Genomic DNA, 288,358 nt, shown 5'->3' with positions numbered 1-288,358 from the left:
CAAAAGTTTTATAGCTTTGTCTCTGTTTCTATTCACTCAACAAATGCCTGGTACATATCGGCACAGGAGACAACTTCCTGAACAGAGAACCGATAGCTCAGGCTCTAAGATCAACAATTAATAAATGAGACATTGTGAAAATGAAAATCTTCTGTAAGACAGTGTCAACAGAACAAAATGGCAGAATACAATCTGGATAAAGAATTTCACCAACCCTACATCTGGCAAAGGGCTAATTTATAAAATATATAAAGAACTCAAGAAACTAAACACCAACAAACCAAATAATAACATTTTAAAAATGAGGTACAGAGCAAAACAGAGAATTTTCAACAGAGGATTACTTCTATTCCTTAAAAACTGGTGGTGGACTCATTTTCCTTTGATATTTCCATTTTTCAGTTTAATGATATTATTGTATAACATGTAATAAATAAAAAATACAATATAGAATTAAAATATAATGTAAAAGTCATGATAGAAAATATAGTGTAAATTATTCTGAGTTATGCGAATTACCATAGAAATTATGTCATTATCTGATATCTGGAAACAATTTGAATATGAGGAAAGTTTTGATCTTTGTTGTTTCCAATTCATAAAGCAAATTTTTGAAAAATGTAATCTAAATCTTTTATTTTTTTTTCTTACACTCTAAAGTTAGTTGTGTGTTGCAAAGTTTTATATGCAATGTTGATAGCACAAACACAAGGTGGTAATAAATAAGAAGCAACTTAGGGGATACTTAGAATAAAATATTGATACCAATAGACAGCACACCATAAAATATGCCCAAAGCTAAGGAATAATCAGCTTAACATGGCATTGCTTCATTATGTCCATGATAATGACCTAGATTTCCAACTTTTGCTTCAGGAAATTGTTGCTTTGTTAATGTCAATTTTTTTATTGTAAGACATGTTAATTTTTATGTTAAGTAGTCATAGCTTCAAGAAAATCCTGAAAACATGCTTCTTTAAGGTATCTATATCTAATAAAACATGTTATACATGTTTTATATATGACACATGCATGTATATTTAAATTTTTTAATTTTAAAGTGTGAAAAAAATTTGGTTATCTAAGTGCATTTTAAACATTTAATAAAATTCATCTTAATTGCAACAATTTCTTCCACTAATACTGCAAAATTTTCCGTGTAAAACCTGTTGATTATCTTAGCACAAGAAGGTCTGTTTCTTCCGTATACAATGTATTTACCAGTAAAAATTCCCATTCACTGTGTTTATAAAGTACTTCTTGTTTCACTCTGGATCAATGTGTAAAGTCTATTATTATGTATAGAAAATATTTAGAATATAATCATTCAATGATTTCCAGTAGATCTATCATTCTTGATTTATTATGGTCTGTTTTTGGTATTATATTTTATAATATTTTCCCTGAAACCATTTATTTTCTAGTGTGTAGTCCATTTCAGCCTATGTATCAATCAATCAATCATATTTAGATATTCATTATTATTTTATAAGCAAAGATTATAAACCTCTTTTTTAATGAACCTATTTGGTTACCTTTCTGTCTATATGTTTTGACAAGATCTATATTCCAAGAAACATTTTGAAAATACTTTAATTCAGAAATATGTGATAGTATCCTCATTGTGATTTTAGTTACCTAATCAAAGAAGAGATGAAAGAATGAGAGAAGTGCATAGACCTGTAAAGAGACTGAGGATATCTTTGGTCGCAGATCTGTCCATGGATAATACTCAGGTTGTTCTGAAAATAGAACTGATGAACAGAGGAGAAAGGCACAAAAGGGACAAATATGAAATAAATTTTTGTAATGTATCCAATGCCTACTGTATGAATTTGATGAAAATTGTTTCACATTTAGATAAAATCCCAATTTTGTAGCTTCTCATCCCATCTTAGAAACAACTGAAAAATTTTTTTGCAAAAAACTTTCCAGTCAATGGAGCTGGTTTGATGTCTCAGTCGGTAAGACTAGTTGGTAATCTTCCAGAGGAAGCAAATGTGGTTCTGTGACCCATAAAGACACTCACCAAGTTCTGTAACTCCAATCCCAGAAGACTGCATACCCCCTTCTGGCCTCTAAAAGAGCTGCAAGCTCTAAAATACACCTGCAAGCAAAACACAAATCTACAGTTAAAAAAATAAAAGTAGTGATAATTAAAAAATAAAAGTTTACAGTCAGTATATTTCCTAAAGACCATCTTGAGTATAGGAAGAGGGATGATGAGCTTGTTGAACAAACATGAGGGCCTGACTTAAGGATCTCCAAGTTCACATAAAACATTGGTACAGAATGATTATGGTAGGAGCTATATTATCTGCACTATGTAAGCAGCCATTTCGTAGTGGGTTGTAAATTTAATTGACTTAATTGTCGATTCCCATCACTAAAATAATGTGCATGGATGGGAAGGTGACCAATTGGCTACATCATCTTGGGATTGTGACACTCCTAGGGAATTCTCTTGATTTTTTTTCAATTGATGGGGGAAACACAGAGTCCAGATGAGGGTAGTACTTTTGGGTGGCAGCCCAGATTTTTTAAAAAGGTCAGGAGATAAGGAAGATAATATTATTTGTAGTCACTTGACCTTTCATCTTCTGAGTTAATTTACCCTGTTGTTATTCTTCCTTTTTATGGACTTTAATAATAGCAAACTTACAGGAATACCACAGGAGACAGACAACATTAAAAACATGTTCTTGTATGTAGGATAACTCAGTAAGAAAAGGGTAGTGAATGAAAGGAATCTACTGTATGATAAAAATGCAGACATCATTTACTTATCAATAAAAAAATTTACTTATTTTTAGAAAAGCCAAGTGTTGCTATTGTCCAGAAATTTTAACAGATTTATTTGTAATTCTTATAAAATTGAACTGTTGAAATGTGTTCACTGAAACATTTTGCTTGAATTAGTGCTTTACACTTGCATTTATATTAAAATTGACACACATAGGAAAGTGGAAAAACTGCAACTATTTGATTTATGTCCCCTGTTTTTCCACTCTTAAAAATATACTTAGGTACCTTTGGACCTCATGGAAAAATATCTAACATTCAGAACTACTGATATCAAGAAGAAGAGGAAAACATTTTGAGAATGAAATGTTTACCTTCATAGTGGACACTCAGGCACATTCTCTGTGTACGTGGCATGCTATCTGGATGTCTTTAAACATGATTGTTACAAGTTTGGCATCTTTTCTCCTCACTGATACTATAATAATGGCTTTTGAAATTCTAAAATAGTATTATTATCAAGGACTCTCTAGGAACACTGTAGGTCGTCAGCACCAGATTGGGACTGCTAAAACAAACAGTATCAAGGACTAAGCATCTACATAGTTTATTTATTTTTGTGAGACAATTGTCATTGAACTATTTTGAGCATATTATATAATTCTAATAAGCGGTCTAAATATATATAAATATATATATTAGTGCTGCTCCTCTAGGGAGCCCATCTAATTCTAGGATACTCAAAGCAGGATGGTTAATTAGAATATCCATGTAGCTGTCATAAGTGATCCCTGAATTCAGCAAGAAATGTGATCTAAGTAAATAAAGTATCCAGCAATAAAAGAAAACACCTAATGTTGAATTCAGAACTCTTTAAAAATTATGCACACATACAAGTGCACATGCATACACCTATGGACATAAACCTACACAATAACTATAGAAGTATCAGAAAAAAATTATTCAAACATATTTCATATGTAATAACATAGAATTTAATTGTTTATCAGAACACAGAAATGAACAAATTAGCTTCTTCCTTCTCTTCTTATTCTCTGTCATTCTTTCGCTTGCTAATTATGAGCCTGCTTAAAAAAAAACTATAGTTGAGAAATTAAATGATGACATTAGTACAAATGGTAAAATTGTTTTCATTTCCCCTCTACTTTTTCTACCCAATTATCTAAGCCTAGGAACATCTGAACTACTTTTTATGTTCCAATTCCTAATTACAGTTTTAACCTTAGAGTGATGCCACTGGCATTTCATGGTGATTTGCTTCACATTTATAAAGTGGAACAAGCCAACCTAACTCCATAAAAAATCGTTGAATTAGTGTGATTTTTAAATAGGGCTGATCTATTTCCAATTTTCCAAATTTTCAAGAGCTTATGAGACTAAGAATTCAGTAATGCAAGATGTCTTTTATATACCTGATATTTAAACAACAAAACCTGTTGATGGTAATGTCTTATACACACTGATTATTCAAATTATGAGTAATAATTTTTGGATTATAATCAGTATGTTCATATGTAATGTGTAAAATCCAGTGAAATGCTTGTTTGGATTTTAAACACAGAATTATATTTAATGGATGAATTTTAGGTTAAGCTGTTTCAGCTTTTAGCAATCTCCTCTGGATACCTAAATAAGTACATGTACTTAGAAAAATGTAACATTTCTGCCCTAATGAAGGCTCAAGTCATGTAACCCTCAAAACCTATTTTGAGTTTTATTCTCCTAGTGAGAAAATGTTTTAAAGGATTGGTGTACTTGTAATAAAAAGTAGCTACTAAAACTTGACTAAGCTAATTTGTAGATAGACTTTTTGGTTCTCAGCATTATTTCTCTGACCTTAAATGCTTTATGTCAACAATCTTAAAATTATGCATGCCTTCAGTGTGTTAGTTGACTAAAGGAACATCTTCCAAACATTTTATAATTATTTTCTAAACATCACCAAATTTACTTGACAGGTCAGTAGTGACATATGTTAGGTAAATAGTACTGTTTTAGTGATATCATACGTATGATAAGTAAACTATACAGGGAGAAACAAATTTGTTTAAATGATAAGTACTGTTATTTTCCTCAGAGATATGGTATAATAAGTATCTTTCACAATTTGCTGTGGATATGGCTGAAAATGTGAAGATAATCTCCTTTATTTGAGTAGCTAACATATCAAAGGCAATACAAAGATCTGTATGTGGTCAAGAGCCTCCTTGACATGAACAAGAAGGCTTTTAGATATATCTATTTTCTTAGAAGGTGCATATGACATTGAATTATGTCACTGAACTACGTCTCTTTGTAGTTTGACAATCTCAATGGCATCATGAATCACATGGCTTTATATTTTAAATAGGACTTCACTGTAATTAAGGAAGATCTCAGTGACATTCAAAATGTATAAATTAGTTATTGTGATGGTTTGAATAAATATAGTCCCTGGAGACTCAGAGGAAGTAGTATTAGAGATGTGACATTATTGGAGTTGGTGTGACCTGCTTAGAGGAAGGTGGTAGGCTTTAGGTTTCAGAAGTTCAAGCCAGACTCAGATGCGTGCTTCCATTCTTCCTGACATGGAAGCCATGGAGCTGGAAAACCATGGAACATAAAAGACAGTGGTGAGAAGACTATGTGAGCCATGGTTGCCCAGCTCAAGATGTTTCATAGGAGAAGACTAGTAGTAGGTGGCCTAGAGACCATTCTTGTGATATTTTGGTGAAGAATAAAGCTATTTTCTGTCTTTGTAAAAACAAAAATCTGCTTGAGGCTAAATCAAATAGCTGTAAATTAACAGAATTGGCAGGGGAGATTTCCAGATAGCCATGTAATGACTGTGTTTCCTGGTTGTTAGTAGCCATTTGTATGGAATTCTATGACAAAAAAGTAGCAAGTTGAACAAGGAATGGTACAAAATGCAGTTTGTTGAGGAAAATGGAAAATGTAGTGGAATGTATTGTATGTAAGAAGAAACTGCTTTTTTTTTTATAAATCTTAACAACATTTGCCTCTCACTTCACTCCTCCAAGCTCCATGCAACCCTTCATTTTCTTCAGTTCCAGCCCCCTTTTTTTCATTAAAAAAAAAAACAAAAAACAAAAACAAACAAACAAAAAAAAAACAGTCTTCAACAAAACAATAGCAAAAGTGAATGGTCAGGAACTGGAGACTGAAAAGCCCAGATTCCTCGAGTATTTTATCAATCATATGTGGACATACTTTTTATTTTACTATCAATTTGGCATGTGGAATTTAATAACTGGGAGAAATGATGCCCTTAGAAACACTCTGAATCATATGATTTTGAACAGTATGCAACCCGATTATGTTGGAACTCATCATTGTTTACATGTATATCTTCCTCCAAACTGTGGGAAATTGAATCTATGTAGAAATCATCTAGAAGTATCTATCACATTGATTTTGTTTGGCTTATTTTCTTTTAAGACAATGTATCACCATATGTTTCACTGTAGGCTTGTTTGGTGTGATTGGATCAGAAGTATTAAGAAACTTGGTTCTAATTAATATAAGCCATACATCCAATAAAAGACTATAAAATTTTTTATTATTAATTTATTCTTGTTACATCTTAATGGTTATCTCATCCCTTGTAACCTCCCATTCTTCCCTCCCTCCCATTTTCCCCTTATTCCCCTCCCCTATGACTGTGACTGAGGGAGACCTCCTCCCCCTGTATATGTTCATAGGGTATCAAGTCTCTTCTTGGTAGCCTGCTGTCCTTCCTCTGAGTGCCACCAGGTCTCCCCCTCCAGGGGACATGGTCAAATATGAGGCACCAGAGTATGTGTGAAAGTGATCATAATGAGTGAGTTAACCCAGAAGCAGAAAGAGTCAAATGGTATATACTCACTTATACGTGCATACTAGCCAATAAAAGACTTTAGGCAAACAATTTTAGAATTTTGAATCACATTTCTATGTTCAACAAATGGAAGTTTTACAGTAATGGAAAGCTGACAATTGAACACCATTCAGTGGGTGACACTCATTCATCACAAGAAGGTGTTTCCTTTAGTATTTAATATACATGATGTAAGGTAAAAACAAAAAGTTGAATTAATGATATTCAAAACTAGGCATTAGACTATAAAACCATTTTATGGCATGATAATATAGTTTTAGATATTGTTTGTAATTTACAATTGTTGTATAAATGACTTCATTAAAACTCAGGGTGAATCATAATATCAAATTAGGTTTAAAAAGAAAATATTATGCATATGTCTTTGTTTAAACCTGTAGTTAGCTTTGGAACAATAATGACTTTGAGGTATTTCAATGCATAAGAACACTGACTGCCTCTTAAGTGGCAGACCCTCATGATTTCTTGGGTATAGACTTTCATTGCTCTAACTGGAGACATAGAAGAAATAATGAATCCTCTAAATATGCATCGTGATATTCCCTAAGAGATAGAAAATTTAATTATGCTCTTCTAATTATATTCAAATCTACTCTGTCTGACTTGATTACAATGGAACCTAGATTGTGTGTAAGGTTACTGCTGAATCGGGACTACTTTAATTTCTGACAAATCTAGTTTGCTCATTTTTTTTCATGATCAAAATTATCTTGCTTACCACCACAAGAAAATTAACATTTTGTTGTGTTCTGTATTTATGCTCATAAGTGCTCTAACCCCAAAGCAAGAAAACAAAATTTCAAAAGTTAAAAACGGTCACTAGAATGAGTTGATTGAGTAGCTGAGTTAAGTTGAGGAAACTAAGAACTCAGTAGATGAACAGAAATGAAGAGATATTTTGCTGTTAGAATGTACTGGCTTCCTGGACGCCCTGTGGAATTTCCTTTTTTGTGTACCCACACAGCTACCCTACTTGAAGAAATGTTATATTGTTATTAGACACAATTGATGGCTGATTGGGGAAGATAAACACAATGGCTTGCACAGCAGACATAATTTCTTTGGATTCATAAAATTTATTGTTAGTCTGAGGTTATAGCAAACATATTTATCTTGTCTTAACTCTCAGTTTCGAGGGTTGTTCTCTACTTTCTCTTGTGATGATGTGCAGATAGAGAAAATTATCTCCATGCTCTATGTTTTTCTCCAAGAAATGATGGTTTTGTTTTTTTTTAAAGTATCTTCATAAATACTTAGCATATTGGCTAATGAAATTTTCAAAAAATTGATGAGAAGTGATATATACAGATTAGGTTTATAAGACCATATAGTATAGTAAATTGTCTCTCTGGATGAGGTGTCTCCTGAGAAGCCTCATGTGCTTTACAGGACAGTAATTCATACAAAATTTAAAAGAAGGAAAGATAAAGAACAAACAGAAAATGACAAAAGTGCCTGTCATAGCTACCTACCCTTATAATAAATTCATTAGTGGTTAAAATACTTTGATTATTATTTATTATGTAAGACATAATTATATGGTTAATAGAAAAGCCAAATGCAGAAAAGATGGGAGGAATGAAGAAACAAAGAATTTAAGGGAAGAAGTACAGAAGAAAAAATTATATAGTAATTATTATAGTATATTATACACAGATATTTTATCAGTATTATACATGTTATATGACCATTATTCTTCATTTAATTGTTCATCTGCATTATAATTTGGAAGGATTTTTGTGTTCATTAATAAAATTCCATCTAAAGATTTAAGAATGCATATGCAATGTCTTGGGTTCTGGGTAGAATTAGGGAGAAAAGAGCTACTTGAGAATTTTTAACTAGGGTTAAACTGCATATGCAATAGTAATACTGATATTAAAACCACCAAAAGTGCTATTTACATGTGATGCTAAATTAACTGATCAACTATCAATCAATGAACAAGATATAACTAGTTTAGAAACCCACAGAAATAAAGATCTACAGCTATTTAATAAGCAGTCACATTAACATTCATTTTTTAGCACTAACATTCTTTTCTCTTCTTAAAACAAACAGTAGTCATCAAAAATATCTTCTAATAAACACATCCTCTGAAGATAATTTACTAAAAGGGTAAAATTTAAAGTTTTTTAAAAGTAGATTTCTTTGAGATTATCAAACATTAGGTAAATCAAAATTAACTATAAGGATCTTTGAGTTATAAATAAAACATGATAATCCTAAATGTATAGATTCATGCTACCTATTTATAAATTCTTATAATTCAAAATATTGCATTTACCACATTTAATCCTAGAATATAATTCTAAGATTGGGATGTTTTGAATGATAAATATACTGCATTGTCTCATATGTTTTAATACTTGTTTCCTGTTTGTTGACATTGTTTTGATGAGGATGTGGAGAATTTATGAGATGAAGACTTTCTGGATGGAGGTAGTACTTTCTTAAAATACTCTTCATATATATATATATTTTCAAAAATGGCACATATACTTCAATATAACATATATTTCATTAATATTGTTAGTAAGAATATGTACTAATCAAATACATAAATTTTACACATAAAAATATCATACTGTTGCCAGGTGTGGTGATGCACTCCTCTAATCCCAACACTTGGGAGACAGAGGCAGGCAGATGACTGTGATTTTAAGGCCAGCCTTGTCTACAAAATGTGTTCAGGACACAGAGAAAGCTTGTCGCAACCCTCCCATAAAAGAAATAAAATAAAATATCATACTGCACTTTCCCTAGTATGCAGACAAAAGCTATGTAAAAACCTTAGGAACATAACAGATATTTGTAGAGTATTTCACCCACACTCAAAAGAATATAATTCTTCTCAGAACCTCATGGAATTCTATCCAAAATTTGCCAACTACTTAGACAATAAGAAAGTCATAATGAATATCAAAAATATAGAAATAACATTGTGCATCTTATTGAACTACCAAAGATTAAAGCTCTGTGGTCCAAAGGCAACACAAACAACAGAATGCTTACAAGCTCAGAGAAACTGAATAACTCTCTATTGCATGAAAAATGGCCCCAAACAGAAATTAAGCAAAAAAATTAAAAACTTCTTAGAATTAAATGAAAATAAAAACACAACAAACACAAACTTATGAGACACAGAAACACATTGAAGGAGGTTTTCAGAGGAAAGGTTGTAATACTAAGAGCCTATATAAAAATATTGGAGAGATCTCATACTAAGGGTTAGAGCCTACTTGAAAGCTTTAAACCAAAAAGAAGAAACCATACACCAAAACTGATTACAATACATATGTAAACTTTGGGCTGATATCAAAAAAATGAAAACAAATAAAATATATGAAGGATAAATGAAACAGAGAGTTAGTTATTAGAGTAAATCAATAAGATTGACAAATCTTTATCAAACTGGCTAAAAGCCAGAGGGAGACGATCCAAATTGCACAACTGGAGAAGAAAAAAGAACATAACAACAGACAATGAGAGAATCTAGAAAACCATAAGAAGATATTTTAAAATCTGAACTGCACCAAATGGAAGTAAAAAATCAATGAAAACTTTTTTCAATTTATACAATTTACAAAATGTAAATCAAGATCACATAGTAATTTAAACAAACCTAAACAATCACGAGTGAAACAGAAACAGTAATTAAGTCCACCAACCAAATAAGTTAAGGCCAGATTATTTTAGCACAGAATTCTACCAGACTTTCAAAGAAGACTTAATTCCAATGCTCCTCAAATTAGTTCGCAAAATAGAAACAGATGGAACACTTTTCAGGTCATTTTATGTGGCCGCAGTTACCCTAATACCCAAACCATATATAGACCTAATAAAGAAAGAGTACTATAGAACAATTTCCTTTATAAACATAAATGAAAGAATCTCCAATAAAAGGCTTGTAAACCAAATCTAAAAATACATCAAAAAGATTGTTCACCATGATCAAGTAAGCTTCAACCCAGAGATATTGGAGTGTTTCAACAGACATAAATCTATAAATTTAACCCACCATATAAACAAACAAATAGAAATCCACATGACTATCTCATTAAATGGAGAAAGCCTTTTTAAAAATTCTACAACCATTCATTTTAAAAGTGCTAGAGGGGTGTGTGGAAGGAGGGAACTGTGTGGAAGAGAGGTGGGGAGTGGATTAAATGGGAGAAGGACTTCATGGAGAAAGAAAACAAAAAGAGACAGGCTTCACCCAGCAACTGATGGGAACATATACAGAGACCCACAACCAAATATTAGGCTGAGCATGGAGAATCTTGTTTAAGAGGCAGAGGAAGAATTGAAGAAACCAGAGAGGTCAAGGACACAGCAAAAAAACCTACAGAATCAAATAGCTGAGCACATAGGGCCTCACAAAGACTAAACCACACACCAAAGGGCATTCACAGGAGTTAACTAATCCCCTTCTACATCCGTAACAGATGTGCTACTTGGTCTTCATGTAGGTCCACTAAAAACTGGAGTAGGGGCTGTTTGTGACTCTGTTGCCTGCTAATGATCCCTTTCCCCAAAATACACTGCAGTGTCCAGTCTCAATAGGAGAAAGTGCAGTGTGCCTAGTTCTATTGCATTTTGATATGACAAGACCAGCTGATATATACATTTGAGGCCTCTAATTCTCTGAGGAGAAAAGGAAGGGATAGTAGGGGGAGAGGGAGGAGGGGAAGAGGGAGGGACTGGGAGAAGAGGAGGTAGGGTGGTTGTAATCCAGTTGTAAATTTAATTAATTAATTAACGGAAAATGTGCTGGAAATTTTAGGGATAAAAAGCCTTACCTACACATAACAAAGGGTGTTTACAGCAAGCCCATAGTCAAACTCAACTTAAATGGAGAGAGACTCAAAATAATTCCCCTAAAATCAGAAACAGGAAAAGTTGTCCACTCTCTTCATAACTGTACAATATAGTACTTGAAGTCTTAGCTAGAGCAATAAGACAAATAAAAGAGATCAAGGACAGAAATTGGAAAGAAAATCAAATTATCCTTATCTATAAATGATATAATAGTATATATAAGTGACCCTACATTTCTACCTGAGAACTTCTCCAAAGGATAAACTGTTTCAGCAAAGTATTTAGACATAAAATTAACTCAAAAATAAGCAAACAACAGTAGAGTGGAGAGTGGGATATGACTTTCTCACATACTCTGGTGCCTCACCTTTGACCATGTCCCCTGGAGGGGGAGACCTGGTGGCACTCAGAGGAAGGACAGCAGGTTACCAAGAAGAGACTTGATACCCTATGAGCATATACAGGAACAGTCATAGAGGAGGGGAATAAAGGGAAAATGGGAGGGAGGGAAGAATGGGAGGATACAAGGGATGGGATAACCATTGAGATGTAACAAGAATAAATTAATAAAGGAGAAAAAATTTAAGCAAACAAACAATCATCAGTTGCCTGACTATATACAAATTACAAATGGACAGAGAAAAAGATCAAGGAAACAAAAAAGTTCAAAATAGCTTATAATATAAAATTACTACACATGAATAATTTTATGGTAGAAACTTTAATACATTGAAGAAAGAAATTGAAGAAATTATCAGAAGATGGAAATTTCTCTGATGCTCATTTGTCAATAGGATCAAAAGAATAAAAATGGACATATTACAAAGAGCAATCTCCATGTTCAATGCAATCCACATCAAAATTCCATCACATTTTTTGGAGATATTAAAAGGACAGTTTTCAGCTTTATATGGAAACACATTCACTCACACCAAGAACCAACCAAACAAATCAACAACAGAAATAACAACAACAAAAAACACTGAAACAAACATGAATAATGTTCAGAAATTGCAAACGACCAAGATTTCCGTCAATAAATGGATATAAAATAAAAATCACATTGATGTAAATAACTATTTATACACCATTAAGAAATAAAACCATGAAAGTTTCAGGTTCATGCATGGAGCTACCATCTTGGGTGAGGTAATAGAGACCCAGAAAAATAAATATATCATGTACTCTCTTACATGTGGGAATTAAGTGAATTTTAACCAAGCTACAGTACATAGGACCGCAAAGGTTGGAGATAGTGTAAGAGACTAGGTGTTGGGTAGATGGATCGCTCTAGAAAAGGGAAAATAGGACGAGTAGATATAACTAGATGAGCATGGCTGATATATGAGGATCAAGTAGGGAGACAGAGGGAAGAGAGGAGGTATGGGAAGGGCCAGCTAGACTTATTGATAATTTGAAGGCTTCTTTGAAAACACTGTAGTAGAAGCTTTCTAAATACATACATGCTTAAGACAATCTTGTGAAATCACCAAAAAATGGGACAACAGAGATCCAACTTGACATGCCATACCACCAAGTGACACTTTCTGCCCCATAATTGAGTTACGCCTAAATGAGTTATTGGCCAAAGGGTCCACAAGGGAACACTCAGAGAGCACAGGGTGGTGTGAAGACACTGGTTGTTCTCCACAACCTAAAGCAACACTCCATTGCTGACAACACCACATCCACTGCTCGCTGAACAAGAAGGAGGTACTAACATTTTCCAGAGGATAGTATGAGGGGGACGGAGAAAAGGAGCCTGTGGGCAGGGAACCAAGGCGACATATGAAAGGAGGAAGCTAAGTAAATAAATGGGAAAAAATAAAAGTGCATGATAAAGCTTTTAACTTAGTAAGCTAACTTAAAACAAAAACTAACACAATTCTTGCAGCGGAAAAAGTCTTAAAGAATTTTGAGAAATGTGACCTAATGTTCTTGATGGCACAACATACACATATGTCTTCATTGAATCCCACCACGTCCCTTTAAGTTCTCTTCCATTTCTAGAATATTTCTCATTAAAGAAAGCAAATGCTCATCTTCCTTATGATTTTGCAAATCCCTGTATCTTAGACAAAGGACAATGTTGAAATTGTTTATGGGTTTAAAACGAGACCTCTGTGTGAGTACAACAAAGAAAAAAAGCCTTTTCCAAACATATTAAACTATATTCAGCTATGATGCAAGTATCTATAATGGTAACCAGTAAGCAAAATATTCCCCCATATGTTTAAACCAAGTACGAGTTCTAAAGTAATATTATGCCTATTTTACACTATTATTCCTCATTTCCTAAGACTGACTTATATTCTGCCTGTTTTGTTTTTGAAAGCTGAGTGATTTCACTCAATATAGTTTGTCACTTACTAAAGTCATGTTATTTTTGCACACCTAACGTGTGATGGATGCTGTTTTTATTCATAAGTGTCTAAGAATAAACATACATCTCTACTGCTGCTCACTTCCATCACATGAGACAAAGTTAAAAAATGCAGTAAATAACTTGTTCATTATATGACAAATAGTTATAAAAAGAAAATAGTGTTGTAAAGTAAATGGAGAGTGGGTACATTTACCCAATGCTAAATACATCTATGTTATTATATTATATTAAATTCTAAGGAAGGACATGTGTAGAAATACATTCAGACAGAAGAAAAAAATAAACCTCTGAAGATGCGGCTTATGTAGACTGTATTAACAAAAAAGCAATAGTTTGATGAAACATCTTCCAACAAATCATCATCACAACAGAGAAACATTTCTATTGATCTTACCAGCAATATGTGAAAATGCATAAATAACAGAGTGAGACACTAAATTTGGTTTTTTATAATTTAATATATGTAAGGTTTATTTATGCATACATATTCATCTAATTTTAAATCCTTACCATTATCATACAATATCTATCCTCATATATTTCATTTTCAGATACCTTCACATTAGGAAACTTTGTATTTAGTTTGCATTTTGTGTGGGAAGCTGCCACCTTCTGGTGGTACATATAATTACTGCCAAAGAAAATTGAGCAGATGATTTAGAAATAGTTTATACTTCATGACAGCTACAATAAATAAGAATGTCCTCAAGACAATTTAGTGTCCTAACAAGATGAAATATCATGTGACTTTTCTTCTCTTTGTTCTATTTATTTAATGAATTGAACTTACGGATTTTTCTATATCAATCCATCTTGTTATCACTGAAGGGATAAAAAAAAAAATTCCTGATTACGATTGTGGTGGTTTGAATGAGAATTATCCCTATAGTCTCTTGTATTTGAAGATTTGGACATCATTTTGGAAATGCATGTTTCTTTCAGGAAATACATCACTGGAAGCAGGCTTTGAAAGTTTAAAGCCCCCAGCCATTTCCTTTCTTTTTTTTTTTTTTTCTTTTAGGTTGAAAAATATTTATTCCAAATAATTTTATTGTTTCAGCACAGAATAAAATACCATTTTGAAGTAAATATTCACTAAAAATGTATTTTTGTCTCAGGTTACAAGGCCTTCTAGTTAGAGACTGAAAGTTTTTTAATATAGTTTATTAATTTATTAATATTAATTTCAATTGTTATCCCATGCCTTGTATCCTCCATTTCTCCCTCCCTCCCATTTCCCCCTTACTCTCCTCCCATATGACTGTGACCGAGGAGACCTCCTCCCCCTGCATATGCTCATAGGGTATCAAGTCTCTTCTGCATATACTTCTGAGCTTTCTGCTCCTGGACTGGGTCTGCTGCGTGCTGCCAGGCTGTCCTTGACAACTGGGACTATAGCTCTTTCCTAGGTCATGTTACTTTTATTAAAGCACCAGAAAATTAACTAATACAATAGAAATAATCTTTTCTATGAATTCTTGAGTTGGGTGTGTAATGAATTTATCTCTGTGTATTGCCAGATTGCTCTAGAATATCTTTTTTTCTTTTTTCTTTCTTTTCCTTCTCCTTTGGAGTTTTGAAAGAATTCAGCTGAGAATATATGTGGAGTTTTTCCATAAATTATTGGTTCTAATTTATTCAGTAATATAATCATATTCATTTATTTTCTTTAATATCCAAAAGTTTGAGAATTTTTTGTGCTTTCTCCACTATTATCAGTAAAATACTATCAAGTTGTTTCAATTTTCCTTAATTTAGTTTAACGTCCTTTGTGTTTTTAATATGTGATCTGTTATTTACAAGGTTCCAGTGGTTACTGTGAAGGATGTGATTTCTGTTTGTTCGGGCGGGCTATTCTGTAAGTGTTTGTTTCATCTATGATACTGTTTCATTCAGTGCAATTTTATTTAATTTGTTGTCTGCATGGTTGGTCTGTTTGTGAGAAAGGGTATTTTTTCATCCACTGTTGATGTGTTGGGATTAATCAGTGACTTCATTTTTGTTGTGTGAAATTGGGCCTGTCTCTGTTCACCCAAGGCATATATGTTTATGAGTAATATATCTTCTTGACAGAATGTTCCCTTGATTACAGAAAAAAAGTAATACTTTATCTCCTTTATCTAGGTTTTATTTGAAGAAGACTTCATTAAATTTTGGAGCAGTGACGTCTGCATGTTTACTGGTTCTATTTGCTTAGGGTATTCTAAGTTAGTGCCTGTCTTTAATAATGAGATATGCTTCCAGAAGGTAACAAAGGCAAAGATCATTGCTGGTCTGTGACTTTTAATAGGAGCGACGAGACTCTTATTGTTCAGAGTTGTATTTGAAAAGTGTATATTGAAATGTGTATTTTGAATCTAGTCTTTAAAAAGATTAGGTAATATTTTGTATTTCTTGGTCTTTGTCTTAACTCCTCTCTATGTTAATTTTACCACTGAAGTTTCCTGAATGTGCTGATATTTTTCTTTCCTCTTTAATCCCAAGTATTTTTTCTAGTCTCATTTCCATAAATTCCATTAGATATTTTTTGATATGCGAAGTATTTTTTTCTTCGTATTAATGCAGATAGTTTTGTCAGGTATGTTACCATAGAATTTCAGTTGTCTTTCAAAACTGGACATCCTTCTTTTCAAACACTCTTTGCTTGTAGGTTAACTTAATAAGGAGGCGTAGAGATATGAACTCAAGTAATGTACAGTCTCCCCTCTCAGGAAAATTAATAACAGAGAACCTGTTAACAAAGCAAGTCTATTTCTTAGGAGAAATAAAAATATATATATAATGGATAAGGTGAGATAAAAATTAAAAATAAAGGCGTGAAGAGTGAGAAATGTGGCAACCTGCTATCTTTACGTTGGGTATCATGTAGTTAAGACATCGCTGTAGAAGGAAAATATGTTGTATAGTGACAGCTTGAGGGCTAGATACTCAGGACAAACTCTTTGTCCTTAGGAGACCTGAAGTGGCAGCTGCTGGCTAGTAGCCTTGTCTGACTTCATAGCACTGGAGAGAGTTGGGTACAGTCTCTCTCCATATAATATGGACTAAGAAAAGAACTCATGACCAAGTCTTCAGTCTTGGCCCCCTCCTTAGCCTCAGAACACGACCAGAAGAAAGATCTTGTATCCAATTTTTCTAATTTTATACTAATATTCTCACTCTATAGATTGTCAACGATCACTTGTCTTACCTTCCTGAGTCCTGAGATCTACAGCTGTGAGCAGCCACACTCATGTCTGGATTTGAATAGTTATAATCTATAGTATGCTTTTGTTCACTGGACACTATTAAGAAAGAGTACATATTCAGTAAATCCTATGTCTGGTAAATTAGTTGTATCCTATTATATTTATATAATTTTGACATTTTACATGAAAATTAGAAATTTGAGTTGTACAATATCTAATATATGAAACCAGATGATTTCCTTACTCTGTTTATTCATTATTGATTGATGTAGAGTTGGCTTTAACTGAACTAGTTTGAGCATTTTATTAATTGATTTGTGTGGCCAGCATTCACAACACTCATATAAAGATGTAACATTTCTTAAAGCTATTTAGAGATTTCCTCTTGTAGATTTTCATGATTTTATTCTATGTTGTTAGTGAAAAGAGTTTACATCACATTATACCCCTACTTTAATCATGTCGGCGGATATGTAAGGATTCTATCTTATTGAGTGTTTTTCTTCAAAAAGTATACATTAATGTTAAATTTCTTTATGCCTATATCTTTTTAGAAATTCCAGAATCATCTGAAAATTTTAATAAGGCACACTAATTCATGTAGTAAATACAGGCTTAAATAATGTTGATAGTAATGGATTGCATATCAAGGACAAATAAAATTAGTTATGGATAAGAATTATTTAAAAGCTCAACTTTGATAGCAGTGAAATATTGGTTTCTTAAGGGTTTTTTTGGTTTTTTTTGTTTGTTTGTTTGTTTGTTTGTTTTTTTGTGGTACAAAACTGAGGGTGTTAAAGCCCAGGAGAACTTTATTTTTCTGTCTTTCTCACATGCGTACTGTCTGTCTATCTCTGTCTCTGTCTCACTTGCTCTCTTTTACTTCTTGGTGTTTCCCTTACTTTTCTGTGTCTGTCACTTGCTTGCTGCTCTCCTTGGGTCAACCCCAATATATTATTTGAGGTAAAGTTCAATTTTTTTCTCATTACAGATTACATCATGATTATTCCCTGCTTTTACAAACAATAGAATATTTACAAATCAACAAAGCAAGGGAACAGTCTAACAAGGAAATACAAACAGTTCTGCATAACCTAAAATAAAACATATAATAAATCAATCAATTTCCAAGTAATAGCCAGCATACCCTGATTATTATTTCTTAAACAATACTTGGGAAAGTTTAATCATAAATTTCCCTAGGCTAAAGCCATTGTGCATACATGATTGTTATAGCAACATAGCTTGAGCTAAATGCTCTCTAATAAAGTAAAAAAGCTGACTTACTGCAAGTCGCAAACCAACACGTGTGCTGTCTAAGCCTAGACTAATTGCCAAAGAATCCTCTACTGTAGAATATCTGTAAAAGATGACATTCCAAGCCCACCTTCTATTACTCTCAAGCAGAGTCTAAAGAACCTTTTCTGCAGCTAAGAGTATCTATCCAGGTACTGTTCTGTCAAGGTCCTAACTTTCTTTTCTGCGGTTTATGCTTGGGTTCTCACAGTCAGAGCAAACACTCGATCATTGTCTCAAGGCTTTGGCCTGACGCCTTCCTTCAACATCCTCTGAGGGAAAGAGTTTTCCCTTTGTGAATTTCATTAGTGCTCAGTCAAAGTGAGATATATAAAGAAACACAGTTTTAGAAGAAAGGCAGATTGAAAACTAATTTGGCAAAATTACAGATAAACCATAAATAATACTTAAGGGCAATGGTGATCAGCCAGAGATCTCTTATATTTCAGCTTCTAAACAAAATTGGAATCCTGAAAATCTTATTTATTTTAAAATATGAATGACCATTATATGCTTCAAGAATATAAGCATTGCATTATTTTAGGAGCAAAAATGCCTACTGGTAGTATGTAACCAAAGACAAAGAATATATAAATATCTAGAGATATAGTACTAATTACAAAATTCAGAAATTCTAATAAACACCTGAAATTAATTTACATCAATTATATATTAATTCTAAAATCTGATTAATGAATGCCCAATGGCACATAACACATTAAAAATATCATGAAGATAATGCATAGTTTTAATTGACTTCTAAAATTTTTTCTTTAAATTTAAAAAATTTGTGCATACTACAAACACAGGTTACATTATTATATATGTTAGAAAATACTTTAACATCCATAGAATATGCATAAAAATTGAAATGATGCTTTCATACCACAAGATGGCATGTGTGGCCCACTGAACAGAATCTGCTGGTAATTGTAAGGTTTTATTTCTTTTTCAAACACATTCTAATTTTTTTAATTTTAAAATAAAGTAACACAAACTAATCAGAATTTGGATATAAGGTACTATTTGGAGTTAATCTATACCAAGCAGTATTATTCAAATAAAAACTTTCTACTTTTTCATTAAAATAATAGATGATATTTTATTGTAAGTAATAAAATATTTATTATGAATAACATAATTTTATTACCAAATATTTATTTATTGTATTTTATTTACATCTAATAATATTTTCATTATATATTTTTTCATTATATTTTTCTTAATAATTGTGCTGTGACCATAATTTTGTAATATAATAAATATTTGTTTATATTTTAAAAATATAATACACTTGTTTAATATTATTTATACCTTATTATAATTACCATAAGATGAGAAAATTATAATTAAGAAAGATAAAATATAGAATAATGACATGATAAATTTTCCAGATATGTGCTTGTAACCGGTCAGAAATCTCAATTTAAAAAATTACATTTTAGGAAACAGGATACTGTCCAATATATGTGTCTAGTACAATGTGATGTGTGTCATTAATATGTCAAGTAGGCAAAACTAAGAATATACTTGAAAATAATTTCTTACCTATGAAAACTAGCTTAACCTACCAGCAAGATCAAAAGTTTTCATCCCGCACCAGCCAAGGACAATACAGGCGGTAAACCTTAAGCCCCTACCCAGATCTAGACAATGGACAGAACACTCTCCACAGTAGAATGGAGAGTGGGATATGACTTTCTCACATACTCTGGTGCCTCACCTTTGACCATGTCCCCTGGAGGGGGAGACCCGGTGGCAATCAGAGGAAGGACAGCAGGTTACCAAGAAGAGACTTGATACCCTATGATCATATACAGGGGGAGGTAATCCCCCTCAGGAACAGTCATAGGGGAGGGGAATAAGGGGAAATTGGGAGGGAGGAAAGAATGGGAGGATACAAGGGATGGGATAACCATTGAGATGTAACAAGAATAAATTAATAAAGGAGAAAAAAATGTAAAAAAAAAAAGAAGCACACATGAAAAAAAAAAGTTTTCATCCCAAAACCTTATTATATTTCAATGTAGCATTTCAGTAATGTATAAATAAACTTGTGGGTTTTTAAATTTTAATTTTCATAATACCATGCATGAATAAATTTATATTTACATCATTTTCACATGTACTGCTCTAACTGCTCTCTCTATATATATGGACTTTGAAGGATGTCTGGATGTTCACATGGTGTTGTCCACTTAAAACCCATGCAAGACCACATCAGACAACCTCTCTGCAGGGTGAAGCCTGGATTTGATATTTCTCATTACTACATGAAGAGCTATAAGGCATCAATGGCTCATATAAGAGGGAGAATCAGTTTTATCAAGGAAAGAGGACAAGGAAAGTTTCTCAATCCTAAGTATTTTGCCCTAAGCATGTAATTTTTAAAAATATTATTAATGTAAAATAGATAGGATAGTAATATACTATTTAGAATTCGATGGGTGCGAGGCTACTAAGAATTTAAGGCCAGCTATTTTTCTCCTTTTTTTTTCTTTCTTTCTCTTTTTCTTTCTTTCTTTCCTCCTTTTTTTTGACAGAATACAATCATGATTTACTTATATGTTAATTAAACTGTCTTTAACATTCATGACTACAACATAGAAGAATCAGAGATTCAGAAGAAATTAGCTAGGTATGTCTTTCTTGTGGGCAGGTAGATAAACAATAAAAGAGGAATGGTGAAAATATCACTAAGTTACCTTCTAGAGGAGCTGTTTCTCTGGAATTGTACAATGAAGGAGGAACTAGTACAAGGCTCTGTGTGAGTGTGCCTGTCACAGGAGGTGTTCTTAAACTGGAGGGGCTTGACATTGTTTTTAAAAGTAACACCCCATTTGGTTAAATTACAGATACATAACAAAGTCTCTTCCTTTTTTAAAGAAATGTAGGTTTTTTTAATTTTTTATTAATTTATTCTTGTTACATCTCAATGGTTATCCCATCCCTTGTATCCTCCCATTCTTTCCTCCCTCCCGTTTTCCCCAAGAAATGTAGTTTAACTTTATTTATTTATTCATTTTACATTGCTGAAAGTATTTTATTACAAGTGAAAAGCAAAGTTACACAGGAACCATTAAATTGCATAACCGGGTGATAATGATGAAGACAGCCAGGTAGGAAACACTAATGTATACCAATGGAATCGAACATAAGTCTCAGGGTTAAATGCATATAGCCTTGAATACATAATTTCTTGATGGGTGTCAGGAATATACACTGGACAAAAGCATTTTCAGCCGACTTCTCTGGTGAAGGTCATATCCATAGAGAGAAAAAAACTTAGATCTACATCTCTCACCTTACTCTTAAATCAAGTCAGACTGCATCAAAGAACTTAAAATAACGAGGGCATAACCATTAATGGAAAACGTTTTATAAAGTACTGAAGGATATAGGTTTAAACAACACATTTCTGACCAGAATCTCATTGGCACAAAAACTGCATCAAGATTAGACGAGTGAGACTACAAGAAATTACAAACCAGGCCGGGCGTGGTGGCGCACGCCTTTAATCCCAGCACTCGGGAGGCAGAGGCAGGCGGATTGCTGTGAGTTCGAGGCCAACCTGGTCTACAAAGTGAGTCCAGGACAGTCAAGGCTACACAGAGAAACCCTGTCTCGAAAAACCAAAAAAAAAAAAAAAAAAAAAAAAAAAGAAATTACAAACCTCTGGCACAACGAAATCAACTATCAACAGAATACGTAGGCATTAATGGAGGGTATAGAGAGGACAATATAACAAAATGGATGGTGGATTCCTGGAGAAAATGGTCACTTTCCCTCCTTCTAAACCCTCCTATATAGACCTCCTTGCATTTCTTTGTTTTGTTTTTGTTTTTTGTTTTTGTTTTAATTTGCGTCACCTTTTTGGAGGCAGGGGGTTTTGAGATAGAGTTCCTCTGTGTGTAGTCCTGGCTGTCCTGGATCTCATTTAGTAGAACAGGTTAGCATCTAATTCACAGAGATCTGTTTGTTTGCCTCTGCATCCAAAGTTCTGGGATTAAAGGCACACACCACCACTTCCATCGCATAACCCGTATTTTCATTAATTCTTGTTAGATATGTATGTGGGTGTGTGTTCCTAAATACATAAATCCAACCTTCTCAGTCTATATTATGTTACTTACATGCATGTTTATATGTTTTCTTGCCACACCAGTTTGTATTGATTAATTTTTATTAATTAATTTGTTTATTTACTTTACAGCCTGATCACAACTTCCTCACAATTGAATTAAAATACAATATTTTTAATGCACAAGTCACTAATAATATAATGGCTTAATATTGTGTAGACTAAGGGCATTGCCAGTCTATTACAACTGTCATGATTGATGACTAAAAGGAAATTTATAACAACAGAGTGAATTTTCTAATTAATATGGTAGACACTATGATTAGATTGTAAAGGGGGATATCCTTTAAATAATGAGGAAAAGGTCCACTCTGTGAGAAGAGAAAAAAAACAGTAATACACACACACACACACACACATATATATATATATATATATATATATATATATATATATATATATATATATTCTAATATCTTTTTAAGACCAGCTAATGAATATAAGAGATTTAATCTGGGAGAATACATTGAAAGGAAAAATAATGGTAAGATGAGCTAAGAATGTGGGTGGAATTTAAATAATTTACAATATATAGGATAGTTTCAAAGGAACATAAAACTGAGAAATTATAACTGATAAATGGGCATGTGAGAGTAACGTATGAAAACTGAATTAATCAATATTGCCCCTCCTAAGTAAAGGACAAAAATGATTTCGATTTTCACATTTGCATTTCCTGGGCTGAATATGGTGTCATAGACTGCTTTCATGTACTGACTCAGTTATTTAAAAAAAAATGTTTTCACTTACATTTCTGTCTAAAGTAACCTCTAGTCATGATGTTTGTCTTGTTTTCTTTTTCTTTCATGTTTGACAGTTAAGAGCACTGATGTTCACCTAAGTCAGTTAATAATAAAAATCACCTGAATTGGTGCATAGGTTGCATTCAGGGTGAAGTGTTATCTGGAATAGTGATGCTTTCATTTTGAATGTGTAAGTAAATTAAGTGTATGTCACGATTCAATAAAAGATTAAGTAGCATATATCATATCAGTAAACATCAATCGGGCATCTCCAATATTCGAAGAAATAAGAAGGTTAGGACGTGGAGCCTTGTGGGAGAAAGTGTGACGTTGGTGGTTGGTCTGGGGGTTATGGAAGTCCATGCCAAAACTAGTCACTCCTTCTGCTCCCTGAGGATCAGCATGTAGAACTCTGCAACTGTTCCAGTGCTGACATATTCTCCTTCATCAGGATAATGAACTAAACCTCTAAAATTGTAATCTAAAGCCCAATTAGATCCTTTCTTGTATGAGAGATTCCTTGGTCATAGTAACTATTCACGGAAATAAAAGTGACTAAGGCAAACATGTAGCAGAGAGATTACTGTGTCCCAGCTGAAAGAATGAGGAAAGGTTATGTTGTCAGTTTAGAGGCTAAAAAATCATCTAGAAGAAATCAAATCAACTGAGGAAATTGAGGCAATCAACTGGAATTGACTTTCTGATGTAATGGACTGCACCTAGAACTGAGAGCTGACTTAAATTGCTTTTGTTGGTGTGTTTTTACTATAGCAACTGAAAGGAAATTAGCACTACTTATACCAAGTCATGCCTGAAATCATGTACTTAGCACATAACAATATAGGGACTGAATAGGTTTTGTGTGTGTGTGTGTGTGTGTGTGGGTATGTGTAATCTAAAAGAAACACTCCTTTCAAAAATTAGTTGTGTCAGATAATTTAATACATGAGAAAGTAACTAATATAATAATCAACATGTGTATACTATGGTGTTTGGGTGATGTGTTGTTAACTCTCAAAGTTGGTATCAGTGAATATGAAAGTCTGTCTTATGTGTAGATATGATTTTAGATTCTTATTATTAATGACATGCATAATGTTTATGGTGTCCTGTTGAGGGTGGAAGAGAGACCAAATTGAATATCTATTATTTTAAGAGACTTGATACCCTATGAGCATAGGGGGAGGAAGTCCTCCTCAGTCACAGTCATAGGGGAGGGAAGTAAGGGGAAAATGGGAGGGAGGGAGGAATGAGAGGATACAAGGCAAGGGATAACCATTGAGATTTAATATGAATAAATTAATAAAATAAAATTTAAAAAAGATTACTGTTGAATGAATTGTGATTAATTTCATATATATCCAGTGAATATTAGAAAGTCTACTACCAAACTACATACATAACTATAATTTAATAAATTTGACCATTTAACAATTTTTTGGAATGCATTGCCAAGAGACACCATTCAATTACAAGGATAATATAATTCAATATTTTGGAAAACATTTTGTAGTTTTATAAATTTAGTGTGAATTACATAATTTCCTTCCATATATACATATGTGAGGTTTATATGTGAATATGTACAAGCATATAACTTTTTCATAATGCATTTTACTTTAATTTTGAGAAGAATCAGTAGAATATATTTTATTAAACTATACTATGTAATATTTAGTTCAATATTTACTAAAATTTAAGAAAGGTTTATTAACAATTTCCACTTTTGATTCCTCTAATATCTGTATATAACAACAAAAATATGTTTACAAAGTCAAATAATTGCTTTCAATTCTCTTATTTGGTTTGAAATTATTTTTCTCCACAACAAATTTTTAGAAAGGAAATATCCAGTGTATAATCTTTATAGATATTTTATTTTTTGTTTTAATATTATAATTACCTAACTTTTATTTTTATAGGCTTTCTGTTCTTTTTGAGAGGGTATCTCACTCTGTAACCAAGGCTTGTCTCAAGCACATTAAATAGTCTAGGCTGGCCTTGAACTTACAGCTTACAGTGATTCTTTCCTGACTGAATCATTCTAGAGATTAAATGCTTCTTCATTCAGGAAAGCTTTGACATGAATATCATCTTCTGTTTATTGCAATCATTTAACTACCTTTGTTTTTTTTTCAGATATCAACTTAGGAAAAAAATTAAATAATTAATATTTGTAATTATTTTTCTTAATCATTTGGAAAATTAATGAATAAGCTGTTGAGTGAGGGATATTAGTGCACAAACAAATTCATAGTATGATATTGGTTTTGAAAAAACATTTATATACTTAATAAAAGTGTAAAAAATACATTAAAATCGTAATTGTTATAATTTGAAGGACTTAATATTCTGTTCAGAAGTTTATGAACAGAAACTAGTAAGTATAAGTACTGCTGGTATTAGGAAGTTATGACAAAAGAAATCATAACAGAAATGCAGCATAATGTATATATGCCATTAGACAAGGAGCTATTGTGGACCTATAGGCCTACAGAGGCTATCGGCAAGATGCTAATGAAATAAAAAGCAGAGAAACAGTTAGCTTAGTTTCATTTTCTGATGTGATAAAAGCCTTTAAGTTACTGTAACTCTCTAACCTAATCAGAAAAACTTCTTTTTTCAATAGATAGTTATTGAGAGAGAAACCCAGAGTTAGCCAAGGTCTAGGATATATAAGAGGCTTCAGAAGGCTCAACACAAAATGGGGGTACCCCCAGCAGTGTCTACATTAAGACTTGACAATCATTTCTGGACCTGTACAAACTGAGAAAATGCTTAATCCTATCAAAGACGGATGGGAAGGCCTGGACATGAGCTCTCCCCACTAGGTCAGAGGTTGTTTGCTCCTAATAGTTGGTGGGAGAGGTTTTGCCTCTGTATATGAGGTCTGCTACAGAGAATGCCCACAGACTTAACGTTATATAGGAAGCAATAATTGGGTTTCATGGGCTAAAATAATTGAGCACACAAATTTAAGTGAGTAATGGATGAGTATAGTTTTTATTCTTTGCATATAAACATCTAATTTTACCATCACAATTTATTGAAGATCCTGTTTCTTTTTGATGTGTGTTTAAGACTTCTTTGTCAAATATCAAGTGACTATAGCTACTTGTATTTAAATTTATGTCTTCAATTTTATTTCGTTAGTCCATTTTGTGCCAGTACTATATTATTTTTTATTACTTTAACATCATAGTATACATAGAGGTCTGAAATTGCGATTCCTGCTTTGTTATTAATTTTTCTCATGATTGTTTTAAGTATCCAGGGTATTTTCTGGTTCCTTATAAATTTTGAATTTGTGGAATTTCTACGAAGTATCATGTGGGTGTTTTGCTTTGGATTGTATTGAGTCTGTAAATTGCTTTGGGTAGGATGATCATTTTTGCAATATTAATTCTACTGATACATGAACACAGGCTGTCTTTCTATTTTCTAGTGTCTTTCCTTGTAGATTGAAGCTTTCATTATAGAGATTTTCACTTTATTGGTTATATTTACTCCAAGATATTTTCATTGTTTTGAGGTTATTAATAATATAATTAGGTCCATCATCTTTCAATGTTGAATAGAAAGTCCATGAATTTTTTTCCTTCTTCAATTTGTACCTTGTCTTTTTCAGAATATTTATTATTTTTCTAAGAAACTTTCTAATGAAACGTTTAAGATTATCTGTGTATGGAATATCACATTAAAATAGGAATAATTTTATTTCTTTTTCTGTTTGCATCAGTTTATTTTTTTTACTTGCTTTGTCCCTCTTGCTGCTTCTCCAGCACTTTATTGAAAAGGAGTAGGGATCACTGACATCCTTGTCTTATTACTGATATTAGTAGGATTTCCTTAAGCTCCTCTCCATTTAGGATGATGTTGGCTGTGGGTTTGTTTCATGCAGATTTTACTATGTTGAGATACAGTTGCACAATCCTTACTGCCCCTGATAATTTTTATTATGAAAGCATGTTGAATTTTCTCAAATAATTCATCTACATTTATTGATATTATCATATATTTTAAAGTTTAAATTATTTCTTCTATTAATTGATTTTTGTATGTCAAACCTTCCCTGTATTTTTAGGATAAAGCCCACTTGATTGTGAGGAATGGTCTTGCTAAACTATTCCTGTGTTATATTTATTAGTATTTTACTAAAATTATTTTTTTGCATCTATTTTTATATTGGTTTATAGTTTTGGTTTTGGTGTGGTGGTGTTTTAACTGTGCAGGTATAAGGGCAATACTAGCATAATAGAATGGGCATGAGTGATCCCTCTACTTCTAGTTTGTGAATAATTTGAATATTGAATGATGTTCTCTTTTACAAGTTGTGTAGTATTCTTCTTTGAATCCATCTTGGCATGATCACTGTTTAGTCAGAACACTTTTTGTTACAGTTTCAGTCACTTCCCATTTTATGGGTGTCCTTAGGTATTTTACTTACATTTGGTATGAGCTTGGCAGCTTGAATAAATCAAGAAATACAATGACTGTTTGGTCCTATGTAACAGTTGTAACTGCTTTTAACCAATGAGCCTTACTGACAGTTTCTGAATCATACTATTAAGTATTATTTTTATGAACATTTAAAATTTTTCACGCTTACTTTTGTTAGTGAAGGACTAGACACTAAACTTACTAAAATTATACATGAAATAGGCATAATTCACGTATATTGGCTAGTATTGTGTTATTCTTATAATTATTTTGGCTATCTACTGTTAAACATGCATATGTACAAACACAAAAACTGAAACACACACACACACACACACACACACACACACTTTTATTTCATTAAAAAAAATAACTGGAACTTAAAATACAGGATAATTTTACTTTCCTCAAAGAAAGATTTTTGAAAAAGGATTTATAAGAAAATACACATTTTATTTTTATTCTGCTCTTGGGAACCACACCGTTCTCTTCCCTGTGCAGTACAGCAAGGATGTTCTAGTGTAAAGGGCACTGATTATGTGTTGTCTGTTTAACCTGCATGTAAAAAACCAGTTTCATTACTTCAATAGCTGAGGACAGAATGGCAAGGCTACATTGATTTCACCATTAAGGAGACCAAGGCTGCAAAGGAACCATAACTCCATTAAGCTTAAGGAAGCACATTGCCATTACGTCTAGCCCATCTGTCTCTTTGTCATAAGCTAATCAAGGATGTAAAAGCAATCATAATAGAAATTTCTTTTAGTACAGTATACAAGCTAAGATCTTGAATTCCAGATGCTGGTATTTTAAACACTATGGACTCTATGTGTAACACAGGCACATAATTTAATGTCTCTAGGCTTCAACTTTCTCCTTTGGAGAATAAAAATAAATATCATTCCTGCTCCTTTTATTTGAGGTTATCATAATAAAATATAACATGTAATGTTATCTATTATCAGATAAATAATAAGTTGACTGAAATTTATAATATTATTCTGAAAGAATTAGAATATAAGAACAGAAGAAGAAAATATGTAGTCAGAAGTATATTTACATATCATTAAATTTTCAAAACGATAACATTGCTATAGGAAACTATTTAGGGAAAGCCATCTTGAGGTCTTATTTGCTCATTTGTTATATGCATGTTTGGTGTGTGTGTGTGTGTGTGTATGTGTGCATGTGCATATGGGCAGATATTTTTCTGTACACATGGGTGGGGGTCAGAAAGGGATGTGTGTTCTGCTCTATTGTTCTCAAATTAGTTTACTTGAGACAGGATCTCTCATTGAACATAGATTCCAGTGTTCCAGCTAATTCTTCTCAACCAATAGATGTTGAGGTAACCGAGAGAGTCCAGCTCTCATGCCTCAAAACACTTGCTCTTTCTTTTTTCCCCATATTTAAATTTTTATTTTATTTTAAATTTTTTACATATATAAGTATATATAAGTATATTATTACACATATATACAATAAACTACCTACAACAGGCAGAACTACGAAACAATCAGGATTATATACCTATTACATTCATAATGTTTTGGCAGCCTAGAAGAAAACATATTTCCTATCTTGGTGTATCAAATATTCTGAATGTAAATCAATATCTACCATGTCTCATCATTATCTACTTAAAATATCTATATCTATATCTATAACTATCTATATCTATATCTAAAACATTTAGATTTAAAACATCATAAGCCCCAAACAAACCCCTAAGCTCTATTGTAAAACTAAACTCCAAGGATTCACCTTCCCAGCTGTAAATTCAAATTTTAATATATTGATGTTTTAATGGTAAATATCATGGTGTTATTATGATGTGGCAAAGTGCACAGATGGTATTTTAGAAAAGAACAGAGGTGAAAACTAACTAAAGTATTTATTAACAAGATTTTGGATGGAATTACCTTAAATGAAATGAGTTACTTGATGAGTGTGTACTACTATTTTTATATATTATAATGACCACAATTTATGTTACTTCATGAATTCCAAAAGAACTGAAAGGAATATAACAAACAAATTATAATTTAATTAAATCCTAAGAGAAATATGGGTTTTATTCTATCCTAAATTACATGGAAAAAGATATCCAAACAAAGATATCACTCGCATTTGTTTGAATGAATATGTGTACACACACACACACACACACACACACACACACACACCACAACTTCCTACATAGTTATAGTATACAACATACAACCATACATCCATTATGCTAGTGGCAACACCTACTCCTAATGTTAATATAATCACTTACTTTGGTGCATATCAATAAAGAAATAGGTAAAGAAAATTATTATTCATAGAATGAAGTACTAGGCCCAAAAAAGAATGCAAACTTTCCATTTCTGAAAAATAATAGAACTGAATAACATCAGACAGTACACTCATGGATTTATGCACTTCATTTAAAATTTTGTAAGAGAAAAAGGAAGTTGACATGTATGATTGAATTGAAAATTTACTAAAATGAAAAATGGAAATTCTGGTGTGAGAAAATTAGGTAAACATTCATGCAGTAGTAAAAGCTTCTATATGTGAGTGCTGGGTGGTAACAATTGCATTTACTAATGGTATGGAGATTGTTCAAATATGAAGTACCTAGAAAGGACAGAAATCAATAATTCCTTTATAGGATTTAAAATGGAATCAAATTAGTGAAGATGGCTTTTAAAGTTTTGGGTTATTGGCTGGATGATGACTCAGTATAAACTTATTTGTTTTTCTAGAACCAAGGAAATATAGTTCTACTAAACAAAGTTTTGAATGAGGGATTTTATATAAAACATTTTTATTTAGTATCATTTCTATGCTAAAAGAAAAGATGTATTAACATTTCATCAGTATCTTACACATAAAGAAGTACTTTCATTCTGTAATAAAGACCAGTAGTGTCAGGATGATATAACCATATTAACGTGCATAGTTAAGAATAAAATGATGCTGCACAAACTGTTCATTCTTATGAAGTATCATTTATTGTGATTTCCTCAAATATTGAATAATAGTTGCCCATAAAATTATGTACAGATTTTTCTTACTTGTATATATAAAATTATTTCTTTACAAAATACCATATAAAGCTCAAATGTATATTTTACTGAGTAAATCAGTGACTATTTGCCACGTTGCTTTCCCTAGCCATTGAAACCTTCACTAAATAGACTTACCTACTAATTGAATCTTCAAATTGGAATTCCATTATATTCTCCTTTGCATAATTTTTGTTTTGTATACTTTGTTATGGTATGTGTTTGTGTGTATATGTATGTGTGAATGCATGTGTGTGTTTGTGTATACTAGAAGGAAGGGTTGAGAGTAGCCAACTATATTACATTAAAAAAAAGTTTAATGTTTACATTTCAAAAGTTTTCAGCAAAATAGTAGTTTTCTCTTCAGCATAAACAAAGAAATCAATTCTATAGCTTTATCCTCTCTGTGCTAGCTTTTTTTTTTAAATTCTACCTTTATCATTTTATTTTTTGCTACATATTTTAGGGTAGCATAATTTGGATAGCTTATGTTTAAAGAGTATTAATGAAAATCTGTTCACTAACTCTAAAATGGCATGTCAACTGAGTAGAATCAACAGTCTGATTCTATACTGTTACATATATACCTAATACAAAATACAATACAAATACTAATACAAAAAATATTTAATTTAAATACAAAAATTACTTTTGGGGTTAGTTTTATAAAGCAATGTTTGTTTCTCTTAGCTTCTTTCTTTCTTTCTTTCTTTCTTTCTTTCTATTCCTTCCTCTAAGCTTTTTTCTTAACCTGGCTATCACACAAATAATTGAGACTCTTTTATAATACAAGTCTTCACAACACAATCTTGAGCAGTTTAAGTCTGTTCTTAACCCTCTATGATATTTTGTCTTATTCCCAGCAAACATCTCAATGATGCTTGCATAGTTTTACTCAGTTACAACTGCTTCCTCCTGATCTTCCTTGGACTTCTAATCAGGGTTGAATCTCCTATCTCCTCCTCGCCTGGTGGGCAGGAAGTCCAGCCCTATCCTCTCCCCTGCTCATCAATTGGCTGTAAGCTGCTTTATTGACATAACAGGGGAACAATTGGGAAGCAGAGTTTCCACAACATTTAGACAGGAAATCAGAATTTAAACTACACAATAAGTGTATGCCTGCAAAAGTCCAAGTTAAATGAAAAAAGAGTTTTCCTATGAAACCACAATGGAGAGAATATTTCTTAATTGCTAAAAATAAAACAAGAATATTTTATCCATATATTTTAAAGCATCACTAAAGCTGTACACATACAAAGAACATTGAACTCTCCTAAAGCAAGACCATGCAAATTACCTTTGCTAACTATTGCGTCTCGTCCTACTTATGTCTCACTTAAGCAGTTAGGGACATGAATGGAGACGTTATGTAGAGACGTTTTCTAGATCATCTATTTTTACTGTGGAGAAATTAAAGACGAGGTTATTCCAGTATTTAAAAGTCTTGCAAAGAAATACATTCCATGAAAATTAAACAAGCACATAAAATGGACAGTAAATTTTTAAATAATAGAGTCTCTAGGTGCTTCACTATATTGTTTGTTATATAAACAGCTAATGGGTCCCAACTGAATAAAAATGGATATATATTGTCTCTGACAATTTGCATGCCTTATATGCACACACACACACACACACACACACACACACATATGTATGTATATGTGTGTATGCATGTGTGTTTACCTATACATACATACATACATACATACACATATACTAATACACAAGTATAGAGACATATGTACAAATATATACAGATTATCATTTATTTTTTGAAAGCAATAGAATGCAACTTATCCTACTCAGTTGTTTGAATGTACTGGTTATCATATTAGCAACTATATAAATTCCTCTACTTAGAGTATTTTAGAGATTAATAAGAAATAAGTGGGGTTCTTAACTGATTTTCATTGAAAAAATGTTTACATAGCCTCAGTATCTTTCTGGAACAACAGAGCAAGAATTTCTATGGTCTATCGTGATCAAAGGATCTTGAACAAGTAATAGATTTGCTTCAGTAAAATCTAAAGGGTGTAAAGAGCTAGAAATATGAAAAATTTGAATTTCCATCACTACTTTCAAATCAACATAGATCACTATAATTTTATTAAAAACTGCATTCATATTGTTTACTCATATATGCATAGGAGTGTAGAAGTTGGCAGCAATAGAGCAAGGATAAAATAAGAGGTCAAGATGAGATAAAAAATACACTATAGAAAAGTTAGCGTTATATGAAATATATGAAATAATTTAAACCAGTGAGAATAAAATACAATGGTGAGATAAAATTAATGAATTTTAATGAAATTTCATGTAATTTTTTGTTTCTTTTTATTACCTTTCTCAAATAATGGAGATTAATTATATGATTTTTAAATTAAGCAAAATATCAAAACTCTTCTGTAATTACAGAATACTATGAACTTTTTTAAAAAAAATATCTTGTGTTGATGTCTTATTTAAGTATCATATGTCAAACACATTAATTATCATGATATAAGTTTGTATCTTGAGTATCGATTTCTAGTTGATCATTATATCCTACAAGCAGAGCTTACATTTTGTTATTTCATTTATTTTATTGAAATGTGTATCTCCTTGAATTTAGTTGAGAAAATGAGTTACATGTAAATCAAGTTCTTCATGGATACTTGTCCTGCACTTAAATCAGCTCAAGTGCTTCGGCATTTCTGTGCTGTGAATTGCACCACAATAATGTTTAATGTGTTGTACTATTTAAACAAGTGTCAAGTTAGTTTTATAGGATCCAATATGAAGATTGAATGGTTTAAAAATAAATTAATTTCTGTAAATATATGTTTTTCTTGATGTTTTGACTAATAAAAATAATGATGGTATATTTATTATTTAGAGAGTGAATGAATTATAGTTCCAAGCTTGTTGTTTGTGCAGCTATGACAGTGTGTGTAATGCAAACTGTCTAAGCCTTATCTACTGCCTTAATGCTGATGCTACACTCTCATCTGGTCACCAGTCCCCTGTATATTTATTTATAAATAACACAGCATACAGCATTATTGAACTAAATATCCAGGGTTTGCTTTCTTTTTTTTGCTCTAGATTCATATAAATTGAATATCCTTTTGCACAATGAATATCTTTGTAAGGTAGACTTCATTGTGGTTTATAAAATGAGCTCATTATCATACCATTCTATAATCTGTTTCTTCAAATGAATTGTAATGGATTTCTTGTGAACATTTATAAATTCTCTTCAATTAAACAAACATTGTATTCCATATTAACTCTGGGTCTCATATGAAGATCAAATTAACTTGAATGTCAATAAAATATTAATTATTAAGCTGTACACAGAAATAATCATATTAAAAGGATATATCCATTAAATCTCTTCACTCAGAGTTCATGAACCATGCAGAAGTGGAGGCAGAAAGTGTGAATGAAAGATCCAGAGTCGAAGAAACTCACTAAGAAAACAAATCTCTCTAAATCAATGTGTTCACAACTCATATGAATTCAGAGCCTGGAGCAGGACATACAGGGCCTACATGGATCTGTACCAGGTCATGTGTACATATATTATGGATTTAGTTTAATGTTTTAATGAGATTTCTGATTGTACAAATGTGTACACAGACACATTCATGCACACATGTGCATACACACACACACACACACACACACACACACAATAAAAAAAAACCTACGAAGGTTGATATACTCAGCGTCACACTATTAAAAAGATTTTATTTTTCTTCTTTCATCAGCTATCAATTGAGGTCTTGATTAGGTGTGGAACTTTTGTCCACTTCTAGAATTTTGTTTTCCTCAAACTTGTGCAAGTATTACTCAAGGCATCATAGTCCCTGAGTACATATGTGTATCATCCTCTCCTGTGCCTGGAAAATTCTCTGTACTTAAGATTGTCTCTGATTTCTGACCTCTGGCTAACAATCATTCTGACTTCTCTTCTAAAGGATCACGATAGCTTGATAAGAAGGCTATGATGTGGGCATCCTATTTAGGGATGAGCTTTCCCAAATTTCTACTCTCTGCACATATTTAATAATTAGTTTCTGTTTTAATTAACACTGAAAGTTTCATTTAGTTTTCAATGTAGATGTTTTTCTGATAAGGATTTACTGATGTACAATGTATGGTTATAGCAAAATGCTATTAGGAGTCATTCCGTTCTTCTATTCATTTAGCAGAATAATAGTAGGGTTTTCCCCTAGTGCCCATAACCTACCTAATTTCAGATTTTGGATCCAATAACAATGATAAATGTGTGTTGCATCTTAAGAAGTAGATCTTAAATTCAACCAAAATGTAGTTATGATCCAATATAATGGCTCAGATCACACAGTACTTCTGATCAGCTGGACAACCAGGACTGCATGTTGACCTAAAGATCAAATTTAGATCTACAAAGCACCAGTGCTGCTGATTCCCATATGAGAGGGATCCACGTTGTGTGGAGCATGGGTGCGTCCAAACACTGGCCACTCAGCTAACCCACATTTTGAGAAAGACTGTGAGACACACATGCAGCTTTGGGCTCTTATCACCCAACTGCTGCTTATTGGTTCTGGGACAAAGAGCAGACAAAAAGAGCTGAGTCCCAGTGCTGGCTACAATCCTCACTAGCTGCCATCCTAAGAACAGCTTCCAGCTTGGATCGCTCTCAGCCCCGCAGCTGCTTATTGGCCTAGCCCATCTGTATCAGAGTAGAGAGAGCCCTGCCATCTGGAAAAGGCCTGTGGAGCACGAGAGCAGCTTTTGGGCTCCAATCTCTCCCAGGCCTCCAGCCACTTAACCAGCCTGGCCTATCTGTGACACAAAGCATACAGGCAGAACTGAATTCAGGTGTAGGCCACACTCAACATTAGCTACCATCCTACTAGAAGCTTCATGCTCAGATCTCTCTCTCTTTCTCTCTGTCCAACTACTGGTCTGACACAGCTAGGATGTTGAGGAGACAGGTCAAGTAAAGACCTGCCCTGGCACACTCCACATTAGTTGCCATCCTGAGGGCAGCGTCCAATTCAGATATTCCCCATGCTCCTGAAGGCTAATGGTCTAATGTAGCTAGGCCACAGAGAAGACAGGCAGAGCTCAGTCCTTTGAAGGCCAAAATCCACATTAGTTACCATGCCATGAGCAGCTTTTTGCTTGAATTTATCTCTATTCACCGACAGCTTACTGGCCTGGCCCATCTAGGTCGCAGAGCAGACAGGCAGAGCAGAGACCTGCGTAGGCCACACTACACTTTAGTTGCCATCACTTGAGCAGCCTTAGCATGGATCACTCTCAGCTGGCCAGCTGCTTACTGGTCTAGCCCATCTGGGAAACAACAGATAAGCAGAGAATTCTAATTTAAGATTATTCTTCACACACACACACACACACACACACACACACACACACACACACACACACACAGGAAAGATGTTTTCTTCAGGGATGCCAAATGCAAATAGCCAAAACATATGAACATTTATATAATTCCTGATTGTTTTGTGGTTCTTCTTGCTTTAGGTACTTTAGTGTGTGTGTGTGTATAAAATATATATGCAATAATATAAATGTAGATGCAAAATGTTTAATAAATTTGTTTTAAAATGTAGTTATATACTCATAACATTTGAGGCACTATTGCACGAGTGGGAATATTTGTAGACTGGTGAATAGTGTTATTCACAGTGTTTGTAGTTCTGTGAGACTGATGATTAATGTTTACTCTGGTAGCTTGTATAGTGCTTTTCAGCACTGTGAAGTATAGTGAGTACAGGTGAATACTCAGCTTGAGCAGCAGCTCCATCACTTCACTTATTTGGTGAAATAAGTAAGTCATGTTTTCGGTAACAGAGCATTTTTTTTACCAACTTTGGGTAATAAATGGAGAAGGAACAGAAAAATACGAAAAGGGAAAGAGAGAGACAGGTGAAGAGTAATAGAAAGACAGAAACAGAAAGTGAGAAAAAGACAGAGAACAAACAGACAGAGGGGGAAAAGGAGAGAGGGAGATATTATAGCACAGATAAGGTAAAAGAGGGGACCTTTATTTTTAATATTTTTGAGAATGAAATAGCTGTCTGGATGGGTTGGCTAACTAATAGTCCTGGCAGCACTTGTGCTGTATGGATGACATCTGTGGAATCCTTTGGCTAATAAGTCAAAAAGACTTAACCCATTTGTGATACTTGGGATTATATTTGGCATAAGAGCTCTAGTTGTATTGTTTTCCTTTCCCGTTAATTGGCTTCTCCACTTAAATTCCTCTGATTTGTGTATTTATTTTAGAATGCTTCTACATTACTATATTTCCATATGAATTTTCAAAAGACTTACATTGTTATTTATTCCCAACCACTTTGCTCTCCTCTACCAAACTGCATATTTACATTTGCTTGACTGGAATTAGACATCACTATACATTCCTTATAAAGTGAACACCAAAGCACATGGAATTTATGCAATATACCTACTTTACCCTTGTGAAAACTTAAATGTACTTATTAATAATTGAATTCATTTGTATTTTAAATATATAATTAGATGCACATCTATCTGTACACTTTATATTCATTGAAGGACAAAATGCCTTGAATTGTTTACATACTTATATTGCTGTAGTTTATTATTATTTAAATATACTATTACAAAGAGGTGAGAAAATACATGTGTTTATAGGTTATAAAATGTTTACCAGTATAAGACTCAAAAATCAAACATTCAACAAAGTGATCACCCTGAAGTTTTATTCTCCATAATTTTAAACAATGCATTTTGATTGTATCTATTACCACTCTTCAAACTCTTCTCAGATACACACACTTCCTATATGTACACACACAATTTTGTTTCCCTTTCAGGAAATTAAACCCTTTAAGACTATTTTGTTGTCAAAATATTCTAAAACATGTGACCTTCAACTGTTACCAGTGTAAGTCAGTGTAAGGTCAGTGTAAACTGACCTTCTCTCTCTTCTTTCAGTAAAGTTGCTGGTAGCTCCTAGTTTAACCATATAATTTTTATCCCATTCCATTTTCTCTGTTGGTATGTAGCTGTTTTGTGCCTGTCCAGGTCTTACACATGCTGTTGCAACCACTGTGAATTCCACTGTGTCCAGAAAATACTGTTTCCTTATAGTTATCTACCAAGTATGGCTCTTAAATACTTATGCCTCCTCTTCTAAGATAACATTAACCCTGAAACATATGAATAAATAATGAGGTAAATAAATAATTTTTATATAGGTTCCATTTAGAGCTAAATACTTTTTAGTTCTTATTATGTATATTTTGTGAACTCATGTTTTTTGTTTTATACATTATCTACTACAAATAGATTTGTATGAGGCTTGAGAGATGTACTAATTTGTGGGTATTATAATAAATAATTAGGGCCCATTTAATACAGTTCTTATTTAGAAGTATATAGTAGTTGGTTTTTCCTAAGGCTTTGGCCCAGTCTAGCTATAGGATTTTTGCTGGATAATGGTATCATGTTCAGGGGAGTTTTGTCTTGTGGAGTGAAACCTATTTTCTTTTTCTTTTTTTTTTAAGAAAGATGTTTTATTCAAGGCTGTCAAATACAAATAGTCAAAACACCAAGAATGTAACACTTATATAATTACTGATTGTATCATGGTTCCTTTTGCTATAGGTAGTTTATTGTATATAAGTGTAATAATATAAATGTATATGTAAAAAAATAAATGTTTAATTTTTTTTTTTTTAGATCCTAATTTAATTCAATAAAAATTGGAATAGGCTAGCTTGTTTTGGAAAGTCCTGTGTGAAGATCAGGACATAGTAATTGTACTTTTTTTTTTTTTTTTTTTTTTTTTTTTTTTTTTTACTTTGAGAGATTAACAATCTCTCTCTCTTTTTTTTTTTTTATTAATTTATTCTTGTTACATCTCATTGGTTATCCCATCCCTTGTATCCTCCCATTCTTCCCTCCCTCCTCTGGAGGAATCTCCATACCTGATCTCAAACTGTACTATAAAGCAATAGTAATTAAAACAGCATGGTACTGGCACAGCAACAGGCTGGTTGATCAGTGGAATCGAATTGAAGACCCAGATATGAATCCACACACATATGGTCATTTGATTTTTGACAAAGAAGCCAAATCCATTCGATGGAAAAGGGATAGCATCTTCAACAAATGGTGCTGGTCTAACTGGATGTCTATGTGTAAAAAATGCAACTGGACCCATATTTGTCACCTTGTACAAAACTCAAATCCAAGTAGATTAAAGACCTCAACATAAAACCAGAGACACTAAATCACTTAGAAGAAAAAGTGGGGAAGAGCCTGGAACATATTGGCACAGGAGACAACTTCCTGAACAGGACACCAACAGCCCAGGCATTAATGTCAACAATTAATAAATGGGACCTCATGAGGCTGAAAAGCTTCTGTAAGGCAGATGACACCGTAAAGAGTACAAAGCGACAGTCTATAGACTGGGAAAAGATCTTCACCAACCCCACATCTGACAAAGGTCTAATATCCAAAATATATAAAGAACTCAAGAAATTAAATACCACCAAACCAAATAACCCAATCGAGAAATGGGGCATGGAACTAAACAGAGAATTCTCAACAGAGGAATATCAAATGGCTGAAAAACACTTAAAGAAATGCTCAACCTCCTTAATCATCAGGGAAATGCAAGTCAAAACAAAGCTGAGATTCCATCTTACACCTATCAGAATGGCTAAGATAAAAAATTCAAGCGACACCACATGCTGGCGAGGATGTGGGGAGAGAGGAACACTCCTTCATTGCTGGTGGGAATGCAAACTAGTACAACCACTTTGGAAATCTATCTGGTGCTATCTCAGAAAAATGGGAATAGGGCTTCCTCAAGACCCAGTGAAACCTATTTTCAATTAGAAAGTGGTTGTTTACGCCCATGAAGTTTCTTCCCATATTTCATCAGTAGGCATGTTTTAGTTATAATTCTAGTCGAGGTGTTTATAATTAGGGAAAAATGCTGTTTACATTTTTCCCTCCTGGGGTATGCATAGCATCCTCCATTGCTACGAAAATAGCTAGTAGGATGAAGGTTCTAGCTTTATTATTTTCATGAACTATGACTCAATTATGTGGTGTTTTTCACATTAGAGTTGTTCTTTAATGTTTGGGAGACCTATGCAAACTCAGTGACCAAGTGCTCTAAATGAAGTAACCAATTCCTCGGACTTGATATTTTATTTTTTAGTCTTTTGTGTCTAGTAAAGGTGTTGATTCAAAAGGTTATTTGCAGGACTCCTGTAGTGGTTAATGAACTATTGAGGCTCCTGTAGTGGTTAATGAACTATTGAGGCATCACTGACAGGGATGCTCTTAAGGGATGGCACATAGATTTAAGAAAAATGGAAAATGATGTGTAACACTAGGTTGGTGGTGAGAGCAGCGTAAAAGGCATATGATGAGGGATAAATAGTAGCAAAAACTATTTAAAAATTCTTAAGAAAACCAACTACTGTTTAACCATCCAAAAATATATATTGATACATATGCAAAAGTAGTTAAACACAGTTCCCTAGTAAGGACAATACGTCTCCTACTAGACACTATGTGGGAACAATAGTGGAAGTCTATATCTAAATTGTTGGAAAAGATTAATATAATATAGTGAATATACAATCTCATATAAATTTCTCAACGAGATAATAAAAATATTTAAAAGATAAATAATGAACTCAGAATTTTAACTGAACAGACACATATTTGTTATTTTTCTATCTATGCAAAAAATGAATAATTTGTACACAGCTGATCCTATGAGTTATTGTATACATTTTAAATATAAAGAAACTTCTGAGTGGCATGGAATATATTCTCAGATTAGTATTAATTTGGATCTTTAATTGCTAGGGATTTCAACAACTTTTTAGATAGGTTTTAGTCAGTTTGATTTCTCCTGTTGGGAACTCCTTATACAAATCCATCTAGCCAATGGACAGAACACTTTCCACAGTAGAGTGGAGAGTGGGATATTACTTTCTCACATACTCTGGTGCCTCACCTTCGACCATGTCTCCTGGAGGGGGCGACCTGGTGGCACTCAGAGGAAGGACAGCAGGTTACCAAGAAGAGACTTGATATCCTATGAGCATATACAGGGGGAGGTAATCCCCCTCAGGAACAGTCATAGGGGAGGGGAATAAGGGGAAAATGGGAGGAAGGGAAGAATGGGAGGATACAAGGGATGGGATAACCAATGAGATGTAACAAAAATAAATTAATAAAGGAGACAAAAAAAAAATCCACAGATCAAATTTTAAATAGGTTTCTTGATTCCATGACTATTTTTATTTTAGTCTTTTGTATATTCTGGATATAATCCCCTATCAAATGAACATCTGGTAAAGTTCTCTCCCTTCTGGAGGCTTTCTCTTCACTTCATAGATTACTTCCTTAGCTGTACAGAAAAATTTTAATTTTATAAGGTATCATTTGTCAACACTGGCCATAATTCCCAAATGTATATATAGTACCAACACTGAATGTACTCAGCAGATTACATTTGTATATACATGTGTGAATGTATGCATATAATAAAATATCTTTAAAAGAGTGTATCAATGTTAGAGGGATTTGAGGAACAGATGAATAGATGATGATTGAGGAAAAGCAGGGAATAATATAAAGAGAGTATGTATATATTAAATTCTCAAAAACTGAATTGCAAAAAATAAGTTGATTTTATTGGATATAAACTATCATATGACACATTGAATGGTGTCTGGTGCATATCATGAAAGTACCACATAAATATGATATAAACAATTTAAAGAACATTTGATGAAACCCAATACTTATGACCCAGGGAAATTTCTAAATATTGTTTCAAGGTAAAATAGATAAGACAAGTCAGTAGAGACCTTAAGGAACCAGTAAAGATAGCAGAAAGAAAAAAAATTAAAGTTAGAGAGCAAAAAGAAAAGAAATAAAGGTATTACAGAATGCATTTTGTTTTGTTAAGAAATTACTGTTATAAATAGAAATTGTTCAACCTGAATTTCTTTTCCCAGTTGGAAGACAAAAGGATTCTTATGTCAATTTCAAATTGAAATTCTCTTTTAATTCTTCAAACAGTTGGTAACCTGAATGCTTGCAATTTGAATAAAAAGTAGAATGACTTCCAAGGAAAGATTGTGTTTTTAAAATTCAGGTCTTTCAAATGGGAATTGGAGATCAGTTCTCTGTTTGTGCAAAGCAGTGCCTGCTGTTTTCATTAAACAGTAACTGTGCTTTTTTTGAACCTTTGCCCCATAAAAATAGACAGGAAAAGAAAAAGATCAAATAGATTCAAGTCAAACAGTTGGAGGGCTTTTCTTTTTGTAGAGCTGTTGTATTTTACTAAAATGTCAAGCACTTAAATGCAGATGGTTTATAGTCAGTGTTATTTTTAAAGTGACATTCCTTGTATTTGAGCTGTTTCTGGTGAAAGAGATTCACATTCCCAAACCCTCAGGAGCAGAAAACTCAGCTTGGAATCACAGAACAGTAAAAGCACCTGGCTGAGCCAAAGGATGTTACCCTGCAAATAGATCTTCTGTGAGTTTCTTTATTGAAGCCTTAGAAATAGCTTAATAAACTGTGTCTAACAAAGAAATAACACAGATACACACCTCCAATGAAACAAGCATTTAAGGTAGGCTTTCTTATTAATGAATCTGCAAGAATATTGGCAAAATTCCTCTCATATCAACATTGGTCTCATTTTCAGTGGTGAATTTCAGCCTATTTTATGTGATTTAAAATAAATATATAATTTGGAGGTTGAGGAGATGGGGAGGCAGAAAAGGAGTGATTCTTAGAATTGCTTCTCAGAGAATTGAGCTCAATGAACAAACTCCAGGGTTAGTGACACTCTCTAAAGAATAATCTCTGCAGCTATTGATGAAGATGTATAGTATTCCATAGTGTATATGTACCACAGTTTCTTTATCCATTCTTCTATTGATGGACACTTAGGCTGTTTCCATGTTCTGGCTATTATGAATAAGGCTGCTATGAACATGGTTGAGCAAATTTTCTTGTTGTGTGCTGGAGCATCTTCTGGGTATATTCCAAGGAGTGGAATAGCTGGGTCTTGAGGAAGCCCTATTCCCATTTTTCTGAGATAGCACCAGATAGATTTCTAAAGTGGCTGTACTAGTTTGCATTCCCACCAGCAATGAGGAGTGTTCTTCTCTCCCCCACATCCTCGCAAGCATGTGGTTTCACTTGAATTTTCTATCTTAGCCATTCTGATGGGTGTAAAATAGAATCTGAGTTGTTTTGATTTGCATTTCCCTGATGATTAAGGAGGTTGAGCATTTCTCACGTACTCTGGTGCCTCATATTTGACCATGTCCCCTGGAGGGGGAGACCTGGTGGCACTCAGAGGAAGGACAGCAGGTTACCAAGAAGAGACTTGATACCCTATGAGCATATACAGGGGGAGGTAATCCCCCTCAGGAACAGTCATAGGGGAGGGGAATAAGGGGAAAATGGGAGGGAGGGAAGAATGGGAGGATACAAGGGATGGGATAACCATTGAGATGTAACAAGAACAAATTAATAAAATAATATATATCTTGGGAAAAAAAGAAGATGTATGGCATTAATGTCATTTTGTCTTCATAAGACAGGTAGCATCATTCTCTTGAATCTTTATACAATTGATATTCTTACATTTCAGATTTCCACATTCAAAAGCTAATTACTTTTGGAAGGTTCCAAGTTGAAATGCCATCAAAATTTTGGTAAAGTCTTTAACACACAATTTTTTGGGATCATACAAGCATTAAATACATGATGAATTTGCTTCCATGCATACACACACACACACACACACACACACACACACACACACACTGCACCCACAGATTTATGCTATATATAGCACAAATCCCTTAAAGATAAACCAAGAAAAAATACTTCCTATTTTAGTCAACAGGCACAAACCGCTTAATTGAAACAGAATGAAGTTATTTGAATAAAGTGCATCATATAGGATTTTAACAAATGATCTGTGAAAAAATGTTTAGGAATTTAATTTAAAGATCCTATAACTACTTTGATAGAAGTTTAAATTCTTATGAAATCTGAAGCCTTAAACAATATTCAAGGGACCAAACTGTGTAAACATCCCTTATCTGATTCTCAAGTATCTCTAGAAAAGTTGTGCACAGTACATGTTTCAAATTGTTGCGGAAAAAATCAGTATCCATGGAATAGATAATATGTTAGCTAATAAAAAGTTGTTCTTTAGTAATCAAATAGTCATGATCAGTTACTAAATTAATTTTACTAGATTATAAATATTCAATCTTTATGAACTTCTCACTTCTACCCTATGTAGAAGCCTATTTTCATATTAATTTTCTGATAAATGGTCAAGTTAAAGTAGATAAGCTCTTTTTTATATTAATTTATTCATATTACATCTCAATTGTTAGCCTATCCCTGTGTCCTCCCATTCCTCCCTTCCTCCCACTCCCCCCCCCCACTCCCCTCCCCTATGTCTGTGACTGAGAGGGACTTCTTCCCCCTGTATATGCTCATAGGGTATCGAGTCTCTTCTTGGTGACCTATTATCCTTCCTCTGAGTGCCACCAGGCCTCCCCATCCAAGGGACATGGTCAAATATGGGGCACCAGAGTTTGTGTGAAAGTTAAAAAAAAGAAAGAAAAAAAAACTATACAGTTAGAGAAGCAAGATAGATCTTACCAAAATTTTTCATATAATATCATACTTGAATTCAGAAATACTGTTTTATATACAAAAAAACTAGTTGAGGGTAGATTTCATTTTAAGTTTAATAAAGTAAAAATAATACTATTGGAATTTGGATCTTGTTTGAGGACTTTAAAATATTGATTAAATTATATTAATAGTTTAAAAAATAAAGTAGATAAGGTCACCCCTTCACAAAAGCATGCAATATTATAAGTATTCTTAGAAATACTTTATATTTATATTTATAGAATCATTTATATTTGTAAATTAAATTGCTGAAACAGTTTTCAAATTACCCAATGAATCACATGTAATTTTAGATTGTATCTAATTCTAAATTAAATTTTTTTATCCTAGCAATGATATTGTCTAATGAGTCTGATTGGTGGTTAAAAACATAAGTGTATTTTTAAAGAAAATAAATAAATAGGAATTTGTGGTTTTGTTTTATTTTTTAATTCAGAAGTAATGTCATTTACTGAAGATTGCTTTGTTACCTAGCATTCCAAAGACCTTTTTAAGATCTTTTTATTTTTGAAATACAGAGAAAGAGAGAGAGAGAGAGAGAGAGAGAGAGAGAGAGAGAGAGAGAGAGAGTTAGAATCCAATTTCCATAGTAAAATTCTTAGTTACATATATGAACTTCATTAAATCATACAACACTAGATAGTTATAATAAAAAATACTAAAATGTAGATTATATATTACAGGAAAACATACATTAGAAATTGTGTCAACACTGTTAGATAAAGGCAGTATTCTAGTCAACTGATGAAAAAACCTATTTAATACTACTAATTAATCTTTACATTTCATATTGATTTCCTCAGTAACCGCAATGGTTTGCATTTCTTCTATTAGTGAGTATAGGATTCTATTTCCACATATCTTTGCCAGCAGTTGTCATCCTTTATTTTCATGATGTTAGTCATCATGATATGATTGGTGTGAAGTGGAATGTCAATGCAGTTTTAAATTACAGTTTTCTATGAATTTTGAGTAGTTTTCTTCAAAAGTACAGTGTCTATTGTATTTCTTCCTATTCAGTTTTGTTGTTGTTGTTTGTGTGTTATGTTTTTGGCATATCTATAATATATTTGTGGGAGTACGGCTTTTAATTTTATTTATTATGTAATCCATATGTTAATAACCTATTTGATATATAGTTGAGATTTTCCCAATTTTTGGTGTGTTTCTTTACTAATAGTGGTTTTATTTACTATATAAAAACTGTTGACTAATAAATAATTTTATTTTTTGGTTGGCAAAATTGTATAACTAGAAGGTGTCCTTTGACTTCTCTCCAGGACCACATCTGCTTGCAAGTAACCATATTTTCTGTTATGCCTATAATGGACTAAACCTTGAAAAGTGAAAGCATGCACCAATTAATTGTTCTTTTTTATAAAAGTGGCTGTGGGACTTCATATCCTCGTGCAGAGGTTGCCCCAGTGTAGAGAGAATATCATGTGTATTGTGTAGATGCAACACGTGTCAAAAAGAAAAAAAAAGCTACAGCCTATGAGAAAGAGCAGTATGGAAGGTAAGATCTGAACAGAGGAAAGAAGTAGGTTAGCGAATGCCGACAAGTACAATGGATTGTTTAAATTATGAGCTAGTCAGAGAAGAGCTGAGGTACTTGTAAATATTTATTGAGTCTCATGACTTATTACACCTGGAGCTCAGGGCCAGGAGTATACGCATGCACCCTTTAAAGGTGGTACCTGTTGTGATAGGCATATAAAGCCAAACTCATCTAAAAATCCAAGCCTAAACCACAAGATTCAGGTATTAATCCAAGAGTTCCAGACATAGGCGCTGGACAAGAAAGCCAGGCAAGGCCCCTTTAAGAATTGTGGTGGGCTGACCCTCTATATCAAAATAGCTCTGAAACTGCATGAAGCACGAATGTCTATGCATAGCCAGTGCATCTCGTTGGCTACAGAGTTCTCAGGATTTATGCCATTCTCTTATGTAGCATAGATTAAAATTAGTATTACATTTCATCTTTCTAATAAAGAAGGTAGGTGTCTTTCATGTACCTAAACAAAGAGCATAAATTCATCTTTAATTGATCTGTGCAGAGTGCACAGTCCATATATGTGTTAATATAGGACTGTATATTACTTGTGAGAGTCTATATATTTACAGAACAAAAGATAAAACACCAGAAGAATGTGGACGGCCTGGACAAGACTAACTCTCCAGGATGCCGAGATGCTGAAGCACATTTATTCCAGCATCCTGCTTGATCTAGCTTTAGACTGCTTCCGTTCTTATTTCATTAAAACCTGCTTCAAGCACAAATTCAAAGCCATTAACACAAACTGGCCACCATCATATACTGTACTAGTTATCAATTAAATGTCTTTTGTAACAGACTTTGATTTTGGAAAACACACAATTCAATTAAGCATAAATACATCTTTTCATATATTCACATCATTTCCTGCAGATACATAATTTGCATGTGGGTGGAACATATACTATTACTCTTGGTAGAATTCTAAGAAACAACTTTAATTTTTACATATTACCAGGTGTGTGTGTGACATTTGTTTTTGATTCATATCATCTTCAGCCATTATTTTCTCATAATTAATTGTTAATAAGCATATGGAGTGAAGTCAAGTGGACTTTCTTGTAGTTTTACCAAAATGGTTGAGCTTGAAGGCTAATAGGAAGCCTAATGTGTAATATTATTAAATAGATTTATCTTAGTGAGATTTGTGATGCTAACATTTTGGTCTTAGTATTTCTATTAATGAAACAATTTTCTAATTTAGTTATATTTCTAATGCTATGGATTTAATGAGAAATTGGACTATTTCTCACTTTGTATTTACATTGTTTGATACTGTGCATTATGGACTGTCAGCTATAGCTGTTTTTCTGACACTTAGCTAAATAACTCATGTTCCTTTTCAATTCTACAAAATAAATACATTTTTCACAACAGTTTGCTTTTTATTACATATCAAATTATTGATATAATACTAAACTTTCATTATATAGTAAAAGATATACTTACCTTTAAAATCTATGTGTATCTAAAAACTTGAGTTGCTAATGAACAGAAGTAAAACTTTATGATAATAATAAAAATATTGTTATTTTTTTCTTCAGAGATATACTGAATTCTAACTAAAAATAAATGTATAATTGGGTTAAACAACCCACAAGTTTGGAATTCGGATTTGTAGCACAATTCAGAGTCCCAAAATTATAATTAGCCTACCTTGTTAAGAAATTCCTATGGACAAAGTGATATGTGATCAAAGCCACATAACCATTTATATATTCCAATTCCCCATATCCCATTTCCCCCAATGTTTCCCATGCCAGTTTCATGGATCTTTTTATTTTACTTTTTGGTTAAAAACTAAGTTCAATTAATACTATCTATGTATGCATGGATGTAGTGCCATCCATGAGAGCATTGGACATTTGTCTTAGGAACACTTTCAAGAAGAATACTTTTTCTGCCATAGAAATGACCAAGAGCCAATATATCCTCATGTAAGGATGAAAACTAAAGATCTCCGATGCCAGAATTGTGCCCACTTTGCTCTTGTGCTCTTATTTTGCAGGAAACACAGCTACTTTGTGTTTAATAGTTCAAAGGCCATGTCGTGTTCAATCTCAGCACTTTCACTTGTCATTAGCTCATAATTTCTTTCCATCTCCTCTTTCTTAAGCCTTGACAAGGGAGGGAGTGGGGGAAATATTTATAAAGATGTCATGATTAAAGTTGAAAACTCATTTTCTTAGAAAATAATAATTTGAGGAGCAGCTGTAATCAATTAAAGTATGGTCACAGGGATTAGCTTGGATTTAAATAAACTGAAATGTATCCTTGTAAGAACTAGAAAGTTTTAATACAGAAACACAAAACAGGAATATAGTGATGTTAAACTGGCTACCACTTTGATTACTTTACAACTGATTCTCCAGAAATATAAGACAGCACCATTGTCATTGAAAGCCTTCTAGTTTGTGCTAAGAGTCCAAAGAAATCAAAGATATTAATACAAATACACAATTAAGAATCAAAAATGTGTTCCTTGGGATTTATTAGAGATTTTTTTATTATTATATCAGAGGTACTTTATCTCACTTATTCAAAAGTGAAAATATATGTAATTGAAATATTGATATTAAGAGAAAACATTTGTTTCCATGTTGAAATTATGTAAGACACTCACTGATAGATTTTTTTTTAATTACATAAAGCAACCATCATTAGTGAGTTTGCTAGATCTATGCATATTTAAAAATATTGTAATATTGCCCCAAAAGAAAGTAGTAAAATATGGTCATGTACGTGTGAGTACATAGAAAGGTGGAGTGGAAAATCACAATTTATTGGACGATCAGAAAATATGAATCTCTGATGAAGGAAAATGATGGAGGATAACTTCAATGTGGATAGGACACTAAAAACATAGGAAGCTGCACTTCAGGAGAGGGAGTGATGCAAGGTGGAATCCATTAATTTGTGTATACTTCAGACAAAAGTGACTGATCTAACGTCAGAAGTAAATCATGTACTTAGGATTCCTACTTTAAACTTCAAAGTTCAAAATATCTGATGATAGCTTTTATACACAAGCAGACAAGACACGATGGTTTTATAAATTAAAACATATCGAGTGTTTAGCCAAAGGAAAGCGTCAAGTTGTCAAGAGATTCTTGGTACAACATCATCTTTGAAACTCTAAGTACTCAGTATAGTCTTTCAGGGGTCATTACTTAGCCTGGTTCTATTACACGTTTTTAATATTAATGATTGGGGTGATGAACCAGAATGTATCTTTATTAAATTTGCTGATGACACCAATTTGGGAGAACAATTAGCACATTTAAAAGCTGGATAAAAATTCAAAATGACCTTGATGAGTTGGAGAGGAGCCTGGATATAAACAAGATGAAGCTGATTAAGTTCATGCACTATAATTCATTTAGACTAGATCACATTCATAGTGGCTAAAGCATTATGCAACTGTGATCAGAAACTTTTAATCAAATAGTTTGGGCTATCATCTTTATTGGCATGTTGTCACAAAAAAAGTTCAGATTTTTTGAAGCCAACTGGCAGTAAACCTAAGTTATTAATTTAATCAAACTGATTGAGGTGCCAAAGTTATTCCAGTCACGAACACTACATTTTAGATGGAAATGCATCCGCGCAAAATTAAGTGTGGTGGGTCAGTCTTTTTGAACTAATAATAACTAGTCAGGCATCTGTATATTAGAGAATCCAAAATAGTCCTGTGGTTTGACATTGCACTAGTAAGAAATAAAAAGTTTAATGAAAGAACACACAATTTTAGGTAAAATTTTAGACTATATTACTCACAAAACATTTTGACAAAAGTTACATAATTATCAAGCCATTGTTAATTTTAAAAACGAAAATTTATTTTGTTTCATGTGAAAGACTGTTTAGGTATTATATATGTACCTGCACAAAATGTCTGCCTGTTGCCAGGCAGTTTAGAAGGGTGCAGATATTTTGATATTTTGACACTAGAGTCACTGATGGTTATAAGTCACTGCGTGGATGCTGGGAACAGAACCTGGGTCCTCTGCCAACCTAATTAATAATTTTAACTCCTGAGCCATCTCTTCCATGTGTCAAGATATTTTATAATGTGATTAAAGTTCCTTTAGAAAATAGAAAAAATTAAAAAAAAAATAATGGAGCTTGTGATAGAGCTCACTTGGCAGAGTGCTTCCCTGAATGCTGAAAGCCCTCGGGTCGGTGTTCAGATTCATACAAAGTGCAGTGGTTCACTTCTATCACCACAGTCTTCTGGAGGTGAAGGCAGGATGATGAGAAATTCAAGGTCATCTTCTGTTAAATAATGAGTTCAAACAGTTGAGAAATAGTATTTGACAAAAAGCAAACAATCTGAGTTAAACTTTGAAATGAAAACCTGCAGAATATAGTGAAGATTTTCAAGTTTTAAATTTGAGGCTAAAACTTGTCATACACATTGAAGAGAATATTGGTACAGTAAACTCAGACATGGCTTGCTTTCTTTTGGTCCCTGAGACAAAGTTAATAGACAAGTTGTCTGTTTTGTCTGTTGTAGTTCTGTTTTTTTTTTTTTTTTGGTCTAAAATAATTGATACCATCACATAATTTTACAAAACACATTGAGGTTAAAAATAGATCCCGTATAATGCCTCCCTCCAAAATTAACTTATCCATATTAATAATAACATTAATAATGTCTTCACTGCCTTTAAAGATCCTATGTAATCTGTCCCTCACCCTTTGCATCCTAGAAGCCCTAAGCTTTCTATTTGTATTTTAGAGAATATTATGTAATTGTAATCATTAATATTTTTTCCAAACTACCTTTACTACTTTAACATTCTCATGCATTCATTCTGCTTGAAAGCTCATTTTTTACATTATTTGATATAAGTACTTTTAAGAAAATTATATATACTATAAAATATAAAGTAAAATGATTTTATGCTCTGATGAGAATGATTAAAGTTACTACACTATTTTATTCTCTACAATTGAGTGGAGAGTGGGGACTGATTTTCACACAAACTCTGGTGCCCCATATTTGACCACGTCCCCTGAATTGGGAGGCCTGGTGGCACTCAGAGGAAGATAAGCAGGCTACCAAGAAAAAGACTTGATACCCTAAGCATATACAGGGGTAGAAGGTCCCCCTCAGTCACAGTCATAGGGGAGGGGAATAGGGTGAAAGCGGGAGAGAGGGAGGAATGGGAGGATACAAGGGATGGGATAACAGTTGAGATGTAATATGAATAAATTAATAAAATATATAAATACATGTCTTTTTTGTTTAAACATAATTTTCAAGTGTTTGGATACATAGGCTGCAGGGGCAGACTATATGCTTATAAAATAGTACTGTAAAATATGGTGCATCTACCATTTGAATGAGTTACATTGTTTTAAATTGAGAACAGAAGTCAACTAAATGGTTTTTCTGTCATCACTCAACATTTGCTATCCCCATGGTTTTGATATTATCTATTATAAATGAGATTTCTGTTTTTCACTGTTTTAACTCATAATTCAATAATGACAATATATGATTGTTATATTTTTCACATGCTTACTTGCTACTTGTATGGTTACTTTGTTGCGGTGCTCAAGTACATGTTTGTGTTTATTTTGTAGTTGGTTGTACTTTTCCTACTGTATTTTAATATTTATTTGAATATTTTATATACAAATCCTTATCATAGACAGCCAAAATTTGAGAGGAGAGCTTGAGAGACAGCTCAGCAATTAAGATCACTGGCTGTTCATCAGAAGATCTGGGTTCAATTACCAGCACCCTCTGGCAGTCCACAGCTGTTGGTAACTCCAGCTCCAGAGGATCCTCACACAGACATACGTGTGGGCCAAACCCCAATGCACATATAATAAATAAATCATTACAAAAAGAATAAAAAGAAAAACAAATACATACACACAAGTGTACACACACAATGTGTGTGTGCATTTTAGTGGTTTTTGTTTCTTTTTCTGAATGTTGTACTTTCATACTTTTTTGGGGGAACAGAAATGCCTGAGTGGAATATAACAGTATTGTCATGGTAATTTGTGATCAGAAAGACATAATAGCAAAATCTTCAAGGAGACATGAAGAAATGAAAATCTTACCTGATATATATTTAGTAAACTGTTCTTCAGAATCCAATGGGGAAAAAAGAGATAAGTTAAATATTTAAATTTCTAAAAAAAATGTGCAATCCAGTAATCAAAGAAAATTTCCACCAAAAATTGCTGGTAAATAAAAACTCTGGAGGATAGGCAAATCATTAGGGAATTTATTTCTAGTAGACATCCTTGATGAAAATGGTCAAAATAAGCTGTTCAAAAAACTAAAATCATATACGCCAAATTTCTTCCCAGTAAAACAAACAGGTTAGAAAATGAAAGTTAAGGATGCAAAATGAAACACTTTAAAGTTTTATTCATCTATTGAACACTAGAATTTGGCAATAGTTTAGTACTCTTATAATATCTTTTATTTTTTATTATAATACAATTATAATATTTATTCATTTCATTTCCTTCCTCTGAACCCTCTTATATAATTTTTCTTGGGTTCAAAATTTCAGCCTCCCTTTTTAATTAATCCTTGAGAAAGTATATGATCAATTTAGTTAGGATATGTTAAAACACCATGTAAATTTGTTGATGTCAAATTTAAAAAAAATCCCATAATGGTAGGATATCTGCTATCAATACATAAGTCTTAGAATTCTATAACCACGACAGTTACATTAATATGACCTAAGTCCAAGTTCCATGTCCACTAACTTTTCATTTTACCAGCATCCTTCTTAAGATTTATCTAAATGTTTCAGGACAAATTATTTAATGACAGATATTATTGCAGTAAATTGAAATGATAATGATAGACAAAATTAATTATTACTAAAAATAAGAGTGGCTGAAAGGGTAATGATGTGGGGAAAAGGAAACAATGTACTATGTTAGAGTGAATGGCATCAAATTCAATCCACAGGAGTATTAGTAGGTAAGCTGTTATAGACACTGAAAATATAAATAATATACCAGGCTAAAGAATTCCTGATCATATGTCAGAAGAAATCAAACATATACTACAGACAACCACATGTCATTGTTTATCAAAACATTTTGCATTTACTGTGTTATGGAATCAGTGTACGAGAATATCAACGGACGGACGCATAAACTAAACCCGATACAGATGTTCAAAGTGCTATTTTTTTCTTTATAAAGCCAAACAGTATCATATTATTTGGCAGGAAAGGAATGAAATTGGAGAACATCTTGTTAAAAGAAATAAAATATTAAGACAAATATCACGTAAAAAGACTACTTAATGCAAACATGGAAATGAAATTGGTAATATTAAAAAGAGGGGTGCATCAGAGGAGAAGGGAGAGGCAATAATTGAGTGAAATTGAATATGATCAAACTGCATTAGCATATTTATGAAAATGTCATAATAAACCTCTTTTTCCTATAATTAATTACATGTCAGTAAAATATGATGTAAAGATATTAAATATCTAAATTGAAAATCAAAGATTAAGCATCCCATAGAAACATTTGGGAACTTTAAAATACAGTACTAAAATTGTTTAAATCACTTAAAGTTGAAGTATAAAGTGTGCTGCAATGTTTATTTACTTATAGTACACAAATAAATGTATCTTTAAAATATTTATGAAATGGTAGAGCCATCAAATGTATGCAAGTCTTAAATATTTTTATACCTCCAAAATTTGAAGTATCAATATTTTACATAACACAATTCAGAGGAATTGATTACCTAAAAATAATGTTTGTAACTTAAAATTATTTTAATCTATTTTTAATTCATATATTCATTTTACATCCCAATCTTAGCCCTTTCTCTCATCTCCTCCAGGTACCTCCCTCTCACCCTCTTCTCCCTACCTCCCCTGCTCTTGTCCACAGAAAAGGAAAGCCCCCCCACCAGCTGGCCCCAGCACATCAAGTAGCCCCAGAATTGAAATCTTCATCATCCACTGAGGCCAGGCAAGGCAACTCATTTAGGAGGAAGTTATCAAAAGCAAGCAACAGAGTCCATATTGTAAACAATATCTGCTCAACTTAGTAGGGGACCTATATGAAGATCAAACAGACCATTAGTACACATGTATAGGGGTCCTAGGTAGAGTCTATGCATCCTCTTTGGTTGATGCTTCGTCTTTGCAAGCCCCCATGGATGTATGTTATTTGACTCTGTTGTCTGTCTTCCATGGAGTGGGTCTCAAATTAAGCCAGTCATTGACTTGCCATTTCCTCAATCTCTGCTCTATCTTAATCCCTATACCTCTTTTATGCAAGACAAATTTTGGATCATATAGTCAGGAAGTCCCACCTGACTATAAGAAGTTCCAATTTTAGGCTCCTTAACCCAGGCTATTAGGAGTATCAGTTATGGTCACTCCCATAGGCTGAGCTCTGGGAGTGTGGTGGAAGAGTGAGAGGAAGGTTAGTGGGAGCCAGAGGAGTCAAGGACACCACAAGAAGACCTATAGAATAAATGAACCTCGGACCATGGAGGCACACAGAACCTGGACCACCAATCAAAGAGCATGCCAGGCACTATACACCATTCACATATGCAACAGAGGTACAGTTTGGTCAATATATGGGTTCTCTAACAATAGGAATAGGGACTATCTCTGACTCTCTTGCCCGCCTCTGGATTCCTTTCCCGTAGGTGGGCTGCCTTGGCAGGCCACAGTGGGAGAGGATGTGCTTAGTCCTCTGTGACTTGAGGTCCCAGGATGGTTTGGTACCCCCTTGGGGTCCTCCCTTTCTCTGAGAATGAGAGGGGGGAAATTGGGAGCATAAGGGAAGGAGATGAGGGAGGTAGCTAGGATCAGGCTGTAAAGTGACTAAACGAGTAAGCAAATGAAAAAAGGAAAATTGCTCTTTGAAGAAAAATAAGATAGAACATTCTGTTTTCAATCAAGGTAACTTCTTATTTAATTTTTAGGTTTTTGAAACAGGGTTTCTCTGTAACAGAGCCCTGGTTGTCCTGTACTTGATTTATAGATCAGGTTGGCCTCAAACTCATAGATATGTCCCTACCTCAGCCCCTAGTGTTGTGGTGTGTACCACCACACATAGTTACTTGGGTAGTTTTATTTGTAATGTTTAATTGCATGGCTAGAAACCTTAGAGCACCTGAATGTAACATTTTTATTTGGTTTTGACCTTAGAAAAGAGTATTTCATATGATGATGAATGTGCAAACTTTTAGTTTATTTTTTTGTAGTTGTACTTCATCAATTTGAAGAATTGTACCTCAGTGTAGCTTCTCATAATTTTATAATTGTCTTATTTTATTCATTATGAAAATGTCTTCTCTGATGATGTAATCACACAGTTTCACACTTTATTTTGTTAATGTAGTGGTTACTTTAATATCTTTAAATAGTTGTGCATTTCCATTAATTCACACTAATACAGAATAATACAGAATATTCTATGTATTTAGAATTGGTCCGCAGAATCTGTGGAGTGTTTTCTGCAAGTGTATATTCAGAGAGTACATGGCATATAGTGTTTTCAGTGAAAGCTTTTTGTGTTTTTAATCAATGGCATAATCGCCTCAATAGACTTTTTCAAGAGTTATTTCCTTACCTTCTATTCTTCGATTTAATTCATTAATCAACCCTTTTATTTCTGTAATAATTCCATTGGAAGTCAGCTTTCAAATTTACTGATTTTGTCTTTACACTTGTAAATTCAGTTGCTTTTTATATTTCTCCAATGCTTTATTCCATTTCCAGAATTTCTCACTTCATTTAATCTATGTAATTTCTTAATGTACACTTGTCACTTCTATATATTTTTATGTATTTTTCTATTTTTGAGGTTCATTATTAATATCTCATTTTTGATAAGGTAAGTAATTTGATTGTTTTATTGCTTTGAATGGACAGATGAAATTTTTACATGCATATTGATCTTTCTAAATATATTTTTGACTTCATAAGAAATTTATTTCATATACTCAAATAATTGTTAAACATTCATTTTCTCATTGTAATTAATGAAACAACCCTTAGGCAAAACTTGTCACCAGCTGTGAGTGAGAAAACAGGCTCAGAAAATGGATGTCATATTCAGCAGCATGCTGTTTGTCTGTCGCTGATATCTCATCTTCTTAAAAATTACCTATTTTTAATTTATTCGCTTTACTTTCTCATACTAGCCCCTTCTTTGGTCTCCTCTTTGGTCCTACCCTCCATCTCTCTTTTCCCTGTCCCTCTTCCCCCAGCTATAAGAAAGGGGGAGCCTTTCTCATCTACCATCTGACCCCAGCCTATCAAGTCTTATCAGGACTACCTGCATGCTCTTCCTCTGTGGCCTGGCAAGGCTGCCCTGCCCAAGGGAAGTAAACAATGAGTGGGCAAGAGAGACCCTGTCAGAGGTAGCCCCTACTCCCCTTATTATTTGACTCACATGGAGACTGTGAGTCTGAGAAGGGAGTCTATGTCCTCTTCATGTATCTTCCTTGGTACGAACATCAGTCTCTGCAGGTCCCTCTGGGCCCAGATTTCTTGGCTATTTTAACTCAGTTAGTAAGACACATGACTTTGAATTTTATCTCCGTTTTAATGTACCCAACTTGGGAAACCATAAATAAATTAATTCTTTTGACCCGATTACCTGGGACTCAGTGCTGCTATCCACCCTCACTGCTGGCAGGGGTACATTGCAGCTTACTGGTTATTAATTTTATTTCACGTAGCATTTCTCTTTTTGGTACCCTTGAGCCATGTGTGCCTCATTGAACACTGGCTGCTTCATCCTTGAAACACTTGCCATTTGGACTTGCTGTACTTCTCAAGCTCCTGAAAGAATCATTCTGGCTACTAGCTGGCCTAGCTGGCCAGGGCCACTGTTACCTGAAAAACACCAATTAAACTGCCTTTTCCTCGCACTAGATTGCCCTTTCTTGGCACCAGCTGCCACCAAGGGTTTCTTGTATGCAAGTTGGAAGTACAGGTTATTTAACTGGTGATCTTCAAGTTCTGAGTATCTCTTTCCCTTGCTGATTTTCTACTAATCATTTGAGCACTTAAGGAAAGAAATGCCCTTTTGAGTGTTTGTGAGTTTCAGATCATGCACCTAAGCCACACTCATCTCCCCATCTCCACATTTTTCACCCTTCACTCTTGCAAAAACCTCCCTGCAATATAACACACATAATAAACAAACAAAACATAGGAAATATCTCACTATGGAAGCTGTAGTATTTGACAGTATTTCTCACAGAATATCACTCTGTCCACTTGTGTTCATTTAGAAATGCTTAATGTAATGAGCCATTGGTATGGTTTGAGATCCCTGGCTTTTGTGACACTGCCAGTATTAGATGCTCATGGGGACTCCATCTGGTTGTCCTGTTGTTGCCTTGTGTCATGGAGATTCTACAGCTTTGGAATAACAGAACTGGCCCTTTCATGTGTCCCAATTGTTCACAGATCTTATAGACTTGAAGGTGGGCTGACTGAGAGCCCCGGATCTGGGTCTTAGTGGTAGCTGAGTTGCTCTGTCCTCTGGCTCTCCCTTATCTGCGTCACCAGGCTGAGCTCACCAGCAAGGCTCTGGCTATGCTACCTAATGCCACTATATGAAGGAGGAAGGGTCAGATTTCTTGCTTTCATGTCCTCAGATCAGGCCAGACTCGCTCACACCCACACTTCCTGAGCCAGCTCTACTATACTGCTCAGTCAAGGTGTGGGACCCACTCATCCAACTGCTGCAGCCTATGACTGGCTGGGCCAGTTCTTCTGCTCTCACACCCTCCTGGCTGTCTCACCCAGGGCCCTTGACCAGGAACAAACTGTGCTGCCCAGGTGAGAAGCAGGGCTTGCTCTACCTAGTGCTGCAGCCAATTAAAGGCAAGGTCAGATCACCTCTTTTGTAGCTTCAGGGCCAGCTCTCCAAGTACCTCAGGTGTCAAGGAAGAAAGGGAGTAGAAGTATCCTCTAGCCAGTCCCTGCCTCCATCCCATACCACCTCGTGGCAGACGAATGGTGGGTACAGATCTCCCACACTCTCCTTTTGTCGGCTCACCTGCACTCCTGCCAGCAGGGTCAGCTCTGCTGTGCTGCCCAAGGGAGGTACAAGGCTTACTTTCCTAAGTGCTACAGTTAGCAAGGGGAGGGATAGCTATTCTGAGCTCAGGACGCTATGGGCAGCTTTCCTGACTGCTGCAGGTGTTGTCTGGGCATGGGGTGGGGTGGAGAACGGGATCACATCTGTGCCTGTGCCACACGGCAGATGAGTTGTGGTGTCAGTGGCCCCATACACAGGGCCCGGCTTACTCACACTCATGCCTTCAGAGACAGATCTACTGTACTGTCTGCGAGCGGCATGGGGCTGCTCTCCTGAGTGCTACCACCAGTGAGAGATGGGCCAACTCTCCCAGAGCTGCATCCAGTGACGGGTAGGGCCTGTTGTATACAGCGCCTGGATATCGATGTGGTCCCTGGCGTCTGGCCAAGCAGGGACATTGTCATGATCTCTAGCCATACGAGTCACAGACATTAACACTAACCTCTGTAACTAGGTACTTCATCATGGCCCGAGGTGGCATGGATGGCTACCCACAACAGGCTACTCCTCTCTACCATTGAGTCTTTGGTTTCATCTTTCTTCCTAATTCCAGGGTGGCTCCACTTCTTTTTATCCCCATCAGACCACCACATACTCACACATTGTGTTGCCTTCTGGTGCAGGCTGGTCATGGAGACGATGGGCCTTTGGGTGACATGTTCCATCTATGCTGCATGCTATGGGAGTCAGCGGGTATTAATAAATTGCCTAAGCCATGTGCTAGAGGGCAGGTCTCTGGGTGGCATGGTTGTCCACAGGCCTCTATCTGTATTCTTCTCCTGTGCTGTGCTGCTTGAATCTGATTTTATTTTATTTTTTGAGTCATAGATATAATAGAGCTTTGACCACCAAGCCAAGCATCAAGCTATAATCAACAAAAGACTGTCATCTGCTCTGCCCTTGACTGGCGCAAGAACAACACCACTAAAAAGGCGTCTCTTTGCCCATTGACAGGGATGAGGAAGGGGCATTGAGCACTCTTTTTACTCAAGCTATGGCTATGTTGCAGAGGTACAGTAGCAGCCATGCCAGTAGCATCAGTTTCTGCTGCTTCTCTTTCTCTGCGGACGGAACAAGCTTGGTTCTCTGAAGGTCTGAGGCTACCTCAATGCTGAAAAGAGTCACTTCAGTTGGCAATTTAAGACCTTCATTAAAGTTTAGGACAGAAAGGAGATGATGACTAGCTTATCAAACAGTGGGATCTTCTCATGCCTAAGGATGACATATGGAGTCTGGAAAATTCCAGAGAATAAAGAAGATCTGTACAGGACATAGGATCTGATTACCCAGTAATACTTGTTCCAAGACTTGTAGATAAATTTCTTTAGATATGCTGTTCAGTTCCGCAGTGCATCTAATGAGGTCTCAGGAAACCTCACCTCCCTCTGTGACTGACACGCCTGTTCTACCCAAATATCATTTATTGATTTCAAATACTCCTCATTTTTCTTTCTGAAGAACTTTATCTTAAAGAATATTTATTTTATTATTTTAACTATGTATGTAAGTATATGCACATAAATGCATGTTCTCACCAAGTTGAGAGTCAGATCCCAAGGAGCTGATGTTAGAGCTGCCCGACATGGATGCTCAGAACTGAACTCAACTCCTCTGCAAGAGCAGTAAATGTTCTTAACCTCTGAGCTATCTCTTTAATCCAATACTTCCCATTTTATTTTTTCTGTTTTCTTTAGTATTATCTTTTATTTATTTCTTTGAGTTTTAATTTGCTCAGAAGGTTTCTTTTAATTTTATGTGAGGTTCAGGATGTTGATTTGAAAAACTTCCTTGCTTCAGATAAGCTTCCTGTATCAGTATTTCTTTACTGATTTAGTTGTGTCTTATTAAATTAAATGTTCTGGCCTCCTGGACAAATCAAACAGGGTTCCCTGGAAGAGGGAGCGGGGACTGAAAGTGGGGGACAGAGACAGAGAAAAACTGAGTCAAGTCTGGAGATTTCTAATCAAGACTCTTTTTAATGCTTGCAAGTAGACTTTATGTAGCAAGGTCAACAAAAACTCTATTGTAATCTCACTTCTCCTAGCCCTCAGGAAAGAATACAATCCTCTGAATAGCTCCTTGTAAGAACTTCCTTAATCCTCTGGGTAGTTTCCTATAAGAACTTCCCTATTTCTCTGGGTAGTTCCATGTAAGAACTTCCTTAATCTTCTGGGTAGTCTCCTGTAAGAATTTCCCTATTTCTTTCAAAGGTAAGCAATCCAAATACAGCCTAAACACAATACTTCCTTCAGCAAAGGTCAACAACTCTAAGGTCACAGTCTGCAGCCTAAGTACAAGAGACTTCTAACATGGCTGAATTTAGCATGGCTCCCCACAATTCAATATCTGTTGTAATTCATATCAAAATTATTACAATCCCAGTAATTAATTCTCCATACTTGAACAATATTTGATCATATTTTCATAAGTATCCTCTGAAATTTCCATTTATCTTAAACTTTTCAATTGCTAACTTTATTCTGTTATACTCTGGTACAGGACTCACAGTCTTAACACAGAGTGCATTAGAACTTGCATAGGACAAAGGTAGATATTGGAAGAATACTATGAGCCTTGAATCATAAGCATATCTGAAACTAACAGGACAAATTCTACAAAACTCTATGGCCTAGCATAGTTGTTCTGTGAGAGGCTCTGCAGAACAGAGGATCAAAACAGATGCTGAGTCTCACAGCCAAACTTTGGGCTGAGCACAGGGAGACTTGTCGAAGAGTGAGAGAAGGATAGAAGGGAGGGGGCAGGACCTCCACAAGAAAACCAACAGAGCCAAATAAACAGGACCCAGGAAAGCTTAAGGAATCTGAAGCACCAACCAAGGACCACACATGGGCAGGTTTGTTATATAGGCAGCTAGGTTTTCTTTTGGATTCCCTAGTAAATGGAGCAAGGACCATCTCAGTCCTGATGCAACTTGATGTGCTCATGTGGGTTGGTATGGGCTATTTCTTTTTCAGAGGAGTAGGTGAAAGAGGATCTGGGAAAAAAGAATTAGAGTGGGATCAGCAAGAGAGGAGAGAGGGGGCTAAGACTGGGATATAAACTGAATTTTAAAAATTAATTTAAAAATATGTATAAAAGCCACACTGTTTGTTCTATACTTTGAAATTTTATTCATGTAAATATTCAAGTTCATTGCTCAGTAATTTTAGTTTATTTTCAAAATGGGACATAAGCTTATTCAGTAACTTGCAATTGTATATCGCACATTGTCTTTCCTCCAGTGTACATAAACATGTTTTTTGTTTGTTTGTTTATTTGATCCATGCTCCTTTAGAACTCATTATTTAAATTTTTCTTCCATGATTTCTTGAACTAGTGAAAGCTATATTTTCTTAAAGTGGCCTATTTTGGGGGAAAATTTAAGTTTATAAAATTTGAGTGCTAAATAAATAGTTTAAACCACTCTTATGATGTAAAGTCTCTTTTGGTTTCTCCTAATTCCGTACTTTTTTTCAGATAGTAACTACTTACAGTTGTTGAGAGAATAGAATGCTGATACATCAGTATTCACTTAGTCTTCTATAAGACATGAGAATCAGATAGTGTATAATCACATATATCTACCATTAAAACACAATCAATATATAACTAAACTATTTATTAAATTCATCAGATGTAATAAATGTCTCATTAACTTAATCTTTCAGGCAATATATTTTTTGCTCCAATTCTTTGTGCTATGTTCCATGGTGTGTTTTCTCTTTGCTATATTTTTTAAATTTGTTTATTACCTAGGTGCTTGATTGAAATAATTATATTTTAATGGCATTCCAAAACTCATTAATACACTTGTTCACTTATAAAGGAATTCCCCTGAAACAAATTCATACATTTTCTTTGCCTATTATCTTTATTTTAAGCCACTGTATTAATATCTTGCAGTTGTTTTATTAATATATTCATATTACATCTCGACTGTTAGCCCTTCCCTTGTTTCCTCCTATTCCTCCCTCCCTCCCACTTCCCCTCTTCTCCCCTCCCCTATGTCTGTGATTGAGGGAGACCTCCTCCCCCTATATATGCTCTTAGAATATCGAGTCTCTTCTTGGTAACTTGCTATCCTTCCTCTGAGTGCCGCCAGGCCTCCCTATCCAGGGTACATGGTCAGAAAAGGGGCATCAGAGTTCGTGTGAAAGTCAGATCTCCTTCTCCACTCACTGGTGGAGAATATCATGTTCGTCAGCTAGGTCTTAGTAGGGGTTCGAAGTTTACTGCCTATATTCTCCTTGGCTGGTGCCTTAGTTTGAGGAGGACCCCAGGACACAGATCTGCCTGTCATAAAGTTCTTCCTGTAGGTTTCCAGGACACTCTGGATCCTTCTATTTCCCCATTCTTCCATGCTACTCTCACCTAAAGTCTCAATAGGATGTTCTCTCCTCTGACCCACTTTCCTGGTAAGTAAAGTTTTTCATGGGACGTATTCCTTGGACTAGTGTCTTGATATAAGTGAGTATATACCGTTTGTCTTTTGCAGTTATTAAGCTCTCTCCAAACACTCCTTAGTCCAATCTGCTTAGAAACTCTATTCCATCTATAGCATAGGCATTCTCTTTGACTAGAAGTACTTTATTTTTGAACAATGTCAATACAGTTTTGAGTTTGTGCTGGGATCACATTTATTTATGAAAACTGTGACTTCTGTATATGATCTCTTCTTTGTTTTGCAGTACTATGTTTGCACAGTCATAAACATTATAGCAGACTGAACTCAACTCCACACTGAGATGTAACACTCTCCATTAGACTGTGGCTCCATTCTTCTCTGAACAGATGACTTCTGGTTCAATGATCTATATCTCTCACACAGAGCTGTTTCCTGTTTAATAATGAGTGAAAGTCATTCCTTACACAAAGTAAGATGTGTATGTACTTTTTCCTAATGAGTGTAGGTAAATTAATTTCACGCTTGCCTTGTTTCTTTCTAAAAATCTTTGAATATATGTATGAATATTTAGTAGCAAAAGGCTACATGAAATCTAGGTTGCTATTTTTAGCATGAATCTGCAGCACATATTTTAAAGCTTTAAATAAATTTGTTTTCTGACTATATTTACATTTGTATATTATTTTATGAAAATTTTATACATGAGTACTGAACTGCATCACTGACATCCTCTGACCAAGTCCTCACATGCATCCTCATTCCTTCTCTAATGTATGTTCTCTTAACCTTTAATTATTATTGTTTTACCCACACATATACATACTCTCACATATGTACATATGCATTATATATACATATATATATACACACATTCATAATAACAACATGCTGACCTTCTGAGTTCATTTATTATTGCTCATATGTACAAGTGTTTAGGGATGACTCCTTGGTATGTATCAGAGAGGAAAGAGGAAGAGGCACATAGATGGAGAAGGAAGGAAGAATGGCATGATAAATAACCATTAGGTACTGGGAAAAGCCAAAAAAAAAAATCCCATCATTTTTACAAATACAGATATATAAGTAAATGCCTATATGTGCATACAACACACATATACACACGCACACACCTACACTTCCAACTTCTCTGACAGAAGTGTGTAGTGTCTATAAGAATACTGTTTTGCCACCAATTTCTGGTAGAAATCCAAGGATTGTGGTAATATCCAATATTGTCTTGTAAATTCTTAGACCCCTTTAACCAACAACTCAAAGAATGATTTTTTTTTTTTTACCTCAGGGGTTTTTATTTCCTGGTCTATGACTTCTGAAAGAAACATTGTTACCTCGGGGGAATAATTGTATTAAAATACAGGATTCTGTGCTTCTATTTCCTTAGGAGAAATAGGACTAATTCATTTGTTTACCAATGGATCCAGATAATCTGGGCCAGTGTAAAGGGTGCTGCAGAGAGTGATGCACCAACCAAAGACCATGCATGGTGAGGACCTAGATCTTTTGCTCAGATGTAAGCAATAAGTAGCACAGTTTCCTTGCAGGTCCCATAATATGGGGATTAGAGGCTACCTCTGACATGAACTCTGGTGCCCACTCTTTGATCACTCCCTTCTGGTGGAACAGCCTTGCCATGCCACAGATGATGAGGATGCAAGCAGTTCAAATGATTATTGATAGGCTGAAATCAGATGATAGGGGAGGAGGGTTCCCCTTTTCTGAGGACTAGGGAAGTGGGGATGAGGAAGGGAGGGTGGGACCAGGAGGCTAAAAGGGAGGGGGCCACAATCAGTATGTAAAGTGAACAAATTAAAAAAAGAATTTAAAAAGACTGAGCTTGAATGAAATTGTAGGTTTGTTTCTTTTTAATATATACATGTAAAATATGCACTTGGGGAAATATTGTAATTAAATGAGGTTTTTGCTTTCAGTTTCTGTCAAAAAATATATGTATGGAAAATACTACACATGTGTGAGTGTGTGCATCTGTCTCCAAAGAGTAGAGAAGCTGTAAGGAGAAGAAGCTCTATCCCTAAGTATGGTCAGCAGGAAACCAGAGGGTTTTCTTCAGCAACTATTTGATACCAGCTTCAGTGGTTTGATTTAACATGCATTCCTATAACCAAACCCCGGGTCTTTTTCCAGGTCACTACTCAGGGGTCTAATGGAGTTTGGACTTTATCACACCCAAAATATTAACAAGCTAGTAAAGGGAATATTTATAATTTAGCTGTGTAGGGGGAAAGGCCGGATCTCCACAGAAAGATGATGATGTTTGGGTTGTGTGGTGTACAGCAAGAAGTGACCAAATGTATTTTAAGTTCTGATCAAATGCTGGATTATGTTCCAAATCAGCAGTAAGCTAATGCTTTTAAGCTAAATCAAGGTTGCTGCCTAGTTCTGTAAATAAACATTTTTGGGACACACAAAAAAAAAAAAATACAGGATTCTGGGAAAAATAAAAATAAATAAAATACAGGCTTCTCTTCACCCTCCACTGGAAAGTACCATCCCCCACTTCTATCAATTTCACTCTTCATGTAGCCTGTGTCTTGTCATGTCCCTTTCTACAATCCTGTCATTGACACAATCTCTTTTTTATTTCTTGGTATATAAGTCACTCCAGGACACATACTCACATCTGCAGGTAAGGAGCTCTTACCTACAAATGAGAACACAAAAAGTGTTTGTTTCTGGGTCTGAATTACCACACTAGGCATAATGCCTAGTCTCATCCATCTGCTTGCAATTTTCACTATTTTATTTATATATTTCTATTTATTTGTGTATTTATTTTAAAATGTTAACCATACACTGCATTTTATGATATAATTTTCCATCCCTGAGTACTCCCAGATACTCCCTCTTCCTTACTTTTTCTACTTTATTTCATATAATTTTCCTTTTATTTCTTTTCTCAAAACAATTTTATTTGGGGAAAACTATAATACATATACAGTACAATGTTTACATTCACAACTATAGTGAAATGATATTAAAATATATTTTAACTTCAGTTGACTTCACTTGTCAAATTCAAAGGCCTACTTCTTTCAATGTAAAACAGACAACCAAACATGGTGATCCAATTGTTCCTACATGCAAACTAAGCAATTTCTCATTTATCCACTATATAGGAAAGCCTGGGAGTGTTTCCTGCCTTTTACATTGAATAACAAAACTACACATTTTGGACTGCTATTAAACAGCTATTATAAGATATAAGATCCATTTAGCATTAAGATGTACCTTTTGTCTTTACGCTATTAAAAACATGGTAAAATTTTTTCCTTTTGTATAGGTCAATCTGTTATTTAAATTCTCTCAAGCACTAAAGGAATACTTATATGGTAGATGGAATTTTAATGATATTTCTTTCTCTCCAAAAAAAATCAAAAGGAACAAAAGTCAACAAAACAAGATGTACACCAAAACAAACAAGCAAACCCATAGAGCATGTTTTGTGTTCACCACCAAACTGGGAATGGAATTCCCTAGAGTGTGTTGAAATATCCAGTGATCCTCCATTTGAGGAAAAAAATTATTCTTTTCACAGCAGGTATAAAATACAGATAGCTTCTTGGATAGGAGTGGAACTATCTCTCCACATAATTTTCTCAGTGTTGAGATGTTTCTTTTGACCCTCTGTAGGACCTGTGTGTTTTGTCTCAGACTCTGGGTTTATATATAAATCCTGCTGGGAGTGGAAAACTCTATTGTTTGTTTGTTTGTTTTGTTTTGTTTTGCAGCCAAATATCACCTCTGGCTCTTACAATGTTCTCTGTCTTCTTTACTATAGATTGCTGATCTTTAAGGACAGTGATTTGATTTAAAAAAATAAACAAAAACAAACCATTCAATTTGTGGTGGAATTCAGCACAGTCTCTGCCTCTGCACATTAAGCAATTGCATGTTTCTCGATTAGTTTTAATCTACAGCAAGGAAGATGCTTGTCTGATGAGTGTTGAGAAATGGAATGATATGTGGGTTTATTGATATGTCATTAGGAGTCTTATCATTGATGTGTTCCTTTAGAAGTATAGCATAGTGGATTTCCCCCTAATACCCATTTCCTATCTAATATCAGATCTTAGAAACTTTAGGGTTGTCAGATGTAGATTCCATCTCATGGAGTGCATTGCATTTCCCCATTGGCTAAGGACATTGAGCATTTTTAAAGTTTCTTCAACCACATTTCTCATTTTTGTAAAACACTATTCTCTGCCAACAAATTTAGTCCAATACTCTTCAATTTACCTTTAAGCAGAGTCATGGGACATAGACAGAAAGCAGCCATTTTCTTTACCAAAAGTTCACAAAAGCATGTATGAATATTTGTACAATTTATTTCATTTTTCATATATTTATGTACGATAGTGTGATTAGCCCACAAATGTCATACAGTGAGTGCTCAGTAATGGAAACAGTATCCGCTAAAAGTTAAACATAAGTAGAATTTAATGAGAGACCATCTCCCAGGCTTCAGACTTGGCATGACTTCTATGTATCTCTTAAAGCTCCCATGTACTAAAAACTGGGATTCAGGTTGTTAATGTGAAAAGATTCTTTGTATGATTAAAGTAATCTCCAATAAGAGAGAACAAGAATCCATACATACATATATATTTATATATGTATATATATGTGCATATTATATGTAAGCAATATACTCATATATATTTAGGCTCATATATGATATAACTAGCTGTCGAGGAGAGAAAAACTGATTATTATAATTCTTGATTTATGCCATAGTCCATGTGGAATATCATATTTTATGCAAATGTATATTATTAAATAAATTGTATTTCTATGGTTACTCGTTATTCATAACGATCAATGTTATAGATCTGTAAATTTGCTACTTAAACAAATGATGATATAGCTTTAGAACATTTATGTTGTCTACTTTTATAATCAAATTTATAAGCAAACAAGCCTATAGACAAAATTTATTATTTTAGTTGCCACAGCCATTTGAGAAGCTGAACTTTTATTAAAAAGATCTATGAGCAGCATAGCATTTTATATAACATTTTTCAGTATAAGAATCATATGATAAACCTACTGCAAACAAAAAATGAAGGAGTGTATAATTGATTTTGTATAGAATAAGAGCTCAGAGCATGGAAAGAATTATCTCAGATAACTTTAGGACACATAACCATATCTAATCTTCACTTCCCTATATGAGTTAAACTTTAGAAGCTATCTTCAAGTGATCTATTTTATAAAGTGATCTATTTTAAGTCATCTATTTTATGAAGACCATTGTAATAGTCTATTGATTGCTGTACTAAAAAAAAAATTACAGTTGTCACTGGGAACCCTAGGGCACATGGCATGACTCACAGAAAGTATACATACATCCTAATTGCACTGTGATCAAAAACCTAAACAATGTACTTAAAAACTGTGTATTAGACATGAGTTTACTGAATCTTAGTAGAAGAAAGAGGTAAAGGCAAAAGAAAAGAATGAATTTAGTGAAGTACATCTTGGTACCTTCTCTGCCTATTGGACATGAAACTCATCATTGAGGTTCACCTGTCTTGGGATGGATTGTGAGTACTTATATTCCCATTCATCTCACTGTGTGACAGTATGTACTTCAGGGGAAGAGTACTGTATGCCAGACAATTTACATATTATCTTGACAGTTTGTTCTCTCCTAACATGGACAGTAGTAGAAAGAAAGGGGTACCTAGTTATGTAAAGAAAAAAAAAAAGTTCCCTTTCCTGATAACTCTAGTTACCCAAGTTTCCTGCTGAGTGTGTGACTTAATCTGTGAATTCTAGTTTGTGTCTTCATTGTCTGCATCCTTTGTTCTTTGTGGTTGGTCAGAGACTTTGAAATGGAAGAATGAGACCTCAGAAATTCAAAATTAGAAAAAAATTTAATTGAAGTAAACTATACCTTGGTAGGAGATCACTGCGATCTTTGTACACAAGATGTACTTGATTAATGGGATGTTTGTATTGAGCATCAAATGTTACTGCTGGTAACCACTATGCTACCTTTAACTAATGTAGTATTTTTATCTGTTATTTTACTACCTAACTTAGGCCTACATATTTCAAATAATTGAATCTGTTATGTCTGACCTTCTCTCCTTTAAAATTTATTCAAGGTGGCATTTCAGGTCTAAGCTAACATATTTGATAGTCTTGAAGTCAATAACCAAAGACTATAGGGAAATCCATATCATTAACTCCATTATCTACTATGTTAGGATAGTCTGTAATTGATGATGAGACTTTGTTTCCAACTGAAGAAAGGATGTCTGTAAAACAATTGAACTCAGAAGTGTTGGAGAAAATGTAATATATGTGGTGGTGGCTATCAAATATTCAGCTGCAGTTATACTAACAATCTCCCCCTCTCTCTGAGTGTATGTATATGTGTGTATGTATGTATGTACGTATGTATGTATGTATGTATGTGTGTGTCTCTCTCTCCTATGACTGTGAGTCTCTCATTCTTATTCTGTGATCATTTAAGGAGTGTAGACTTGACTCTGTCAATATCAATCATCAAGTGCTTGGAATCAGTTCTCCAATTCCACCATGTAAATTCCAAGGATTTAATTTATGTTCTCAGATTTAATAGTAAGCATCTTTACACAATGAACCATCTCACTGGTCCCAAACAGAGTAACTTCAGATACGAAATTCGTAAATGATTCTTGGGATTTAGGCATGGAAGAAAAGCTGCCAGAATCTTTGTCTTTGGTGTGCCACTTCCTATTTTATAAGGCAAATATTATCAATGCCATGAAATGCCTTTGCTATGCAAACTCTTAAAATTATGTCTCCTTTCTAGTAACTTCTCTATTGAAGTACATGTCATCAAGTCATCAACCATGTCTATGTTATCGAGCATAAAATATCATACTACACCAGATCACACTTACTTTACTCAACATTTTCGAATAATTAAATTAGAAATTTATCAAATTGCAATACATATGGTGATAACATAATAAGTAAGAAAGATAGAGAACACTAAAGAGTCAAAGTGAACTAGAGAAAATGTATCTAATTCCCTATGTTTTTAAAGAAATTGACAAAGAAATTGGAAAGATAACAGATATAATGGTAGATCAAAAGTAAGTCATCTGATTTAGTGTTGAGAAAGTATTAAAAAGTAAAATTACTGTCATATATATATATATATATATATTACAATCTGTAATGTAACATTACAGATCAATTTTGAATGTTCTAAACCAAATGATGAAATTTATATTTGAAATTATTATTTGATATTTCCAATACATTTGTTGAACAGTGTTCCAATTAATTACACACACACAACACACACGCATAAACCTATACACATTCTATAGTATATCTGTGCCCTAATTATTGCAATTATTAGCTTATTATATACTAGTAGAAAAGTGGCCTTTCTATAATTTTTTTTCTAAATTATATCTTGAAATATTATTTAATTATATTAATGAGGACTGGAGGATATTGTCTATGCCAAACATAGATGTACCACATTATTAGAACATTTAAACATTTTCCTGGACTCTAGCAATACAGCTTTCATACTCAAATATTAGCCTCAAAACAGACTAAGCACCTATGATATTTCCACTCTGAGGGAATGAATAGTAAGATTGTGTGTACAATGGTAACTCAGGAGAGAAAAGTTCAATTTCCCAGGATGCTTGTCATGATGCAATACTGCAGCCTTCTGCCCAAACTGCATCATTGCAGTAGCAAGCGCCCTCTGCTTTTTCATAAATCCAGTACTACTGAGTACAAAGCTTTATAAAATTCAGGAACACATTCCAGTGAATACTGGAAAGTAGCTTTAAAATAAATGATACTGTCAATAGAAGCTTATCTTGATGACTCATGAAAACTGCAAATTTATTAGTAATCAAGTCAAATCAATACTGACTTTTGAATATTGTAATGTTCCCATTTATAACATTCAGACACATTCACACACCCATATCCTGTCTAGTACTTCTTCCATAACCAGAGTCCAAATAATTCTATCTACTAGAATAAGGAACTTTGAATTTAGGCAGCTTTTTATAATAACTCCTCAAAGAGAATTTTTGGTTATTGTTTCTGGGTAGTGTATTGGGGAAAGTTCCCCCCCCCCCAAATAACACAAATTAGAACACAGGGCTGCAAAATTACTACTTATAAATGTAGTAATTTGAAAAGTATGTCAAGTTGAAAGCAGAGAGATTAGAAAGAGACGCATACAGTACAACTCTTTGGGACAATGCTGTCTTTCCTGTCCTCTACATGACTGAGAAGGCAATGCTAGCTCCTCTGTGGGCTCATATGAAGTTATGAACCCTTCATCCACTTAAGGACATATCTGTTTCAGGAAATTCTGTAGAATATTTTCAACTCAATAAACAGAGAAATAACTTATAATTATGAATACATTTTGTTACCATTTACTGTTACACACACTGTGCACACTGTAATTCTTTGCAAAAAAGAAATGTGAACATAAAAGAGATCTTGCTTCATTTCATTCTATGAGTTTAATTTGAATTCTAAGAATTTGTGTAAGGGGAAACCATATATCTTATTTATTATGCTTGATTTTGTTAATGAATCTCCCTTTTTTTCTTAAAAATATTTTTTACAATCTATTCTGATCATGGTTTCTCATTCTCCTTCTCATCCCAGATTTTCATCACCTCCCCATCCAACAAACTCTATGCCTGCTTTATTTCTTTAACAAGCAAAAAGGCACAAAGAAGTCTAACAATAATCATATCAAACAAACAAGCAAACAGGGGAAAAACAAAACAAAGAAAAAGCATGAGAAGCATGCACGTGTGTGCGTGCGCTCACACACACACACACACACACACACACACACATGAACTCACACACATCACAAAAACACATAGTTAGAAACTGTAATATATAAGCAAAAGGAATTAAGGTTAAATAAATGGCCAAGCAGAGTGTTATGAGAATAAGCATCTCAAAAAGTACTATGGATTTGTTTTATGTGCTACTGGGATGGTTTGTCCCTTAAGCAATGTTTGTATCACCAGCAACACTGCGCTGGAGAATACGGTTTTTCCCTTTGTAGGGTGTTTTCAGTTGGAGGTAGCTTCTGGGTTAGGGATGGGGCCTTAATCTAATTCCCTTCACAGTACTGAGTCCATAGCAAGCTTAGACCTGTGCATGCTGCCAATCTGTGTGGGTTCATGTGTGTGGAGAATGACTCTTAATCTTATCCTTGCCTAAAACTTCCCTGCTTTGACTGTAGGTCTAAATGACATAAATGCTTTTGCTGTGATTATGTCACAGAGTTGTCCTAGTGTGATTATTTCAATGCATTATAAACAGGGAGCTTTCTTCATAGCACAGCTTTCAGGAACTGAGAACAGTTAAAGGTACCACTCTTGAAAATTGATACAGCCACACTCTCAAATTTTAACAATATCTTCTTGATTATAGAAATTAATTCTCAAAAAAAAAAGAAATTAATTCTCCCTATTATTAATTTGTTTAATAAAATATAAAATTATGAGTTATTCTCTACTCCATCTTAGACTAGTCTGCTACAACTTAGAAATGTGTTTATTGCATACATAATTAAAATTGTATTGAGGTGTAGTCAGTAGCGAAGAAGAAAATGCCATATTCTCCACATCTCTGCAGAAGAAATAAGTGTGCAAACCCCAGTGAAAACAAAGCATCACATGGATGGCCTTATTATATTCTTCTACCTCTTCTTTCATATATTTTGCTACTTAGTTATATCTTCCTCATTATTTAAAAGTCCTATCCACTAAGCCAAGATAAGTTGAATGGTTTCTATATGATAAGGATATATTTTTGTATTCTATAAGTTTTGCATAAATTTCTTTTTGCATACTACATGGCCAAAGACCAATAAGACCAATAAGAGAACAAGAGAATGGAGTCTGTGGGATGTCTACAGAGCACTGCTAATTGGGGATATTTATCTCCTCAGGAGAAGTGTTTAAAAGATACAAGTAATCTGAGCAAGATTGGACATAGGAACTTCTGTAGAGTTTTCAAATAACAGTTTAATTCAGCTCAGTCCTTGGTCTAACAGAAAGCCACCAGATCCTTTACTTATTAGACACAAAACCTTTTTCATGCTTTGTATATAGCTTAATTACACTAATTGTGATTAACATTTATTTTTTTATCAAAATGACATACGTATATGCTTTAAAAGGCAATAACATAAAATTTGACAATATGAAATATTTACATACAATCCAGGCTATTGTCATTATTTTAAAATAAATATTGATTTAATAAAAACAATTCATTAAAAATGGTTAAAATGGTACTCAAAAACAATGATAGATATACATGATTAAACTTTAATCATTAATATGGCAGGAAATAGGCAATAATTTGTCATTTGCTCTTAACTTCAATTTTTAAATTAAATATTAAGACTTTAAAGCAGTTTATTTGTCAGAATAATCACATGAATATCTTATTGAGGAATATGAAACCTAAGTCAATGTTGAAATACCCTACAAAGGAACATGAGAGAGAAATAATATTTTTCTGATTTTTCATAATCGATTTATTATTATTTTACTTGGTAAAAAAATTTTCATAGACTTCAAAAATGTACTCTAATATAATGCTAATATATAATAAGATGGTCTTGATTATGACAATCTGAGGCATTCTTTTCCTTCAGAACTTTATTAGTTACTTTTTTCCTATGATAACATGGCTGGCAAATTGACTTAAGATAGGAAGGTTCATCTTGTGCTATTTACTTTGATGGTGCAGTATATCATTGTCTGGACATCATGGCAGAGGGAACATGAGTAGCTTGTCATGTTGCCTCAGAAATCAGGATAGGGAAGTAGATGAATGCATGTGCACAGCTTCCTGTCTGTGCTTTATCTCCAGCTCTTTCTTTTTTCTTCCCTTCCTTCCTTCTTTCCTTCCTTCCTTCTTCCCCCTACCCTTTTTATTTCTCTCTATTTCTTTCTTTCTTTCTTTCTTTCTTTCTTTCTTTCTTTCTTTCTTCCTTCCTTCCTTCCTTCCTTCCTTCTTCCCCCTACCCTTTTTATTTCTCTCTATTTCTTTCTTTCTTCCTTCCTTCCTTCCTTCCTTCCTTCCTCCCTTTCTTTATTGGTTCTCTCAGTACACTAGTCTATGGAAGTGTGCCATCTATATGTAACATGATTCTTCCCGCCTCACATAACTGAATCTAATATGTAATCAATTCATCACAGTTATGCTCAGAATCAAACTCTGCTTTTTGGCAATCATTACTAACAATCAAAACTAGTGTTATTTTTGTAGATATCACAAAACTATTCACCATTAATATTTAAAAAAATAATCATTGTTTTTCAAAAACTACAATGCTCATTTTAAATATTTTTTTTAATTTTAATATATTTTAATTTAAATAGCATTACCTCAACCCATTTTACTCCCTCCAAGCTCTCCTAGCTATCCTTCCTTGAAGCACTGCCCCCAACCCAACACTTACAAACACAAATCATTATCACTGGCTTAGGATGGAACTCTGTTGTAGAATTTTCATCTATGAGGCCTAGTACTCTGTGCTCAGTTTTAATTTCCAGTAACAGCAAAACAACTATGAGGTCTCAAAGCATGTGAGGAGATGGTGGTTAAATTCTACTCCTTTGAATAAAGAGCAACTCATCAGTAGTCTCATGGCACATGATTTCCTGAACATTGAGTTTAATTGAGACATTTAACAGAAATGAACACACAGTAACTAATACAGTCCATTCTTTCTTGAAGCAGAGAAAGAAAAGCATTTGGAAGTATAGCTTTATATACTTGTGTTAAGTAATGTATATTAAGAATGATAATAATGTAATGCTTTGGAGGTTTTAAGAAATGGCTGATGGAGCCAACAAAGATATATAAAACATGTAGCGGAATTGGAGAAGCAATCTTTGAAATTAACAATAAATTAAGTGATTTCAAACATACAATGTTATGAAAATTGTGTGACTTTTAATGACTGCATAATTAACCTATTTTAAAAATCTGAAGTATGAACTCAGTAGTTACTATCAATGCTAGGTATTTACAGAGTTCAAACTTTGAGCATACTCTTCTAACTTATGATTTTTATAAAAATTTATTCATTAGTTGTAGGACAGATGAATATGATTCAAACACATTAGATGACATTATTAAGAACTACTTAATAACAGTGAAATTATTTCTAAGTTCATAGCTGGGTAATGTGAAGGACAGAGGTTAAACACTTGCCATCTACTAAGTGTTCTATTCAGAACTATCTAAAGATACCCTCTGATGTTCTGTGATTTTTGATTAATCAAAAATACCAATAAATATAAAACCATATAGATAAACTATGGTACAGATTTGGTGTTTTGTGTAAAGAACTAGACTCTGGTCATAGTCTTAACATATGTAGGCTGAAACAAAGGAGCAGAATTGAAACTTGGCTCCTTTTTAACATATTAGTTGGCAAAGGAACAACATGCATAAAGGACCTGAGGCAAATAGAAAGAAGCCCTGTACACTTGAGACCGTGAAAAAATGATAGAGTGACAGTTGCCTTTTATCAGAATCCCGAGAAAGGAAGAAAAAAAGCACAAATGTTGTCATGAGACAGTGCCTACCAGACCTAGGTATTGATTTCAGACCCAGGTCTTAAAGCACAGGAAACTGCCTTCAGGCTTTTAAGTTCAGAAGTACATAGATCTTTGGAATATTTGAAAAGAATATTTGAGCTTGTATAGGTATAATTTATTTATAGTAGGATAATTATAAACTATTTATCTAGGAAAATAATAGAGTTAAAAAAGAAATATCTGGTGCCATCATAATTAAGGAGATAGTCATAGTTAAGAATAGAATAAACAATAAAGGTTTCTTTTTTTCCTTTTAAAAATGTGTTTATTCACTTTACAGCCTGGTTGTAAACAAAGCCCTCTTCCCCTCTCAGTCATACCTTACCTCTCTTTCCCCCATTCTTCATTCCCTATTCCTCAGAAAAGGTGAGTTTCTGTTCCCATGCACCCCAACTCATCAGTTCTCATCAGGAATGAGAGTGTCCTATTCCCCTGTGGATACATGTGACTTAGACCATTATAAAGGATGGCTAGGTACTTTAGTAGATAGAAACACAGTGTTACAGTGAATAGTATGACAAGAGATAGTTGTGGTACTATTCACCAAGATTAATGAAATTGTGTGTGATTAATGTGAATATCTGAAATATGGATAAAATTTTCTCAATTTCACATGTCTACTTATGCTGAAATATGTTTTCTTTTTGGTTAATTATGGGCATTGATAGAGTTTCTATGATAGCAACTACTTGAATCATGAGTCGATAAAGATAGTAAAAACTAAAAAAATTATCCCCTGAAAATTTTAAAAATTCATATGATGAGGCTGACTACTTTCATCCATACCCTTCCTTACTTCTCCTCACTATATGTATATAAGTCTTTTTTCTAAAATCACATTTTCGTTTTTGGGTAATTTTTGAGCCACTAAAATAAACAAAGACCATCAGCATAGCCATGGATTTGGAGCTATCCACTAGAGGTGGGTTGCCTAACCATTCGATATGTAAGAAAATAACTATTCCACTCCCAACCATCTCCGTCAACAACCAACAAGCCCCTAGGAAAGACTAGGGTACCAAGAGTCTGTACTCCATTCATAACAGAAGTTGAGTTTATGATTGCAATGGCCATGTCATGCCCCAGAAGAAAACATACTATGGCCCGTATCCCTATCTGAAAGCTCTAACGTTTATTTTTCCCCCTTCTTTTACTGTGTTCTCTGAGCCTTAGAGGGAGTAGAAAATTTTTCCTGTTAGGGCAAACCATTCGACAATCATTCATAGTATCTTGCCTAACACATCCATGAATCTTCACATCTATGGCTACTCAACACAAAGAGAAGTTTCACTAATTAGGATCCACAGGAGTAATTTTTTTTTTTTGTCTTTTAAAACTATTTTATTAACTCTTGGATAAATCTGTACATTGCGTTTTAATCATATGCAACCCTTCCCCTGAATCTTCATAGTTCCAATTCCTTCTATACCCACTAATGCTTGTAGTCATATTTTTTAACCCATTGAGACCAGTTTGTAATGTAATATTCTTTAGAATGTGGCCATTCACTGAAGCATGATAAACTGACCAGGGCCTGCGCCCTTAAAGAAAAAGGTCTCATGAAAAATATCTGTTATAAGTCACATATACAATTAATCCAAACATATAGATACATGTGCTTTAATAAAATAATAAATGTGTACTATGCTATATATGCTTATATGGTTTGTACTGATTATATTGAAAATTAAATATATTAATATTTGTTTAAAAAAAAAGAAAAGAAAAAAGTCTCTTTTCCAGGGGCTATCCATTACCAAAATCTCCTCATCCTAGGGTGGGATTTTATGAGCATAAACAACAATATCCAGAAGGCAGTTGATGCCATGTTAAAACACCAAAAGAGCAGTAGGAATTTCCCTGTCTCCACCAGGAGGTGTGAGCGCTCCAGCAAGGTTTTTCTTTCTTTTCTAAAACAGGGTTTTCCTAACAAGTGTCAACCTTCCTTAGGAACAGACTCCTAACCCAATCAGGTGGCTATTACCATACTATTGGTGTCTCTGGATAAAGAATGATATAAGTGGAATAGAGAAAATTTGACATATAGAGAAACAGAGAACTCATGTGATAGTCACAGGAATATTGCGCAATGAAAATATCCTCATAGATGCTAGAGACCAGTATTTCATTGTGCTTGTTAATTTTTGTCAACTTTAAACAAGATCAAGTTGCCTTGGAAGAGGAAAACTCAACTGAAAAAAAAATCCTCCATCAGATTGTTTATAGACAATTCTGTGAGAACTGCTTTCATAATTATTGATTGATGTAGAAGCATTCAGCCAGCTATGTACCATGCCAACCCTGAACAGGTGCTCATGTACAAAAAAGCAATCCTCACAATAAGTGTTGGAGTGTCATCTGGTGTTTGTTTTTCTACTAATGAATGAAAAGGAAAGTATGGTTTCATACACATGATGGAATTCTATTCAGCTGTAAAGAAAACAAAAATTATTAAAGTTGTCATTAAATGTAAAGGAACTTTAATCTAGCAACATGGCTGCTGTGTTAAGGGATCACTTCCAAAGCCCTTGTCTGTGTGATCTGGTGAGAAGGCAGACATGCTCTTAGTACACACCTTTAAGGTTAAATTAGTCTATAGAGTGAAGCAGACATGTTTGTCAGTAACATCTAATTGAGTGGCAGACAAAATAGTGAATCAGAGAAATATTTGACAGAATGAGTTAGAGATAGGATATGGGAATCTCTCAGGAGAAGAGCACAGCCAAGAGAAGTTTAAAAGAGCAGCACAGGAACAGTCAGCTATGGCCGTCAGTTTAGATTCAGTGCAGTGAGTGTACTGTAAGGTAGTGGAGTTGAGTTCCTTTGTGACTTCAAGCAGCTCAGGGCACATCAGCAGAGGCAGGTAAAGCCAGAGAATTAAAAGGAGCCAGAAGATTAGAACATATTGCTAGAGTTAATTTGATGCCAAGAAGAGCAATTTGGTGAGTATCTGAGAGAACTCTGATTGAATCAGTCCGTTTAGAGAGGAGTTTTAACCAGAATAGCTGATTTGAACCAGCTAGCCAAAGTTCAAGAAGTACTGGAAAGTATTCAGCAGTAAGCCACTGAGATGACAGAAATAACAGACAAATAAAAGTTACATTTACAGTGAAATAGATTTTAAAAATAATATACTAAGTGACATATCCCAGACCTAGAAAGAAAAATGCTGCATCCTTTCTTGTTTTCTATTTGAATCATAGTTCTGAATCTTGGAAAAGTACATTATGAGTTGTGTGGAAAATAGCTCACTTTTAATTTTGATATCATCAATGCTTCCAATATTTCTTTCAATTAATTTTGCTTCAGTATTTATGCTTATTAGTGCATTTAATTTGTAAAATATGATAGATTCTATTAATGTTCACTCACATATATTTTTCTGATATTTATCTCTATTGCCCTCTTTCTCCCTGACCAGTGGTCACTCTCCTCATACTCTATTGTTTACATTCTATTGTCTGTCTTAAAAAACTTGTGCATAACTTAGGAGAGAAACTATGTAGTATTTTCTCTCCTGGTCTGTTGTGTTTTGCTCGCCACACATCAAGTTTCTTTCATTTTCTTATGTGGAATGATTTCATTCCTTTTTGAAGTTCAACAAATCCCAAAATAGCATTTAATGTTCATCAGAAGTTACTGGGAATCTATGAACAAGCGTCTTTGACAGCATGGTGAGATGCAGCTTCAAGAACCACTTATTGATATAGATAGATCTAAGTTCTTAAAAGTTAATGATTTATTGCTTTAGAATTGTTGCATTGTCTTGTAAGGTTCCTCATGGGCTACGGGAAACTGAGTTATATTTCAAACCATATGTCATGTCTGTCATGCCTAGCATAGCATGAGATTAAATATTAATTTTTTGGAAATAAATATCCAATGAAATCACACACTCATTAGATGAAAAGAACATTTGAAATCCGTTGGTGTCAACGTTCACAACAAGGGCATAATCAATATTCTAATAAGTCAATACTACCCACCAGTGAGTTAATAGCAACAGTTTATCATATTGGAAACTCTATGATCAGTTCTAAAATATTTGAGAGTTAGCCTCACTACACTTGCTTTTTAAAAGCTCCTTACTTATTTCCAGTATTAAAATGATGGTTATTCTTAGGTTAGATGTTAAATGTAGTCATAAAAGCATCATTTGTTTATGTTTTTATTGATTTCTGAGGCCTTAGTATTAAGCATGTTAGATATGTTATCAGAATAGATTGTTAAGCCAAGCAGTAACACATGTTGTTTAATTAAAATTTTTACTTGTTTATATTTTATAGTATATTTCAGTTCATTAACTAAATGACAGTATCATCTTCTGTATAACTAGAAAATCATTATCAGACTATTCATACCACTTTAGATCCTTTCACTAAAATTAGAAATGTCCACCAGATGGCGATACATGACCTAAAATCCCAGCTCTCCCCTCTTTTCTCTTGGATAGGAAATGTTTGCAAAAATGTTGTCTTAAAAGTTGAAAAAGCATTTTCCTGTAAAAGGGAAAAAAGAAAGAAAGAAAGAAAGAAAGAAAGAAAGAAAGAAAGAAAGAAAGAAAGAAAGAAAATCATGTGTTTTTTTTAAATGAAAGGGAATTATATCAAATATCACGTTCTTTAGGAAATTAAACATTAGTATACATAGATGATGCTGTTCTTGGTCCAGGAGTATTGTATGTGTCAAAGACCTTCAGTGTTTTGATAAGAGTACAGTGAAAAGGACCAGTAGAAAGACTTAAAGGCTGAATTAGAGGAGATGACTGGGAATTTGTGAGTTTAGGCCATCATTGTCCCCAGTTTTCCTTACTGAAAGGACATGATTAAAAAATTCATCAGAGCACATCAGTTTGGTTTAGCACATCTCATAATTCCTGGAACTAGGAAAGTTATTCCCACTCACTATGTTGTACATGAACACTCAATGATGTTAGCTATATTTCTCTTTAAATATAATAACTGGTTAGTGGATAATTATCAAGATGCTATTTGCCATTTTCCCCTCATTGGTTTTTTATTTTCTCACAATGCTGAGTGCTTGATATATTTTATTTTATACTCTATATTCTGAGATTATAACAGCTATTAATACTTAACTCAGTAAATGGAGAAGGAAAAATTAAGGTTTTTCTTTGAAAATAAAAAAAAAGGTTGAAAAAGCAAATGAAATATGCAGTTAGTTACACTAATAATTATACCAGATAGCTCATATTTCATGGTTGGAGTAAAATATTTTTGAATGACTTTCTATTAAATAATATGCATTATCTTTAAAAAATATAATATGTTTCTCAGAATTATATTTGGATTTCAGATTTTGTCATAGATATAACACACAAATCAAAATACTAATTTCAAAAGTGTCAATGTACAAATACTTTAAAATATATCTTAATATCAGGAACTTGTACTGTAAAAATGAAAAAAGCATTTGTTGAAGATGCTATCCCTTTTCCCAACCATGTTCATAGAAGCCTTATTCATAATAGCCAGAACATGGAAACTGCCTAAGTGTCCCTCAATAGAAGAATGGATAAAGAAACTGTGGTACATATACACTATGGAATACTATTCAGCTATTAAAAACAAGGAATTCTCGAAATTTGTGGATAAATGGATTGAGCTAGAAATGATCATAATGAGTGAGTTAACCCAGAAGCAGAAAGACTCAAATGGTATATACTCCCTTATATCTGCATATTAGCCCAAGGGGCATGTCCCACGAAAGCCTTCACTTAGCAGGAAACTGAGACAGAGGGGAGGACATTCTAGTGGGATTCTAGATGAGAGAATCATGGGAGAATGGCAAAGTAGAAGGATCCAGAGGGTCCTAGAAGCCTACAAGTAGAACATTATGATAGGCAGATTTGGGCCCAGGGGTCCCGCTCAAACTAAGGCACCAGCCAAGGACAATACAGGCGGTAAACCTTAAACCCCTACCCAGATCTAGCCAATGGACAGAACACTCTCCACAGTAGAGTGGAGAGTGGGATATGACTTTCTCACATACTCTGGTGCCTCACCTTTGACCATGTCCCCTGGAGGGGGAGACCTGGTGGCACTCAGAGGAAGGACAGCAGGTTACCAAGAAGAGACTTGGTACCCTATGAACATATACAGGGGGAGGTAATCCCCCTCAGGAACAGTCATAGGGGAGGGGAATAAGGGGAAAATGGGAGGGAGGGAAGAATGGGAGGATACAAGGGATGGGATAACCATTGAGATGTAACAAGAATAAATTAATAAAGAAGGAAAAAAAAGAAAAACACAATAATAAAGGCAGAGACTGCAAAAAAAATGAAAAAAGCATATTTACGAACATTTTAAAAATCCATTCCACTGTAAATAATCATTGGAAGGAATCATATAGTACAACATGTTTTGGTTTAGTTCGATCATCAAGAAAGCAAAATCATTAATTTTTATTCTGAAAAGTAGAGGAAGTTATTTGAAGATGGAAATAACCAATGTGATCAATTAAAAACAAAGACCTATTCTTACATTTTGGAAAGCATCATTTTATTTGTAAGCAGAGAATAAGGAGTGCACAACAGAGAAAAGTTAGATGAACAAACAAGGTAGAATTTAATGACATCCAAAGCCTGGAAAACCACCTGAAAAATCTGAGCTATGACATTTAGTAAAAAAAAAAAAAAAAAAAAAAAGCCTTATTGGATGTTTGCTAACCTATGGGAGATTAATTAGGAAGCTTTTCAGATTAAACCAAATTTTAATACAGGACATGAAGTAAAAGCCTGAATAAAACCATAGATTTGGAAATAAAGTGAGACAGAAGATGTTCCTTAATGAGTACATGTCTCAGGGAGACAGGCTACTCTCCTTCAGTCATTCACATAAGCTAATCCCACCTAGAAGGCTGTTTTTAATTTTATCCAGCTCATATTAAGAATAGCCACTTTGAGATCGGGTATGGAGATTCCTCTGGAGGATCTTTTATTGTATAGTATTGGTTTAGCTATTCTGGGCTTTTAGTGTAAAGTTTAAACCCTTACCCAGATCTAGCCAATGGACAGGACATTCTCTACCGTTGAGTGGAGAGTGGGGACTTATTTTCACATGAACTCTAGTGCCCCATATTTGACCACACCCCCTGGATTGGGAGACCTGGTGGCACTCAGAGGAAGGATAGCAGGCTACCAAGAAGAGACTTGATACCCTATGAGCATATACAGGGGGAGGAAGTCCCCCTCAGTCACAGTCATAGTGGAGGGGAGTAGGGGAAAGTGGGAGGGAAGGAGGAATGGGAGGATACAAAGGATGGGCTAACAATTGAGATGCAATATGAATATATTAATAAAATATTAATAAAAAAGAATAGCCACATTAATTGTGCAAAGCACAGAAAACAAGTATTTATCACAATTTTGAGAGGTATGATAAAACTTGTTGAAAATGAAGAGAATCCATAAGCAAGGGGTACTATTAAGTTTGAGGTACTGGAATGAATGCCAGCTGCTGGTTATTTTATAGCTAATACACTGAACATTCAATGGACAACAGTGTGCTATGTTAAATAGTCAGCCAAGAATATGACTGAGCCTGAATTTTCATATACTTATGAGATAAAACAAAGATTAGGCAGGTAGATTCAAGAGGCAAAAATTTGGCTATGAATACTGTAAGAACTGTATTTTAAAAACTATCACTAAAGTAGAAAGCCAATATACATTGTACATGTACACAAAACACATTTTATTAATAATATTGTGTCAAGCATCATATACATAAGAATATGGCTTGTGTTTTAGTCATTCTTTATTGATGGAGGAAACTAGTGCCAGTATAATTTATACAGTATAAATGAAAAAAGAAGCATATGGAAATTATAAACACCTTCAAATTCACACAGAGATGATTATGATGTCACAACCTATGATTGATCACTTTACTGCATAAGGAACTTTCTTCCTATAACTTCTCCATCTTTATGAAGAATTTTTGGATAAGGTATAGTATATTTCCATTGTTGCTTTAATAAACTAATTAAGAATATTAGGAAATAACCAAATAACAAATGGTATGTGTTAATAATAAAGTGATGGAGACATGTCTTGTTCTTGAAGCATCTGCTTAGCAAGTATGAGTCAGTAGGTTCAGTCTTTAGTTTCATGTAAAGGCAGATAGAGGAGAGAGAGACACACACACACACACAAACACACAGAGAAAGAGAGAGAGAGAGAGAGAGAGAGAGAGAGAGAGAGAGAGAGAGAGAGAGAGAGAGAGAGAGACAGAGGAGGAGAGAGAGAGACAGACAGACAGACAGACAGACGGACAGAGACAGAGAGACAGAGACAGAGAGACAGAGACATAGGGAGACAGAAAGAGACAGACAGAGAGAGACAGAGGGAGACAAGGAGAGAGACAGAGAAACAGAGACAGAGAGAAAGAAAGAGAAAGTGACACACAGAGAGAGACAAAGAGAGGCAGAGACAGAAAGAGAGAGAGAGACACAGAGAGAGATTAAAGGCATCAGTGTGAATGCTATTTTTTTCTCTTATTGTTTTTGTCGCTGGTGCTGCTGCTTACTGTACTTCCTGCTGAGGATAACAGATTTGGACATTATACTGTGGTAAGGAATGTGGGTATAAAGAATGCTTGATATTTAAAACTGGACAGGCAGTGATGACTATTCTATATTCTACAGTGATGGTTTTCGGGAATGTCACAGATCACAGAATAAATTTGGGGAGAAAGTGTACCTCTTCTAAAAACATATTGTAGTGAAGATGATTTTATAATAAAAGTTTCTGCACTTTGCAAAAACAAAAAAAAGAGGTTAGGCAGAAAAAATATAAGTATAGATGAGAGTTTGTCCATTTCTAGGGAAAATAGTAAGATAAGTAAGAGAGAAACATAAATGAGGCGGCTGCCCAAAACAAACTATTCCACACCGTAAGCAAGGCTGTAATTAAAGTGAAAATGCAAAATATGAAAGCTTAGCTATCTCTCTTTTTTATATATTTTTTTATTAATTTATTCATATTACATCTCAGTTGTTAGCCCATCCCTTGTATCTTCCCATTCCTCCCTTCCTCCTGCATCCCCCCCTACTCCCCTCCCCTATGACTGTTCCTGAGGGGGACCTCCTCCCCCTGTATATGCTCATAGGGTATCAAGTCTCTCCTTGGTGACCTATTATCCTTCCTCTGAGTGCCACCAGGTCTCTCCCTCCAAGGGACATGTTCAAATATGGGGCACCAGAGTTTGTGTGAAAGTCAGATCTCCTTCTCCACTCAACAGTGGAGAATGTCCTGTCCATCGGCTAGTCTGGGTAGGGGTTCGAGGTTTACTGCCTATATTAGGAATCCCATGATACCTTTGATTACTTGTGTCATGCTTGTATGAATGAATAGGCTTGTGCATGCCACAGTTTGTGTGAGAAAATCAGAAAATGACCTTGAGGAGGAGTGGGGCTGTCCTCTCCTCATCAGGTTCTCTTGTTCTTCACAATGAATATGCCAAGCTACCTAGCTAATCTGCCAGCTCCTCATTCCTTTAACCTGTGGAAAACTTTGGATTGCTGGTGTATGCAAATATGTCTGGTCTAAAATGTCTTCTGAGGACCTGAGTTCAGGTACTCAAGCTTTTGAAGAACACACTTTACCCACAGAGCCACCTCCCCAGTCTGTGTTGGTCTTATAGTTTAAAAACAGACAGCTAAACACACACAATTGACAGTGACATCAGTAAGTATGCAGTTGGTGTCCAGAAGATGACACTAACAAAACAACAAAATGAGTATGTGTAATACCTTAGAAATTCAAATGTTTCTACTCCGCTGCTTTGTTTTTCAGCTAAATTTTTACCTTCATTAAGATAATACTCATTGGTTTCTTCAGGTTTATTTGGGGCAAATAATACCTTGGAATAGGCCCCCCAAAATTGGAGAGAATGGTTAAGTAATCTAGTGATTGCATTTGTGGGTCAGTTTCTAAATGTTGAGAGATTTCAGGCTGAGTAGGAGATTGAATTGGTAGTCAAAATTGGATCAGAAGTTTTCTATAATGTTGTCCAGGAAGCTGTCCAATGCTGATGGGTAACAGCAACAGAATCATTCGGGGTTGGAGCTAGAAGGATGCAGGATGTTGGTGTCCATCGTGCTGGGAGGAATGATTTCTGTCTTCTCTGATCCAGCTGGTTATTTTGTTCTGAAAACATAATTTCTCACAAGCAATATACAGTTCTAATATTATAATTGTACTAGGTGTGTGGGATGCACAGAACAATTAAAGCTAGTTTTCTGGTCATTGTATATGTCGATGTAAGGCATTTGCAAATCTTGCTTCATGCCTTACTAGTAATGGCCTCTAATAGTAAGTCACAGAGAATCTGTGGTCAACATGAGGTCTCTATGCCGTTACATTTATATCTATGCCAGTCTCAGAACTACTCCCATGTAGTGGGATTGGGAACATAAATTACCTGCTTGCTCTGTAGTTTGAGTTCTTTACATATCAATTGTAGCCCCTTCTCTCATCCCCTCCCTCACCCACTCCCTATCCCATACCCTCTCTCATCCCCTTTCCCTCCCTCCCCTAGTCCTTACAAAGGGGAGCTCTCCTCCCCTAACATCTCAACTTAGTTTATCTAGTATCCCCTGTACTACATATGGCCTCTTCCTCTGTGCCTGACAAGGTCACCCTACACTCTCGGGACTCTGTCCAGTGTCCAGCTTTAAGTCTCTGTAACTGTCCCTATACCCTGCAAGGTGGAGTCTCTCCTAGGATGTCTATGTTGATTTAAAATCCACATTTGAGTGAGTATATACCAAGCATGTCTTTTTGGGTTTGGGTTACCTTACTTAGGATGATCATTTCTAATTCCATCCATTTGCCAGCAAAACTCAAGATTTCCTTGTTCTTAATTGCGGAATAGTACTCCATTGTGTAGATGTCCCACAGTTTTTTTTTTTTTTATCCATTCTTCAATTGAGGGACATCTTGATTGTTTCCAGGTTCTGGCTGTTATGAATGAGGCTGCTATGAACATAGTTGCCCCATTCTTTCAAAGGGGAGAGGAGGGTGGTTGCATAGGTTTCTGTTTGCTCGCTTGATCTACAAATGCTTATTCTTATTGGGAGGTGGTCATAAGTCATTACTGGTCTTATACAGAGGAAAAAATAGGAGAAACACAGGAATGTCTCTCTTTGCCTTTATCTTACATACACAGGCAAGGAAATGGGAGCTGAAATGAAAGAAAGGGAGATTTAGGAACACAGAAAGAGGATAGAACAAAAGCTAGATGATTGAACCTACTCCTTAACTCAAGGCCTTATTTGTTACTTATAATGAAGGTTATGTCTAAGTCATTGCTATAGAATTTAGTATATTGATACAATGCATGGGCATGTCAAATACTTGGAAGATTTTAACAAAAGAATATATATCCTATGATTCTATCAACATATGTGGTAAGTTGGTTGAATAAGGTCTTCAAAAGCCTCAGAGACACATTTCATATGGCATTTAAAGTTGTTCTTATAATCATAAATTTCTTCGACAACAAGACAAGCTAACTCCTGACAACACCCAGCCAACTTCAAAGAAGATGATGAGCATCAAAGAACCTCTTTTTGGAGATGCCTTCAAAGGTGGCAAACCAGCCATTGGGCAAAATGTCCTCATTCCTGCCACAAACAGAGTCTGCCTAAAAATGGGCAACTTGGATGCAGGCAGAACAGACGGCCACACTCTGCCAAGCCAGGGTAAGCAAGTCCTCAATAGTTCCTGCCATGCGAACAAATCTGGCAGAGATAATAGCCCAAAAAGCTGAAGATGAGGCTCTAATGTTATAAAGTGTATTAGGTGAATGGTCAGGCAGTAAACTGTCTTAAGTCAATTTGTACATTTTGGAAGCTGCTAACCCACACTGCTGGTTCACTCAGGAATTTTTTAATTCTTTCTCAAGTCTCTGAGGGGCATTGAAGACAAGATAGTATAGTTTTATATCCAAGCTTAGTTGGTTAGGAGACAAGATCATTTTAGATCAAGATAAAGAAGTTAAGCAATTAGAGATAGGATAGATATCGAATCTCATTAGGAAATGAACTTACTTCAAATGGGATGAATGCAGATGACCAATTCACTATGAATGTAACATGTATAGAACTCATTATTCTCATGATTGTCACATGGTTCTCTCTGCTGTATGTAGTTTGTTTATACATGTGTAATAAAATAAAAGTATATTAAAAAGATAATAACCATTGATTACAGATCAGTATTTTCTATGCTTTTCAGTATTCTAGCCACTAGTTGTATATTGCTGGTTACTTTTTACAAATTCATTAAAAGTGAGTAAATTATTTAGTAATTCAATCAGAAAAGCACATTTCATAAGCCCTATTGCCCTTGTGGCTAAGTTCTCTGCCGTGCTTCACACAGCTGGGCTCAGTTTGAAGTGGGTTCTTCCTTCTCTGCTGGTCCTCATCTGCTTCTATTAAACACCGTTAGAAAATGTCTCATTGTGAATTCTCCTTCTGCCCTTTAAGATACGTGTAAATCTGTTCAATGCCTCTCGTTTGTTTCACAACCCCGAAACATGTTTCTCAAGACCTGGAGCCAACCTTTTGAAATGTAAATATTAAGTTCTTCTACGTACCAGTTGCTATGGAAAAGCTGGAGCCTAATTTCAGTAGACACATTGATGATGAAAATATGAAAAGGTTCATTTTTTTTCTCTAAAGGAGGACATTAGCAAATGTAGCATATGTTGCCCTACTGTACCAGCCTGGTGACTGCCCTATACTCTATATAGCACCCTCACCCAAGACTGGTGGCTCACAGTCACTTGTATTTACACTTCCAAAAATTCCTATGATCCCTTCTGATCTTGTGGACCAGGAAAAGCTACCCAGACCACAAGTCTGTGCTTGTGGATTAAAATAAGTATTTATTTTAATGTAATTATCTCAAGACCACTGCCTCTCCTACAGGCAATAAGCAATCACATCCCTTGTTCCTGCATACTTCATGGTCTTGGTAAAACAGCATTCATTTACTCTGAAGAAAACCTGTTTACTTGAGCCTTGGAAGGCTTCATGGGAAAATGATTCAGAGACAACAGGAGCTGTTGTTCTTCATGTTTCAACTTCTCACCCCTCTTTTCAGTATAATATTAGTGGGGAGATGTAGCATAGCTCTAAGCCAGCTTACTTCTCTATAGTTAAAAACAACAGCAAAAAAATTTTTTTTTACCTGGGGGTCACAGTTAGTAAACTCTATACATAAGAACCAAAAGAAACAGATGGTGAGTTGGGTTAAAGAGTTTACCCTTTTGTTCTTGTATCTATTTCTACAATGGTCAAGCCAAACGCACACAAAAATATTTAGTTCCCAGTGAAATATTTATTACTTTGTTTGAATTTCTGATGTACTGAGATAAAAAATGAACAACAAAATTGTAAGTCCTATGTTTTCGTGTTTACACTATGTTCACATGTACTTTTTTTTTCAAGATGTAACAAAGATTTTTATTCTAATTTGTTCTGAAATCTGGGGTTTCAATTATCACGACTCCCTAAATTAGAATGGATCTTCCAAAATAGACACATGCAAACATTTTTTCCTAATTTTTTTTCTCATGGAAAAGTATGCAGCCTGCTATGTAATGTCACACATTAAAATAACATGTACTTTAATTTGCTTTCTAATGCTGTGATAAAACACCATAACCAAAGCTATTGGGGGTAGAAAGGGCTTATTTCAAGTTTCAGCAACTGGAGAGAAGAACAAAAGGTTTCTCATGAATAAAATCATCTGTACTTGGATATCCAGATTGAATGAATAAGCTAATTAAAAATCTAAGTTGGCCAATCATATTAATATTTACAAAGCTAATCCCAGCAATACCTCATTATACGAATATTCCAGCCATCCATGGTATCATGTGCCTTTAAGACCAGCATCCAGGGAGACAGAGACACATGGATCTCTGTCATTTCAAGACCAGCTTAATCTACAAAATGAGTCTAGGACAGCCAAGACTACACAGAGAAACCCTGTCTCAAAAAACAAACCAAAACAAAAAGATTATTACAGTTAAAATAAGTTTTTAGAGATAATAATTTATTTTATATTTCGCATTGCACCATGAAATGTATTTAAAGCCCAACCTTAACACACAATCATGATACCGTAGAACCTAAAGTTATTGATATATGAGAAATATTTAAAAATAGAATTTTACTTATCTTGTAATTATGTCATTTAATGAGCATCATTGCAAAATGCAACAGGATGTAACATAGGCTTCTGGAGAATAGGATGTATAGAAAGTACTGAGGTAAGAAGAATTTGAAGCATGAGTTAGCCAGTAAAATAAATTATAAGCTTTTAAATGTGGACCAATCCTACACCATCACAAAAAACAAACAAACAAACAAGCAAACAAACAAAAAACCCGAAAACATTGTACTCAAAGACTGAAAGTGACTGTCAGGATAATGGCTCCCGTACATTAGAATTTCAGCACTTTGCAATGATGGAATCTTACACCTAAATTACATGTAACCCCAAGAATACATATGAGGTGAGGAAGCAGCTCCCCTTTCAGGATATTCTGAAGGACTTTCAAGGCAAAGCATAAGGATCTGCATCAAACTTGGCTTTGGGTGTATTAACTGAGTGTTCCGCTCTGTATGAATTCACTCTGTCATCTGTTTTCACCTGCAAGCATTTCATCTTTGTGAGAAAGAAAAAGATATGTTTATTGTAAGAGACAAATACATCCATATGTAACTGAGTATAATGAAATTACAAAACATAATAAACCTCTGTAATCTCTTTAGTCATATACAATAATACATATTTACTCTAGCCTTATTCTTCATTGTGATGTTATTTCATTTGATTCTCTACCTAACAGCATTACACATTTCATGTTTGAGAAACACAACTGCATTATCAATTCAGATAAGGATTTAAGGAAATCATAAACTAATGCAGAAATATTAGACAAAGTATGCATCATAATATAAGCTACATGAACAAAGTAATTCAGAGATGCATCAGAAAGAAATTCAAATCATTTTGAAGTGTAGTATGTACCAAAATGAAAAAATGAGATTAATCTGCTTGCTAAAGTTGACAGTAGATACATGCAGTAAACATAATTTCTGTGTGAATTTAAAGTTACAGCAACCTCTCAAACTTGAGAAAGTGAGAATGATGCATAAATAAAATATAATACATTATTCTTCCTACATGAGTGCATTTTCTAGAAAACAATGGAACACCATGGAAAACATACTGAAATAGAGTTGATAGCCACCGTTTAATGCAGGAAAGTTTCCAAGGAAAAATAGTCCTAATTTGAATCAACATGTAATTAGTTCATTTAATTACTCTGCTCTAAGTCTAATTGATTTTTTAGAACTATAATATAAAGCAAGTCTAGTATGAGGGAAAAGTAATTTTAGATCTCCAAATTGGAAACTGCAGAGGTCCCATCTGAAACTCTGTTATGTGTCAGATTTTATCATCTATTTGAACTATTATGTCAACAAGTGCTGCACAGTTATCACAGGATCAAAACCTGGTATAACATGTTCCCCAATTAGGCAGCTCTCATTCTAGTCAAACAACACTTTTGTGTCATGGATTACATTAAAGATTTACATGTTATCTTTTCTAGAAAATTATGAACTACCATTACTCAACAGTGATATTCGTATGTAACATGTGGTGTAAAGTTCTGTCCAACGAATGCATTTTCAAGATACATTTGGATCATGTGATGCTAGAATTGTTTTCAGTTTCCATTTTATTTATTCGTTTGATTTTTTTTCTCTAATTTGTTTGCTACATCCTTGCTTCTTTTAATCAGCAAGGAAGCCCCCCGCTTTTGGATTCATCCTTAAGGATCAACAGATGTCTATCAAATGTCTGTTCAGATAAAAAAGCAATCCTGTTCCTAGTGTGGTTTAGGCTAGAAAAAAGGTGACTTGTTTTTTTATGATTGAAGGTATTAGTACTATGCTCTTTGGTGAGTTCCATAACAGGAGGTGGAACTATATCTTTGAGTTTCAGAGGAAGACGGAATGCTCGTTTGGACAAGTGGAAACCTGAAGAAGGTGTCTAGATTCTTGGTAAATGATACACTATTGTGTTGAGATTCCAGAAGCCAATATAAGGATTTTTTAAATGTCACAGTAAAAAAAAAATGCTGTTACCATTCAGAGAAGCATGCTTTAGTCTATCGTGCAATTTAAATGGAGCACACTCTGCTGTACAATATCTCTCTATTTTAAATTTTTTGTGCTAATTATGGCTTCAGGGTATGCTTCTGCAATGCTTGCTACTGGTGAATCTGTAATCATACTACTTCCATGACAGTGGTCGGGAAGTAAGACAGAAGTAAGTCTCACTGTATTGAAAACGTGATGTTACTGCACAAATCGCTTCACAGCATCCTGCAGTACTCCCTCCAAGAAGTTTTATTCCTTTTGCTTGTTGTCTAATACTCAGTGTTGCCTTTAGAAATGTCCCTTTCCAATTATAAAGCAATCTTGGTTTTCTGTAAAATATCAAAGTATTTAGAAAGCCGTGAAGAGAAAGTCATCAAAGCCTTAATGCACAAATAAGTGCCTGCCTATATAATGATATTAGTTTTTCTATTGATTTTCATATTCTAGCATTTTTCTGTTTCCTGACATAAACACTTAATATTTTCTAATGGCTCCCTCTATCCGACAATATTAAGTGAAATTTTTATTTGCTATATGCTTACTGTTCTAGAGGTGGTGCAAACTGAGAGAATAGAGCAGATAGATGAGATGGATTTAGTTTTAATGCAATGGCCAACTTTATTCACAGTATCAGACAACTTATACCCTGAGGATTAAGAGGAGTAACATGTATAAAATGTGCAATCACAAGGGCAAGCCACATGTGGCAGAAAAGCCACATGTGGCAGAGAAGCCACAAGCAGCAAAGCCGTTTGTTTCCATGGAAACATATAAATAAATAACAATAGCCAGTTGTAATGAGTCATCAGAAGAAAACTCATTCCTATCCATTAGACCAGGGAGAAAAACAAAAACACATTCAAAGACCAATGCTATGTTTTGAAGACACTAAGGTTACAAGACTATTGTGTTGTTTCCTTGGAGTTTTCTCACAAGAACACAGAATTCTCCTCATAAGACTCTAGTCATTGCCCACGTTCCAACATCTATATATTATTTTAGTATTTGTATTATAATGTTCATCTTCTTACCACTCCTATACTATACTAAAAATCAAAACAGCTTATTATTGTTATGTTTTCTGTTTTTGCTGTAAATTATGTTACATTCTACTTCTTCTGTGCTGTGAAATCTGACTGCAACAGTTAATCCAGGGACGTTGTTGTAACTACAGCAAAGGTACCAACAGTATGATTCAGAGCCAATCCAAGTGTGTCCTATCTTACTTTTGTCCAACTACTACGTGTAAGTATTATCCCAGATGTAGTTAAATTAGCACTACTGTGCACAATGTATTGTGTAGGTCTCGAGTTTGTTATCTCTTTAGCCAGTCTATTCCACAACACAGACTTCGGAACCTTCTACAACCTAATCTTTGGCCAGTTCCTTAAAGACAACATTCCATCCATCAGAACACATTTGCTCCGAAGTCGATCCACATGATGGAGGGAAGAGGAATGTTAATACAGCAGGTGAGCTCCCACATTTATTATCACTAATGTGTGCCTAGAATGACAGAAACTTATAAACTTGCTGGTCATGGAGCTTGCGAATCTTAGCTTTACGGCCTCCTTCGATTTCTACTCATTCATCAGTTTGATCGGGTCTTTTGTCACCCAGACATCTCTGTTGGAGGCAAGCACACAGCTTGGTTATCAGATAGAATCACTGACGATGTGAGATTCCTGAGCTTTCCTTAACAATACCGTCACTGTTTCCACTAACACTTTTGTCCGGGCTCTGGTCCATCTTCATGATCATCTGTCCTGAGAGGACACAACTGTCTTATGATAGACTTTTCACTACCTCATTCCTGACATGTCCTGAGGTGATTTTCCCTCGTCTTTGCCACTAGTACTCTCTTAAACTTTAGTGTCACAAGATTATGAAAAATTTACATCACCAACATCTTTGCATTGAACGCTTGCATTTATTTACTGTGTATCCAGATCAATCATTATGGAAACACCCACTGAGGTATCTTGCTTGATATAAGCTACATTATAACTCAGCACTTGATAACTCTCCTTAATAACAAAGACAGATTATTCTAAAAGTTTTATTCATAGTACAGTCCTCACAGCATCATTTAAAGCTTCGAAATCTCTTCCAGTTTCCTGTGTCAATGACTGTGCTGATCCTGGATCTTCAGCCATATGTGCTCTTCATGAACCAGAATCTATTTTCAGTCTCTGTTCTCATCTCCTTAGGGAACAAAGATGGACTATTTCTTTGAAGTTTCATGAATCGTTCAAATAGTAGACATCATTATATCTTTTAATTTTTATTTAAGTAATTTATTCAGATTACATCTCATTTATTATCGCCACACTTGTATCTTCCCATTCCCCCTCCCTCCCTCTTTTATCCTATTCCCCTCCCCTAGGTCTATCCCCCACTGTAAGATCACAGCCTATCAGGACTCTTCCTGGTAGCCTTCTTACTCTTCCTCTGAATGTCACCAGGTCTCCCCTTTATCATTTTAAATAAAGCATTACATATACCTAACTCTATTAATTTTTTAATCACTCGATGATTTTTCTTAATCTACTCGTATCTGATGTCTTCGTGATTCTGATTTTGCGAACCAATGTAATATGTGGAGTTTTAACATTACATCAACCTATATTTCTTTGTTATGTTAATTTCTAAAGTATCTTTAATTTATGTCATAATTTAATATACATGTTTATTTTATTATATAATTTTATATATTTAATATATAATTTATAGTTATAATATAAATTATATATTAAATTATAATCTATACCTTTATTCATCTTATAACCAAACAATTCATTTCCAGGCTTAAGTAACCAAATATAATTCTAATATTGCACATATTTGCATAGATACTCTGATTTGCATAGTGAAATATTTGTCCTTATGTGATGATATTCAGTAACTGGACCTATGAACTTAATTTCATCATGAAGATACAGTTTCCTAAAACAAGATTAGTGTATAAAGTTTTGAGCGACTCTTTACCCAGTCACCTGTGAGTTATAATGAGTAGATGGGTAGATAAAAGGTAGCTTAGTTTTACAATGAAGCTTAGTTGTTGAGGGGTTATGATGTTTTTAGGTCTAGATACATGTTTTAAGTTAAAAATGACAAGATGTGATGAGATTGATATAAATTCAGAATTCCAGACGCACCAAGATAGGAAAAATGTTTTCCTCAAGGCTGTCAAATACAAACAACCTAAACACTGAGAATGTAACATTTATGTAGTTCCTGATTGTGTCATGGTACTGTGTGCTATAGGTAGTTTATTATATATATATATACGTGTAATAAAATAAATGTATATTTTAAAATGTTTAACTCATAAAAAACAAGAATAAAAGAAGAAAATGGACTTTATCAGACATCAACTCTGCTTGTGTCTTATCTTGGTTTTCCAAGTCCCCAGAACAAAGCATAATTTGTACATTTTAATATTGTGTCACAACACCAAAGCATTGGACACAGAAGAACAATATTCCAAATGACCATGAGTTCCAAATTGTTTCAATAAAAATGTAATTGATTCTTTCACTCTATTGATTATTCTCTATATTGCATCTTCTGTTATAGTTGACTCTTTGATCAAACCATCTGAATCTTAGATGTAACTGCCCCTAACCTTCCAGAGTTTTCCACTTATCTCTAAAACTTTCAGTGATAAAACTCCAAGCACATTCACTTTTTCTAATGCTAGGAGACTCCGCCAGAAACACACTCATGCTTTCCCTTCAATAGTTAATATATCCTGTCTCCAAGTTTTCTAAAGTGTCCAGGGCCTGAGTCTCTTGCTTTCTCTGTTTCTTCTTCTTCTTTCTTTTCTCTTTTTTTTATTAATTTATTCTTGTTACATCTCAGTGGTTATCCTTGTATCCTCCCATTCTTCCCTCCCTCCCATTTTCCCCTTATTCCCCTCCCCTATGACTGTTCCTGAGGGGGATTTCCTCCCCCTGTATATGCGCATAGGGTATCAAGTCTCTTCTTGGTAACCTGCTGTCCTTCCTCTGAGTGCCACCAGGCCTCCCCCTCCAGGGGACATGGTCAACTTCAGTAATTTATAGTTTTCTGTGATACATATTTTATTCTTTGCTCAGATGTCTTACTGCCACAGTGTTTTTACCATCAATACTGTCTCATAATATAAATTACTCAATAGTTATTTCTACTTACCCTGACAAAAAATAACCATATGTCATATAGGTAATAAAATAACTATGATATATGGCATGTATATTATTTTGCCATAGCAATTGATATTTTATTCCATGAAATTTTAGTAGCCTGGGTTCAACAGGTAATGAATATTAATTTTAATGTACAAATATATATTGATAGGTAATTTAAAATATGATACTGTTAATAAGCAGATTCAACTAAACATAATGTTTAATTATGAACACCATTTCAACCTGAATTTTTATATGTTGTCTTTTATCATTCAATAATATAAATTGGTATGTTGTAGATTTATATGTTAATTTTAATACTATTATACTTTTTGCCTTATTCTTTGAATTCTTGCAGATAAATTGCTCATGACTTATTATTTGTATATATTGAATCAAATCAATTATACATAAACTACATATGCTCATATGAAAGTTATAAGACATTCCATATAAGATATTACACAAAATAAATAAAAATGTTAAGTATTTATAAACTTTAATACCTCCATTTCAAAATATTAATGTTAGTTTACATGTAGTATAAATTACATTTCCATACAAAGCAAATATTATATGAGGAAATATTAATGAAATATTTTTTAACAATGAAATATCCAAAACTCCTAAATATTTGTTGCCAAAAAGTACACATTCTTTACATTCTGTACTTATATTTAAGATATGGAATACAAAAAAATACCAAAAGAAGGCAAAAAGAATAAAGAAGAAAACATATTATCAATATATTAATAAGTATTGTTATGCTTTTACTGTTATCTGATATTTATTAAAGCAATCATAACTTTAAAAATCTGCATATTTGCTTATTCTACTCATGGCTAAAAATTATTTATGAATATGTGATTAGATAATTGTATGTTTAGTATACATTTAATGCACTTGAGTTTCTCTGATTTTTATCATTTTGGTGGCTCCATTATGCAGTGCAGGTTTTCTCATTTTGATTGACCTGAAAGAACCCATGTCACTGGAATCACTTGGGTAGTGTGTGAGTGTTACTTCCCTGTAGATGCTTATCAGAAAAGGTTGAGGATGCAGTCTCGTGTGCAGCAGCTTGTTCAGTGTCTATTGCTTGTGATTCTGAATTGTACCAATTTCCTTCTGATTGCTTCACTTTGGCGTTATCTGCCTGTAGCACGATTCAGACCAGTCACATCACCTGCTTTTTCACTACAGTAATTCCTCTCCTTTGTGAGTAGTCACATTACTGCACAGCACCTTTAGGATTAGTGCATGTGCAGGTTACTGTCATTTATTTCTATTCCAATCCTGTGTGCTTTCATGTCAATCCCCATACTACCCTTTTCACTTTAACGATGCATTTTTTATTACAGTACTATGAAAAATTGTGCAGTGAAATCACAAGCTTAATGGAGATAAATGAGTTAGAACATTAACGCAAAACTTCCATCTAGACATATGAAGCAGAAGACCTAAACAAAATCACATGTTTTATGTCTTTAAATTTATATACTAAGTATGCATGCAAATATGCAAATATAGTGACATGGTCTCGAACAAATTTAATAATGGCTTGTAGGAATGGCAGTAAGACCGAAAGCATTTCTGACATTCTACTTGGGGAAAAAATGACTTGCTTTTTTGACTGGAAAAATATAACTCCAGATGTGAAAGTGTTAGCTCATAACACCTGCAGAGAACTAAATCAGAAATAGATGTTAAAAATATGAACACATGTATATTGTAGGTATTCCCTGTTGGTTATGGTTAGAGTGAAATAATTTTCTGTAAATTATGGACAAAGTTACACACAGCACACTTGAAATCACTGTATTTGCCTTGTTTTCTCAAAATCATTGTTTCCTACAAAGTAACATCTACAAGACTAATGCAACACCAAAAATACTCTACTGATTATTTTTCTAATTCCTTGCTATTGAGGCCAGTCTTTAATCACCTCATTACCAAACCTGTATGTTTACATGTTTGCTAATGTCAGTCAAAATGTTTAAGCCATGTCAATATAAAAAAGGGGGAAACAGAAAATATCAAATCTAAAATAAGAGATATAATTATAACATTAGTTGAAGGATAACTGTTCAGGGAAGCTGTTGTTTGGTATGGTCATAAATTCTTTATTTCTTACAAAAGGACAAGTAAGAAAGGAATAATCATGAAGGGGGGAAAGGCTGAGTTGTGTACTATAAAATACCAGTTAGAGACATTTATAGGCAATATATATTTTCACAGTTGTGGGAGTATTGGATACTCCACTGAACCCCTCAACCGTAACCAATCCCTGAGGAGAAAAATCAATATTTGAGTTGACATTCACTCCTGAAGTGAGTGTTGGTGATGATATTGGTGTCTAATTATGTAAATGGAAATTAGACAAATAAATGAAAAATATTGTGAGGCGTCTCCTGTAGAAGAATCAATGGAGAGATATATTTCCTTTAACTTTTTAAGGAAGGGCGTTAAGTTGTCATCAAATACTTGCAAGTATTAAAGTATAAAAGTTACCTTGAAAAGAGCTGTGTCTGAGCTTGGTTTGATGTATTTTTATTCTCCTTTTTTATCTACTCCGGGTACAACCATGGAGATTATAAGGTTTGTAGTTTCCATGGCATCGACTGAGTGAGACTTCAGTCATCTTGAAGATCCCACTCATCTGCCATATGAAATTTCTTCTGAATCTCTTGAGAACTAGAGACAGAACAGGGAAGGACCATTATTGGAGATACGGATGGCCTACTCTAGGTGTGAATTTACTACTTCTGTTCAACTGTCGTTTCCTCAGTAATGTCGTGTGACTCTCCGAGCAAATGAAAATGAGAAAGAAAATAGAATGCCACTGAGAAAGATTAGATGTGAATGAGCTCTGTAATCTGTATGTTATCATTATGAGTCATATTTGAATCTTGTGTACTCACACAAACACATTAAATAACACACAAAAAAAATCTAAGGCTGTACCCGCTGTCAGTGTAAGAAACCATTTTGCAGTACATCATGAAACTCCTCAGATGGTCATCCATTCAAGTCTTAGCAGCAGGTCTATCAGTATTAGGACTGTAATTGTAGTGTGAGAGAAAAAACACCATCATCTAACTAATCAGTGTCGTGAATTAACTTTTGCTTTCATACTCGGATAATTGTAATTTTTCTATAATGTGTAGGGAATGCGAAAAACTGTGGAGTAACCGTGTCCACTTCAAGTATTTTGATAAATAACCTGTCTTAACCTAACTTTAAATAACAGATTTTTAAATATTTTATAAAAAAATACAATAAAATTATCTTCCATTCCTGGAACTTGCTGAAAACATACTACATATACATAATGAAATTATATTCAGCTGTCAATGAAATTATGAAAATTTCACATAAATGAACAAGTGAAAACATATCATACTGAACAAGGAAACTGGGATGCACAAAGAAATTTTAGCATGACATCACTCATGTGTGGCTACTAGTTTCAAATATTTAGATTTTCATGATCAACTTGGAGTGACTGTGGAAGCCATGAAACAAGAAAGGGAACCTGGAATGGAAATGAGGAAGAATTTTAAAAACAAAGAGATAGTAAAATCTAGTTGGTATTATGAGCAAAAGGGGAATTATGGCAGAGACTTTAGGAAAATAGCCTATGGGATAGGACAAAGAAGTGGGTGAGGGCAGGAATAGCCAATATCGAAGGTATTTCTTTAACAATTTTAAGTTATATTATGATACTTATATTAAAATATGTGTAAATAATAATGTCTTTCTCACTTTCATACTTTTGTTCTTCTGACTGGTACCAGACAATGGCTCATACAGTAATAAACAATATACATTTTTTTCTGTTTCATTATTTCTTTCATATACTGTAGTATTTTGGAAGAAAATAGGTAAACTCTGTTTTTTCCAAATCCTTAATTAATTTCTTTTACAATTTATGTTGATGCTTATTTGATTGAATTTTATGAATAATTACAAAATACATTTGCAAATGCAGTTAATATTCTTGTTTTGTGTCTGTGTCAGTGTTGTTTAAATTTCTGGTCAGGTTATATGCTTATTATTTTAGAGTAACCTCATTAGATTATAGAATGTGTTGTGACCTCCATACCATTAACTAGAACTTAGTAGAGAGCTGTAGAATAAATCACTCTTCATTACATAGTCAGATAATGCCAGGAACACTTTCTTGATGTACAAGGTTATTAAATGTTTAACATAGTGTGTGTGTGTATATATATATATATATATATATATATATATATATATATATATATATATATATAATATATATATAGAAGTATGATCAGTAACCTGTGTTTACTAACTTTGAATAACAAGATTTTTAAAAAAGATTTATAAATAACAATTCCATGGAAATATTTTTCATCTCAGGAATTCAATAAAGAAATGTTTCATATACATAGCAAAATTATGTTCAGCTGTAAAGAAATAGAAAATTATAAAAATTTATGATTGAAAATGTCATACTGAGTAAAGACAATTTAGATAGGGTGGCATGTAACTAAGGGTTTTCCATAATGTGCTAATTGTATGGATTTTAAAGGTAGCGCATATAAGCCTCTGCGGTTCCATCTTCTGTCAGAAAAGCCATTGATGGGAATAACAAACACCTCATCACCTCTATATTGTGAGAAATTCTGCCATATTGAATGCAACACTTAATTTCAGACTTTCTGTATAGATTACTTATGTGTGTGTGACACAGATAAAAGCACAACACACACAGATACACCATATATATTTGACTGTAGCTGCCTCTAGATGGACCAAGATCTGCATTACCAATTCCTCTTCAAATTGTTGATTAGGGAAGTTATTGATTTTCCTTAGTTATAAACCTTCAGATATAGGATTTGGAGGAATTGAGCTGGAAATGACCTGGAAACCTCCAACCTAAAGACTAGTGCTCATAACATCTAAAAATACTGTGCAAGCTACCAAGGGAGAGAAGTAATTAAAAGCCCTGCTCATATGTGAAGGCAGCACATTACAAGGATGAGCAGAACTCCAAGATAAAAGCACAAGAGCAATAGGGACACTTATATCTCAGGAGTAATCAACATCCACCTAATTGGACTTGATTCTCTATAGACAGAAATTCATGACAGTTTCAGTCAACTTTAGAAAACTAACTGCGTTTGGTGAGGTCATGGACCCTGGAGAAGATCCTATTCCTCAATCCCATGGCAGTTAATTCCCAACTACATTCTAAATGCCTGTGTTATAGCCACAGATGCCCTCATCAATAAAACTTTGTTTGCAGCAGAAGCAATTAAAGAGATTCAAAACTGGTCAAAATGCAGAAAATAAGGGTCCATGCTGTGTTTATTCTGCATGATGGTACATCTACAGTGAAATCCCCACTATTAAGACTCCAAGAATGCTGGCTAAGAGGATTCATTTAAGAACTGGATGACCAATACAACTAACTGGTGGTGTGCAAACTGCTGGATATGACAGAGAAGGTTCACCCATGGAGTAACAAAGACATTATTACCTAAACAGAACATGGATCCTGAGATTATCAGTTGACTCACCTCCTGATGAAAAAAGCAGCCTGTCAATAGCTACTGAAGGACAAATGAAGAGGTTGTCACAAGCCCAGTGATCCAGATGATATTTTGTATTCTATTGATAATAATAATACAGTTTTTATTTTTATGCAGTGTGCGTGTGTGTGTGTGTGTGTGTGTGTGTGTGTGTGTGTGTGTATGTGTATACACTCTAATTTTCTTAGCTCCAAAGGTCTATTAAAAGTTAAAGGCTATTTGCAAAATCTTTAATACATCAATACTATTTTCCTCTATAAAGAAAAAATGGAAATGGAACAACCTTGCTATGCAGTTTTCATAGTATCTGGTACTGAGGCATCTTTATGAACAACTCAAGTACAGCTATTGCAAAATTAATGATCCAAGAAAATGAGCCTTGGTTAGTTTTCCACTCCTTGACTTCTAATATTACATTTGTTCTGTAGTTAACATTAAAAGAACCACATTAAATTCATATGAACAATAGTTTTGTTGTCTGATCTATTCAAAGCTGACAAAAATCAATGATAATCTTGCTTTAGTTAGTTGCTTTGAAGTTAATTCAAGACAAAGTCTTAAAAAATGTATGAAAAAAAATCTACAAACTTTCCATAGAAGTTTATGTAAGGCTTTCCAAACACTATGTCTGTAAGTTGTAAAGTTATTTTAGTAGTCTAGCTATTTTTTGAAACTGAACATATGGCACAACATTCTTGGTGTCAGTAGTAGTGCACATTTTGAATGGGGTAGCTATTCATCTTATTGAAAATATATATATATCACAACTGCTACTTAGATGGTCGCAAGTATTGCATGTTTAATGCAGATATATACTCTAACATTTTGTCCTATGGATTGCTGTAATTGCATCTTCTAACTTGGTGAACACAAGGGAAATCAAGATCATCTGAAAATAACAGTGAAGGGAGAGTGGGCTGTGTTGAAGAAGTTTGTACCATACTGGAAGAGAAAGAAATGTGAAGAGATTTGTTTCTAAGCAGAGACATCGAATTTTGTTCTCATATGGTAGAGTGTGTATAATGGTCAGTGTTTAAGTAAGCTATCATTATAAAGACAAATATTTATGCTTACAAACATACACTGTGAAGAATGTACAAACTGCAGATATAGCAATGACATTATAAATACATGTGGCTAAATAATATGACTAAATATTCATTGTTTAATTTATGAATTTCCAAACTTCACGCCTGTTCTGTAAAGCACAGACATCAGAACAAGAAAATACATTTTATAAAAAAGGGTACTGTAAGTTTGATGAGGGAGTGTTCATTTGTGACCAAGAACTAGAGAGGTGGATAGACACCAGGGCTTGTTGTTAATCCAGTCTAGGCAAATCATCAGGAAGTCTTGTTTCAATAAATGAGACACAGACTTGCAGAGGAAGACAATGGATGTTGATTCAGTCACTGTACACACGTTCAGACATTCACATTCACACACACAGACTCATATACACATGCATGTACAAACTGCACGTAAATGCACACTACATGCTGTACTCTACACACATACAAATGCACTAATAAATGATCAATAACAAATAAATAAATAAATAAATGATACTAGAATAGAATACAGTGTCTTATCATTGGGAAATATAAGAACTTAATAACTACAGTCAATTTACTCAGAATTCTCCCATGCCCAAAGAAACAATTCTTAACAAATTAATTTGATAAAAATTTTAACACTATGAATTGTTGTAATGCAGTATTATCTCCAGATAATAGAGCACTAGGAGGAATTAAAATTACTTTGTGTGAAAATATTAAATTGAAGCTTTTATGTGGCATGCTAGGGTTGCAGAGGGAGGTGATTTGAAAGTAGTGGGAATAAATTTATCCTTCTCCACCTCCATAAATACAGATATTGTAGAGGTGCTAGAAAACTGTCTTGTTATTGAGTATCCCAAACCACTCTCCAATTATCCAGACTTGATCTTCCTTAATGAATGAGACATCCCTTGATCATTTTGCTAATTAATACTTAATACCTAATAACCACATAAATGATACTATAAAACAGGATACAAGATTATGTTTTAGTTCATTCTTTGCTTTTTGCCAAATTTTTACTCAAAAGAGTACATGCAAATGTTATATTTATTTATAAGATATATATTGGAGATGAATTTATGTTTAAATATTTTATGGAAGAAGACTTATGGAAACAAACTACCATCTATAAAAGATGAGCTTTTGATAATTTGGAATATTAATATGTATATAATACAACATAGATGCTATTCTATACTATAACATACATGTATTAGGTACATCATGAGGAACCATGTAACAATCAGGAATAATATAAATGTCACATTAAAAGTGATTTGGCTACTTGTGGCAAACTTGAAGAAAATATCTTTTTTATCTTGGAGAGTCTAAAATTCTGAATGTAAATCAATATCTATCATATCTCATCATTATCAACTTAATATATCTATCTAGACCTAATGGCACCTTAGCCTCTAAACAATTAAGCTTAATTGTACGGCTAAGCTATCTGGTCTTCAGATCCATCAGAGACTTGAGAAGGGATAAAACTTAAATACCTGAGTGAACTGGAAGTGCAGGTCAGCAACTTCCAGAATGAAAAAAAAAAAAAAAAAGAAAGAAAGAAAGAAAGAAAGAAATGACAGAGGCAGTTTACTGTCTGAACAGTCACCCAAAACTTTCTATAATGTTGGAGCATCATCTTCAGCCTTCTGACCCAATACATCTGACAGATATATTTGTGAGGCAGGAATTATTGAGGACTTACTTACCCTGTCTTGGTAGAGTTTGGTAGTTGACTCTGCCTACCTACTTTTAGGGAGAATTTTGTCTGTGGCAGAAATAAGAACATTTTTTTTCCTAATAGGTGGTTTGCGCATTTGAAGCCATTTACAATTTTCAATGAATAGCTAAATACATTAACAATTTGAATTTAATTTTTTCAAATTAACAGTGACAGATATCTACTAAAATATTTCTAAGGCATCAATAAGTTAATTTGTTGTATAGTAACTTTGTAAATTTTAATGTATTAATGAGTACTCGATCTATTAGTGTTATTGCTAAATAATGAAATAGTAAAGGTTTGCTTGCTATGTCTAATAAAACTAAGGGTTATTTTATTTTCTTGGACTATTGGTGTTCAAATTAAATAGGCCTTACCTATTTCTCTATCATGTAATAAACTTCCATCTTTGGTGTTTTTTTCATTGTACGAGTTTAATTGAAATAGAGTTAAAAAGAGTTTCACCCTTCCCTTTCTTTCCTCTGGGTCCTCCCTGTCCTCAACTTCATACTCCACTTTGTTGTCACTACTGTTGTTACACACATTTTTATAGCTATGCATAAGTACATAAATACAATATTGAGTCTATTTATGGTTTCAAGACTAACCACTCTACATTGTAAAACAAATTGGGAGGCTAATCCCCTTGACAGGTTAGCTCTCCTTTTCCAGCAGTTCTTAGTTGCATAGAGTGCAACTAGCACTCAGGTTTTTTGTGTTTTGCTTTTTGTTTTTCCCCCTATCAGGTTCAAAGGTTTTCGTTAAGTAGAGTGAGGCACTTACAGTTGATTTTTGTGAACTGTAAGAGAGATGGACCTGGTTTTCTTCTTCTGCATGTAGGCAACCAGCTTACCAGTATCATTTTTTTTAAGAAGATGCCTTTTTTCCAGTGTGCTTCTTTTGTCTGTTTTGTCAAGTATCAGGTGTCTATAGTTTGTGTAGATTTATGGCTAGATCTTCTATGCTATTCCATTATTCTGTGTTTGGTTTTGTACCAGTACTGTGTTGTTTTTTAATTAATGTGGTTCTACAGTATAATATAAATCAGTTATTTTGTACATACAGTAGTATTTTTATTATTTAGTATTAAAACAATTGTAAGAATATTTTGTGTTTCGATGGGAATTTATGGGTTATTTCTATTTTTTGTTTTGATGAATGTTGTTGCAGTTTCAACTGAAATTGCATTAAATCAACTGATTTCTTTGTGTAAGATGAGCATTTGCTTCTGGAAAAGAATATGGGAAGTCTTTCCATCTTCTAGTGTCTTCTGCGTTACAAAGTTTTCATTGCATAGTCCTTTCACAATCTAGGTTAAGATTATTTAAAAAGATTTTATTTGCATGTTTGCTCTGTGGGTACTGTGAGTGAGGTTGCCTCTCTAAATGTTTCTCTGTATATTTAGTACTGATTATCTATGCTGATCTTGCATTATGACATTTTGCTGAAAGTGTTTATCAGGTGTTGGTGTTTTCTAGTAGTGATTTTAAAGGTCTTTTCTGCATATGACATGCCATCTGCGCCTTAATGCTGATTTTGTTGTGATAAACACCAGCACAAGAAGGATTATTGAGGAAGTAGTTTACTTCACCACAAACCTTATAGATTGATTCAATGAAATTTCAACTGCAAAATATTTCATGAGAGAGTAAATACAATCCACAAATTCATGTAGAAACACAAAAGACTCCATACAGGTAATAAAACCCTCATCACTAAAAGTAAACCCATCACTGGTGCAAATGAGGCCAGGAGGACAGATCAGGAAACTAGAGGCTGGAAACAGAGGAGTCTTGGAAAAATGATGCTTACTAGGATGTTACTTGAGACTCACTTCACATGTTCTCTTAAAACAATTAGATTATTGCCAGCATTGATGTAGCATAGCCCACAATGGGCTAGTCTCTCCCACAAGTATTGCTAATAGCATGTTGTATGGAAGCATTTTCTAACTTTTTTAAACATATACATTTATTTTATTACACATGATTAAAACAAACTACATACAGTAAGGAGAACCATGTGACAACCATGAGTTCTATAAACGTTACATTCATTATGACTTGGCTATTTGTATTTGTCAAACTTGAGGTAAACACCTTTTCTGTCTTGTTGGGTCTAAATTTTTGAATGAAATTCAATATCTATTCTATCTCATTTCTATTAACTTAACTACTTTATATTGCTCTAAAAAGATCTTATGCCCTAACCAACTAAACTTGATTGTAAAACTAAACTATCTGGTCTTCAACCACCCTCAGAGACTTGAGAAGGAATAAGACTTAAATCCCTGAGTGAACCAGCAGTATGGGTTAACAGCTTCCAAAATGAAAAAAATGACTGAGACAGTTTACTGCCTGAACAGACACCCACCTCTATAACATTGGAGCCCCACCTTTGACCTTCTGGCCCAATATCTCTGCCAGATTTATTCACAAGGCAGGAACTATTGAGGACTTGCTTGTCCTGGCTTGGAAGAATTCGGCCTTCAACTCTGCCTGCATCTAAGCTGCCTATTTTTAGGCAGAATTCTGTTTGTGGCAAGAACAAGGACAATTTGTCCACTGTCTTGTTTGCCACATTTGAAGCAATCTCCATAAGGAGGTTCTTTGATGCTCATCATCTTCTTTAAGGTCAGCTAGGTGTTGTCAGGAGTTGTCTTGCCATCAAAGAAACACTAGGATAATAAAAACATCTTTAAATGCCATATTCTATGTGTTTCTGAGGTCTTTGAAGACCTTATTTAACTATTTTACCTTATATCTTGGTGTAAATCTAACCAAGAGTGGTGTAAATCTAACCAAGCAAGTTAAAGACTGATATGAAAAAAAAAAATTCAAATCCCTGCAGAATAAAATTGAAGAGCATATGAGAAAATGGAAAGACTTCCCATCCACATGGATTGGCAGAATCAACATAGTAAAAATGGCCAACCTACACAAAGCAATCTACAGATTCAATTCAGTGCCTATCAAAACACCAACACAATATTTTACAGAACTGGAGGCATTTTCTAATGGATATTTCCTCCGATCAATTGACTCTATTGCCTCAAGTTGACCAAAATCAAGCCTGTGAAACCTTTAAATAGATGTTTTTTGTCTTCCATTCCTATTTTACACATCCTTTCTCCATCTCTTTTCTTTTTTGTTAATACTTCAAGCACCATACTGAAAAGTAGGGAAGACATTAGTTATCCTGTCTTCATGATTTTATTGAAAACTTGCTTCTAGTTTTTCTCTGTATAAATGTTTATATCAGGCTTGTTGCATATATTTTCTGTTCTATTGAGAGTCATCCCCTCAATCAGCTACAGATTTTATCATGAATGAATGCTTGAATTTTATCAAAGACCATTTACTGGTGCAATAGCATAATTGTGAGATAATTACTGTAGAGTGAGTTTATTGAGGTCCGTATGTTAATAAATTCCCACATAGTCCAAATCTTTTCAACTATGTGCTTATTGATCCTGTGCATTACTATGTAGTGGTAATGACATTGGATCTAAAAGGAAGTAATTTGAGTAATACATATTTATTTGTGTCCATCATTGGAGATAGAGTTTATCATTCTGAGTAGAGTATAATAATGAGGTGACAATAGAGATGTTTGAGTTGGGTCATGACACAGGGGGTCACCTTGTATCCACAGTCAGGAAGTAATGATAGACAAATGATTATTCTTAGTCATATTCCTCTTATTTTATCTTTTTATTTAATTTTTCTTCCTATATATTTTGAACATATTCTTTCCCTTACCTCACTCCTCACAGATCCTCTGCTTGTCCTTACTCACCCAATTTCTTGTTTTTTCTTCTCTCTCATGAAGACAAACAGGCAACATAACAACAAAATTCAAAACAGATATACCAAGAGAGAGAGAGAGAGAGAGAGAGAGAGAGAGAGAGAGAGAGAGAGAGAGAAGAGGGACAGAGAGAAATCAGTAAGATGAAAAATACCAAAATAAATCAAAGTGAAACAAAAATATGGATTCCACTTAGTGCTGTAATCTACCTTTGAGAAAATATGAGTTGGTAATGACCAAACTCAGAGCTGGTCTTTTCTGCCCACTTAATGCCTCATTGGTCTTCCAGATAATTTCAGATTAGTTGAATTTGTAATGAAGGTTAAACTTCATATGTCTACATGACACTGAAACACATCACTTAAAGCTTTTTGTTATTATACTCACATAAGCATTTTGTTATAAAATGCATCTTCTCTATATTTGAGAGTTCCCTAGATATTAATAGTATTTAAATTGTCTGGGAACCAGTGTTTCTATTGAGAATCTTTATGTCATATATATATTTATTTGTGGTTGTGTATAATATTACAGAGGTACATACAAAATGTTACATACATACATATACAAACATATGAATCAAACTCATAATATATATATGTATGTACATAATATTTTATGTGCATAATTGTAATATTATACAAACATATGTACAATAAATATATAAATAAATGTATATATGAGATAGAGGATCTTCCATCCTCTAAATATGATTTCCTCTAATATTTTTTAAAGTCAGATGCTATGAATACATAATTAAATATTGTAACAAATCTCTTTTACAAGTAGTATTGGGAAGACATCAAAAAAAGATAAGACTAGCCAAGACCATAAAACAAAATAGAAAGCACACCAAATTCTACAGCCTTGTGGGTTTCCTCAGGTGGTTGCAGCACCAGTGTCCAGTGTCTCCAGTTCTGCTGCCTGCAGGACTTATTGCCTGCTCCTTTGGCTGGCTCCACTCCATACATGTAGCTTTCCTCGGTGGACACAGCATAGTCCTGGAATTTCTAGTATGCTAAGGGCTCCATTGCAATGTCCATGTTAGGTTTCTTGCTTCTCACAGTGACTTTGCTCAGTTAACCATTTTTTCTTTTTTAAATCAACCTTTCTACATAATCATGTTTTGGTTTTATTTCTCCACAATCAAGGAAATGAGTGTGCTAGGTTGCTGTTTCCTCTACTGTGGCGCCCGCGACACTGCAGTACCGAGTCAAGGGCGAGGGGCTTCGGATTTAACTCATGACCACACACACGCACACACATGCACACAATAACACAGCAGGTCCTTCAAGATAAGAGAGCAGCAGCCGCAGCAGCAGCCGCGGCAGTGGTTTATTATTCTCCCAGAGTTCCAAAGAGCCTTCTTATAGGCAGCCAAACAGGAATCCTCCTTCCAGGTGAAATCCCTCAAAAGGTAATCGCACACAGGAGGAAAAGTCTCGAGGAAGGGAGGGGCGCATTCTCAGAGCAGTAAGCACTACTAGCTAACCAAGATAAACACAGATATGGAAGCTGCAAGAAACAGGACATGAAACAGCAAGACAGGCAGGCAGCCCAGTCGGGCCTGGTTCCTACACTCTACCCAGCCAAGATGTAGTCTACTTGCACCACATTCACAGTTGCTTCTGTGCATCTTTGTCGTTTAATCTGGCAAAACACTTTCTTAAGTGTTTTTGTTTGTTTGCTTCTTGGTTTGTTTGTTTGTTTTTGGTTGTTTTTGTTTGTTGTATTTTAGTAGGAGACTTCTGCATAGGCATTCTCACTTTAATATTTGCTCTTTTAGTTGAATTTGAATATTTATAACCTGAAGTCTTCCTTGGCTAGGGTATTACACAAAATTTCCCTACAGCTAACGGAGAGTGGCTTCTCTAGTATACGACTGAAGCCTTTAACAACTACAAAATTCCTTTTTGTACATGCCACAGCTGCAACTCTTAACTCATGTGCACTCCTTTCTTCAGGAAACCTTTCTCATCTCATTTATTTCTGTTTCTGTTCACCAAAAGTGTAAGAGAAGTAAGCAATAGATAATGCATGGACTGTTGTGATCTCTTCAATTTTATCCTCTAAACAAAATACTCCATTATTAAGTGGACTCAATCTCACTCAGAATCCACACATGCAGAATGCAGAAAGACCGTTTTCCAGAAGGCAACATGAATTCATTATTTTAATTCTCAATAGACTCCTTCCTTCCCTTTTGGAATTTCATTGTCTGGGTCTTCATAAGGTCTGTGTTTCTGTTTGTTTTATGTTTTAACTTTGCATTTGATTATTCTATTTCTTTAGTATTTATTTCTCTCTCATATATTTTATCCTACCCACAGTTTCCTCTTTTAATTCTCTTCTCAGGCCCTCTGAATCTGCTTTCTCTCTCTCCCAGATCCACTTCCCCTCCATTTACCTTCAGAAAAAAAGCAAGCCTTCCAAGGATATCAACCAAACACAGCATAACAAGTTACCACTCTTACTGTTAGGAATCCCCAAGAGCACTAAAGTACACAACCATAACATTACAAATACACAGAGGACCTAGGTCAGGCCTATACTGGTTCAGTGATTACTTCTGTCTATGTGAACAGTACAGAATAAGCCCTGGTTCATTGATGTTGTGTATTTTGCTCCTGTGGTTTTCTTGACCTCCTTGACTCCTACAATCCATTCTCACCATCTTCTGTGAAATTTCAAGAGCTCTGCCTAATATTTGGCTGGGAGATTCTGCATTTGTTCATATCAGTTGCTGAATGGCAACTCTCTGATGATGATTATTCTAGGCTTCCTTCTACAAGTATAGCAGAACATCAGTAGGAATCATTGCATCGACTTTTTTTCTTTTCATTTTCTCCTAACCTGTTGCAGTTAAAATATCAGTATGTCTTAATGATGTTTATTATTAGGCCTATAATTGTTATTATAACAGTATTTTCTAACCTACTAGCAATCAGTGAAGACACAGACACTTGTTATATTTTAAAATAGCCTTAGTTAACCTGGGCCAGGGCAGATATTAATCCCCTAAACTACTTCCTATAGTGGGACAGGTATAGTATACCTGCCCTAATCCCATGCCATCTGTTTCTAATAATTCTAATCAAGCTGCCTCCCATACATAATTCCAAATACTTTCTAACATTCTTCATCTGGGCCAAATGCTCCATCCCTGCCAGTCAGGTGCTTCTCCTCTACCTAATCCATCCCTGTGCAAACTTCTCTGCTATCCTCTGGTCTCTCTTCCCAGGATTCTCGCTGTCTCTCTAAGCCTGGGAACCTATCCCATTTGCCCTTCCCAGGTATGAAGGCCTTTTATTGGTCAAATAGGTTAGGGTCTAGGCAAGGTACACTTAGGGCAGAGACTGTGAGAAATAATTAGCATCCAAATACATCAAACCAACTTCCATCACAAACCTTTTCAAATTTAAGTTTACTTTTTACAATTTATTCACTTTTTATATGCAAATCTTAGCCTATGTCCTCATTTCCTCCTTATCCCACACTCCCTTGCTCTTCCACCTTCTTCCCCTCCCCTAGTCCTCTGAACTGGGGAGCCTTTCTTTCCTATCAACTGACCCCAGCCTACCAAGTCTCATCAGGTTCAGCCTGCCTTTCCTTCCTCTGTGACATGGTAAGGCACCCTGCCAGGCAGAAGTGATCAAAGGACAGGCAACTGAGTCTGTGGCAGGGACAGGCCCTGTTCCCCTTAATAGTGGACCTATTTGGACACTCTGCCACTGCCTATCAACTACAAATAAGGTGGGGCCTAGGTCCTATCCATGCATGGTCCTTGTTTGGTGCACGTGTCTCTTCCAGGCCCCCTGGGCCCTTATTTGTTGATTTTGTTTGTCTTCTTATGGAGCTCCTGTTTATTTCTCCCACAGACTATTTTTTGTTTTGTTTTGTTGTTGTTGCTGTTTATTTATGTTTCTGGGGGGGAAAAGTCACCGGAAAACAACCTAGGGAAGGAAGGATTTATTGACTAACAGTTTGAAGAAGTAGTCATTATGTTTTAAGAATTTCTACTTGTGGTGAACCAGAGAATGAAGCAACTAGTCACATTTCCTTTGCAGTAGGAAATACAGAGATGTGAATGCTGTTATTCACCTCTCTCTCTTTCTGTCTCTGTCTTTCTCATCTCTCTCTGTTTGTCTGTGTGTCTTTCTCTGTCTCTGTCTCTCTGTCTCTGTCTCCCCTCCTGCTCTCTCTGCTTGTCTTTCTGTTCCTCTTCCTCTCTCTGTCAGGTTATTCCAGATCTGGACCCCATTTGGCTGTGTATGCTTATCATCATATGTTCCACAATACAGCTTTGGGCCTCCTTGTCCTACTTTGCACAGTATTAATGTCAGAGCTATGAGTTCATGTAGGTGCTTGAGATTTCACTTCTCTAGTAAAATGTCATAGTGAATGAAGACATGTTTCTAACTTCTAAGTCAGCTACAGAAGCATTTGTGTCATCTTCATCTTACTGTAAGGTCTAGTTCACGCTGTACTTCCCTTCTCAGACAAGCTTAACTAATTTCTGCATTCATTAAGCATATGCCTTGATAAAATCATAACAGAATATGGGTAAATGGTTTTTATAAGGTTTCCTACACACACACACACACACACACACACACACACACACACAGATAGATAGATAATTTTGTGCCAAGCAAGCTTCAAACATTGTATTTTCCATAGCAATATAGGAGTTATAAGTAGAAAATAAATTATGGAATTTTATCTCAAGATTCCTTTGAAAAATTCCCTTCCCTGACAGAAAATGTGATTTTTTAATCTTCCCTTCAGCAGTTCTATATGGTGTACTGTGTGCAGTCTTTAGAGCACATATTTATTGAAAAGGATCATTGTGCCCTAGAGTGTTTATGAATCAGTTTTTAAGGTAATCAGTGACATCCTGCATTTTGAAAACAATTTCTATCTGTATTCAAAAAGAGTATTGTAAATACCACCTTCAATGATGGGCTTATTTTCAGTGAAAATACTTTGAAACACAGACTTTTAAAGGCAGCTTTAAATTTGTAAGGTTTTGAGCCATGGGGCAGGGGGGAGAGTTGAAGCATATTAAGAATTTTGCTTAGTTTAAAAATTGAAACATTCTTTAAAAGTCTTCAATATTTATCATTTGAAATTCCAAATCATTCTAAACATTACTCAGTGAATGCTAGTGAGATTTTTTTTTTATGTGTTTAGTGTGACTCCAGGGGCATTTACTCATAAGTATTAATAAGAACTTAGCCTTCAGTCAAGAAAATCTGAAGAATCTCATGGGTAACAGGGACATATTATGTTTCTCTACACCAGGAAAATGAACAAATCAATTTGCATTTTGAATTCCACAGAGAATGAACACTGCTAGTTAGTCTGTTATGGATTCCTCTAGGAGCAGTAGGTTGAAGTAATCTGGCAATATCACATACTGACATTTTTATCATCAGGAACTCTTTTGCATGTACAAATAAAAATATGTTCTCTGCTATTGCTGTCTTACTGTGAGCAGAATACTTAGAAAACTGATTCATATTCTTATCCTTGAGTCTTTACTGCATATCACAAGCTACTTCTCATGTATATGTCCTAAGGGCTGTTGCAACTTTTATGGCCACTTATATTGTGTTCAGATGATATGAATGTATAAGGCCGATTAAGAAAGTGTTTTGTTTCATATATTTTGGTACATTCATGTGGAATTTATTTTAAAGTTGGTGTGAGTGCATCCATAGAGGTAATTTTAATAAAATATCTCAACAGAGAATTATTTTAATGGAACATTATGTCCTCTGCTACTGGCACTAAGTGGTGCAAGCAATGGTAAAGATATTAATGCCTTATGCAAATGTATCCTATCAACAAATCTAGGCACAGTGAAGGATTACAAAGTAAAAATTGTAGATTATTTTGCCCTTGGCCATTCTTGTTTCTAAACTGTGTGAGAAAGAAATAACACCAGGTATCTCCACTAGGTTTTTTAAACTGATGAAGAATCTTTACTCCTCGCTCTATTTTCATGTTGTGCTAAGCTACGTAGGTGACTCATGCATGTTTACTAACCATATATTACATACAGAAAAATAGATCTCAAGGCACAAAATTGTTTGCATGAGATCACAAAGGAAATAGTGTTTGCAATAAAGCACTACCCTGGGGTTCTTTTGTTGTTCTCCCTTTCCTATTCTCCAACTTGTTTTATTATTCTATCATCGCATTCCACAATTTTTCCTCTACATTTCCTCACACGTCTTCTTCCCCAGCTTTTTCTATTGAGTCTCCATTGTTTCACTTTCACAGAATGAAATTAAGTGTTGTCATTTTATGGTACATGTATGTTAAGCTCAAGTAATGATGTCGCCCTCTCTCTGCTACCAAAGTTGACAACAAAAAGTACTATTATCTAACACCTCTAGGTCCACAGGTCCCTTTCCCTACATTCAGCATTTTCTACTTTTTTGCTTACTTCCATAACAGCATCCTGTACAGTCTCTATGTTTAATATTAATTTGGTAAATGTTATCATGTTATTGAAGTTACAACATCCAGGAGCTTGAGAGATTAATGTCTTTGGAACTAAGATCACATATTTCTGTAGCAGAGGACCTGATTTTGGTTCCTAGCATATATGTTGGGCAGATCACCACCAGTTGTAAATACAGATGCAGGAGAACTCAAATTTTCCTGCTTCCACCCTCTCTCACCTAATTTAAAGAAAGCAAAAATAAACACAATGTGGCAAGCCCACAACTATCATGGTAATTTAACACCATATTAAACTGACACCTAATTACTTATCCCTATATTGCTAGATAAATGCATATCCCAGCTGCCATCTAATAAGGATCCATCTGTAATAGTTGGTGATGGAAACAATGGCCCAAAACTAAGATGCAGAGTAGAAGTGACTGCAGAAATCTCAGTTCTGAATGGAGCATAAACACTATACTTCATCTACCAAGGCTCAGGTATCATTGTGGAATAGGAGGTAGAAGCATGTTTGATCCAGACATGATGAATAACTTTAGTTTATTTCAGTTCTTCTACCTTTACCAGCCTTCTCCAACCCAATCCCTTTAAATACCCGAGCACCAGGTAAGAGAGACAAGGTTAGTGGAGAGAAGGGGTGTTAAGATCATTTTAGAAGAATTCCTGCTGATTGGGGACATAGAGTTCTTTGGAGCTAGTTCAGTCTTCATCTCATCAGGATATTTGCAATTTCTGCTTCCTGTCTCTTTTCTCTGAACCACTTGACAAACCTGTAACAGCAGCAGCAGGAACAGAAACCCCCAGGAGGAGTAGCCACATGCCCCCTCGGGGCATTGTTCATTTCATACACTCTCTAGAGTTCCCAAAATTAAACTATCTTCAGCTGGTAGATGCCTTCCCCTGTCAGAGCACTCATGAGGTGAATAGTCTGTGGCTGTGGACAACCTGAAGCGAAGCAGCCCCACAGGCTCTAGCTAAGATTAAAACAAAAACATGTTTACATAACATAACTGGCTTTTAAAATCCTCCACACATATACAATGCACTCACAAGAGTTGAGAGAACATGCTCAAAGCCTGTACAAACCCAAGAGAAGATTAAATTTCTGCATGGAGTTGGGAGTTGCAGCATGATGTTGGAAGTGCTGGCAAATGTTAGCCACTGGGAGAAGAATAGGTAGTGTTTTCTAAGAATGTAGCCCTTGGTAAGCCAACTCATCAGTAGAAGATCAAATATCCAGGAATATTTGAGCAATACCATTTAGTCTTGAAAGACTGTTGAGGCTAAAAGAGGCAGCCAAGGAGAGGGGGAGAGTCTCAAAGGCAGGCAACAGAGTCATCCAGCCCCTGCTCCCACTTAGAAGTCTCACAAGACCACCAAACTGTGTGATTGTTACATATGTACAGAGAGCCAAGGTCAGCACCATACATGCTCCCTAGTTGGAAATTCAGTCTCTATGGGCTGATTTGGACTCTGGTTAGATTTTCTTCTGGTATTCTTGACCCCTCTGATTTTCATAACCCTTACTTCCCATCTTCTGCAGTATTGTTCAAGCTCTGCCTGATGTTTGACTGTGGGTCTCTGCATCTGTTTTCATCAGTTGATGGGTGTAGCTTCTCTAATTATGGTTTTGGTAGTCTACTGTCTACAAGTATAGCAAAATATCATTAATAGTTTCAGGGGCCCTTCCATCTCATGGCATAGGTCTCAAGCTGGACCAATTATTGATTGCTTATTCCCTTAATTTCTGCTCTATCTTTGCCACTGCATATTTCATAGGCAGGGAAAATTGGAGGTCAGAGATATTGTTGCTGGGTTGTTTTCCTAAGACCTCCACTGGAAGTTTTGACAAGTTACAGGAGATGGCCAGTTTAGACTGTATGTCTCCCATTGCTAGGTGTCTTCATTAGGGTTACCTTTTAATACTCTGTCAACTTCACTGACACATGTATCAGCTTTTATTTAGTTGGAAACCTGTTTTCCTGTTTTGTGCATATAACAGAACCAAAGATCTATTCAATTCTATGACACCGAATAACATCATATGGTGAAAATTAAAATTTTCTCTTTTTATATCATTCATGGTAGTTAGAGAAAATGTTATATGGTTTATATCATGTGAAAGAACTAATATAGGTGATCCCAGAGGGACTCACATTTAATTAGAAGTCCGAGGCAAAAGGATGGTGATTTCAAGGCTTACCTGGTCTCCAAAATGATTTCAAATACAACCTGGGCCACATGATGCCATCATGACTCCAACTATTAAGTAAATGTATAAATAGAGATATAGCTTAGGGAGGATAGAAGCATAAAATATATGTTTGTGGCTGTAATTGATCATTAGACAATTAGTTTAATGTCTGTGTTTACTTACTGAAATATCTGGTGAATTATACATCATTTTCTCTTCAATTAGCTGAAAAATGGAAATTGAAATTTTAATAAGTAAAAGAGTGAATAATAATAAGTTAATGAACTGAAAGTAGGAATCAGGTTTCTCTTTGTTGCACTTTCCATAAAAACAAGAGAAGGAACAAGACTCCCTCATCTACTACAGACACAAGCTGGCTTTTGCTGACTTGGTAACAGAATGGTCTCTAGTTAATTCATGCTTCATTATAGGATGATTTTTCTATAGACACTGTGGCATATTTTCATTATTAAGATTTTTTTCCATCTCAGGTAGTGTGAATTAAGCCATCATGGTACTAAGTTTTCAAATATTCTCTTTCATGAAAAAGAGTACAGGAGCTCCTAGGTGGACACAGAATTAAGTGAAATTGGCAATCTATAATAGGTATAGTTTTACTCTGAGGAAAAATGACTTAAATGGATATATAAAGGAAAATAAAGAATGAAAATAATGAACAAAAATAGTGGTTTGATATCTTAACTCTCTTCCCTCCTCACATTTCTCAAAGTCTTATCTAACTATAAGGAAGTACTCAAGCTTCCTTTGTGCTTATATATTAAAATTTTTCTTATACATATATCTATATACATATATATGTATAAATGTTTCATACATATATATACACATATATACTCTTTTATTTCTTAAATATTAATTTTTAATTATGTGTTTGTATGGCTATGTGCATTTGAGCACAAATATGTATGGAGTCTAGAGGCATGGATGACCTGGATATGGTGACAACAGACATAGGTGTTATGAACTGACTCAGGTCCTTTGCAATGTGAGCTTTTAACTTCTAAGCTACTTCTTCACTTACATTCTTTTTTTTTTTTTCTTGGAAAACAATGAAACGTTTCAAGTCATTTTCTCAGGTTAAAAAAACAGGCATTTGATGAAGTAATAGTTTGTTATCTTGATACTCACATACGATTAAGGATGAAGAGAAAATAAAAGTCATTTAAAATTTAAAGACAAATTTTTCTATCATGATTATCCAGGCAACAGCTCTATATCAATTGAAAAGACAAATTCAGAGAAGTTTAGCCACCATTTTTAACTTTTAAAAGCAGTGAACAGACATCATTTTATTTGGCAACTAAAATATTTCAAAAGATTTTAAATACAAATTGGTATAATAAGTTATTTCAAGGAAATGAAAGATATAGCTTTATCCCCCTGGTTATCTACAGCACAATGAAGAATGCAAAAATGGATGTGTTTAGGTATATGAGTGTTTGTGTGTTTGTGTGTGTGAGTGTCTGTGTGTGTGTGTGTGTGTGTGTGTGTGTGTGTGTGTGTGTTCACATGTTTATGTGTTTCCAGAGAAGAAACCTGAGATTATGCATGTAAAACAGATTTTCAACCATGGAGCTACAAACACAGCCTTCAAAACTCAATATTCTGAGGGATTAGATTAGTAGAAGTAACATACATATATATTTTTTAACAAAATGTCATTTTGCAAATTGATAAATTTTTGTATTACTGTTTCATGGTGATTTCATCAGTAAGTACAGTGTAGAAACCAGAGCTTATTACAAACAAACTATGAGGAACTTTAAAGGATCCTTACCAAAGAGACATTTTTGAGAAAAACACAATCATGGAAGAGATTGATATGGCCAAGTAGTCTACTGGGTTGCTTGAAAAGATATTGCATGGCTTACACATATCTTATGTCCAAATTGTACATCTTCAATACACTTTCTTTGAATTTATCATTTTTATTTAAATAAATAATGAAAATATTGAATGCAAAAAATTTATAAGAAAATGCTGTAGCAGACATATTTAATGCCTCAAAATATATACATCATAAATATATATAAAATATTGTTATATTTAATATAAAATATTAGACTTAATATTCTGGGTTGCCTTCTTTCTGATCACTTCCCATTGATGTGGCTGCCTTGCCATACCACAAGGGAAAGCGATGTGAAACTTTATTGGGTGGTGGTGGGCGGGTAGAGGGACTCCCTTTTTCTGAGAAATGGCAAGGAATTCTAGAAGAGGGAGGGAGGGTGGAGTAGGAAGGAGAGGAGGGAGGAGACTTTGATCATGATGTAAAATGAATAAATAAATTAATTTGTTAAAAAGTAAGAAGAAGGGGATTCAACTGAACCAAGCATGTGGCCACTTAAATGAGAATAGACTCCCTAGGCTCTTATGTGTCAATGCTTAACCCTCAGTTAGTGGAACTACCTGAGAAGAATATATCACAGAAATTATCCCTGGCCTGTGCTGGGAAGAAGAGAGGGAGGCAGAGCAAAGTTTCTTGGTTTTGAGAGTCATAAAGAAACATCAGGAGAAGGGGGGGATGGATGAAGAAAAGAGCAGGTCAACATGCGAAGCAGATAAGATAGCTTAGAGGGTAGATATCTGCCTGGCCCTAGGTGTTTTAAAGCTTATTACTGATTTAACAAGTTTCTGTGTCTTTTTTTTGTGGAAAATAATGGGTTAAGGAATAACTACCGTTGTATTAATAACCAACAATTATAGGCAGTCTATTTGGAGTTTCTGCAGTTGTTTGTCTATTATGTATCTTTAGAAGGATAAAGAAATAGACTCTTCTATCTGTTACAAATTTCTGAACTTCATAATTTTCATTTCTCTGCTGAAATATATAAACGCTGTTAGTTTCCTTGTTTATTCTGTCTCCCTTCTTTCTCTTGGAGGGAATGTCTCAATATGAAGGAAAGAGTCACACCACAAATTGCCAAGCTTCTAACATTCTTCCTGCTCCTTCCTTTCTGCTGAACCTTGCAGGAGGTAGTAGAACCTTTGCCCCCCATTTCCACTCATGATTGAGTACTTGGCTATAAGCCATAGCAAAAGTCATTCACTCTCAGAAGCTGGACCTGCAATGGTTATCTGTAGTATACCAAACATAAAGATAATGTTTTATTATTTGACAAAATGGTCAAAATTATCTTTCAAACGACAACATGTCACCTTTTGGTACTGTAAATTAGGACAGAAATGGGGAATTTTCATATCAGTTGCTCTGATTTTTCCATGTCATAAAGCAAAACATGCGGTCTCCAGTAACAGTGTCTTACAGTTAATTTAAGCAAGTGAAATATAACAGCCTTGGCAATGCTTCTATGGTCTATAGGAAACCACAAGTCTCCACAGGTTGAAAAAAAGTCTCACAAAAAGGAAACCTATTCAGAGTATTTAGCTCATGAGAGTTCCCTTTACCACTCACCAGGAATCCATTATTTAAATTGTTTGGGATGGGGATCCCAAGAAAGCAGAGCAGAAGACACCTGGTGTCTGATCTTCAGGGAGGAGACTGGGGACCCTATTGGGAGACACTGACTGCGTGAGCTGGGGATTGTTGGGTGAGAGTTCTACATAGTGAAAACCTTGGGTGTGTCTGGCCTCCAGTCGTCCTGTGGTCCGTGAAGGACAGAAGCCCAGTCCCTGGAGTCTGGACCAGAGCCCACCTGCTAGCTGCAAGCTGCAAGCTGTAGCCTTGCTCTGCAGAGCGAACTCAGTATATGGGACTGAACTCCCAGCAGTGAAGCACCAGAGTTCCTGGTCTAGGGAAATCTTGGCCCCAGGTGCCACACAGGAGCACAGGTGACTGTGGATACTTTATCCAACTGGGAGCTGCTGGCCCCAGGGAAAATGCAGGAAAATGGGTTGTTCTGTCCTCAGACCAATCCATAAACCCTGAGAAAACCCCAGGGGCAGGCAACCATATGGGCACAAAACTAAAGCCCAGCACCAAGCATGTTTGCTTGCATCCTCGGAGCTCTCAGTATCCTCTCTAACTGATCTGTGGACCCACTAGCCCAGGGAGACTGAAAAGGGAGGATCAGGGACCATCGGTCCACAGAGGTTCTCAGGGCCTATATGGGGGCCCAGGTAGCTGTGGAAACACCCTCCAGTCACAGCTCTAAAGCTGCACACACGAGTTAATCGATCTAAGAATAGTGAGGAAGGGTGAACACTTTGCAGCATCTGGACAGGTTCCTGCCAGTGATAATTGCGAGCTTGGTCTCTGAGACTGAACTATAGGCAGTGTAACTCAAGCCTGGAGCTGCTGGCCCAGAATAAACCATGATAACTGGTGGTTCTGACCTCAGACTGACTCATCAGTCTTGGGAAAGCACTAATGTTGGGCCACCACACAGGCACAAAACCAAAGCCCAGCATCTAGCAAGCTTGCATCACCTGCCCGCTCTGTCTTCCTCTCTGACCGACCACTGCTGCACGGGGATAGATAGCCTGGATCTGGGTCCCAACATCATGGATAGCAAGATGACTAGAGGTCAGTGTTAAAAAAAAACATAAACAACAAGAACCCAAACAATATGGCATCTCCAGATCCCAGATATCCCAAAGAAATCAATCCTGAGAACTCAAACACAATTGAAACACAAGAAAATGACCTCAAATACATAGTAATGAAAATGATAATGCAGTAAATTAATAAAATCCAAAAACATATGCAGGAAGATGCAGACAAACAGATTAAAGACATTAAAGAGGCCTATAGAGTGGCACTGGAATAAATTCAGGAAAAGACATACAATCAGAGGAAGGAAGTCAATTAAACAGTTCAAGATCTAAAGATGAAAATGGAAACAGTGATGAAAACAAAGACAGAAGAGAGCCAGGAACAAGAGAACTCAGAGAAGCAAGCAAGTAATGCAGACCTATACTTCTCTAAAAGAATTCAAAAGATGGAGGAACAAATCTTGGCAGTAGAAGATATTGTGGAAGAACACAAAACAATCAGCAAAGAAAATTATAATTCTGAAAAATTCCTTATGCAAAACATTCAAGAAATCAAGGACACCATGAAAGGATGAAGTCTGAGTATAATAGGAATTCAGGAAAGAGAAGACACCTGGCTCCAAGGCCCAGAAAATATCTTCAACAAAACCATAAAGAAAAATTCTCCAAATTAAGATAGGATGCATACAAACATACAAGAAGCCTGTGGAACACCAATTAGAATAGACCAGAAAAGAAAATCCTCCCACCATCATAATGCACAAATCACATAATATACAGAATAAAGAAAAAAATATTAAAAGCAGCAAGGGAAAATGGCCAAATAACATATAATGACAAAGCTATGAAAATTACACCCAAGGATCTGTGCCCAGTGGTCCTGCTCAAACTACGGCACCAGCCAAGGACAATACGAGCATTAAGCTTCGAAACCCTACCTAGATATAGCTGATGGACAGGACATTCTCCACCGTTGAGTGGAGAGTGAGGACTGACGTTCATACAAACACTGATGCCCCATTTCTGACCATGTCCCCTTGATGGGGAGGCCTGGTGGCACTCAGAGGAAGGATAACAGGCTACCAAGAAGAGACTTGATACCCTATGAGCATATACAAGGGGAGGAGATCCGCCTCAGTCATAGTCATAGTGGAGGGGAGTAAGGGGAAAATGGGAGGGAAAGAGGAATGGGAGGAAACAAAGGATGGGCTAATAATTTAGATGTAATATGAATAAATTAATAAAATATTTAAAAAAGGAAAAAAGTAAAAGAAAATTATACCTGAATTCTCAGCAGAGACCATTAAAGTCAGGAGGGTTTGGACAGAGGTCCTACAAACACTAAGAGAACACAGACACCAGGCAAGACTACTCTACCTAGTGAAACTTTCAGTAACCATTGATGGAGAAAAAAAAGATATTCCATGATTTAAAAAAAACATATTCAAACAATACCTAACCACAAATCCCGCCTTACAAGAGTTATTAGAAGAAAATCTCCAAACCAAAGTGATAAACTACAACAAAAATAACACAGGAATATACAACTACACCATTGGAAAAACAAAATCACACAAACACTCTACTGCAACCAACATCAAAATCAAGGGACTTAACAATCACTTGTCATTAATATCTCTCAACATCAATTCTCCAATAAAAAAAAAAACAGACTATTTGAGTGGATGTATAAACAAGACCCAATATTCTTTTGCATCCAAAAACACATCTTAGACAAAAGGATAGACATTACCTCAGGGTGAAGGCCTGAAAAAAGGTATTCCAAGCAAATGGACCCAGGAAACAAGCCAGTGTAGGCATTTTAATATCTAATAAAATAGACTTTAAAACAACATTAATCAAAAGAGATAAGGACAGACACTTTGTACACATCAAAGGTAAAGTCAACCAAGATGACACCACAATTCTGAATACCTAAGCTACCAATACAAGAGCACCCACATTTGTAAAAGAAATATTAACAAAGCATACTCTCCACATTGACCCCTACACATTGATAGTGGTAGACTTCAACAACTTAATTTCACCAGTGCATAGGTCAATGAAACAGAAACAAAATGAGAAACAATGACATTAACCAATATCATGAATCAAATGGATCTAACAGATATCTACAGAAATTTTCACCAAAATACAAAAGATTATACCTTCTTTCCAGCACCTCATGGAACCTTCTCTAAAATTGATCATATAATAGGTCACAAAGCAAGCTTCAACAGATAAAATAAGATTGAAATAATACCTTGTATCATATCATATCACCACAGAGTAAAGCTGGATTTCAGCAACAACAGAAATAGTAAAATGCCTACACACGCATGGAAACTAAACAATTCTCTACTTAATGACAACTGAATCAGGGGAGAAATAAGAAAGAAATTAAGGACTTTTTAATTCAATGAAAATAAAGGAACAACATAGCCAAACTTATGGGACACATTGAAAATAGTGCTAAGAAGAAAATTCATAGCGCTAAGTGCCTTTATAAAGGAATTGGAAACATCGCACATAAACAGCTTAACGACACAGCTGGAAGCCCTAGAAAAAAATAAGCAAAAACACCCAAGAGGAGCAGACATCTGCAAATAATCCAACTCAAAGCTGAAATCAATAAATTAGAAACAAAGAAAACAATTCAAAGAAACAACAAAACCAGTCTCTGGTTCTTTGAAAAAATCAACAAGATAGACAAACCATTAACCAAACTAAATAAAAGGTAGAGAGACAATATCAAAATCAACAAAATCAGAAATGAAAAGGGAGACATAACAACAAACACTGAAGAAATACAAAGAATCATAAGGTCCTATTTCAAAGGCTTGAATGCTAAAAAATTTGAAAGTCTAACTGTCGCGTCCTCCTGCCGGCAGGAACGACGCGGACACCAGGATTCTTCTCAATCACGCTTTATTGGGAGCATCCTTTGAAGCTGAAGCAAAAGACCCCGAATGCCTGCGAGCACGCTACTTAAATACTGTCTGGATATGGCGTGTCAGTGTCTCATTGGTTACATTTGGATGCCTGCATTAGCATGCCCATAGATGAGAGGCTGTGTTGGAGTACTTCATTTGCATACCCCTGTCGGGAGGGGTGCATTGAGAGGGCTTATGTCTGCGCATGTGCGGGAACTGTAGCAACTGTAACAGTTGCCACCAAGTGGTAACGGTGGCTGCCAGTATCGGGTGTGGCCGTGCCTTACATCTCCCCCTTATTTATTTTATAAGAAATGAGCGAAGGGAAATCAGTCCGATCAAGGTTGGACCATCATCATGGCCATCTGATCGAGGACCAATGTGGAGGTAACACTCAATGCTGTCCAGCGTGCAATGGGCAGAATCCCTGCGGAGTGCAATGGCCATTGAGCATTGGAGGGGAATGTGTGCCTTCCGGCGTGCAACGGCAACAAGGCTCAGCCAGATGCAAAGGCCACGCAAGGGAGAAAGGGAAGAGGGAGGCTCATTTTCTTAGGCTTGCAAGCCATACTTGAGGAGAGGCACCTTGCTCAACCGCTAGCAATGCTTGGACCATAAGCGTCTTATCACGGGTGTGATTTCTTTTCATCCGACATAGTAACCAGAGACAGAACACACTGCCACAGACCATGACGGCTCCAAAAATTCCTACCCCCACCCATTCCTTAAAGTAGGAAAATGCAGAATGCAGCTAAGAGGTAAATTCCCCAAGGGTCAAAGGTTTCAATCGAGTGTCATTCAGATGAGCGATTTGGCTCAAGAGCTGTCGGGATAGCTCTTCAGCCTCCAGCGTCCAGTTTTCTGCAAGGTACTGGCATGGGTTACTCAGGTTCGTCAGGAACACCAGGAGGATCAGGAGACTGGTCTTCGATGTATTGCGACATAGCATCTTGTTTCTCCTCTTATGATTCTTGTAAGTCTTTCTGGAACCCACACTGGATCACTTTGTTCCTGTGGAAAGACACAGACAGCTCCCCTGGATCTAGCGATTACTGGATCCGGGCCTTTCCATTGCTTTGTTAATACGTCCTTCCATTTTATGGAAGGGAATTTGGTAAAGGAGGTATCTCCATGACGTTCCGCTGCCGTCCAGTCAGCAGAATCAAGCGTCAAAAAATTAATAGTAAATAGGGCTAGTGATAATTGATTCTTGGGGGTAAGCCCGGAACTTATTCACCCTTTTTGTTTTTGTAACAATTCCTTTAGGGTCCGATTTGCTCGTTCTACAATGCCTTGCCCTTGTGGGTTGTATGGTAACCCAGTGACATGCTTGACTTGCATGGTGTCACAGAATGATTGAAAACCTTTAGAGGTATAAGCAGGGCCATTGTCTGTTTTTAGTTCTTTGGGCTTGCCCCATGTTGCCCAAGCCTCCAGACAATGAGTAATAGCATGAGTTGTCTTTTTTCCAGTAAAAAGGGATGCAAAGATTATCCCTGAGCAGGTATCAATGGACACATGCATATATTTAAGTTTTTCAAACTGTGGGACATGTGTTATGTCCATTTGCCAGAGGTCTCTAGGACATAAACCACAGGGATTAATCCCTGTGTGAGGAGGGTGATGAAAAGGCACACAGGCGGCACAGTTGGTGACTATATCTCTTGCCGTGGCACCGGAGATTTGAAATCTCTTTCTTAGGGTTGCTGTAGGTACATGGTATAGGGAGTGAAATTCTTTGGCTGCCTTGACATTGTCTAGCACTACAAAGGCTATGGATCTGGTAGCAGCATCCACCAATCTATTGCCTTCGACCATAGGCCCAGGCATCATTAAGTGTGCTCTGATATGTTGTACAAACAATGAGTGGCGTCGGGACCATATAATCTTTTGAAGGTCCCTTAGGAGGTGTGCTATTGGACTTCTGGGATAGATGTTTCCCGCCACTTCTAGCATGCGCACTGCATTAACTACATAGTGGGAGTCAGAAATCAAGTTAAACAGTCAGTGAACCGTTGAAAAACAGCATAAACCGTTTGGCATTCCACAAACTATGGGGTATTGGGAGTGAACTGAAGTGTGACTGGTTTTTGTCCTGATACCATATAGGCCCCTAATCCTGTCTTAGACCCATCTGTAAAAATGTCAATAGCATTCGGAATAGGCGAATTAGCCGTCATCCGGGGAAAAATGACAGAATGAGTAGACACAAAATGTAGCAATGGGTCCTTGGGGAGATGGTTATCAATCTTACCAGGGAAGATTGTTCTCAAAATTGCCCAATCATCAATGGTGGCTAACAACACTTGCAGTTGCTGAGCGTTGTAGGGAGTAATCAGGGTATTCTCCAAAGTGGGTTAGCAAGACTTAATGCCTTGCTGAGCTAATTTGCCCACCTTTAGGGGGTTTCTGTTCACTAATGAACTGAGGATTACATGGAGGGGGTGCCGACGAGGTTATTCCATACGGCCCATATCTCTCCTGCTCATATTGAGCCGCTGCCTCCTCCAAATCTTATTCTTCTTCAGTACTTAGCTCTTCCTCTCCACTATGATTCTCGGCCTCTGATTCACTACTTAAATGCAAGTCAGTGAACTCCGAGTACTGGGCACAGCTTATTGTTACTTTTCTTCTCCTCCTGCTTTTCCTTTTTTCTTTTTTCTGAGCTGCTCTTTGACTATATTTATCCTTTTTCTTGCTATTCCTCTCCCTTTTCCTGTTAATTCCTTCTGTTTCCAACATACTATCTTGGTGATTAGCTAACATTTGCTGACTGTTTTTGATGACATCCTCACATTTCTTATCTGCTAGGCAAGCATAACAGTTTTGTTCCTGCCCGCAGCTTTTGATCTTCTGCTGCTCTGTCTATGTCTTGGCCCAATTTATCCCAACTAGTGAGGTTTAAAGTGCCAGAGGGCTCAAAACAGGGGGCAACTTGCTGTAATCCCTGAATAGTCTATTCTGAGACTTTCAGTTTGCGTTGTTTAAGAAGCTCCTGCACTGGCTTGAGGAAAATTGTAGAGTGCTGATTTCCCATTTTGCGCTTTTTTCTACAAACGGCTAACAATAGGGTTGCCCACCCAGTTGTTTACCTTGGTTTGTTGAGCCTCTTATTCCTAACAAAAGCACTCTTTACTCTTTACTGGGGCAGCAGCTCCAAAAGAAACAGCACAGCAACATAGTTGCAAAATCAACCCAGTGTCCAGAAGGGGGTCTATGCCAAATGGAGGCACGCCCTTGAGGGGAGATTTACCGGTACTGCTGCCGCTCCGCGCGTTGAGTTCTGAATCCTCTCGGGGTCTCTTGATCCCGAGGGTCCTCGCAGGTTTCAAGTGGTCCGTGCACTGTTTTGCTGTTTTTTCCCGGGTTTCGGCACCACTTGTCGTGTCCTCCTGCCGGCAGGAACGACACAGACACCAGGATTCTTCTCAATCACGCTTTATTGGGAGCATCCTTTGAAACTGAAGCGAAAGACCCCGAATGCCTGCGAGCACGCTACTTAAATACTGTCTGGATGTGGCGTGTCAGTGTCTCATTGGTTACATTTGGATGCCCGCATTAGCATGCCCACAGATGAGAGGCTGTGTTGGAGTACTTCATTTGCACACCCCTGTCAGGAGGGGTGCATTGAGAGGGCTTATGTCTGCGCATGTGCGGGAACTGTAGCAACTGTAACAGTTGCCACCAAGTGGTAACGGTCGCTGCCAGTATCGGGTGTGGCCGGGCCTTACATCTAACGGAAATCGACAATTTTCTTGAACAATTCCACTTGCCAAAACTGAATCAAGATCAGATAAACAAATTAAATAGTCCTATTTCTCCCACAGAAATAGAAGTGATTATTAATAGTCTCCCCCCCCAAAAAAAAAGCCCAGGGCCAAATGGTTTCAGCACAGAATTCTATTAGACCTTCAAAGAACAGCTAAAACTGATACTCTTCAAGTTATTACACAAATTAGAAATGAATGGAACATTACCAAGCTCCTCCTATGAGGCTACAGTAACATTGATACCTAAACCTCAGAAAGACCCCAAAAAGAATGAAAATTTCTGACCAATTGTTCTTATAAACATTGATGTAAAAATACTCAATAAAATAATTGCAAACCAAATCCAAGAACACATTAAGATGTCATTCACCATGATCAAGTAGGCTCATTTCAGGCATTCAGGGATGATTCAATATACAGAAATCCATCATTGTAACACACCATATAAATAAATTGAAAGAAAAAACCCATATGATCATCTCCTTAGATACTGTAAAAGCATCTGACAATATCCAACACCCATTCATGTTTAATGTTTTGGAGAGATCCAGTATACAAGGCACATACCAAAACATAATAAAGGCTGTATACAGCAAGCCAATGCCAACATCAAATTAAATATAGAGAAACACAAGGAAATTCGTCTAAAATCAGGGACCAGACAAAGCTGCCCACTTTATCCATATCTCTTCAATATAGTTCTTGAATTCCTAGCCAGAGCAAAAAGACAACAAAAGGATATCAAGGGAATCAAAGTGGGAAAGAAGGAAGTTAAATTGTCTCTATTTACAGATGAAATGATAGTGTACATAAGTGTCCCCAAAAATTCCACCAGAGGACTCTTTCAACTGAAAAACACCGTCAGCAAAGTGGCTAGATACAAAATTAAGTTTAAAAAAATCATTAGCCTTCCTTTATACAAACAAAAAATGTGCTGAGAAAGATATTAGGGATATCACAAGCCACAATAGCCACAAGCAATATAAAGTATCTAGGAATAATTCTAACCAAGCAAGTGAAAGGCTTGTTTGAAAAACTTCAAATCTCTGAAGAAAAAGATTTAAGAAGAAATCAGAAGATGAAAAGATCTCCCTAGTTCATGGATCAGGATAATTAACATAGTAAAAATTTCCATCTTACCAAAGGCAATTTACAGAATTAATGCAATCCCTATCAAAATATCTACACAATTTTTTAAACACATTGAAAGACCACTTCTCAATTTCATATGGAAAAACAAAACAGAATAGCTAAAACAATCCTGTAAAATAAAAGATCCTGATCTCAAGATGTACTATAGAGCAACAGTAGTTAAAACAGCATGGTACTGGCATAGTAATAGGCTGATGGATCAATGAAATCAAATCAAAAACCTTGAAATAAATCCACACACATATGGACACTTGGTTTTAACAAATAAATTAGATCTCTTCAATGGAAAAAGGATTGCATCTTCAACAAACTGTGCTGATCTAACTGGATGTCTACATTTAAATATATGCAAGTAACCCATATTTATCACCATGTATAAAACTCAAGTCCAAGTGGATTAAAGACCTCAACATAGAACAAGAGACACTAAATCTATTAGAAGAAAGTAGCGAAGAGCCTGGAAATCATTGGCACAAGAGACAGCTTCCTGAACAGAACACCAATAGCTCAGGTCTTAAGGTCAACAATTAATAAATGGGACCTCATGAAGCTAAGAAGCTTCTGTAAGGAAGAAGATACTATCAACAGATAAAGGGACAGCCTACAGACTGGGAAAAGATCTTCACCAACACTACATCTGATGAAGGTCTAATGTCCAAAATATATAAAGAACTCAAGAAATTAAATACCAACACACCAAATAACCCAATTAAGAAATAGGGCTCAGAACTAAACAGAGAATTCTCAACTGGGGACTATCAAATGGCTGAGAAACACTTTAAAATAATAGGTCACCAAGGAGAGACTTGATACCCTATGAACATATATAAGGGAAGGAGGTCCCTCTCAGTCACAGACATAGGGGAGGGGAATAGGGGGGGGAAGTGGGAGTAAGGGAGGAATGGGAGGATACAAGGGATGGGCTAACAACTGAGATGTAATATGAACAAATTAATAAAAAAATTATTATAAAAATATTCAACATCTTTAGTCATCAGAGAATGAAAATCAAAATGATTCTGAGATTCTCTTTTCACTCATCAGATTGGCTAAGATCACTTACCAGGAAACTGGGACAGAGGGGAGGACATCCTATTGGGACTCTAGATGAGAGAAGCATGGGAGAATAGCAAAGTACAAAGATACAAAGGGTCCTAGAAACCTACTAGAAGAACATTATGATAGGCATATTTGGCCCAGGGGTATTGCTCAAACTATGGCACCAGCCAAGAACAGTACATGCCGTAACCTTCAAACCCCTGCCCAGATCTAGCCAATGGTCAGAACATTCTCCACAGTTGAGTGGAGAATGGGGTATGACTTTCACACATACTCTGGTGCCTCATATTTGACCATGTTCCCTGGAGGGGGAGACCTGGTGGCACTCAGAGGAAAGATAGCATGCTACCAAGAAGAGACTTGATACCCTATGAGCATATAAAAGGGGAGGAAGTCCCCCTCGGGCACAGTCATAGGGGAGGGAGTAAGGGGAAAATCGGAAGGAGGGAAGAATGGGAGGTTACAAGGGATGGGATAACCATTGAGATGTAACAAGAATAAATTAATTAAAAAAAAAGAACAACAACAACAAAAAGAAACCTCAAGCGATGGCACATGCTAGAGAGGATGTGGAGAAAGGGGAATACTCCTTCATTGCTGATGGGAATGCAAACTTGTATAACCACTTTGCAAATCAATCTGCAACTCCCTCAGAAAACTGGGAATAGGGCTACCTCAACACCCAGCTATTCTACTCCTTGGAATATACCCAGAAGATGCTCTACCATACAGCAATGGCATATGTTCAACCATGTTAAAAGCAGCCTTATTCACAATAGTCAGAAACTGGAAACAACCTAAATGCACCTCAGTTGAAGAATGGATAAAGAAACTGTGGTATGTTTACACTATGGAATACTACTCAGCTATTAAAAAAAGAGAAACCCTGAAATTTGTGAGCAAATGGATGAAGCTAGAAATGATCAATATTGTGCAAGTTAACCAAGACACAGAAAGACTCACACAGAATATACTCACATATAATTGGACACAAGGCCAAAAGGGATGTCCTATGAAAGTCTTGACTTATCAGGAGATTGGGATATATGAGTTGACCTCCTACTGAGAATCAAAGTGAGAAATGTATGAAAGAATTGGGAAATAAAGGATCCAGAGAGTCCTAGAAACCTACAAGAAGAACATCATGACAGGCAGTTCTGGACCCAAGAGGGGGGTCTGCTCAAACTACTGCACCAAACAAGGACAATATATGCAGTAAACATTGAACCCCTATTCACATCTAGCTAATGGACACTACATTATCCACAGTTGTATGGAGAGTGGAGATTCACTCTAACATGAACTCTAATGTCACATATTTGACCACTTCCCCTTGTTGGAAAGGCCTGGTGGCACTCAGAGAAAGAATAAGCAGGCTACTAAGATGATACTTGATAGTCTGTGACCATATGATGGAGGAGAAGTGCCTCTCCTGTCACAGACCTAGGGGAGGGGAATAGGGTGAAAGAGGGAGGGATGGAGGACTGGGAGGATACAAGTAAGGGCATAACAGTTGAGATGTAATTCAAATAAATTAATTAAAAAGTGAAAAATAAATAAATAATTTCATTGGGTACTGTCCTAAATATACTTCCATATTCTTCTACAGACTTGTAGACTCTTAGTGGTTAAAATTCTGTGAATAATTATTTTTGAGAGACAATAATGTCACTGAAGGCTTACATATTTCTGTTCATACCAAATTCTATCATCTTCATAATTAGCATTCAGCATATATTTAAAAAGAAATGCCAGCAAGTTTCAGTATAACACAAGACAGTCTAATTACTTATAATATTTTTATTTAAAAATTATATGGCTGTAAATTCAATTTTTAAAAAGTTGCTAGCTACTGCTCTAGTAGTGTACCACTGTTACGCAAGTATATCTTACTGAAAGTCACTATTCTAGCTTACAAAATTTGCAGGTGGGTGACATTTATGACTGCAATTCTCTGGAAATACCATGCAGAATACTTGCTAGCAGATGAACATTTCTAGTTGTCTACCAGCCCTATCTCTGCATTTCTTCAACAATAGGGACATAACAAGAGGTTGGGGAGAAAAACCAACAGCCTTGTCAATAACCTGTAATAATCTGGTTAGAGTTCAGTGGCACCCCTTTGGCTACTGATCAAGAAGATGTAACACATTTCTGTTACAAAAGATTTTACCTGGTGTCATAATATGTCTAGTTAAGCCTTTGTATTCTCTCCTATAAACCAACTCCCTTTAAATTTTCATATATGTCCATATTTTAGGAAAGTTCTACCGTAATATGCAACCCAAACCTGACACTTCTAAGGTAGCTACAAACATGATTACCTGATAAGTTTTTGAGCATAGAAGAACTAACTGATATTATTTCACTGAAGGGACACACCGCATAGATTAGCATGTCTCTCAACTCTCACCAGAAACTTTTCTTTTTACAGTAGATGGAAATCAGCACAGAGACTCAGAACTGGAAAATGTACATAAAGTGAAATACTTTGGGTCTCTCAGCTATCTTTAGGATGTCTTCATAAAACTTCTCTCCTCAATGCTCAATGATTAATGTCAAAAAATTAGTAGAAAAATATAAGAATTGATGAATTCTAGGAAATATTTCATTCCAGATATAACAGGACTGGTAGGCCTATAAACTCAAAGAGACTGAATCAGCACACACACAAGACTCCAACATGTTCAAGTTATTAAAAAAATCTCTTAGTACTAAAAATGTAAAAAGGACACAAAGTCCTACCCTTAAATGAGAAGCTATTTGCAATTTATATCAAGTTTTCTTCTTTGTAGCCCCACTGGGCATGCCAACAACATTTCAGAGCAGAAGGTAAGCCCAGTAATATTTAGCCAACATAGGTTAAACACTGTTGTTTTTTTAGTTTTTGTTTCTTTTTTTACTACTGTTTTTTTTCATTTTGTTTTTTATTTGGGGAGACAATAGAAACAAATATAGGGAAGGGAGATGAGAGAGAAAAAACCCAGACTTTTATAAAATGTTTAGGGTTTAAAGTCTAAATTAGTAGACTTCCACATACTTCTAGGAGAAACTATTCTTATGAGGGTTGAATGACACATTGATATATGCAGTTTGCCATTAGAAGTAACTGTGTTGTTATGTTCCTTTAGCAGAATAAAAAGTATTGGGCTTTACTAGGCCCATGATCTGAAAAGGGTCAGGTTCATAGTGACTCTACATGAGAGTTGTGATTTTTCACATGCCATTGAGGGACTTTTGTAACTTTGTTAAATGAACTTTGCCTACTGTGTGTGCTGCCATTCCACGGATGGGATGCCAAGATGTGTAAGAAATGAAAAGGCCTCAGAATCCTATGGTTTTCATCACTGCATTTCTCATGATTATGAATGTGTTGTCATCTACTGTTTAAAGCTTCTATGACCTTGATTTCTTAATCACTGTGGACAATAGAAGTCTGCCTTATGAGCTTTCAGAGGATAACAATGAATCAGGAATCAGAAAAGAGGTAATTTATAACTCCTTCTGCCCACATCCTAGGAACATCTGTAAAGTTGAACTTAAGGTTCGACTTGACTGTGCTAAATTTTCTGATATGGGGAATTTATGACAGGAACATACATTTACAGTAGTTCTGAACAAGAAAAAAAACAGTTTTAAGATCCATTTTTATTGTCTGTGTTCAGCAAGTTCAGCTACAGTGTCACTATTGGATACTTGGAACAAATTGTTTTATATTTTGGCAGAAAGAGACTTGAAAAAACTCTCTACACAATAGAAAGAATAGTACTGACACACTAAGGCACGACTCTACCCAAATCTAAGTTATTGAACCAGGGATTTTTTTGGATCTATATATCCAAGAAAATATGAAGTCTCCTCTTACGTATATAGCTCCAGTGTGTTGAAAGGAACATAGAGAGTTCAAAGGTGACAGCAGTGTGAGTAATAGCTTGAAAAAGTTGTATTCTTTTAGCTCCTTTCCAAAAATTCAGGGTTTCCAGCCCACTTGATAGCCTCTCCTCTTCAGCAATGTTACTCCTTTTATAACCATCTGAAGGTGAATTGTGAATCTTGCCACATATTAAGCTTTTAAGTCTCATTGATTACTTGAGGTATCTGGGTTTCTTACACTCTGATTATATAATAGCAGTAAGAATAATTTCTTTAAGCTTCCTGCATTTATAACCTGAGAAATTGTACATTATCACTGCACTAATATCTTATTCCTTTAAAACACTGAGAATAGTCTATGAAGTTATGAAAATGATCACTACATTGTAGTGGAAAATAGGGTATTGAGTTCCAGGATCATATGGATAAATCCAAGGAGAGCTGTGGCAGGGAAATGAGCTTGCCCAAGAAAGAATCTGTGTGTGCTAGAGGTGAGAGAGGTGTTTTCCAGGGGAATTTTATCACACATATAGTAGATATTTAGAGAACTTCATTTATTTCTTAATGCATTATAATCACTGAATCGATATTTCCTCATATTTCAGTACTTTTAAGTTCATTTTATTGGTTCTTTTGACCTATTAAAATAACTTATGATTTCATTTTCTATAAGTACATGAAGTCAGATAGAATTATGAGATAGTTAAGACTAACATAAGTGAGTACATAAATCACTTGAAGAGTTTATTGAATGAAATTTGAGAATTAGATGGCACTTTTCTTAGAACGTGTCATTGTTTTTAATATGAACACACAATGACAGTTTCTATACTGAGGTGAATCAGTATTACATTATTACCTGGAAGAGTGATTTCGTGAATTACTTAAACTTGTAAACAGATTCCATCTGATGTAATGTAGGCATTTGCAATTCTAACAAATCCTATGCAACATTTTGTCCTGATCTTGCAGTTATCCTTACATTTCCATCACCTGCCTATCAATATTTACATATTCCATTTTTGTTTACATTTCTAGTGCCTCTCAATCTTCCTCAAGTACCATGTATTATAACTGCTCATTGCTCTTTGCCATGCATAGCCCTTTTCTCTCAGTATTCAGTATTTTCATCGATTCACATAGACAGTCACAGTTCTATGAGAAGCTTAAGACAAGGTGGGGCCTTGGTCAGTGATTACTTTTTATAAAGATTGGAATACTCTATATTGTCAAAGAATAAATATGGATACAGGATTGTCTAGGCACATGTTTTACCTTGTGCCTATCTTTGGCTTCAACAGTTTGCTCAAATTGCTTTCACTTAAAAAGAGAAAATATGAAACAGTCAAACTTTAAAACTAAACTATAATAAACCTCAAAGGAAATGACAAATCATTCAGTGAATAAAGACAAAAATATCTGAGCATAGTAGATCAATATCACTGCATTGCCATATATACGTAAACGTAAACTGGCAAATGATTAGCATTTTTTCCTACTATTTGGACTGATCAGCTCTCTTTCATATAAAAATATATTAAAACACCAAATTGCAATTGTTTTTTTCTTTCCCAAAATTGCAGCTTAAGTATGGGTTATTGTATCATTTGTTTTTATAAGGACTCATATATTCATTAATCAAAATGTAACTTTTGTCACTCAAAAACTAATTGAGGAAAATTTTCTTCTTTTATGTGCATTCATCTTCAATGTTACCATTACGTCTAAACAATTTGTCATTTCCCATCTTGAATTGGCCCCTGTTGCTATCGACATAGTTCTTTGGATTGTCGGTCTTCCAACTCAGTAGGGGCTTACATATGATTGAACAGACATTGTTTTGTTCAGATAAAACAAATCAGTGTTCACAAGAGACATATATAGGTGAAAAATTGAGCTGTCTTTCTGAATGAGAATTTGAGGAATATGGAAACAACATAAAAATAAGGAAACAATAACATTTGTATCTAAATATAAAATGAATGTATAAGGCACACTAAACTTTCATATAAATAGTTATGGCTGGATATTGAATATGCCAATGTACATAATTGTCTACTTATACTTTTTCAATAAAAATACAGATATTTATTAAAAAGTTTGAAAATAAAATTTAGCAAATACTTACAATTCAATATAAGCATTGTGCTTTGGAGTCAACCAAAAAGTAATAACCAAGTTTTCTCAGCAGACTTTATAAAGAAAAATTTATCAAACCTGTAATAAGTTAAATGTATGAAAAGCCAGTGAATATTCTGAAGCTGCAGAATTATTGGCTTTAAGCAATTCTTTAGATTGTATAAATTTTCCTGTTTACATATATATCGTATATATGCAAATATATTGTGTATTTAAATATCATGGCATTTTATCATACAATAATAATAGGAGTCTTTGGTTTAGATATAAACTTAATTCAAAGTCAGGTAGTACTGGGAAAACAAATTAGTGCTTAACATCATCTGGGTTGATTTTTCACATCTTTCTTCCCAGGCTGGCTGTCAATATTGGAAATGTATTTTTGCCTTCTGTGACACTCCAAGGCATTGGAACTCATATTATTTCTTTGTTATAAGTAGAAATAAGTAAGAAATATGGAAGTTAGTCTATATGGTTTGCTTAAATTCTTATTCTTCATCAAAAAGTGCCAGCATGGTATAGTTGGAACGGGATGGTTAGACTTTTTACACAGTAGTCAGGTTAAAGCTTATTGTAGGACATTGCCTATGGAATTTGTTTTTAATTTCACAGATTTCTAGCTATGCCTTAGGCTGCACAAGGATTCAGTATCTGTGCCTTCTAGAATACACAAAAGGAAGACCCTCCTCCGGCACAATATTTGATCTTGGAACACATCACATTGAGCACTCACAGGCATAAATTTATGTTCTTTATACAGTCCCACAAGCTTCTTAGCACTACAAAAAAAATACCAAAGTATCATTTGAACATTATAGAATTATATCCCATGATCAGTCCCAAACTATTGACAGGAAAAATTAGAAATATAGTTTATTTAGCAGTAGCATTATCATGTCCTATTAAACAGGGCCATGGTCACTAACTTTGGACATTTGCAGGCATATCTGTGAATCTCAAAGTCTCTTACCAAATTCTTCTTTAAAGACATATTTTATTTATATATTTATATTTTTCAAATTACTGTTTTTTTTTCATTCAACTTGTTTTGGTTTCTTTTTATTTAACTTTTATGAGTCATCATGACACTCAAGAATATTTTACAAAACACTGTAGACACAAAAATTCAGTTGTTCAGTTTCTGCTATAATAAGTGTTCCATAGAGTCATAAAATATTAATATTATTAATGTTAAAATTATATTACTAATATTATATATTATGTCAATATTATAAGATAACAATTTTCAATGTCCCTACCCTAAAACTTGTAGGTTTGTTCTTAATTCAATCACTCATGAATCAAGTAATTCCATAATCAATCTTTTATGATTTTAGATCCTTATTATACATACATAATAATTACATATCAATAAATATGTGTATGCCTTCTAAAATATATATTATGTTTCCTTAAATACATGAATAAAGCCAGCTGAGTAGATATAATGTTATCTGTATTAGTATGGTTTGAGGGCTGGCCAATTTTTATTGACTATCTATGTAAAGAGGTGAATAGTCTGAATTACAATTCAGGGACAGAGTCAGTTTAGAACTTTGCAGGTCATTCAAACACTGATGATAAAAGCAATAATATCACAAAACCTCTTACATTTTGTTACTAGATTGAGAAAAATGAGTTAAAGTTATTGCAATATTTAAAATCATGCAAAGTGGGAATCCAGTCAAAGAAATAGAAGACAAGTCCAAAAGTTCTTCATTGCAAGATAAAGTTAGGTGAGTGTTTAAGCAAAAGGCACATGCTCATATCTTCCCAGAGTTCCTTATGATATGAATCCAGGAAAGAACCAATGGGGTCAGCCCAAATGAAGGCCTGAAGGCCTTAGGCACATTGAAGTTCAATTATAGGAAAATGGATTAATCAACCTTATTGAAATAGGATTGGGAAATAGCGTGTGTATGTGTGTGTGTGTGTGTGTGTGTGTGTGTGTGTGTGTGTGTGTGTGTGTTTGTAGGTGAGTGTGTGTGTCTGTGTTGTGTCTATATTTGTGTGTGTCTGTGTGTAGTGGGGCTTAGCCATTCATTAATAGTAAAATATTTCAAGAAATTTTACTGTGAGATTTATATAATGAGAAAAGCCTAGAATTCATATCAAGATTTGATTGTTTCTTTGAAATACAAAATCTAAATAATCTACTACACTGATGAAAATAATTGGAAAAAAGTAAAAATATTAATACAATTAAGAAAGAAAGAAAGTATTGAATCAATTACCATGTGTAAGCTATAGGAGAGAGGGTCCACTGTGAAAACAAAAGGATATTTGAATACAAAAGGTAGACAGAATATTTTTCTAAAGTTAAAAAATATACAGAGGGCAGGAGTGACAAATCAATAGAATATGAAAAACAATAAAATTGTATGTTTCAGTCTAATTTTATTATGAATTCATTAAATTTGACCTACCTTTGAGATACTTTACTTAAATGATACACTTTAAAAGTTCCTTGAACATGTAAAGCCAGAGCTGAATAGGAAATGTCATCCAGAAATGTCAATGTATTACTTATATGTAAATGGTTATTGGAGGTAGAATAGAAACTGGTTAGTCTTGCCAACACAGTGCAGATAAGAGCTCTACAGCACCACATATATACCTGTAAAAATATTTCTCATACAATATAAAACTTTCAAGCATTACATTACTTTACTTGAATCTGATCACTTATCTTTGATGTCCTTTTTAAGTTGTTGATAGAAAAATGTGTATGACTTACATGAAGTTAATCATTGCTTTTCAAAGATATCAGGAAAATTATAAACAATATTTTTACACGATTTTGTAATGGCCTATATGTTTTGATTTTTGTTATTGGTGTTTTATCTGACATAGATTGTGTTAGCTAACTAAAGCAATGGTAAGTTTTTAAAATATTCCCAGTCTATAAGTCAATTTGTAGATATTTTTACTTTTACTTTATTCTGAAGGCCTTTACATGTTTGACACATTTTCTTTCATTTCTCCCTCTGAAGGTAATTCCTTAATTTCACCACATTTGTGCCCCTCCAGTGTCACTTTACAAGAACATTACATCACCCTTGTTCTCGCTTTGGGAAATGTGTAACCTTTTCTGTTAGGCTAAGAAAAATGAATTCCTCAATGCAGGTAAATGCAGCCTTAATTCAGAGAATCCAAATATTATCTAAAGTAAAGCATAAAAACTTTTTTTGTAATAACTTATCCTAGACAATTTACTGTTTTTGAGTACTTATAAAATATTGTTGCTGAATAAAATAAAATGTTCAGGAGCTTCTGGATAACTTTTCCATGGGCTGTAATATATAGCCATACATTAGTCATTAGGTATGAGTCTTTTATGAACATATTAGTCTGAAACTGAAATATTTCTTTAAGAAATACAAGATATTCAAAGCATACTCTGAAATTATTTGATCCACATAATTCTATCCAAGAAACAAAATCCTATATGAAGGATGTTATATGTTAATTAAAGAAACTCCAAAAAAATCTACTTACAGAGCATACTGAACAACAACTAATATTGCCCCAAATATGCCCTTATATATTTACCACTTAGTTCTTAATGTAAGATACATGAGTTAAGAAAAATATTATGCTTAAGCTGCTCTTCTGAAGGACCCAGGTTCAATTTCTAATACACATATAACACCACACACCTGTCTCTAACTGCAAATTCAGTGCTCCTGACACTCCCATACTGACATAAATGTAGACAAAACACCAGTAAACATAAAATAAGAATATACATATAAATAGATATCAAAATCATGTGTTTAGAAATCACTGTTTTAATCCAAAATATATTTGAATAAATGACATAAATCAATTCTAGATGAAATATTTTTGGTAAACATTTACCAATTCTTAATTAATATACAAAGATTTATATGTATATAAATAGTTTGCATATTTGTATATATGCTATATATTGAGAGAGAGAGAGAGAAAGGATTAATGATACTATATAAGAATGTTGTCATTGAATGATGTCATCTCAATTTTTATAGCTAACTTTAAGACAGGATGGTTGAAAAGATTTAGTGACTAAAATAACTACAATTCTACACTGAGCATTTTAGAAGTTCTTTTTAAAGGGTCATGATAACATATGTCAAAAATCCAAGTCATTTTGTAAAAATTCTTGTAGAAAACATTAACTTCAAAGTTTTTTCTCAAAACATCAAAAAAGATACATTTGTTAATTCCTCCACTTAAATGATTTTATTATATCTTCTTTGAAACTCACAGGCTTGTCACTATTATTTTGTCAGGAAGAAATGTGTCATAACCTTAAATTTTAATTTATGAGGATAAAGGATCATTATGATTTTTGAATGATTTCAATCATATCAAATGCCTTTATTGACACTATAATAATCTCACTTCTCTTTTAAGTCTAAGTTGAAGATGAAAAATAAAAAAGACCAACCTCACACTTCACTTTTTCTTCATTTTATTATAGGATATAATTTTCTTGTACCACTTTGACATTTATCTATCATGATATGTCCTTCTGTATGAGTATTTTCAGTATTGTATAGTGATTGCTAAGTGTCATGCTGAAACTTTTAAACCTTGTGTGTTTCTCAAAACCTCTGAGCAGTCCATGAAACGGACTGTAACACTGAACCTTGTTTGTTCTCTCTGCAGAGGAGAGGAAGACCTACAGATGTCCTTGTCATGTAACAATAACAATGCAAGAAGACAAGGTTGAAAATTTGAGAGGCAGTAGGAGAAGATGGGTGGAGTCGGAGGGAAGGGATGGAAAAAATGTAACTAGAGAACTCATGTATGACATTTTCAAAATAAATTTAAGATAATAAATAATGTAAATAAATACAAAAAGTATTGTTAAAAAACTAAGTGGTATTATTTTTAGATGAAAATTATATTTTAAATTATTTTTCTTTTTAAAAATACATTTATATTATTACATATATTTAAATGCAACAAATTATATATATATATGTACACACACACACACACACACACACACACACACACACACACACACACAACTCCATACAGCAAGAAGAACCATGCCACCATCAAGAATTTTATTAATATTACATTCTTAGTGTTTTGGCTATTTGTATTTGAGAACCTTGAAAACATCTTTCCTATCTTGGTGCGTCTAAAATTCTGAATGTAAATCCCCAGGTGTAGATCTCATCTTTATCAACATAAAACACCTATCTAGGACTAAAAACCTCTCAACCCTAAACAACTAAGATTAATTGTAAAGGTAAACTATTTGGTCTTCAACACAATCAGAGACTTGAAAAGGAGTAAAATTAATTACCTGAGTACACAGGAAGTGGAGGCTAGCAGCTTCAAAAATGAGAAGATGACATAGACAGTTTGCTGCCTGAACAGCCACACAAAACTCTGTAACTTTGGAGCATCATCTTTAGCCTTCTGGTCCAATATATCTGACAGATATATTCATGAGGCAGGAACTGTCGAGGACTTGTTTTCCCTATCTTGGCAGAATTTGGCCACTGACACTGCGTGCATCCAAGCTTTCTCTTTTTTTTAGGCAGAATTCTGTCTGTGGCCAAAACGAAGATATTTTGCCCATTTGCTGGTTTGCCACATTTGAAGCCATTTCCATAAAGAGATTTATTGATATTCATAATCGTTTTTTTTTTAGGTTGGATGGGTGTTCCCAGGAGTTAACCTGTCTCATTGTCAAAGAATCTTAAAAATAATAAAAAACTTCTTTGAATGTTATACAAAGTAGGTTAGCTGAATAAAGTTACCTGGACTCTAGAATATAAATATTCTCTCATATTATATTTACATAAAATATATGAGTGCATATAAAAATATATAATATGTGAGCATATTTATATAGCTATATATTTATATGAAATAAAATATTTTCATATATTCAAAGTAAACATATATTTATCTTTTAATAAATATTTTTGTACTTTATTAACAATATTTACCCACTGTTTTCTTCAACCTCTTCTGTACATCACATACTCCTTTTCAAACATATGTCCCCTCTCTCCATCAAAATTTTCATATATTGTATATACATGAATAAATACATAAATAATACCTACTGAATCAAGCTACCTTATAATTACATGTGTTAAGGGCAGAATTTGTGGTGTTAGATAAATCTATCCAGGGTGCTAATTCTCCATATCTTACCAGACATTGGTGGCCTTTAGTTCTCCTTCTAGGAATAAGGTCTTGTGAGATTTCCTTTTCCCATGTTGGCATGTCAGTTGTCAGTTTTCAGGTTTTATTTTGGATGTTGCTAAACTCCAGGACAAAATGCCACTATTGTGCCTTTTGGAGTATCTTGTCATTCTGATTAATGTTGTCGTTCATAGAAGGATATATATTAAGCATCACTTTTAAATAAACACACACACACACACACACACACATATTCTCACACTCAGTCTATCAAGTTATGAAGTATTTCTTAGAGGTTTCAGTAAAAAAGACAGAGGTAAGAATAAATTGAACATTTGGATTTCCGAAACGAGACTGATGAGACCAAGGTTTGGTAGATGTACATGTGTGTAACCAAGACAAAAATAGCAGGCTTTCTGAAGTTATATCTTGAAAATCTAATACATACTGTTACTAAAAACTAATAATAATTTTAATACCTGGAAAAAAGTATAAAATCCAGAATTATTTAGCCAGTTATAGCAAATTGTGTATATATAGCTTGTTGAAATTTTTCTTACACCTTTATTTTTAAATAGCTAATATTTAGAGATGTTGCTGTTTATTTATTTTTAATTTCTCATCATTTTATCAAGGGAAGACTTAGATATTGGCATTTTGTAATTTGGAACTACCTTAGACATCATTAATAGGACAATATAGTATTTACGGCAGCCTAAAGCAATTTCTATTTTGTGTGTCTATAGTATACTGACAATATAAAAATCTATGCTGTTCATATGGCATCCTCCTGATTGTCTTAAGGGTGTGTCCCCCCCTTTTTTTTAAAACCACTGGAGATATCACCATCCCCAATTTTAAGTTGTACTGCAGAGTTGAAGTGATAAAATCTACATGTTATTTTCGTAAAAATAGATACGTTGATCTATGGGATCAAATTGAAGCCTTAGACATAAAATGACACCTATGGGCAGGTGAGTTTTGATAAGGAAGCCAGAACTACACACTATAAAAAGACATTATCTTTAACAAATGATGCTGTCCAAAATGAATGTCTAAATGTAGAAGAATGCAAGTACATCCATACTTATCACCCTCCACAAAACTTAAGCCCAGATGGGCCAAAAACCTCAATATACATACATACACACACACACACACACACACACACACACACACACATATATGTATATATGTGTGTACATGTATATATACACACACACATCCAGACAGAAAAAAAGGGGAGAATAGCCTTGAACATATTGGCCTAGGAGAGGGCATCCTCAACAGAATACCAATAGTACAGACAGACACTATTCAACAGTTAATAGATTGGACTTCATGAAACTTAAAAGCCTCTATTCTATATGACAAGAGATACTGTCATTCAGACAAAATGATAGTATACAGAATGGGGAAAAGATTTTTATCAACTTTACATCTTTACATCTGTACAACTTTAGTACAGAGAACTAATATCCCAAATATTTAAAGAATTCAAGAAACTAAACAGAAAAGGGATTAGAAAAACAGGTATATTTACACTCAGAACATTAAAAAGAAAAAGAAAAGAAAAAGGAAAAAGGGAAAAGGACTTTACATGCAAGTGGATAGAACTAAAAAATTTTATCCTGAATCATGAATCTAAGGTCAAGAACGACAAATATAGCATGTATTCATTTATTTATTTGTGGCTATTTGCTATGGAGCCAATAATAAGCAAGTTACAACCCATAGACCCATAGGAGGTAGGTACAGAGTAAGGGTGTTTGGAGGGGGGAAGGAGAACAGATAGATTTCTCCAGAGGAAGGAAATAGTATAGATAGATATGGGTGGATGTGCAGGCTGGAACAGTGAGAGTAGAGGTAGTTTGAAGATGAAATTAAGGAAGAGATAGGTAAATTAATGGCATTTGTAGAATACTGCGAAAGTTTAATGAAGTGGAAACTTCCTAAAATATATGGATATCTGAAGTCCATCTAAATAAAATTATCAAATAATAGATGAGGTAGAGTCCCAACTGCCCATCTCATGAAAACAAATGAAGTGACAGGACCCAGGTGTAGTGAGGAGCCATGTGCTAAATTCTGCCCTTTTAGAAATCCCTTGCTTAGGCTGCATGCTGTGACCTTTGAGTTGCTGATGATTGCTGAAGGAGGTCTTGTGTTCTAGGCTATCTTTGGGTTATTTACCTTTGAAAGAAGTAGGGAAGTCCTGTAGTGAACCACCCAGAGGATTAAGGAGGCTCCTACAGGGAGCTGTTCAGGCGATTGTATTCTTGCCTAGGGGCTAGGGAGAGTGGGACTAGAATAGGTCCTATTGACCTTCTTATATATAGTCTTACTTGTCCACATTAAAGAGAGTCTTGATTAGAAATTTCTAGACTTGACTCATTATTTTTCATGTCTCTGTACCCCACTTTCAATTCCCACTCCCTCTTTCAGGTGAACCCTGGTTTGGTTTTTCCCGTGAGCCTGGACATATCAAGGCGTGTTACACCTGAATCTTTTTTTAGCCAAAGGGTCCTCACAGGAATCCCAAACAACCTAGGCTGTTGCCAAGAATATATGGCCATCTACAAACTGACAACAAAGCACCATCACTGAAGAGAACACTTACACAAAGCTTTGAACATAGAAAGTCAAGCTGGTGCCTATGTAGAGCCATCACTCACACATTACAGTGTCTTTGGTACAGGAACATATTCTTTGTGCCCTCAAAAAAGAAACCTAAGCATCAACCCAGCCACAAACCCTTTGTTTATATAATGGTATACTACTTGCGAGATATCCTAGGGCAATAGTGACACAAAACTTATAGAAGTAAAAACCAGTAATTGATTTAACATAAGGTCAACTCGATGAGATGGAGCCAATAACTGATACTGCTTGGTGAGCCAAGGATCTGAGACAAGTTAGCCCACGGACCTTGGATAAAACTAAATAATTCTGGTCTAAAATAAGAACAGCAAATGTAGTGATAAAATGATTCTCAATAGTATTTTGCTATACACACAAGTCAATGCCTTCTTTAGCCATATTCAGAGAGCTTCCTCCTGCAGAAGATGGGAAAAATTATAAAGACCCAGACCGAGACATTATAGAAAAAGTGATAGATTTGGAACACTTAACCATAAATGGGATGTCTCCACCAAATACCTCTCCTCTGAGCTCAGGGAACCCAGTTGCAGAGGAGGCAAATAAATATAAGAGCTAGGGTACATGGAGGACACTGAACAAATATGAACAAACTTCATGTGAACTCACAGATACTGAAGGAGTTTGTACCCTGCACATACATGGACGGTCCTGCAGCAGTCCCTCTGTGCTTTGGATACGGTTTGCAGGTAAGTGTTTTAATGGAATTCCTTGAGTGTGTGAAGAAGTGGGTCTCTGATTCTTGAAACTTCTCTTGAGTTCTATTCTTTTTTTAAAAAAATTTAATTAATTTATTCTTGTTACATCTCAATGGTTATCCCATCCCTTGTATCCTCCCATTCTTCCCTCCCTCCCATTTTCCCCTTATTCCCCTCCCCTATGACTGTTCCTGAGGGGGATTACCTCCCCCTGTATATGGTCATAGGGTATCAAGTCTCTTCTTGGTAACCTGCTGTCCTTCCTCTGGGTGCCACCAGGTCTCCCCCTCCAGGCGACATGGTCAAATGTGAGGCATCTTGTCCAACTTCAATGTGATAATTTTGTATTATGTTTTTATATTTTCTTTCGTTGCGTTAAAATAAATGAATGAAAACTTAGCTACTAGGGTTTGAATCTGAAATGTCACTTGTACCTCCCCTCCACGGAGGGAAAAATGAGTTTTTTCCAATGATATGACACTTGCTATATATTAGCCACTGCAAAACAGGCCTCATATTCAAGAGTAGTTGACAAACTTATACTCCATAGTTTTAATAAAAGTCAGTGGCTCTTAGAGAGCTCATAGAGTGAGAGAGAGAAAGAGAGAGAGAGAGAGAGAGAGAGAGAGAGAGAGAGAGAGAGAGAGAGAGACAGACAGACAGACAGACAGACAGACAGACAGACAGGCAGGCAGGCAGGGAGGCAGATAGAAGACAGACAAAAAAAAAAAAAAAAAAAAGAAGGGGCACACAGAAACAGAAAAGCTTCCTGTGTGTGGAGGTAATTTCTAGCTTTTCCAGTTATACAATGAGTTCTTGCATCAACAAAGATCTCTAAGTTATCAGAAATGTCTAGTCTTTAGACCATTCAGAGAGGATATGGTTCTATAATGATTTTGACTTCAAAGTTCTGGCATTTTGATATATGAAACATACAGCTCTATTGTTTTGTTCCTAGGAGCTCTTCACCAACTAATTCAAAACCATTGTAATGTCACTTATACCAGATATGTTGGTATATTTCTGAATAAAAATCATGATCCTAAACAGATTTCTTGCTTATGTTCTTACAGAAAGCTATCTTCTATTATTGTGCAAAAATACACATACTTTCCCATACTTTAATAAAATCTACCTATATATTTAGAATAAATCATACTGTCACATGAAACACTATATTTAATTTTCAAAATTGTCATAGTCTAGGTAGCAAAATTTTACACTACAAATAACATAGGGATATGCTCAGTACAATTTATCATAGAACCATGTTTCTTTTTCAGCATTTTTTTTATATTTTGGTAATCACTATGCTGTTGGAAAATTGGTACATTTTGTTGTAAGGTTTATTTCATAATGCCTTGTGATATACAACAATTTGTTATTAATGTATTGACTGTGCATGATTCTTTGACAAAGTTTTATTGAAAAAAGTTATATTTTTTGTTATTTTCTTAATGGTTGTTCTGCAATTTAAATGATCAAATAAATGCAGGGTTGAAGTAGTTTTATTTAACAATAAAATGCTGATTTGTTATCTCAAAATGTCTATTATTTTTCATGTGCATTCTATACATGACATATAACTGTATAGCATTATTAGTCAAGCATTTGAAATGATAAAAATAAATAAGACACTAGAAAAAAGAATGAATGCAATTAAAGGCATAAAATAAACTAAAAATTATGAAAATGATTGATTTGCATGGAAAAGTTGTATAGCAAGCATGAATAATATATTCTACATCGCATCATAGAAGTGAATGCCTCAGTAATATAGTGGTGTATCCAGCTTGAGGAAAGATCACAAATAAGAAAGGAAAGATAATCACAAATTATCCCTGTCTACAGATATCTTTAGATTTAATTATCCTCCCTTGAGTCTTCCTTGTTACTAATCTTCTTTTGATGTGTACTTCGTAGTATGCTTATCCTGTACTAAATGGCTAAAATACACTTATAAGTTAGTAAGTTATATCACTGAGGATGATCTTTTCTAATTCCATCCATTTGCCTGAAAATTGCATGATTTCCTTGTTTTTAATGGCTTTGTAGTATTTCGTTGTGTAAATGTGCCACAGTTTATTCATCTATTCTTCAGCTGAAGGGCTTCTAGGTTGTTTCCAGATGTCTGACCTAACCCAAGACCCACACTATGGGAGAGAGTCTACCCCTGACACTATTAATAATACTCTGCTCTGCTTGCAGATAGAAGCCTGTCAGAGTTGTCCTCCGAGAGGCTTCACCAACAGATGATGAGATTCACATCCAAACATTGGGTCAAAGCATAGGGAGTGTAGTAGAAAAGTTGGGGAAAAGAATAAAGGACCTAGAGTCGATAAGGGCTCTATGAGAAGACTAACAGAGTCTACTAACCAGGTCTCAGAGGGGCCTGTGGAGTTTGCAGGACCAACCAAGGACCATGCATGGACTAGATCCTCTACATAGATATAGTCAATGGGCAGCTCAGGTTTTGAGTGTTTCCAAATTAAGGGGAACTGAGGAATCGCTGACATGAACTGCTGTTTGATTACTTCCTTCTGACAAGACTGCCTGGGGCAGGCCACATGGGAAAAGGACAAACTCAGTCCTGGTACAACTGATAAGCTGGACTGGGTGTCTAAGGGGATCCCCTTTTCCAAGGAATAGGAGTGGGGAATAGGGAAGGGAAGATGGAACTTGGGGGAGAGGAGACAAGGGGCTGTGACTCAGATGTAAAGTGAAGAAATAAATTAGCAACAAACAATAATAATAGCCATGAGTTCAGTCCTTGGAACATACAAGGTGAAAAAGTAGAACTCCAAAAAAATGTATTATGACTTCTACATAAATGCTATAACATTCCTTTGCTCCTCTTCCATTTGCACTAAACAAATAAATGTATAAATATAAATTAAAAATACAAATACAATTTGCATTTTTTTCAGTATAAAGAAAAACTAAACTTTGAAATTTCACAGGAAAATGGATAATACTGGAGTTCATTGTTATACATGAAATGAAAGAGACTCAGAAGGCAAAATGTTGCATTTTAATGTGTGTGTGTGTTTGTGTATGTGTGTGTGTGTGTGTGTGTGTGTGTGTGTGTGCATTATTTAAGTAGAAAAACAAGCACTAGAGGGGAGAAAAGAATCCTAAGGGACAAATAAAAAAAAGCGTAATAGAACTCTGGTGACATAAATAAGAGTCATAAGGAACAGTATAGGTGTAGGAGGGCTAAGGAAGAAAGGAATGAAAACTCTATAGTGTGCACTTCTTTCTCGAGGTTTTCTAACTTTGGTAATGGACTATTACAGAAAGCAAAACTGATTTATATTAAAAAGCATATGATATATGCATCTTAAAAAACATGCCTATTTGTAGGCGTGCATCTTGTAAGAAGGAATGGAAATTGCTCTCTTCATGTTAAAGTACTTTTAGTTACAACTTTACAAAGACTGTTATGGAAAATATGTTGTTTTTTTTCTAATCTCCCCCAAAGCTTTAGAAGGATTTAAGAATAAAATACAAGGAATGCAGAAAAAGCTCAGTCATCTAAAGGTTCCACCACACATAGCTCCAAATGAGAAACCTGTGACTGTAGGCAGAGAAGCAACAATGATTGATATCCTTATTGCCAAGATGGATGGGAACAGCCTGACACTTTCTGTCTAGAATTGAATTTCCTAATGCTCAATCAACTTAATTTCATTTATTTTCAACACTAATGGTTCTACAGAAAATGTTTTCAAAGGTAATGTGATGGGTATTTGCACATTTGCAATTACAAGATAGATGTTTAGAGATAATCTTTTTTGTTTAAATATGTGCAGTGTTTCTTTGTGCTATATTGGATGCAGTTACACTTTCTGTTCTTTGCTTATTGTACCACATCTAGTATATGCTTTGGGATAAAAATACCACAGCCATACATCTGTCTGTGGAAAAAAAATGACTTTTTGCCTATATTTCCAAGACTGCTTCCTCCTGAGAAGACTAAGTGACATAATAGAAGATCAACAGGAAATCTAAGCTCTGTGTTCTTTGTTTTCATATATCAAACATGCCAACATTAAGATGAAGGACAGTTTCCTCATATGCAATTTCAAAAACAAAACATCCTCCTGTGAATTCTGTTTTTTATTTAGGAACTGAATAGAAAATATCATATTGCATTTTCAATGTACTTTTCACAGATTCATAAAAATACGCTTCTGTTTTCGAAGCACAATATAAAAGATTACTAATGAATTCTTTTGTTTACAATATACCATTCTCTGATATGTCTTAAGTAGAAAATGATACTCTGATTAGTGAAGGAATATGAGCTAAGCATCAAAGAATGCTTCCCAAATCCATATAATCAAATGGTCATGGAAGATATAGTAAATGTTAAATTAAGTATTTATATTATTTTTGATATAATATAAAATCTCAAACAGAAAAATAAAAGATAACACTTGGTTTCTGTAGTTTTTCCTTTATATTTGGTGATATAGAAATTTATGAAAATCACTATAAAAACCAATGAAATCCAAGTATTAATATCTGAGCAGTTCCTACAATTTAATTTGTTAATTAAGCAAAGGCTAATTAAGTGTCAAGTGTGACTGGCTCGCATTTTAGTGAAATATGAACATAGACAAGACCACAACATACGAAGGCATTAAGCACATTGGTTCTTGACAGTTTAGGAGCACAGTTACGAATAGCTTAGTTGAAAAAGTAAATTGAAGAAACAAGTATACATGATGTTTTTTTCTGTGCACATTTCAAGAAAATATCAAATATTAACATAAAAAACAGTAAAAATAAAGATGAAGTGAATACCAACTTTCTCGAGATGACATGTTTTATGTTTACTAGACATATAGAGTAAATCTCTTAAAAGAGATTGGCCATGACCAACAAAAAGGTCTGTCACCAAAATGCTTGTGTGTTGTGGTGTGTCTGTGTGTCTGTGTGTCTGTGTGTGTCTGTGTGTTTAAGTGGGGAGTTATGGTTCTCTATAATAGCATATTTATTGTTTATTAGCTGGTGACTGTGTATACAAATGTGGGCATGTGCCTGTTGAGGCCGGAAGTTGAAGTCAGGTAACTTCTATTTCTTTCTCCCTTATTATTTTAAGACAGAATCGTTTGCTGGAGAAGAAGTTTGCTGATTAGGGTAGATTAACTGTACCATAAGCCTAGTGGATATTTCTTGTTTCTCTTTCCCCAGTGATGGGACCACAAGTGCACCCCACCCTCTTCAGCCTTTTATACTGTGCTAGGTATCTAAACTTAGACCTTTATGCTTACATTGTCTTGGTTTCCCTTCCTGCTACTGTGACAAAATATCCTGATGAATGTAACTGAAGGAAGAAAGATCTTGTTTGGCTCACACATTTAAATAATATTTCATCAGAGCAGGGAAGTCACAATGGAAAGAAAGTGAGAAATGAAATTATATTACATCACAGCCAAGAAGAGAAGGCAGAGAACAAAGCACTTCTACTAGTTCTGACCTTGCTCTCTGTCTTATACAATCCATAAACCAAAATCTAGGGAATAACAACACCTCCACTGGCCAGGTCCTTCCAATTCAATTTTTCAACTCATGATAATCATCTCAGGCATGGTAATAAGCCCACCTAATATAGACAATCTCTGACTGATTTTCCTTCCCAGCCAATTCTAGACTAGGAGTTCTCAAACTTCCTAATGCTGAAACCCTTATTTAATACAGCCCTCTTGTGATGACTTCCAATAATAAAACAATTTCACTGCTACTTCATAATTGCAATTTTGCCACTGTTAGAATATTGGATACGTGACCACCCAAGGGGTCATGATTTACAGCTGGAGATCCACTGTTCTAGACTATTTCCATCTTTTAAGTTAAATCAGGCATTTTGTGCAGCAACACCACTTAAGGAATCCTTTTTTCAGTGCCAGAAATCCTTCTTTAAGAAGCATGACTACATGGAACTTAGACTATTGCAACAAACTTGATTGCCTTTCAAAGGATATGCAGCCTACTTGCCACTAAGTGTGGGCATTAAGACCTCTTTCTCATAGTTCTTTTGTCCATTAGGACTACATAGATGGCAGAGCAATAAAGAGCTCTTGCATATGATGCACATATGCACATGCAGACAAAACACTCAATGCATATAAAAATAAAAATAAATAAATAAGTACTGACTAGAATATGATGTGGTGGATTTCAAGAAGTTAATTATTTTTGTAAAAGTTGTGCTACCTTGATGCTACTAATTGTGTTTCAGAGAAGTACAATGTTCCCAGTAGGAAGGAATTCTTAATCATAAGGCTCATCACTGTTTACTCTCTGCCCTGTCAATTCCATTGCCTTTTATGAATAACCCTTCTTTATCTGAAAACTGGTAGAAATCATTAAATCCTACATTGTAAAGAAATTCATTTAAGGTACTAGTATAACATTAAATCACTACTAAAGCAAAATAATGTGACCCTAAAGCTAAATTATATCTTTGCCTTAAACTCAATTGACAAAATTGAAATTTCTAATATTCTTGTTTAAAAGGACACATTTCTTACATACTATAGATGTCTTCTTTGGTGTGTGACACTAAATCAAAAAATTCCATATTGTAAAATATTCCTAATATATTAATGCATCTTGTTCCATAAATTATAATGATCAGAATATATAATACAAAATTATATACTCTTAAATGATATCATCTCTTCATCATGTAAATGACATAAAATTATAAAAATAAAACTAATTTATTGAATTAGTATAATATAATTTAATTTAGAAAGATAAAGTATGAAGTTTAAGATAAAAATATGTGCTGCTAGCCAGGCGTGGTGGCACACACCTTTAATCCCAGCACTTGAGAGGCAGAGGCAGGTGGATCTCTGTGAGTTCGAGGCCAGCCTGGTCTACAAAGCAAGTCAAAAACAACCATGTCTACACAGAGAAACCCTGTGTCAAAAACAACAACAAAAAAAATGAAAAAGAAAGAGAAATATTTGCTGACCCCAAATAATATAATTTTGTACCATTTCTCTTTCTGTGTGTAGCATAAATAGTTGGCCCTCAAATTCTCTAATATATGTCACAGATCCTAAAAATAAAAGTATCAGAAGGTTGAAGCCTATGATTTCCCACATTTGCTTTTATGCCTGTATGGCATCCCCTGCAGTCCTAGAGCAGAGTATGGAATGAGATCTCCTTTATAAGCACAACTTCACATTGAAACATGGTGTTTTTGTACTTTTTTTTCAATTAAATTGAGAAATTACACAGCAGCAAAATGTTGCAGTTAATCCACTAGGAAAAAATTATATGCATATAAAGTAAAATATACTGCCTCTTTCATGAACAGTGTGCAAGCTATTTGAAAATTTTATGCCATTAGCACTTTCAATATGTCATTAACCCAGAAAATAAGAGGGAGTAATAAAAGTCATTAAAAGCAGTTGAGTGTCCTGCTGTAGTCTGGCCAGTAAGGGCATAAAGAATGAGAAACAGAGCAAGGCTTTCTATTACACTCCAACCTGGCAGAGCCTTACTATATTTTTGTGCAGAGAGGACAAAAGAAGGTGTTATAAGTTAGAGTGAGCTGTACCATGACTTAGGTAAGAAATTTCAATTAACTCTAGTTAAGAAAAATAGAAAGAAAGAAAGAAAGAAGTTGTGATGTTTATGTTTGGAAGAATAAAATATCACACTCTATACATTCTGCTCATACCTTGTACTGTCACAATCTCCTAGGCTGTTCCTGTAGGGTTTAGTGCTTAAAGAACACCCATGACAAAGATGCTGAGGAAAATAGAAGAGGATTATCTATTTCCTATAACTGAAATAGAAATTCTCTGCTTTCTGTGTTATATAGCCAATAGGACATGCTTAATCGTTTTAAAAAATCAAACTCATTACTGCCATAATTTACTTCTACACAGATGGCCTTAATATATTTCTCTCAGTCATGATCAATCAAGGAAACCCATATTTGGATGCCTGTAAATTGATTTGAACCCTCAAGTTATGATTATGTGCTCCGCTACAGAATGACAAAACTTTATAGTCAATATTAAACTCCAGGGATCTTCAGAATCACCTAGTTTCTAGTAGCCTGAGATACATCCTATGGCAACTCAACCATAACTCTATTCAGTATGTCCTACATTTGTAAATGTTATAAATGACACAATGTACTACTATGGGAACAGCCAAATAACAGTATATCTCTGCATATTAGAATAAAATTAGTGTAAGTGAAATGGAGTTTGTGAGAATTTGTAGATCATAGAGTTTTCAAAATGAAATATAGCCAGATGTGTTGGCACATGCCTTTAATCACAGGACTCAGGGAGTCAGAGGTAGGCAGGTTGCAGTGAGTTCGAGGGCCCCCAGTCTACAAAGAAATTCCAGGATAGCTAAGGCTACACAGAAAAATTCTGTCTCAAAATAACAAAACATAGAATATAATAAAAATAAAAAATGAAATTTTATAATTGAGGTTTTTTTAAAATTGGAGTAATTTGAATGAATATAAACATACTATTAATGTCCTAAACTCGATGTGTATAGAAATATAGATACATGATTCTTAAAACAATAAAATTTTTATTCACACTATAACTTTATAGATTTGATATTTTTATATGCATGTATTTATGTATTATACTCTGTATAAATTAATAAAATGTCTATATATTACAAAGTACTTGAGATTGGAAACAGAATCATCCATGTGGAATAGGAAATAATGAGAAAATTGACCTACAGATATTTATTAATATAAATCAAGTATGGGGGAAAAAAGAATTGCAATTTTTAAGAGTAAACTGGTTGTAAACATTTTTTTTAAATTCTTTACTGAGTCTTATTTAGGAAGCCATGATTAAGAGATTTCATGAGTGTCACCTCTCTGACATCTTTTCCCTTAAAAAGTTTTCAGATTTTATTTAAACCACTGACTTATACATGCAGAAAACCAAACTTTGAATTTTGTACATCATAGTAAGTGGAAGTTATAAATTTTAAACTGAGGCAGTCACATTCTGCTCTGTTTGATGCTGGGGTTTTTGGTTGGTTAGTTGGTTTTTCTGTTTGCTGCCTCTCCTAGACACAGCTTACTCTGAGGATGGGGTACCAGGAGTTGCAGTTCATATCTCACCTTAACATAGAAACTCTTGGCACCCTGCAGCTGAGCCCAAATATTAAAAGTAGCATCAGCCTGACAGAATTTCCAAGATGGCAGATCCCAGAATGTACTGTATCTGGTCTACTGCAAGGAGACCAGGGACTTGAATGAAGCCACAGACTGCTGGATCTAGGGAACTGTAGGTAAGTGGGATCTTGCACACTGCAGACTGCCGGCGGATCTGGCCCCAAGTCAAGCAACAGCCCAGAGGTCCTGAACCCACTCTCTAGACACTTAAATGGAACCCACCTGTGGGCTGCAGCCAGGCTATAAAGCACAAAATCACTGCGTGGAGTGATTGTAGACCAGAGCCCATGGCCTGAAGAAGTCTCAGGGCAAAGAATGAAAGTGCCCTTGGATGCCTCCACCAGACCCATGCCAAAGTGCAGAGGGCCCCATGGCCAAGTGGAAACACAGGCGACTGGGCCCACCAAAAATCAGCTAGAGTGCAAGTGCAGCTCGCAAGCTGACCAGGGCCCAAACTAGAGCCGGACACAATGGATTGAGCCTGCAAACACAGGCAGTTAGAACCCAGCTTGCACTGTTTCCACAGGCATGGCAGGATCTCCCACACTCTCAGGAGCGGCTGGACACCCCTGTGGTGTCTAGACACTGAGTTAAGAAGCAAGTATAGTTCTGAGGGTCCGACCAGAATGGGGTCCTGGTTACAGGGCCGCAGGAAGTGCAGGTAGCTTGGAGCATGCCTGCTGAAACAGTCCTGTCTCTGAGCCACCTAAAACTGATCCTGCACTCTCCAACAGACAGATCCTAACTGGATCAGGTCCCACAGCCCGGCAGGATTTCTCACACTCTCAGGAGAGGCTGGACAACCCTGAAGTTTTTAGATGCTGAGCAAAAAGACAGCAACATCTCAGAGGATCTGACCTGGCTGGCCGGGGTCTTGGCTACAAGGTGGCGGGAAACACAGGCAGCTGGGACCAACCTACCCAACCAGAGTGCTCGCATGCTGATCTTGCTCTGGGTTCCCAAAGAGCTGATCTGAATCACAGCAGTAAAGTGAAAGGGTCCAGATAGAAACCTACTTCTGTTGACTCAGTCCAGAGCCTAAGGTGTAGATCAAAATCTCCCTGAGTGGAAACCAGATCATGTGCCTCTTCCAGGGAAAAACTCCCTGGTCCCCACTGGCAAGATCACACGACTTATAATCATTCACCAACTATCCACTCTCAAAGACTAGTGAGGACACAAGAAGCTACCTCTCAACATCAGAGACACCAAAATGACAAAAAGAGAGTGTAAGAATGCATACAAAAACCAAAACAGTTCAGCATCTCCAGATCCCAGCTATCCCAATGAAAGCAACCCTGAGAACCCAAAAACAATTGAAATACAAGAAAATGATCACAAGTCCTTAGTAAAGAAGATGATAATGGAAGAAACGAATAAAATCTGTAAATAATTGCAGGAGAATGTAACCAAATGGGTTGAAGACATAAAAGAGTCATATAGAGAGGCACTGGAAGAATTTCAGGAAAATACAAACAACCAGATGAAGGAAATCAATAAAAAATTCAAGATCTGAAGATAAAAAATGGAATCTATGATAAAGGAACACACAGAAGAAAAACGAGATCAAGAGGCCTTAGAGAAGAAAGCATACTACACAGAGGTGACCTTCTCTAACAGAATCCAAGAAATAGAGGAACGACTATCGGGACTTGAAGCTACAATTGTAGAACTCGAAATAACCATCAAAGAAAATACTAAATCTGAAAAGTTCCTGACTCAGAACATCCAAGAAATCAAGGACACCGTAAAAATGAAACCTGAGAATAATAAGTATTGAGGAAAGATAGGACGCCCGATTCCATGGCCCATAAAGTATCTTCAACAAAATCATATAAAAAAAATTCCCCAATCTGAAGAAGGAGATAAATATAAGCATACAAGAGGCCTACAGAACACCAAATAGAATAGACCAGAAAAGAAAAACTTCCTACAACATAATAACAAAAACATAAAATATACAGAACAAGGAAAAATATTAATAGTGGCAAGAGATAAAGGCCAAGTAACATACGATGGCAAACCTATCAGAATTACACCCAACTTTTCAGTAGAGACCATGAAAGCCAGAATGGCCTGGACAGAGGTCGTACAACCTCTAAGAGAACACAGATGCCAGGCCAGACTACTATACCCAGCAAAACTATCAATAACCATTCATAGAGAAAATTAAACATTCCATGACAGAAACAAATTCAAACAGTATCTATCTACAAGTTCAGCTTTACAGAAGTTACTAAAAGGAAAACTCAACCACAAAAGGTCAAGTTACAGCCAAAACTACACAGGAAATAGATACCTATACTATCACCAAAATCACAACCTCACAAACTCTTGACATTAAAACAAACAGCAAAAATGAAGAGACTTCACAGTCACTGGTCATTAATATCTCTCAACATCAATGGCCTCAATTCACCAATAAAACAATGCAGAATAAGTGGATGCCTAAACATGACTCAACATTTTTCTGCATTCCAGAAACACATCTCACCAACAAGGACATATGTTACCTTAGAGTAAAAAGTTGGGGAAAAATATTCCAAGCAGATGGTCATAAGAAGCAAGCTGATATAGCCATTCTAATATCTAATAAAATAGACTTTCAACCAAAATTAATCAAAAGGGATGAGGAAGGATACTTCATACTCATCAAAGGTAAAATCAAGCAAGATGACGTCACAATTTTGAACATCTATGCTACTACTACAAGGGCACCCAGATTTGTAAAAAAAAACAAAACAAAAACAAAAACAAAAACCTATTAATAAAGCTTAAAATACTCACCAATCCCCACAGATTAATAGTGGGAGACTTCAACACCCCACTTTCCCTGAAGGATAGGTCTTTGAAACAGAAACTAAGCTGGGAAACACATTCATTAGCCAACGTCATGAATCAAATAGGTCCTACAGATATCTACAGAACTTTTCACCGAAATGCAAAGGATTATATCTTCTTCTCAGCACCCCATGGAACCTTTGCCAAAATTGATCACATAGTAGGTCACAAACAAGCCTCAACAGATTCAAGAAGTTTGAAATAATACCTTGTACCCTATCAGCTCAGTATGGTCTAAGGCTGGACTTCAACAAAAACAGAAATAACAAAATGCCTGCACACATATGGAAACTAAACAACTCTCTACTAATGACACCTGGGAGAGGGAAGAAATAAAGGAAAAAATAAAGGACTTCCTGAAATTAAATGAAAATGAAGGAACAACATACCCAAATTTGTGGGACACAGTAAAAGCGGGGTTAAAAGGAAAATTCATAGCATTAAATACCTTTAGAAAGAAAGTAAAAACATGCCACATAAACAACTTAACGACACATCTGGAAGCCCTAGGAAAAAAAGAAGCAGAAACACCCAAGAAGAATAGATGTCTGAAAATAATCAAACTCAGGGCTGAAATAAATAAGTTAAAAACAAAGAGAACAACTCAAAGAATCAACAAAACCAGGAGCTGGTTCTTTGAAAAAACCAACAAGATAGACAAACCCTTAGCCATACTAACTCAAAGAGAGAGAAAGATTATCCAAAGCAACAAAATCAGAATTGAAGAGGGAGACATAACAACAGACACTGAAGAAATGCTAAGACTCTTAAGAGCCTACTTTAAAGACATTTATGCCACAAAATTTGAAAATCTAAGTGTATTGGACAATTTTCTTGATCGACTCCATTTGCCAAAATTGAATCAAGATCAGATAAACAAATTAAATAGCCATATTTTGCCTATAGAAATAGAAACAATCATTGGTAGTCTCCCTACCAACACAAGCTCAGGGCCAGATCATTTCAGAGCAGAACCCTACCAGATCTTCCTAGAGAATCTAATACCGATACTATTCAAGCTACTCCAAAAGCTAGAAATGGATGAAACATTAACAAATTCTTTCTATGAGGCCATAGTCAGGTTGATACCTAAACCCCACAAAGAACCAACCAAAAAATGGAATTTCAGACCAATTTCTCTTATGAACATTGATACAAAAAAAAACCCAACACCTCAATAAAGTAGTCACATAACGAATACATGAACATATCAAAGATATCATTAACCATGACCAGACAGGCTTCACTCCAAGCATGTGAGGATGGTTTAACATATAGAAATCCATCAATGTAATCCACCATATAAACAAAGTGAAAGAGAAAAACCGCATGATCATCTCCTCAGATGCAGAAAAAGCATTAGACAAAATCCAACACCCATTCATGTTTAAAGTGTTGGATAGATCGGGGATACAAGTCACATACCTAAACATACTAAAGGCTGTATACAGCAAGCCAATAGCCAACATCAAATTAAATGGAGAGATACTCAAGGAAAATTCTCTAAAATCGGGGACCAGACAAGGCTGCCCAGTCTCTCCATATCTCTTCAAAGAGTTCTTGAAGTTCTAGCCAGATCAATAAGACAACAAAAGGAGATCAAGGGTATCCAAATGGGAAAGGAGGAAGTCAAATTATTGCTATTTGCAGATGATATGATAGTGTACATAAGTGATCACCAAAATTCCACCAGAGAACTCCTACAGCTGATAAACATCTTCAGCAAATTGTCTGGATACAATATTAACTCAAAAAAGTCAGTAGCCTTTCTATATGCGAATGAAATGATGCAGAGGAAGAAATTAGGAAAACCACTCCCTTAACTATAGCTACAAGCAATATAAAATATCAAGGAATTACTCTACCCAAGCAAGTGAAGGACTTCTTTGAAGAAAAAAAAAACTTTAAATCCCTGGAGAAAGAGATTGAAGATGATATGAGAAGATGGCAGAATCTCCCTTGTTTGTGGATAGGGAGGATTAAAATAGTAAAAATGGCCATCTTATCAAAAGCAATTCACAGACTTGATGCAATCCGTATCAAAATACCTACACAATTTTTTAAAGACATTGAAAGGTCAATTCTCAACTTTATGTGGAAAAACACAAAAACCGAGAACAGCTAAAACAATCCTATGCAATAAAAGAGCCTCTGGAGAAATCTTCATTCCTTATCTCAAACTGTATTCAGTGAAAGAGGATACATGTAGTTGTAGTTTCAACTGATATGCCAGGGTGGATGTGGGGCTCCACTTTTCTGAGGAGGAGGGAGGGGGAAGGGAAAGGGGAAGTGGATGGAAGAGTGGGATTGAGAGGTAGGAGGGGGCTGAGTTTGGGATGTAAAGTAAATAAATAAATAAATTTGAGAGAGAGAGAGAGAGAGAGAGAGAGAGAGAGAGAGAGAGAGAGAGAGAGAGAAAGAGAGAGAGGGAGGGAGAGAGGGAGGGATGGAGGGAGAGCTTTCGGTGTCCGTCAAACCCTTTGGCTTTTACACTCCATAGGATCTTGGGAAATTCCTTGTCTCATAATTTCAGATCAAGCCTTTCTTTCCATCTTTCTTTTTTTCTCTCTCTCTCTCTTTCTTTCTTTCTTTCTTTCCTTTTTTTCTTTTCTTTTAATTCTTATTTTGTTATTTTTTTATCATTTAATCATTTTTTACTCTGCATGTCCTTTGTGTAGATATCTGGTTTTGTGTTTTTATGGAATTTCTGATTATGCACATGAATAGAATTGTGCCTATATCTTTATCTTGTGCCTTTTCTTGATATCATTTTTTCTCTTTGTTTTATCTTATTCCAATGTGTTTGTTTTGCTTTATCTTTTTATATATTTTATTATTTCTTTTTTTAATTTTTTATTAATTTATTCTTGTTACATCTCAATGGTTATCCCATCCCTTGTATCTTCCCATTCTTCCCTCCTTCCCAGTTTTCCTTTATTCCCCTCCCCTATGACTGTTCCTGAGGGGGATTTCCTCCCCCTGTATATGCTCATAGGGTATCAAGTCTCTTTTTGGTAACCTGCTATCCTTCCTCTGAGTGCCACCAGGTCTCCTTAGATATTGTAAGATTTCTAATGAAAGACAGAAATTCAGTGGACCTGGATAGATAGTGTCTTACTTAGGGGTTCTACTGCTGTCAAGAGACACCCTAACCATGGCCACTTTTAAAAGGGAAAGCTTACAGTACAGAGACCATTCCATTGTCTACATGGTAGGAGACATGGTTGCTCTCAGGTACATCTGGCACTGGAGAGGTAAGTAACAGTTTTTTCTCCTGATCACCAGGCAGAGGCATGGCATGACAGGTTGACTGGGCTGATAGGAGCAACCAAAATCTTAAAGCCAACCCAATGACACACTTCCTCCAACAAGGCCACATCTCATAATTGTTCCACTTTCTATGATCCCATTGAGGGCATTTTCAATGAAACCAATACAGAAAGACTATATCAGGATATATTATTTGAAAAATCCCTTTTAATGAAAAAAATTCATTCTACTTTTCCATGGGCTGGAGTCATTTTGTCCCCAAATATAAGTGTTTCAATTAAGTTTATGAGACCCCATTTTTTGAAAAGTGAGGCAATCTTTTTAGAACCTACAGATTTAAGTGCTGGTTTTCTGGACACTTAGAATATTTACTCAACAAGCTGCTAGACTATAACTAGACTTTTAATTGTGGAACACTGTGGGTGTTTAAGTGGAGTTTTGTATGTGTGTGTTGTGGGGGGTGTTACGTGGCTGTAAGTGCATAGGTGTGTAGGTCATAGAAAAAGTGTGTATAGTTCTCAGAAGCCAGCAGTTTTTCTTTTTAGAATAAATGTCTCTCAGTAAAGAAGACATCACCTTACTAGACTAGGCTGCTGGTTTACCTGAGCCAGCCCCAAGAACACATTTTTATTTCTCCAGTGTTGGGACTAAAGTATTGGTTACCATTCACTGTCCTTTTAAAAATGTGGATTCTGAGATAAAATTCAGGTTTCATGTTTGAAAGGTAATGCTTACTAATTGAGCTATCTCACTCTTCCAAAGAATTAAAAAACAAAAACAAATGAACAAACAGCAATATATACCACAAAAAATCAACAGCACAAAACTACAAGATGCGCATCGCTTTATTGTTGTTATCTATATGCAAAATGTTAGCTAAGAACCTTTAATGTTTGGACACTCGATAGGCAACAGGCTGAAAAGAAGTAGCCATTTCCTGACACCAGACTTTTAAATTATTAGTCCAAAGTATCTAATAGTACTTGTTGATATGTAACAATATATATTGCTAAAAATGTCCTTTCAAATGGAGGTATTTAAGTGCAGAGTAAAATGCCAAATGACGTATGTTTGTGAAATAAAATGGAATATTTCCCAAGACCTTTTTAATCTGAAAATAGCATCACAATTTTTCTTACAATTCATTACCTACACATTTAAAGTTTCCTGGTTTCCACTATTGACTATGGAATTATAATTTTTTAATTACATTATCTGTACCATAGAGAAATATACTCAGATGTAAAATGTTGAAAAGTATGAAATCGAACTATTGTGAAATACTGTCTCAAATAATTTTCTTTCAATATAATATGTTAAAAATTATTTTCATCTGAAGTATATATATTTATATAATATATCTTATTTTCTTTCAGAGATTGATTTTTACATTTATGTATACAAATGATAATTTAGTCAAACCTTGTGAATGAAAAATTTAAAAAAAATATTTGCATTCATTCATAAGTTTGACTTGAAAAATATTTTGCATAATTGCTTAATCTAGTTAATTGATATGATATAGAATATTGTCACATTTTAAGTAAATCTCTATAACTTAAAATTTTAAAATGATAAATTGGATTGATCATTTTGACCTAATGACAACAAGGTGATTCTAAGTTTCAAAATTACCATTGTACATATATTCATTATAACTCAAGAAAATTATTAAAATATACTTTTTGGTCCTGTTAGCATATATATGTATATGATAAAAAATACAATACACATCATAGTATGAATAATTATTTACTTTAAAAAGTGTCATTTCACCATCAAAATTTAAATTAAAAAATGACCATTTTAATTTGCTCACTTAGTTCATAGTTACAAAAATGAATGATGTTTTCCATATGTTGATGGTATAATGTCTGTTTGTCACTTTGATTTCTGACTGTAACATTTTATTATAAAACTTATTTTTCCTGATTTTATTTTAACTGATGTCTCAGGAATTTCTAGGAATTTTTTTATATTTACTTTACTTTGTCATCAGTAGTACTAAGACATGAAAATAACATGCATAGAAAAGTAATGTTATTTTCTTTGGTTATCTATGAGTGTATTGCTAATAACATTGTTTCTTCAGATACTAAATCAGGAGGAAAGAAATAGCATAAAATATGCCATTGGATCTTTATCTGCATTTCATTTAAAAAGTCAAATAAATTGAGTAAAACCTATAAACTATGAAGGACTGAGAATAAAAGTGATAATTTCCTAAGTAATATTATGCATGCTACAAAAAATATTCAGTTACTTCTAAGGCTAAAAAATCTATTTCTTTTATCAATATGCTCAAATGTCATTTTATTCTGTGGATCATTGCTATTTACTTCATATGATGCATGTACTGTATCCATAGAAATTTGCACATATTTCCAGAGTACAAAGCATTTGATATATTAAATTATTTTACATAATTTTAGCAATTTCTGTATAGACAACATACTTAAGAGCTGAATATACTTGATATTACTATAATTTAAATGCCTTTATTGCTTCTGTAATCTAAAAGATAAACAGGATGAAAGTAGCCTTAGGGCTCAACTATCAGGATGCACAAAGAATTTTTATTGCTCAATACCATTGGTGAATTAGGATCATGTCATATCAGAAGATATATTTATGTAGTTTTTATTTGTACATTGTACATTTGCATAATGCAAGACAGATGTTAACCTAGAAACTTCTGTTATAAATCTATAGTAATTCTTTATTCCACATCTATTTTATTTTATATTATGTGATTTTAATTATATAACTTTTATAAGTCATATTATTTTATCATAAATGTAATGATAACAGATCATTATGACTATAAAATATAAAAATATGTTAAAATTTTTTTTGTGTGTAGTGTGTCTATTAAAATCAATGAACTAGAGTTAATTCATGAACTATGCTCCATTAAAAGCTGTACCTAAACTCAGTGTACAGTGTTTCTTTAGTTGAAATAATTTTTCTTAACTTTACTAACATAATCTCTAAACAATAATCAGATGTAATATTAGCTTTGAATATGGAGATATTCCAGTTGTAGAGATATGGAGAAGAAGCATTCTATATTTTGCTCATTTATGAAATTTTTTTCTTTGTTTAGCAGAAACACCTGTTAGCTTAAAAAGTTCTGGGTAATCAGTTGTTCTTTACTCCAGTTAATCACTGAAGCATTTTGCATTGTAGAATTCCATAAGATTGCATATTCATTATGTATTTTCATTTAATTAATATTTTAAAGTTGTTAATCCACATTTCATCTGACCATTCATATTAATTTAATTGAATACATGAGTTAGCAAACTGACTGACTGACTCAGCCTTTTGAGTTCTAGTACTTACATTGATGCTTTCCCCAGCTTGCTGAACAATTTGTTTTTTTAAATGATATACAATAATATTTCTAAATACTTTATAACCTCTGAGTTGTAATTTCCCCACATCAATGGTCATTTATACTAATTAACAACATTATTTATATGTATTTTCAATTGTTTTTAATGATATATTGTGGAATTTTGCTTTTGTAACTGAAGACCTTCCACCTTACCTTTTCAAAAATACACTTAATATTTCTTTTATTTGTGATTAATAACTTTCTCAGTTTATCTATATCTGTCTATCATCTAATTTATTGTCTTTTTTTTCTTACTTAATACTTTATCTATATACCACTTACTATTTATGTAACTGGCTGTTCCTGGCCCACTTCCGCATTAGTAATAGAGTGGCTAGCAATCACAACAGGCAGATAGTGGGAAGGGAAGCCAGGCAGGAAAAAAGGGGTGTTGACACCACAGCCATCAGTGAGTTTGTGAGAAGCAGATTTCTGAGGAGACAGGATTTAGTGAGACCATCTTTTAGTTAGGAGGAAGGGTAAGCAAAAGTTATTTAAACCTTTGGGGATGTATAGAGACTTTTGGGGTGAAATGTACATCATTGGCAGTGGTGAAGGTGCTGGGGAATGCCTTATTTTCATGAAAATTAATTAATTCCAGGTGCTAATTGGGCATGATCTTATAAGGACAAGTGAAATTTAATATGTCACCTGGCCAGTAGGTTATGTGCCTACCTCAAGTGTGGCAGAAGTGGTGGCCAAGGCTATATGAACCAGGACAAGCATGTCCAGTGTAGTGAGGGAATGGTTCTACCCGTACTGGTTTCAAGAAGAAATTTCTGGAGTTTGGACATGCCTTAACCTCACTTTTGCTCCAGGCCAGCTTCCCCAGTTGCATGTCTCCCTGGCCTCACAGTAACCCATGTATTTTTTTCTTATTGAAATTGTCTTTTTTCATATAACATATCTTGATTATAGTTTTCCCTCCTTTTACTTCTTCCAGCTCCTTTCTAACTCTGTTCTCCTTCATATTCTCTCTCCTTCTGTCTCTCATTGAAAAAAAAAAAGGCTTCTAAGAGATAACCACCAAATAGGACAAAAAATATAAAAAGATAAAGCAGAACTGTCATAATGAAGTTGTACTTGGCAATCTATCCGGAGGAAAACAGTCACATGAACAAGCAGAAGACTGATAAACAGTCAGGGTTCCCATAAAAATACTAACCAATATCTCTAAGATAGTTAGAGGATCTGGTGTAGACCCATGTAGGCCCTGTGCTTGTTGCTTTCTCTATGAGCTCATGTGCACCCTGCTTAGTTGATTCAGAGGGTCTTGTTCTCCTTGTCTCTTCCATCGTCTCTTGGTCTTACAATCTCTTTGACTCCTCTTCATCAGAATACCCTGTGCTCTGAAGGGAGGGAGGGATTTAGTCCTCCCCTTCTCTGCATCTGTCTCTATTTGCTGGCAAAGAAGGCTAGTCTGATAATGACTGGATAAAGAACTGACTTATGATCATGTGTCTTTTTAAAATCCAAATATGTTTATTTTTATTTTTATGTTTTTAAATCAATTATGGCTTATTCTCTATGAACAGGCTCTTAAGAAATCACTTCAGAGTTATTCTACTAATGAGGACTATTCACTTGCCAAATAGTGAATAAATCATCCTTAAAGTGTCAAATAGTAAGTCACCTACCCTGAAGAATAAAATAACTCAATGTTAGAACTAATAGATATATCAATAGGCAGTTCAATATTTGGATTATAATACATCAAAATATCTAATACTCCGTGCTCATTTTCTATATGTGAAAATGTTAGAGACTATTCTAAATATTCCTCAGTTCTCAAATACACTCACTGTCTTCATGACTCTTCCAATTTCTCAATTATTTATTTTATTTTTTAAAATTATTTTATTTTTATACATTTATATTTATATTATTACACATATATAAAATAGATTACCTATTGCAAGAAAAGGCACGACATAATCAAGACTTATATAAATATTACACTCTAAGTGTTTTGGCTATTTGTGTTTGACAGCCTTGAAGAAGACATCTTTCCTATCTTGGTGCATCTAAATTTCTGAATATAAATCAACTCCATCACATATTTTGTTGAGGTATGTGCCTTGTATCCCTGCTTTCTCCAGGACTTTTAACATGAATGGGTGTTGGATTTTGTCACTGTTTTTGTGCATCTAAGGCGATGATCATGTGGATTTTTTTCTTTCAGTTTGTTGATATGATGAATTACACTGGTGGATTTACATATACTGAACCACCCCTGCATGCCTGGCAAGAAGCCTACTTGATCATGGTGAATGATAGTTTTGATGTGTTCTTTAATTCAATTTGCAAGTTATTTTATTGAGTATTTTCACATCAATGTTCATAAGAGAAAATGATCTGAAATTCTCTTCCTTTCTTGTGTCTTTCTGTGGTTTAGGTATTAAGGTGACTCTCGACTCATAGAATGGGTTTGGTAATGCTCCTTATGTTTCTATTTTACAGATAGTCTGAAGAGAACTTGTATTAACTCTTCTCTGAAGGTTTGTTAGAATTCTGCCCTGAATCCCATCTGGTCCTGGGAATATTTTTGTTGGAATCTTTTGATGACTGCCTATATTTTATCAGGTGATAGTACTATTCAATTTGTTTACCTGATCTTGATTCAATTTTGTTAGTTGGTAGCTATCAAGAAAATTGTCCATTTCATTTAGATTTTCAAATTTTGTGGCATATAGGCTTTTGAAGTAAGACCTGATGATTCTTTGGATTTCCTCAGTGTCTGTCATTATCTCTCCTTTTTCATATTTGATTTTGTTGATTTGAATACTAGACCTCTGCTTTTTACTTAGTTTGGCTAAAGGTTTGCCAATCTTGTTAATGTTCTCAAAGAACCAGCTCTTGGTTTCATTGATTCTTGAATTGTTTTCTTTGTTTCCAATTTATTGATTTCAGCCCTGAGTTTGATGATTTCCAGCAATCTACTCCTTTTGGGTGTGTCTGCTTCCTTTTGTTCTAGAACTTTCAGGTGTGCTGTTAGTTGCTAGTGTCTGATCTCTCCAGTTTCTTTATAAATGAATTCAGTGCTATGAGATTTCCTCTTAGTACTGCTTTCGTTGTGTCTCATAGGTTTAGGTATGCTGTGCAATCTGTTTCATTGAATTCTAGGATGTTTTAATTTCTCTTTTAATTTCATCCCTTACCCAGATGTCATTTAGAAGGGAGTGTTCAGTTTCCATGAGATTGTAGACTTTTGGTTGTTTCTTTTGTTGTTCAATTCCAACTTTAGTCTATGATGGTCTGATAAGATCCAAAGGATTATTTCAATTTTCTTGTATCTGTTGAGGTTTTCTTTGTGGCCAAGTGTATGGTCGGTTTTGAGGAGGTTTCATGAGGTGTTGAAAAGAAGGGTATTCTTTTGTGTTTGGGTGAAATGTTCAGTAGATACCAGGTAGGTCCATTTATTTTATGATGTCTATTAATTTCCTTGTTCCTCCATTGAGTTTGTCTTTTTGATAAGTTTTTGGTGAGTAGGTTGTTGTAGTCTACCACTATTAATGTGTGGGGTTCAATATGTGGCTTAAGTTTTAGTAACATTTCTTTTACAAATGTGAGTGCTTCTGCATTTGGAGCATAGATATTCAAATTTGAGAAATCATCTTCACATAATTTTCCCTTGATGAAGATGTATTGACCTTCCCCATCTCTTTTGATTAATTTTGGTTGAAAGTCTATTTTGTCAGATACTAGAATGTCTACTCCAGCTTGTTTCTTAGTCTGTTTGTTTGGAATACAGTTTCCAAACCCTTACTCTGAGGTAATGCTTATCTTTATTGCTGAGATGTGGTTCCTGTATGCAACAGAATGATGGATCTTGTTTTCGCATCCATTCTTTCAGCCTATGTCTTTTTACTGGGGATTCCATTGATGTTAAGAGATACTAATGACCAGTGTTTGCTAGTTCCTTTTGTTTTGATGTGGGTGGTATTAGAATATGTGTGTTTCTGTGTTTTGATTTGTGGATGTGGGGTTGTTTATTTCCTGTGTTTTCGTGGGTATAATTAACCTTTTGGGTTGAAGTTTTCCTTCTAGTATCTTCTGTGGGGCTGGATTTGTGGCTAGGTACCAATTTAATGTGTTTTTTTCATGGAATATCCTGTTTTCTCCATCTATTGGGATTGAAAGCTTTGCTAGGTATAGTATTCTGAGTTGACATCTGTGGTTTCTTAATGTTTGCATGACTTCCATCCAGGCTCTTCTAGCTTCATAGTCTCTCTTGAGAAGTCAGGTGTAATTCTGATGGATTTGCCTTTATATGTGACTTGACCTTTTTCTCTTGCAGCTTTTAATATTCTTTTCTTGTTCTGTACATTTAATGTTTTGATTATTATGTGGTGGGATGATTTTCCTTTCTGGTCGAATCTATTTGGAGTTCTGTAGGCTTCTTGTACGCTAAAGTGCATTTCTTTAGATCAGGGAAGTTTTCTTCTATGATTTTGTTGAAAATATTTTCTGGGCCTTGGAGCTTGTAGTCTTCTCCTTCTATTCCTATTATTATTAGATTTGGCATTTTCTATAGTGACCCAGATTTCTTGGCTATTTTGTGTCTGGAACTTTTCAGTTTTAACATTTTCTTTGACTGATGTATTGATAACTTCAATTGTATCATCCACACTTGAGATTCTCTCTCCCATTTCTTTTATTTGGTTGGTATGGCTTGTGTCCCTAGTTCTGGTTATCATCCCTATGTTTTCCAATTCTAAGCTTGCCCCAAATTGTACTTTCTTTGTTGCTTCTAATTCTCTTTCTATGTCTTGAATAGTTTTATTCATTTCTGTCTCCCCTTTGATTGAATTTTCCTGTACTTCTTTATAGGATTTAATCAATTCCTTTATCTCTTTGGATGTACTTTCCTGTAGTTCTTTATAGGATTTATTCATTTCCTTCATCTGATTGAGTGTATTTTCCTGTGTTTCTTTGAGTAATTTATTTTTCTCTTTCAGAACTTCATCATTTTCATCACCTCAGACTTAAAGTCTTATTTTTGCATTTTGTGGGCGTTTGTATCTCCAGGGCTTGCTGTGTTAGGATTACTGGTTTCCTGTGTTGTTATAAGGCTCTAAGTTTTGTTGCTAGTCACCTTGAGCTGTCCTCTATTCATCTGGCTGTCTCTGGTGTTAGGAGGCACAGGCATTCCTCCAATAAGGTCTCTATCTGTGTGCTAGGTTGGCCAGGCAGATTGAAAGCAAGTAAGGAAAACTTCAAGCCAGAGGTTGTTTCCTAGGGCTCCCCCAGAGGCCTCTTTAGGATGTTGGACAGTGGGTGTTAGACCCTGCACACAGCTCAGCTCAGCTGGGTTCAGTGATTGTACTCCAGTTGGGACGGGCAGGGGAGGATTGAGCTGATATATTTCTAAGCCCAAAGTTGCTCAGGAACCCTACAGTCCTTTTAGAGATGGCAGGGTTCTGTCTATCTGTTGCGTTACAGATGGTTCTCTGTGCCCCATTTGGGTAAGGCCAATGGAGAGGGATTAGAGCTCCAAGCTTCTCATAAACAGCAGAGAATGTGGGGTGTGGCCAGTACAGGTCTCTGCTCTGTGAACTAGGTGGATCTGGCCAATAGGCTGTAGGTGGGCGGAGTGAGATCAGAGCCAGATCCTGCTAGCAGGATTTCAGTTAATGAGTAATGTGGCACAAGCTGGTCTCTGTTCAGTGGGCTTGCCATGTGTCTTAGCTGTATCTGAGTGGTATGCTTCTGTCAGGTGTGCTGTATTCAGACTAAGGCCTGAAGTTGCTCTTGGGATGGTGGCTAATGCAAACTGTGACAGGATCTGGATTCAGCTCCGCCAGACACAAGATTTGCTCCCAGCTAGTAGGCAATTGGGAGTGTTGTAAGAGATCGCATCTTCAAGCTTCTCATAAGTTCCACAGGCCTTCTTGTGATGGCAGAGGAATGTTTATCTGCTCTGTGACCCTGCCAGCCTATGCTGGTAAACAGCTGTGGATCTGAGATAGCTCAGGGCTTAGAGGTACTTTGGTGCCCTGCACTCTTTTCTAGGGAGACAGCTAATATGGGTTGTGTCCTGTGCTGAGACTAAGTTCTGCCTGTTCGCTCTGTATCACAGATCCAGGAAGCAGCAGATGCCGGGAATGAGAGCCCAGAGCTTCAAGTATATCCCACAGTTTTTCTGTCTGGGGTCTCACAAGCGGTAGCCAGCTGTGAGGGCCCAAAGATGCAGGGATTTCCACAAAGCCCTTCAGGAGATGGCAGCTAATGTGATTTGTTCCCAGGGATTATTCGTGAGTTATCTGGGTGGCCAGGAGATGGGGCCATCTGTGCCCCTCACAATTTGGATCCCTCTCACCTGAGAATCAGAAGCACTGGTGTTTTTTAGTTCTCAGTTTGGTCTTTAGGTCGCTGTGTAGTCAGTCCTGTATTTCCCGCTAATCAGACGCAGTGTGTGACTGGTCCCGGCAGCTTGGAAATCCTTTACATTATTTTCAACATAAAGATTAAAGTTAAATCCTCATCCTTGCTAGACCTTTGCTTTACTATTGAACAAACTCACCAATCTCATCAAATCTATTTCTTTATTGAATTATATTACATGTGTGTGAATTTGTATCTTCTATGAATTTACTACAGCATTTCTAAATTTAATATCTGAATAATGCTTTTACTATTGACAACAAAGCCTTTTCAAGAAAACATCAACATTTGAGTAGAAAATTTGGATACCTTATTTTAAAAAGTAACTCAATTAAAAATATAGCTTTCATGTGTATCAATGTTTATAAAAATTAAAGGAAGTACATGAATTTGGTGTTGAAAAGTATATGTACTATTTTGTTTATTTCAGTCATTTCCACAGAATAAAAGCTGAACACAATATTTGGTATTTTTTTTGCACATAACTTCCTATGTTTGTTGAAAGTCCTTTATTTAGGTGGCCAGCTTGAGTTTTCCATGTGGAGTGCGGCTTGCCTGGCAGAACTTCTCTGGGGTGAAGAGCTTCTATTTGTTTGAGATTTGTTAATGTTCACAGAGTCAATACAAGAAAAAAATTGCTGTGCTTGTGATTTTTAAATCAAAAACTGCTGGCATTGAAAAATGAAGAACAAACCCTTTCATCTTGGAAAGTTCCTAGCAGCACTGAACTATTAACAGGAAATGATTTTGAAGCAAACTTACTCTCCTAAGGTGTGATCTGTTTCTTAAGATAATGTTAAAAAATATACAAGTACATTTTCAAAAAATAAAGGGATATGAATGTATTTTCCTAAAAGCCAATACTTCTCTAAGAAGTACAAAATACATGAAAATGAAAACAGAAATGCTTTGCTCAATAGAGTTATGGGAATTGTCGTTAAAATTGACATTTGCCTTGAAATTCTGAAATTGTTAAAATTATTCTTGGGGATGACTCTGTTTTGCAATTTGATTGTTTTATTTCAAGTGTTTAAATACTAAACAGTATAATTCTATCTATATAGAATAAAAAGATACAGTCTTATTTTATCACTAAATAAAAAGTTATAATCATCAAAATAACAAAGTTTTAACAGGTTTAGTGTATATGAGTCTCTCTCTCTCTCTCTCTGTGTGTGTGTGTGTGTGTGTGTGTGTGTGTGTGTGTGTGTAGTGGTAAATTTGGGCACCACTATCTCTTCTCTGCCACCACATTTAGGGAACTGTATTCTGACAAGTCACAGGATAGCAGCCAAGTGGAAATGACAGTGACTGACAATTACGGGAGAAATAAAATGGCTTCCAGAAGTTCACAGAGACCTGTGGACCTCAATCAACTGAACTACAAATCCATTAAATGACTTAATTTTGTGAATCCAACTGTGAGATATATTTACCACTACACTGACAAGAACCATAGATAATAAATGCAACCAGTAATACAAGTTACTAAGTGGGAAAGCACATTCTCTGTGTTGAGTTATGCTGTTTGCAGACAAAAACTGAGAAGGTGGCATGCTGTGTCAGAGCTAAGGGATACAAATAGCTAAGATGAGTGGATAATAATTATTCATGATACCAACTTCAATTACTATTAAAATTAAATACTGTTAGTCACCTGTTTTAAATATGTTAATCATCATATTTTTGAAATGCAAAAGTAGAAAACAATAGCCATTTTAGATTGATTTCTGAATAAAGCTGATCATGGCTAGGTTGATGCAGGCCTGTCCAAATTCTACTTATTTAGTTAGAAATAATTGTTATCCACTAGAGTCATCAAAGGGAGGTAAAAGTATTACAACTCTTTTCCAATGTTTCAAATTGATCATTGTCTTTTTTCTTCAAATGTTATATATGAAATAGGTTTGCACATTATTTTACAAATTATAACCAAAAACAAAATTGGTCAATTATTCATCTATATTTCCTGAGATGTTATTTTATGGCAGGAATTCATATATAAGTCATGGCTCAAAAAATGCATTGGATTTTTAATTTGAGTAATAAATTATTATGAAAAGCAATAGTGAAAACACATCCATCCTAAAGAATAATAAAAATTTAGGAACGACAATTAAAATTACTATTGTGTTTTCGTTCATGTGGTCATTAAACTAGAAATAACTGCACAGATGAAAATTTGCTGATTTTTCAACATTAATTCTTCATTAATAACTTCATAAGATAAATGAAACTTTATTTGGGTCAATTCACTTGACAATTTTCCCAATAAACCTGTTCTAGAATTTTTGCAATTAACATCAATTTTTACCTCAAAATCTGTTAAATATACAATTTAATTTAATTTATTTGGCATTATAATTGCTGATTGAAAAGTAAAATAAGCACACTGCAGCTAAGAAATGCATCTTATAACCTGGGAAAAAAAGAACATGATGATTAATTATTATAAAATTCTTTCCATAAATTAGAACAACTAAAGATATTAGGGTGAAATTGATCAGCATAAAGATATAGAGAAGATCTAAAATAAGCATCCATTATAATCCTTTTTAATGTATTAATTGGAAGACAGATGGAGAAATGTGAAATCAAGTATATATATATCTAATTAACTACAAAAAGTACGTCATTTGAGCTTCTAAAAAAGTAATGGCTACTAAATAAATATTTACCTGATTTATATTTTCAAATAATGAGTTAAATATTAAGATTCATATTTTCTATGCATTTATATAATATATTATTTATATATGTTTTTATATATGTATGCATATATATTATTCATTTATTTTATATTATGACATATTTGCTGACATTTTTTCCTGTTCTAGGGAATAAAACTACAAAGCCTTGTATATATTCTCATTGTTGAATATTTTCCTAAGCCTTTAATAGACCTTTGTAAAACACAGTTTTTCTATCTCATAACTTATAAGAAAATGACTATATGAGAATAATAAGAGAATGTTTAATTAATATTTGTATTCGTTTTCTAGGTAAATATTTTGGGTGGTGTTGAGACAGGTTTCTCTGTTGTAGTCCTGGCTACCCTGGAACTAACTTTGCACACCAGGATGCTCTGGAACTCACAGTGATATGCTTGCCTGTGTCTCCAAGTACTGGGATTAAAGGTGTGTGCCAACACTGCAGAACTTTCTACATACATTCTTAATATATTGAGATAATTGTTAGTGAGTAACTTTGTCATTGTTCTGTACTGTTAGAAGCAATACCAAGAATAAAAGTCTAAAGTCATCAAAATGTTTATACAATGATGTATACCATTTTAATAAATTTTTAATTAAAAAAATACACAAAATTATTTATTTAAAAAGAAAAGAACAAATAGAGTGGTAAGAACCAAGAAGCTGAATTTTATAAAAGCTACTGATATTTGAAGTTATGAAATAGACTGCTGTATGTCCTTTACTTTGCATTGTATAAAACAAGAAGGCTCAGTCATAAAGAGTTAACTAACTTTTGGTGTGTGATGTAGATGATGAATGATCCAGCAAATTGTGCAATTTATGATGGTTTTTGTCTTTTCCTGAATTTTTACTAGCTGTTTAACTTAGGAGCTGCAGAAGAATGAAGTAAAAATATTCAAATACGCTTGATGCAATGGGCCCTGTTAACGCTCATGTTGTGATCCTTCTGGATAAAGAAGCATATTTAACACTGAAGTATCTTCATTAACAGTTTTATTACCTACAAAGAAAATATGACACTGAGATAACTTTCCTGCAAATGTTTACTTGTTTAAATTATATCTTTATATTATTATTAAGTTCATGTTAGCTCATAAATACAGATATTATTTTAAACCATAGTATAATGCATTTATATGAATGAAATTTGTTCTAGGAAAATAAAGGTTTTTTTTTTTTTTGTTTCGCATACTCATTTTAGTCCATGATCAGCATTATTAAATAAAGAATTATCTTTAGTAATGAAAATATTATGTATTATTAAAGTTTGCATACTTAATTTTTAAATATACTATTTTTGAGTCTTGGAAATTCTTTATTTAATATTTATTTATTTATTTTCTTTATATGAGTGCTCTATTGGCATGTATGCCTGCATGGGAGTAAAAGGCATCAGATTCCAGTATAGTTGGTTGTGAACCACCACGTGGTTGCTGGGAATTGAACTCAGTTCAGACAGTACTTTTAAGGCTGATACATCTCTCCAGCCATGCATACTTAATTTTTATACGTTTAAATAAATAATTTGAGAAGCCAAGTGCAAGTCAGTATTCTTATTTTCCATTTAATCTAATTAATTGACATGAACGTAAGTGCATTTTGTTATGTTTCGTACTTATTTGTAAATAAAAAAATCAAATAATGTAAAGTAACTAACACTAAAATTATATAATATTAATAAACTAAGTAAATATGCAGTAATAGAGTAAAATTGGTTTTATTTAAATGTTTAATTAGAAATTTGAAATTTGCACACGAACAGGACATCCCTCAATAATAAAAGGACTCCAGTCTTTGGTGAAAGACGCAACGGTGGTCTTTGACATTGTTTCCTCATTGTTTGTTACCTGGGAAGAAACATAATTAATAAAATATATCATTCTGACTGGCATCAGGCTATTATATTTGTCCTTGACCTGAAGAAACAGTCTCAGCTGCCTTTAGAAGATTGACCTGCATGTGTGTCATCACACTGACCATTCAACTGGTAATTCCATATTTAATCTAAGAAGTTTGCATTCATTTCCAACTCTTCGCAGAACTGGAGTCATAAAAAATACACTAGCCTAGGTTAATCGATGAAGAGCATGTCTTTCACCTTATTAGAATCACATTTCACTGTTTTTCTGCATGATTCAGTGGGTCCTAATTTAGGTTCCTTGCTTCACCATAACCCATAGAAATGAAAGAGAACATTATCAAATTGCAAAGACACATAGTTTATTAGAAAAACCTTGTGGATAAAGATTTATCAAGACATGTTAATGTGTCTATGTTGAGGTTAACCCTGATTTTAGTGTCCATGTCTCCATGATTTTTATTAGTTTGTAGGTTGACTATGAAAATTTAAACAGAGCCGTGTGTTAAAAACTGTTTAAAACTTTAATTAGTATGTATGTATTTTGGGCAACTCTTTTAATAGCCTGTTATCTTACTATAAGTATTTCAATAGCTTTATAACTTACAAAGAAAAATGCAAATAAATTAAGACATTTATAATAAAAACTTAAATATGTTGAAAGTGTTTTGCATTATGATGTATAGTATATTAGAATATTCATCTTATGTGTATCAGATAAATATAATTCTATAGAAATATAGGTTAAAATAGATACGTCTTCAAAAACCTCAGAGACATACAGAATATGGCATTTAATGCTTTTTTTATTGTTTTCAAGATTATTTGAAAATAACACAGGTTAACTCCTGACAACACAAACCCTACCTCAAAGAATATGATGAGCATTAAAGAACCTAACTATGTTTTCTGCATTTGATTACAAATTTTATTCATTTCCTCCATTCATCTTCATTACTACTGATCATACTGGTTGAGTTAACCCAGAAGCAGAAAGAATCAAATGGTATATACTCACTTCTAATTGGGCACTAACACAAAAGGCATGTCCTATGAAAGTCTTCACTTAACAGGAGATTGGGATAGATGTGAGGACGTCCTACTTACTCTAGGTAAGAGAAATATAGGAAATGGGGAAATAGAAGGACCCAGAGGGTCCTAGGAACTTAGTAGAAGAGCATTATGATGGGTGGATCAGGGCCTGCGGGACCTGAACAAACTATTGCACTAACCAAGGACAATACAAGTAGTAAACATTGAATCCCTACTCTGATCTACCCAATGGACAGGACATTCTCCACAGTTATGTGGAGAGTGGGGACTATCTCTGAGATGAGATCTGATGTCCCATATTTCAATATGTCTCCTTGGTGGGGAGGCCTGATGGCACTCAAAGAATGAATAAGCAGGCTACCAAGATAAGACTTGATAGCTTATGACAATATGGTGGGGATGAGGTCCCCCTCAGTCTTAGACCTAGGGAATGGAAATAGGGTGAAAGTGGGAGGGAACAGGAAGATACAAGTGATGGAATAACAACTGAGTTGTAATCTGCATAAATTAAGTAAATAATAATAAAAAAGAACCTCTTTATTGAGATGGCTTCAAATGTGGCACACTAGCCGCTGGGCAAAATATCCTCATTTCTGCCACAGACAGAATTCTGCCTAAAATGGGCAAGTTGGGATGCAGGCAGAGACAAAAGCCAAACTCTGCCAGCACAGGGTAAGCAAGTCCTCAGTAGTTTCTGCCTTACAATTATATCTGTCAGATATTGGGCCAGAAGGTTGTAGAAGATGGTTCAATGTTATAGAAAGATTTGGGTGACCAGGCAGCTAACGGTCTCTGTCATTTTCTCAATTTGGAAGCTGCTAACCTGTACTTTCCATCTATTCAGGTAATTAATTTTATTCCTTCTTGGGTCTCTGATGGAGTTGAAGACCAGACAGTTTAGTTTTACAATGAAGCTTAGTTGCTTAGGGGTTAAGATGTTTTTCATCTAGATAGATGTTTTAAGTTTATAAAAATGAGATATAATAGATATTAATTTGCATTCAGAGTTTTAGATGCACAAAGATAAGAAAGACATTTTCTTCAAGGCAGCCAAACACAAATAGTCAAAATACTGAATATAACATGTATATACTTACTGACTGTCTTGAGGTTCTTCTTGCTATAGGAAGTTTATTTTATACATTTTATACATATATAAAGAAAATAGTTGAAATGACAGACATGCTTGTGAGGAGGTAGAGAAAGGGGAACATTTGTCCTCTGCTGATGGGAGTGCAAACTTATACAACCACTTTGGAAATCAATCTGGTGCTTTCTTAGAAAATTAGGAATAGTTCTACATCAAGATCCAATCATTCCACTCCTGGGTATATACCCACAAGGTGCTCCACCAGACAACAAGGACATTTGCTCATAGACGCTTTATTCATATAGCCAGAATCTGGAAACAACCTAGATGTCCCTCAGTAGAAGAATGGATAAGGAAACCTTGGTACATATACACCATTGAATACTATTCAGCTATTAAAAACAAGCAACTCTTGAAATTTGAAGGCAATGTGTGGGACAAGAAATAATCATACTGAATGAGGTAACCCATACCAAGAAAGACATGCATGTGATATACTCACTTATAAGAGGATATTAGCCAAATAATACAGGATAACCAAACCACAATACACAGACCTAAAGAAACTAAATAACAAGGAGGGCCCTAGAGAGAATGCTTAATTCTCATTCAGAAAATAGTTTGTCTTGAAGGCAGGTTGCTGTTATATGTTACAGTATTTAAAGCTAAGTGAGATCAATGATTACTTTGCTCCTATTACAGTTAATATAGTACTTTGTAGCGTTATAAACATTAGCCTGTAGGGATAATATATGTGCATTCTTCATCAGGAGAGTTTTATCATCATGTTGTAGAAGTTTGGCAGTAGCATTGGCAATAGCCTATAATGTTTGAGGTATGGCTACGGAACCTTTTGGACAGTAGCTCAAAATTATGTAACTAGTTTACGTTAATAGGCATTTATTTGGTCATACATTATACCTAATTGGGGATTGTCTACATAACTCCATCAAAAGTCATTTATTTTACACATTAAATAAAACTTCTATTATGTTTTCACATAATATTTCAGAAAACATTTATTTGGGATTGCAAGCAATAGAAAACAATTTATTTGGGAAAATAATCTTTACAAATGTTATAAAATATTCCTTAAACAATTTATCAAGCTCATATAAGGACCAAAAATTAATAGACTTACATTAAAATACATATGTTTTCATCCCATTTATCAGAATTACTGTGTTATCATATCTACAGAGAAGTAAGCCTAAGGAATTGCAACTTCCTGTTTCTTGTCTATAAATTTCATGGGTAATTTCAAGGCAATGACTTATTCTTTTCCCTTTTTTAGAACTGTAACCATAAGTTTTCACTGAAAGGTACTGAAAACATTAGCTGGGATTGCTTAGTCCCTATATTCCTTGCTTTCACCATGGTAACAATTGGAGGAGCAACTGTCTCACAGCCTCATAAATACTACTCATCTCTCCTCATTAACTCTCATGTCAAAATATGTGTAAATACAGTTAGAAACATAATGTAGCTCATGCCTATTAATGTATCAAGATAGTAGAAGTTTGTACTGATATAAACTTTTACATAAAAGTATCAGTGAATACAATTTACCAGAGTGAACAAATACATAAAATTATGTTAATAGAAATAATAATGAATATAACACACATTGGCATATTATTGACACAGCTGTGTAATTGTGTAGATCGTTCATAAACACTCAGTGTTTTCAAAGACAACATTATTGTGCTCAACAGATAACAAATACGTTATTTTGAGCCCAAGTTTGATTTTTAAAGTAAATGTGTGGAACTAGAGAAACGGTGAAATTTTTGCATTTTATACTAGTGGTAGATGAAAAAAGAAAATAACTTTGAATTGAAATCAAGAAAGTATCAAATTTCAAAAGCTATAATAATGTTTTTTTATTTTTCATCTCTTACTTAAAATGGTCTTTGAATAGTAGTCAATAGAAAAATATGTACCAGAAATTTCATTTGACACTGCATATGCTTGATAATAATGAATATCATTTCCCCCACGATATGTCCTATTTTGTTCTTTCAAATCCATTATAACTATCTTTCCTCTGTCTCATGAGCAAATTTATTATTTTGATGGGTCAAAAAAGGCAATTCATAAACATCTTTGCCATGTTTGTTTGCACTGATCAGTGCAATATCACTATAGAAACAAATGACTGGGTGTGTCTGTAAAACAAGATTTGGCTAGTTGAGGTTGGAAGTGTCAAACATCATTCTGTGTTGAGGGACTGATCTGAATAAAAAGGAGAAAAGCAGCTAAGCCACCTGTAGTGGGATGAGAATCCCCTTCCTCCTGCTTTAATATTTCCTCATAGGACACAGTATATTCTCTGGATCTATAAAATAAATCTCTATAACTTAGTTATGTCAAAATTTTGGCAAAATTTATGAGAATAGTATACATAAAACAGAAAAAAGTAATTAAAAATAAATAATAAATTTAGAGACTTACTTAACATTTAACAAAAATAACTATTAGAGACTCTGTAAGGAAAACTCAGTAAATATTGAGGTCATTTTAAACATATATGTGTGTATGTAACATATTTTGTAATGAAAGATGATTAAACATTGTGCTACATATTTTAAATCAAGAACTATTAAGATAAGCCAAGTTAATCATGCTTTTATAAAGCCTAGAACATGCTTAATTAAACTGATTTTTAAAAATTAATTTATTCATATTACATCTCAATGGTTATGCCCTCCCTTATATCCTCCAATCCCTCCCTCCCTCCCATTTTCCCCTTACTTCCCTTCCCTATGATTGTGACTGAGGGGGACTTCCTCCCCCATGGCTCATAGGGTATCAAGTCTCTTCTTGGTAACTTGCTATCCTTCCTCTGAGTGCCACCAGGTCTCCCCATTCAGGGGACATGGTCAAATATGAGGTACCAGAGTACGTGTGAAAGTCAGACCCCACTCTCCGCTCAAACTATGGCACCGGCCAAGGACAATACATGCCGTAAACTTCAAACCCCTACCCAGATCTAGCAAATGGACAGGACATTAAACTGATTATTAAACCTAAATAAAATATAAATACAGTTTAATTTATCCATGCATATATACAAATATGACTACAATTTACTATCTATATGTATATAACTAATACAGTCTAGTTTCATTACTGCACACACACACATATAGTGTATACATGATACATATATATGTACAAAGACCCACCTTTATATACCTGTTAAGGAACTAATTCACTGTCCTATTCTCCCGTATGCACATATTTTAAGGCTTTCATACAACTTTCCTCCTTTTCCTTTAAAGGGATACAATTTAATTGGATTAAGATAAACACAGGAAAAATCAGGATGCTAAAGTAAGGCAGGGCTTGCAATACATTAACTACTGTTAAGGACTACATATATTCCTCTTTACCTCTGAAAGTTCCAAAGCGGTGAAACTCAGGGTAGCTATATTGGTATTAGCCATTTTTATCCTCTGTGATTTTTTCATTGTTTTACATTTTCTAATTATATTTTTGTGGAAAAAAAGCAAAAATAGACTTATGTGTATATATTTAGATGTTAGGTGATGGACAAATTTAACAGCTGACATAAGCCACTGAGACTGCCTTAAGTAGCCATTGAAGTTGTGTATCTTTAGAAAGTGGTTAGTCATCTTGCAAATGAGATTTTCATTTTGATTGAAAACAGCAGTTTCTTTCTACAAAAGCCTTCTGATGGATTTGGAAGATCATACAGAATTTATGGTATAAACTGGACAGTGTCATAAAGAGACTATTTTATTCATCATTTTTATAAGTAATATGATTATCAACAAATACAGTTTATAGAAAAGTTTGATTAAATTATTATTTTATTTAAAATAATATATGTGAGGAATTAGAGAATAAAATGATATATTGTTGGAAAAATCCACAAAGAATTTCCCTATAGTTACCTAAATCAACATGGCAAAGGACATTTCCCCAAACTTTCTGAATTATTTCATCCTAGCTATGAAGCAGAATGATGAAGTTTAGCCCCAAAGGTATTCAGTGGAAAAGCTATAAGCCATGGAAAATGGGGCTTAAATTCAAAGTGCCATCTCAGAGAGCATAATAAAAATAGATTTTCAGTCTGCCCCAAACACAAATAGTAATGCCATAAAATATGAAATATTGGTAGTATGGTATTGCCATCTTTAATTTTTATGGTGGAGTTTCTCTCAGATTTTCTCCTTTCTAGAAAATAGTGTTCTATCCTGTGAAAGTCATCAACTTCTTTTAACAGATCTAGGAACTTGGAGAAAGTCTCAAAATAGGAAAAAGTTATAGGTAATCTGAATATTTGTAAACAGTCTGGCAAATTACATTTTGAATTCAAAGTAAATCTTTACTGGGTATAATTTTTGAATTGGTGCTTAATAGCTCTATCAAAGCATAGTCAGCAGGGGTAGGTAGGAATGGAAGGATCCTGATAAGCAGACTTCAGTGTGGCTTTTAATAACTCATCCTCGCCTTTCAAATTAACCCAGTTTTGAAAGGTTCTACCATACGGAGATCAATAATTCAATGCTTCATCCCATTGCCTTATCTTGGTTCATATACGTAAATACTTAGAACTAGGCTGGGAAGTACGATTAGGTCCATTGGTAAGAAATATATTCAGAAATTTTGCTCCTATTTGTTGAAAGGTTTTTAGAGATTATAACCAGCAAAATCTTGGGTTCATTAAATAATGTTGAGATTACTGGTGTATGTGTGTGCTTTTTGTTTATATATATATATATATATATATATATATATATATACACATACATGCCTGCATGCATGTGCATATGTGTATTTGTGTGCATGCATGTGTATGTGCCCTTTTAATTTTGTATATCATGTCATTCTTTTTTGGATACCGTACATTTTGCACACGTATCATCAGTGCACAGACTACTTTGTTGATATTAAATCAACTGTTGTGTATTTATTATGCATTCACCTTTCTCCATTTTTATCCTGACATCTACCTTAATAATATAAGGCACAAAGAGATATTTGCATTAAGAGACATCAATAAACATCTGTAGTGTGAATTTGAAACGCAAACAATGACAGGTTTCCAAGGCTTCAACTTATCATGATTGAAAATATCAATAATAACAGCTGCAGCACTAAGTTATGTAAAACCATATGCATTTTTGTGTACAAATATAGACAGTTAAAGTGTAAGGTGTTTGTTCTTGTGGAAAAACCATTTATTAATATGTGACATTGAAACAGATCAGTGAATTTCAAATATATGCTGGTATTTGATTTATAATATAGGAATTTGTCAAAAATATTTTCACAGAATACCATCAAAACTAACACTGTGTTCACAAATATGACTTTGTAATTTAGCACATGTAGTATTAATTTCATTTATAAACAATGTTATAAAATGTTTATTATTTATACACACTTTTCCGTTTGTAGCAAAAATGATAATTTTATATCTTACTAAAACATTAATCTCTAGAGCAATCTTTATTTCTATGGTCACAGTTTTATCACAGGTATTCAAAATAGTAAAAATCAAAATACATACATTATACTATTCAGTTTTTGTTTATCCTCTTGTCCCAAAGGTATTAGTATATCAGCTCTGGTTCATGCTAGTCAACATCAATAGAGAGTGTGTGATGATTCTTTACTTAACTTTAGCATCAGCAAATGGAGCCCATATTTGCAAGGTAAAGAACAGTCTGTTAAAAAGCCCAATTTATTTTATCTTATTTTTTGAAAATGATTTGTACAATATAGCCTGAAGACAGTTTTTCCTCACCCTACTCTTCCCTGAATCTTCCAACCTTCTCATACATCCAATTGCATCCTCTTCCTGTCTCATTTTGTCCCTCACTCTGTGTCTAGAAAGCAAGCAAGCAAGCACACAAAATAATAGAATTCTTTAAGAAAAAAAAAACATAAGAACCACACACATATACAAACTTTATGGCAGCCTATTTGTTTATTAAATCTTTTTAAAGTATGCCAATACTCAAATGTAACAAAATCCAAAGCATGAAATCTACTCTTTTCTGTGCACATGTTTTACAAAAATAGAAAATTGTCAAATGCTATAAGTAAGTAAATAACACCCAATACTAGTAATTTATATAAAAATATTTATACATAATAGTAAAATAAAAGGACATGATTTGTAAAAGAATGGATAGTTGTTCTGTTTTTTTATTTACATGTGTCTGTTGTCAGCATGTATGCATGTGCACATGTGTGCAACACCTTACTAAGGCAGGAAGAGGTTACTGAAGTACGTAAAGCTGGAGTTTCATGCAGGTGTGAGCTGTCTTGTATGTGTTCAGGTCTGAATCTGGATTCTCTGGAATGCAATGTACTGCTCCTTAACACGGAGCCATCCCTGGGTAGCATATCTCTCCAAGCACGGGAGATAATACTTGGCACTTACACAATGGCAGAAAGAAAAGTAACAAATCCCCATAGAGCATGGCAAGTGAGAGTAGAAATGCTATCGGTGTGTATCCATCAGACTGTACCATCTTCACCAAGCTGGAATGATTTAAAAGTTTTAATGCCTCAATGTATCATTCATACATTGCAGGATTAGCTTCATTGTAAAGCATAAACAAAATGTACATGCTCCTTAGAGATTACTCACTAGGTCATAGCACTGGCTTCTATTCAGCAGGGCTGGGTTTTATACCCAGAACCCAGATGGTTGCTTATAAATGTAAAACACTGTGTTTGTGTGAGGAAAACTCACTATAAAGATAAATGCAATATTGAAAAATAATAAATAATAATGTGCTTATGATTGGCCTGTAGGAAGAAAAGTGGGAAATACTGGGAAGTGATTGGTCCTGAAGAACTGAGAAGAACTGGGGAGCTTATTTCCCTGTCCTCGTTCCCTTCCTCCTTCATTCCTTCATTCTTTTCTTCCTTTCTTCCTCTCTTTTTCCATTTTCCTCCTTTCTCCTTTCTTTTGTTCTTCTATCATCTCTCTGTCTCTGTCTCTGTCTCTCTCTCCTCCAATCATCTATCATTTCTCTACTTTTTATCATCTATATTTTTCTGTCATCTCTCTCTTTTTCTTTGTAACATGAAAAGCAATGTGTGTCTGTCATAAGTGGTTACAGTAAAAATAAGTAATTATCATATAAACATTTTAAAAGGAATCTTTAATCTCACAATTATGAAAGAAGTTTCAAGAGAAGAAAGGTGTTTCCCTACAGGTGCATGTAGTTGTATGTTTACCAATAACCAATACTGGAGATGTGGATTTCAGCATTATTCCAGTGCAAAGTATGCCTTATATTTTAATACTTAAAAAGTAGACCTTTTAAAAACATCATGCTATACATTTTGAACTAGCCAGGCAAATTGTAAGAGCCAGAGGGGGTGGAAGATATCATGAAATCAAGGCTCTCTGACTCAACAGGATCAACACACATGTGATCTCTCAGAGATGGAGGAAGCATGTGTTTGCCCTGCATGAGTGTGCACTAGATTTAGTCCTAGAGATGAAATAAACAGAAGCCAACATAGTAGAAAAAATGCCAATTATACATCTTACAGAGTGCATTTAGAGTTTACAAAGAATTCTAAATTTTACATCAATAAAATAAACAAGTGAATTAAAACTTGGGGTATAGTATTAAATGAAAAAATAAAAATGCTGAATTAAAAATGGTTGAGAAATATTTTAAAGTGTTTAATATCTGTAAGGACCAGATAAATACAAATCAAAATTATTGTGAAATTTCACCTGATTACAGTAAGTATAACCAAAATAAATAAAATAAATGGTACATAAAATAGAAAAGGATGTATAGAAATGGAAAACATACTTATGTCTGAAAACATACTAGTAAATCCACTATGGTAATCAGTGTGGAAGTCTCTTTAAAAAGCTGTTCATATACATACAACAGAATCTAGGTACAGCACTCCTCGAAGCCAGTGCCCAGTGATGCACCTCCTCCTATAAGAAAATGTTTCCAAATCCTTCCTAAACAGTTCCACCAAAAGAAGTCAATTATTCAGTATATAAGCCTGAAGGACCATTTGATCAACAATGTGTAATTTTTATAGGTGATATGTTGCAGGGTGTGAGCCTTGAAGTTTGAATATCCCAAGACATTCATGGTGTTTCTCTCATCTCTCTCAGCCTTATTCTTATGGATCAGATGTAAGCTTTTAGCTACTGTCCCAGTTCCATCCCAGCATACCCAATGCCATGTTCCCTGACATAATATTAATGGAATCCCTCTCTGAAGTATAACGAGGTCGTTTATTAAATATTTCTTTTATAAGTTGCTTCCTAAAATATATGACTATATAAAATTAATTTAAAAGGGGCTACCTTAAAATAGAAAATACAATACCCAACTAAATGGCACATGCTAACAAATAAAACTCCCCAGTAGGATACATAGCTTGCATCTATTTGAGTCATTGATCAAAGTGTTTCCATAGAACCTCCTCCTGCAAACTTTACAGATTGTTGATAATACTATTTGTCCTAAATTTAACTATATTCTGCTCGAAAATTTAATTTAAAAAACATTTTAAAATGCCCTTATGTAAATAAATTGAATTGATTTTGTGGAGTTGTGCATAACATACACACATTTTGCCTTTTTTCTTTTTCATTTTAATAATTCATTCAGATTATATCTCAATTGTTATCCCCTTACTTGTATCTTCCTGTTCCCCCTACTCTCAATCCATATAAAATTACAGGAAATTTTATTTTTCATTTGTAATATTCATTGTTACTTTTGATATATGATTCTCTAAGTCATTCTTTAAACACCAAATGCTGAACACTGTAAACTGACGTTAGAAAACCAGCTTTATTTCACTGAAAAGATCTGCTGGGCATTTTTAAGTTTAAATAACTTTTTTAATGCCATTACAAAATATTTACAGAGGATATGGAATATTTCACAGCTTTTATAACCTAAAATTTAGGCTGGAGTGTTGATTTTCAAACTACAAGGTGGCAATCTCACACAGAAATCTTACGTCTGTTTGATTACAACTGCTAGCTTTGTATACATACAATTGTTACCTTAATTGAAGCCAGAAAAATTGTTTCTGAATGATTAAATTTCTGAAATGTATACAGTTGTATAAAAAGATGTTCACCTCCTCTGGCCTTAAAGGAAAATAGGACATACTATTTTTTCCCTCTTATTCTATACTGGAATGTCTCCTTGAGGTAATTTTGCTTCAATTCCATTTTGAAAGAAGTCCTTGTATTCTTCTCTATAGGCTGGAAGCAATGAAGTATCCCATTAATGCCCATCCTATTAATAGGCTTGCTATTCTAGCAAAAGAAATTCATGGCCACTTTTAGTTCTTGGAGAATGCTACAACCTGAGATGATAGAAAAAGCAAATAAAACAAATTTTTTTTTGCATGAAAGGAGATTAAGTTTCAATACCAAAGTCTTTATACAGATTTTGCAGTTTTATTTTCTCAAGCTAATAAAGTAATGTGTACCTTTAACTATATTTTCTCTTACAGATAAAACATTTACATGAAAGCATATTTAAGAAATTATTAGTTTTAATAACTCAATACTTTAATAATTTAAATATCTGTTATATTCTAATATTTTCATTAAGATAAAGCCTGATTTCAGGGAAATGAATTGTAAGGCATATCAGTTAGTCATTTACTACCATAAATTCTTAAATCTTTGTACAAGAAAACTAACATGTCTGTGAGGCCATAAATTAATATAATTATGAAAGATATTTTACTGTTACATCTTGAATTGGCTTTATAATAAGAACACAAAACTAAACAAACTATAAACACTATTCAACTCTTGCTGATTATGCTGAAAGTACTGTGCTAATTATACTGACTAATTGGAGAATAGAAATTTCTACAGATTATGAATTACAGAAGAGTTCTTTCCATTTGTTTTAAATTCTCACTAGCAGCAGTATTGCTTATATTTGATATGGCTATGTATACAGAGATCACCGGGATGTTGTTCTATGCTTGGCAGAATTTTATACTCCTGGCTAAGGGTCATTCATTGTGGATTGGAAATCTAAGCTTAGTCCAGAGCCAGTATGGTATAGCCCACTAAAGGCCCAGTTCATGCTAATTAATGCAGTAACTGTGAATTGAGGATAAATCTGGCCTTAATTTCCCATATACTGGCAAAGTTGTGACAATGAGTACAAGGTAGAAATAATTTATGTTGCCAGTTAAAAGTTCTACAATGAAACAGAGCCAGATATGAAGATGAATAAGTAATAAAAACCTCCAGTAGACAGATAGAAACCTACACTAGCAAATATCAGTAATAACATCACAGAACTATTAACTCGCCTATAAGGTAAAATTTCCACATAATAGCCACTATTAATAAAATCTAGGACAGAGAATATTTGAAGATCTATTTTAAGGTAATTCATTTAGCTGCAAGGAAAATGTTTCAATAGTCTACAAAACATTCTAAGGAGCTATAATTCACTTTTTAAAATACTAAATTTCTGAAAACACTTCTTAAAAAATTACAATCTTTATGGATCACAGTTACTCCTTCCCAAAATTCTCATGGATCCTCCCTGCCTACGTAACTCCATTGCCTTTATTTTTCCCTCTCATCAGAAAACAAATAGGCAAACAGAAAGAATCAACCAAGGAAAGCAGAACAAAAAAATGAAACACACACACACACACACACACACACACACACACACACACACACACACACCACATGCATATATACACACATGCATACACAGATACACCAAACACACACAGACACATGTATACATATCACACATACACACACTGCGTACATCTCTCTTTCACACACACACACACACACACACACACACACACACACACACACACACACAACGTGCCCCTCAAAAAACAAAAGTGATGAAAACACAGAACTAAAAACTATAAGATACTTACAAAAGACAAAGAGAAAAAAAGAAAAAGAAAGAAAGAAAGAAAGAAAAGTTCAAACAAAGCCATAGAAGACAAAAGTTTATTTTCTCTCTACATGTATTTTTCTATAAGTTGTTTTTGTGTTCCTTAAATACATAAGTATTTAAGTATTTTTATTTAAATAAAAGAAAAATTTTAGAAAACCAATTTATTTGAAATAAACTAGGACAAATCTCCTATGGGAGAGTTTGTATTTTCCCCAAATCTGAAACACAAATGGTTCCTATAACTCAAAACTGCTGACACAGATGTGTTTTGAAAGTAAGACACATTGGTTCCTGTAGTCTTATCACTACAGAAAAGTACAGAACATTTCTTTGGATTCTGTGCTGTTCAACTGAAGCCTAAGCAAACACTCATATCTGAGAGTTTTAATTTTGCAAAGTACTTAGTTTTTTACTTATTATCTGTTCATTTTTATTTTATTTTTTATATTATAACTTAGACTATCCCCTTGTTTTCTTTCTCTCTCTCATCTATAATATAGACCCTTCCTATTCTCTAAAATCCATGGTCTCTTATATTCATTGATGCTGATTTTAGTGAACAGTATATTTTCTCAGCCTACTTAGTCTAGCATGAATAGTATAATCCTTTGAATTATCAATTAAGAAATCCACTTAATATTTATTAGTTTCAAAAAGAACATTTAAGTGAAAAAATCCTTTTAAAAATATTTATTTATTTATTTATTTATTTATTTGTATACAGTTCTCTGCCTCTGCCTACATGTGTGCCTGCACACCAGAAAGACCACCAGATCACACTGTGGTGGCTGGGAATTGAACTCAGGACCTCAGGAGAGCAGTCAGTGCTCTTAACTTCTGAGCCATCTCTCCATCCCAAGTGGAAAAATCCTTTAAACTACAAGTTTCCTCTAATATCTATTGGATAGCAACAAATTAAATACTCAAAAGATTAAACTACGTTGATATAGGACATATTGAAATAGGACAAGCAACATAGTTTAATCCCTTGGGTATTTGTTGTTTTTTTATACAAATTCCATAATATGACTGCGCCTTTTTTGAATTAACTATTATAGTTCTGAAAAGAAACACAAGCTTCTTCCTTCATCAATTACTGTGGTGTAGAGAACAGCACTTATTGAGTGAACTTTCTTCATACTTCATGTCAAGCACAGTGTTCCCATAAGCAAACTCCTCCAGACTCCGTGTTCTTGTTGGTACTCTGCAGAAAATCTATAAGATGAATGAAACAGACAGACATAGCATCATCCTCATAGCAAGACTGTTCATGTCTGTGTGTTTTCAATTCAAAGCCTCTACAGCTAGTTACATAACCATCACACATTTTACATAAAATACATTCTTTTCAAATTCTGACTACTATATACTTCTCAAATTTTAAATAGGTGATAATATTTGTCTCTGAATGCTTGGAGGTTTAATGTTAAATGATACCTCCATCATGATATTGCTATATTAGAGCAGATGGGTTCATTATATTGATTCTATTGCCTGGATAATAAGACTTTTAGCATCTTCTTTAAAGAATAATTTCAAAATGTCTTCCTAATAAATCAAACTAAAGTATATTGACATTTGAGGGATATTTATATCTATATACAATTCATCAAAGTAGAATCCTTAATGAGATGAATGATGGACTGAACAAAAATTCTATTGTTAATCGTTCATGATAGCATCCTATTCCATTAGTTTCAATTATGGTGTCTCGTAAATGTTGTGCTTTCTTCATATGATATATTAGCTCTTACAACTTTAGCAAGACAGATTGTGCTGAAAGAAATACACTATTTGATAAAACTTCTGTAAGCTAATTGCACAAAGACAGGTATAATTTTTCCTCAATACGAATCAACGGTATTTTATTTTTGTTTGACATTGAGAAAATGCAGAGTCTCTCTTTTATGAGATCAAAATATAAATTAAGAATTGTCCAATATAATTAAACAATGCACTCATCTGAAGGGTGACTATAAGCTGCTAAGCTGAGAAAATATCAGCCACAGATGATACGTTAAAAATTGTAGCAATTTAAGTAAGATACCAAAGTGTAAATTAAAAGTGATGGTTTTGTTTTGTTATAAGTTATCGTTTGGACTTTGTAGACATTTATTCCTTTTTCCACTAATTTGACTTTTCCACATATATAAACCACGAATTAAAAAACTGAATTGGAAGTGAGTATGCAACACGAATGTCCTTCTGTGTCTCAGTTACCTCACTCAGGATGGGGCTGTCCTTGTCATGGACTCTGTTGCCTGCTCTTTGATCACTTCCCCCTGGCAGGATGCCTTACCAGGCCACAGAGGAAGAGGATGCAGGCAATCCTGATGAGACTAGGTAGCCTGGAGTCAATTGGTAGGGGAGGGGGCTCCCCATCACTGAGGTCTAGGGAAGGGGCATAGAGGGAATCTGGAAGGGAGGTTGGGACCCAGAGAGGACAAGAGAGGAGGTTATTTTTTTTTTACTTTATTAATTTATTCTTGTTCCATCTCAATGGTTATCCCATCCCTTGTATCCTCCCATTCTTCCCTCCCTCCCATTTCCCCCTTATTCCCCTCCACTTATAATCAGGATGTAAAGTGAATAATATAAATTTTTAAATTTAAAATTAAAATACAATTTTAAAATTTAAAAAGTGAGTTAATACTTATAATACTAAAAAGTCCTATTGAAAAACTGAAATTGATGCTCATAGAAACATTAGTATATAAAACAAAAATGAGTTGTTTAATTTTAAATACTTTGGTATTTTTAATTTTTAATTTTTAAAATAATTTCTGAAGATTATACTACAATTATGTTGTGCTCTTTTTTTTAAAGTTTTTAAATGTACTACTTTGTGTTTTATCAATTATCATGTCTTTTCTGCTTATTATATCATGTAAGCTTAAGGAAAATATCTATTCTGTACTTTGGAGTGAGCTACTATTAAACATTAATTATATCCACCTGATTAATGCCATTACTTAGCATATTTAATGCTTGGCATCAAATTTTGTGTGTGTTATCCTCTATTAGCACAAGGCCATGTCAAAGGCTATATATATTAATGATCATACATAAAATAGTGAGTTCATTATTAACCATTATTATTACCATTATACCTTGTCTTTATATCAGGTGTTGAGTGAAAATTCATTCTTATGTACATAGTAAAGATCATTGTATCTTATTGAGCAGGATGTTTTATTTATATAATGCCCCAATTTTTCTGCAGCAATTTTTTTACACAATACTCATTTGTACTGCAATTAATGAACAATTACTTCACTTATTTTGAGTAATAGTAACATCTTTCTTTGACTCTTAAAAATATTTCTCTTTGTAATAAAGGCAAGTTTATTATGTGAATCATTTACTGAAGTTTTTCTTTTTGATTCACCATGACAATTTCTGTCTTTTCATTGATATATAGGTCTATGGTGTTCAATGTAATTATATATACAGTTTTATTAATATTTTGTTATAATTTAATAGTTTATGATGTTGTTTTAGGGTCAGTTATTATTTATTATCTATTTATATACTATATAAATATATAATATAAAATAAATTTTGTACTGTCCTAGAGTAGAGTATATACTATATGCAAATAATTGAAATATATTTTCAAAGAATTTGAAAGGTTAGTGGCAATCTGTTATAATTTCAGGGTATATTCAGCTCTTTCCTTTGTGTCATTACTGTTATTAATTTTATGTATACTTACAAATGATATTATATGTATATTTGTATAATTATATATAACTAATATATATTATTAACCACTGTTGTATAAAATATTCTGTTTAGGTAAACTTTTTGATGTCAAGTCTTGTACTATTCGATATGATTTTTTTATCTTATTCTGCTTTATTTTGTTATAAGTTTTTTGTGTATATGCATTTATTTGGTTACATTTAATTATTTTATTTAGGATGGTGTTAATGCACGTTATTGTCTAATTATTGTTGTTTTATTAGATTTTTGGTTTGTTTCTTAACAAAAGAACTTAAAAATAGGATTGAGTATAGGATATCAAAACAATTACGGAGGGTAAGCATGTGATTAAAATATATTAAATTTTAAAATTTATAATAAATATTACAAAGTATTAGTTAATAAGACAAACAGAAAAAAATAGAACAATAAAACATCCTTCTTTTAGTAATATAATGGAAATAAAAGAAAATAATAGATAATCTCCTGATTTGGGAAGGAATAGTGGAGCAACGGAGAACATATGAGGAGGGACAGATAAAACTAAGGGCCATTTTAGGTGTCATATGAAAACATAATACAATAGAAGGCTCCTGAAATATATAAAGTAGTCTAAATGTAATTGCCAAATAAGAGGTGAAAGAGAGTCCAAATTGGACATCTCTAGTTATCAAATGAAGCTTCCAGTAACAGAAATGAATTAAATCAAATTGAGTAGGTGGCTAAAGAAACCCTCCCTAAAACTCATGCTGTTGCCAAAGCTTGTTTGTTGGTCTCCACAAACTGACCATCAGGCCCTCTTGCTGAAAACAACTTCCACACAACTTAGTGAACACGGAGAAGTAGTTCTGATGCCTACATAGAGACTTTTACCTGACAGAACAGCGGTACTGACCGTGGTACTGGAAACTACTCTGCTTTTACCAAAGGAGAAAAGTAAATACCAATCTATTGCAGACTGTCTTGACCTGCCAGCCACCTAAATAATGACAGAGAGACATTTTATTAATATGAAAACTTGGCCTCCTCTTATTCTTGTTCCCAACTAGCTCCTATAACTTAAATTAACCTACGTATATGAATTTACATTCTGCCACATGGCTCTTTACCTCCCTCAGTACAGATACCTGTTTCTTCTTCCTCTTCTGACTGGAAAATCTCCAGTGCCTGACTCACTCCCGTGGTTCTATCTCTCTCCAATGTCCTGCCTATGCTCTCCTACTTTTCTATAGGCCCCCCAACATCAACCGTTCTACAAACTCTCTAGTCTACATTAGTATCTGTCTTTAAGTTGTCCTAGTTCAATAGTGGCTAAAAGATGTGGGAGCGACCAAGAAATATCTGATCGGATTTAAGGCCCATCACTTCAGATGGAACTAAATTTTTGACGCTTCTCAAATGTTAAAGAGACCAAGACCACTCAGACCTGGATCGTATGAAAAAAAAAATACTACTCTCCTATGAAAGCAACAGAGCAATAAAATGATTCCTAACAACATTCTGCTATTCTCATATATCAGTGCATTGTCCAACCTTTATCAGAGAAATGTGCTCCTGCAGCAGATGAAAATAAAATCAGAAAAATGGCAGCCATACATTGGAACACTGAGCCCTAAATGATATGCCTTCACCAAATTGTTCCACTCATGGCTTGACAAACTCTAAGGAAGAGTACAGAAATTTTTAAGGGCTGTAGGGGAAGGAGGACACAAAGGAAACATAGGCTTCTAAACACAGCATGGCAATTGCACATACAAACTCACAGAAATCATAACAGCATAAACATGGGCAGCAGGGTTGTGCAGTACATGTTGTCCTAGAACACGGAGAGGTAGCAACAAGACCCTATGTCTATCCCAGAAGCTATCTCCAGTTGGCAACCATTTGCAAATGAAAAATAAATTTTCTCCAATGGAGTCTCATTGTGTCCTCAAACTACTTTTAAGGCCAGACCCCATGTCTAGCATTAGTTGGCTAATGTCAAATAAACTCCATGACATCTTTGGAGGTTTTGTTGCACTGTTTTCCATAACCATTTTCTTCCTCTCTATTTCCTTCTTTCTTTCTTTTGATTTTTGTTTTGTTTTGGTTTGGTTTTCTTTTCAGTAACATTTATGGCTTCTAGCTTTGTGTTTTTATGGTATACCTATGTGGGAGAAGTGTGGGTCTCTTCATTTACTTGTGTTTCTTGATTTTGTTTTGTTTTGAAAATATATTTTTTTCATACAATACAGGCCAATCACAATTAAGTGTCTGCAGTTCCCTCAGCTAAGTCAGGACCATAACTCACAGTAAAAACCCTTCTCTAGGGGTGTCTATTTGTATATAACTGAGATATAAATGGTTGGAGGGAAGAGACATTCACAGTTATGGAACAAAAAAAAATATTTGCTGTAAATAACACATACATCCTTTCCTGGATAGCTCTTCTATTACATTAGAAGGAACAATCATATTACTTCTCAGAATTTCACTCATTTGCACATTTTTCTCTTCACCTATAACAGTATCCTTTGTTGTTTGAACCTCAATTTTTCAGTTCCTTCCACAATCTCTGATGGATTCCCACTGTGCTGTTATATATTGTCCCTACCACGTATGTACTCCTTTATGTGGTTGTGAGAACTCTTATATATACTCACTATTTGGGGGTATGATAATTTGCATGCATTAAAAGTAAATTACATCATATTTTAATAAAAATGAAAGTATATGTTTTATAAAACTATGGAGAAAATTTCTGTTGGTATCTACCTTGCTTGCTATATTATTACAACTTAAAGCATTATACAAAAGCCAATAAATATGTAAATGTTGATTTTTCTGATATGTCCTGCAGATGCTCTCACTCACAGGGTCTTCCGAAGTTAAGCAACACTTGAATTCATGTGCAAATTATCACATGCTTTATATTCTAATATTTTGTTAACAATAAATAAAATATTATAAATAAATATTTTATTTTTTCCTTCATTTAACTACCATCAGTGATTCACATTACAGGCATACCTGTTTGGTTCATATTTGTAGTTTTTGCACCTGAGATTTCCAAGAGCAAACAATAGAAAAAGGTCATTGAATGAAACAGATTTAGTTCTCTTTTAACAACAAATTAAGGGTAAATATTTAAGAAATTCACCAGTACTTAGTAAAATCCATAAGTGAAAATAACAAAGCAAAAATCATTCAACTCATAATCAGGTTAAATAATTGTGGTAGATGTATATAAAGACATATAGCAAGCTTCTAGAGGAAATCAGTTTAAATGTATTAAATGTTTATTTCAAAATATTCTCTGGCACGTATAAGATCTGTCCTTCTTTCAAAAAATAAAATTGAAATTAAGAATTGCCTCTTTATGATGCTTGAAAATATAATTAAATGATCTCTTATTATATTCTATATAGTTTATCTGCCTTTTTCTTTTTTTAACTGAAAATAGATTCTTCTCATTAATACATCCCAAACACCAATTCTCTTCCCTCTTCTCCTCCCACCATCCCATCCTCCCCTCCGAAAATCCACTTCCCTTCTGTAACCTCTTCAGAAATGAGACAACAGCCAACCAAGAAGAAACAAGATACAATAAGACAAGGCTAAAACCCTCTACAGAGGCTGAAGAAGACAACACAGTAGGATGAAAAGAGTCTCAAGAACATGTGAAAGAACATGTGTACATACATACATACATAGATTCTGGTACAACCAATTCAGTCTATTGAGGCCATATGAGCCCTACTTAGTTGATTCAGTCTGGCATGTTCTCCTGGTATCCTCCATCTTCTCTTCTCTATAGTCTTTCCTTCCAGTCTTCCTTCATTTTTCTTCCCCTCTTTTTGTCAATTTGGTTGTCTGTGAAGATCGAGATACTATGCAAACTTTCATCTTTAGTCAGAATAGAAAACTCACTTCCAAATAAAAACCATTGAATCAATAAAAATAAAGTCACTCTCTTTTTCCCGTTGGAAGCATGATAGACAGACATTTTAAATAAACAAAATTGGAGCAATTGGGTTAAATTGGCAGGGAGGTAGATAAACCTCGTGAAGGTTGGGTTTGTGTCTAAAGACAAAGAAGCCTTTGTGGAATTTAAACAAGATGAGATGAGCATTTTATATAAGATGTCTTTCCCACTATAGCTAAGAGGACAAACGTGGACATATGGACTGAGGCAGGAAACTGTGGCCTTGTCTTAGGAAAATAAAATTGGGCTTGGATGATAAAGTGATAAAGATTGAGACAATAGGCAGTTTCAAAAAACAGAAAAACCCACATAATTGTCAAGTTAATATATGCTACTAATATTAAAAAGGGAAAAACTGAGCATAGCATTTTATTAATTTTGCTCTAACAACTGAAACTGTACAATAGAAACATTCCATGAGATTTGAAGATGCTAACAGAACTGAAAGGATGTTAGAATGTTGATCTTGGTAAGGTGGTGATGTGAAATAGTTGGGAACAGAAGCAAAGTCACTCCACAGGTACAGTGTTGTGACTCTAACTTCTGCTGAACCACAAAGGCTATTCCTAGCTTGCTTATGCATTTCCCTATTTGTATTTGGGACCTACAAAGGTGTTATTCATCATAAATCAACTGGAAGTAGCTTTTCAAAGAGAAAAGTGCCACATTTCCCTTAACAGGTACGGGATAGGGGTTTTGGTTGTGTTCTTGGGACATGGATGCAATTCAATCTCTTAATCCACCATGTGGGTCCCTACAATTCAGAGATATTTCGGTATTTTAGTTTTTTTTTATTTTATTCACATAAGACTTGTTATTAAAAATAAGTGGTCATGTCAAAGCGCCTTAATCTCCAGCTTGAAAACTAGAAGACAACCATGTTAATCTTTGAGAATATTAGAAAATATTTAATAAAAGTTGTAAAATACAATATAATGCTTTGATATGTTTATACTAATATGATTCCAAATTACCGCACTTAAGAACTACAGGAAAAAAATGATCTAGTAAATTTGGAGAGTTTAAAAGACTTCCTTAATTTTTTGAATTTTTAAAATTACTTACTCACTTTATTTTTTTCTCCTTTATTAATTTATTCTTGTTACATCTCAATGGTTATCCCATCCCTTGTATCCTCCCATTCTTCCCTCCCTCCCATTTTCCCCTTATTCCCCTCCCCTATGACTGTTCCTGAGGGGGATTACCTCCCCCTGTATATGTTCATAGGGTATCAAGTCTCTTCTTGGTAACCTGCTGTCCTTCCTCTGAGTGCCACCAGGTCTCCCCCTCCAGGGGACATGGTCAAAGGTGAGGCACCAGAGTATGTGAGAAAGTCATATCCAACTCTCCACTCTACTGTGGAGAGTGTTCTGTCCATTGGCTAGATCTGGGTATGGGTTTAAAGTTTACAGCCTGTATTGTCCTTGGCTGGTGCCTTAGTTTGAGCGGATTGAGCTAGAAATGATCATAATGAGTGAGTTAACCCAGAAGCAGAAAGACTCAAATGGTATATACTCACTTATATCTGAATACCCTGTTTCTTAATCAGCTTCCTGATAATAAAAATAATATCTTGGTGGGAACTATTACATTACAGTAATGAGAAAGTAAAATGACCATCCTTTAAAACCACTAATTAAGTAAATGTATAGCCAATAAAAATAAATAATATAATGTACAGTTTTATTATTTCTGCTCAGTCTTATGTCTTGTAGCAACAATACATTGTTTCTAATTTTGTATTTATATTTATTTATGTATATTTTTATATATTTATATATTTTCTAACTACTGATTATTTGTAATTCACATGCTTCTTCATTTTGCTAATATCAATATTAGACTCAATAGTTTCCTGGTTTCTTAAATAATTGAATTTACTGGGATGCGCTCCTCTACACACTGTTTTCATGTGTATCTGGCATTATTTTTAGTTAATGTATATTTAATAATTTTCCTTTATCTTTATTTTTGTTTTTTGTTTTGTTTTGTTTTTTACTTTTTTTATTAATTTATTCTTGTTACATCTCAATGGTTATCCCATTCCTTTTATCCTCCCGTTCTTCCCTCCCTCCATTTTCCCCTTATTCCCCTCCCCCTGTATATGTTCATAGGGTATCAAGTCTCTTCCTGGTAACCTACTGTCCTTCCTCTGAGTGCCACCAGGTCTCCCCCTCCAGGGGACATGGTTCAAGGTGAGGCACCAGAGTACGTGAGAAAGTCATATCCCATAATGAGTGAGTTAAGCCAGAAGCAGAAAGACTCAAATGGTATATACTCACTTATATCTGCATACTAGCCCAAGGGGCATGTCCCATGAAAGCCTTCACTTACCAGGAAACTGGGACAGAGGGGAGGACATCCTATTGGGACTCTAGATGAGAGAAGCATGGGAGAATGGTAAAGTAGAAGGATCCAGAGGGTCCTAGAAACCTACAAGTAGAATAGTATAATAGGCAGATTTGGGCCCAGGGGTCCCGCTCAAACTAAGGCACCAACCAAGGACAATACAGGGGGTAAACTTTAAAATCCTACCAAGATCTAGCCAATTGTCTTTATTTTTGATATTTCAAATTTTATTTCTTCTAAGAGTTACATAGTAACATTAGGTATTAAAAAGTGTATCAGTGCATTTTGTAAGTAATTTACAGCCATCCCTCAGCATATATTAGCTATAAGGACTATTGAGAGATATCCTCAGACAGGCTGAGCTTCCTTGAAGGGGCAGATATGTCAAGCTGAGTATAAAAACAACATAATCTGTATTATGCCAGTAAAAGATCGTAAGATATTTACATAAAAAATACAGAGTACATTGATTGATGTACACTTTGTTTACATCAATTTTGTAAAAATTGCTATGATAGAGACTTTTATCTAAATAAGTAATTTTCTACTTTTTAATAGTTAATGTAACTGTTAAATATACAGAATTTGCATACAAATGCTTATTTCTCTCAGCCATACTTAAATACTTAGAAATCTCTGGAATATATAGTTTCTGTGAAGAATTAATTTTTGTTAATTTGATACAGTAAATTTTCAATTAACATAAATTTCTATACAAATATTAAAAATATTATACTATATTTCTTATTTAATTTTCAACTGAAGCCTGATCATTTATTTCAATGTGTATTTTTACTACTTAATTAAAAATGAAAAGTATTACCATAACTCAAAAGATATTACAGACACTCCTATTTCTAGATATAATTATATGTAAAATAAAATTTTAAATTTGAGATTATAATAAAGGAGAAAAAATGGAACATTTCCTAAAAGGATAAAGACAGAAAAAACATCTAGACAGAAACTTTAACTTACATGGCTCAGCTCAACTCCTTAAAAAGGTTTTTGCAATCCTATAAATATAAAGATTTTTTGGAAAAAATGACTCAATATACACTTTATCTTGTTTTACTTACTGAGGAAAAATTAAAGTTTTAACTGCTGTTGCTCACATTTAGTAAATTTACACTAGGAGACAGCATTTCTGGTTTAGTTGTACAGTCTAAATATCTTTGCTGCTGTGTCTGTTTTTCGAGAGTCAATTGACTAGCAGCTTTAAACTGTCTATGGATTTGTCACCCACCAACAGGCACCATTCATTTTAAATAAGAGAAGCATCTCTTTATTCTGAATTGAGCTTTTTCTCCCATGGAGATGGCATTTTCCCACACTAGATAAACTGGCCCTGTTGTATCAAAGAGAAGCAATTCATCTGTGACAAGCCAAGATCCAAAATAAAGATAAGTCTCACACTACCCATCAGGAATTCAGTGAAAAAAATGTTGGGTTTATCCTCCATGGATGAGAACAAAGAAAGCAACTGACCCATGAAATGAGAAATGTGGTTGAATAAGTTCTGGATGTGAAAGGATAAAAGTTGATGATTGAATATCACAAATTTAAAGGAATGGAGATATCCACACTAAAAGAATTTATATAAAATTATCATAAGGTTTTACTCAAGGTAAATACAATTAAAATGGATGAGATTGCCATTAAATAATGTATACTATGAATTTATCTTCCAAACATCCATTTTATCTTTCCATATGTATGACTTCTCCACCTATATACTGATGTGCTTCCTTTTCTGTCTCATTTGTCGATAATGAATACATATGCATATCCTTATGCTGAATTACAAATATGGAAATTATCATCCTTAAGTGATTTACATAGTTGAATTTGTATGTAATTTTAACTACTCACCAGAATGAAAAGAGTAGTTCTAGTGATAGTAATTGTGTTTCTGTATCTGTTAAATTAAAAATCTAGACATACTCTGATAGTGTAATTCCAAAATGGGCTTATTCCTAAAGAAAATAGTGTGTAACAGCTATTACCACATTTAAACTTTATAGTCAAAGAAACAGGGAGACATCACTGAAATGTTTTATTTACATTGCTATTCTGGTAGTCTACAAAGCAAGTTTTCAAACTCCTGAAACTTGAGTTCTCAGGACATATTCTTTAAAATATTTTGCTTTTTCTCTCTCATATATTGTACCTCAATATTCCCTCCCTATTCTTCTTCCATACTCCAGTCTTCCACTGCTGCCCTTTATAAGATGGCCTGCCTCCAAGTGTGCCAACCATACACCTGCCATAGCAGGCTGAAATAAAACTAAGCACCTCCCTGAGTGTTAAGGCTGGACAAGGCAATGCAATACAAGGAAATGACCCCAAAGCCAGGCAAGAGATACAGAAACAGCCCTTGCTCTAACTGTTAGGAGGCACACACAGATAACAAGCTACAAAAAAGCAATGAATATTCAGAGTGCCTAGGTCAGATCCATTCAGGCTTGCTGCCTGGTTGTTGATTGAGGTTCTATAAGCCCCAAGGAACCCAGGTTAATTGATTATGTGAGTTTTTGTTGTGGTGTCATTGAACCCTTTGGCTCCTACAATCCATCCTATCCCTCTTCCACAGGATTCCTCAAGCTTCCTGACATTTTTCTGTAGGACTCCGCAATGGTTTCCATCAGTTGTTCGATGAAGTGTATATTGTGAGGATTATGCTAGTTCCTTTCTATAAGTACAGCCAAAAATCATTAGGAATCATTTTATTGAAATGCCCATCTCCTATAATCAGACAAGACTTCCTGTGGAGGGATTGGAACACTATCCCAGCCATAAAATGTTTGACCCCCAATGTGTCCTGCCTACAAGATGTGCTGGGTTAAATATGGCATAGAAATTGTGGTACTGGCCAACTGATCTAGCTTGAGACTTGTGCCAAGATAGGGAACTCACCCCTGGCACTGCTTGTAGGGCCAGCAACAAGTGGCTATATAGCTTAGAGACACAGTATAGAACCAGAGACATCAGGGCATGTTCTTAACGCTGATTGTACCTATGTTTTAGCATTGCTAAAGATTGTCTGCTCAGGAGAACATCAGGCAGATGTTTAACACTTCACTAGGATCGTATTGGATTTCTTGGTGAAATTCAATTTATTAAGGAAATTCTTCTCCGTGTACTTATCCAGAAGTTTACCTAGTAATTTACCATATTTGATTTCTGATTATGGTGCTTATCCTCCACCAATACTCTAGTGCTATATATTCTGTCAGGTCAGAAATAAAAATCCCCTTAGCTCTGAATGTTCTTAGAATTGGCTTACTGATGCTAAATACTTCTTGCTGAGCACAATATTTCAGTTCTCCCTAACTAAAGCTTCACTGAAGCTGATCCTATTATTGTAAGATTCTATTATATTGGTCATTGTTTTTACCACTATGGTAACTAGTAAAATATGACAACATGCTTATGAATACCATCTTATTTCTTTCTCCTTTCCCCCCACAATGTAAATAGGAATGACTATATCACACTGTTGCATTTGGGATATGGCTGAGTCGTGCCCACAAAAGCTCCCATGTTGAAATATTTCCAAGTATTGGGGTAATACATAGCTGAAGAATTTTTTAAACTGTGGTAAGGAAGTCTTCACGGCCTGTGTTCAGAAGAAGGAATGGGAATAATGTAAGAACTGGGGTTTCAAAGAATTTTATGTGAGGTTATATCTCCCAATAATAACAGAAGATACACATATAAAGCTTCATCAAAGTAGTTGTCCAAATGATGAGCAAAGATGACTACAGTGAATATGCCAAACTGGACAGAGAAGAGCCCCCAATACTCGACCTTACACGAAGAAGACTCATAGGTAACTTAGGGAAGTGTGGAGTGAGAGAATTGTTCTTTCCAGGGAACAGTGTAACAATCAATTGCCCAGTGCCAAACAACCCTAACACATATGTAAGTATATATAACTTATAGTACCTGAGCAGTTTATATTGGAGATATATATGTATCTACATACACCTATATGTATGCAATTACAATTAGTGAATTGCAGTTACAGTTAGTCGAAGGAGGCCATGAATATAAAGGATAGTGGAGAGGGGCTCATGAGAGTGTTCAAAAGGAGGAAAGGCTTGATATTAATCTGAAAAATAAATAAAGAAAACATCATAAATGTACCCAAATGTAAAGATAAAATAAAAGCAAAACAACAACACTTGATATTGGTGCTAACAACCAATCTCCAGTATTCTGAAATAATTATCAGGTGACTGTAGCTGCTGAGTCATCTCTATGGCCCTTAGGAATTCCACGTTGTTGGTGGGATCTCTCTACAGAATCTCATTGTGTTCGCAGCCACAACTAATAACGCAGATTTCCTATCTTGTGAATCTCCTCCTCCTGAAGAGGTGTTTGTCAGTGGAATAGGATACAGATTTTGCAAAGCTATTTTTGGAATGCATTACCTTATAAAGATCATGCTTTTAAGTAGAGCAGTTAGATTAAGTGTTGTCTTTCAATCACTCAGATTGAAAAAAGAAAAGAAAAAAAAGAAAAGAAAAAAGAAACCAAAACAAAAAGTAAGTAAAACTGAAACATGAGTTTTGGAAAGGATATTCAAGGTGTAACAGCCTCATATTTGTGTATTTCATTCATATTTTACCTAGTGATGTTTTAAGACTTACAATACTATTTAAAAGCTTCAGTGTTTTTTTATAATTATTTTGTCTACATTTATGTATGTATTAAGGACCCCTTATCCTACTTTCTAAATGTTGTTCTCTATTTCTATATAAATGCAATAGATTCTGAGCAACTTATGAAGAGAATGTTAGAAATATCCAAGTACCTAAAAGGAATGCTGGAATCACCGGATCATGTGAATTGCAAAGGCTTTTCAAGACATGCTGAGTTTTATTAGTACAGTTCATCAAACAGGATCAAGTAGGGGATACTTTTAAAAATGTATGAATACAGTGCTCTGTGTGCATGTGTGTGTGTGTGTGTGTGTGTGTGTGTGTGTGTGTGTGAGAGAGAGAGAGAGAGAGAGAGAGAGAGAGAGAGAGAGAGAGAGAGAGAGAGAGTTATAAAGGTGTGTGCTAAAATGCATCTTCCCTTCCATCTTGTGGTATTCTGTTATAGAATTCAGTCTTTCACGTTTGAGAGCAAGCACCTTTGCTATATAATAAGTCTTAGTTCATGCCTGGAAATGTTATTCAGTGACATTATACATTACATAGGTAAAACAAGTTGGGTGCAGGGTGTCTACACTATTGCACAGAGCTGATTTAGATAGAAATGCTCTCATTTTCTAACTGACTTCTCAGAGTAAATGTTTCACCCATACAGCTTCACAGGCTTTTCACACTGTGTATCCACGTCTGCAAACAGGGTACATTTCCTCCCTTCCCCCTCAATCCATCCTTCCCTTCCTTTCTTCATCATCTCTTATTCACTCTAACCCTTCTACTTTGCTTCCATCCTACTTTTATTCTGTCATTCTTTCTTCTTAATTTCGTTCTTTCTTTCTTTCTTTCTTTCTTTCTTTCTTTCTTTCTTTCTCTCTCTCTCTCTTTCTTTCCTGCATTTCTACTTTATTTTGTCTTTTTCATTACATCCTTAGAGAAAACTAGTGATCTAGCAATCTTCCTTGCATTAAATTTTATTATAAATATTACATACGCAGGATTTTATAGTATATTTACTCTTATCGCTATTGCTAGTATGAAGTAAAAAATACTGAAAATGTATTAACCCTTGCTGAACCATGAGTGCAAAGGTATGGTAGATTTGATTCTTTATACATTTATATGCTTTCTGTATCTTCTCCTCAAACAAACATATATTACTTCAGTAATAGCAAACACAAACAATCAACTTTTATCCACTGTTTTATGGCTTAGTTCCTTCTAGCTAAAATATTAATTTTCTTAAATGACTGAACAGAGAAGGCAACAACCGTTGGAAGTTTTATTATCATAAGGTAGTTTTATTACACCACCAATGAAATGCCTCACTGAAGTCATCATTGGGAGCCTGGCAGTAAGGTCACTGTAGAGCACTTGCAGTGCATGCTTACAGCCTCATACTTACTCGAGTGTGTGTGTGTGTGTGTGTGTGTGTGTGTGTGTGTGTGTGAGAGAGAGAGAGAGAGAGAGAGAGAGAGAGAGAGAGAGAGAGAGAGAGAGAGGGAGAGAGGGAGAGAGTTTAAGTACAGCAAGTGTTATTTGTCAAGGTGATGAATATTGAATAAACTGAATTTGGTCGGTAGATGAGAATTTTGGGGAGACAGAGATACACTATGTAAGACTGACTTTCATTAATCAATAAATGGCAACTCCAAAGCTATTTCTGGGAGTAGGATAGCAGCTTAAGTTTCCATAAAATACGAAATGTAGTTATTGCTTCCCTGATTCACTATTTTGATAATCAGGTGCCTGGCTATATTGCCTGCAGGAACATAAGATTTGTAAGTACTTCATAGTTTTTGTACTTTTTCCAGATTCTTATAAATATTCTATTAATTACTGTGAACTAATACTATGCTGTATGGCTTCATGAATAAAACATGCTTTGTGGAAACTTAAAAGGATTAATTGTGGTGGAATTTAAGTTGACTTGCTCAAAATTAGATGCATAGCACTCATCAAATTCCAGTCAAATAGCTCTACTCAGCATGTGTGCATTAATAATAATCTAAAGACAGTTTTAATCCTTTCTGGGAAGCATTCAACTCCAAATTTAACCAAAAACTTCATCCTGTATGCAATAATAAATCTGTCTTAATTTTAATTGAATTTTAAATATTGTGTTAAAATACCCAGATAATTATAGTGAGGTAGAATTTAAACATTTCAAAAGTACAGCTATGAAAAACTCCATTTTTTATTGAACTATACACTAAATTGAGCCAATTTTTTTTATCCTACCTTGCATTCAATGAGAATGTATTCCATGAAGTGTTTGCTGCTTTCCTTATTTGTTAACACTAATGTCAAAAGAAGAACCATTAGGGCAGTGGGTGATGGAAGGGGGCAACAGAAGGCAGAAGAATAACAAGAGAAGAAAATGCAGAAAATATTAAATACCTTATATATGTGTTGGTAAATGGCTTAATTCTACCTGTAGTAATTTAATAAGGATAAATATACTTTGTTTTAAAATGTACCTTTCACTTTGAAGCTATAAGCTCATAGTATATATTTGGCATACATAAACAATGAGAGAAATGTTTAGTGAGTTTCCTTTTGTATCATGTTTTACGTCTTCTGAGAAATTTCAATAATACTTTTTTTACACATTCATGATTTGAGAACATTCTCACATTTAATTGGGAGAAGAGAGATTTATGTTGTCTTCATTTTTTTTTTTACCAAGTGAATCAGGAGGTGTCCAAGGACAGAGTACTTGATTCCTGCAGAAAGTAAATCTGACCACTGACAAACATTGAAATTTAAATGACACTAGAAATGACTGTGTCTCATACCACATTCCTCAAAACACTAGTTATAAATGTATATCTCAGCCATCTCAATGAAGAAGATGAAACAGAGAATTTTTTATTTTTCACACTTATATTTCAGTTAAAATGTATTAAGATATAAAGTGAAACATTGGGCAAAATACAAAAGCTTATATTACATTTTAGGCTTGTGAATTTTGCATATTTTAAAAATAATAACGCTGTTAATATATATATATATATATTAAAACATATAATGATGCATCATATAATAATGTGTATGTTTTGTATAATGTATTGTATACATTATATAAAATCTATAATACATAATATATAATATTATATATTGGCATAATATGTGTGATATGTATATTATAATGCATATATTAGCCATGATTTCAATGTATAGTATATTAATATTGTTCCCCTACATAACAGTTTTTCCTGAATTTCTAGCAATTTCAAATCATTTCCCTTATCATCCTCACATCTCAGTTCTTCCATGTCTGCCCCCCAACCCTTGTCATCACCCCAAAATAGCAAAAATAAAAATAAGAATAAAAAAATAGGAAAATCATATCCAATTTGTGTCATCTGTATAATCACCAGAGTATGGTCAAACTCTCAATGTTCTATTCCTTAGGTAAAACTAATTTCTTCTCCTTCAGTATCTCTGCCAGAGAAAGTCAGCTGTAGAGAGCAGCACTTCAACATCCACATCCTACTTTTTAACAGTTCTCCTCAGTGGCTTCCTGTCTAAGCTGTTACTTTTATTTTTCTTATTTATTTTATTTATTTTGTTTTATTTTGTAAAGGGGTTGGCAGACTAGGAGTTGTCACAGAATCCTTGCAGTTCCTTCCCTCTCAACTCTGCACCTGTTGTCATCAATCTCACAGCAAAATAGCTGACTTATTCTTCACAGTCAACAGGTGCATAGATCATGGGCCTACAGATGGTTTGTAACTACAGCAGAGAACACAGAAACGGACCAGACATGTCCATCTGCAGCAGCCCAGGCCTGACTATTACTATGTCCTCAGGTGGCAGAGCAGACCACTCTGATCAGTATGGCCTTTGAAGGCAGTATGGCTTACAGATATTAATCTGGTTTCAGGCTCTAGCACTGGCTGTGAAATTTCTTTAGTGGTAACAGAGGCCAAGGACATCGACAGAGACCCTTATTGCAGTAGGACCATGGACCCAGACGTGGTTATTGGACAACAGAGACTAACAAGTTCCCAAGCATGCTTTTTCAGCTTTATGTTTTCCTTATATTTATGACTATTTTTCTACATGTGAGTATGTGCACTGCAATCATATGTGGTTCTACTCTAGTTTGCTGAGTTATCTATTCTTAATGTTGACTGTTGTATTTCCATGGCTTTGCATTTTGGCTTTGTCTCTTTGAAAGTTCATTCATTTATAGTCCATATTTTTAGACATTTCTCACAGTACTCTATCTAGCATAAATGTACAAGAAAAAAACATGTAAAAATTCAAAGCTTGCTATAATGGCTGGTCTAGAGAAGACTGCTATAATGGGGCAGTCTAGAGAAGTGAGACAATCATGTCATATGGTCTCAGAAAGAATATTGGCTCTGTGACTGAGCACATGAGTGACAGAGATTATCTGAGTCATAATATACCCATGATTGTTTAGTATTCAAAAGTGGCATAAGGCAAGATAATACATTACTTATCTTCAGATTTCATTTAAATATGTCTCATAACTTACAAATATATGGTAACTATGATATGAATATAATAACTTAGGCTATTTAAAATTGATTGGTATGTACCACAGAAAATGTGATGCTTTTACCAGAATAATTTGAATTCTTCATTCATACTCTGCTCTCCTTTGACATATGTGATTTATGCATTATTATGTGCATTTTTCTATTTATTTTTAAAAGTTTGATTTATTTGTGGTTTATAAGTCCTTTATAATACAAATGTGTTCCTTATTTATTGCTATTTTCATTTATGCATATACCTTATAAATTTTGAATGAGGCATAATGGAAAGATATTGTAAAGTTTTGATACTACTCATACATATAATTTTAAAAGTTTATGATCACCTTAATTACTTTATCTGACTTACAACCTACTGCTCTCATCCTAGCTCTGAAAATGTAGAAGGTTGGTGACTCTGAAATTATTGTTTTATTATCAGTATGAGGAAGGCTTCAATTAGTTCTTTTCATAAACTATATGTATTTGCTTTTTGGGTATTTGTTATTAATTTTGCCCAAGTAGTTACTACAAGCTCTTTGCCTATCTTCATTGATTACTCAATGACATAATCTTAGCATTATTAAGAAACACTACAATTTTCACTGTTCCTGACAGCTGATGTAGTCTTATACTACTTTTTAAAATTAATTCATTTTCTATGTATGTCTTCAATTTTTTACTTTGTTTATGTGGTAAGATAATCCATTCCATAGTTTTATCCTCTCTTTGCATAATGAGCCCAGTAGGAGAATGAGTTGAAGGCAATATAATAAAAATACAATCAAGCTTAGGATCAGTTTTATCCACATATGCATCTCGTAGTCTTTTTTTCTAACAGAATTAACTCTTTCTGTTTTAGCTGTTAGACACTTTGGACTGTTTAAATCTGAATCCTCTTGAAATGTTTGAAACAAGTTACTTAACCCATAAGTAGCTAACACAATTTAGGCCTCAACCAGTTAATATCTCCCATCAATTTTTGAAAATCATTAAGAGTTTGTAATTGGTGTCTATGCATTTGCTTGGAATTTTTTGTTGAGTTATTTTATAGCCTAAATAGATAATGGAATCTTCTTTCTGTATTTTTCTGGAGCAATCTGTAACCTCCAGCATGGCTTAATTCTTTATGTTTTCTTAACATTTTCTCTAAAGTATCTGCATCAGAATCAGCCAACAAAATGTCATCTATGTAATGGAAAATGATACATGGGGGAAATTGCCTATGAATTATTTCTAATGGTTGTATCACTAAGTATTGACATAAAGCTGTACTATTCAACATTCTCTGTGGAAGTACTTTCAAATGGTATTTCTTCATTGGATCACTTATGCTCAGAGCAGATTTGAGAAAGCAAACCTTTCGTTATCCTGATCATACAAAGTTATCGTAAAAAAAAAATCTTCTAAGTCAATTACTATTATAGGCCATGACTTAGGTAACAAAGAAGGTAAAGGAATTCCAAACAGGAAAGGACCCATTGCTTGAATTACTCTATTCACTGCTCTTAAATCCATTACCATCTTCCATTTTTCCAGACTTCTTTTTTACAACAAACACAGGGAAATTTCTTGGCCTGGTAGACTATTTTATATGGTGAGCATTCAGCTGCTCTTGTACCAGTTGTTGAAGTGGCTGCAACTTTTCCTTTGTTATGGGCTACTGCTCTTGCCAAACAGGTCTGTTGGATATCCATTTAAGGACAAGGCTTTTGGTATATCAGCAGTGGCCCTTTGTATAAATTTGGCAATACCTGTGAAGTTCTGTGCTTGGGCAGTGGGCCCAGCTTGTGATTGTTTTTTATTACAATTATCAATATCATCCCAGAAGTATCTAGCATTCTACCCCTAATTTCAACATTGTCTGTTTCTGTGATTGCAAGAGTATTAATTTGATTACCCCATTGTTTTAAAGATCCCTTCTCCATAAATTTATAGGTATGTCAGCTACATAGGTTCTCAGCTTCTGTATTTGCCAATCTGGTCCTACATACCTAATCCATATTATACTTTGTCTTATTGGAGATAATTTACTAATTCCTATAAATTGTGTATAAACCTTCTGAAGTGGCCAATCTGGTTTCCAATACTTTGGAGAAAGAATTGTGACATCTGTTTTTATATCTACCAAACCTTCTTTTTCAACACATTTATTTAGGTCTCTGATCATTAACCATTGATTGACAGAACACATGTCTTCCACTACTCCCAAATGCAACTGTTCTTTTGACTGGAGTGGCTTTGTCCTTGATTTAAAGAAACAGTAACAGGTGAGCAATTCTATCCCCTACATTAAGTTGCATCTCTCTCTTTATAAATGCCATGATTTTAATTTCTTCCTTACAACCCCCATCTATAATACTGGTATGCAAAGTAAAGCCTTGAGAAGTTAATCCAAGTTCTTCCCAAGATTATTCCTCCTGTTGCTGAAGGTAAAGTACAGTAAATGCCAGTGGTTATTTTGTAACATTCAACCTGTGGGGATAGTGTAAGAGATTTATCTGAGGCCAGATCCAAAGCTGAGAGGCCTTCAGTAGCATACATTAAATCATCAATACCTAGTCTTCATTTTCCTGAAAATGTGTTACCTTCTTGCTGAATAAAGAAAGATGGCTCTTATTGTTTGCTACAGGGCCTCAGGCTAACATGCCCCTCGTTTCATTTCCTGATAGCAAGTAATTACTGAGTACGTTTCTCTTGGGTTGACAATCCCGAGAACAATGACTTTCCTTCCCGCAGTGGCTACAATACCCTGGAAATCTTAGCATATCATCATCATCATTGCCAGAGGCTCCTTGTACTCTTCTGCGAGTACAATTTACTCCAAAGTGAGTACACCTGTTATGTTTATGTCTGGAACTTTTAACCTTAGAGTTTCTTTGTAAGTGGCCAAATTTACCACAATGAAAGTACTGGTTGTTTTGATATCTGAGACCTTGAGCTTGTCCTATGATATTGTTTTGATTCTCCAGAGAACTAGTATTACTCTCTCTTACCCGTTCATCTAATGGGGGAGTCCTTGTGCTTTTAATGGTTTAATTGCTCTCTTCATTCAATATCTGAATTCTCATATGTCATGATCAGTTTCAATGCCTGTCTGGTCTCAGGATCTGTAATGCTCTATCTAGAGCTGAATCTCTGTAAGAATTACATGAAAGCTTCTCTAGGGCCTTGAAATACATTAGTCAATGAAGTGGTTGTTTTACCAGCCTCCTCAACCATGTCCCAAACTCTTTTGGCTTCAACATGACATCATTCAATTATTACATCTTCAGATGGGGTTTGTTCTCTTAAGTCAACAAAATGCCCTTCATCAAATAATTGACCCTTAACTACATTTATCCCTCTTGCTATATTTTATTGTCATATTCTTATAGCTTCAATCTCCACCATGATAACCACTGTAACTTTTGAGCACTTCTAACACAGCTGACACCAATCTCTTCCAATCTTGGGGAATAAGTCTATGCCCTACAATAGTCTCTTTAAAATGATTTAAATCTATCATATTTACTGGAAGCTATTCCATCTTGTGACAAGCCTCACCACCGTCATTAGCAGGGATATATTTCACAAAGACTGGAAAAGCTGATAGTGTGATAGTGTAGCCCTATAGAATTACTCTATTGGAGCAATTGTTCCCAAAGCCCTTTTGGCCTGTCTGCTTTCCCATTTCTCTAGAATATTTACAGCCTCTCTGGCTTCCCATTTTTTCTCCACCCCTTTCTGCACACTGGTGATATGGACACCTGGCATGTGGAGCAGAGTAGGGCAACATTTTGGGACACACAGGCTCTCAGTTACCAAGAATTTTCTCTTTACCAAAGGTGTTTTTTGCATTCCAAATGCTTCAGTATCTACCCACAAAGTCTTCTATAGCTGTACAGCCAACTCTGCAATCCTTTCCAGAATGATGGAATTTACTGACCCTTCCAGTTTCTGTGTTTTCATATCTTATTGGTCTTTCTTCCAATCTTTTAAAAATGTGATACAGTAAAAAGACAAAGAAAAAACAGAAAATTCCTTCTGGTTATAAAGCAGGAAAGAACTTTGCAACAACAGCTGGGATTTTGCTGACACCCAGAAACAGCATCTCTATATCTTCAAAAATCTGTATCTTCCTCTACAACAGAAGTTAAGTTATCCATTATGCCCAAAGCACACTGGCGCCACCTGTAGGCTTTGACCTTTTCCAAACCTACTTTATTTGAGGTTCTTTAATGCTTATACCTCCCTTCCAACCCACCTACCCAAGATAGAGAAAAGAGGTTAATGAAAACAGGAGAAGTAGACCTTTTTGGACATAGTTTCTGGGACATAGTCCCCTGGCATAGTTGGCAGGATTTCAGCAGACCAGCAATTCAACAAAAGTTGCTGTTAGAACATGGCACAGCAGCCAGAATCTGGAGTTCTGAAGTTTTTTTCTGGAGCTGTTCTGTCTAGGGGCATCTTGAAGTGGAACAATGTACAGCCAAAAAATACCAAGACCCAAAAAGCCTTTTTCTACTGTTTGGGGCTCATATATATATTTTCGCTCAGAGTCTATGCTGTTGTGTTTTATCTGGCAAAAAACCAAGCCCCCAATGAGATGTTTCATCATCTAGTGGATAAACATCACCTGTTCTCTCACAAGTCTGTTCCCCATTCCATATTTGGTATCAAAGCAAAAACATGTTTACATACATTACACTTGGCCATTTGATATTCCTCTGTAGAAAATTCTTTATTTCTGTACCCCATTTTTTATTGGATTATTTGGTTTAGTGGTATTTCAATACTTGAGTTCATTTTACATTTTGGATATTATTTCTTTGTCAGATGAAGGGTTGGTGAAGATCTTTTCCCAATCTGTAGGCTGTTGTTTTGTTTTGTTGACAGTGACCTTTGCTTTACAGGAGATTTTCAGTTTCATGAGGTCAAATGTATTAATTCCTAACCTTAGAGCCTGAGCTATTTGTGTTGTGTTCAGAAAATTGTCTCCTATGCCAATGAGTTCAAGGCTCTTCCCCACTTTTTCTTCCAACAGCTTTAGTGTGTCTAGTTTTATGTTGAGATCTTTAATCCACCTGAACTTTAGTTTTGTGCAGAATAATCACTAAGGACCTGTTTGCATCTTTCTATGAGTAGACGTCTAGTTAGACCTGCACGGTTTGTTGATGATGCTATCATTTTTCCATTGTATGGTTTTGGTTTCTTTGTCAAAAGTCAACTGTCCATAGGTGTGTGGGTTTATTTCAGGGTCTTCAGTTCAATTCCATTGATAATCAGCCTTTTTCTATGCAAGTACCATGCAGTTTTTATTATTGTTGCTCTATAGTACAGCTTGAAAATAAGAATGGCAATATCTCCAGGAGATCTTTTGTTGTACAGGATTGCCATAGATTTTTTTTCCCTCCCCAAATGAATTTAAAAATTATTCTCTCAAGATCCTTAAAGAATTCTGTTCAGATTTTGTTAGGAATTGCATTGAATTTGTAGATTGTTTTTAGTAAGATGACCATTTTTACTATGTCAATCCTACCGATCCATGAGCATGGGAAATTTTTCCATTTTATCATATTATCTTCAATTTCTTTCTTCAGAAGACTTAAATATTTTTTTTCATACAAGTCTTCCACTTCCTTGCTTAAAGTTATATCATCGATATATGAGGCAAAATAGTTGAATAAGGTCTTCAAAAGTCTCAGAGACACACAGAATATGGCATTTAAAGTTGTTTTCACAATCCTAAATTTATTCAACAATAAGACAAGTTAACTCCTGACAACACCCAGCCGACCTCAAAGAAGATGATGAGTATCAAAGAGCCTCCTTATGGACATGGCTTCAAAGGTGGCAAAATAACCACTGGGCAAAATGTCCTCGTTCCACCACTAACAGAATCTGCCTAAAAATGGGCAATTTAGATGCAGGCAGAGTTGACGGCCGCACTCTGCCAAGTCAGAGTAAGCAAGTCCTCAATAGTTCCTGCCCTGCGAACAAGTCAGGCAGAAATATTAGGCCAGAAAGCTGAAGATGAGGCTCCAACATTATAAAGTGTATTGGGTGACTGGGCAGGCAGTAAACTGTCTTAAGTCAATTTGCACATTTTGGAAGCTGCTAACCCACACTGCTGCTTCACTCAGGAATTTAAGTTTTATTCGTTCTCAAGTCTCTGAGGGGCATTGAAGACAAGATAATATAGTTGTATAACCAAGTTTAGCTGGTTAGGGGACAAGATTGTTTTAGATCAAGATAAAGAAGTTAAGCTATTAGAGTTGAGATAAGATAGATGTTGGATCTCATTTGGAAATCTAGACCCAAAAAGACAGGAAAAACACTTACTTCAAATGAGAAGAATGCAGATGGCAAAGTCACTGATTGTAACATATATAGAACTCATTATTCTCATGATTGTCACATGGTTCTCCCTGCTGTATGTAGTTTGTTTTATACATGTGTAATAAAATAAAAGTATTTAAAAACTTTAAAAAAGATACTTTATGTTTCTTTTGTGGCTATTGTGAAGGTTATTGTCTCCCTTATTTCTTTCTCAGCCTGTTTGTCATTTGATAAATGAGGGACACCTATGTTTTTTAATTGATTTTATATACAGCCACATTTCTGAAGGTGTTTATCCACTGTAGGGGTTCCTTGGGAGAATTCTTGGGGTCACTTATGTATACTATCTTATCATCTCTGAATACTGATAATCTGACTTTTCCTTTCCAATATGTATCCCTTTGATCTCCTTTAGTTCTTTTATTACTCAAGCTAAGACTTCAAGCAGGATATTGCAGAGATAGGGAGATAGAAGGCATCCTTGTTACATTCCTTATTTCAATGGAATTGATTTAAGTTTCTCTCCATTTAGTTTGGTGTTGTCTATAGGTTTCTGTATATTGCTTTGACTATGTTTAGGTATATGCCTTGCATCCCCAATCTCTGCAAGACTTTTTAAAAATTAATTTATTTATATTACATCCCAATTGTTATACCATCCTAATATCATCCCATTTTTCCCTCTCTCCCACTTGCACCCTATTCCCCTCCCCTATGTCTATGACTGAGGGGGACCTCCTCCCCTCTATAAGATCAGAGGGTATCAAATCTATACTTCCTCCAAGTGCCACAAGGCCTCCCAATCAAGGTGATGTGGTCAAATATGTGACACCAGAGTTCATGTGAAAGTCAGTCCCTGCTCTCCACTCTACTGTTGAGAATGTACAGTCCATTAGCTAGATCTGGGTAGAGGTTCGATGCTTACTGCATATACTATCATTGGTTGGTACAGTAGTTTGAGCAGAAGCCCTGGGACCATATATGCCCATCATAATGTTCTTCTTTAGGTGTTTAGGACCCTCTGGATCCTTCTATTTCCCTATTCTCCAATACTTCTCTCACCTAGAGCCCCATTAGGATGTCCACACATCTATCCCAATTTTCTGGTTAGTGAAGACTTTCATAGGGCATGCCCTTGGCTTAGTGTCCAATTATAAGTGAATATATACATTGAGTCTTTCTGCTTTGGGTTAACTCATTCATTATGATCCTTTCTAGTTCCATCTATTTGTCCACAAATTTCTGGATTTCCTTGCTCTTAATAGCTGAGTAATATTCCATAATGTAAATGTAGCACAATCTCTTTATCCATTTTTCTACTGAGGGACACTTAGGCTGGTTCCAGATTCTGGCTATTGTAAATAAAGCTGCTATGAACATGGTTGAGCATATGTCCTTGTTGTGTGCTGGAACATCTTCTGGGTATATTCCAGGGAGTGAAATAGCTGGTCTTGAGGAAGCCCTATTCCCAGTTTTCTGAGAGAGCACCAGGTATATTTCTAAAGTGGTTGTATAAGTTTGCACTCCCAGCAGCAATGAAGGAGTGTTCCTCTTTCTCCACATCCTTGCCAGCATGTGGTGTCATTTGAATTTTTGGTCTTAGCCATTCTAATGAGTGTAAGATGGAATCTCAGCATTGTTTTGATTTGCATTCTTTGATGACTAAAGACATTCAACATTTCTTTAAGTGTTTCTCAGCCATTTGGTATTCCTCTGTTGGGAATTCTCTGTTTAGTTCTGAGCCCCATTTCTCAATTGGGTTATTTGGTTTGGTGGTGTTTAGTTCCTTAAGCTCTTTATATATTTTGGATATTAGATCTTTGTCAGATGTAGGGCTGATGAAGATCTTTTCCCAGTCTGTAGGCTGTCACTTTGTTCTCTTGACAGTGTCTCCTGTCTTACAGAAGCTTTTCAGCCTCATGAAGTCCCATTTATGAATTGTTGACCTTAAGGCCTGGGTTGTTGGTGTTCAGTTCAGGAAGTTGTCTCCTGTGCCAATATGTCCCAGGCTCTTCTTCACTTTTTCTTCTAACCGATGTAGTTTCTCTGGTTTTATGTTGAGATCTTTAATCCACTTGGACCTGAGTTTTGTGCATGGTGACAAATATGGGTCTATTTCCATTTTTCCACATATAGACATCCAGGTATACCAGCACCATTTGTTGAAGATGCTATCCTTTTTCTATTGAAGAGATTTGGCTTCTTTGTCAAAAATAAAGTGACCATATATGTGCAGATTCCTTTCTGGGTCTTCGATAAGATTTCCATGACCAACCAGCCTATTGCTGTGCCAGTACCATGTTGTTTTAATTACTGTTGCTTAGCTTGACATCAGGTATGGAGATTCCTACAGAGGACCTTTTATTGTACTGGATTGTTTTAGCTATTCTTGGTTTTTGTGTTTTTCCATATGAAGTTGAGAATTGAACTTTCAATGTATTTCAAAAATTGTGTATGTATTGTGATAGATAGTGCATTGAATCTGTAAATTGCTTTTGGTAAGAGAGTCATTTATACTATGTTAATTTCCCTATCCACAAACAAGGGAGATGTTTCCATGTTTTCATGTCATCTTCAATCTCTTTCTTCAGAGATTTGAATTTTTTTTTGAAACAAGTCCTTCACCTGCTTGGTTAGAGTTACTCCTAGATATTTAATATTGCTTGAGGCTATTGTAGTTTCCCTAATTTCTTCCTCTGCACAGATGTCCTTTGAATATCGTAAGGCTACTGACTTTTTTGAGTTAATTTTGTATCCAGCCATTTTGGTGAAGGTGTTTATCAGCTGTAGGAGTTCTCTGGTAGAAGTTTGGGGATCACTTGTGTACACTATCATATCATCTGCAAATAGGGATAATTTGACTTCTTTATTTCCCAGTTGGATTCCCTTGATCTCCTTTTCCTGTCTTATTGCTTTGGCTAGGACTTCAAGAACTATATTGAAGAGATATGTGGAAAGTGGGCCGCCTTGTCTGGTGCCTGATTTTAAAGAAATTTCGTTGAGTATCTCTCCATTTAATTTGATGTTGGCTATTGGTTTGCTGTATATATAGCCTTTATTATGTTGAGGTATGTCCCTTGTATCCCTGATCTCTCCAAAACTTTAAACATAAATGGGTGTTGGATTTTGTCAAATGCTTTTTCTGTATCTAAGGATCATGATCATTTTTTTTTCTTTCAGTTTGTTTATATGGTGGATTACACTGATGGATTACACTGTGGTCCTGGTAGAATTTTGGAACCCAGACTGCTTGCTAAGTCCAATTACCTTCACAGGGCCCAAACTGTGCATGCACTGAATCCAGTTAGTGTCTAGGGACACAATGTGCACTTTGAGTCCAGTTAGCATCTCTAGACTCAAATGGGTCTCAGGGTCCAAATGGTGACTTGGGCAACTAGGGTCTTGGGGCCCAAATCTTGCACCAAGTCCCCTCTCCCATAGCAATTCCCACCAATCACCAGGCCAATCAACCGTGCTGGTGGGTTCCCTGTCAGCCGTTCCCAGCTGCCTACCTCAACTGCCGCTGCTGCCATGATGATCCTCTCTCCAAAGGGTCTCCATTCCTCCTGTGTTCCAGGTGCACAGGTTTTTTGTAGTGTGTTCCTTTCCAACTGTGAAGTACTCCTGCTGTAGTGGGGTGGGGAGCTTGGTGTTCCTGGTTATTAAGAATTCAGTCCAATTCCCTGAATCAATTCCTCTGGCTTCTAAACAAGATCCACAATGCTTGCCACCATTTTAGAAATCCTCCTCTTGAAGAATTTTAACATGAATGGTTGTTGGATTTTGTCAAATGCTTTTTCAGCTTCTAAGGTGATAATTCTCAGGGTTTTTTTCCCTTCAGCTTGCTTATATGAGGCATTAACTGATGAACTTTGATATGTTGAACTAACCTTGGAAATCTGGGATAAAGGCTACTTGGTCATGGTGAATGATATTTTTGATGTGTTCCTGGATTTGGTTTGCAAGTATTATACTGAAAAATTTTGCATCTATGCTTATAAGGAAAATTGGCCTGAAATTTTCTTTCTTTGTTGGGTCTTTGTGAGGTTTAGGTATCAAGGGGGCTGTGGCTACATAGAATAAGTTGGTAATATTTCTTCTGTTTCTATTTTGATGAATAGTTGACAAAAATTTGTATTAGCTCTTCTTTAAAGGTCTGGTAGAATTCTGCACTAAATCAATCTGGTCCTGGGCTTTGTTGCTGCTGCTGTTGTTGTTGTCAGACTTTTGATGACTGCTTCTATTTTCTTAGTAGTTATACAACTATTTATTTGTTTACCTGTTATTGACTCAATTTTGTTAATTGGTAGCTATCAACAAAATTGTCCAGTTCATTTATATTTTTGAGTTTTGGGATTTTTTGTTGTTGTTGTTTTGTTTTGTTTATTTTTTGTTTGTTTGTTTGTTTGTTTGTGTGTGTGAGACTGGGTTTCTCTGTGTACCCTTGTCTGTCCTGAACTCACTTTGTAGACCAGGCTGGCCTCAAATTCACAGCGATTCAACAGCTTCTGCCTCCCAAGTGCTGGAATTAAAGCCATGTGCCACTACGCCTGGCACATGCAGCCTTTTAAAGAAAGACCTAAGGATTATTTGGATTTCCTCAGTGGGTTGTTATGTCTTACTTTTCATTTCTGATTTTTTAAATTAGAGTACTCTCCCTTTGTTTTTCAGTTAGTTTGGCTAAGAATTTATCTATCTTGTTGATTCTCTCAGAGAACTAGGTCTTGCTTTCATTGATTCTTTGAATTGTTCTCTTTGTTTCTAATTTATTGATATCTGCCCTGAGTTTGATGGTCTCCAGCCATCTATTCTTGGGTGTGTCTGTTTCTTTTTGTTCTAGAGATTTCAGTTGTGCTCCTAAGTTGCTAGTATGGGATTTCTCCAATTTCTTTATGCAGGCACTTAGAGCTATAAACATTGCTCTTGGCACTGATTTCATTGTGCCCCATAAGTTTTGGTATTTTGAGCCTTCATTTTCATTGAATTATATGAAGTCTTTAATTTCTTTTTTTTTTTTCTTTCCTTTATCCAGAGTCATTGAGTATGGAGTTGTTCAGTTTCCATGAGTTTATATTTTTCTCTTGTTTCTGTTTTTGTTCAGTTCCAGTTTTATCCATGGTGGTCTGATAATATGCAAGGGATTATCTTGATCTTCTTGCATCTACTGAAGTTTTCGTTGTGGCCAAGTATATGGTCAATTTTGGGGAAGGTTCCATGAGGTTCTGAGAAGCTGGTAAATTCTTTTGTTTTGGAATGAACTCTTCTGTAGATATGTTAAGTCCATTTGATTCATGATGTCTATTAGTTTCATTATTTCTTCATTTAGTTTCTATCTCAATGATCTATCTATTGGGGAGAGTGTGGTGTTGAGTTATCTTAATATTAATGAGTGGGGTTCAATGTGATGTGTGGTTTAAGCTTTAGTGTTTCTTTGATGAATGTCAGTGCTCCTGTGTTTGAGGCATAGATGTTCAGTGTTGATATGTCCTTTTGGTTTCTCTTTCCTTTGATGAGTACGAAGTGTTCTTCTACATCCCTTTTTATTAGTTTTGGTTAGAAGTCTATTTTATTACATATTAAAGTGGCTACTCCAGCTCCCTTCTTGAGATTGTTTGGAACCTTTTTAAAGCCCTTTACTTTCAGGTAATATCTATCATTTTTGCTGAGGTGTGTTTCTTGTATACAGCAGAAAGATTGGTCTTGTTTTCACATTTATTCTGTTAGCCAGAATGGAGGAATTGATGCTATTGAAGTTGAGACATATTAATGGCCAGTGGTTGTTCCTGTTTTTGATGTTGGTGTTAATGTAGTATATGTGTGTGTGTGTGTGTGTGTGTGTGTGTGTGTGTGTGTGTGTGTGTTTTCTTTCTTTTGGTTTTGCAGATATGGGATTATTTGCTTCCTATATTCTCCTGAGTGTACTTAGCCTCCTTGAGTTGGAGTTTTCCTTCTAGTATCTTCTGTAGGGTTGTATTGGTGGCAAGGTACTGATTAAACTTGTTTTCTTTTATGGAAAATCTTGTTTTCTACATCTATGATTATTAAAAATTTTGTTTGGTATAGAGGTCTGGATTGGCATCTGTTGTCTCTTAGTGTCTGCATGACGTATGTATGGGTCCTTCTGGCTTTTTGGAATACCATTTTTGAACTCCCAGTTTTCCACAGTTGTTGTTAATAGTACATAAGTAGTAAAACAGTGAGAACTTTTTTCTTGTAATGCATCAGTGACAAATTGAATATTCGTTTTGGTGAAAATTTTACAGTACTACACAGTAGATTTTTTTTCCATTTAAAATCCAGTTCCAAGCTGGTTTTTATCTATTATTCATATCACTTAATTGCCTAGAACAAATGAAATATAAAGCACAAATTTGAGAAGGTACTGTCAACAGGTTTGAGGTTTGCTTTAGTTTCAACACTTAGTACAGTTTGGATATTCTGCCTGGAATCATTAGTGCAAATATTTGTACTGTCAAAAACTACTTACCTCCATGTAAAGTAATGGAAGTATTACTGAGATTAAAGAAGAATATCTGAATTAAAATCATAAGTGTAAAGACCTCACTGAAAAATATTAATAGATTTTCACTTAGTAGAAAAATACAAGAAGTAAAATTTATTTTTGCTCTCAAATTTTAAAGGTGCAGGCACCAAATAATTCAAATCCCCTTTAATGTGTTGAAGTCTTTTTTATTTTTTATTTTTTTTATCAGGAGGCATTGGCCTGAATTTTTCTCATTCTTTATCTATATTTAATACATCGAACACATTTCAGAAATCTTACAATCCTATGTAGGTAAATGAAAATATATACATTTTAACCTATTTTGGCCAATTATCTTAAAAAATAAATGATATTAATCTATCTCATTAGAGTTTGACCTTTTTATATTTAAATATATTGATACAATTGGATTATATCTCTAAGCCATCATTAATTAACATAACTTTTTCTGTAAGCAATTAGTAATATATATTAATTTATGTTATTAAAAATTCCAATATAAGAACTGTTTCCTTTAGTAATAGAGTGAATATTTACATAGTACAGTCTGATACTTTGTTTATCAATACAATATCCAACATGATATAAGGTCTGATTTTATTATAATGACTTTTTCTCTACTTATGTTATCCAGAGAGCAGTATAGTGAATTAGTCTGGAACAAGAGCAGCACTTTTTTCATCTTATATTTAGTGTTGTTTTATTTTTATATATAGCTTTTTATTTTGCTTACATTGGATAACATTGGACAGGATGTACAGACCTTTGCGTATATGCCCAAGATTGACATAGCTGGATCTTCGGGTAGATCTATTCCAAGATTCTTGGGGAAGTTCCTCACTGATTTCCATAGTTGCTGTGTAAGCTTGCACTTCCACTAGCCATGGATGAGTTGTTCCCTTGCTTCACATCATTGCAACACGAGCTGTCATTTGTTTAATTGATCTTGGCCGTTCTGTCCATCATTAGATGACATAAAAAATTAGCTCTGATTCACAATTCCCTGATGACTAAGCATTTTAAACATTTCTTCAAATGCTTCTCTGCCATTTGTACTCTCTCTTTTAGAGTTTTCAGTTTAGTTCTGTGTTCTATTTTTAATTAGTTTGTGTTCTTGATGATCAGTGATTTTTACTTGTTTTTACATTTACATATATAATCTCCCTGGGTTGAGAGTCAACATAAGGCTTTTCATAAACTCTTTCTTTGGTGAAGAAGGCCACAATTGTATCAGTAGGAAATACTTCAAAGACAGCATCAATTTCCATCACTTTCTGAGTATTCCACACATTTATTGAATAGCTTGAACTTCTGGGGAATGCTTGGGGGCAGGCTGACCAGTTTAAATCCTTAATCACTTACAAAATTTTGTTCCCCCTTACTTTATCTTCTACGAAACAACACCTGGCAAACTGGTGAGAGGTTCAGCAACTTTATGATTTTAGTCCAATTAAGGCTTCTTCCTGTCTCTAGGAGGAGATGATCATGTAGTGTTAAACAGCATCTCCATTGCATACTCAGTAGTCACATTTCAAGGCAGCCATGATCACATTCAACCACTGCAGACATTAGTTGATACCCTTGTGTCTGACCAAGGGGGAGCAGTGTATCTGTAGTTCTCAACCTGCCACCTTCCACTCACAGACTAGGCTGCTGATGTATGTGTGAGCTTATTAGTAATATGGATATCCTGATAATTATTTATCGACTTGACAGAAGTCAGAGCCATAAAAAATAGGGCTGGAGAGATGGCTCAGAGAGATGTTCTTCCAAAGGTCCTGAGTTCAATTCCCAGCAGCCACATGGTGGCTCACAACCATCTACAATGTGATCTGATGTCCTCTTCTAGTGTGCAGGTGTACATGGAGGCAGAATACTGCATAATAATAAATAAATAGATTTTTAAAAATATGCCTTTCTCTTTAGATTTAGAGATACACATATATCACTTGGGAAGAAAAATATCAATTCATCTCCCATGCTTTAGTAAGGGAGTATGATTCTTCTAGTAGTAAGGTGGCTTTTCATGGCATCTGTGATATGTTTGGATATTTGAAAGAGAATATTTACTACAATGAGTGGATTATTTTAAGGATAATTTGTATTTTAATTTTATTTGGAGAAGATTCTTTTATAGTTTTACTTTCCAGAGTAACATGGATGCCAGAAATTAATAATCACTGTATTTATTAATCTTTTGAGAATTTATTACAGTATTAGTTTTTCAATTTTATCACCTGTCCTTTGAGTTTAAAATTAACAACATGGAAGTCAATAAGGAATCACAATTATTAAATGTCTTGAAATTTCTCTTGTGATAAACAGCCTTAAATACAACTTACAACTGTAATAGTTGCTTCCGAAGTTGGAATTGTTATTTTTCAGATTTTACTATTGACCATTTTGCTGTATAGTCCCATATACAGTATTTATCAAGAAGATTTTAACACACAGAGTGTCTGACAGTTTTGTAGGTTTTCTGAAAGAGTCCCTTTGTCTTTAGCTGCAATCATTTTGCTCAATAAACATATCAGGATCTTTCACTTTCTCCTCTGTCAGCTCAAAGTACAATAGCGGTAGGTTGTTCTGAAATAATATGCGAAGACTGATACTCCGTCATTTAATTTTCTATTAACAAAAGAAAATAACATTTCTTCTCTTCAAGCAAGTGTTGCTTCTATATCCTAGTAAACCAATTAAAAATAGTTAGTTGAAAAGTTTCATAAGTGATATAATCTAATTATACTGTGAAATTTGAAGAAAGTCATGTGGTGTTTATATTTATAGCTACAAAAACATAGCAACTATTTTATTAACAACACCACATAGAGATTAATTATAAATTTAAGTTTTATGATTGTTCTTGCACATTGACCTAAGTATTGTCTAAAAATTTAAGAATATACTACTTTGGTTAAAATCTTTCATATTGAAATGCATTTAATGATATATAAGTGCTTCTTTTTCTATAATAGTTTTAGTTAGAGTGTTATATTAATAGTCTCCACTTTATTACTCACCTGTCAGCTATTAATTTAGTATAATATCTGTATGAATTTATTATTTGACTTTAGTGTAAATTAACACCTTGCATAAACTGTGAACCATCATCAAAATTTTCTTGGTATGTCTTGGGTGCTATTGTGAGACAGTTTTTTTTTCCTGGTGAAATGCAACACACTTCTAGATAGGGAACTGAAGACAGACGAAATTGCAGATACCAATATGAATATGCACAAAAGTTCAGCTTCCTGAACCAATGTGCTGTATTGTAGTTACTTACAAGAGTATGGGTGACTGACAGGTTGTTTATAAGAGCAGAAATTACTTACAGACAGCTGCACAACCAAATCCCAACCATGAAGCACACTATATGGACTTCAAGCAGATCAACAAGTTGAGGGGCATCCATTGCAAGTGACTCTTGTATAAACTTCTTCCAGGCAGCTTATGTGGTTTCTGCTTCTTACAAGCAGCTAGTCTGGTCTTAAGAGTCTTCTTTAGAGTTTGTCTCATCTCAAGAGTCTTCTCTGTAGCACAGCTACTTTTCTTCTATGAGTAACTCTTGGATTTTATTGCTTACTCTTGCAGAGAGAGGCTCAGTGAGTTCTATAAATTTCAGAATATTCCTGAAGCTACTTTGAGTTGTTTATGTTACTATAGGATGGACTGTTTCAATCTCAGTGGAAACTGTTGCACAAGTGATGTTTCTCTGTGGTTGTTTCCTGCCTAACACACAATAGGCCCTCAGTTTGAATCCTAGCATTACAAAGAAAGAATGCATGGCTATTAAAGTTTATTGAGTTTATTTATTTTATTCCTGAGAACATTTATTTTAATATTTAGAAATCAAAATTATATATGGGTGGATGTTGTGCAGTGTGTACTTGTAATTGCATATTTAACAGATTTCTTTTATCAAACAAATACTTCCTAGAGTATGTAGATTTAATTGAAATGTTTATAAGAAATGGAATTAAGATTCTTTAATGAAGTTTTGAGTCATGTATAATGCTATTTTCTAATGTTTTCTACTTAGGGAAACAATAGAAAAGAAATACAAGGAAATAATCATTTTCTTCTATGAAACATAAGAAACAGTGACTGTTGTGACTTTTTGCAGCTTTATGTAAATGATTTCTCTTATTTGAAACAAAAGATTATTTACTGTGTATTCAAAGTTTTAATTCTAAATTATGAGTAATTTAAAATTGTGTGTGTGAAATCTATTACTGTTAAGCACAGTGTCCACCTACAGTGGATTCACTTGAATATTTCTGACCCAGAGTATCCATAAAAGGGCAGGCAAGATGGCTAGCTTATGGTTAATGTCTTAGTTATAGTCTGTTAAGGTTCAGAACATGCTGAAGAAAAGTTCCCAGACTCATTGTCATATACAAACAACAAAGAATCTTTATTCAGCAGAGAATTCCATTATGCTGGGACCTTAAACTCATACAAAATGACAACTCCATGAAGGTTCGGGTGCCTGTTAAGGCCAGAATGGGAAGTCTCTATTGTAACTATATGACCTCCATTGGAATTGGCTTGTTTCTATGGAGGTTACTTGACTCCAACCAGGACTGGTAGGACTCTACAGAGGCTACGTGACCTCGGTTGGGATAGGCTAATGCTGATTCCTGGTGAGGGGTTGTCAGTTGAGCCATCTTTTCTTCCCCAGGCCAGATGTCTTGACTGTCTCTAATTTTTTGCCTCATTTTTCAGTGCATTTTTAGGGTTTCATTGACTCTCTGAAGCAGCAAATGTCACTGTTGGCATCTCCTTTCATTTTCTACACATTTCTTTTTCCATGAGCTGAAGCATAGCTTTTTAAAATACACCTTATACACAAGTAATTTCAAATGTGTTAGTATTCCAAACAAACTCTGTAGTTTCTACATGCAGTATATTTCAACTGTAATCTTTTGATGAAAGAATAATCATGATGTTATGTTGATCTGCATTGTTCCTTTTCAGTGTTGAATAGTTTATCTTCTAAATTCTATGGTTATAAAATATAAATTAATACCCTATATTAAGGTTTCAATGGTATCTAAGACAAATTAGAACAGATGTAGAAAATAATTTGCAAACATGGTTTTCTGTGCTCCTTCAGAAACTTGAACCTGAATCCTATTCTTGCAATATTAGTGTTCCTACTCAAAAAGGTGCGTCTACATGTTTTTAAACAACTAGAACATACTTTAACAGAGCTTATATTTTATCCTTGTGTATTAATATTTGCATCTTTGCCAAAACCTTTGACTGTTTCCATCATTTTAGCACAGTTGTTCTGCTAGTTTCTAAATGTTTTGTTTTGCTCTTTTATTGAGTAAGAAGAATCCAGATTTACTCTCTTATATTAATTTGAAAACCCAGTTTTACAATTGTCATATGCTTTGCTCACACATAACAACCGTGCTCATATTAGAAGGTAAAATATAAAGTTGTGAATTATAGAAGGCAGTGTTGTTTAGAGACTACTCTTCAAGCTGGGGAATGAATGTTATTTTGCTGGTTTTGTTTGTTTGTTTATTTGTTTGATTTTGTTAAATTAAGACACATAACAGTAGCCAAAACACCTATTATAGTGGAAGTTTTCCAATTTTCTCCATTCTTTACTTTCTAATATTGGCCCATGAAATTAAGAAGTTTCATATTCTGTTAAATACCAGAATATACTATGCCGGAACACATGGATGCTTGGATGCATACAAAATCATGTGCTTTTTTTAAAATTAAGATCTTATGAAGATAAATCTGTTAATACCTGAACAACAAACAAAACATTCTGAAAAGTGTGATTTCGTATCACATGGAGGTAGGTAAATACCTTAAGAAAAAATAAATGCATATTCAGAAATCTAATAAAAAAACAGGCTAGAAACAAAATTAATGAAGTCTGTAATAAGAAACAAGAGAGTTACCCAGCTATTGTTGAAAACCACATGGCTATACCTATGGGATTTGGAAAAGAACACAGCTACTACCAAATCACACAGTAATACACAAAAGACAAGTGTCATTGTTGGAAGTAGTACATCATGTTACAGTCCTCTGAACTTCAGGTTCCCTTACCCATTAGCACAAACTCTTTTTTTATTATTATTAATTTATTCTTGTTACAAAGAACTCAAGAAATTAAACACCACCAAACCAAATGACCCCATTGAGAAATGGGGCTCAGAACTAAACAGAGAATTCTCAACACAGGAATACCAAATGGCTGAGAAACACTTAAAGAAATGCTCAACCTCCTTAGTCATCAGGGAAATGCAAATCAAAACAACTCTGAGATTCCATCTTACACCCATCAGAATGGCTAAGATAAAAAATTCAAGTGACACCACATGCTGCTGAGGATGTGGGGAGAGAGGAACACTCCTTCATTGCTGGTGGGAATGCAAACTAGTACAGCCACTTTGGAAATCTATCTGGTGCTATCTCAGAAAACTGGGAATAGGGCTTCTTCAAGACCCAGCTATTCCACTCCTTGGAATATATCCAGAAGATGCTCCAGCACACAACAAGAAAATTTGCTCAACCATGTTCATAGCAGCATTATTCATAATAGCCAGATCATGGAAGCACAAACTCTTTTATCCCTAGGAAAAATGAACAGGATTGGAGTTCTATATAAAGTATTGTGTCTGAACAACAGAATTGAAGATAGAAGAAGATTATTTTTTTATCAGAGAGAAGAAATTCAGATTATACTTGCTGTACAAAACCAAGCCACTTACTGTTTTCCATAGTCTCTGAGACAAATTAGAACAGATGTAAAAATGCCCATTAATGGCAATGGGATTGTGTGATAAAGGATTGAGAGTAAAAAGGTACCTAGTAAGGCTACGTATAGGATTTAAGACAAATTTCTTTAAAGCTGACCTAGATTGCTAATTTGTTTTCTCTATGTATCATAAAGATGAAATTTTGTTCAGGTAATTGCATGGTAACACCACAATAGGAAATTTACTGAGTTATTGCACTACAGTTTTCCTTAGAGTGACCAAGGACACATTTAGTGTATTGGTCTTCCCAGAAAAAAAAAAGTGTAATTTTTTAACACTTCAACTTTACGGAAGGTACAGACAAAGTTTAATAAAGCAGCATGTAATAGCCTCCCACAACGGCTGTTACCAAAGGTGTTTCAATGAAACGATTCCAAGCAGGCTGAAATAAAGTGCTTTATATTTGCAACATCAGCTGTTCTGAGGGGATCGAGGGATAGATTATGGAGAAAGAATAAACTACCTACCCCAAAGGTTATATCAAAAAGCATGTATTTTCTGCAGCGCACCAAGGACTTGGCACTTATAGATCCTGGTGGGTACTTGCACTGCAGATAAACTGCACTGCTGAACATTAAGGGCCATGTGATATTTCTTGCAAGTCTCCAGCCAACTATGTTCTCTTCCATTCTTCTTTTCAAATTTCCTTTCTGTACTTGGTCCTTGGTATTGAGTAATATAATGGGATTTATTTATGCCCATTAGTAATTTTCAGCATATATGTGTCATTCCTGAATGATCTAACTCATCTTCATATTTTCAATTTTTCAAATGATAGTGATTTATAAATATTTACTACTTGCTCTAAATTTCCTCATGGCCCCTCAGGTTCTATTCACTGTCTGAACAGTTCTCGTTTAGACAAACAAGGGCTGTTTGTACTGGGGCTTAGCCTGAATACACTGTACTTGCTTACTTCTTGGAATTTCTCTGTATCAATGTCTGAAGCTGCATTATTATTTTAAAGTCCACAGAGGTTCTATTCTCATGCTGGTCAGAGCTGTTGTATTCACTGAGCTTTGTAATGAGTACATTGACGATTGTTGGCTAATGCCATGAAAGAATTGGGCCACCATCAGTATCTCAGAGGAAATGTAGACAAGATGGGTTTTTGATTGGCAAACTTTGTTTTTACAGGTTAACTGTTGTAGGGGTTTTGAGGATACCTACACAAATAACCAATTATTTTTTCATTGTCTAAACATACTTCTATTTTTTTTTCTCTTCTCTAGGAGAAAAAAAAAGCTTATGCTTTCCTTTCCCCTTTACCTTACTCACGTTAGACAGCAATCCTGGCATACTGGACTCACAGTGCTGTGAACATTTTCAATGTCGAGACTCTGGTAACTGGCCACACTCCTGGTTACTAATCTGAGGAAATTATGTATATTCATCCTGGTTTCAGGGTCCTGACTTTCAGTTATCATATTTTGAGTATATTGATTTTATTAGAAATGAAATATTTTCAGTAGTCATTCCTTCCTTCAGCATCAATAAATAGACAAATATTTCTGTACTCTTTTTTTTTTGTCCTTACTGTTAGTGAATTTTTTCCATCTTAAATGCCTATCATATATTATTTGTTTCTTTTTCTGTGGATGTATATGCATACCGATATGTAAATGCCAGCAGATACCAGAAGAGGAAGCCATCTCACTGGTCCCGATGATTGTCTTTAATAAAGTAAATCATTAGGGATCAGGAAAAAAAAAACCTCTATGCCCTACATAGAATATAACATCTTTTGGATGTTAATTGGAGAGCTGAAGAACCGTGTTTTTTGTATTTATACAGAAAAATGAACACTAATTTCTTTTAATGCCACTAGTGTTCTAAAATCTTCCTTTATTACCAGATCCGTGTTCAAGCTGTTCCATATGAATTAACAAATTTCCATCTGGGAACTTCTTATCATGATCTGCAGACTTACAGAGCAACATGAATGAATAAAAATGCCTGTATTAAAGTTCTTAATTCCTATTTACCCATCTACTTCTGATATTTAATATGCATGTCTTACCATATTTATTGAAAGCTCATCTATTATCCAAGTGTTCATCCACTTAATATGCTTATGCAATCCATGTCAAATTGTGTGCAAAAAAAAAAGCTTTTAGATGTATGTCTGATTTATGTCTAGGTTTTGAAGATGCAATGACAGCTATTAAAAAAGAAATACCATTTAAAAGAATGAGAACCTTTAACAATAGTTTCAATAAAACACACTGAAGTGAATAATATAAGATTTTTTGGAGATCTATAGCTTTTCTGTGACATACAGTAAGATAAATGTTGTAAGATCACAATCATTTATAATCTGGAGTTGTATAAATAAAAGTGTATATTCTGGGGAAAAATAAATGTTCAGAAGCATAATATATACTTTCAAAGAGAACCACTTAATCATTAAGGAGAAAAGAATAAATCCTATTTTGTCTGAAAGTTTTATAGAATATTCATTGGGAAAGATAACTTTATGAGATTGGAAACAATATATTTCTAATATAATATTTCTAATATTTCTAATAAGACATTTTGATTACCAACTTGGGATTTACAATTACATGGAAACCTACAGGTAGGTGTGTCTGTGGGAGTATGTAAAAAAGCATTTAACTAAAGAGGAAATGTTCTGAATGTGGTGATATGAATCACAAGGTAGCATGTTGAACACTAGCATTTATATCTCTCTGTCTTTTGTGTGTGAATGTTACATGACCATAAACTTTTGTGTGTAGCTGATATCCCTACCTAACTATGAGATAACAGTGGAAAAATGGAATGGATGCAAATGTCACCTGTGATGCTATATTGCTATGTCAGACACTGTATTTGACAATATATATGCAATATACTTGAAATATGCCTACAGACATTATGATCTTTTAAACATTTATATTCCTAAAATATCCAGGAAATATTTATATTTCTGCAAATCCTTCACTAGATATGATTCCTGGTATTTCCTAGTTGATGTAATTTTGAGTCACCTGAGGGATGGGTTTGGGGGTATTCAAGAGGAGGATTATATTGGCTCATTCGTTGAGGCTAAAGATATGGTCATGTTACCATTCCTTCACAGAGCCCAAGACGGGATAACCAAGAAAAGGGAACTAACCAGAAAAAAAAATCATTCATCATTTTCTCTGTCCTGGCTATAGGGTGGATATGAAAAGCTGCTTCAAGTTCTTGGTGTCTGAATTACCTGATTTAAGGGAGGATAAACTGCCACTGTCATGTGGAATAAAATATTTCTACCTAAGTTGCTTTTGATAAGACATTTTTGCATAGAAAAGTAACTAATACCCTGGGTGTGCTTCATTTTCAGGTACAATAATTCATTGTACAATGATATGTACTGTGCATTATTATAAAGAATGAAGCAGTGTGTGTGTGTGTGTGTGTGTGTGTGTGTGTGTGTGTGTGTACTTCATGTCATGATTGATAACAACACAGAGAAGCAAGTACAAAAACAGTGTAAAAAAGGAACACTCAAAAAAAGAAATACTCATACATATATAACATACTTATACTTTAATATTCCTGTACAAATTAATATATATACATATATTTGTATGTACATCCTTACTTGTAGAAAACTAGTATTGCAATCCTGTAAGTACAACTTATCATCATCATAAGTTATGTGCAACTATAACAATATAGAAAAAGGGTGGTTTTTAAATATGACTATTCAAGGAAAGAATTCTAAAGGCTAGGATGTCTAAGATTGAGTTTAGATCATATCTGTCAAAAACATCCGTACTTCAGCAATTTGTGATGATAGAGGGAAGACACAAATAGGACCTATCTGTATGAGTGAATGAGCATCCACAAGAAAAAAATAGGAAGCAGAGGAAGTAGAAGGAAAGGTCCAAACTCATCTTTTGATGTTAATGCCCCTATGAATTCTCACCCTCTCCCCTGATAATTATATCAGTAGTTTTACCATGGCATACATCTCATACTGAATAGACTTTGTCAAGTTCAACACTAAGAACTATTGCCTTTGAGATTAAGTTCCTAACAACGGAGTTGGGGAACACACATTGAAAGATAACTTGTGTGATATAGTATTAAATTTAAAATTAGAAAAGCAGGTATTATAAAGATGCCTCCATGGTAAAAAAAACAACAACAAAAAAAAAAGCAAAGCAAACAAACAAAAATGGCTGCTCTTCTTGAAGTGCAGGGTTCAGTTTTAAGCACCTATATGGCAAGTCACATGTTTATAACTCCAGTCCCAAGGTACACGATGCCCATGCTGGCCTTTTTGGACATCAGGAACATAAGAGGTGCACAAACATAATTGATGGCTAAACACTCATGAAGAAAAAGTTTATTCTGGCCAAGAGTTCCAAGTTATAGTCCCCTACATCAAATAATTAAGAGCATCAGGAACATGAAGCAGCTGATCATATCTGATCTAAAGCCATTAAGGAGAAAATGATGAATATCTTCTTGCTGATTAGTTCCCTTTCATTTATAGGTCTAAAACCAGTGAAAATCTGGTGACACATTATATATAGGCATGTGCCTATATATGGCTTTAAAATACATAAAATAAAATTATACAAACATATTTATATTATCCATTTCTATATACCTCTACATATATTCCAAATTATAAGATTGTTGGAATCTGCATTGTTATAAACAACATCTGTTGAAAATTCTGTATTTTTTAAGATATCTGTAAAGGTTCAACAAATCCCATTCATGTGTAGCTACCAACCCTCATCAAATAAGCCTCTCTGTACAGGAAATGGAGGTCATCAGAGAAAATTACAACTTGATAAGTTTCAGGAACAATGGATGATTGGTAGCCTGGGCTCAAAGTTTGCATTTCTGTCACAGTGCCTGCATCTACGTCTTCCGGAGCATCACAGAAGAATGGTTGAAAAATTGTAAGAGTCAGTATACTAGGGATTCTGCCACAAGACATAAACAAGTGAGGAAAAAGGCAACATCAAGGTATATATTAACATGGAAGTGTTTAAATTTCAGGAGGTCCCACCTCTAAATAAAATCTTTGTACAACTAATGGCCAATCTAAGGAGAAAGAGCCTCTTACACAGATGAAGCTATTTTTGGTTAACCAATACAAAGTGGTCAGCCCAAAAACGATATGTACACATGTAACAAAAACATACTCTACAGGTTGTATTTATAGATATGTGCATATGTATAGGTACGTGTGTGTTTGCATGTGTGTAACAATAATTATCAAACTTGAATGGTGTCATGTATAATATTAGAGGTAAGATGATTGGAATGGGATAGAGGGAAGAGAGGAAGGAAATTATGAAATTCTATTTTAGTTCAATATGTATGTTAAAACATTCTGTTTTCCAAATACAACTCATAATGAAAGAGTAGAAAGATCAATACAAATGAAACATTGACCTATGGCCAAACAAGTATTTATAGAAGAAATGCTTAGATAATTCATCCTCTTCTATGTCTTATAAAAATAGTAAAATTTCAAATCCTCTGCTACATGATATTTTAATGCTTTGAAGTTGGTGAAATGTCATTATCACATTTTATTTCCTTTCTTTACTATTTACTATTATAATTAATCAAAATACAGAATATTAGTTTCATCATATTTATTATAAACACTGAACAGTCACTCATTAACTTAATTATTTATTCAGAAATATATATTAAAGGCCAACTAATCATTAGGCACTGTGTCTGCAGGTGATACATTACAAATGAAAGTCATCTTTGAACTCTATAATAACAACATCACAAGTTTGAGAAGAAAGAAACAATAAGAAGATTGCTCAATGACTCCATATTCTATTACCCTTATGAGAGAGAATAGAGTGAAATGGATAAAATATCACAAGTCAAAATTCAGGAAGGGCATGCCTAACAGGACCTCTGTAATAGTCACTTAAAAAAAAAAAGATAATAAACTCCTTCAGAAAAAAATGAAAGACAAGAAATTTCAACAAAAACTCAGGATGATTGTACAGATTTTTTAAAACTATTTAATGTGAGTAATAGATACGATTATATTTCAGCTTCTTTTATCAGATCATATAATAACATTTTTCTTTGTCATTTTTCATGTCGTCCTGCTTTATAATCCACTAAAATGTGGTATATTAAATTAATCTGCTCTTGGTGGGGATCAACACATAAAGACACAGCCTGTAGATTAAGAAGATTCCAAATTGGTTAACGCAATAAAAAAATGGACTCTCTAGCACAAAAATCAATGAGAACACTAAGAAAAACAAAAACTTAGGGACAATTGAGTTGTATGTATAAATACCTTACCTGTTCATATATATGTCTAAATTAATTAGAAAAATATAATAAGCAACACAATAGTCCAAAGTAGGAACAGAGAGACAGAGGTAATTGGCTTTCATCTAGTATAAGCAAGTAAATCATACATAGCAGTTTTAGTAAGTTTTCAGAGAATAATATTAGAGTACCACATAAGAGTTGGCAATACTTAAGTGTTAATTGCATGGGATTTTTCTATCAAGCATATTCTGAGTTTGGTTCCATTATGAATAAGTAGTGTGACCCTGAAAATATTATTTAAATCAAAGTCATCTTTGAATGTATATTGAAATAAAATATAAGATCTTACAAGAAATAAGCCCTATAAGAATTAAACATAAACCCAATAGGATGGTACCTACAGGGAAATGTACATGAAAAATGTATTCCTCATCACTAAGCATCACCTAAAGTGCTAATTGCAATTTCTTTTGGTGCATTAACACAGTTTAATTCATCATCCTTTTATTGTTGGACATTTGAGGTTTTTCCTTTTATGGCAAATATGAAAAGGTGCTTTAATTAAGGTCATAGTGATCCTCAGGCAATAATACCATTTCAGTGCTTATTTACTAAAGGCATATTATGAATTAAAGTATATAGCCTCTTTATATTTCTAATATATATTTAAAAATACAAAGAAAGAATGGGATTGTACCTTAGTCAGCTATCAGAGCATCAGATACCATTAATTCTACCATTCTTAACAGTGCTTTTCATAATCATGAATATTCATTCTCTTCCTTGATGATTTTTCCTACTTTGATAGAGGAAAACAATACACCATTATTTTAATTTAACAATTTCAAACGGTAATGAAGTTGAACATTTCCCCCAATGTACTAGTTGAGGTTTGATGAGACATTTAAAAAATAGCATGTTGCTATTATGCTCTGTGTAGACGGAGTTCAATAGATGTAGTTATGGTACTCTACACCTTGATTGCCTGCTTTAAAATTAATTACTTTTTGTTTATACTTCTTCTTCTCAGATTACAATAAATCATGCCACTCATGCAAGTTCTTACACAGACTTAATTGCTTCTTTGAAAGGTTTGGCAGATACATCACACCAGTTCATTAATGCACAGATGATTCCTTCACATTAAGAAAGACACATTGGAGTGCCAGAAATGTCAAGGCAGTTATTATGCACAAAAAGCATAAAATGGCAACCATCAAAAGGTGAGCCCTTATTCGCTGGGGATCAAAAATAAAACTGCTGTAATTCCTTAGTGTAATAATCAAGAAATATTAGATTATTGTAAGGTCATACAAGGAGAATCTTTCATTTACCAGCTTTGCCCCTTGGAGAAGAGCTATTTTGTTGAGCTTCATAATTTTCCTCTAACATCAGATTAAAAGAAACTAGATTTTATCTAGGTGATTCAATTATGTGGTTATCTTTATTCAAATATTAACTGAGTAAGTATTATTTTTCAGCACATTTATATGCATATCCAACATATAGTCTACGGTTCATTAGTAAACAGAAAAGAGAAAAAGACTTATGTCCAAAATATAAACAAAATTAACCACTGGCCATTTCAAAGGGAGAAACAGAGACTTAGAAACTCAGAAATTTCAGCCATGGATTCTGAATAAATAAAACAACCATCTCTTTTTGTTTCAACAGGCCTTAGAAAGATATCAGGGTTTTCACTAGAAACAACCCTATAAGCCCATATGTGTACATGTACTTATTAGATATGCCTTAAAGTAAGTAAATATTTAACCTGAGTTACAAGTATATGGTAAATGAAAATGCACCACATTTAACATCTAAAATGACATATTATTTGAATAAATCCTTTTCAAAGTTATGCCATTATTTATTCTCTATTGAACCATTAATTTGATATATTAAGGTCTAGAAAGAGTTGTGTAAGTATTTTGATGGAAACTGCATTGAATCTGCAGATTGTTTTGGTGAGATGGCCATTCTTACTATGTTGATTTTTCTGATCCTTGAGCATGGAAGATCTTTATGTCTTCTGATGTCTTTAATATCTTTCTTCAGAGATTTGAAGTTTTTTTTTTTTCATAGAAGTTTTTCACTTGCTTGCTGAGTTACACTAAGATACTTTATATATTTAGTGGCTATTGTGAAGGGTGTTGTTTCCCTAATTTCTCTCTCAACTCTTTTGTCATTTGTGTACAAGAGGGCTGCATATTGTTTTTAGTTGATTCTCAACTTCAAATAGAAAAAAAAACAGAAAAAAAAACCCAGAACAGATAAAATAATCCTGTACCATCAAAGATCTTCCAGAAGAATCTCCATCCAGGAACTCAAGCTTTTCTATAGAACAACAGAAAGAAAACAAGCATTGCACTGGCATAGAAATAGGCTAAGTGATCTGTAGAATTGAACTGAAGACCCAGAAATAAACCCACACACCTATGGACAGTAATTTTTAACTAAGAACCCAAACCCTACATTGGAAAAGAGATAGACTCTTCAACAAATGGTGCTGGTCTAACTGAATGACTATATGTAGAAAAATGCAAATAGAATCACATTTATCACCCTGCACAAAACTAAAGCCAAAGGGTATTAAAGACCTCAACATGAAACCAGACATACTAAATCTGTTAGAAGAAAACAATGGGGAAGAGCCTTGAACACCACCAAACTAAATCCAATTAAAAAATGGGGTACAGAGATAAACAGAAAATACTTAACAGAGGAATACTGAATGACCAGAAAACATTTTTATAAATGCTCTGTGTTCTTAGTTATCAGGCACATGCCGATAAAAACGTCTCTGAGATTCCATCTTATACCTATCAGAATGGCTAAGATTAAAAAAAAAAAAAAACTCAAGAGACAGCAAGGTTGTGGAGAAAGGGGAACACTCCTCGGTTGCTGGTGGAAGTACAAGCTTGTACAACTGCTTTGGAAATCATTTGGTGCTTTCTCAAAAAATTAGTTATAATACTACCAGGGGATGATATGGACAGATACTGGGACTCACAGTGGGATTCTGGGAGAAGCACTGAGAGGTGTGTGGAAAAGATGGGGGTTGTCAGGAGCTCCACAAAGAGACTGTCAAAGGAGGAGGATCTGGACCCAGAGGTCCCAGCGAGTGCTGCATCAACTAAGGTCATTGCAAGCGGAGAATCGAGGCTTCCTGTTCAGATGTAGCCAATAGAAAGCTCATTCACCATGTGAGAACTTTGGAGGAAGAGTGGGACACTGCCTCTGCCAGGAACACTGGTTCCTGTGATTTGATCACTGCCCCTTGAGGAGAGGCTCTGTGGGAAGGGTATCCAGATGACAACTGTTAGGCTGTTGTAGGCAGTTTGAGAAGAGGTCCCCACCTGTCTGAGGTCTAGGGGAAGGGAATAGGGCTGAGGAAGGAGGGAGGGCTGGACAAGGAAGATAAATGCAAAAGGATTAATATGGGGATGTAATGTGAATAAATTACAATAAAATAAACATATAAACTAAAATAAATAAAAAAATCAATTTGAGTAAGTAGTGGTTGAAAGATTAATGAAGAAATTTTAAGCAGGGGGAAAAAACAAGAAATAACCTCCTTTTTCATTACAAATTTTTAAAAGTGGAAATTATGGTGAGTTAGAAATAGATATGTATAGAAAAAGGAGAAATAAATTTGAAATGGTCTCATTTTTACATGGGATATTGTAGGAAGTCTTGTCTGAAAGTATATTCAAAATGCATCAAGAAATTTTATAATTGAAAAATATTGCAAACAAAGGCCACGTAAGCAATTGGAAGTTACTGTCTCACTATTCAGAAAGTTCTATGAAAAATTCTGTGAATTAATTTGAATATAAGGAACTCTAGGCACAACAAAATGAAGAAGCAAAGCAAGGAAACTAGAGGGAAAACATTCCTCTAGGTTCTACCTGATCACACATTTTAGTGTGGGAGGTTAATGTTTTCATGACAGTTTCACAATATTTAAAATAGTGAACCTAAAAAGTGCAATTATGCCAGTGTTGATTCATTATTACTGAAAACAGAAACAGTATATAAAGTAGTAAATAAATATTAAACAAAAAAATACAAACGGGCAACGTCAAATCATTTCAATAAAAACTTCTTTACAAAACAATCAGCAAATGCTCTACCACACAACAGGGACATATGCTCAACCATGTTCATAGCTGCCTAATTCATAATAGCAAGAAGTTGGAAATAGCCTAAGTGTCCCTCAGTATAAAGAAACTGTGGTACATTTACACTATGGAATACTACTCAGCTATTAAAAACAAGGAATTCCCAAAATTTGTGAACAAATGGATTGAACTGGAAATGATCATAATGAGTGAGTTCACCCAGAAGCAAAAAGAGACAAATGATATATACTCACTTATATCGAGACACTAGTCCAAGGGGTATGTCCCATGAAAAACTTTACTTACCAGGAAAGTGGGTCAGAGGGGAGGACATCCTATTGAGACTTTAGGTGAGAGAAGCATGGGAGAATGGGGAAATGGAAGAATCCAGAGGGTCCTGGAAACCTACAAAAAGAACTTTATGACAGGCAGATCTGGGTCCTGGGGTCCTCCTCAAACTATGGCACCAGTCAAGGAAAATATAGGCAGTAAACTTTGAACCCCAACCCAGACCTAGCTGATGGATAGGACTTTCACCACCGTTGAGTGGAGAGTGAGATCTGACTTTCACACAAACTCTGGTGCCCCATATCTGACCATGTCCCCTGGATGGGGAGGCCTGGTGGCACTCAGAGGAAGGATAGCAAATTACCAAGAAGAGACTTAATACCCTATGAACATATACAGGGGAAGGAGGTCGCCCTCAGTCACAGACAAAGGGGAGGGGAGTAGGGGGAAGCGGGAGGGAGGGAGGAATAGGAGGATACAAGGGATGGACTAACAATTGAGATGTAATATGAATAAATTAATAAAATAAAATAAAATAAATCAGCAATGTAAGGAAAGTATTTTCTGGCTGTCAGAACAGAGTGCATTCTTTTTATTCACATATACAACAGTGTATTTTATTTCTGAATCTGATGGAAAAATCAGCAAAGTTATTTTTATCACCATAGCATTTACACAGCAAAGCCATTTTATATTTACTCATTTAGAGGATTTGTTCACTTAGCAAAGAATCGTAAACTACTACCCTGGAAGTGAGTTGTTCTTTTAATATATCATTCTAGTTATTTTTTATGATTTGCATAATATAGAAATGGTTTGAGTACAAAAACATCTTAATCAATACATATTCACTTCTTTTGACTTTGCCCCTTGGTACACATGTAGGTTCTTTTCCTTGTCATAAGTTTGTTATTGTTTACCTTAAGATAATATTTTTAGGATATTTTTAGCACTTAAATTGTGTGGCTATATACTTTGAATAGCCACTTTTGCTTCATTTGTTCTTTACTCAGTAGTAATCATATATTAAAAAGGAATCAAGCTCTTAATTTAGTCATTTATCTGCTAATAAAAATTTGTTTATATAATCCATAATGTATTATACTTATTTAATTATGTTATTGAACACGCTTTGCCAAATACCTTAATATATAATGGAAACAAAAAGCCAATACTTCCTATGACCTCAGAAGCACTGAGTAGGATAGTGTTTTTTCAGGGTCCAAGAAAGACCTCAGAGGTTTCTGGATCTTCATTTGTAAATCAGTTCATCTACCTCCCGGCTCTGGAGGTAGATGAGGCGTTCTTGCTGACAATGTACAGTAAAGAGTAGTGAGCTGGAAAGCATCACACAATCAGTATTCTCTAGTCAAATCATCAAATGTCTTAACTGTCTTCTGTTTTCAATATATCTCCATTGGTAAGGTAATAATGAAGAGAAAATAAAACAATAGATAAGACTCACCTTTCAGGGAAAGACCTCGAAGAGAAGCCAAAGGAACGTGAAGCCAATGGTACATGAAATTAAGAAATTGGCTTTGAATTCCTTAGGCTGGCATGTTTCTTCAAAGGCATAATCTGTAACACTTGCAGCACGAACAGGGCTCTTTTGGAGGACTAACTTAAATCCACCACAGGCCCCTCTAGTAATCTCTATGGGATGACTAAAAGTAGGACAGTCAGGACAGTGGAATTCAACACATCATTGGGCAACAGTAGTTTAGTAGCTTTCTAAAACACAAGTAGGTGATTTTGCCAAACTTACAAGAAAAATGGTATGGTCATATTTTACAGTATCACAAAAAAATTAAATAATTACATTGAATAATTATATTATGCTACACATTTTCTTGTTCATACAGAAAGTCAGATATTGTAGATGACAACAGTCAAGTAAGATAGGGTAATATAGGAGATGATACAATTTATAATGCTGTAAAACAAATCAAAATAAATACCATAACAATCCATATGTTTAGGAATCTCTAAATATGGTAGCTTGATTGTTAATTTTGGATCATAAATACTCTGAAAGACACAAACAGTAAAGGGTTACTTAACAGTCATTGGAAGCAATAGAAGGTCATAAGACTTCAGATAATTGAGCTTCATGAAACCTACTCACTCATTGGGTTAGGAATACACAGTCATGTGTTATATCCAGACACGTGATGTCTCTTCTCTATCTCTGCTTCGCTTGATGCATGATATGAGTATTCTGCACAGCTATTTATGGTATGCTCTGGTGTTCTGCTTTGCTGTAGGTTTCAGAGAAACAAAGACAGTTGGACATCCATGAAAACTTTTGATGCTAGGAGCCAAGTAAATCATTAATCCACTTAAGTCTATTCTACCGGAAATTTACCATAGCAATTGAAATCTCAATAACTTAATACTAAGAAAACTTTATTTTTGTTATCTTTTTGCTATTATTATTACATTTCCTCAACAATAGTATAATTTAATTATGATGTTATTACAACTCATAACCCATCTTAAATATTGAAAGATAATGAAATTTTAAAGTACAAACTACCAGAAAAGCAATACTGAGAAAGCAAAAATATAAAACTAAGATGATATTTAAGTTAATATCTTTACTTGAATCAGGAGCTTAGTTACCCAAGACAGTAAAAGGGATGGAGAAATACATAGGTTCTTCATAAATATTAGGAGGATAACAGATTATGAGATTAAAAAGAAATCCAGAGTTGATGTTGTAAGGCTGCAAACACATAAGCAGATTAAAAAATAAAGTTTTTCTGTTGGTCTGGGATAGCTAAGCAAATCTGATTACAGCCAGGAAGTGTAGGAACCAGGCCCGACTGGGCTGCCTGCCTGTCTTGCTGTTTCATGTCCTGTTTCTAGCAGCTTCCACTTCTGTGTTTATCTTGGTTCACTAGTCGTGTTTACTGCTCTGAGAACGCACCCCTCCCTTCCTTGAGACTTTTCCTCCTGTGTGTGATTACCTCTTGAGGGATTTCACCTAGGAGGAGGATTCCTGTTTGGCTGCCTATAAGAAGGCTCTTTGGAACTCTGGGAGAATAATAAACCACTGCCGTGGCTGCTGCTGCGGCTGCTGCTCTCTTAGCACAAAGGACCCACTGTGTTAGTGTGTGTGTGTGTGTGTGTGTGTGTGTGTGTGTGTGTGTGTGTGTGTGAGTTAAATCCACAGTCCCTCGCCCTGGACTCGGTACTGTGGTGGCACGGACATCACAAGAAGTGGCTCAGAGAGGCAGGAATTCATGGTATGGATTATTACCATTTCATGTATTATTGTTTATAATGAAGCTAATTATAGCATACAAATACATACACACACACACACATACACACACACACACACATCAACACATATGTAAACCTGGCTTCTAAAAAGCCTACTTCTATTTTAGGGAAAAAAACTACTAGAGTACACCATAAACAAGAAATTAAATATGAAGTAAGGAAGAATAATTACAGCACCATTTAGGGGTTGCAGCACCTACAAACTCACCAGCAAGACAGAAGAAAGTTGACAATTACTGGCTTACAGCAAGCCAACTTTTGAGAGCAAAAATATAACATCAAATATCACACATGACTATAAGTATATCTTAACTGGATATGAACAAAGCAGGATCACTTTCTTGGTGGTACCCAGAAACCATGCATAGAAAATAAGGGCCCTACATTGAGTGACCCATGATAGCTCCAAGAACTAACCAGTCTTAGCAGAAATTAGGCTAGTTTTTGTTGATATTGTACCAAAGGTCCCATGAAAAAAATCTAGACAAAGAAATTCAATGGCTTTTTTCCACACTTGGGAAACCTCCCCACCCTTTGGAATTGCTATAGGGAAATTCTCTAACTTTTCCTAAATATTACTTAATAAAGCTTCTTTTGCTATACTTACTTCCATAAGGGCCCAGATCTTTAATCTGATTAGCCACTTTTTTGGGTTGATTTTTGGTGGCCTTTGAATTCCAGGCCACTTAAGTTCTGAGTGTGCACAACTGGGACAAAAGTACTAAAAAAAGTTATCTGAAATCTGTAAAATTGTGTGTTCACTATAAATAAACATCATCAAAGAATCACCAGGTTTCCAATTTGACTGTTAAAGCAGATAAAATATACTATGCATTTAGAGTTGTTATTTAAACAGGATTGTGTTATTTCTTGTTAGAAAATCACCAGGTCAACAGAGAAGGCTGTTTTCTTAAACTTGTAACTTCTAGAGTTAATGAGATGGCTCAGTAGATGAAGAACCTTGGTACATGGTAGCTGAAGTTCTATCCCCAAGACCCAAATGAAAAAAATGAAAGAAATGGCTTATATTAAGGTTTGCTTTGATTTACATACATTCATCTCAGTTCACACACACAAAGGAAAACATACGTACACATAAAAAAAAACACACACAGACACAGACATACACACACACATAGACGTACACACACACTTAAATGTTATAGTTTTTAAAACTATCATTCTTTGGAAGAATAATTAATACTATTTATATCTTATAATTATTGAAGTATTGTTAATAAACATATCAAATTTATAAAGATGATGAGGAATTATTAAATATGTAAAATGATAAGATGAGCATTTGTATAATAAGCATGAATATAGTTATTATCTGTAATATCTATTGTTCTAGTTAACTTTAAGTAAGTTACTACAGACTCAAACATATTTTATTTTAAAATAGTATGTGTGTGTATGTGTGTGTGTGTGTGTGTGTGTGTGTGTGTGTGTGTGTGCATGTGTGGATGTGTGGATATGTACTTAAGTGCAGATGTTATCTTAGTTTGGGTTTCTATTTCTGTGATAAATCACGATGATCAAAAGAAACTTGCTTAGAAAAGGGTTTGTTTATTTCAGCTAACTAGTATCAGGTCACACTTGGTCACTGAGCAACGTAGATCCAAGAACTCAAAGCAGGGCTGATATCCAAACAATCACAGAATAATGCTGCTTTACTTTCTTGCTCCCCATGGCTAGCTCAGTTGACTTTCTGTAACATTCAAAAAAATACCTGCTAGACATGGCATCTCTCACAGTGAATAGGTCACTCCTACATCAATCACCAATCAAGGAAATGTATCACAGGCTTTCTCTCAGGCTGATGTAGTGAGAGAATATTCTCGATTGAAGCTTTGTCTTCATAAATGACACTAGTTTATGTGAAACTGACATAAATCTAATCAGCAAAGGCATATACAAAGGCCAGAAGAGGGTGTTATAATCCCTGCATCTGGAGTTACAGGAGTTACTCTCTTAAGGAGGGTACTGGGGAACAACCAAACACAGGTCTCTGCAGTGTCAGGTGATCTTAACTGCTATGCCATGTTCCTAATCTCCTCTATAAATCTTCTAAATAAGTGAAAAACAAATCTATCTCATTCAGGAAGTAAGTTTCATGAGGAAGTAATCATGTGAAGTAAATTACTGATTCTGAACTTAAATTGAAAAGAAGACAAATAAGAGCCATTTTAAGAGATGTTTTAGCAAGTAAAGGGCTTGGAGATTTTTTTGATTTCCAGCACCAACTCAAAAGTCAGGCCAGAGAGACCATTTGTAATAATCTTAGGATTGGATAAATGGAGACAGGAAGATCACTGGAGCTCATTTGGCCAACTTGTTTTGCTGAATCAGTACCAAAATCAATGAAAGACCACAAACACACAAACACACACACACACACACACATGCATGCATGAACATATATACACACATGAGCATGAATATAACACACACATTCTGTCAAAAAAGGCAATGAATGTTGCATCAGGTCATATGTATTTAACTTTCACACTATTCATTATGTGTTTAGATGTTTTCTTTAATAAGGGAAAAGCAAGCCTTCTGAAGACCTGCCATCATTAAGATTACTATGTGTGCTGAAGATTTAAATAGGGTTTGTTTGATCTTTGTTCTCTCATTAACCTCTTTTCAAATTTACTGTCTTGTATTGCAGTGGATGGTTCTATAATTTATTTTTATTCCTTTTTATCTGGTCACTTGGGTAAAAATGATGTCAGGAGACACAGGTTTTTTTTTTAACATTGTTATAACAGGGTATAATTTGCAGTTGAACAAACCAAGGGAGGTATAATTCAACCCATAATGTATCTGATTCAAGCAAAATCTAGGTTTAGCAGAAGAAAATTCAAATTTCTATCTTTGTTTGACTGCGATTGAAAATATACACCCTGAAGGAATTATATCACCATATGCACTCAGTAGTGTATATTGGCCAATGCAGTTGATTCAATGATCCTACTTAGAGAATATTTTTTATTATTGTTATTATTGTTGTTGTTGTTATGATGATGATGATGTTGATGGTTATAACCTTAAAATGCATCAGCGTTAATAGTTACTTTAAAAGATTCATAAATATCACCAGTTCCTGATGGAAATTACTCTTGTTCATAAGATGGCACATTTAATTTAATTGTATTTTGTATAATGTATACATTTAAATTGGGTAGTTTAGTTGTATAAAAAAAAGCTGTGGCTTACAATTAATGCCTCAACTTAATATTTTTCCAACTATTCTATTTGGCCACTTTTGCACAGCTGAGAAATGAACTTAAGTCAAAATAATCTCAGTTTAGCTTTCTATTGGATGCTGGGTATATTCCTCAGGTAGCTTGCCGCTGGCTTGACTCTAGTAGAGTTACTGGGATATATTGTATTTACTTGACTGTTGTCTACTATGATCAAGTGGTTTCTTTTTGTAATTTTTAAAAAGTCAAAATATTCTATTAACCATGTCTAAACTTAGGGTACAAAAGGTTTCAAGAAAGCTAGGAAGTCTGCAAGTCCTGGTTAATACTCAAGTTCAGAACTGACACACCATCACTTTATCTATTGGATGTCAATGAAAGTAAGCCACAAGATTGCAAGTGCCTATGGAGTGGTAAAATAGCTTGATCTCAATGGAAATAGTTGTAAAATTAAACTGTAACAAAGGGTACAATTAAGTTGATCCTTGTGTGTTGACAGGTACAGACATGTTTACTCATTTGTATATTCAGTGAGAACATAAGGTATCCTTTTAAGGGAAATCTGTATAGAGTGGGGAGTTGAAAACAGTTCATTTTTAATATAGCAAGTAAAATGCCATGAATACATGAGTTACAGTTATATCAATGAACAACATATGGCCCAGTGTTGGGGAGGGGGGGAAGATGCTAATGAATAAGTTGTGAGAAATTCACAAAAACAGGATAGAAATAGACATCTCAGGATAAATTTCTTCAGTTATACAAGTAATCCATCTTTGGATATTTGAGTCTTTGCAAATGCTTTCATCACATGAAATGAATATGTTTGGCTTAGTGAAGATTTGAGAGAATATAAATTATGTATTATGCATTTAGAGACAAAGGATTTTGCAAGACTATAAGACTTCCCTAATTACTTAGAGTCATATTATGCAACAGGTGTAATGAATAAATGCTGACTTCATGCTTTTAGCTCCTCTTACAGCTAAGGTCCTTTCAAGTGAACATGTGGGCTTTAAAATAGATGTAACTATTTCCTATCACATTTTTATCCTGAAGTTTTGGCTAAAGTTGCCCTATGGCAAGTCTGTCACTGCATGAAAGTCCGCTCTCTCAGTGGCTTGCCACCTGTATGAACATTCTATGCTCAGTGGTGGAGGATTAAAAGCCAAAGCAGTTCAAGAACAGTCAAATTACTACAGCTTTCGCAAGTATGGCACAAGATGTACAAAAGACTCACATTAGCATCAGCACTTCTGCAAAAATGCCTGAAGAATTAAGTCCAGCCATAGAATTTTGAGTTTAAGAATTTTTGTCACTTGTTGAAACAGATGAGCAGCAAAGGATAATGGAAAAAGCAGGGGATATTTACTTCATCAAATTATATTCTAAAGTGATAGTAATTAAAGATAGAAGTGTTTTTATTTCCTATAATCTAGTTACAAGAGTGAATGATTAAACATTATAACATTAATAAGAATATACTTTCTTAATTATATGTTTATATATGAAAACTTTAAAAATTCTAAAGCCTGAAGGAATATTTTATCAAGTGATTGATAATGGGTTAATGCATATTAATTAAATACAAATAGCCAACCTGTCTATGAATTGTGAAAAACATAATGAAATTATTTTTGATGATTTTAATTTCTGACACATACATAATAAATATGAAAATATTAGCATCCAATTAATCCTATATAAGGTACTGTGTTATGAATGCCTACTAATACTAATTAAAAGTAAAAGCCTCTATCATTAATTATATTTTAATTGCAATAAATGTGATTATTGAATCACTATTAAAAGTTTATGAATGATTACTTGTAAAGCCTTTCGGTTACAGCATATTATACATTTTATTATTAAAATACATTTTGTTTTTATGAATATAAGTTACTTTATATTTATAAAAGAGTGAGACATATTTCATTCTACAAATATAAAATAATGGTTTTCATATATTGAAAATAAAACATGAATCCATATTTTATATACAGAACAACCTAAAATAAAATGAAATATGAAATTTGATAATTTCCATTGAACTCTTTGTTTTGAACTATTTCCTCCTGGGATGCACATTTCAAGGTGTTTTACTTACACTTATAGCCACTTACTACCTTGATGTTGTTCTATAGACTGGAATGTAGTTAACTTGTGACTAAAAAGTCTATGTTAAGCCGATTTTGATAGATATCTGGTCAGAGGAGAAGATCATAGTTGTTTTAAAGTCTTGATAGAGTGTGCAGGGAACATGGAAAATTATCTGTACCGGTGAATCCTGATCAATCAATTACTGTTAGTCCTCCACCGAATTCTTGTAAACTTAATGAAAGTCTAATAAGATATGTTTCAAGATTTACTACAGATATTAAGGCAATCAGAAATTATGTCAGATATTACAAGTGCTTTGAGAATTACTTGACATATGATAAGTTTGTGGCCAAAGCAAATCTGCATTAGTGTAGCCTGCCTAAGAATCTAATACAGACCAGTATTTGTGACTCTTTCAATGACAACCCTCCTAAGTCTTATGAGTGCGAAGCACTTTTATTCCATAATGGAGAATTTTATAGAAGGACATTGAAATTTCTATGTTATGCAATTTGTCCATAACATTAATTAAGTATCTAACAGAAATAATGTTCAATTGTTCATATAGTATGGAAGACTGATAAATATATACTTCAATAATGTCTTCATGCTATCATAAATACAGAGCCATATAACATTCTGTTTAAATAGAAATTTAAAACTGACATGTGATTTTGGCTCCAGAGCATACTTTATTAAGTATATTATTATTTTGTCTATTGCTCAGTGCCTCATTAAAACACAGGCATGTCCAACTGAGTTCTTTGTGATGTGTCCCAGCCCATGGGACAAATAGAATCAGGCAGGGTTCACCTGAAAGAGGGAGTGGGGATTGAAAGTAGGGTACAGAGAAGTGAGAAATAACGAGTCAAGTTTAGAAATTTCTGATCAAGACACTCTTTAATGTGGACTACTAAGAATATATATAGAGCAAGGTCAATAGGATCTATTTTAATCCCACTCTCCCCAGCCCCCAGGCAAGAATACAATAGCCTGAATCACTCCCTGTAGAACCTCCTAGTTCTCTGGGTAACTCCCTGTAAGAGCTTCCTACTTCTCTGAGTAATTCCCTGTAAGAACTTCCTTTATCCTCTGGGTGGTTGCAAGTAGAGACTTTGCTACTTCATTCAAAGGTAAATAGTCCAAGTATAGCCTAGAACACAAGACCTCTGTGAGGCAAAGAATGCAGCCTAAGCACTGAATTTTTTTTTCAGAACAAAGAACACTTGTTTATCCTGCCTTTATTTTTTTTCAGCTTTTTAAAAAATTAATTTATTCGTATTACATCTCGATTGTTAGCCCTTCCCTGTTTCCTCCCATTCTTCCCTCCCTCCCACTTCCCCCTTTCTGCCCTCCCCTATGTCTGTGATTGAGGGAGACCTCCTCCCCCTATATATGCTCTTAGGATATCGAGTCTCTTCTTGGTAACTTGCTATCCCTCCTCTGAGTGCTGTCAGGCCTCCCCACCCAGGGGACATGGTCAGAAAAGGGGCACCGGGAACTCTTCTTGCAGCAGTTTTGATTCAGGATCCTAAAGTGACCCCGGGAAAAGCTCCCACAGAACCTTTTATAGTGTGCCTGTCCTATCAGAAACTGCCACGTCGTCACTCCTGGTTGGTGCATTCGGATCACACCACCTCATGCCATGCCTTGTCAGATCACACCACCTGAGGCTATGACTTGTTTGAATCACGCCACCTCACCCCATGCCTTCAGGCATGCACATAAGGGGCTTGCTCACTGCGCATGCGCATGCGCAAAAGGGGGCACACTGCACATGCGCAAAAAGGAGCACACTGTACATGCGCAAAAAGGGATGCACTGCGCATGCGCAAAGGTTTACTCACTGCACATGCACAAAAGGGGGCGCATTGCACTGGGGAAGCAGCAGGGGGCGCTGCTATCTGTGGCTCTCCACAGTTCCCCCTTATTCATTAAATTTTGAGCAATTGGCACAGAGAATGCCTGGTAGGTTGTCCCCCCTGCACTGGAGAAATAGGCTGACAAGATGGTTGACCATTGGCCTTATAGCCCGTCCCCAACTTCTTCTTCTCCTCCCTAGCTTTATTAGAAAAGGAGGTAGATGGATCCATCATATATAGGTGAGTTTGGGTCCCCGAAGGGAGCGGGCATTAACCAGAGGGGGGAAGCATTGACCTGATCCTCCTGGGGCCTGTCAAGATGTCTTTTTGAGGAGGAGAGGGGGGTCCTGATCTACTGTCTGTGGGCATCCCCAACATACAGCAAACAAGACAGTTTCTGACATCAACCTCTATGCAATCAGGGTTATTTCTCGGGGGACTCAGAGTCGGACAATCGGGTCCTCCCCCTGCGGTACCTCATCCTACACCCCTGCAGGTGCCCATGCCTTACGGCAGGCAATATCTGAGTATATGCCATTCTCACCATGCCAAGGAAGGGGAAACGGAAGCACATTAGTGTCATGGCCTTGGTCTGCCAATTGCACGGAGGATCTATACCCGTCATTGACTACTTCTCTATCATACCAAGCCACATTTGAGGAGATTGCCCAGCCTCCAGTGCAGCAAATGCTTGCATCATAGAGGCCTGCATGTGATGTTGGCGGGCGTGCATCCTGCATATGCACCAGAGTGCTAGGCAACTGACAAGGACCAGACACACTGTCAAAGCTCTTATTCCCGCCCATTCCTGCTGACGAGAGAAGGCGTTCTGGAACCACTGCGACAGCCCAGAGACTATGGAGACGTCAGTTCTTGTAGAATTGATGTGCACTAGGGAGAGGTGCAGTTCCTGCAGGGGACTATCCAGGCTTCTGTTCCAGTTACCTGCAAGATACTGGGAGAGACTGCGAGACAAGTTAATAATCTGAAAACATAAGCTTCCTTTAAGGGGAAAGCCCATATTTTTTGTATCAGGTGAAATCTCTTTTGTTAACGAAACATTGGTGGTGAAGATTCTTGGGATAATTGCGGTTGTATGTTTTGGAAAACCCGACAAGATTCCCCACCTATACTCAGGCTGTGTCATGGAGCCCGGAATGTTAATAAGGCCTTGCAATGTAGTAGAACTACAGCCAATTAGTAGTCCCACCATGTCTTTTGGTAGAGGGCCAGTGAAATCAGTGGCTACCAACTGTGGCCCCATTTGTGGGGTTAGTACGAGTCTGGTGGTGGAACAGAGGTCGAGGCCTGTGCTCCCTCTAGTAGCTCTCCGGGGTGTTGCCATTCTATGGGAGACCGCAGACTCGGCCACTGTTCCGGAGCTCTGGTCTCCTCCATTGCCCCATATATTTGAGGGCCCTGAGGACGAGGGCCCCGTATACAGTTTTTTGGCCATGCTCCTCCAAATCCTGCTGCTAGTGGCTGACCATAAATGTCTTTTACTGACTGGCATTCATTAGCCCAATGATTTCCTTTCCTGCATTTGGGACAGAGGCCAGGTGTACGTGGAGGTGGGTTTTGACTAGTCTGATTAATCCCCCTGGGACACTGGCATCTGAAATGTCCTTTTTTGCCACGCTTGAAGCAATTCTATTTCTATTCCCTCCTTGGGCTGCCTGCATCATGGCTGCAGCCAATCCTGCATTTGATAATGGTCCTCCTATCTCTCTGCAGATCTTTAACCACACATCTAAAGATTTATGTTTGTATGGATTTATAGCTTGTCTACACTCCTTGGTACATTCCTCAAAAATAAGTTGTTTTATCAAAGGCATTGCAGTATCTGGGTCGCCGAAGATCTTTCCAGCAGCATCAACTAATCTGGCCACAAAGTCGGCAAATATTTCATTAGCTCCTTGAATAATTTTTTGTGAGATTTCCAGATACTTCCCCTCGTTTAGGAAGGGCTTTCCATGCCCTTGTGCCAATAAAATTAATTTGCTCAAAAACTTGCGCCGGATATCCTGTCTGTTGGTTAGCGAAACGTCCCTGCCCCATAAGCATACCCTGGTCCCATGCTGGTTGTCCGTTAGCTGCATTGGCAGTTGCCTGCTCAGCTGAGAACTCAATGTAATAAGCTTTCCAATCTAAATAGGTGCCAGGTGAAAGGCAGGCTCATGCTAAATTTTGCCAATCTGAGGGTGTCATGCAATACCTCCCTAGGGATTCCAACTGCGCCATAACAAAGGCTGCGGTCGTGCCTTAAGCACGAACAGACTCAGCCAGTCTTTGGACAATTTTAAAATCCAAGGGTTCGTGATAACGATTCCCTTGTGCATTCTGAAAAACTGGGTAACAATGAGGGGCATTTTGCAAATGAAATTGCCTCCATACCTCAGGACAGGCAGACCTACCTCCCCCTGGTATTTGGGGCGGGGGTCTTATTCCGCCTGGAGATATAGGTGATTCTAGTTCAGGAGCTGACAGCTGCATAATCTTAGTCTCCTTCTTTTTTGGTATAATAATGCTATCTAGCTGTTCAGCCAACTCCTCTAATTCTTTGTCCTCGGGGCCAGAATCGTCCCCTTCAAACTGTTCCTCTTTCACTTTCCCCAAAATATAATTCCCCATTTTGTCCAAGTCCTTGAACTTTATTGTCTCAAAGCCTGAGAACTTAACAGTAGTTATGTCCCACTTACCAGGAACTTAATTCCCCAGTTTGTCCGAGCCCCGGAACTTTATTGTCTCAAAGCCTGAGAACTTAACAATTATGTCCCACTGACTGGGAACTTACCAGCTAGCTGCCCTGGCTACCGCAAGTTCTGAGATTCCCCATACAGGCCACCAAAATGCTGATGCCGCTCCCATCCAGCAGGAAAGACACCAACACTGGGAACTCTTCTTGCAGCAGTTTTTATTCAGGATCCTGGAGTGACCCCGAGAAAAGCTCCCACAGAAACTTTTATAGTGTGAAACTGCCACATCGTCACTCCTGGTTGGTACATTTGGATCACACCACCTCACGCCATGCCTTGTCAGATCACACCACCTGACGCTATGACTTGTTTGAATCACGCCACCTCACGCCATGCCTTCAGGCATGTGCATAGGATTACTCACTGCGCATGCGCAAAAAGGGGCACATTGCACCGGGGAAGCAGCAGGGGGCGCTGCTATCTGTGGCTCTCCACACACTTCTGTCAGAGGTCTAGGGGAGGGGAATAGGGTAGAAGAGGGAGGGTACATGGGAACAGGGGGATACCAGTGAGGAGATAACAATTGAGATGTAATCTGAATACATTATAATAAATTTTTAAAAAGAACCAGAACCCCGCAGAAGGGGGGGGGGACTATGAGAAAGCAGAGTTGGATATGATTGCTATAGGTTCAAAGGGAAAGGTTCACAGATGAAGACAGTTACATAGGTGAAAGGGGCCACATAATAGAATGTGTGGACCGATAGACAGCGTATACAGACTAAGCATATAGAGAACATGCCGACAGTAAGTGAGTAGGCCAAGACAAGAGCTGCGAGCACTCCAAAGTAAAGCTCCAGGGATAAGCTCTGTGGGATAGACCTGTCAGTCACTGATGCACACAGTAGGTGGTCTGATGAAGTTCTGTGTCAGTCACTGCCATTGCAGTGCTAGGTTTCTCTTATTATGCTATGCGTTTCAAGTGAGAGAATTACATACTTTACTTCCTCTGGCTTGTCTGACACCTTCTTGGGTCTGCTCTGCCTGATGTGATTTTACTATGCTTATTTTCTCCTAAGTATTAATTCATAAGAAACTCATGGTAAATTTATAGAGTGGTATCTTTTGTACTTACTGGAAAATAGTCAATTGTCAATCCACTCTACCACTCACATATCCAACCAGCTGCACAGTCATTCTCAACCCTTAAATTGGAGTCAAAAATCTGTTGGTAAATAGAGTCTCTCAGGACAAGCACAGCCTGGAAAATTTAAAGAAATAATTTATATACTATGAGCAGCTTAGGAGAGGGGACAGTTTATTCTGAACACTGAGGAATCAAGATTTCTGTCATGGTATCCATTTTGTTCTCCTTCACTATTTATACAGAAATAACCATGTGTTCAAAAATAACACATGTAAAGTTTCCCATCTGAAGAAAAAGGAGAACCTTTCCTGGCTGGATTATCGATTTTCTCCTGTGTGCATATGAGTGTCTGTATAATCACAGAACTCTCACCAGAGTCAGAGCCAGCAAGAAGAATATCGGATTTGCCATCCTCTGAAGACAGGCCTGGAAAAGAAAGGTCAGCTGTGCCCTAAAAGAAGAATTAAACAAAACAACAAATCAATTTAACAGGCACCTGCTCACTTGGGTCAAGCATCCCCTCTTCCCCATGCCCTGGATGCACAAATGTCTTCTCCCCACTGTGTATTTTTGGGATATTTCAGAAGTAAATCCTCATTAAGGTTAATGGTTAAACGCCCTTCAGGACATTTTTTGGGTGTGTATTTTCATTAAAGTAGTTTCACTTGGCAGCCATTGTTTGGTTTCTAGAGGAGAATTTAGGAAAGGTAATTGTTTTTGTTCTTGGACTTTCAGGAGAACACTTTGGGCACAATTTAATTCCCACTTGTCAAATCAAGGTGATCTGCCCTCAGAAAACACAAGAGTAGCAGGCACAGCTTTCCTTCAGCCACGCTGCCCTTGTTCAACTCATAAAAACACACCAGGGAGCATCTGCGGTATCATATGCCCCTTAGCTGTGACTTCACTTAGGTTCAAGCTCAGTATTTTTTTTATTAGCATACCTAATTAAACTTTTTTTATTTTAAGATATAAAAATGTAGTTGTCAGTTAAGAATTGGGTTGTAATTGTTGGGTAAATAGGTAAAGGACTTTTAGCTCTCTATATTCTTTTTCCTCCACTTTTCTCCTTTTTTTCCCAGTTTTGTACACTGGTGTTATTTGGTTCCTCAGGTAAATGGTTATTTTCCTTTTATTAAGAATTGTTTTTTTAGCTTTCTGTTACATGTACAAATGTTATCTCCTTCACTTTTAGCCAGTACTAGCCCTTTATGATTTAGCTAAGTTCTAAACTTGGGTCTGAGAAAAAGGACAGTAAATACAGGAAAATTGAATTTTTAAGCTTTAATAAGTTGTGGGAAAGTAATTTTTCTGAAACTAATAAAATAAAATGATTCACAATTTTCATAATATTAAAATGAACATTGTAAATGTAATCATACAAACAATGACCCCACATTTTCTTTTCATGACCTGTGTGCAATTTGGACCTTACCATTGTTTAAATTTAGACTTTTATATTGTTTTATGGCAGTGACCATGCAGTATCTTCAGAGAATGTATTCCATTGCTTCACTGACTGGTATATGCTCATACTTTCGGATTGCTGAAAGTGTGCTTTGTAGTGTGTGAAACATGGTTAGGAAGGAGATTGACCCAGTGGGAGGGAAAAGGAAGAAGGAAAACTAGAGACATTTCTAATGAGGGGGCTAATATAATGTTGATGTTATGAGTTCTTTAAATAAAATAACCAAAGATGCAACTACTCAGGTGAGCAGGATTGTTGATTGTATAAATAAAGACAGCTCAAGCTATTCAGGGCTGCTTGCTTGAAAGTCTACAGAGGACAATTTTTTTTTACTTTACACCAACACCTCTTCCCTGTCTCAGGACCCGAGAAGATTTACTTTATGTCAAAATATATTATCGAAATAAACAATAATGGTCCCTTTAAATTTTAATAATAAATTTTTATCTGGAATTGATGGCTAAGTTATATTTATGCCAAAAATTTTAAATCAGACAACTCTAAATTAGGCCTAGAAACAGATATAAAAATAAAAATGAAAAGTAATCTCCATTATTTTCCATATATTAAGCATAGCCATTTGCATCATATTGATCTTTGACACAGAAATACCTGAAGGTGATAATTATATTTGTGTATTATCATAATTTCCTTAAGCAACATTGACATAATTTTCATATCTGATATAAGTATAATTTTAAACACCAATTTAGATGTTAGGAAAAATGTCTAGATACAAATTGTGCATTTTTAAGTTTCTTTCTTTATTTGATATGTTAGACACATTATTATGTAAATAGTGTACTTTATTCTCACAAATGATTTTCATAAATAAAACTACCTCACTAATCACTGATGATTATTAATCATCAACATCATTCTTAAACTGTAGTCATGTGGCCTGCTTGAGTGTCCATATTTGCAGTGTCTGTGTTTCTGTGAGTGTGCTTATGTGTACTTGTCTGCCCAAAAGCAACTGTTTGTTCAATTCGCTCACAAAGTATACATTTCTGGAAGAGCTTGCTATTCCATAGCAAAATTTGAACTTTCTCTGGAAAATCTCTTAGCCAAAGATTTGCTGTTTCCTCTTTCACAGAGTGCCTTTTCCCAGTGTAGCTTCAGGAACTGACTAGTTAAATTAGCCCACATATGCTGAATTTCAAGAATTTCAAGACTATAATATTTATAGGTGGATGCAGAAAATACTTACAATAGATATGAAGCTATTGTTATTTACCTTCTTTGGTTGTGAAGATATGCCCCAGCTAAATGCAGTGGTTGATTTGTACCTCTGGAGCTAGACCGAGGAGTGCCTTAAGTGGGCTTAGTTCTCGGCAGACTAACTAAATTATGCAAAATTGACTATCATGATATTGAGTGAATGATACCACTCTGAAATAACTCAAGAAGTGATGTTACAATGATATATTTACAGTTAGTGAGAAATGTCCAAACTGTAAGCAAAATAGACCATAAAGTTACTTCTTTATTACCTATGTGATTCTGTTAGTTGTGTTTTCATTTTGGTTTTCCTATAAACAACTCTAAAAATATTTTAACATTACAACAAAACAAATCAATACACTCCAGTTAGCATAGTGATTTGTCTGAAATTCAGAAAGTACATATTCCCAAATTATCTTCTTTTAATTTTTAAATATTCAAATGTCTTGTTTACTTTTAGCATGTGTGTATAGGTTATAGTTTTGGCATGTATTTTGGTACACCACGATCATGCCTTGTCCCTGCAAAGGTCAGAGGAAGGCATCACATCTCATAGAACTAGAGTCATAGTCAATTGTGAGCCACCATGTGGATGCTGGGAATTGAACATGTGTCCTCGGAAAGAATGGAATGTTCGTTACTACTAAGCCATCTCTGAATTGTCCCTAATTACTTCTGATTAAGTTGAAGTAAAAAAATGCAAAATTGCAGTGGTTAATCTATTAGTAATATTGTGATTAAGATTCAAGCTTGTGCTGATCATAAATTGTATCAAGAAGATCATATGTAGAATTATTTGAACTTTTTATCTACGATTACTGTGTGTAGTTATATGTGTGTGGATGATGTATATGTGATGGAATGTGCCATGACACACATCTGAAGTCAGATAAAATCATTGTGGTAAATGTTATATCTTACATGGGTTGTGGTTGCCTGGATTGTGCAACAAGCATCATGGCTCACTCAGTCATCTGACCACTCCTGTCCATTCCAGCTCACCCTGTTAAGAAAACGTAATTGACCATGTCCCCTGGAGGGGGAGACCTGGTGGCACTCAGAGGAAGGACAGCAGGTTACCAAGAAGAGACTTGATACCCTATGAGCATATACAGGGGGAGGTAATCCCCCTCAGGAACAGTCATAGGGGAGGGGAATAAGGGGAAAATGAGAGGGAGGGAAGAATGAGAGGATACAAGGGATGAGATAACCATTGGGATGTAACAAGAATAAATAAAAAAATTAAATTAAATTAAAAAAAAGAAAACGTAGTTAAAGTAAATGCATCTCCCAATAAGAAGACATGGAAACACCAAAGGTGCACATGTTGTCGGAAGGAAGTATTTAAGTGGGAGAAGGAAAAAGATGAGGAAAGGGAATGTAGGTGAGTAAAACAAGAGAAATTAGCTATTAAAGTATACTAGAGTGTTAAACTACGAAAGTTATTTTAAAAAATAGTAAAAGAGAGATATGTATTTAGCTTCTATAATCCAAAGATGAATATAAAATTACAAAATAATTAATAAGGCTAACTTTTAAAAATGGCACATTCATTTTAATAGCATTTCATTTTAAATATTAATCTTTAATTAAGCTGAAATTAAAATATATGAATAATATATGACAACTTTCAATATGACAGATATGTTTCTTTTCTTTGAAAATTAAGATTAGTTTTGCTCATTGGATTTGACCAAATGTACCCTAAACTTAGTAATTAGTAGATATAGAAATATTAAAATAACTAGGTAGAATAATATGAAATATATTTAAATGGTAAAATCTAATGAAAGTTTCCATGAATTAAGAAAAGTTATCTGAAATCGTAAAACATTTTTTAGTTTCTTGTATTTTATGCTGTTATGTTAATCTTTATGACATATTTCTTCATTACAATAAATTGACTTAGAGGCAAAAAAGAAAATTGAAAAATACATTATCCATTAGTATTCCTGTTTAATTGTTCCTCACAAGATTTCCTATTGATCCATCACACAGTAAGGAATCATTTAAGTACAGTGTTTTTATACAAAATCTTTTGACATTTCCCATAACATTATAATCTCCGCCACTATTTTATTTTCATATTATAAATTATATGTTTTTAAATCAAATCAGGCTTATAGAAACTATGAGATCATGTCAAATGTCTGATAATATGATTTCTCAAATTTCTCATAAAAGTAGTCTAAAGAGAGAGCAAATATTTGAAATTTTAGGGTGTTCCTTTATTTCCAGTTTGGCTTTGAGGTTAAATTACCTTAGCATTTTTATTGTGTCTAAAACAATGAAAGCAATTTTATGACAGTAAAGCAAGATGCTGACTGTAGAATGTTGTAAAAGAGCCTGGTACTCCCTCCTGTTGCCTTAGTTCTGTTCATTATCACTAGTACTGCAAAACATAAAACATCACAGTTTCTCTCGCTTAGGAATTCTTGCTTTGGAACTTCTGGTCTGTGTATTTTATTTTGAATGGACAGAGAGGAAAGGAACGAACTAGGAAGTCAAGGAGAAAGGATAGAATATGCTGGCAACTAGTGTTTAAAAGGAATAATGAAATAAGACATGTCAAATTGATATAGGAAAGGGAAAATCAGAGTAGATGAGGGAGTTTGGGAATGTATAATAAGTAGAAATATTCATATAGCAAACTACTACTATAGGAGCATTCTAAAACATAAGAATATACAAAATTAAGGAGTAAAATTAAAAAACAAAACCTTATAGTGGGGTAACAATGCCCCCACTAGACTAAGAAGGAAAAAATAAAAATGCCAGTAGCAGAAATGGGTTACTTCTTTGGGAATTGTCAGCTGTTAAAGACCCATAGACTTGCAAACACTGTGGGCTGTTGTCATCAGTTTTTTGTTAATGTTCAGAACTCTTTATAACTTCACAATAAAACTATTGCTGAGAACATCAAACACCCTAGTCAAAGAACACATTAAACACACTCTGGTATCTTAAAACCAATAGTAATTATATTTTGCATAATATAACCCAATTTAAAAAATGGGTTACAGAGCTAAACAGAGAATTTTCAACAAGGGATCTCTAGTGGCAAAGAAACACTTAAAGAAATGCTTACAGTTCCTTTCCTGTATAGAATTGTTTTTATTTTTCAATGTGAAGTATTACTATTCCTGATTTCAAGCTGTACTACATAGCAATAGTAATAAAGACTGCATGGTACTGACATAAAAACAGACAGGCTGATCAATGGAATTGAATTGAAGACCCAAAAATGGACCCATAAGCTTATGGACACCAGATTTTTTTTTTATATAAAAAGTCAAAACCATAAATGGAAAACAAAGCATTTTCAAAAATGTTACTGGCCTAACTAAATGTCTCCCTATAAAATAACACAAATAAATCTGTATGTATTACCCTGCCAAACCCTCAAGCCCAAGAGGATTAAGGACCTCAGCATAATCTAAGTCTAAATAAAGTAAATCTGTTATAAAGGAAGCTGGAGAATTGCCTTGAACTCACTGGCACAGGAGGCAGTTTCCTGAACAAAGCACTAACAGCTCAGGCTCTAAGATGAACAATTAACAATGTGCAGCAAAGGGGACACTCCTCCATTGCTGGTGGCAGTGCAAACTTGTACAGCCACTTTGGAAATCAATACGGTCCTTTCTCAGAAAAGTAGGAATAGTTTTTCCTCAAGACCCAGATATATCATTCCTGGGCATTTATCCAAAAGATTGTCCACCATACCACAAGGACACTGGTTCAACTATGTTCATAGCACATTTATTCATAATAGGCAGAAACTAGAAATGGCCCAGATGTTCCTAAACCAAAATATGGATATGGAAAATGTGGGATACTTACACAATGGAATACTATTCAGCTATTAAAAACAAGGAAATAATGCAATTTGTAGGCAATTGGATGGAACTAGAAAAGATAATCCCAAGAGAAATAACTGAGACTCATCTAGAGACCCACCCTATGGGAGAGAGTCACCCACTCTCATTATTAATGATGATCCACTATGCTTACAGACAGGAGACTAGCATATCTGTCTTCTGTGAAGATTCATCCAGCAGCTGATAGAAACAGACTTAGAGGTCCACAGCCAAACAGTAGGCTGAGCCTGGGGAATTAGGTGGAAGAATGTGAGGAAGGATAGAGGGGAGCCATAGGGACCATGAACACCATTTGAAGATCTAAACAGTCAACTAACCTGGGCCATGGAGGGGTTACTGAGGTTGTATCACCAATTGAAGAATGGACTTACACCCCCTGTACATATGTAGTACATCCAATACGGGTGGTGACTTTTGGAATGTTCCAACAAAGAATCTCCTCTTCCTCAGGAAATGTTATTACATACATAACCTTGGAGCAGAGACCTTTCAGTGACCTTTTAAATTACAACTTTCTTATCTTACCAAGTTGTTCCTAGCAGATCTCATTAACTTACTCAGTTGTTTGAAGCCATCTCCTGTATATAGGATGGAGGCAATCCATTTGTCCACAAATTTTGGAAATTCCTTGTTTTTAATAGCTGAGTAGTATTCCATAGTGTAAATGTACCACAGTTTCTTTATCCATTCTTCTGTTGAGGGACACGTAGGTTGTTTCCAAGTTCTGGCTATTATGAATAAGGCAGCTATGAACATGGTTGAGCATATGTCCCTGTTGTGTGGTAGTACATCCTCTGGGTATATTCCAAGGAGTGGAATAGCTGGGTCTTGAGGAAGCCCTATTCCCATTTTTCTGAGAAAGCACCAGATAGCTTTCCAAAGTGGTTGTACTAGTTTGCATTCCCACCAGCAATGCAGGAGTGTTCCTCTTTCTCCACACCCTCGCCAGCATGAGGTGTCAGTTGAGTTATTGATCTTAGCCATTCTGATGGGTGTAAGATGGAATCTCAGTGTCGTTTTGATTTGCATTTCTCTGATGACTAAGGAGGTCGAGCATTTCTTTAAGTGTTTCTCAGCCATTTGATATTCCTCTGTTGAGAATTCTCTGTTTAGCTCTGCGCCCCATTTCTCTATTGGGTTATTGTCATAATGAGTGAGTTCACACAGAAGCAAAAAGAGCTAAATGGTATATACTCACTTATATCGAGACACTAGCCCAAGGTGTACGTCCCCATGAAAAACTGTACCTACCAGAATAATGGGTAAGAGGGGAGGACATCCTATTGAATCTTTAGGTGTGAGAAGCCTGGGAGAAAGAGGAAATGGAAGGATCCAGTGGGTCCTGGAAAACTACAGGCGAGTCTGGGCCCTGGGGTCCTCCGCAAACTGTGGCAACAGCCAAGGAAAAAATAGGCAGTAAAAACCTTGAACCCCTACCCGGACTAGCCGATGGACATTCTCCACTGTTGAGTGGAGAAGAAGATCTAACTCTCACACAAACTCTGGTGCCCCATATTTGATCATGTCCCTTGGATGGAGATGCCTGGTGGCACTCAGAGGAAAGATAATAGGTCACCAAGGAGAGACTTGATACCGTATGAGCATATTCAGGGGGAGGAGATCCCCCTCAGACACAGACATAGGGGAGGGGAGTAGGGGGGGGAAGTGGGAGGAAGGGAGGGATGGGAGGATACATGGGATGGGCTAACAACTGAGATGTAATATGTATAAATTAATAAAAATGTATTAAAAAAAAAAAAAAAAAAAAAAAAAAAAGGATGGAGGCTGTGGTTAGGAAGGAACAACTGACAACAGACATGGTCTGAAAGAACAAATAAAAATATACAGATATTCTCATATTCACAATCCCATTTTAATGAACACCTGTAGAATTACCCACATATTTTTTGACTATTGTAACAGTAGTCTCCATTTCAAGATATTGAAATTGTTTACTGTCTAAATAACTGTAATAAGAGATGTAATTAGGTTCATAATTACATCAATATCAATTTATTTTTAGTTCAGTATTACATGCCCCCAAAACATTAAGATTTTTGGATTTTTAATACTATTTTAGATAAGTTTTTTTTTAAACAATTTAAACCATTCTCTTTTATTTTATGAATGGATTTGCTAAGACACAGACAGCTTTAGGATATTATAGACCTATTGAGTTTTATTTCAACTTAAAAGATATGTTCTTTTTAAATCATTATTTGCCATATCTTAATCCATAAGGTTCAGATAATCTTTGAAAGTTTCTGAGCCAAACATTTGTTCTCTAACTCACTTCAATTGAAGAACCAGGTGCATTTTTATTTTATACATTAAAACCCTGTAAGTTCTTGAGTTTTGTGTTAACTTTCTCTGGTTTAATAGGTGTTTCTGAGGCTAATTATTGTTTTCTATTTTTAGTGATGAATAGCACATATGAATATAAAAGCACAGTATGATATTCACGAGATGTCAGTTCACTATAAATATGAAATTCTCTAATTATATTGTGAAATTTTCAATACTTTCTCTAAGAATTTTTCTTAAATAAAAAAGGTGATTATCATTGCCGTAACTTAACAAGGGGAAAAAAAAAACAACCTTGATCATAATATTCCACAAATGGCTTTTAATTGTCAAGTATAATTTTAGATTAGACCACACTCCCAGGAAATTGTGTACAGGATTCTAGAAATGATGTTTTTTTTTTTTTTTTTACTGAAAACATTTCATATGTCTCTTTGACATTGACATAGCTGATCATATCACTACCTTAGAAGAATTTAGTTTATTTTATATAGAAATTCTTATACTTTTATAGTAGCTTAACTACAAGTTGTAGAGTATCTTATAATTTACACACAAAACAGTGTCATGTGCCTTGTGGATATTACATTTTAAAAGTTCTGTATTTTCCACAGAAATGCAAGATTCTGAAATGATGAACCTTAGGAGACATGTTTTATCAATGTTCCAGACTCAAACTAAAAGGCTTCCTAAACTCAAATCATTTCCCTTAAATGTCCAACTGTCATTTTAACATAAAAAATACTGACATGGCATGGCATTCCCCTATGCTACTTCACAGCATCATTGCTATTTTAATTTGTCCTCTTTGGTAGATGTGAATTATTACAGGGAATTCTGTTTTCCGATCTAGCTTCGGAGCAGAATGAACGTAGATGATCGTCTGCTTGTTATTTCCACTATTTCCCAGTCATCTTATGCACTTGAAATCTACATTAATTCTTAGTTAGTTGTCCTTGGCTGGTGCCTTAGTTTGAGCGGGACCCCTGGGCCCAAATCTGCCTATCATAATGTTCTACTTGTAGGCTTCTAGGACCCTCTGGATCCTTCTACTTTGCCATTCTCCCATGCTTCTCTCATCTAGAGTCCCACTAGAATGTCCTCCCCTCTGTCTCGGTTTCCTGGTAAGTGAATTCTTTACTATTTGTATGTTCAATTTTTCTCAAGTTTCCTAGACTCAAAGATACTGTCCTGAAGTTATCATCAGTCAAGGAGAGTGTTCCTTTTCTCTCTACTTAATGAAGCAATGAATCACTACATATCAGACTTTGTTTTCTTCACTTTAGATTGTTTATGCTCTGTCAACATCTACTTCTTCACCAACTAGTATTAGTGTAGGAAACTTTTGATTTAACTCCACACACATTTTTTCCCAAGGCTTCATTGTCCACTTCCTGTGGATCAACCGATGTGTAGGATTGTGGTAGTGAGCAGTGTTAACTACAGAAGTGCTCTCATGTACAGCATTTGAATATTGAGGTAGAAATCACATTTAGGAATGGGGACTTGCAAAACAACTGAAGTTAAGAAGGAAAAAAAACAAGAATAAAACAGCACTAAGAGCTCACTGGCTAATAAATAAATGGTAGCAAAATTCATGGAAATCCTAGGAAATAGATTAAGAAAATTCAAAATCATCATACAATCTTAAGACATAATTCACTTAAATTTTAAATCAATGTGAATTCTATAAGTATAAACAATGAAATTTAGTAACAATGAATTTCTTGTTCTTACTCTGCCCTGATCAGTATATAAACATTTAGGATGTTTTAAATAAACTTTAACATAAATACATTCTGTGGATACAGATTAGCGGTCAGCATTTACCAAGGAATCAGGTGTGTAGTTTTCAGAGAGTCTTACTCTATAAAATGTGTTTGGTATCATCAATTAAAATATTTAGGAATAATTGTTAAAATTTCTAGATCAGTTTGATCTCTATCACAGTGTACCTTAAATACTCTTCTCCATATCCTGTGGGATAATACAGCTTGAAAAAGATAAGCATTGACAAATAGATGGAGTTTTCTAGTCACCTGAATAATAGATTTCCCACTTGTAATTAATCACATGTCAGCTGCTGGGCACATGTAATTAACAACCCTTACCATCAAGGTGCTAAGGCATAAACAAATTTGCTTGTCTGGGTAGAAGAATATTAATATGCTGAAGATTATCACAAATAAGAGTATGTACTAAGTTTGAATTCACTAGTGAAGGTTGTATATTAATTCACAGTAAGATAATAACAATCAAAATTAAATAGAATAGTCACATATGTACATATGAATATTGCGTTCAAATAAAGTTAACTCTGCTGTCTTTCAATGAGTCATTTCCTACCATCATTTTATAAACACAAATCCAATTGATTTTATAAAAATCAATAAGAAAAATATGGATTCAAAATGCTTTTTTAGAGCTTTACTGATAATCAGGAATAAAGAGCTTGTTAAGATGAACACTTTACCAAAAGCAATCTACATATTCAATGAAATGTCCATTAAAATTTCAACATAATTCTTCAGAGAAACTGAACAAAAAAACCTGATCAAATTGAGATTTCAATATACTCCGTTTTCAAGGTCAAGATTGATAAAAACAAATGACAGCAGATGCTAGTAAGGGCATATAAAATGGGAAGCATTTACTTACTGCTTCTGGGGGCACAAACTGGTATCACAATTATGGAAATCACTGTGGAGATAAACCTATCATACTCCAGTGCAGGCATCATGCTCAGAACAGACTGTAGGAGTGGTTTTTTGTTTGTTTGTTTGTTTGTTTGTTTACATTTTACTGTTTTGTTTTTGGTGAGAGTGAAGGAGCACCAATTTGGCAGGGGGAGGCTGGAATTCTTAAATATTTTGGAAAAGGGAAAGACTTTGAGCAAAATATATCATATGAAAAAATTGAAAATAAATTGATTCTTGTTTTAGAATGCAATACCAATCAAAATGTCTTAACTTTCTTAACATTATGTGTTCAGGAGTGTCTGTCTTTCTGTCCTTCTCTTTCTCTCTCTGTGTGTGTCCTTCATTCATTCCTTGTCTATATTTAACTCTTCACATGTAACTTGAAATATCCTTCTAACACCCACATACACCAATAATTCCTTTAAACTTTCATGACGTCTGAGAATACTCCATGTTATAACTCACATGTGAGGCTTTAAGACTAGAAACTGTAGATCACTGAGTACATGCAGTATATGTCTTTTTAATCTTGGTTACCATAATCAATATAATCTTTTCCTAGAGCTATCTATTTGTCTGCAATATTCATTATTCTATTTTCTACACCTTAATAAAATTCCCTTTTGTATACCATCCCACATTTTTATTATATATTCATAATATATGTTGTAGGACCTTTACTCTGTTTCCTTCTTCCATATATTGTGACCAGGATGGCACTGAACATTGTTGAACAAGTATCTGTGGAGTAGAATTTTAAGTCTTTTGGCCATATACCTGATCATATGTTAGATTTACATTTTACTTTTTAAGGATTTTTCCATAAAGATTTCCAGAATGGCTGCACCAATTTGTATTCCCGCCAAAAGTGAATGATGGTTCCACTATCACCAATAAACTTGGCAGCATTTGTTTCCACTATTTCTCGTCTTTAAAGAAGACAAGAATAATCAAAATACCAGTAGACACGTGACTATGTGAATGGGGAAATTGACATTTTCCTACCATAGAAAACATGTACTAACAACTAATGTATCCTGGGAAGAGGATTAGACCCTCCCTTCCTTGCTGTCCAATCCAGAATGGGCAGACACAAAACCATACACACAAACAATAAAAATGGTTTCATCAACTTTTATTTTTTTTTCAGCCCCTGATCATCAAGGGACTAGAGTAAATTCTGTATAGTTTTAAAGTTAATGGATTAGCCCTCTGTGAGCCCGGAAACCTCTACCCTGCTGACTACATCATAATATCTGCTTATCCTGCTGACTATCACACACACAAAAAAATCAACTAACGCCATCCAGCTGAATCGCATATTAAAACCTACCCACTCCCAACTAACTTAATATCACATAAAATTTATCCACCCCCATCCTGCTATCATAAAATCCACTCACCCCCACCCAGATGACTATCATATAAAATCTGTCCACCTCCACCCTGCTATTATATAAAATCCATTCACCCACAAACTGCTGAATATTATATAAAATCGATTGATCCTCACTCTCCCATCATATAAAATCCACTCACCCCAACCTGGATGACTATCATATAAAACCCACCCACACCCATCTCCCTATCATATATAATCAACTCACCCCCACCATGCTTATGTTCACATAAAATCTGTTTGCTTTTCCACTAAGCTACTGCTTTCTGTTTCTGTCAGAATGCCCAGCCTTGCAATAACCCTCAATAAAAGGTTAGATTTTTTTAAAACTATGAAATGTTTTGTGTTTTGGTTACACAGGGCTTCCTTATACTATCAGTTGAAAAGAGCTTCTTGTCTAGGATTCAGATGGTGTGTCCATTTCCCCTTTTCGTACTGGGACCAAGTTTGTGCTTGCCCAGGAAAGGTATCAAGCACAAAAATATTGACAGACACAAAATGATTTTTTGGTTTGGCATTTTTTTTTTTGCACTGATGTTTTTGCTTGTTTATTTTGTCGGATTCTTCTTTTTTATTGGGTTTTTATCTTGTTTGTTTATTTCTCTGTAATGAGCAAGCACTTTATTTCAGCAATGATGGCACTTGATTCATATGGGAAAATAATTGTATGAGGTTACAGGAGCCAGTTCAACCATGTTGTAACCCAACTTCCTTATTGTAAGTCCCATTGTTCATTTTGAACCCCAACCATTTTGGATAGTTTCAAGAGTTTCCAGAGCGATCTCCCATAGGATCAGATTCCATTCTGTTACATACAATCAATGCTGATGGGTATCAATCTTCCTAGATCACTTCTTCCTAGTTTCTATGCAAATGCCACTGCATAAGCTACTGCAAATCTCCTTTAGACTGGTTGTCATTGTTCTATTATTGTCTAATTTAGAGTTTTCTAAGTGACCTGAAGAGTTGTGGTACTTAGAAGGTGAATAATTATAAGACAATCGTGGCATGCCAAACACTACATTGGGTTGTAAAAATGATACTTCTTAATCTGTATTTATTTTTAAAAATTTGTTATGACTTCTGCTTTCATGCTTTGCTTTATGTTGTGTGTGCACTTGTTTAGAGAATGTTTTATAACCTTCCTAATGCTGAGACCCTTTAATTCTTTTCTTCATGTTGTGGTGGTCCTCAACCATAAAATTATTTTTGTTGCTACTTAATAAATATACTTTTCCTACTGTTATCAATTTAATGTAAGTATATGTTTTCCAATGGGCTTAGATAACCCCTGTGAAAGGGTTGTTTGACCCACATATTGAGAACTGCTGGTTTAGAAGATGTTTGTGTGTGAGAGAGAGACAGAGAGACAGAGAGAGAGAGAGAGAGAGAGAGAGAGAGAGAGAGAGAGAGAGACAGAGACAGAGACAGAGACAGAGACAGAGAGACAGAGAGAGAGACAGAGAGAGAGAGAGACAGAGAGAGACAGAGAGAGAGACAGAGAGAGAGAGACAGAGAGAGAGACAGAGAGAGAGAGAGAGAGAGAGACAGAGAGAGAGAGAGACAGAGACAGAGACAGAGAGAGAGAGAGAGAGAGAGAGAGAGAGAGAGAGAGAGAGACATGAAGTTGGGTGAATAGTGAGGGGTGAGAGGTCAAAAAAGGGTTAGAGAGTTAGAAAATATCAGCACAGTGTCTCTGGGTTTATGTTAAGTTCTTTGATCCACTTGGATTTTAGTTTTGTGCATGGTGACAAATACAGGACCAGTTGCATTTTTTTACATGTAGACATTCAATTAGACTAGTACCATTTGTTGAAGATGCTATCCTTTCCCCATTGAATAGATTTGGATTCTTTGTCAAAAATCAAGTGACCATATGTGTATGGATTCATATCTGGGTGTTTGATTTGATTCCACTGATTAACCAGCCTCCTGCTGTGCCAGTACCATGCTGTTTTAATTACTGTTGCTTTATAGTACAGCTTGGGATCAGGTATGGAGACTCCTCCAGAGGATCTTTTATTGTACAAGATTGTTTTTTAGCTGTTCTGGGTTTTTTGTTTTTCCATATGAAGTTGAGAATTGAACTTTCAATTTCTTTAAAAATTGTGTAGGTATTTTGATAGGGATTGCATTAAATCTGTAAATTGCTTTTGGTAAGGAAGATCATTCCATTCAAGTTAATTGCAGTAGGCTTGGAGGACCTGATTTAAAAGCACTGTTTTCAAGTAGAAATAGGGTATACTAAACAGTTCAAAAAATGCAAAGATGTGACATCATCAAAATGCAACCTTTCCCCTGTGATTGTCTCCATGGTCCTCTGCATTTTATATACTACACTTTAGAAAAATGAGGATTCTAAAAGAGGGTTTGCCCTAGATTTTAAGTCATTTAAATATGTGTCTAAAATTATTCCAATAACTTTTCTTTAGATTTATACTATTTCATGCCTATGAATACATTTCTTACATATATGTGCACTACTGTGTGCCTGTTAGTACCCAAGGTCAGTAGAAGGTATTGGATCTCTTGCAACAGAGTTGTGGATGGTCATGAACCACTATATAGGCCCTGGGCATGGCAACTTAGTCCTCTGTAAAGGATCACTTCAAATTTTATATTATTTAATTGATCTTGGGAAGTTCAATTTGAGAAAAAAATTATAAAATCAAGCATAGTATTTGCTATACTACAAAGAAAAGAAAGAAAATGTCATTATGGGAACTACAAAACAATATAAATATAAATAGATTTAGATAATATATGGTAAGCATATTTAAGTATTATTTGAAAATACTTAATTGTACTTTTAAAATTTATCATAAACTATTTTTCTTCAATGAAAAATTTCAATGATAGAAAAGATTTGTAATTTTTTGAAGACTAGTTTCCTGGAACACAGGCTTTCATTTCATTTTATTTTTGATAATATAAAGTATATAGTACAGTCTGGGAGATATTTTATTCTGAATATTAAATCTTAATAATATTGTACCTAAGATGTATCCATAAAACAGGATGGAAAAAAACCTGATAAGAAGCTATATCTGCAAAGGCTTATTGGCTGCTTCAAACTTCAGAGTGGTGGACAGGTTAGATGCAGATCCAGAACTCATTTTAATTTATCTTGGGCTATCTTTAACTCTTACTTCATTGGATCACAGAACTTGGAGTAAACTGTATCTTTGGTTTTGAACATAGTCACTCATATGTTTGTCCAGAATAGATCTGTTATCTTCTTTGAGGTGAGAGCTCTGTTTTGTGCCAACAAATATTTTTTAAAGTACTTTTCGATAATATATTTCTATCTTATCTTCAACTTGCATTTAAAAAAAATCAGTTTTATATAAACATTATTTAAAATATTTTACTATGTTTTCCAAGAAAGGATAAAAGAAATCTAATTTTCTATATATTCTTATCCCTCTCTTTGTTTGTTTGTTTGTTTGTTTCGAGACAGGGTTTCTCTCTGTTGCCTTGGTTTGCCTAGACTTGCTTTGTAGATCAGGATGGCTTTGAACTCAAAGAAATCCTCCTGTCTATGCCTTCTGAGTGCTGGGATTACAGGTGTGTGCCACTGAGCCCATACTATAGAAGTACTTACCTGAAATCATAAATTCTGAAAAAAAGTGTTGATTTATGGCTTCTTCTTTCACACTTTCTGGAATTGTCACATGGATGATAACCAACCTAAACAAAGTCTGTTTAATTATTTTCATTTATAATTTAAGAAATGAAAGTAATTCCTAAAGAAAGAAAAAAACCAAATAAAGAAAAATGTCATATTTCAATTTGATAGCATATACTTTCTATTGCAGATAGCTATGTAAATAAATGAAAACTAGTTATGTTGTCATTTTTATTAAAGGATATGTCACATTTAAAATATTAGAATCTACAGAATAGAACTTGATTTCACTATTTAATAATATTTTTCTTTAATTTATTTACTTAATCATTTTACAGCCTGATTGCAGCCTACTACTTTCTCTTTCTCAGTCCCATGCTTTAAAAAAAAAAAAACTTAGGGGTCCCACTCAAATTAAGTCACCAGCCAAGGACAATACAGGCGGTAAACTTTAAACCCCTACCAGATCTAGCCAATGGACAGAACATTCTCCACAGTTGAGTGGAGAGTGGGGTCTGACTTTCACACGAACTCTGGTGCCTCTTATTTGACCATGTCCCCTGGAGGAGGAGACCTGGTGGCACTCAAAGGAAGGATAGCAGGTTACCAAGAAGAGACTTGATACCCTATGAGAATATACAGGGGGAGGAAATCCCTCTCATGAACAGTCATAGGGGAGGGGAATAAGGGGAAAATGGGAGGGATGGAAGAATGGGAGGATACAAGGGATGGGATAACCATTGCGATGTAACAAGAATAAATTAATAAAAAATTAAAAAAAAATGGTTACGATCTAATTCAAATAGATGAAACATCTCCTCCTCCCCAAACATTTAGCGCAGCTGGGGATATATAGAAGACCCTGCCTCAAAACAGAAAACAAACAAACAAACAAACAAACAAAAATGAAATTACAGGAAGACCTACTGCTTTCTACACTTATGACATTTATTTTAAAATCCTTATAACCTGTAAATTCTTTGTCTCTTTTTCAAGGACCTGAAAATAAGCTCTCTGATGTGTAATCATGAAATATGGCAGACTTCTGCTCACCAGTTTATGTGGGAACAGGAGGGCAACATCTGCCGGTCTTTTCCTCCCTGTGACAGACTTCTCCTGTCATAAATATACAAATTTGGTTTCCCTTTCTGTGAAGCCAATTAGCAAATGCAGGTCACCACCTCAATTACCAGGTGAGTCTCTGGATAAACCAAGTGTGACAAATGGTGCTGTCAAGTCCTTTAACTTAAAGCCTAATCATGGTTAGTCCTGAAAAGATGTGTATACCAAGATGCATTCGCTCAACTGTAGAAAAAGCCGAGACTTCTTTCTTCTTCCATTTTCTTAACATCACCTTTAGATACAATTCCCATACACTAATAAACGTGCACCATTTCTCAGTGCTTTTTGAAGTAGGTCATACTACTTTACAGAAACTGCAGTTTTTAATTTTATTTCTAAAGGCATGTGAATATGCATTTGACTCTATATAATTGTATACATGAATCTAATCCATTAAAGCATATTTAGTGACTGGCTGAATAATACTGAAACATTCTTGACTTTGAGTAGGCAATCGTAACTGTGATCAATAAAAAAACAGACAAAAATTGTTGGAATAGGCTGTGATGTGTTGAAGGCAGAGAGTGTTACAGAGGGTAATAGACCGAAAGATGAGGTTGAGACAGGACTGACCACAGTGCACTGTATAACATTTCAAATGAATTGTCAGGCTTATGTCATGGACAATGTGGCAGCTGAGAAAAGATTTAAACCAGGAGACAACCTAACTGATATATCCAGTCGCAGTAAATATCAACCAGAGAAAAGGATGAAGGTGGACGGAGTCCTCAATCTTTTCTATGTAGCAAGAACCACTACCTACTGGCCCCAGGCAAGGAAAGAAAAGTTGGAGACATTGTGATTGATAAATCTGTATTCAGGAGGGCAATATTAGCAGAGGTTGAGATATTTGTAACGATGTAAGATTCTAAAATACTATTAAGGAAATGTGTACTTGCATCTGGAAAAGATGACTTACTGGTTACACTCTGTAATGACTTCTTTTACAGGGAACCTGAGCCCAGTTCCTGTAAATCTGAGCCCAGGAGGCCTAGAGACAGCAAATTCAGGACTTCTCTTCTGGATGTCACTGCCACCTGCATTCACACATGTGCACACAAGCATATGTATACACATAATTATAGCATAGGTTTCTGTTGTTGTTATTGTTGTTTGTTTTTTGAGACAGGGTTTCTCTGTGTAGCCTTGCCTGTCTGGACTCACTTTGTAGACTAGAGATTTTTAACCATTGGCTCCAAAGATACTCTTTTCTATATTCATGGGTGCATAGAATTCTTTATATCATTTCTTATCACCAGCAACACTTGAATGAAATGTTGGATTTCCTATGTTAGGAAATAACTTGGAATAAGCAAAAAGAACAAAATGTTTTCTAAATGAAAAGAGTATTGAGGGACAAAAGAAAAATACAAAAAAATTGAGATGAGAGAAACAGGACCAGTTCATTTAAAAGTATAATTTTAAGGCACTAATTTTCAATGTTACCTAAAATATCTAACTTGTTTATTTCTTTTCAAGCACTGAGTTGCTAATATGACACGCAGAATGAGTCACCATCATTAGATTACATCTACTGAACATCTTGGACTCACAGAGATCCACCTACCAGGCCTCCCAAGTGCTGAGATTAAAGGCATGCACCACCATGCCCAGCTTAAAGCATAGTTTTTAAAACTAATGTCTGTTTTAACAATATTATTAACAAAATATGTCATCAAATGTGAATGATATTTTATGGATTATATAAAAGCAATTACAAGGACAATTTATAGAAATTTTTGGATTTGCTTAATTCTATGAAATGCCTGAAATCATTCGTCCATAGATATCCTGAAAATTTGAACTTTTGCATTAAATTGCAAGGAATGTTAAGAGGTAACTATCAAACACTTGTCAAAATATAAGATATTACAAACACAAGGCAAAAACTGGTAAGAATTTTACCAAATTTCATGCCATCAAATGGTACTTTTAAACATAATTTTTCAGTGTATATTTTCTGTAAACAAGGTAAAGTAAAAAAATTTATTTTTAGAAGCCTAATTAGCATGTGTTTAGAGTTAGTTTGATAATCGTCCTTGGATTCCTGGATGAGTTGGCTAATATTCAGATTAATTTTAATACTCTGTGATTAATTGTCTCTGAAATTATCCTTTTAGTTGAAAATAACTATTCACACAGAGAAAGCCCTGATGGTTAATCACCACCACAAACACTTGCAAAGCCTTTTCTCACTCTTATAAACACTAGCTCTCACATGTTCACATTTAGAAATAATTAAAATGAAAGCAACTTGCCTACTTCTTTATATGAACAAAAACTACCACTTGCAGATCTGCTGAAATTCAGCTTTTGTCCTGAATTTTCCTATGACCTTGATTTTGTGATTTCTTCCTTAATTCCAATTAGGAATTTATAATCTACATACGTACCATATAGTCTATTGTCCCCAAGTTCTTAATAATTGTAATAGTTTATACTGGTTTTCATGTCTCCCTGCCTTTTTTCCTGTCCACCTCTCTCTCTAATGCGACCTCTTTTCTTAACAAGTTGGAGATTCCTAACCATTGACTCCAAAGATAATCTTTTCTATACTCATGGGTGCAGAGAATTCACTATATCATTTCTTATCATCATTCATAGTACCCAGGTTTTCACCAGCAACATTTGAATGAAATGTTGGATTTCCTATGTTAGGAAATAACTTGGCATAAGCAAACAGAACAAAATGTTTCCTAAATGGAAAGAGTATTGAGAGACAAAAGATGAAAGAAACAGGACCAGTACATTTAAAAGTATAGTTTTAAGGCACTAATTTTTATTGTTACCTAAAATATCTAACTTGTTTATTTCTTTTTAAGCACTGAGTTGCTAATATGATATGCAGAATGAGTCACCATCATTAGATTACATCTAGATTTTCCTCTTAGAGCAGGGAATTTAATCTGTCTTACAAGATAGAGATGGATGAGGACACTAACGATGAATAATAGTAAGAGGAATGCCCTAGAATAGTAACTAGCTTTCCCAACAACAAATCTGCATTTTATTAAGATCCCCATACAATGTGAATCAAAGTTGATGGCCAAGAATAAAAGCAACCTCATTGAAAACAAAGAGACTTGCAATTTATCTGGATCTAATTGGCATGGCAACACAGGGAAACACAGATTACAGCAATCTTGAAAGTGTGCTCCGAAGTTCCGCATAATGGCAGCTGTGTTTATAGCTCTGTGCCACAAAGTGGGTTAGAAATTGCACCCCTTGTCAGAAAATATGATTGGTAGAGGCAAAACCTAGAGTATAATGGATGAATTCAGTGAAGCCTGGGATCTGGGGTTGTTTGAGGGGAAATGTCCCATGTGTTGATCAGTTGCACATAACAGATTTTTCTAAGAACTGATTTCAGCACTGACCAGACATTCAGCTACGAACGTGGCTGATACCTAACTGATAGACTTTTTAAAATTCAAAATATTTGGAACAAATGCTACTTCATTTTCATATTTCAACACAATGGGCAGCAGGCAGTTATTCTATATTGTGTCTCATATTATACAATTTTGAGACTGTTCCTACATGGGTCAAGGAGATACCTCTTGGGAATATAGGCGAAGTTAAACAAGAGGCAAGGAGCAACTTGCATATGCTTTAAGCTAAATATTTCATAGTCAAAACTTCATATTCTTAACAAATGGATTAAAATAAATGTTCTATTCCAAAGCATGAATTTCTCTCTTATCCATCAAAAGGATGGTGATGCCTGATGTCTGTGCATTTTAAAGTAACCACTTGAAAATCCAGTTTTCTACACAAAATAATGTTTGCATAAACGTCCTATGCTCCTTTGCAGACCTGTGCTCATTTTCTTTGCTTTTGTATTAAATCACTCTGCTAAACCCTATTCTTTGCAAACGAGAGGTATCTTGAGAAAAACCATCTGCAGTGTAAAATGAATAAAAAATTCATTAAATATATGCATACATTCAACAGTCTTGTCTTATCATGTCTGCCCAGGGGAAGTTATTATCTGAAAAGGCAGTAGATTTGGACTCCAACATAGGTGCCACTAAGCACCAGGTGTTTGGATGCTTTGACTTGATGTCGATTTATTGTTCTTTTCAAGTGCTCTGATATTTACAATACCAAACCTCTCACTTTGAGAGACATTGATTTAACCATAATCCTGACTACATTCTTACTGAGCCAATGGCATAGAAATCTCCATACTGACACCACATTTTCTATCCATTTTTTTTAACAAATTAAAATGAACACTTGCTTTGAAAAATCACTAAGCTGCTTCTCACAAATAGTGAGGCTTAATATTTAACATAATCTCAGTTTTTACTATGAATCATGAATTTAAGTGTTTTCTAACATTGCATCCTACAGCAAGGTCTTGAAATAAATCATTTGTATTTTTCTTTTTAAAAATATATTTTGTTAATTTATTCATATTACATCTCAATGGTTATCCCATCCCTTGTATCCTCCCATTCCTCCCTCCCTCCCATTTCCCCTTACTCCCCTCCCCTATGACTGTGACTGAGGGAGATTACCTACCCCTGTATATGCTCAAGTCTCTTCTTGGTAGCCTGCTATCTTTCCTCTGAGTGCCACTAGGCCTCCCCATCCAGGGGATGTGGTCAAATATGGGTCACCAGAGTTCGTGTGAAAGTCAGACCCTATCTCCACTCATCAATGTATATCTTTGTCATAATTTGAAAATCCAATAGTTCAAACAAGTTTCATTGATATTTTATGTTGTTTTGTTACTTTTATTGAATTAATGGGAGCTATAAAAATGATTTAGTAAAAATGTGTTCAAATCATTTAGTTGCAAATTTGTTCATTATTCTTGAGCATCATTGCTTTGTTGCTATTTTACTAATCTGGGAGATAAATATAATTTCTAACATAAATATAGCACTTCTAGTATAACTGTAGCTTTGTAGCATCCTATAAGTGGCAGTTGATGCTATTCTTATTGCTTTGAAGAACTAAGCTGATAGATACGTGATTGCTATCAGAGGTAGCGGGGAGAGTTCAACACTGTCAGTATGAGCTTAATCCTCTCTACACTTCTTCAGAGCCATCACTCATGTGCAATCAGACTCTTGATCACACCACAGACATATGTTTGGATGTGTCTGAGTAAAGTGGAATTCATTAAATGTAGAGAAAATTGTATACACTTAATACTTTGACATAGCACAAGAAAACCAAGAGGAAGATAAGCAAAGAATGAGAGAAAGAGCCATACACAGAGTAATGGAGACACAGAGATAGCAGGGACATAAGAAAATATTATATACTATATATTGCTGTGGGCATCTCAACAGACAGTTATTGAAAGTATCTTTGCAGTGACTAACATAAGTGAATGTATAATTATGTGGCTTACTAAGTTGTACTTTTAGAGGTGTAATTTAAAGATTAAGCACAATTTTAAAATAAGCGACTTTTAAATTAAAAAAAAGATATATAAACTGACATGTTAGACACATCAATAATGGAAATATGTGAACTTGTTTAATTATTTATCTTAACTGATTTCCTCTTATAAAATAAAGCATAAGGCATTTGGTAAGGTGCATTGCATAGTATGTATTAGGGATTAAAAAAAGTGTCATATTAAGTTTTGGACAGTTTAGCCTGGATCGTATCAGAATTTATGATCACCTCTTGGAATTCTTATTCACATTCATAAAAGAATTTAGGAAAGAAGCCAGCAGATAATTTTAATAAAAATTTAAAAGAAAAACTCTGGGACAAGCAAGATGTCAGTCTCAGCTGCTTCATTAAAAAGATGGAAAAAAGAAAGCAGAAATACTGCCTTTGAAATTGGGCGGTGAAGACAGCAGTGGAGGGATGGACTTCAAAGAAAGACTAGAAAAATCTAACTTGTGTAAGGAAGCATGTCCAGAGTTAGTCCAGTACATCAGAGAAGGCAAAGAAGAAAGAGCCATCTTACACTTTCTGGGACATTTATTAGTGTGACTACACCTAGAGCAGGGACTCTAAAGGGAAAGCACTTCATATTTTCAGATGGATAAATATCCCTTCTATTTCTTTTGCATGATTTAAGGTGAACCAAAACACCTAAGGAAAATCAAAGAACGTGTGGTTATGTTTTCTAAAGTGTACCCACAGACACAAACATTTGAATTCCTGGTGTGCAGTTGGTCAAATTATTTTAGGAGGTATTAGGATGAGTAGTCTAGATGAAGAATGTGTGTGACTGGTGGCCTGTTTTGACGTTTCAGAATCTCACAACATTCTCAGTGAGCTATGTCACTGCTTCTTTCTTGTGCATCATATGTAAGCTTTCATGTACTGTCCCTGTGGCACATCTGCCTGCTTGCCTCGATCCACACCATGATGGCCATTAATTAACCTTCTGAAACTGTAAGTCTGCAGTAAACTCTTTTCTCTCTGGGTTGCCTTGATCATGGTATCTCATTGCAGCAACAGAAAAGAAGCTAATCCATAAGTTGGTATAAACAACTGGGCTATTGCAATTGACTTGACCATAAGGCTTTCTAGAAGAATATGGAAAGTATTTGGACTTTGTGCTAGGAAAGTTGTTGAATTCAAAAATAATGGCTTAAGTTCCATTCAGGTATCTTCGCCTGAAGGGATTGGAAGGTTCATTTAAGTAATTATCTTCGATATGGGGTAGTTGTTATAAAAGACCTCTACCCAAAGCCAGAGATGAACTCAACTCATTTTACTAGAAGAATTTCATTTTTTTCTTAATTGGCCTTAACAGGACCCTGATGGAGATTACTTCAAGAAAAGTAATATTAATAGATTTAAAATAATGGCCAAATATTCAGGCTCTACTTAAACATGAATGATTGTTTTTAGCATCTTAATTTGAGATTTCTTCAGGAAGACAAGCACTGTACCTATAATAAATTTTGTTAGAATTTTTGACTATGGGAAAGCAGGAAATGAAAAAGATCTCCTAGATCAGTGCCTTCTTTCCTTTCTTCAAGCCCCTCAAGATTCCAACTTTAGCTTCTACGTCTATTATTGTAAATGTTCAAGCATTAAACAAAATTGTTCAGCTATTTTGATAAACGCCATTAATGAGTCTATACATTAGTTCTCAAACCCATTAAAGATAAGAAATGGTTACATCAAATGTATGTTCTAAAGTTTTAAGCCTAATTCAATGTCTCATTTGTCAACATTTTTCAAGTACATGTATTCATAAATATACTTCTTCCTCATAACTTTTGGGAAGAGGTAAATACAGAATAAATCAAAACCTTAGCAGTAAATTGAGGGTGATGGTTTATTCCACGCAGATGTATGAATTCTTATTAAGAAACAAAGAGTAATTGCTATTTACTTTTTCAATATTACTTATAGAGCATGCTTTTCTTCTAGGTAGGTTAGAGGAGAAGTTATACTTCACTTCTGCCATAGTGAGGAAAATGAGGGATGGTAGAAAGATGGGGAAATTATTGGGGTACAAGAAGAAAATAAATAATCATCTTTTTAAAAGTATAAATTCCATACAGTTAGGAAGATTTCCTGATATGTTTCAATTTCTTAGAAGCAAACTTTCAATTTTCTAGAAATTTTTAGAAACCTTGCAATTACAGCAAATGGAAACACTCTAATCTCTGTGTGTAATCCTTAAGACTCAATTTTGTATTAACTGATTAAAATCCCACCTTAAGTCACCTCCTAAAATATTTTATAACCTCAGTTGTGAAAAGGGGAAGAAATAGAGAAAACCTATAGAACACTGAATTTCCAAGTGTTTATAAGTTTCCTAAATACACCTGTAATTAGATCACATAAATGTCTTCCCCTTCTTGAGACCTATATCCATTTTATTGAACTCTATACTGGCTAAGTTTTCTTTATTTATTTTATTGAAGATTGATATATGATACAGGAGGACACAATTCACTGTGTGAGATATTCAATAAAATATTACATTAAAAACCCTCAACAATTTATATAAGTTAGCAAAATTTCTGTTCCTTCCTCCCCCCCCCCCAAAAAAAAAATAGGAAGAAGAGAATTCAATTTGTGTATGTGGGATAATACTTTTATTTGTCTTACTTGGACAATAGATATTCTGCCTTTAATTATTTCAGGAATACCTAAATAGTCAGTAGCTACATTTTCACAGGCACTTCCACTGGATCCACTAGTTGGTATCCTCTGCATGTATCACTCTCCATGTCTTATTGCAGTGGAAAAGAGGAAACTAGCATAATTTTAGATCCCATGCTTTTTATCCACTCCCAGGGTCTATAAGGTGACAAGATCACTTTATACAGAGAGTCAAGGGCAATGAGACAATTTCTCCCTTTAGCACTGATAAATCTGAAACTTCCTCCGTTCAAATAGGTTAGAAAAATGAAATATCATGGAGTCAATGATTTTTCCAGTTCACCCCGTTTTATACCACTGTATAATTAAATTAAAATTACATAACAGAATTACAAACTTAGTCCAATTTTTGACTTGATTTTGATTTGTAAGTCTAACTAGTAGTCGAGGTTTAATTATGGTTCCAAGAATCTATGTAATTACCACAACTATGAGGAAGCATGGTAAAATGTCAGTAGATGTAGAGTCTGGCTTTTTAGTACCCAGGGGTCATGGAATGGCCTAATTATGACCATTGACTCTCCTGACACCCTAATCAAACAACAAAGGGATGAGCTGTTGGAAATTCTGAAGGCTTATTATCCTCAGGAAACTTGAGGCCTCTCACAAATAAAACATAAATGGAACAATCACCTGGTGGAGTTATTTGGAAGAAAATATGGTAACCAAATAAAACACTGAAATGCATGCACAGAGTAAAACAAAAATTACTTTAGGAATCCATTTTCAATTACCAGGAAGACAAGAAATAATCATTAGCCATTTCTGGAGAAATGGAATGTGCTTTAACCTAAATTATAAGTAAATTTTAAGGATGTTTTCAAATTAGAGTCTAGAATCATTTCTAAGTAAGAAAATAAACATTTAATCACTTGATACATGGCATGACACAGAAAGTTTGTGAATGTTCATATAGCCTGGGATTAATTACTGAGAACTCCCTTTATGTTACTCTTTGTTCATAATAGGATAAAGTTAGAATAGACAGAGTCTCTTCAAGGTCACATCCTCATAATGTGAGAAGCCTGGTGTTAACATTGACTAACCAAACAAGACAGCAGGATTATGTAATAGAGGAATGCATTGGGAGGTAAGAGGAGAAGCCTGAGAAAAATATTAAAAGTCTCCCAGGAAAGCAGGAAGACAGGGGATTTAAGTAACAGGGTAGGGAAATGTCTTGTAGCAATTTTTTTTTACAGTGCCTTTTTGTTTCTGTCACCCTAGCAATGCATCTCGTTTGTCAGTTCTCATGGGCTCTGTAGACGTAACAGTGGTGGAGAAAGTTCCCTGCTGTTTGTCTCCTGGAGTGGATCATTATTTCAGACTATTAATGTCTGTACCATGAAACATACTAACACCTCTTTATATTTCCAATAATACAACCGAAAGATGATAGTTATTTGGAAGTTATTGAGATGTGCTTTACAAAGTATTATGTAGTAAAATTCTAGTTTATAAAAATGCTTTACTTATGTCATAATAATTGTACATGTTAATGGGATATGATATGGTGAGATGTTTCTATTGTGTAAACATTTCAGATTATAATAAAATTTGGATATTTAACAAGTGCATTCCCTTCCATGTTTATGCTTCGATTTTGGTGACAATCTCCAAAATTTTGCTTTCTAGTTATTGGGAATCATTCAGCACAACTTTGCCAGCCTTAGTCATTTTACCACACAATACAGTATTGCATTCTCCTCACAGATTGTAAGTTTGTGTTCTTTAAGCAATCTTTCTTTCTATATTATTCTCTCTAGGTATACTAGACACTGAGCATACTTAGTACCATCCAATATCAGTGGTATAAGAAAGGATAAGCAGGGTATCAATGTCTTTGTCACTGGTCATGTAAGTGTTTTTTTTAGTAGTCAAATATTGACTGGTTTTCCATGAACAAAATTTATGTCTCAGAATTTTGGAGGCTTTGACCTCCATCAGTGTACCACCTGGTAATGGCTTCTTGGCTCACAGCTCCTTCTAGCTATGACTTTATGAGGTCAAAAGGATGAGGACTCTGCCTCCAGATTTTTTATAACAGCGTTAATTTATTCACTATGACCTAAGTATGCTGTATCCATGCTCCTTTATCCAAGTCATTGAAGGAAGGACTCCAAGAAGTATATCTGTGTGATACAGAAACATGTACACATTAACAATGTGTACAATACAGTTGGAAGAATTAGACAAGATGAGTAAAATTAAATTGAAAGGAGGATGATATGGATGTTTTGTTGTCATTGTTTCAGTCCAACAATGATGCACAAACTGTTGGATTAGCTCATATCCTTGGTGTTAACACACATTTTCTTTTTAGCCTTGGTTCAGAAAATTCTCAACGTTGGTTGAAATTCACTGGATATGAAATTGATTATAAAGCTTTAAGAGATAAAAAATTAACTTTGATATTGGTAAATTCCCTTTTATTGTTTCAAGGACTACAAAATGGAAATAATAGAGACATTTAACAGATGCTGGCATATAAATGCATGGCTCAATTTTTAAGGGCACAAATATTTGTATTGGTTTTAAAATGTCAGTGAATGTTAATTATAATGGCAACATCAATACAGAATACTACTGAGATGTTCTTAATATTCACATTGAAGTGAAATTAATCCACTTCTATTTGTAACAATTATTGTAATATTCTTAAGGTGCTGAAATTAAAACAGTTGTACAAATTATTCAGCATAAAACCACAAGCAGCGAATCATATGTAATAATATCACGTGTAACAATGCATTTATGAGTGATATATATGAAAGGATATATTTACATTTTCTTAAGAAGGAGAAAATATACCTTAAAACTGATAAAAATGAAAGCCCAGAGTAAAGTAATATTTTGAAAAGGAAAAGCATAGTGAGATATTTTAATTTCCACAGTCATCATCTGGAGAGTTTGCTACCTTTCCTATGTTATTCATTTTATAAAAACAGCTTTAATAATAATTTAGATTTTTAAAGCAATCTGATTCAATAAGAGACACAAAATAGCTGTTAAATATTTTCACTCATCACTTTGAATAAGTGCAACATTTTCCATATACCTTTATTTATAACATTAATAAGTTTATCTAGGTTTTTTTTCTGAAATTGTGTGACACTACCATTATATTAGACTTTAAAACTAGATTGAAACTTAGACGTTTATATGAATACAAGACTTTTCTTATAAATCACAACACTATGTACCATTTTAACTGTGGTTTTAAGATTTAAATTCATTACAGTTATTTAATATGTGGACATAATTAATATCAGGATTATTTAATTGATGTCTACAAATTTGCCTGTGGCTCATTTTAAGAAAAAATAATTTGTGACCACTAGGATGAAGAATAGAATTTATAAAGAGTTTAACAAAATTTTTTTATTTATTTAGGCATTCATGTTTGCATCTCTGTATCATGAGAGCTATGTTTTGGTCAGAGGAGAACTTGTGGGAGTCAGTTCTTTCAGTCCACCAGTTGAGTCCCAAAGATTGAACTCAGGTCCTCAAGTTTGTTGGCAGGGTCCTTTCCTATTTAGCTATGTTGTTGACCCACAGGCATAGTTTTAAATTCTATTCTAATAGAATTCCCTCTATATGGGAATGATAGAAAAGTGAAAATCCTTTCTTAGTGATGGCCAGCTATTCAGATGTTAGGATGCTTTAAACACACAGAATTGAGACGGAAAACAAATATGACACATTTGGAATTGTCATATTCAAAAGAAAAATATGGACTGCAACATTGCCTATAAAACTTCTCAGTAGTATGTTACAAATAAATTAGACTTGGAATGCTGAATTACACTTATTGGTTTCCCATAGATGATTCAGTGTTCTTACCTCTTTTATGGTCTCTAAGTTTGGTTATGTGATGTATTTTGACCAATAACTTGTAAATTTTACAAAACATGAACATACATATGCTTAGTAATGACCTCTTAAAATGGTCTTCATTTTATGTAAGAAGCTTTGTCTCATCTGTTAGAGAGGGTAAGCAAACCAGGTAAGTTCCAGGGCATGCTAGTTAACATAAAACATGCATCTTCTGAGACTTTGGGTCCCAGGTAGCTTGAAAGATAAGTCCAGCCACATGACTACTGAGTCCAATAGAAGAACCTCCACTTTAATATAACTTACATAATGGAGTGTTGTAAACAGCACATGGATAGTTTCAATTTTTAATATTAAAAGTTTTCAAAGTATATATTTTGGCTACCAGCATCATCAGCAGAGAATAGTTTTATATTATATATCATAGATTCTGTTGTGCCACAGATATGGCAATAAATACACTAGAAGATCAGCTGGCAATTATATTTCTTGAGAGACCGATGGTTCTGTATTTCACCTTGTCATGTGAACTCATTTATTCCCTCTTACAGTAATTCCATACAGTCACAATGCATGTCAGATATAATTTGTATAGCACCTACAATTCTATGTGTAAACGAAAAATATGTAAGATAATAATCCCATTGGTTTTATTTTAATTTTCATACAAGAGAAATAAAGTTAAAGATTGAGATTAATTGATATAGAACAAAATGAAATAGGAAAGACTAGAAAATATCATTGTAATCTCAATTTTTTCATACAAAGTAGATTATATATGTTTTAACTTATATTTATAAAACAATGTACTTGATTAAACACTTAGGGATATAAAGATCTATTTTATTTTATAGTTTTAAATTTTTAGTCAAGATTCACATGCATTCATAAAATTTAGTAGAATGTGATGGTTTCAGGAACACACAATAAAGGAGGGTCTTCAGTTCCTGGAGGGGGGAAGGCTGAGACAAAAAGAAAGGAGACAAAATGCCCGAATATAATCTGCGTAATCATGTTTCTAGTGACTTAATTGCTGCAACTGGGCCTCTTCTCCAAACTGCAATCATCTCCCAGAAAGCACAACTATATGGGTCCAAGCTTTCAACACATGACTGTAGACGATATTGTGGATATTTTCCTTGCAGTAGAATTTTACAATGTAATAGTTTCTATAGTGATATACATTGAGGCATAGCAGTATTCCTCAAACATCATAATTTACATGAGCACCATGTGAAGAAACTAAGTTTTTCTATTACATTATTTTTGTTGGTGCCACATGCTTTTTATAATATACATGTGGAAGTCAGAGGAAAACTTACTAGCATAAATAAGTAACTACGTAGGCCTTAAAAAACCTTTTAGAAAATTATTTTCTCTAGCAATTTTCTAAAGAAAAATTAAATGACAGGATTATAAATTGTCTGTCTTTAAATGAGACAAACATTAAAGTGATCAATCTATATACTATGTATATTATATGTTATATATATACGTATGTGTATGTGTGCATAGTGAGTGATTTTTCTCACTATCATCCTAATACATAGCAGCCTCTAGAAATGTGTCACTTCTATTGAGATTGTATAGTCCACAAGAACCAAATGGTGAGCATGGGGCCTAGCTGACAGTAAGAAAGAGGGTACTAGAGGAAAAGCTCAGTGAAGTAATATCAGCCATATTTGACCTTATATTGAACCCAATATCTCTCTCTCTCTCTCTCTCTCTCTCTCTCTCTCTCTCTGTGTGTGTGTGTGTGCATGTGTGTGTCTCTCTCTCTTTCTGTGTCACCACATGTACCTTATATGTCCTTGCAAACATGTTTAAGTTTGCACAGGAGACTAACAAAATTTAGAATAAACTAAAAGCAATTTGAACATCTACACCAGAATGAGAACCCATTCTGTCTATTCTGTACTTTTTCCCAAAGGATACTCTAAAATACTACTTTGGATATTTCAGATATCCATATGAATGATTAATGAAGTACTGAGCATAATCTTACATGTGGGATAAGGCATTGCAACTTAATACATAGAAAATAGGATAATATGGGGTTTAGGATTTTTCTTTCTTTCTTTTTTTTCTTTTTTCTTCTTTTTTTGACAGGTTTTTCTGTGTAATCTTGTCTGTCCTGAACTGGTATTGTATACCAAGCTGGCCTCAGACTCACAGAGTTCTACCTGCCTCTGTCTCCCCGAGTGCTGGGATTCAGGTGTGAACCACCACATAAACAGAAACATTATTGAACCCTATATTGAATCTTATTATGTTCTTAACTATATAAGTACATAAATCTCTATAGTAATAATAACTTTTAGATACAAATGAGGTTTTTGGGTTAAAATGTTGGGTGAACATTAAGACATACCTAAAATTTGTCTACTTAGGATGAATGCTATAAGTAAAAAAATTAAAATTGCTGTATCACATGAAATAAATGATTATTTTTGCTCAAAATTACTCTAGCTTAATGTCCAAAAGATGGCATGAATAAATCATGAAACACTTTTCTATCCTATCAGTACTAATGGTTCCCAATGACACAGCATATTTAGTTCTCAACATGGAATGTTCCAGGAAAAGAATTATTTCTTGTTATATTTCTATCTACATATTCTGAAAGCAAGGCTCCTTTTCCACCCCACTATTTTCAAGTACGTGGATGATTTATTATGGAAGCTCTTCCTGGACAATTAGTTATCTAATGAAAATGAATGGTTTCTAGGAAATCAGGACTATATAGGACAGGTATCAGATATCAGAAACTCAGATCTAAAATACAGTTCCGTCAATGATGCCAAAAAATGAAAGGAAGTAGAGACTGGAGGTGTGAACTGAGAATAAAGTCTTTCATGCACATAGATAAACAAGTGAATTATAATTTTAAAATATATTTTATAGAACTTACAGTTACCAGGAATGAAAAGGAAATCATTATCAGCCGTAGAGGTTAAGTCTCAGATAGAAAAAGTAATAAAAAAAATAAATAAAAAAAAGAGAAATAAATAACAGGAATAAGCCATCATTTTTGACTCCTTGTTATAGAAGAAAATAGACATATGTCATGACATATGTAGGCAATGGCCAGAGTGAACACTGCTTTTTATTTATTTCTCTAATGCCTAAATGGCAGGAGCTTGATATTTATGGGTGACTAGGAGGGAGCTCTTAGAAATGAGACAGATGAAGGTACATGAAACACAGGGGTAATGGATTGGGAAAGTCCCCAGAGGGTACTCAAATTGATGGGATCAACACATTCATGTTATAGATGAAAAAAAAGAAACATCTATATGTGAACAATGGGAGCAAGCGAGAGCACTTACAGAATCCATTTGTACTGAAAGCATCACACATCACTGTGGTTGTCACGGTAAATGTACAGGTTGCTCCCAACACTACATTATATTTCCTGTGTCAGATATATAATACCAAGTAAAAAATATTCTGGAAGCTCTGTAGGACTCTGATTTAAGAAATGTCACCTCAAAACTTTTAAAAATGAATTTTAGTCATGGTTCTTTTGTAATTGCTTAAGTGTGAACAAGAGTTTAACAGTTAACCAAATCTTTTGAACTTCAAAGTGAAAATTAGGTATGGTTGAAAATATGCAGTTTATGCATGACTTTTAAAATAAGTTTTAAGCAATGTTTCTTTGAGGCTTTTTTTAGGCATCCATAGTTTTATTTTCTTTCCTCCCATTCACTCTGCACTATTCTTCCCAAACTCCATCTAGTTAAGTCATCACCTCAGTTTCTCCCTTTTCTCTCATCATAGCCTTGTATCCCTTATCCCCCTTTCCAGAAACTTCTCTCCCCACCCCACTACTACAATGTCTTGTTACCACTCTATTCTATCCACTTGGCTTCAGTAGTTACTTTAGTATATGTTCAAATATTAAGATTCAGAACTAAGATCTACAAATAAGAGAGAGCACATATTTGTATTCCTGGATTGGGACTATCTCACTCAAATATAATTTCTAGTTCCATATATTTACCTGAAAACTTTGTATTTATTTTTATTTACAGGTAAGTAGAATTCTAGTCTATATAAGTACCACGTTTTCATTATCACCAATTGAAGGGCATTTAGGATATCTCTACCTATTAGCTATAGTGAATTGAGTGGCACTAAACGTGACTGGACAAATATATCCATAGAAGGGCATTGAGTCTTTGGACATGAGTGGTGGAATCAGCTGTGTGGCTGATAAAAGTGTAGAGTTTTGAGACTTCTCCATCCTAGTTTCTGTATTGCTACACCAACTCGCAATCTCATTAATGGTGATGAAGAGGTACTTTCCCCATGTCTGCACCAGCACTAATTCTCAGTTTGTTTGTTTGTTTTTAAATCTTAGATGTTCTGACTAGACAAAGATTAATTGCTAATGAAATTTAAATTTGGATACCCAGAGTGTAAAGGATGTCCTATACTTTTCAAACAAATTTCTTGGACATTACTATTTCTTCTTTTGAAAAGTTTTTGCTCAGAAGTATAGCCCAGCTTTAATTGAGTTACTGTTTTATTGAACCTTCTTTTGGGAGTTCTTTGTATTATCCTAACATTAATCCCTTGTCAGATGTATAACGGTCCAAGATTCTAGCCCCATGGGATTACATTTCATACTATAGATTGTTTCCTTTAATGTACAGAAGATTCATATATTTGTATGTATATGTGTGTATGTGTGTCTATTAAAAGAAAATATATGGGCAATACCATACACACACACACACACACACACACACACACATGCAACACCAAATCAATCAAATATGTGTAAAATTTGTAACAATAATAATTACAGAAAAAATTATAATTGAAGATGGAGTGGATGTTATTGAGAGTTATTTAAAATGGTGGAAGGAGCACCTTAGATTATATAATGATATCCTCATATGTGAATATTTCCCCAACCCAAAAAGAATCAAACAAATAACTCTGCCTATCTATCTAATACTAGGTTTTAAAATATTTCAACTCTTCTACTGAGGGACACTTAGGCTGTTTCCATGTTCTGGCTCTTATGAATAAGGCTGCTATGAACATGGTTGAGCAAATTTTCTTGTGAGCTGGAGCATCTTCTGGGTGGAGAGTGGGGACTGACTTTCACACGTACTCTGGTGCCTCATATTTGACCACGTCCCCTGAATGGGGAGACCTGGTGGCACTCAGAGGAAGGAAGGATAGCAGGCTACCAAGAAGAGACTTGATATCCTATGAGCATATACAGGGAAGGAAGTCCCCCTCAGTCACACTCATAGGGGAGGGGAGTAAGGGGAAAATGGGAGGGAGAAAGGAATGGGAGAATGCAAGGGAGGGGATAACCATTGAGATGTAATATGAATAAATTAATTTAAAAAACACTTAAAATATTTCAATTCAATAAATGATGAGAAAACATCAAATATGTGTATTCTCTTCTAATTAGTTTATTAGAATCCTGTAAATGTAACCAAATAACCTTTAACTTGTAGGTATTGAAAAACAAGTAAAATGTGAAGAATGTAATATTTATTTATAAGGAAAAAGAAAGAGAAAGGTTATAGGTGATTTTTATCATATTGTAGAAAAACTTATCAGCAAATTTGGCTGAATTAGAAAGACTTCACACTCAGTTCTTGACTTTGCATTACAATTATATCTGAATATGTATCTGACAGTAGGCTTTCCATATCAGAACTCAGAGCAAAGGGGTATTATTTACACTGCACTGACACTGAGGGTGTTGTTAAGTGGCAGTAGAAGGATGAATGCAAATACATCAACTAAAAACACTGTTTTTTTTTTTACAAGCATTCTCAAGATACCTGAATATTTAATAGTTGTCAATTTTGATTGAAATGTAAATATTAAAATGAGAATATAATATTCTGGTGACATCAATATGCTTATGAATTTAACTTATAGATAAATAAATGATATTTACATGTGTAATGGAGCAGCAAGAAATACTAAATATATTTAAATTTAATCCATGTAGGCAAAAGGATGAAAAGAGATAAAATTAGATGCTGTGTTAACATACTTTTACCTCATTATTATGCTAGGGATTTCAGATATATCTTCTTTTCTTACTCAATCCTTAACAATTTATTTAAAAGACCTCCCATCTCAAAATATTCACTACTGGATATTAAATATATCACTGTAATGATTTATTTCAGGCTACTTCCAAGCCCACTGAAACACACTTGAAAATGTGTGCAGTGAACATCTGAGATCACCTGTGCTACTTATACTCATGTTATCTAAATAGAAGAGGCAAAAATCATCTGCCATTTACTATTTTCTATTTATAAAATTTGAAAATAGTGTTGTCCAATGGAATTTTGGTAATAAAAAATACAGTAAGAAAAAATGTGACACAATAAGGTTTTAAAAAGTTTCTAAAATTGCTCCAATAAAATATATTTATATTCACATGCTTTATACATAACACATAACTCATTGAGAACAGTTGTCTTTAAAAATATTCAATAATACAATATCATGTACATAGACACATTCCCAAAGCTGAAGAAGACATGCTATTCATGATTTTAATGCAGGAAAATCAGGCTTTCAAGGAGCCATATAAGATTATCTTGATATCATGAATGATTGCTGTGCAATAAGATATGACAGCAGTGAACTTCCACAAATTGAATCAACTCTCAGTAAGCTGGGCAATTGCTTTGTAATACTCTTATACCACGTCCTAAATGAAGTTTCCTCGATTGAACTGAAGACAACTTGAAACTACATTAATTTTATTGATAAAATATGGTCAGAACTATAACAATCATGAACGCCTATACTTTCTCCAAATATCATACATATAATTTTATTTTATATAATCTTAATTTTGGAGCAAT

Source organism: Acomys minous, assembly GCF_964271855.1.
Source record: "Acomys minous genome assembly, chromosome: 5".
Classification (NCBI taxonomy): Eukaryota; Metazoa; Chordata; class Mammalia; order Rodentia; family Muridae; genus Acomys; species Acomys minous.
This window is presented reverse-complemented; position numbering follows the sequence as displayed.